Source organism: Elephas maximus, chromosome Y (assembly GCF_024166365.1).
Source record: "Elephas maximus indicus isolate mEleMax1 chromosome Y, mEleMax1 primary haplotype, whole genome shotgun sequence".
Classification (NCBI taxonomy): domain Eukaryota; kingdom Metazoa; phylum Chordata; class Mammalia; order Proboscidea; family Elephantidae; genus Elephas; species Elephas maximus.
This window is the reverse complement of record NC_064847.1, coordinates 10,956,398-11,244,755: the sequence shown is the minus strand read 5'-3', so window position 1 is coordinate 11,244,755 and position 288,358 is coordinate 10,956,398. Positions and strand designations below refer to the sequence as shown.

Here is a 288,358-nt window from a genome sequence, read left to right as displayed (position 1 = left end):
AGAGCCTATTCTCCTGAAATGGGTCCATACAGGCTTATGCACCGGGGAAAGGTATTCAGGTCCAGTAACTCCTCTCTGCTTCTGAACTGTCTCTCCCTCCCCCTGCCATTCAGTCCATTTTCTAAGTTTGTTGCTGATGTTCAGGGCTCCTGGTTTGTCATAAGTATAATCATTTCACTTGTTTTTTGGGGTCTTTGTAGTAAGAGGGATCACCAGAAGTGTCTGACTACTCTACCATCTTGGCCCCACCTCCCCTGAACCACTTTTGAATGATCATCAGCAAGAATTTACAGTCTTGGCAACACTATGGGGCAGTTTTACTCTGTGTTATAGAGTTGCTGTGAGTCGGAATCTACTCGACAGCAGTGGGTAATGGCTAACATTGTTGCACATCTTTCCACGTTCTTGTTGGACATTTGAATATCTTTGGTGAAATGTCTATTCAAGCCCTCTGTCCATTTTTTTTTATTGCATTGTTTGTCCTTTTGTTGTTAAATGGTAGAAGTATTTTATGTAATTTGGATATTAGACACTTATCGGATCCTTGGTTCTCCCAATCTGTAGGTTTTCCTCACTCTTTTGATAAGGTCCTTGATGAACAAAATCATTTCATTTTCATGAAGTCTCATTTATCTATTTTGTCTTTTGGTGCTTTTGCTTTTTTTTTTTTTAATTAACTTTTATTAAGCTTCAAGTGAACATTTACAAATCCAATCAGTCTGTCACATGTAAGTTTACATACATCTTACTCCCTTCTCCCACTTGCTCTCCCCCTATTGAGTCAGCCCTTTCAGTCTCTCGTTTCTTGACAATTTTGCCAGCTTCCCTCTCTCTCTATCTTCCCATCCCCCCTCCAGTCAAGAGTTGCCAACACACTCTCAAGTGTTCACCTGATTTAATTAGCTCACTCTTCATCAGCATCTCTCTCCCCCTCGCTGACCAGTCCCTTTCATGCCTGATGAGTTGCCTTCGGGGATGGTTCCTGTCCTGTGCCAACAGAAGGTCTGGGGAGCATTGCCGCCGGGATTCCTCTAGTCTCAGTCAGACCATTAAGTATGGTCTTTTTATGAGAATTTGGGGTCTGCATCCCACTGATCTCCTGCTCCCTCAGGAGTTCTCTGTTGTGCTCCCGACAGGGCAGTCATCGATTGTGGCCGGGCACCAACTAGTTCTTCTGGTCTCAGGATGATGTAGCTCTCTGGTTCATGTGGCCCCTTCTGTCTCTTGGGTTCTCAGTTGTCGCGTGACCATGGTGTTCTTCATTTTCCTTTGCTCCCGGTGGGTTGAGACCAATTGATGCATCTTAGATGGCCGCTTGTTAGCATTTAAGACCCCAGACGCCACATTTCAAAGTGGGATGCAGAATGTTTTCATAATAGAATTATTTTGCCAATTGACTTAGAAGTTCCCTCAAACCATGTTCCCCAGGCCCCCGCCCCTGCTCCGCTGACCTTTGAAGCTTTCATTTTATCCCGGAAAGCTCTTTGCTTTTAGTCCAGTCCAATTGGGCTGACCTTCCATGTATTGAGTGTTGTCTTTCCCTTCACCCAAAGCAGTTCTTATCTACTGATTGGTCAATAAAAAACCCTCTCCCTCTCTCCCTCCCTCCCCGCCCTTCGTAACCACAAAAGTATGTGTTCTCAGTTTTTACTATTTCTCAAGATCTTATAATAGTGGTCTTATACAATATTTGTCCTTTTGCCTCTGACTAATTTCGCTCAGCATAATGCCTTCCAGATTCCCCCATGTTATGAAATGTTTCAGAGATTCGTCACTGTTCTTTATCGATGCGTAGTATTCCATTGTGTGAATATACCACATTTTATTTACCCATTCATCCATTGACGGACACCTTGGTTGCTTCCAGCTTTTTGCTATTGTGAACAGAGCTGCAATAAACATGGGTGTGCATATATCTGTTTGTGTGAAGGCTCTTGTATCTCTAGGGTATATTCCGAGGAGTGGGATTTCTGGGTTGTATGGTAGTTCTATTTCTAACTGTTTAAGATAACGCCAGATGGATTTCCAAAGTGGTTGTACCATTTTACATTCCCACCAGCAGTGTATGAGAGTTCCAATCTCTCCGCAGCCTCTCCAACATTTATTATTTTGTGTTTTTTGGATTAATGCCAGCCTTGCCAGTGTGAGACGGAATCTCATCATAGTTTTAATTTGCATTTCTCTAATGGCTAATGATCGGGAGCATTTTCTCATGTATCTGTTGGCTGCCTGAATATCTTCTTTAGTGAAATCTGTGTTCATATCCTTTGCCCACTTCTTGATTGGGTTGTTTGTCTTTTTGTGGTTGAGTTTTGACAGAATCATGCAGATTTTAGAGATCAGGCGCTGGTCTGAGATGTCATAGCTGAAAATTCTTTCCCAGTCTGTAGGTGGTCTTTTTACTCTTTTGGTGAAGTCTTTAGATGAGCATAGGTGTTTGATTTTTAGGAGCTCCCACTTATCTGGTTTCTCTTCATCATTTTTGGTAATGTTTTGTATTCTGTTTATGCCCTGTATTAGGGCTCCTAGGGTTGTCCCTATTTTTTCTTCCATGATCTTTATCGTTTTAGTCTTTATGTTTAGGTCTTTGATCCACTTGGAGTTAGTTTTTGTGCATGGTGTGAGGTATGGGTCCTGTTTCATTTTTTTGCAAACGGCTATCCAGTTATGCCAGCAGCTTTTGTTAAAAAGACTATCTTTTCCCCAATTAACTGACACTGGGCCTTTGTCAAATATCAGCTGCTCATACATGGATGGATTTATATCTGGATTCTTAATTCTGTTCCATTGGTCTATGTGCCTGTTGTTGTACCAGTACCAGGCTGTTTTGACTACTGTGGCTGTATAATAGGTTCTGAAATCAGGTAGAGTGAGGCCTCCCACTTTCTTCTTCTTTTTCAGTAATGCTTTGCTTATCCGGGGGTTCTTTCCCTTCCATATGAAATTGGTGATTTATTTCTCTATCCCCTTAAAATATGACATTGGAATTTGAATCGGAAGTGCGTTATACGTATAGATGGCTTTTGGTAGAATAGACATTTTTACTATGTTAAGTCTTCCTATCCATGAGCAGGGTATGTTTTTCCACTTAAGTATGTCCTTTTGAATTTCTTGTAGTAGAGCTTTGTAGTTTTCTTTGTATAGGTCTTTTACATCCTTGGCAAGATTTATTCCTAAGTATTTTATCTTCTTGGGGGCTACTGTGAATGGTATTGATTTGGTTATTTCCTCTTTGGTGTTCTTTTTGTTGATGTAGAGGAATCCAAGTGATTTTTGTATGTTTATTTTATAACCTGAGACTCTGCCAAACTCTTCTATTAGTTTCAGTAGTTTTCTGGAGGATTCCTTAGGGTTTTCTGTGTATACGATCATGTCATCTGCAAATAGTGATAGCTTCACTTCCTCCTTGCCAATCTGGATACCCTTTATTTCTTTGTCTAGCCTAATTGCCCTGGCTAGGACTTCAAGTACGATGTTGAATAACAGCAGTGATAAAGGGCATCCTTGTCTGGTTCCCGTTCTCAAGGGAAATGCTTTCAGGTTCTCTCCATTTAGAGTGATATTGGCTGTTGGCTTTGCATAGATGCCCTTTATTATGTTGAGGAATTTTCCTTCAATTCCTATTTTGGTAAGAGTTTTTATCATAAACGGGTGTTGAACTTTGTCAAATGCCTTTTCTGCATCAATTGATAACATCATGTGGTTTTTAACTTTTGTTTTATTTATGTGATGGATTACACTAATGGTTTTTCTGATATTAAACCAGCCTTGCATACCTGGTATAAATCCCACTTGATCAGGGTGAATTATTTTTTTTGATGTGTTGTTGGATTCTATTGGCTAGAATTTTGTTGAGGATTTTTGCATCTATGTTCATGAGGGATATAGGTCTATAATTTTCTTTTTTTGTAATGTCTTTACCTGGTTTTGGTATCAGGGAGATGGTAGCTTCATAGAATGAGTTGGGTAGTATTCCGTCTTTTTCTATGCTTTGAAATACCTTCAGTAGTAGTGGTGTTAAGTCTTCTCTGAAGGTTTGGTAGAACTCTGCAGTGAAGCCGTCCGGGCCAGAACTTTTTTTTGTTGGAAGTTTTTTGATTACCGTTTCAATCTTTTTTTTTGTTATGGGTCTATTTAGTTGTTCTACTTCTGAGTGTGTTAGTTTAGGTAGGTAGTGTTTTTCCAAGAATTCATCCATTTCTTCTAGGTTTTCAAATTTGTTAGAGTACAATTTTTCATAGTAATCTGAAATGATTCTTTTAATTTCATTTGGTTCTGTTGTGATGTGGTCCTTCTCGTTTCTTATTCGGGTGATTTGTTTCCTTTCCTGTATTTCTTTAGTCAGTCTAGACAAGGATTTATCAATTTTGTTAATTTTTTCAAAGAACCAGCTTTTGGCTTTGTTAATTCTTTCAATTGTTTTTCTGTTCGCTAATTCATTTAGTTCAGCTCTAATTTTTATTATTTGTTTTCTTCTAGTGCCTGATGGGTTCTTTTGTTGCTCACTTTCTATTCGTTCAAGTTGTCGGGACAGTTCTCTGATTTTAGCTCTTTCTTCTTTTTGTATGTGTGCATTTATCGATATAAATTGGCCTCTGAGCACTGCTTTTGCTGTGTCCCAGAGGTTTTGATAGGAAGTATTTTCATTCTCATTGCATTCTATGAATTTCCTTATTCCCTCCTTGATGTCTTCTATAACCCAGTCTTTTTTCAGGAGGGTATTGTTCATTTTCCAAGTATTTGATTTCTTTTCCCTAGTTTTTCTGTTATTGATTTCTAGTTTCATTGCCTTGTGGTCTGAGAAGATGCTTTGTAATATTTCGATGTTTTGGACTCTGCAAAGGTTTGTTTTATGACCTAATATGTGGTCTATTCTAGAGAATGTTCCATGTGCACTAGAAAAAAAAGTATATTTTGCAGCAGGTGGGTGGAGAGTTCTGTATAAGTCGATGAGGTCAAGTTGGTTGATTGTTGTTAAGTAGGTCTTCCGTGTCTCTATTGAGCTTCTTACTGGATGTCCTGTCCTTCTCCGAAAGTGGTGTGTTGAAGTCTGCTACTATAATTGTGGAGGTGTCTATCTCACTTTTCAATTCTGTTAAAATTTGATTTATGTATCTTGCAGCCCTGTCATTGGGTGCATAAATATTTAATAGGGTTATGTCTTCCTGATCAATTGTCCCTTTTATCATTATATAGTGTCCTTCTTTACCCTTTGTGGTGGATTTAAGTCTAAAGTCTATTTTGTCAGAAATTAATATTGCTACTCCTCTTCTTTTTTGCTTATTGTTTGCTTGATATATTTTTTTCCATCCTTTGAGTTTTAGTTTGTTTGTGTCTTTAAGTCTAAGGTGTGTCTCTTGTAGGCAGCATATAGATGGATCGTGTTTCTTTATCGAGTCCGTGACTGTCTCTTTACTGGTGCATTTAGTCCATTTACATTCAGCGTAATTATAGATAAATGAGTTTTTAGTGCTGTCATTTTGATGCCTTTTCTTGTGTGTTGTTGGTCATTTCATTTTTCCACATACTTTTTTGTGCTGAGGCGTTTTTCTTCGTAAATTGTGAGATCCTCATTTTCATAATGTTTGACTTTATGTTAGTTGAGTCGTTACGTTTTTCTTGGCTTTTATCTTGAGTTATGGAGTTGATATTCCTTTTTGTGGTTACCTTATTATTTACCCCTATTTATCTAAGTAAAAACCTAACCTTTATCGTTCTATATCGCCTTTTATCACTCTCCATCTGGCAGTTCAGTGCCTCCTGTATTTAGTCCCTCTTTTTGATTATTGTGATCTTTTACCTATTGACTTCCATGATTCCCTGCTATGTGTATTACTTTATTTATTTTTTAGAATTAATCTTAATTTGTTTGTTTTTGTGCTTTCCCTATTTGAGTTGATATCAGGACGTTCTGTTTTGTGACCTTGTATTGTGCTGGTACCTCATATTATTGGTCATCTGACCAAACAATCTCCTTTAGCATTTCTTGTAGCCTTGGTTTGGTTTTTGCAAGTTCTCTAAACTTGTGTTTATCTGTAAATATCTTAATTTCGCCTTCATATTTCAGAGAGAGTTTTGCTGAATATATGATCCTTGGTTGGCAGTTTTTCTCCTTCAGTGCTCTGTATATGTCGTCCCATTCCCTTCTTGCCTGCATGGTTTCTGCTGAGTAGTCTGAACTTATTCTTATTGATTCTCCCTTGAAGGAAACCTTTCTTTTCTCCCTGGCTGCTTTTAAAATTTTCTGTTTATCTTTGGTTTTGGCAAGTTTGATGATAATATGTCTTGGTGATTTTCTTTTTGGATCAGTCTTAAATGGGGTTCGATGAGCATCTTGGATAGATATCCTTTCGTCTTTCATGATATCAGGGAAGTTTTGCGTCAGGAGTTCTTCAACTATTTTCTCTGTGTTTTCTGTCCCCCCTCCCTTTTCTGGGACTCCAATCACTCACAAGTTATCCTTCTTGATAGAGTCCCACATGATTCTTAGGGTTTCTTCATTTTTTTAAATTCTTTTATCTGATTTTTTTTCAGCTATGTTGGTGTTGATTCCCTCGTCCTCCAGATGTCCCAGTCTACATTCTAATTGCTCGAGTCTGCTCCTCTGACTTCCTATTGCGTTGTCTAATTCTGTAATTTTATTGTTAATCTTTTGGATTTCTACATGCTGTCTGTCTATGGATTCTTGCAGCTTATTAATTTTTCCACTATGTTCTTGAATAATCTTTTTGAGTTCTTCAACAATTTTATCAGTGTGTTCCTTGGCTTTTTCTGCAGTTTGCCTTATTTCATTTGTGATGTCTTGAAGCATTCTGTAAATTAGTTTTTTATATTCTGTATCTGATAATTCCAGGATTGTATCTTCATTTGGGAAAGATTTTGATTCTTTTTTGGGGGGGTTGGAGAAGCTGTCATGGTCTGCTTCTTTATGTTGTTTGATATGGACTGCTGTCTCCGATCCATCACTGGGAAACAGTTTTTCCAGAAAATCTGCTAAAAAAAAATGCAGTCAGATCCCTATCAGAGTTCTCCCTCTGGCTCAGGCTATTCGGATGTTAATGGAGCCGCCTGGGGAGGGTGGGGGAGGGATCAGAGAGCTAGGAGAGTAGCACCTCAGAATATAGCCAGAGTTGCTTGTCTTACTTGGAATGACTATTATATCTGAGATTTCCGGGGGGGCGTTGCCTATATGTACTGGCTGTGTGGAGATTGCCCCCGGGGGGTCTGGCCCGCTGGCGTCACGGTCAGATCCTCCCCTGTCAGCCCCACCCCCAAGGTTAAGTCTCCCCTACTGGGACGGTGCACTCCCGACTCCAAAATCAGTCGCTGCCTCCCGGGGACTCCCCATCCCTCCAGCCGGGTCTCGCGCTGCCCCCACGAACCGTGTGGGCTCCCCTCCCCGGGAGTCAGCTCAGGAGAGCGGAGCAGCTCCCCGCGCCTGCGCCGCAACTGCACATCCCCTCTGGGACGCCGGTCTCCCCGCTCCAAGACCAGCCACTGCCTCCTGGGGACTTCTCCCACCGGCTGTGCCGCCACGCCGCCCGCGCGAACCGGCTGGGACGTCCCGGGGTCAATTCAGGGGGATGGAGCTGGACCCCGCGCTCACTCCCCTCCCGCGCCCACCAAAATCCCGGCGGGACAGCTCCCCGGCTGGGACGCTGCTCTCCCCGCTCCAAGACCAGTCACTGCCTTCCGGGGACTTCTCCCACCGGCTGTGCCGCCGCGCCGCTCGCGTGAACCGGGTGGGCACCGCCTGTGCGAACGGTTGGGCCCCCCCCGGGGTCAATTCAGGGGAGTGTAGCTGCTACCCGCGCTCGCGCCACGCCCGTTCCCCGCCAAAATCCTGGCAGGACGGCTCCCCGGCTGGGACGCTGCTCTCCCTGCTCCAAGACCAGTCACTGCCTCCTGGGGACTTCTCCCACCGGCTGCGCGGCCACAAAGCCCACGCAAACCGGCTGGGCTCCCTCCCGGGATGAGTTCGGGGGCTAGGGCTGGGCCCCTTGACTGTGCCGTCTGCCCTCCTGGGCTCTGCCCCAAATCGGGCTCCAGAGGTCACCTGACTGGTACACTGGCTCCTGGCTGTGAAAACAATCGCTGTCTCCCCGTATTTGTTCGTTTGTTCTCCGTCTCTAAATCTGTGTTTGTTGTTCAGAGTTCATAGATTGTTATGTATGTGATCGATTCACTTGTTTTTCCGAGTCTTTGTTGCAAGAGGGATCTGTGGTAGCATCCACCTAGTCCACCATCTTGGCCCCGCCTCTGGTGCTTTTGCTTTTGATAACACATTGCTTAAAACTAGGTCCTACACCTTTTTTCCTTCATTTACTTCCAAGCATTTTATGGTTTTAATTTTCACATTTAGGTCCTCTGTTCATTTTGAATTTTTTAAATTTTCATGGATGATATGAGTCTTGAATGCTAATTCCTTCTTCTGCAGTGTGAAAGTACTGTAATAAACATTGATGTTCATTGCACTGATATTAGATTTTTCCAGCACCATTTATTGAAGAGACTCTTTTTCCCCATTGAATAGATTTGCACCCTTGTCAAAAATTAGTAGACCAGGGCTGTGTAGATTTTTGGATCTTTCTTTTATGCCTTTTTCTAAAGAGGCAATTTTTCTTTTTATCTCAGGATATTATGCTTGACTTGCACCATGCTGCATCTGCCTTGTGACTCCGTTTCAACCAATTATAGTGTTTTATGGACTTGTGCACTCGTACGCTTTCTCTTGTATTGACAATCTTAACTTAGGGTCATTGTGTTTCCAATAAAAAATTCTTCTTTAGTAGATTAAATTAAGCATGCTATGGTCTCCAATCTTCTAAATCTTTATCTCGACCCTGCCATTTTCTTCAGGATATTTCTCTAGATTTCTCTTTCAAACTTCTTATAACATATGGCTTCTCTCTCCCTGGTTACTTCTTACTCTTGTGTTAAAAGTGTTTTGGGCTGCTTGTGACCTTTAAAGAAAGATTGCGGGACTCAATGTCATAATTGAGGTCAGCCTCCAGGATTAGAACTCAGGTCAGCCTGACTCTAGATCAACTTCTTAACCTACTATATTCTGCTACCTCTCTACCTGCTACTTTACAGTGTTTACTACTCCTATTTTTAAAAACAAAGTACAAAATGTGAACTTGTTCATTGTTCACAAAAAATAATCAGAATATAGATAACAAAAGATTAATGGACAGCCTGAGATCCAATGATACGTGTTGTTTCTTTCACGTCTGTATTTCTGTGTGTACATTGTGTGAGTGCATCAGTGACCCATTTGTCACTTTTAATACTTGCTAAAAAAAACTTAATAGACTTTTCTAGCAATATAAAAATTTTTGACATTTAAATATGGAAAATTATACTCTGCAAAATATTTTGTACCTTTTTTTGACTCAATATGCTAGCTGCTGTTGAGTCAATTCCAACACATGGCAACCCCATATGTGGAGAGTAGAGCTGCTTGTCCTTTTGTTGTCAAAACTGTGACATTTCAGAAGCAGATCACCAGGCCTGTGTTCTGAGGCCCCTGTTGATGGGTTTGAATCTCCAGCCTTTTGCCTACTAGTTGAGTGCCATCCAGGAACTCCTTGGAGCATGATAACTTTTCCGTGTCAAGCTGTTTAAAATACTTATCATGCTTCATTTATAATTTAAAACATTTAAAGTGTGTGATATTCTATTATTTACATAAAACAATTTCCCATTGGCTTTTAAGCTGCTTCTTTCTTTTTGTTCTATCATCATAATTACTGTGCAGACTATTCTTATAGCTAAATCTTTTTTACTCTCATAGCCATCATCATTGGCCTTTCTGCCTCAAGATACATGCACACACATACACACATGCATATACATTTTTAAGTAAGCTTTTTGTAATATAAAGCCAAATTGACACTGGAAAGGTTTTACCAGTTTGTAATCACACAGCAGTGTGTATAAAAGCCCTTATGTTCTTGAACTCTTATCACTGCTTGGTATTATCATTACCACTATTGGGCAGTAGTTTATATTTCACATTTTTTTATTTGAAAGATCTGAACTTTGAAGTTAAAGAACAAGTGACCATGTATACTACCTTCTTCATTTCCTTGATAATTTTCTTGTTATATCTTTTTCCTTCTATTTGCACTAATTTTAATACAAATTAAAATGAATGATTAATTACATCTTCTCCTTTCTTCCATTTCTGAAGCTACATTCAAACCTTAATTGTTGTCTTTATAAAACATAAATTTAACTTGCATTTCATCATTTTGTTAGTTTTTTAAGATTTAACCCTTGGTCATATATTGCTGATTCTCACAATCTTTTACAAATTCTCTAAGCTTGTGTTTATCTGTAAATGTCTTAATCTCACCTTCATATTTGAGAGAGAGTTTTGCTGAATATATAATACTTGGCAGGCAGGTTTTCTCCTTCAGTACTTTATATATGTCATCCCATTGCCTTCTTGCCTGCATGGTTTCTGCCGAGTAGTCCAATCTTATTTTTATTGATTCTCCTTTGTATGTGACTTTTCATTTATCCCTGGCTGCTTTTAAAATTTTCTTTTTATCTTTGGTTTTGGCAAGTTTGATGATAATATGTCTTGGTGGTTTTCTATTGGGATCTATCTTGTATGGTGTTTGATAAGCATCTTGGATAGATAGCTTTTCATCTTTCATGGTGCCAGGGAAGTTTTCTGCCAACAGATCTTCAACGATTCTCTCTATATTTTCTGTTATCCCTCCCTGTTCTGGAAATCCAATCACACACAAGTTATTCTTCTTGATAGAGTCCCACATCATTCTTAGTGTGTCTTCATTTTAAAAATTCTTTTATCTGATTTTTCTTCAACTGTATTTGTGTCAATTGCCTTATCCTCCAACTCCCCAACTTTGCATTCCGATTCCTCGATTCTGCTCCTCCAACTTCCTATTGAGTTGTCTGATTCTGTAATTTTATTGTTAATCTTTTGAATTTCTGAATGCTGTCAATGGATTCTTGCAGCGTATTAAATTTTTCACTATGTTCTTGAATAATCTTTTTGAGTTCTTTAACAGTTTTATCTTTGTGTTCCTTGGCTTTTTCTGTAGATTGCTTTATTTCATTTCTGAGGTCATCCCTGATGTCTTGAAGCATTCTGCATATTAGTTTTTTATATTCTACATCTGGCAATTCCAGGGATGTATCTTCATCTGGGAAAGATTTCAATTCTCTTATTTGAGGGTTTGTAGAAGCAATGATGGTCTGCTTCTTTATGTGATTTGATAGCGGCTGCTGTCTCTGAGCCATCTATAACATATTGTAATGATTTATTTTATATTTGCTCACTGAGTCTTATCTTCTTGTTTTGTTTTGTTTCAATACACCCAGATTGGCTACTAGAGTGTGCTAACTTGATTGTTGGAGGCTTTGAATCACTTATGTCCTGTTACCAACTGGTTTGAGCTGTTACCAAGTATATGAGCCTATGAGTCCATTCACTATTCTTGAATAGAATCAGCTCAGGTGTCCTAGTCCTCAGGGTCACCTAGTGTGTGGTACAGGCTCTCACCTAGTAACTTAGAGGAGTAGTGGTGATGGTTGTATGTGCCAGTTTCTAGTAGCAGCAGGGGGTCACACTCTGAGGAGGGCAGGATGCTGACAGCCTTCTCCCAAGTGCCAGTGAGGTCAGAGTGTCTCTATTCTGTAGAGCACTCTGGTGGGTGGGATCTGCAGCTGTACCTTAGGCACCCAATGCTTGTACCTCTAAAGATTGGTAGGCATCACTATCCTCAGACCCCTTTAGCAGGTGGCTGGTGGTGTGGATGGAGCCTCAGGCCTCAGTTTCCTGGTGTGGATCAGTGAGGGCTCTGTTTAATAGGTAGAGAGGTATCTGACCTCCAAACCTTGCCTTTTCACTGCTCAGCTAAAACAATTACAGTCCGATCTCTATCAGAATTGTCTTTGCATTATAATATCCACCTGGTTCCCTGTAGGGGTGAAAGCCAAAGATTGTGGATCTCTTTTGCCTGGATGGAGCTGGTTCTGTACTCTTATTCCAGTTTAGGGAAGTCAGGGAAGGATTTTTTCTCCGGATTGTAAATTGCTGCTTTTTTCAGGCCAGGAGAATGGGTTAGGAAAAAAAAAAAAAAACCCTAGCAGAGGGCTTCACTCTCTGGCCCAGGGAATTCCAATGTTAATGAAGCTGACTGGGGCAGGGACGGGAGGGATCAGATAGATAGGAGAGAGTAGTGTGGTAAAAGAGACAAAGTTACTTATCTTGTTTGGTGAGGGCTGTTTTACCTGAGATTCCAGGGGAGTGTGTAGCCTGTGTGCACTGGCTGGGTCCCCTCCGAGATTGCTGCAGGGTGTTAGGGCTGCATCCCATGCTTGCTCTGTCTCAGGAAGCTGTGATCAACCCCACTGCGCTTATTCCAAAGCCCAGTACCAAGGTCTCCTGGCTGGGACTCTGCACTCTGGGCTCCAAAACCAGTCACTGCTTCCCTGTGGCTTGTCTTTCCCGTCAGCCATGTCAGTGTGCAGCCTGCATGGCTGGCTGGGTCTCTGCTGAGATTGTTCCAGGGGGTTAGGGCTGAGTTCTGTGCTTGCCCCATCTCAGTAAACCACAATCAGCCCCACCATTCTGGCACCAAGAAACCACAGAGGCTCAAGCTGTAGCACGGCACACCGGCTCCAGAAATGGTTACTGCTTCAGTGTGCAGCTTTTCATTCCCCTGTCACTCAGATCAACTCCTTAGTTCTGTGTCTGATGGTCAGAGTTCGTAGATTGGCATGTATGTAATTGATTCACTTGTTTTTTCAAGTCTTCGTTGCAAGAGAGGTCAGTGGAATCGTCTACCTAGTCAGCCATCTTGGTCCCACCAGCCCTCACAATCCTTTTAATACTGTATTGAATAGCGTTTGTATGTTTTTAACCTATGTTTAACAAATAAATTTAATGCTATATGATTTTAATGAGGAAGACGATGTATGGTACTTTTGGCACTTTTAATGAAGTTGAGGAAAAGTTTTGAATTGAACTGTAGCAGACTAAGATGAATCTACTTAATTGCAAACAAAAGGAAAGAAAGGTATTAAAACAACTGAGAGACTGCTCAAAATTAAAATTGATTTCAAAGGTTGATAAAATCGAAGCTTTGGAGATTGCATTAAAATGGTTGGTAAGACTATTCTTGCTAAGTGGTAAAGGAAAACAATTATCTTACCTAAAATTATGTTAAAACATTTCCCTGTGGGATAAACAAGGACTACTTAAGCCAATACATACTCAAGAATCACAACAGAGTCCATGAATTTTGTTTTTACCAAAGGAAGAATGAGATGGACATTTGCTGCAACAATTACAAAACAGACATTCTTCATTATGAGGAAGTCTAAGTAAAAGGTCTTCCTCCCTCCTCTCTGTGATATTTAAGAGTTCATAAAAATTCTATCACAGTGGGACTAGGAATTTTTTCCCATAAATAAGTAACTGACTTTAATATTAGAAACAAGGGCAGTGCTTAGAAAAAGGTGATTTTCCTAGTGAAATTCTAATGTTGGAGACTGCTATAGCCATTATTTGGATAGAAAACATAAAATATGTTAAGACATGTCTTAAAGTAAGATGCCAAGACTAATAGAATGACTATAATTCTTGAAAATGCAACTAAGTGGTGGAAAATTTACAGGTAAACTTAAGTATATGAGGTAACAGGCAAAACTATAAAAGGGTTAGATAAGCTATTTCTTCATAAATCAGAAGCTACAAATTCTACACTTTATTACACTGAAAATGTAGGATGACCTTGTAGCCTCCCAGTTTGTTTGCCTAGGTGAGTGTCAACACTGCCAGGCTGGCTTGCTACATCAAGTCTTAGGGGCAACACAGAAAATCTGCAATGTAGTTTCCAGGTTCTACTTGATTTCCAGATAGCCAGGAGGCCATTAGAAAAAGGGCACCATGAAAAGTATCATGCCCACAGACGAGCAACAACAAAGAATGCACTGCTCACGCATAACAAAATAAAACAAACAAAAACAGGATGAAACAAACAAATCTACAATTAATTAAAAAAGAAAACTACTATTAATGCCCTGCAGACAGCAGACAATATCAAAACATATATTTAAAAAAAAAAAAAAGGACAGGATGGTTCCAGTAGGTATCCAAAATAAAACACTAGATGACTTTCCAGGAGAAGAAAAGGCACTAGAACAACCTGATAGGGAATTTAAATCTCTAATATTCAGAGCTAAGATTTGAAGCAAAATGCAGACAAAAATGAGGAAAAAATAGACAAAATACAGACAAAAAATGAAGAATTCAGGAAAATAATACAGAAACAAAATGTCAAAATAAATTCACAACTAGAAATCATACAAAAACAACAATTAGAAATCCAAAAAAAAAAAAAAACAACAAGATTTCAGAAATGGACAGTGTCATACAAGTTCTGAGGAAAAGGTTTGAAACAATGTAAGACAGGATCAAGAAAACTGAAGACACACAGTTGGGTATAAATTTGAGGAAAAATCAGAAAAAAGAATGAAAAAAAAAAAAAGAAACCCTGAGAATGATGTGAGACACAATTCAAAGGAAAAATTTGCAAGTGATCAGAGTTCTGGAAAGGGGGAGAAAATGGAAAACATAAGATCATTAAAGAAGCGCTGACAAAAAACTTCCCTAATATCATGAAAAATGAAAAGCTGACCATCTAAGAAGCTCAGGGAACTGCATATGGGATAGGCCCCAGAAGAAAATCACAAGGCATATCATAATCACATTTGCTCAAACCCCAAAAAAGAAATAATCCAAAGAGCAGCTCAAGAAAAATGAAGAGTCATACACAGAGGGGAAACAATAAGACTAAGCTTTGATTTTTCAGCAGAAACCATGAAGGCAAAAAAGCAATGGGCTGACATATGTAAAACCTTGAAAGGAAAAAATTGCAAACCAAGAACAATATATCCTGCAAAACTCTTGTTCAAATTTGATGGGGATATTAGGAAATTTCCAGATAAGCAGTAGTTAAGCCTAGGTAAAAACCAAGCCAAACTTACAAGAACTACTAAAGAGAATCCTTCAGTTAGAGAACAAAGAGCATCAGACCACAGCCTGAATCTAGGATGTAAGATTGCACCAGCCAGATACCAACCTAGGAAATGAAGTCTCAATGACTATTCAAGACCAAAAAATTTTCAAAAGGGAAACAGAGAAGTGAATCAGGAAATGACAACACCATCAGAGACATAAAAGAGGGAATAAACAGGATAGGTATAGAACTTTTCTAAAGGAGAGAAAGGCCAGACAATACCAAGTAATAATAGACTGTTTCAAAACCAGAAAGATAAGAGTAAATTTCAAGATAACCACAAAGAAAGTTAACAAACCTACTCATCAAAATAAAGAAGAAAACATAAGGTCTTGGTAAAAACAAAAGGTGCGAAAAAAAAATACAAACAAAAGGAATTAAGCACAGGAGAGTAAGAGAACAAAGAAAAACTCTGTACCGCAAAAAAAATCAGTACAAACGACAGCAATAAACTCCCACCTATCAATAATTACATTGAAAGTAAATGGGCTAAATGCACTCATAAAGTGACAGAGTGGATTAAAAAAAAAACAACAAAACAAAAAACAGGATCCACAAATATGCTAAGAGAGTCATCTTACAACACAAAGCTATAAAATTTATTAAAAATCAAAGCATAGCAAAAAACCTATCAAGCAAACAGCTGCCAAAAAAGAGCTGGAGTGGCAATACTAACCTCAGACAGATTTTTTTTTTTTTAATTTTTGTTGTGGCTTAATTGAAAGTTTAGAAATCAAATCAGTCTCTCACACAAGAACTTATATACACCTTAATACATACTCCCAATTGTTCTCCCCCTAAAGAGACAGCCCACTCCCTCCATCCACTCTCTCTTTTCATGTCTGTTTCACCAGCTTCTTACCCCCTCCACCCTCTTGTCTTCCCTCCAGGCAGGAGATGCCAACATCGTCTCAAGTGTCCACCTGATCCAAGAAGCTCACTCCTCACCAGCATCCCTCTCCAACCCATTGTCCAGTTCAATCCATGTCTGAAGAGTTGGCTTCTGGAATGGTTCCTGTCCTGGGCCAACAGAAGGTCTGGGGGCCGTGACCACTAGGTCCTTCTAGTCTCAGTCAGACCATTAAGTCTGGTCTTTTTATGAGAATTTGGGGTCTGCATCCCACTGCTCTCCTGCTCCCTCAGGGGTTCTTTGTTGTGTTCCCTGTCAGGGCAGTCATCGGTTGTAACCGGGCACCATCTAGTTCTTCTGGTCTCAGGATGATGTAGTCTGTGGTTTATGTGGCCCTTTCTGTCTTTTGGGCTCATAATTACCTTGTGTCCTTGGTATTCTTCATTCTCCTTTGCTCCAGGTGAGTTGAGACCATGTGATGCATCTTAGATGGCTGCTTGCTAGCGTTTAAGACCCCAGATGCCTCTCTACAGGGTGAGATGCACAATGTTTTCTTAATAGATTTTATTATGCCAATTGACTTAGATGTCCCCTGAAACCATGGCCCCCAAACTCCCACCCATGCTACACTGGCCTTCGAAGCATTCAGTTTATTCAGGAAACTTCTTTGCTTTTGGTTTGGTCCAGTTGTGCTGACCTCCCCTGTATTGAGTGCTATCTTTCCCTTCACCTAAAGTAGTTCTTATCTACTATCTATAATTAGTGAGTGCCCCCTCCCACCCTCCCTCCCTCCCCGCTCTCGTAACCATCAAAGAATATTTTCTTCTCTGTTAAAACTATTTCTTGAGTTCTTATAATAGTGGTCTTGTACAATATTTGTCCTTTTGCAACTGACTAATTTCACTCTGCAAAATGCCTTCCAGGTTCCTCCGTGTTATGAAATGTTTCACAGATTCATCACTGTTCTTGATTGATGCATAGTATTCCATTGTGTGAATACACCATAATTTATTTATCCATTCATCCATTGATGGGCACCTTGGTTGCTTCCATCTTTTTGCTATTGTAAATGGTGCTGCAAAAGGAGGCGGAGCCAAGATGGCGGACTAGGCAGACGCTACCTCGGATCCCTCTTACAACAAAGACACGGAAAAACAAGTGAATCGATCACATACATAACAATCTACGAACCCTGAACAACAAACACAGATTTAGAGACGGAGAACGAACTAATACGGGGAAGCAGCGATTGTTTCCAGAGCCTGGAGCCAGCATACCAGTCAGGTACGGCACAAGCACAGAGACCTGCTCCACCCCCCTGAACTAACCCCGGGAGGGGGACTAGCCGGTTCCACGGGCGGCGTGGGACGCAGCCGTTAGGAGAAGTCCCCGGGAGGCAGTGACTGATCTTGGAGCAGAAAGAGCAGCACCCGAGCCGGGGAACCGTCCCACAGGGATTTGGACTGCACGCAGGTACGCCATAAACACGGAGAGTTGCTCCACCCCCTGAACTAACCCCGGGAAGGTGACCATCCGGGTCGCGCGGGCGGCGTGGGACGCAGCCGGTAGGAGAAGTCCCCGGGAGGCAGCGACTGGTATTGGAGCGGGGAGAACAGCGTTCCAGCCGGGACACTCGGTCGCGGCACAAGCACGGGGAGCTACTCCACCCATCTGAACTAACCCCGGGAGGGGGCCCACCTGGTTCACGGGGACGGCACGGCCACGCGGCTGGAGGGACGAGAAGTCCCCGGGAGGCAGCGACTGATTTTGGAGTCGAGAGTGCACCGTCCCAGTAGGGGAGCCTTGACGCTGGGCGTGGGGCTGGAAGCGGAGGATCTGACCGTGACTCCAGCGGGCCAGACCCCCCGGGGGCAATCTCCACACAGACAGCACACATAGGCGACGCGCCCGCGGGAATCTCAGATATAATAGTCTTTCCAAGCAAGACAAGCAACTCTGGCTATATTCTGAAGTGCTACTCTCCTATCTCTCTGTTCCCTCCCCCACCCTCCCCAGGCGGCTTCATTAACATCTGAATAGCCTGAGCCAGAGGGAGAACTCTGATAGGGATCTGACTGCAGTTTTTTTTTTAGCGGATTTTCTGGAAAAACTAGTTTCCCAGTGATGGCTCGGAGACAACAATCCATATCAAACCACTTAAAGAAGCAGACCGTGACAGCTTCTCCAACTCCCCAAACAAAAGAATCAAAATCTTTCCCAAATGAAGATACAATTTTGGAATTATCAGATACAGAATATAAAAAACTAATTTACAGAATGCTTAATGATATCACAAATGAAATTAGGATATCTGCAGAAAAAGCCAAGGAACACACTGATAAAACTGTTGAAGAACTCAAAAAGATTATTCAAGAACATACTGGAAAAATTAATAAGTTGCAAGAATCCATAGAGAGACAACATGTAGAAATCCAAAAGATTAACAATAAAATAACAGAATTAGACAACACACTAGGAAGTCAGAGGAGCAGACTCGAGCAATTAGAATGCAGACTGGGACATCTGGAGGACCAGGGAATCAACACCAACATAGCTGAAAAAAAATCAGATAAAAGAATTAAAAAAAATGAAGAAACCCTAAGAATTATGTGGGACTCTATCAAGAAGGATAACCTGCGGGTGATTGGAGTCCCAGAACAGGGAGGGGGGACAGAAAACACAGAGAAAATAGTTGAAGAACTTCTGACAGAAAACTTCCCTGACATCATGAAAGACGAAAGGATATCTATCCAAGATGCTCATCGAACCCCATTTAAGATTGATCCAAAAAGAAAAACACCAAGACATATTATCATCAAACTCACCAAAACCAAAGATAAACAGAAAATTTTAAAAGCAGCCAGGGAGAAAAGAAAGGTTTCCTTCAAGGGAGAATCAATAAGAATATGTTCTGACTACTCAGCAGAAACCATGCAGGCAAGAAGGGAATGGGACGACATATACAGAACACTGAAGGAGAAGAACTGCCAACCAAGGATCATATATCCAGCAAAACTCTCTCTGAAATATGAAGGCGAAATTAAGATATTTACAGACAAACACAAGTTTAGAGAATTTGCAAAAACCAAACCAAAGCTACAAGAAATACTAAAGGATATTGTTTGGTCAGGGAACCAATAATATCAGATATCAGCACAACACAAGGTCACAAAACAGAACGTCCTGATATCAACTCAAATAGGGAAATCACAAAAACAAACAAATTAAGATTAATTAAAAAAAAATACACATAACAGGGAATCATGGAAGTCAATAGGTAAAAGATCACAATAATCAAAAAGAGGGACTAAATACAGGAGGCATTGAACTGCCATATGGAGAGTGATACAAGGCGATATAGAACAATACAAGTTAGGTTTTTACTTAGAAAAATAGGGGTATATAATGAGGTAACCACAAAAAGGTATAACAACTCTATAACTCAAGACAAAAACCAAGAAAAACGTAACGACTCAACTAACATAAAGTCAAACACTATGAAAGTGAGGATCTCACAATTTACTAAGAAAAACGCCTCAGCACAAAAAAGTATGTGGAAAAATGAAATTGTCAACAACACACATAAAAAGGCATCAAAATGACAGCACTAAAAACTTATTTATCTATAATTACCCTGAATGTAAATGGACTAAATGCACCAATAAAGAGACAGAGAGTCACAGACTGGATAAAGAAACACGATCCATCTATATGCTGCCTACAAGAGACACACCTTAGACTTAGAGACACAAACAAACTAAAACTCAAAGGATGGAAAAAAGTATATCAAGCAAACAATAAGCAAAAAAGAAGAGGAGTAGCAATATTAATTTCTGACAAAATAGACTTTAGACTTAAATCCACCACAAAGGATAAAGAAGGACACTATATAATGATAAAAGGGACAATTGATCAGGAAGACATAACCATATTAAATATTTACGCACCCAATGACAGGGCTGCAAGATATATAAATCAAATTTTAACAGAACTGAAAAGCGAGATAGATACCTCCACAATTATAGTAGGAGACTTCAACACACCCCTTTCGGAGAAGGACAGGACATCCAGTAAGAAGCTCAACAGAGACACGGAAGATCTAATTACAACAATCAACCAACTTGACCTCATTGACTTATACAGAACTCTCCACCCAACTGCTGCAAAATATACTTTTTTTTCTAGCGCACATGGAACATTCTCTAGAATAGACCACATATTAGGTCATAAAACAAACCTTTGCAGAGTCCAAAACATCGAAATATTACAAAGCATCTTCTCAGACCACAAGGCAATAAAACTAGAGATCAATAACAGAAGAACGAGGGAAAAGAAATCAAATACTTGGAAAATGAACAATACCCTCCTGAAAAAAGACTGGGTTATAGAAGACATCAAGGAGGGAATAAGGAAATTCATAGACAGCAACGAGAATGAAAATACTTCCTATCAAAACCTCTGGGACACAGCAAAAGCAGTGCTCAGAGGTCAATTTATATCAATAAATGCACACATACAAAAAGAAGAAAGAGCCAAAATCAGAGAACTGTCCCTACAACTTGAACAAATAGAAAGTGAGCAACAAAAGAATCCATCAGGCACCAGAAGAAAACAAATAATAAAAATTAGAGCTGAACTAAATGAATTAGAGAACAGAAAAACAATTGAAAGAATTAACAAAGCCAAAAGCTGGTTCTTTGAAAAAATTAACAAAATTGATAAACCATTGGCTAGACTGACTAAAGAAATACAGGAAAGGAAACAAATAACCCGAATAAGAAATGAGAAGGACCACATCACAACAGAACCAAATGAAATTAAAAGAATCATTTCAGATTATTATGAAAAATTGTACTCTAACAAATTTGAAAACCTAGAAGAAATGGATGAATTCCTTGAAAAACACTACCTACCTAAACTAACACATTCAGAAGCAGAACAACTAAATAGACCCATAACAAAAAAAGAGATTGAAACGGTAATCAAAAAACTCCCAACAAAAAAAAGTCCTGGCCCGGACGGCTTCACTGCAGAGTTCTACCAAATTTTCAGAGAAGAGTTAACACCACTACTACTAAAGGTATTCCAAAGCATAGAAAATGACGGAATACTACCCAACTCATTCTATGAAGCCACCATCTCCCTGATACCAAAACCAGGTAAAGACATTACAAAAAAAGAAAATTATAGACCTATATCCCTCATGAACATTGATGCAAAAATCCTCAACAAAATTCTAGCCAATAGAATCCAACAACACATCAAAAAAATAATTCACCCTGATCAAGTGGGATTTATACCAGGTATGCAAGGCTGGTTTAATATCAGAAAAACCATTAATGTAATCCATCACATAAATAAAACAAAAGACAAAAACCACATGATCTTATCAATTGATGCAGAAAAGGCATTTGACAAAGTCCAACACCCATTTATGATAAAAACTCTTACCAAAATAGGAATTGAAGGAAAATTCCTCAACATAATAAAGGGCATCTATGCAAAGCCAACAGCCAATATCACTCTAAATGGAGAGAACCTGAAAGCATTTCCCTTGAGAACGGGAACCAGACAAGGATGCCCTTTATCACCGCTCTTATTCAACATCGTGTTGGAAGTCTTAGCCAGGGCAATCAGGCTAGACAAAGAAATAAAAGGTATCCGGATTGGCAAGGAAGAAGTAAAGTTATCACTATTTGCAGATGACATGATTATATACACAGAAAACCCTAAGGAATCCTCCAGAAAACTACTGAAACTAATAGAAGAGTTTGGCAGAGTCTCAGGTTATAAAATAAACATACAAAAATCACTTGGATTCCTCTACATCAACAAAAAGAACACCGAAGAGGAAATAACCAAATCAATACCATTCACGGTAGCCCCCAAGAAGATAAGATACTTAGGAATAAATCTTACCAAGGATGTAAAAGACCTATACAAAGAAAACTACAAAGCTCTACTACAAGAAATTCAAAAGGACATACTTAAGTGGAAAAACATACCTTGCTCATGGATAGGAAGACTTAACATAGTAAAAATGTCTATACTACCAAAAGCCATCTATACATTTAACGCACTTCCGATCCAAATTCCAATGTCATATTTTAAGGGGATAGAGAAACAAATCACCAATTTCATATGGAAGGGAAAAAAGCCCCGGATAAGCAAAGCACTACTGAAAAAGAAGAAGAAAGTGGGAGGCCTCACCTTACCTGACTTCAGAACCTATTATACAGCCACAGTAGTCAAAACAGCCTGGTATTGGTACAACAACAGACACATAGACCAATGGAACAGAATTGAGAACCCAGACATAGATCCATCCACGTATGAGCAGCTGATATTTGACAAAGGACCAGTGTCAATTAACTGGGGAAAAGACAGCCTTTTTAACAAATGGTGCTGGCATAACTGGATATCCATTTGCAAAAAAATGAAACAGGACCCATACCTCACACCATGCACAAAAACTAACTCCAAGTGGATCAAAGACCTAAACATAAAGACTAAAACGATAAAGATCATGGAAGAAAAAATTGGGACAACCCTAGGAGCCCTAATACAAGGTATAAACAGAATACAAAACATTACCAAAAATGATGAAGAGAAACCCGATAACTGGGAGCTCCTAAAAATCAAACACCTATGCTCATCTAAAGACTTCACCAAAAGAGTAAAAAGACCACCTACAGATTGGGAAAGAATTTTCAGCTATGACATCTCCGACCAGCGCCTGATCTCTAAAATCTACATGATTCTGTCAAAACTCAACCACAAAAAGACAAACAACCCAATCAAGAAGTGGGCAAAGGATATGAACACACATTTCTCTAAAGAAGATATTCAGGCAGCCAACAGATACATGAGAAAATGCTCTCGATCATTAGCCATTAGAGAAATGCAAATTAAAACTACGATGAGATTCCATCTCACACCAGCAAGGCTGGCATTAATCCAAAAAACACAAAATAATAAATGTTGGAGAGGCTGCGGAGAGATTGGAACTCTCATACACTGCTGGTGGGAATGTAAAATGGTACAACCACTTTGGAAATCTATCTGGCGTTATCTTAAACAGTTAGAAATAGAACTACCATACAACCCAGAAATCCCACTCCTCGGAATATACCCTAGAGATACAAGAGCCTTCATACAAACAGATATATGCACACCCATGTTTATTGCAGCTCTGTTTACAATAGCAAAAAGTTGGAAGCAACCAAGGTGTCCATCAACGGATGAATGGGTAAATAAATTGTGGTATATTCACACAATGGAATACTACGCATCGATAAAGAACAGTGACGAATCTCTGAAACATTTCATAACATGGAGGAACCTGGAAGGCATTATGCTGAGTGAAATTAGTCAGAGGCAAAAGGACAAATACTGTATAAGACCACTATTATAAGATCTTGAGAAATAGTAAACCTGAGAAGAACACATACTTTTGTGGTTACGAGCGGGGGAGGGAGGGAGGGTGGGAGAGGGTTTTTTATTGATTAATCAGTAGATAAGAACTGCTTTAGGTGAAGGGAAAGACAACACTCAATACATGGAAGGTCAGCTCAATTGGACTGGACCAAAAGCAAAGAAGTTTCCGGGATAAAATGAATGCTTCAAAGCTCAGCGGAGCAAGCGCGGGGGTCTGGGGAACATGGTTTGCGGGGACTTCTAAGTCAATTGGCAAAATAATTCTATTATGAAATCATTCTGCATCCCACTTTGAAATGTGGCGTCTGGGGTCTTAAATGCTAACAAGCAGCCATCTAAGATGCAGCAATTGGTCTCAACCCACCTGGAGCAAAGGAAAATGAAGAACACCAAGTCCACATGACAACTAAGAGCCCAAGAGACAGAAAGGGCCACATGAACCAGAGACCTACATCATCCTGAGACCAGAAGAACTAGTTGGTGCCCGGCCACAATCGATGACTGCCCTGACAGGGAGCTCAGCAGAGGACCCCTGAGGGAGCAGGAGAGCAGTGGGATGCAGACCCCAAATTCTCATAAGAAGACCAAACTTAATGGTCTGACTGAGACTGGAGGAATCCCGGCGGTCATGCTCTCCAGACCTCCTGTTGACACAGGACAGGAACCATCCCTGAAGACAACTCATCAGACATGAAAGGGACTGGTCAGCGGGTGGGAGAGAGACGCTGATGAAGAGTGAGCTAATTATATCAGGTGTACACTTGAGATTGTGTTGGCAACTCTTGTCTGGAGGGGGGATGGGAGGATAGAGAGAGAGGGAAGCCGGCAAAATTGTCAAGAAAGGAGAGACTGAAAGGGCTGACTCAAGACGGGGAGAGTAAGTGGGAGTAGGGAGTGAGATGTATGTAAACTTATATGTGACAGACTGATTAGATTTGTAAACGTTCACTTGAAGCTTAATAAAAGTTATTATAAAAAAAAAAAAAAATGGTGCTGCAATGAACATGGGTGTACATATATCTGTTCATGTAAAGGCTCCTATTTTTCTAGGATATATTCCAGGGAGTGGGATTGTTGGATCGTATGGTAGTTCTATTTCTAGCTTTTTAAGGAAGCACCAGATTGATTTCCAAAGCTGTTGTATCATTTTACATTCCCACCAGCAGTTTGTATAATTGTTCCAATCTCTCCACAGCCTTTCCAACATTTACCGTTTTGTGTTTTTTGGATTAACACCAGCCTTGTTGGAGTGAGGCGGAATCTCATTGATTTGCATTTCTCTAAGGGCTAATGATCATGAACATTTCCTCATGTATCTGTTATCTACCTGAATGTCTTCTTTAGTAAAGTGTCCGTGCATATCTCTTGCCCATTTTTTAATTGAGTTATTTGTCTTTTTGCAGTTACGTTTTTGCAGTGTCATGTAGATTTTAAATATCAGGCGCTGACCAGAAAGTTAATAGCTAAAAACTTTTTCCCAGTCTATAGGTAGTCTTTTTACTCTTTTGGTGAAGTCTTTGATGAACATAGGTGTTTGATTTTTAGGAACTCCCAGTTATCTCATTTCTTATTTGCAAGATGTGTGTTTTATATACTGTTTATGCCCTGTATTAGGGCTCTTAGCATTGTCCCTATTTTTTCATCCATGATCTTTATCATTTTAGATTTTATATTTAGGTCTTAGACCTGCTTTGAATTCATTTTAGGGCATGGTGTGAGGTATGGGTCTTGTTCCATTTTTTTTTCCAGATGGATATCTAGTTATGCCAGCACCATTTGTTAAAAAGACTGTCTTTTCCCCATTTAATTGACTTTGGGCCTTTGACAAATATCAACTGCTCATATGTGGATGGATTTATGTCTGGATTCTTAATTCTGTTCCATTGGTCTATGTATTTGTTGTTGTACCAGTACCAGGCTGTTTTGACTACAATGGTGGTATAATATGTTTTAAAATCAGGTACAGTGAGGACGCCTACTTTGTTCTTCTTTTTCAGTAATGATTTACTTATCTGGGGCCTTTTTACCTTCCATGTGCAGTTGGTGATTTGCTTCTCCATCTCATTAAAAAATGTCATTGGAATTTGAATTGGACTGGCATTGTATTTATAGTTGCTTTGGTAGAATAGACGTCTTTACAATGTTAAGTCTTCCTATATATGAGCAAAGTATATTTTTCCACTTACGTAAGTCTATTTTGGTTTCTTGCAGTAGTGTCTTGTAGTTTTCTACATATAGGTTTTTTACATCTCTGGTAACATTTATTCCTAAGTATTTTTTCTTGTTGGGGACTACTGTAAATGGTATAGATTTGGTGATTTCCTCTTTGATGTTCTTTTTGTTGGTGTAGAGGAATCCAACTGATGTTTGCATGTTTATCTTGTATCCCGATACTCTGCTGAACTCTTCTATTAGTTTCAATAGTTTTCTTGAGGATTCCTGAGCATTTTCTGTGTATAAGATCATGTCTTCTGCAAACTGAGATACTTCGACTTCTCCTTTACGAATCTGGATGCCCTTTATGTCTTAATCTATCCTAATTGCTTTGGCTAGGACCTCCAGCACAGTGTTGAATAAGAATGGTGATAAAGGGCATTTTTGTCTGGTTCCCAATCTTAAGGAGAATGCTCTCAGGCTCTCTCCATTTAGGGTGATGTTGGCTGTTGGCTTCTTATAAATGCCCTTTATTATGTTGAGGAATTTTCCTTCTATTCCTATTTTGCTGAGAGTTTTTATCATGAATGGGTGTCGAACTCAGTCAAATGCCTTTTCTGCATCGATTGATAAAACCGTGGAGTTCTTGTCTTTTGTTTTATTTATATGACGGTTTACATTAATTATTTTTCAAATGTTGAAGCATCCCCTGCATGCCTGGTATAAATCCTACTTGGTTGTGGTGAATTATTATTGTTTTTTGATATGCTGTTAATTCTATTGGCTAGAATTTTGTTGGCGATTTTTGCTTCTAAGTTCATACAGGATGTAGGCTGTAATTTTCTTTTTTTGTAGTATCTTTACCTGGTTTTGGTATCGGGGATTTGCTGGATTCAAAGAATACTTTGGGAGTATTCCATCCTTTTCTATGTTCTGAAATACCTTTAGTAGTAGTGGTCTTAATTCATCTCTGAATGTTTGGAAGAACTCTGTGGTGAAGCCATCCAGGCAAGGGCTTTTTTTGGAGGGGGAGCTTTTTGATTACCTTTTCAATCTCTTCTTTTGTTATGGGTCTATATAGTTGTTCTACTTGTGTTAGTTTAGGTAGGTAGTGTGTTTCTAGGAATTCAACCATTTTTTCTAGGTTTTTTAATTTGTTAGAATACAATTTTTCATAGTAATCTCATATGATTCTTTTAATTTCTGTTGGGCCTGTTGTAATATCACCCATCTCATTTCTTATTTGGGTTGTTTGCTTCCTCTCCTGTTTTTCTTTTCTCAGTTTGGCCAGTAGTTTATAAATTTTGTTGATTTTTTTCAAAGGACCAGCTTTTGGTCTTGTTAACTTTTTAAATTTTTTTTTTTTGTTTTCTATTTCATTTAGTTCTGCTGTAATTTTTATTATTTCCTTTGTCATAGTGCCAGAGGGTTTGTTGCTGTCTTTTCATTTGTTCAAGTTGTAGGGATAATTCTTTGATTTTGGCCCTTTCTTCTTTTTGGATGTGTGCATTTATTGATATAAACTGACCTCTGAGCACTACTTTCTCTTTGGCCCAAAGGTTCTGATAGGAAGTGTTTTCATTCTCACTGGATTCTATGAATTTCTTTATTCCATCCTTAATGTCTTCTCTAATCTAGTCTTTTTTCAGCAGGGTATTGTTCAGTTTCCAACTGTTTGATTTCTTTTCCGTGCTGTTTCTGTTATTGATTTCTATTTTTCATCAAGTTGTGATCAGAGAAGATGCTTTGTGTATCGATGTTTTGGACTCTGCTAAGGCTTTCTTTGTGACTTTATACGTGGTCTATTCTACAGAATGTTCCATTTGCACTAGGAAAGAAAGTATACTTGGCTGCTGTTGGGTGGATTGTCCTGTATATATCTAGAAGGTCAAGTTGGTTGATCGTAGCGTTTAGATCTTCTGTGTCTTTATTGAGCTTCTTTCTGGATGTTCTGTCCATCACTGAAAGTGGTGTGTTGAAGCCTTCTACTGTAAATGTGGAGCTCTCTATCTCACTTTTCAATGTTGTTAGTTTGTTTTACGCATCTTGCAGCCTTGTCACTGGGTGCATAAATATTTAATATGGTTATATCTTCTTGTTATATTGTCCCTTTAATCATTATATAGTGTCCTTCTTTATCCTTTATGAGGGATTTAACTTTAAAGTCAATTTTGTCAGAAATTAATATTGCTCTTTTTTGATTGTTGTTTGCTTGATATATTTTTTTCCATCCTTTGAGTTTTAGTTTGTTTGTGTCTCTAAATCTAAGATGTGTCTCATGTAGGCAGCATATAGATGGATCGTGTTTTTTTAATCCATTCTTCCACTCTCTGCCTCTTTATTAGTGCACTTAGTCCATTTACATTCAGCAGAATTGTGGATAGGTGTGAGTTTAGCGCTGTTGTTTTGGTGTCTTTTTGTGTGCGCTGTTAATGGTTTCTTTTCCGATGTAATTTTTTGTGCTGGGTAGTTTATTTTTATACATTGTCTTTTCTTCTTCTTCATTGTTGTTAATTTTGTTTCTGCTGAGTCTCTATTTTTTTCTTGTATTTTATTTTGATGAGTAGGATAATTAGTCTCCTTTGTGATTACCTTAATATTTACCCCTACATTTGTAAGTTTAAACCTAGATTTTATTTCTTTGTATCACCTTGTCTTCCTTTCCAAATGAAAGATCTATGACTACATTTCTTAGTCCCTCTTTATTATTTTAATGTTGTCTTCTTTTATGTGATGACATTGCTCTTTCCCTGTTTTGAGAGTTTTTGTATCTTGATTTATTTTTGTGATTTCCTTGTCTGGGTTAACATCTGATTGTTCTGTCCAGTGTTCTAGTCTTGGGTTGATACCTGATATTATTGATTTTCTAAATGAAAACTCCCTTTAGCATATCTTGTAGTTTTGTTTTGGTTTTTCTTTGAATTCCCTAAACTTCTGTTTATGTGGAAATGTCTGAATCTCATCTTCATATTTGAGAGACAGTTTTGCTGTATATATGAGATTGTTGGTTGGCAAATTTTCTTCCTTCAGTGCTTTGCATAGGTCATCCTTTGCCTTCTGGCCTGCGTGGTTTCTGCTGAGTAGTCTGAGCTTATTCTTATTGACTGTCCTTTGTAGGTAAGTTTTTGTTTATCCCTAGCTGCTCTTACAATTCTCTTTATCTTTGGTTTTGGCAAGTTTGATTATAATATATCTTGATGGCTTTCTTTCAAAATCTACCTTATGTGGAGTTCAATGAGCATCTTAGATTAATATCTTCTCATCTTTCACAATATCAGGGAAGGTACCTGCCAACAAATCATCAGCATTTCTCTCTGTATTTTCTGTTATCCCTCATTGTTCCGGTACTCCAATCACTCGTAAGTTATTTCTCTTGATAGAGTCCCACATGATTCTTAAGGTTTCTTCATTTTTTTAAATTCTTTTATGTAATTTTTCTTCAAATATACTGGTGTCAAGTTCTCTATCTTCAAGGTCACCAATTCTGCCTTCCACTTGCTCGATTCTGTTCCTCTGATTTTCTATTGAGTTGTCTGATTCTGTAATTTTATTGTTAATCTTCTGAATTTCTGATTGGTATCTCTCTATGGATTCTTGCAGCTTATTAAATTTTTCATTATGTTCTTGAATAACCTTTTAAATTTCTTCAACTGTTTTATCTGCGTGTTCCTTGGCTTGTTCTTATATTGCCTGATCTCCTTCCTGATGTCTTAAAGATTTCTGTATATTAATCTTTTGAATTCTGCATCTGGTAATTCCAGGAAGGTACCTTCATCCATAAGATCCTTTGGTTCTCTGTTTTTAGAGCTTATTGAAGCCATCATGGTCTATTTCTTTCTGTGATTTGATACTGACTGTAGTCTTGAGCCATCTATAAGTTACTGTATTAAATTATTTTATGTTTGCTTACTGTATTCTGTTTCTCGCTTTGTTTTGTTTTGATATGCCCAGATGGGTTGCTTGAGTGTGCTAGCTTGATCATTTTCACTTTTGGAGCTCTGATGTCCTGTCACCAGATGGCTACAGCTGTTATCAAGTATATTAACTTATGAGCCCATTCACTTTTCTTGTGTGGATTCAACTCAGGTGTCCAGGTACCTGGACATCGAGTGTGTGGTACAGGCTGTGTCCTACAGTCTTAGAAGGACAGGGCTGTTTGACATAAGTACCGATATCAGGTTGCAGCAGGGGGTCATGCTCTCATCAAGGCAGGGGGCTGAGAACCATCTCCTGAGTGTCTCTGAGGAAAGCATGCCTTTGTTTCCTAGAGGGTACAGGTGGGTGGGTTCTGCAGACAGACCATGAGCATCCAATGTTTTTGGTTGTTAAGGACTAGAAGGTACCAGTTATCCTTGGACCCCTGTCACGGGTGGCTGGTGACCTGCGTGGAGCCACCAGTCCTTAGTCCCCTGATATGGGTGGGTGAGGACCCTGTTTAATAGGCAAAGCAGTGTCAAATACCAAACACCCACCTGTCCACCCCACAGCTGAAACAGTTGCAGTCTGTCAGCAAGGGCCTATTCTCCTGAAATAGGCCCACACAGGTCCATGCAGGGGGGAAAGGTATTCAAAGTCCTCGGACAATTTATGCCTGAACAGGAGCTGCCTCTGTCCTCAGCTCCCCCAGTTAGTAGAGCTGGCAAAATATCTTTTCCCCCTGTTGTTAATTTATTCCTTCTCCAAGTCTAGGAGCATGGCCTAGGGCACTCAAATGCGCCTATCTCAGGCCCGGGGAAATTAACAGCCACTGAAGCTGGCTTGGGGTGGGGGGCATGGCAAAATATACCCAAGTACTTAGCTTTTAACAAAAGCGCCTTTCTTCTCTGTGTCTGGAGGTGTGACTGGGCTCCGAGACTGTATGCTTCTCCCTGACGAAACTGCAGCCAAATGCTAATACCAGCCTGCCTCAGCCTCACCTGGAAATGGTGCCTGAGGGATCCCAGCAATTCAGGTCTGGTAACTCTTCTGCGCTCCCTCCCCCTGCCACTGCTCAGTCCATTTTCTGACTTTGCCTTTGATGTTCAGGGCTCCTAGCTCGTCATAAATATAATCAGTTCACTTGATTTTTTGGATCTTTGCTGTAAGAGGGATCACCGGAAGCACCTGGCTTTTTCGCCATCCTTGTCTCCTGCCCTCCTTGATGACTTTCTTTTAAGAGCTACTTTGAGTGTAGTTCAATGAGTGTCTTAGATAGATATCTCTCATCTTTTACGATATCGGGGAAGTTTTCTGTAAGCAAATCTTCAGCAATTCTTTATGTATTTCCTTTTATTCCCACCTGTTCTGGTACTCCAATCACTCTTAGGTTTTTCCTTTTGATAGTGTCCCACATAATTCTTAGAGTTTCTTCATTTTTAAGAATCTTTTTACTTGAGTTTTCCTCAAATAAATTAGTGTCAATATCTTCAGTCTCTAATTCTGACTTCCATGGCCTCAGTTCTGTTCCTATAGCCTTCTATTGAGTAGTCTAAATCTGAAATATTATTGTTAATCTTTTGGAATTCTAGTTGCTGTTTCACTATGGTTCCTAGCAACCTGCTGAATTTGTCATTTTGTTCTTGTACTATTTTCCTTAATTCTTCTATTGCTTTCTCTGTCTGTTCCTTGTCTTGGTTTGAGTTTTGCCTGATCCCTTTCCTGCACTCTTGAAGAGCTCTGTATATTAATATTTTAAATTCTAACTCCACTAATTCCAAGACTTTATCTTCCTCTGGAAGGTTTCCTGGTTCTTTGTTTTGGTTGTTTCTGGGGCCATCTTGACCTCCTTCTTTATATGATTTGATATTTACTGTTGCCCCCTAGCTATCAATAAGTTATTTAATTTTTTATTGTATATTTGCTGACTGTGTTCTTTGTTTTGTTTTGATATGCCCAAGTAGGCTGGTGTGTAAGCTACTTTGGTTATTGGCATCTTTGAAACTCTCATGTCCTGTCAACAGGTTAGAGCAGCTACTAGGTGTGTGAACCCAGGAGTCTGTTCACTTTTTTGTGTAGATTCAGCTCAGGTGTCCCCATTTGCAGTCACCAAGTGTGCATTGCTGTCACATATAGTCCTAGATATGCAGCGCTGCAGGGGATATTTGGAGCAGGCACAGGTATCTGGTTGCAGTAGAGGGCTATGTGCTGAGCAAGGCAGGGGGCTGATGCTGCCCCTGAGTGCCCGGGTGGGAGTCCTGTCCCTGTCCCCTAGAGTGAATAGATAGGTGGATTTTGCAGTCAGACTTTGGGCACACAATGCTGTTGGCTGTAAGGACTGGGTGGCACCACTCCTTATTCTCGGACCCCTGTCATGGATGCCTGGATAATATAGGTGATACCACCACCCAACCGGCCCCTGATGTCGGGGGGTTAGGACCCTGCTTAACGGGCAGATTGGTGTCAAATGTCACGAATCTGAAACTCCCCTTTGGCTGCTACAGTTGAAAATAGGCTTCAGAGACATACCTTGTTGTTCTATTCTAATGAAGGCCTATGCTGTTGAATCGGCCCACACTGCTCTAGACATGGGTGAAGAACATTAGAATTCCATGGTCCCCTTATGCCAGTGTCTAGCAAAAACAACAGTGCCTGCTGTGAGTTCCCATCTTAGGGGTAATGGTGATTTTTTTAAAGCTGTGAGACCATTTTGGACCGGGATAGTCCTAGGTTTCTGGCTTAGAGGGGTTGGCATTAATGAAGGCCTGCAGTGTTGAATCAGCACACACAGGAATAGGCCGGGGTGAAGGGTGTTACAAGTCTGTGGACCCCTTATGCCAGTGCCGAGACAAAGGGGTAGTGCCTGCCCCGAGTTTCTGGCTTAAGGGGAGCGTGGTGATTTTTTGAAACTGCAACATTGTTTGGGCGGGGATACGCTTGAGTTTCTGACTTACAGTGCTTGTTGTTTTTTTTTGTTCCTAATGCCATGAGACTGATTTGGGCATGGACAGCCCAAAGTTGCAGCTTAGAGATTGTGGCAAGCATTGCATACTGCCAAACTGGTATTGGAACAGTGTGGGGAAGGGAGTGGGTGAGGGGAATGTGGCATTTCTCCACTCTAAAAGTCCTGTTGGGGGAGGGGTTATTTTGACCCCACATGGTAGGGTAGATGTTTGCACTTAACTTTGCATATTCAGCACAGCTTCTCCCTGGCTCTGGAGGCTGGGGCAGACTCTCTGCCTCTTGGTCTTTCCCTGTGTGGTGAAATGTGTCCTGAGCACTACTGCTTGCCTAAGCCTGTGTGTGCCAGCCAACCCAGCCCACCGGGTGCCAGCTACCTCATGACTGGAACTTCTTCACTGCTTCTGAACTGTGTCTCCCTTTCTCTGCCACTCGGTCTGACTCCAGAACTTTGTCTTTGACCACCAAGACTCTGAGACTATCATATATAATCGATTCACTTTTTTTTTTAGGTCTTTCCTGCAAGAGGGATAACAAGAAGTGTCTGACTATTCCAACATCTTGGCCCCGCTTTTTCAATATCTTCAATTGTTACGGGTCTTTTGAGATTTTTTGCTTCCTCTTGACTCAGTTTAGATAGGTGGTTTACATAGGAATTTGTCCACTTCATCTAATTTATCAAGTTTGTTGGTATACAGTTGTTCATTGTATTCTTTTATGGATCAGTAGTAATGCCTCCACTTTCGTTTCTTAGTTATATTCACCTTTTTCTGCTTCTTTTTTTTTACCCTGTCGATCTAGTTAAAGTTTTGTTAATTTTATTGATTTTTTTCAAAGAACCAACTTCTGGTTTAGTTGGTTCTTTCTATTCTTTTCTATTTTTTATTTCATTTATTTCTGTTTTGATCTTTGTTATTTCTTTTCTTGTAAGTTTTCAGCTTAGTTTGCTCGTTTTTCTAGTTATAAAATTGTAGAGTTACACTCTTGATTTGAGATCTTTCTTCTTTTTCAATATAGACACTTATTCCTATTAATTTCCCTCTGAGGACTGCCTTCACTGTTCTCCATAAGCTGTAGTATGTTATTTTGTTGTTTTTATCCATCTCCAATTTTTTTTTTTTCTCTCTTGGCCCTTTTCTTGACTCGGTGTTTGTTTAATGATGCACTGTTTAATTTCTACTTTATCTGTTTTGCAGTTTTCCTTCTGCTAGTAATTTCTAGAATTATTTCCTTGTGGTCAGAGAAAATACTTCATGTTATTGCAATCTCTTTAAGCTTATTGAGACTTGTTTGTGATCTATCATATGGTCAGTACTGGAGAGTGACCCATGTGCATTAAAAGGAATGTGGAGTGTTCTGATGATGGCTGGACGTCATGTGTACTTTCTTTAGATAAAATTGGTTTATAGTGTTGTTCAGGTTCTTTATTTACTTACTAATCTTTTCTAGATGCTCTCTCCAGTACTAAAAGTGGTGTACTGAAGTCTCCAACTTTATTGTAGAGTTGTCTACTTCTCTTTTCTGTCAATACTTGTCTCATATTTTGGGGCACTGACTTTAGGTGCATATACACCTATTTCTCACTTATTGAGTTATCTGGTATTTCCAATTTTTGGCAATAGTAAAATGTCTACTATTTTCTATTTTCCACATTAACAATATGGCAGGCATGGAAGCAACAGCAGCGGAGCATCCATTCCCTTGAGGAGTGTCTTCTAGTGGCCTCTGTGTAGCTGGGCTATGATGTCCCACTCCACCAGCTCCTTTCTGAAAGCAGGGCACCATGTCTGGTTGCTGTGTGGGTCCAGCCTCCTCCATTGCCATGGCCTCTAGGCAGATGTGCAGGCAGCACCAAGCCATCACCTGACTGGGTCCCAGCTCCTATGCAGCCTGAAGCCCTGAAGCTCAAAATTGCTGTGTGGTGGGGAAGGAAGAAAGAGGCATCAGAAAGGGTGTCTGGAAGAAAATGTGTGAGTTTAATGATATCCTAAAGTGATCCAAAGTGGACCTGAAGCCTCTGCTAAATGGGATCAGGTCCAAGGCAAGGATCCCAGAAACTCTTGCAGAAAGCCCCGCTTCTGTGCCTCTCCAAACCCAGAAGGCAGAGTAGGCCAACTTAGAGCTTGAGGGGTGGGAGAGGAGCCCTGGAGTTTCCAGGGCTCAGACCCAGCAGAGAGGAAGTTGAAGTGATTAAGTCATGAGTCATCTAACCTCACAGCTCAGCTTTATCCAGCTTTGTCTTATCTAAGACTCCATCTCCACAGAGGAACAATCCAGAACTGGACTTGTCACAGTGATGAGCACATCAGTAAATCTTAGCTGTTATTATTTCTATGACCATATTTTCTAAATAAAAATAATTGGACAAATGGATAGTCTTAATACAAAAAAAAAAAAAAAAACCCTCCATTTTTGTATAATGCTGATTTTCACATAAAAACCTGGTCTTTGGAACCTACCTATGTCCATAAATGAGGAGTGGGTGTATATTATAACTGTTATGTTGTTAGGGAGCTATAGAGTCAGTTCTGACCCATAGTGATGCTTTGTTCAACAGACAAAACAGTAGCCGGTCCTGTACCATCTACACAATCATTGCTGTGTTTGAGCCCATTATGTAGCCACAGTGTCAATCCATTTCATTGAGGATCTCTCTGTCTTTTTTTTTTTTTTTCTCTTATGTTCTTCTCCCATGACTAGTCCTTTCTGATAACATGTTTTGCGTTCCTTGCTTTTAAGCAGCACTCTGGCTGTATTTCCTCCAACACAGACTTTTTCATTCTTCTAGTAGGCCATGGTATATTCAATATTCTTTGTAAACAACATAGTTTGGAGACTTCAATTTTTCTTTCATCTTCCTTATTCATTGTACAGCTTTCATATGCATATGGCAGGTGCATCTTAGTCCTTAAAGTAATATCTTTGCTCTTAAACACTTTAATGAGGTCTTTTGCAGCAGAATTGCCCAATGCAACAAATTGTTTGACTTCCTAACTGCTGACTTTGTGGGTATTGATGGTGAATCCAAGTAAAATGAAATCCTTGGAGGTGAAGCCAACATAGCACTATAGGCAGAAGTACCATGCCATCCCTCTAGAGCAAAGATGTGGAAAACTAAGTAAAACAGAGACAAACATCAATACTGGAACCTAAACATCAAATGAAGAGATAAAGAACTCATCCAAGCACTGAACGGATTAAGAAACTGGCAGAGAACTGAGAGTGAGGAGAGATACATGCAGAGGTCCCCTATCAGCTAAAGCAGCACTATCTTGGACTACTACCAGAGATTGGCAGACAGGCAGTATGGGAAAGCATCTTCATGGAGCTCCCAGCAGGAGACAGAGCACATAGTAATGAGTGATATACACTCTTCCCACCCCTCGCCCTTCACCCCTTTGCTTGTACTCCACCGCTTTCCAGCTAACTGCAGTTGCTTGGCTACCTAGAGGCACAAGAGGTGCACCATGTGGATTTGCCCACAGTAAAGGTAGATGGACAGCGAGTATAGGAAAGCAGCTTCACGGAGCTCCCAGCAGAAGACAGAACATTCAGTGACCAGCAATACATACTTTCCCACCACCCACCCTTCCTTTCCCTACTTGGCCCCCACCTCTTCCTGCTGGCCACAGTCCCTTGGGTGGGAGGAACAAGTTCTGGTTCCATGCCTCTTAGATTTACCCCACCCACACTGGCTGGCTCCCCCAGTGCCATTCCTTTGTTACTTTTTTTCTGCTTCTTTTGGTTTCTTCCCTGCCTCTACCCTCCTCCCCCACCTTTCTCTTGAACACTTGGCTCCATGTGCCATCTTGCTTCTTCTTGATAGGCTGTAAAGTACTGCTCAGCTGGGGAACTGCTTCCCCAGGCTTTGCCATCATGCTGGGGTCTTTTTTGTTTTGTTCTGTTTGTTTTTTTCTTTTTCTTTTCATGGCTTGGGAGCCCCTTCTAGCCAGGCTATACTGTACAGCCTGGGACCTACTTTCCTAGTCCGTGCAGCCACACCAGTGGGATTCCTAGGGGCATTTCTTTCTTTTTTTTACTCTTATTTCCTTTTTTGTCTTTTTTCATTTCTCAGTTTCTTGTCTCTCTACACTTACCTTCTTTTCCTGATTCCTGAATACCTGGCGCTGTATGACATCTTTGCTCTCTTTTAGCCAAGTTGTACGTAGCTTGGGAATCACCTCCCCAGTCTTCACAATCTCACTCGTGGGATCCCTGGGGGCTTTTCCTTTTTTCCTCAAATTTTAAAAATTGAAACAATTTTTTTCTCTTTTTCATTTTTCTTTTTCTCCTTTTCTTGGTTTCTCATCTCTCCACCCCACAGCAAGCTCCCTTAGCGCTCTTTTCTTTCTTTTTTGTTTGTGGCTCATTTCTCTCTCCCCTCTCTCATCTTTCCCATATACATCTTAGCTTCACGCATCACAACCTCCTCCCTCCTTCCTGCCTACCTGCACTGTGCACTGACATAACACACCGAGCAGCACAGTGACAGCTTACTGGAACCTGGCCCACACTAACAACTGGCTTGCCCTGTTGGCCCTAAGACATGGCACAAACAACCTGTCCCAGCCCTTCCCCTTGGGCTGGACCTGCCCTGATGCACCATAGCTGGGTGACTGGCCCTGCCCATTGGACAAGCAGGTGAAAAGCATCATACCCAGAGACAAGCAAACAACAAAGAACGCTCAGCCCTCCTACTCAGACATAAACAAATAAAACAAAAAAGCAGGATGAAACAAACAAATCTACAATCAATAAATGAAGAAAATAACTACTGAATGTCCCAAAGACAACAGACAATATCAAAATGAATAAAAAGAAAGGACAGAATGGTTTCAGTAGGCAACCAAAATAAAACACTACATTATTTTCCAGGAGAAGAAAAGGCACTAGAACTACCTGATAAGGAATCCAAATCTCTAATATTCAGAGCTATCCAAGAGTTGAAGCAAAAAGCAGACAAAAATTAAGAAAAAATAGAAAAATTCATGGAAAATGCAGACCAAAAAATGGAAAAATTCAGGAAAATAACACAGGAACAAATACCAAAAATAAATTCACAACCTGAAATCACACACACAAAAAAATTAGAAATCCAAAAGATAAACAACAAGATTTCAGAAACAGTGTCACAGAAGGGCTGAGAGGCATGTTTGAAACAATAGAAGACAGGATCAGGAAAACTGAAGACACACACTTGGATACAACTTGGAGGAAAAATCAGAAAAAAGAGAATTTTATGGAATACACTGAAAAGCAAAAATTTACAAGTAACGGGAGTTCCAGCACAGGGGAGAAAATGGAAAACACAGACAGGATCATTGAAGAATTGCTGACAGAAAACTTCCGTAATATTATGAAAAATGAAAAGCTGACCACCCAAGAAGCTCAGTGAACCCCACATAGGCTAGATCCCAAAAGAAAATCAACAAGGCATATCATAATCACACTCATTAAAACCAAAGACAAAGAAAAAACCCCGAGGGACTGTGGCCAAGATGGTGGGGGTAGTCAGAGATTTCCAGTGGTGCCTCTTTCAACAAAGACCCCCCCCAAAAGTGAATCATTTATATATATGACAAACTATGAACCCTGAGCATCAAAGGCAAAGTTAAGAAATCAGACCAAGTGACAGGCAGAGAGAGAGATGGTACAGAAGCAGAGAGGAGTTGCCAAGTCTGTGGCAGCACCTCAGCTCTTATTCTCTTGTGGGGAGGCTGGTGGTAGTATTCCAGGATGCCACTGTTTCAGCAAAAATGGCAAGTGAAGTGGCGTACCCTTGACCCCCTGATGTGACTGCCGCGAGGCTGGAGGTGGCGTTTCGGATGTGGCTGCTTCAGTGAAAGAAGGCAAGCAAGGTGTCACAGCCCCAGCCCCTGGTGAGACTGTGGAGCCAGAGCACACAATCTGCACATGCCTCTGGAATGTGATAGAAAACACTGCTGTCGGCACAAGATAGGTGATTTTGTCTAATTTATCCCATGGATCTAATAGCTCCTTCTTTTGAAAAAATTTGCTATCTGATCCCTCCTCCCTCTGCCCTAGTCACCTTCATTAACAGTTGATTTTCCTAGGCCTGAGATAGGTCCTACTGTGCTCCCTGAGCCATTGCCCTGGCCTTGGAGAAGGAACAAATTAACAAAAGGGGGAAAAATACTCTGCCAACTCCCCTAATTTGGAAACTCAGAGCAGAAGTGGCTCCAGTCCAGGCACAAGCAGTCCACATACTTTGTCTTTACCCCTGCATAGATCCAGGTGGTCCTGTTACAGCAGATAGGATCTGGCAATTATATTTTATGCGCAAATCTATCCGAGGTCTGACTGTAGCTGTTCCAGCTGTGCAGTGGAGAGGCAGGTTTTGGACACTTGATGCCTCTCTGCTTTTTAAACAGGGCCTTCACCTACCTATAGCAGAGGCCTGAGGACTGGACACCACCTAGCCACCTGTGACTGGACTCCAGGGATAAGTGGTGCCTACCAGTCCTCACAGTTAAGAGCATAGGATCATAGGTGAGACCCTGTACCACAAACTAGGTAACTGATTACTGGGACACCTAAGCTGAACCTATGCAAGGATATTGAATGGATTCCTAGATTTATATACCTGGTAGCAATTCTAGCCAGCTGGTAACAGGACATTAGTACTTCAAAGGCTCCAATAATCAAGTTAGCTCACTCTGGTAGCCTATTTGGCCATATCAAAACAAAACAAAGCAAGAAACTAGGACATAGTGGGCAAACATAAAGGAAATTAATACAATAACTTATGGATGGCTTGGAGACAATGCTGATAGGAAATCACATATAGAAGGAGACCACAACTGCTGCAGCAAACTCCCAAAACAAAGAATCAAGGACTTTTCTGGATGAAGATGTATTCCTGGAATTACCGGATGTAAAATATGAAAGATTAATATACAGTACTCTTCAAGACATCAGGAAGTAGATCAGCCAAAATGCAGAACAAGCCAAGGAGTGCACAGATAAAGCAGTTGAAGAAATTAAGAAGATTATTCAAAAACATGTTGAAAAATTTAATAGGATGCAAGAATCCATAGAGAGACACCAATCAGAAATTCAGAAGATTAACAATAAAATTTCTGAATTAGACAACTCAGTAGAGTCAGTGGAACAGAATTGAGAAGGTGGAAGTCAGAATTAGCGAGATGAAGATAAAACACTTGGCAACAATATAGTCAAAGAAAAATCAGATAAAAGAATTAAAAAAAAACTGAAGAAACCCTAGTAATCATGTGGGACTCTATCAAGAAAAATAACCTATGAGTGATTGGAGAACCAGAACAGGAAGGGATAACAGAAAATACAGACAGAATTGTTGAAGATTTGTTGGCAGAAAACATCCCTGACATCATGAAAGATGAGAAGATATCTAACCAAGATGCTTATCAAACTCCAAACAAGGTAGATCCCAAAAGAAAGTCACCAAGACTTTAAAATCAAACTTGCCAAAATCAAAGATAAAGAGACAATTTTAAGAGCAGCACGGATAAGCGAAAGGTTCACTACAAAGGAGAATCAATAAGCTCAGGCTACTCAGCAGAAACCATGCAGGCAAGAAGGCAATGGGATGACATATATAAAGCATTGCAGGAAAAAAACTGCCAACAAAGTATTATACATCCGGCATAACTCTCTCTCAAATACGAAGGTGAAATTAGGACACATTTCAGCTAAACAGAAGATTAGGGAATTTGCAAAAACCAAACTAAAACCACAAGCTACTAAAGGGAATTCTTTGGTTAGAAAATCAATAATATCAGATATCAACCCAACACTAGAACTCAGGACAGAGCAATCAGATATCAACCGAGATAGGGTAATCGCAAAAATAAACCAAGGTAGAAAAATGCTCAAAACAGGGAATCAGTGATGTCATTATGCAAAAGACGACAACAGTAAATCAAAAAAGAGGGACTAAATAAAGTAGTCATAGATACTCCATATGGACAGGAAATCAAGGCAATATAGGGAAATACAAGTTAGGTTTAAATTCAGACATATGGGGTAAATATTAAGGTAACCACAAAGTAGGCTAACAATCCTACACATCGAAATAAAATACGAGAAAAACATAAAGACTCAGTAAAATAAAATCAACAACAATGAAAAATAACAAGAGGAGACGTCAACACACCACTTTCAGTGAAGGACAGAATATCCAGAAAGAAGCTCAACAAAGGCACGGAAGAGCTAAATGCCACAATCAACCAACTCAACCTTATAGACATATGCAGAACATTCCACCCAACAGCATCCAAGTATACTTTTTTTTCCAATGCACATGGCACATTCTCTAGAATAGACCACATATTAGGCCGTAAAGCAATACTTAACAGAATCTAAGCCTTCAAAATATTACAAAGCATCTTCTCTGACCACAAAGCTATAAAACTAGAAGTCAATAACAGAAAAATGAGGCAAAAGAAATCAAATAGTTGGAAACTGAACAACACTTTGCTCAAAAACAACTGGATTATAAAACAAACTATGGATGAAATAAATTCATTGAATCCAATGAAAATGAAAACACTTCCTATCAGAATCTTTGGGACACAGCTAAAGCGTTGCTCAGAGGGTGATTTATATTAATAAGTGCAGACATTCAAAGAGAAGAAAAGGCCAAAATCCAAGAATTATCCCTAAAGCTTGAACAAATAGAAAAAGAGCAACAAAAGAAACCCTTAGGCACCAGAAGAAAGTAAGTAATAAAAATTAGAACAGAATTAAATGAAACAGAGAACAGAAGAACAATTCAAAGAAGACCAAAAGTTGGCTATTTGAAAAGACTAACAAAATTGATAAACCAGACTGACAAATCAAAAAACAGGAGACAAAGCCAATAACCTGAATAAGAAATGAGATAAGCGATATCCCAACAGACCCAACTGAAATTAAAAGAATCATAACAGAATACTATGAAAAATTGTACTCTAACAAATTTGAAAACTTAGAGGAAAAGACCAAATGTCTAGAAACACATCACCTACCTAAACTAACACAGAGACAGAATAGCTAAATAAACCCATTACAAAACAAGAGGTTGAAAAAGTAATTAAAAAACTCCCAACAAAAAAAACCCTGGCCCGGATGGCTTTACTGGAGAATTGTACCAAACTTTCAGAGAATGGTTAACACCTCTACGACTGAAGGTATGTCAGAGCATAGGAAAGGATAGAATACTCCCAAACTCATTCTATGAAGCCAGCATAATCCTAATACCAAAACCAGGTAAAGACATGACAAAAAAAGAAAATTACACAACAATATCCCTCATGAACTTAGATGCAAAAATCTTCAACAAAATTCTTGCCAATAGAATTCAACAACATATCAAAAAAGTAGCTCACCACAACCAAGTGGGACTCATACCAGGTATGCAGGGATGGTTCAACATTAGAAAAACAATCAATGTAATCCATCATATAAAAACAAAAGACAAGAATCACATGCTTTTATCAATTGATGCAGAAAAGGCATTTGACAAAGTCCAACACACATTCATGAGAAAAACTCTCAGCAAAATAGGAACAGAAGGAAAATTCCTAAACATTATAAAGAGCATTTATACAAAGCCAACAGCCAACATCATTCTAAGCAGAGACTGAAAGCATTCACCTTGAGAATGGAAACAAGACAAGGATGCCCTTTATCATACTCTTATTCAGCATTGTGTTGGATGTCCTAGCCAGAGCTATTAGGCAAGATAAAGAAATAAAGGGCATCCAGATTGGTAAGGAAGAAGTAAAAGTACCTCTATTTGCAGATGGTATGATCTCATACACAGAAAAACCTAAAGCATCCTCAGGAAAACTACTAAAACTAATAGAAGAGTTTAGCAAAGTATCAGGATACAAGATAAACACATAAATCAGCTGGATTCCATTACACCAACAAAGAGAACGTTGAAGAGGAAATCACCAAATCAATACCGTTTCCAATAGCCCCTAAGAAGATAAAATACTTAGGAATAAATCTAAACAGAGACACAAAGAAAACTGTAAGACACTACCGCAAGAAACCAAAAGAGACCTACATAAGTGAAAAAACATACCTTGCTCGTGGATAGGAAGAATCAAAATTGTAAAAATGTCCATTCTACACAAAGCGATCTACAGATACAATGCAATCCTGACCCAAATATCAGTGACTTTTTTTAAGGAGATGGAGAAACAAATCACCAACTTCATATGGAAGGAAAAGAGGCCCTGGAAACATAAAGCATTACTGAAAAAGAACAAAGTGGGAGGCCTCACACCACGTGATTTTAGAACCTATTATACCACCACAGTAGTCAAAACAGTCTGGTACTGGTACAACAGACACATAGACCAATGGAACAGAATTGAGAATCCATACATAAATCTATCCACATATGAGCAGTTGATATTTGACATATGCCCCAGAACAGTTAAATGGAGAAAAGACAGTCTTTTTAACAAATAGTGCTGGCAGAACTGGATATCCATCTGAAAAAAAATGAAACAGGACCCATACCTCACACCATGCACAAAAACGAACTCCAAATGGATCAAAGACCTAAATATAAAATCTAAAACGATAAAGACCACGGAAGAAAAAATAGGGACAATGCTAGGAGCTCTAATACATGACATAAACAGTATAGAAAACATTACCAACTTTGTACAAACACCAGAAGAGAAATTAGATAACTGGGAGCTCCTGAAAGTCAAACTCCTATGTTCATCTAAAGACTTCACAAGAAGATTAAAAAGATTACCTACAGACTGGGAATAAGTTTTTAGCTATGACATTTCCGATCAGCGTCTGATCTTTAAAATCTACATGATATGGCAAAAACTCAATAAAAAGATAAATAGCCCCATTGAAACATGTGCAAAGAATATGAACAGGTACTTCACCAAAGACGACATTCAGGCGAGTAACAGATACATGAGGAAATGCTCAAGATCATTAACAATTAGAGAAATGCAAATCAAAACTACAACGAGAGTCCATCTCACTCCAACAATGCTGGCATTAATCCAAAAAACACAAAAGAATAAATTTGGAGAGGTTGTAGAGAGACTGGAACACTTATACTATGTTAGATGGGAATGTAAAATAGTACAGCCACTTTGAAAATCAACATGGTGCTTGCTTAAAAAGGTAGAAATAGAACTACCATACAACCCAGCAATTCCACTCCTTGGAATATACCCGAAAGAAATAAGAGCCTTCACAGAAACAGACACATGTGAACCCATGTTCACTGCAGCAGTATTTATACTACCAAAAAGTTGGAAGCAATGAAGGTGCCCATCAAAGGATGAATGTATAAAGAAATTATGGTATATCCACACAGTGGAATACAGGCAATGATTAAGAACAATGATGAATCCGTGAAACACTTTATAAAATGGAGAAATCTGGAAGGCGTTATGCTAAGTGAAATTAGTCAATTGCAAAAGGACAAATATTATATGAGACCACTATAAGAACGCTAGATAAAGTTTCAACACAGAAGAAAATATTCTATGATGATTACAAGGGTAGGGAGGGAGGGAGAGGGATATTCACCAACTAGATAGTAGAAAAAAAATTTTTTAGGTGAAGGGAAGGGCAACACAAACCACAGAGATAATATAGCTGGACTAAACCAAAAGCAAAGAAATTTCCTCAATATAACCAAAAGCATCAAAGGCCAGATTAGCAGGGACGGGGCTGTGGGGACTGTGGTTTCAGGGGACATTTAGGTCAATTGGCATAACAAAATATATTAAGAAAACAGTCTGCATTCCATTTTGGTGAGAGGCATCTGGGGTCTTATATGCCAGCATATTAGATGCATCAATTGGTCTCAGCCTACCTGAAGCAAAGGAGAATGAAAAATACCAAAGACACAAGTTAAATGTGAGCTCAAGAGACAGAAAGGACCACATAAACCAGCCTGACACTGGAAGAACTAGGTGGTCCCAGCTACCACAGATTGCTGCCCTCATAGGGAACATAATAGGGAAACCCTGATGGAGCAGGAGAATAGTGGGATGCAGATCTTAAATTCTTGTTAAAAGACCAGACTTAATGGTCTGACTGAGATCAGATGGACCCTGACTGTCATGGTCCCTGGAGCCTTTGATATTCCAGGATTGGAACCATTCCCCAAACCAACTCTACAGACAGGGGTTGTTCTGGACTATAAGATAGACAATGATGCTGGTGAGGAGCGAAATTTGTGGCTCAAGTACACACATGAAACTATGCAGGTGATTCCTGTCTGTGGTGAGATGTTAAGGAAGTGTGGGACAGGAGCTGGCTGAATGGACATGGGGAATACAGGGTGGAGAGGAGGAATGTGCTGTCTCATTAAGGAGAGCAGCTGGGAGTGCACAGTGGGGTGTGTATAACTTTTTGTATGAGATACTAACTTGATTTGTAAACTTTCACCTAAACCACAATAAATAAATAAAAATAAAAAAAAAGAATCTCAAGAGCAGCTCTAGAAAAAAGAAGGGTCACATGCAGAGGGGAAACAATAATACTGAGCTCTGATTATTTGGCAGAAACCATGCAGTCAAGAAGGCGATGGAATGATATATATAAAACCTTGAAAGAAAAAAATCTGAAACCAAGAACAATACATCCTGCAAAACTCTCGTTCAGATATGATGGTGAAATTAGGACATTTCTAGATAAACAAAAATTAAGGGACTATGTAAAAACAAAACCAAATTTACAGGAATTATTAAACAGAGCCCTTTGTTTTGAGAACAAACACCACCAGACCACAGCCTGAATCTAGGACAAAAGACTGTAGCAGCCAGCTACCTGTTAATTTTGTAGGTTGGAAACTAACTCTCTAGGAGTATGCAGAGTCACAAGTGTCATAACAGTGATCCAGAGGTTAATCCATAAATGACAACAATGTCAGAACAATAAAAGGGAATAAACGATGTAGGTATAGGACTTTCTAATGGAAAGGAAGGCAATGCGATATCAAGTAATATACTGATTCAAAGCTAGGAAGATAAAGGTAATTTTCAAGGTAACCACTAAGAAAGTTAACAAACCTACTCAACAAAATAAAGAAGAAAAACATAAAGTTTCAGTAAAATAAAAATCTAAAGAAACAAAAGATATGAAAAAAAAAATCCACAAACAAAAAGAATTCAGAACAGAATAAAAGGAACAAAGGAAATATCAGCACCACAGAAAAAGCACTACAAAACAACAGCAATAAGCTCACACCTATCAATAATCACACTGAAAGTAAATGGCCTATACACCAATAAAGAGACAGAGAGTGATGGACTGAATGAAAAAGCAAGATTCATCAATATGCTGTCTACAAGAGAAACACTTTAGAAACAAAGTCATAAATTTATTAAAAACGAAAGGATGGAAAAAAACATATCCAAACAGCTATAAAAAAAAGAGCAATACAGGTAGCAATACTAGTCTCAGATAAAATAGACTTTAAAGCAAAATCCATAATAAAAGACAAAGGAGGACACTACATAATGATTAAAGGGATAACCTATCATGAAGACATAACCATAATAAGCATCTATGCACCCAATGACAAGGCTCCAAAATTCATAAAACAGCACTGAAAAAAGAAATCGACAGTTCTGCAACAATAGTAGGAGACTTCAACACACCACTCTCAGTAAAGGACAGAACTTCTAGAAAGAAACTCAACAAAGATACTTGGAGAGCTAAAAGACACAATCAGCCAACTTGACCTCACAGACACATATAGAACACTACCCAACAGCTGCAAAGTACACATTCTTTTCCAACACGGATGGAACGTTCTCCAGAATAGACCACATCTTAGGCCATAGAGCAGCCCTCTAGAATATCCAAAACATTGAGGTAATACAAAATATCTTCTCTGGCCACAATGCCATCAAGGTAGACATTAACAACAGGAAGAGGAAGGAAAAAAATCAGTTATATGGAAACTGAACAACACCCTGTTTCAATAGCACTGGGTAATAGAAAAAATCAGAGATGGAATTAAAAAATTTCTAGAATCAAAAAAGAATGAAAATACATCATACCAAAACCTTTGGAACACAGCAAGGGCAGACCTCGGAGTTCAATTCATAGAAATAGATGCACAGATCAAAAGAGAAGAAAGGGACAAAATCAAAACATTAGCTATGCAACTCGAATGAATAGAAAGAGAGCCAAAAAAAAAAAAAGCAAAACCAGAATAAGTGAAATAAAGATCAGAACAGAAATAAATAAAAATACAGAATAGAAAAACAATAGAAAGAATAAACAAAATGAAAAGTTGGTTCTTTGAAAGGATCAACAAACCACTGGGCAAACTGACAAATGAAATACAGGAAAGGATGCAAATAACCCAAATAAGAAATGAAATGGGGTGCATTAAAACACACCAACTGAAATAAAAAGAATCATAACAGACTATTATGAAAAACTATACTCCAACCCTGATTGCTAAAAGTGAAGAAGACTTGAAGCACTTACTGATGAAGATCAAAGATCAAAGCCTTCAGTATGGACTGTTCCTCAGCATAACAAAAACCAAAATCCTCACAACTGGACCAATAAGCAACATCATGGTAAACAGAAAAAACACTGACATTGCTAAGGATTTCATTTTACTTGTATCCACAATCAACACCTAAGGAAGCAGCAGTCAAGAAATCAAAAGAACATTGCATTGGGCAAATCAGCTGCAAAGACCTCTTTAAAGTGTTGAAAGCAAAGATGTCACTTTGAAGACTAAGGTGCACCTGACTGAAGTCATGGTATTTTCAATTGCATCATATTCATGCAAAAGCTAGACAATGAATAAGGAAGACAAAGAAGAAATGATGCCTTTGAATTGTGGTGTTGGCAAAGAATACTGAATATGCCATGGGCTGCCAAAAAATGAGCAAATCTGTCCTGGAAGAATCACAAGGAGACTGCTCCTTAGAAGCAAGGATGATGAGACTGTGTCTTACATACTCTGAACGTGTTGTCAGGAGGGATCGGTTCCTGGAGAACGAAATCAAGCTTGATAAACAGAGGGTCAGTGGAAAAGAGTAAGGCCTACAGTGAGATGAACTGACACAGTGGCTTCAACACTGGGCTCAAGCATAACAATTGTGAGCATGGCGCAGGACCAGGCAGTGTTTTGTTCTATGGTACACAGGGTCACTATGAGTTAGAACTAAGTCAACAGCATCTAAGAAAACAACAATACTCCCACAAATTTGAACACCTAGAGAAAATGGACAAATTTCTAGAAACACACTTCGTACCCAAACTAACACAAAATGATGTTGAAAATCTGAACAGATGCATAAAAGAGAAGAGATTGAAAGGTTTAAGAAAAAAAAAAAAAATTCCCAACATAGAACAGACCTGGCCCAGATGGCTTCACTGGGGAATTGTACCAAACATTCAGGGAAAAACTTATACCAGTACTGTTAGAACTATTTCAGAACACAGAAAAGGAAGCAATACTTCCACATTCATGCTATGAAGCCAGCATATCCTCGATACCAAAACCACGCAAAGACACTGCAAAAAAGAAAAAAAGAATTACAGATCGATACCTCTAATGAATATAGGTGCAAAAATTCTCAGCAAAATTCTAGCCAATAGAATTCAACATCGTATCAAAAAAATAATACACCACAACCAAGTAGGATTCGTATCAAGTATGTAAGGATGGTTCAACATTAGAAAATCAATCAGTGTAATCCACTACATAAATAAAAGGAAGGAAAAGAATCACAGCATCATCTCATTCGACATAGGAAAGGGATTAAAAAAAAATCCAACACCTATTCCTGATAAAAACTGTCTATAAAATAAGTATAGAAGGGAAACTTCTCAACATAATACAGGACATCTATGCCAAACCAACTGCCAACATCATTCTTAATGGAGAGAGGCTGAAAACACTCCCCTTGAGAACAGGAACGAGACAAGATGCCCTTTATCATCACTCCTATTTAACACTGTGCTGGAAGTTCTAGCTACAGCAATAAGGAAAGAAAAAGAAATAAATGACATCCAAATTGGTAATGCAAAAGTTAAACTGTCCCTATTTGTAGATGATATGATACTATATATAGAAAACCCAAAAGACTCCAGGAGAAAACAACTGGAACTAACAGAAAGATTCAGCACAATAGCAGGATATAAGATAAACATACAAAAATCAGTTGGATTCCTATACACCAATAAACAGAATGATGAAAAGGAAATCAGGAAAACAATACCATTTAAAATAGCCCCTAAAAAAAAAAACAAAAAAATTTAGGAATAAATCTAACCAGAGATGTAAAAGATGTATAGAAAGAAACCTACAAAACTGTACTGCAAGAAACCAAAAGAGATCTACATAAATGGAAAAACATATCATGGTCATGAATCAGTAGACTGAACATTTTGGAAATGACAATTCTACCAAAAGCAATTTACAAATACAATACAATCCTTATCCCAATACAAACAACATTCTTTAAAGAGATGGAAACACTAATTATTAACTTTATATGGAAAGTGAACAAGCCCCAGATAAGTACAGCGCTATTGAAGAAGAAAAATACAGTAGGAGAACTCGAACTATATGAATTCAGAACCTACTATACAAGTACACAGTAGTCAAAACTGCTTGGTACGGGTACAACGGCAGATACATTGACCAGTGGAACAAAATTGAGAACCAGGTGTGAATCCATACACCTATGGTCACCTGATCTTCCACAATGGCCCAAAGTCCATCAGATGGGGAAAAGACAGTCTTTTTAACAAATGGTGATGGCAAAACTTGATGTACATCTACAAAAAACTGAAACAGGACTCGTACCATACACAAAAAGTAATTCAAAAATGAACCAAAGGCCTAAATATAAAACCCGAAACTATAATGTACATAGAAGAAAAAATAGGATCAACGCCAGAGGCCCTAATACATGACATAAACAGGATACAAACAATACACAAGCTCCAGAAAATAAGCTAGATAACTGGGATCTTCAAAAAATTAAACACTTTTGCTCATCAAAAAACTTCACTGAAAGAGTAAAAAGAGAAACTACAGAGTAGGAAAAATTTTTTGGCTGTTACAAATCATACAAAGGTCTAATCTCTAAAATGTACAGGAAAATTCAACATCTCTACAACAAAAAGACAAATAATCCAATTAAAAATGGGAAAAGGAAATGACACTTCACCAAACAAGACATTAAAGTGGCCAACAGACAACTGAGAAAATGCTCCAGATCACTGGCCATTATAGAAATGCAAATCGAAACCATAATGAGATACTATCTCACCCTGGCACTACTGGCATGAATCAAAAAAAAAGCAAGTAAAAAATGTAGGAAAGAATATGGAGAGATTAGAATTCCTATGCACTGCTTGTGGGAATGCAAAATGATACAACCATTTCAGAAAATGATATGATTCTTCCTTAGAAAGCTAGAAATAGAAATACCTTATGATCTAGCAATCTCACTCCTAATATATCCTAGAGAAATAAGAGTCATTACATGAATAGATATTTGCACACCTATGTTCTTTGCAGCATTGTTCACAATAGCAAAAACATGGAAACAACCTAAGTGCCCATCAACAGATGAATGGAGAAATATATTACGGTCCATACATACAAAGGAGTGTTACACAATGGTAAAAAAAAACAGCAACGAATCTGCAAAGCATCTCATAACGTGGATGAATCTGGAGGACATTATGCTGAGTGAATAAGTCAATCACAAAAGAACAAATATTATATGAGGCTACTACTATAAAAACTCATGAAAAGGTTTACACACAGAAAGAAACAATCTTTGCTGGTTACAAGAGAGGGGAGCAGAGGGAAAGGACAAACACTAAATAGACAAGTGAGGGTAACTTTGGTGAAGGGTAAAGACAAGTCACAATGTGGGGGAAGACAGCACAGCTTATACAAGACAGGGCTCCAGGAGTTGATGGAATACCAACTGAGATGGTTCAACAAACAGATGCAGTATTGGAAGTGCACACCCATCTATGCCAAGAAATTTGGAAGTCTAGTTAACTGTCAAATCAACGGAAAGAGATCCATATTTATGCCTACTCCCAAGAACTGTAATAATACAGAATTTATTGAACAATATCATTAATATCATGTGCAAGAAAAATTTTGTTGAACATCATTCAAAAGTGGCTGCAGCCATATATTGACAGGGAACTGCCAGAAATTCAAGCAGGATTCAGAAGAGGATGTGAAACCACAAATATTATTGCTGGTATCAGATGGATCCTGGCAGAAAGCAAGAATACCAGAAAGACATTTATCAGTGTTTTATTCACTATGCAAAGGCATTCAACTGTGTGCATCATAACATTGTGAAGAATGGGAGTTCCAGAACACTTAATTGTGCTCATGAGGAACTTGTACATAGATCAAGAGGCAGTCGTTTGAGCAGAACAAGGGGATACTTTGTGGTTTAATGTCAGGAAAGCTGTACATCAGGGTTTTAGGCTTTCACCATACTTATTCAATCCATATGTTGAGCAAATAACCTGAGGAGCCAGACTATACGAAGAAGAATGGGGCATCAGTATTGGAAGAGGACTCATTAATAACTTTCGATATGCAGATGACACACCATTACTTGCTGAAACTGAAGAGGACTTGAAGCACTTACTGATGAAGATCAAAGACCACAGGCTTCAGTATGAATTACACCTCAGCATAAAGAAAACAAAAGTCCTTATAACTAGACCAGTAAACAACATCACGATAAACAAAGAAGAGATTGAAGTTGTTAAGGATTTCATTTTACTTGGATCCACAATCAACACCCATGGAAGCAGCAGTCAAGAAATCAAACGACACATTGAATTGGGCAAATCTACTACAAAACACCTCTTTAAAGTATTTAAAGCAAAGATGTCACCTTGAAGACTAAGAGATGCCTTATCCAAGCCTGGGTGTTTTCACCTCATATGCATGTGAAAGCTGGACAATGATTAAGGAAGGCTGAAGAAGAATTGATGCCTTTGAATTATGGTGTTGTGGAATAATATTGAGTATACCACGCACTGCCAAAAGAACAAATCTGTCTTGAAAGAAGTACAAGAATGCTCCTTAGAAGCAAGGACTGCAAGACTACGTCTCACATACTTTGGACATGTTATCAGGAGGGATTAGTTCCTGCAGAAGGACATCATGCTTGGTAAAGTACAGGGTCAGTGAAATAGTGGAAGACCCTCAATGAGATGGATTGACAGTGACTGCAACCATCAGCTCAAGTATAACAATAATGATGGTGCAGAATTGGTCAGTGTTTCGTTGTGTTGTACACAGAGTCGCTAGAATTTGAAAGCAGCTTGATGGCACCTAACACCACCACCAACACATAAATGCACACTGGTTTTGGTTCTCTCAAGAACCCAGCCTAAGACATCTATTTTGTCTGATATCAATACTGCCACACCTCCTTTATGTTGGTTACTGTTTGGTTGGATCATTTTTTCCATCCTTTTTGTCTTTGGACTTTAGATCTGCCTCTTGCAGGCAGTGTAAGTGTGGATCATGTTTTTCAATCCATTGTTTCTCTCTCTTCATTTTTCTTGGAGCATTCAATCCATTTACGTTTAAGGTAATTATCAATATAACAGGCTTAGTTTGTCATTTTGTTAATTGTTTTTGTGTATGTTTTAACTTCTTTGTTGTACAGTTCCTGTAATTTTGTCATTATTTGTGTTAGTTGCTTTTTTGTGTGGAACCTTTTGGGTTTTTTTCCTTACCTTCTGTGTTTATTTTTATAGATATTTTCTTAGTGGTTACCATAAAAATTACATTTAACTCCTTACACTTACAACAATTTCACTTGATACCAACATGTGAAAGCTGGACACTGAATAAGGAAGACCAAAGAATTGACGCCTTTGAATCATGTATTGGTGAAGAATATTGAATATACCATGGACTGCCAAAAGAATGAACAAATCTGTCTTGGAAGAAGTACAACCAGAATGCTCCTTAGAGGCAAGGATGGCGAGACTGCATCTTACATACTTTGGACATGTTGTCAGGAGGGATCAGTCCCTGGAGAAGGACATCATGGTTGGCAGAGAACAGGGTCAGCGGAAAAAAGGAAGACCCTCAACGAGGTGGATTGACACAGTGGCTGCAACAATGATCTCAAGCATAACCACGATTGTAAGGATGGCTCAGGACAGGGCAGTGTTTTGTTCTGTTGTGCATAGGGTTGCTACGAGTTGGAACCTACGTGACGGCATGTAACACCACCACCAACAGCAACAACAACTAACATACAACTAGCTACACATAGCATCAACATATACAAACCGATTTCTATTTTGTTCTTCCTTCCCTGTTTATTTTTGTTGTCATCTTTTACATCATTATACATCCTCATCCTGTTAGGATATTAAGTGGGTTATCTAGTGCTGCTATAACAGAAATACCACAAATAAGTAACTTTAACAAACAAATGTTTATTTTCTCTGCCTATGAGGCTAAAAGTCCAAATTCAGGGCACCAGCTCCAAGTGAAGGCTTTCTCTCCCTGTCGACTCTCCAGGTAAATCCTTGTCATCAATGTTCCCTTGGTCTAGGAAATTCTCCATGCAGGAGCCCTGGGTCCAAAAGATGTGCTCTGGTCCATATGCTGCTTTCTCAATAGTGTGAGTGCCCCACATCTCTGGGTTCACTTCTTTCTTTTATATCCCAAAAGAGATTGGCTCAAGACACAATCCAATCTTGTAGATTGAGTCTTGCCTCATTAACATAACTGCTGCTGATCACATCACATCAACATCATAGATAGGATTTTCAACACATAAGAAAACCACAAAAAAAACAAAAAACAAAACCCAGTGCCGTCGAGTTGATTCCAACTCATAGCGACCCTATAGGACAGAGTAGAACTGGCCCATAGAGTTTCCAAGGAGTGCCTGGTGGATTTGAACTGCTGACCTTTGGTTAGCAGCCGTAGCACGTAACCTCTACACCATCAGTTTTTCCAGGAAAATCACATCAGATGACAAAATGGTGGCAATCACGCAATACTGGGAATCATAACCTAGCCAAATTGATACACATTTTTGGAGGACACAATTCAGTCCATGACAGATGTATTTACACTGATTTTTAATGCATTTGTTATGAAACTTACAGAACACAGCAACTAAATTTACCAGCTGAAAATACCATAAAACTGGGCCTCATTTGCCCATGCTATTACCTTTACTTGTGATCTCACATTTATTTATTATTTTTCTCCCTATGTTCAGCTTTGAGTAGTTGTTTACTGTTCTTTCCTTTCTATCTGAAGGATCCCTTTAGTAATTCTTATGAGGCTAGTCTGGTGGTTACATATTCCATGGCATTTCTTCATCAAGGAATGTCTTTTTTTTTTTCTGTTGTTGTTGTTTTGCAATGTATACTACCAAACACATACCCATTCAAAATGTCTACATGTACGTCAGTGACATTGTTTACATAATTCACATTGTGTTACTATTCTATCACTATGCATATTGTTTCATCACCATTAGACTCCCTGCCCCTTAAAATTTTAATCTGCACCTCAGATGAAGTGTTATCAATTTGAACTCATATAGACAGTTCTTTACAGGGGTGTAAACTCAAAGCAAACATTCGCTATTGACCTAAAGTGTTGTTTAACAATGGCTTCACGAATAGTTTTGGTTCAAACTTTAAAGAGCATTCGTGGACCAAAAATTCTGAGGCTCTCCCAGTCTTAACAGATCTAGGAAGTCTGATCTCCAAATGAATTTGAGGTTTTGTACGACAATTTCCCTCTTTTATCAGGGTCCATCTGTGGGCCCTTGATCAGAGCCGTTCAGCAATGGCAGCTGGGCACCATCCATTTTTTCTGGTCTGTTGGCATAGGAGGCAGTAATACATTGAGACAGTTGAGCCTATAGTTAATTTCCTTCTTTGGTTCCCGGTTTTCTTTCTTCATCTGCTGCTCAAGGCGAAGAGATCAATTGTTTTATTTTTGGTGGCCACATGCAAGCTTTTAGGACCCCAAGGCCTACTCACCAAACTGAGAGATAGAACAGACATTCTATAAACAATACTAGGCCAATTGACCGGATAGACCCATTGGGCCATGATCCTAAAGCTTTAAAAAAAGAATACTAATGCCATGAAGTGTTTAGGTGTACCCAAATGGTATCTACAATTGCAGCATTTGTTTCACTATTTTGTAAATTATTTAAAATGCTTGCCATCCTTTATTTCTGGTGTACAGCTTAGTGATAACACCTGCATTTGTCAAATTTTGTAACCCATTAACCTTTGTTGATGTCTATCTTTCCATCACCATAAACATTCACTACTTCCCAGGGAGTGATTTACCTTTTCCCCAACCCCTTTCATTCCTGGTAACCACTAGTAATCACTGGTCTCTATTCATTTACCTATGTTTATCATTTCAAAAAGGAGCCCTGGTGGCACAGCCGTTAAGTGCTTAGCTGCTAACTGAAAGGTCAGCAGTCTGAACCCAATAGCATCCTTGTGGGAGAAAAGATCTGGCGAACTGCTCCCATAAAGACTGAGTCAAAAATCAAAACTGTTGCTGTCAACTCTGACTTACAGTGACCCCTAGGACAGAGTAGAACTGCCCCATAGAGTTTTCAAGGCTATAATATTTATGGAGGCAGACTGCCACATTTTTAACCCATGGGGTGCCTGGTGCACTGATTTTTTGGTTAGCAGCTGAGCTCTTATCCACTGTGACACCCGAGCTCCTTCCCATACAGCCTGGGAAACTCTATAGGGTAGTTCCACTCTGTCCTATAAAGCCACTATGAGTAGGAATTCACTTGATGGTACCCTAAAACAATATCATTTCATTTGAGATCATACAATATTGTCTTTTTGTGTTTGACTTATTTCATTCAGCACAATGCCTTTAAGGCCTGTCCATGTTTTATCATATACCAGGACAACTACTTCTTTTTTAAAGGCTAAGTAGTATTCCACTGTATGTATGCACCAGTTTTTAAACATGCATTCATACATTGATAGGCACCTGTGTTGCTTCCATCTTTTTGCTCTTATGAATAAAGCTGCAATAAACATCAGTGTACACACATCTATTTGTATCATTCCTTTTAGCTTCCTGGGGTATACACCTAGTCGTGGGATTGCTAAGTCATACGGTAGTTCTGTTTGTAATTTTTTGAGAAATTACCACAATGTTTTGCACAACGGCTATACCAGCTAATATTCCCACCAGCAGATCAAGGTTCCAATCTTCCCACATCCTTGCCAACATTTGTTTTAATCACTGCGGTTTTAGCATGTGTAAGGTGTTATCTTTTTAGGAATTCTTTTAGTCGCTTTTGTAAATGTGATTATTTTGATTTCCTTTTCTGACTTCTCCCTGCTGGTGTATAGAAACCCAAATGGTTTTATGTGTTACCTTGTTCCTGGCAACGTCACAGAATTTTTCTATTAGTTCTATATGGTTTCCTGTGGATTCTTTAGGATTTTGTACGTATAGGATCATGATATATGCGAAGACAGAAGACCTTGATCTAGAGCCAGTGCCCTGAATTTGTAATAACAGCCTCCTAAGCTGTGAGAAAATAAATTTCTGTTCATTAAAGCCACCTACTTGTGGCCTATCTGTTACAGCAGCACTGGGAAACTAAGACAGATACTGACATTAAGAATAAACAAAAGAAAACATTAAATGTGTCAGGTTAAGTATTGTTTGTTAAAGATACAGTACATTTATTGTCCAATAATTAAATGTTTCTTCTCTGAATTTCTCCTGGTACATCACTCTGCCTTCCAAGTGTTTTCAGATCAGATTGAATTTTTGTAAAAAATAACATAAACTCATTAATTTTATTTTTCCTTTTGTCTCTCCAGTAAAGGGTCTAAATCTTTGGATGCATCATGCCTACTTCATGTATGTTTGATAAATTATGGAGCCCTCATAGCACAGTGGTTAGGAGCTTGACTGCTAATCAAAAGATCAGCAGTTTGAATCCACCAGCTGCTCCTTGCAAGTACTATAGGGTTGTTGTGGGTCAGAACTGACTTGATGGTAATCAGTTTGGTTTGATTTGATAAATTATACTTGACAGGATCCAACAAATTATGGAGACTTCTCTGTTCATGCTGCTGTAACAGAAATACAAGCACGTGGTTTTCAAGAACATAAATTTATCTCCTCAAAGTTTTAGGTGATTAGAAATCCAAATTTAGGGCACTGGCCACAGGGAAAGGTTCTCTGACATCTCTGGGTAAGATCTCTTTCAGGTTCTGTAGGCACTGCACTTCTTGATTCCTTGGTGATCTCCACTTGGCATATATCTTTCCATCTGTTTGTACTTACTTCTAAGTGCCTAATCTCTTTTTATATCTCAAAAGTGAGTAGGTCTAAGACACATACCGCTATGGCCTCTTTAATAACAAAGAAAACCTCTATTTCCAAAACTTTAATTCCAACACATATTGTTGGGGGACATTATTCAAGCCATAAGGGTAATTTAAGAGCTTACTGTTGGATCCTGTCTATTTTAAAACTTCTCAAGTGCATGGGAAGTTTGTATAAGAATGGAAAGTTAGGTAATGTGCCCTAGGCCTCAAAGACTGTGCAGAAACAGGATTCAAATCCAAGTCTCTCTGACTCCAACTTCCACCCCAAGTCTGTTCAGTTCTGCTACTCTATCACCTTGTTATGTTTATCTGGTTGAAGGAAAGTGCTGGGGATGGGGAGGATACTTAAAATTTTTGGAAAAGGCAAGTTCTACGCTGTGTCTTTGCTTGTGCAAACACATCAAAAACTTCTGTCTTGAACGTCACCACTTATTATGTGCTTAACACAGTTGTGTTAAGCTAGCTATTGAAACTCTCAGGCCTCTTTAGTCATTCAAGTAAAATGGAGTAAGAACAGAAAAGAGAAAAAATAAATAGGCAATAGGCTGAGTTTTTATAGTCTGTAAAACTTTCAATGTGAGGGATTACTTTTGTATGGTCTCTTCTGCTATGGTCTTATAACAGCCACCCAAGTGATGGGGTGAGACTGTGCAAATAAGGTTAATTGTTGCCCACCAAGGGGACTGGTCAGTTTTGCCAGCCTCACAGGCTTAAAATGAGCTTCCAAATGTGGGAAAAAGAGGCTATCACCACCACCAAGGAAGAACCAAGAATGGTACTCATCCTTTGGAACAGGGATTCCTGTGCTAAGAAGCTCCTGCAACCAGGAGACTGACATAGAGAGAGAGATTGAGAAAGAGATTGAGGGACAGAGAGACAGACAGCTGTAACACTGAAGATTGCAAGAAGCAGTGGTAGGAAAAGTGGCAGAAGAGATCAGCAGGAGAGAGTGGGATGGGCTTCCCAGCCCATGGAATGAAAAACCTGAGTGCCTTTGGGGTAAGGCTTACTGCAGGAGTGGTGTGCATCTGGGCACTTACTGGCAGAGCTAAAATAGCTTTTCGACACTTGCTGGGGTAGGACAGAGGTTTAGGCACTGGAGACAGGCATGCCTGTGGCACGGCTGTGAAGTTGTCTTCACAGAAAAACCATATCCTGAGTGTTCCTGAACCTGAATCGTAGCCTGTTTCTTCCCTAATAAACCCCGCAATCATTTAGTATAATTTTTTTAAGTTCTGTGTGACCACTTCAGTGAATTATCAAACCCAGCAGAGAAATAGAGAGTGCTGTGGGAAGACAGTTGGTGTCAGAATTGGTAAAGATGGCGGAGAAAGGAGGCATGTCTGACCTCTGCCTCATAGCAATATGCATTGGGTTGTTGCCATTGGTCCCCCTTATGAGGTTAGAGATCAGACACTGGCCCCGTGCCATTTTCCCAAAAGTGTATTTTTTTTAGTTAATAGTCTCAAAGGACCATTGTTGGCAAAACAGTTGAGATTTTCATAGATTTTTATTATGCACTGTTGGGATTTATTAAATCAACTAGTTCTAAATTGTCTTCTTCATATTTAAATAGATTAAGGTTAAAATGTTATCTTGTCTCCTGGTAGAAGGAAGACAACTTAATACCTAAAAAATTTCAAGACTCCATACTTTCAAAGGTAACTGTTTTCAAATGGCCATTACTAACTAGCATTCTTCTATTCCTTCTAATAACCTAGGAGCCCCTGGGTGGTGGAAATGATTAAAAGGCTGGACTTCCAATGAAACGACTGGAGGTACCAATCCACCTAGAAGAGCCTCTTTGGCAATCTACTTCGATAAAAGTCAGCATCTGGCATACTAAGGGTAGCTGGAAAAACTCCAGAGCAACTACTTCTCCCCTCAATGGCTGCAGGTAGACCCTATGAAAGATGTCTGCTACTGTTGCCATCAAGTCGATTCTGACTCATACCTACTCTATGTACAACAGAATGAAGCACTGCCTGGTCCTCCACCACCCTAAGGATCATTATGCTTGTGATGTTACATGGACCATAACCTTGACTTTCGAAAGGAGCCTTAGTGGCTCAATGGTTAAGAGGCTGGCTGCCAACCAATGTCTGGAAGTTCGAATTCACCAGTTGCTCCTTGGAAACCCTATGGGGCAGTTCTACTCTATTGGTAGTTATGAGTTGGAATTGAGTCCACGGCAACAACTTTGGTTTTTGGTTGTCTTTTGAAAAGGGTGATGGACAGAGAGCTAATTTCCTTCAAATTATGATTAAAAGCCAGATAAATGATTTTTATTTACAACCGGGAGGTCAGATCGAGAAAATCGTCTTATGCCATTGCTTTCTAGGAATTACTGAGTGCTGTTGGAGTAGAAGAGGCTTCAAATTGTAATGAAGAGCTTAGTCATTCCTTCTCTTAGGTCTGTCCAAAAGCAGCTCTTACTGTTCGAGGGGAGCACTGCCTTTAAAAATAATAAAAACTGAAAGAAAATTTGCCGGAAGATTTATTCCAAAGTTATTCTACATGCATATAAGTAGACCATTTTGTTTGCAGAAAAAGCATATGGCTCAAAAATGCTAGCTACAATGAGACTTACAAAGAGAAAAGGTGAGTGAAATAGAGTATGCAACCGAAACTTGCCCTTGCCCTTTTAGTGCAGGTTAACAGAACTTGGTCTCTGTTTCTCTACCAATCCAGTTTGAAATTAAAATTAAGCAAGCAGGACTTCCAACATAAAAGAAAAAATCAGCAACTCTGGATGAGAACCAATGGCAGGATTAACCTGGGTCAGGTAAAATGAAAATTTGGTTTTGTAAGAAAACCTCAAAATCAAATCAAAATATGTACTATCAATCTTTCACACATTACAGAAAAATAAAAAACAAGAAGGCAAACCTCTTGCCCTCAAGTAGATTCCGATCCTTAGCGGTCCTGCCCCATAAGCTTTACAGAGCTATTATCTTCATGGAAACTGCCACATCTTTCTCACAGAGGAGTTGGCTAGTTCGAACTGCTGACCTTTTAGTTAGAAGCCCAGGACTTAACCACTGTGCCACAAAAGCTACTAATTTATAAGTAAGAATTAACATTCTGGAGAAAAAAAAAAGAAAAAATTGTCATTGTTCACTAGATAACACCATGAACTGCTGAGAACCGTGCATAGCAAGAAAATTTGGCACTAGTGTTGTAAACTTGAGTTCGGAGTTAGAGCTGTGGTTACGGACCAATCCGCCGAAGCCGAAGGTGACTCTTCGCTGTCAGAGTACACGGCCTAAGATAAAAGGACGTTTTTCCCCTTCTTTTTCGATTTAGTTGACGGAAGACGGCCGCCCACGCACGGCCTGCCTACATGGCGCCCGAGCCGGAGCGATCAGCCGCACTTCAAACGCGATCCCCCGGGAGGCCATTACTTCCAACACCGGCCTAACTTCCGAGTCTCCTTTTAAGGGTGGAGCTCCGGGGTGACGCGACCCTCAGAGCCGGAAGCCCCGTCTGGACTCCCCGGAGAGCTTCCGGGCAGAGACAGGCGGTCCATAGGGTCCTCTATTGGCTTGTGGTCTTGCTTGTCCTTACTGTACCCTGCTACTTAGGAAATCAACGCGGCTCCTGTGGTGACAAGGACCGGTCCTCCCTTCTGTGCCCAAGTGTATTTAAGTAAAACAGCCTAACAAGGTGTTTCCTTCCGGTTACTGCCCTTCCACTAACAGAGGTGTCCAGCAACCAACAACGGTCCGGTATAAAAGTTCTTCCGGTCCGTCGTACGCGTCAGCGACACCCGCAGCCTGCAAGTTAAGCGCAGCTGACGCCGACGTAAATCAACAAAGGTCACGTGGCTCAAGCTGGTCTTTTCGATTGGCCGTGCCTCAAGGGGGGAGGGGAGGGTTATCAATGCTGCGGCGTGGGGCTCGCTCTTTGACACTATTATAACAACTTTGTGCCTGTGCTGTGTAAGTTTGTGGATCTAACAAATCTTCCCGTGTTTCCCCAGTCCCGCGCAATTCCACTCTTTTTTTGAGTCTCTCTCTTAGCCATCCCTTCCCACCCACGCAATGTGACCCCGTATCCGAACTCCGCAGCTGTAGCAGCCGGTGCCCTCGCCTAAATCGCCTCTGCCAGAAAGTTGGCTTGCCATTTCCCCGCGACATTGCAGGCGTCCTTCTAAGCCACGAACTGGAAGGGAAGTGAGCGGACATTTGAGTTGTAAATTCGTTGCCTTCCATGAAATCGTGCGGAGTGTCGCTTGCTACTGCCGCCACTGCCTTCAGTGATGAGGAAAAGAAAATGGCGGCGGGAAAAACGAGCGGCGAGGACGAAGAGGGATCCCCCAGCTTGACAGCTGAAGAGAGGGAGGCGATCGGAGAACTGGACAGGTATGTGTTGCCGTCACTCGTCTAGTGGGCTCTGGCGGGGCCAGCGCCGTTCTGCATAGAGGGCCCAACACAGTTTAGCTTCTAGAGGTTGCGGGGCAGACTCTTGGGCTTTGCGTTCGGCGCCAGGTCATCCACATCTCGAGAATGGGACGAAATGGGGGATTTCCTGGAGCTTTAACGAGCTGCCTTTCTTCTCCCTTTAGCCGCCTCTTCGGGTTTGTGAGGCTCCATGAAGATGGCGCCAGGACGAAGATCTTACTAGGCAAGGTAAGTCAGCCGCGGGCCCAAGCGGGGACATGGCCTTGTCCAGCGTCCGTCTTGTCTTGAGCCCTGTAGTCCAGCCAGCACTCTTAGTGGTCACCAACGGTGACAGAGGGTCTTACAGAAAACTCTTTTTTGCTTTTGCTCCTCTTTACTCCCTTGCAGAGTCATTATTTATTTTAGCTTCAGGAACACGCAGCGCTTTGGGGCCGGGAGAACAGCTTTTTAGTTAGGCAGAGAATCTCTTTGTTTCTATTTTAGTTTCAAAGGTTCCTGGTTATTTGCAGATATTTCAAAGATTCAGGCTTATTAGCTTCCCACGGTTTCTCCCCTCCCCCCAGTGGCTTCTTCCTGAAGTCTGGTGTTAACCACACGTTTTAAGCTTGTGTCTCTGCTTTTAGAAGGCATAAGCTGCCGGTATTTTACGGCAGTGGAAAGTTTGCTTTGGCTTTTGACCTGTATCCTAATTGGTACGTATTTTATCCGAGGTTAAGTGATTTGTTTACGTTTTTGGTCCAGCTACCACGGAAATATCGCTCCGAATATGATTTTGTGAATTTTTCTTCCGGAATCCTCATTTCCTATGTGCCTGAAAGAGGAGGCCGGCCTCTTGGGGAGGGGGAGATTTCCAGTTTATTTATGTGAAAACTTCTTCGTATTATCGTTTAGGTAATGGCTGCTTTTGTGGGTCAAGATGGCGGCAGTGGGCGGAGAAACGAAGAGAGGACTCTCTGAAGGGAGGGAGCAGTTATAAACAGGGAAGTAAACAGTAGCAAAGAGGCCTTTCTGTCTGCTGTCTCTCACATGGGTGGTACTTAGTAAAAATTATCCATTATTATTTAAAAGTAGAACTCTTGTTGTATTCCCAAGTTAGGAGCAGCATTCGTAATTCTGGTATATGCTTATCAACCTGTAGAATATTTGGTTACCCATCTGGAAGGTATAGAATAAAGATCCATGAATTTGAGTGTCTGTATCAATTTGTATCTCCTGACCGAAATCTGGTTAACACTCCTGTTTTGTCGCTTGGTACCAAGAAACTAGGACTATGCAATAAATAGTACTTACATTAGATATTTTCTAGTTGAGGTCAGGAATGCATCTGACAGTTTTGTTGCTGCAGTCGAGAAGGAAGTATTAGGTAATTAAAGCACGACGTTTCCTCACACCAAAGTTTTTACTTGCCATTATGTTTTAATCTACAGTCTGATACTGGCTAGTTTCTTTTACCTGCTCTCTCATGTTTTTATTTGTTTGATAGTGAATGACCAGAAAACTGAAAAGCAGAAAAAGCACGAAATACGGTTTTTTTTTTAAAGTAAATTCAGTCCATTTAATTGATGAAACAAATGAAGCTTTATTTTGTACGTGCTGTTTAAAATATTACTGTCAAAATAGTGACTGTGATACAACGCAAACAACAATTTACTATGTTTTATGTTAAAACAGTCGAGTATTATCAAAGGTTTCATGCCGATAGATGAAACAAAAGATTGAAGGGAATGCTGTTTTATTTTGGAGTGATTGTTCGAGATTTAGGGCCCTGGTTGAAGCAGTGGTTAAGCGTTTCGCTGCTGTTCACACTGGGCAGTTTGAATCCACTAGCCGCTCCTTTGAAACCCTGTGGGGCAGTTTTACTCTGCTGTACAGTTGCTATGAATGTGAATCAACTGGAAGGCAACTTTTTTTTTTTTAATTGACAATTTAACGTGTGGTTGATGATGTTTTTTGTGTTGACATCATTTGAAAAAGAATGGCCAAATCTATTGTGATTATGGTAATGAAAAAAGAAGAGTAATTTGATGTTTTGTGTGGATAACGTGAAAATGCTGGTTGAAGGCATTAAATTTCCAAATGCTGGCATTCAGAGAAATTTCCAGTGGATGGTGTTTAATATTAGATTTCAGTTAAAATAACTCTGTTAGGTGGTATTGGGTTTAAATTTTATGGTAAAGTTACCGTCTAATTTTAATTTGGTATGATAGACAACATCTTTAATCAAAAGGTTACATTCAGATTTTGGATCTGTTAAATTACATTCCTTGGTTTTTTTTTTTTTAAGTTTATTATGAAAAATTAAAAACATCTTTAAAAGTAGAGAAGATAGAATAGTGAAACCATGTACCCATCATCTGTCTAGCTTGAACAGTTTTCAACAGCTGGCCAGTCTAGTTTCAGCTCCGTCTGCCTTTGTTCCCCTTTTTGCCCCCAAACACAACACAAATCTCAGATAGCCCTTAGCATTCATGGCTACTTCAGATACATAGGCACTTTATAAAAACATAACTGTAAAAACGAAAAAAAACTACAATGCCATTATCATACGTAAAAATATCAACGTCATTTGTTCATGAATCCTTGTGTTTTTGCCTGTAATCGGGTAGTGAATAAAACAGATGTTCAATGCAGTGTATCATGATAGTCTGAATATTTTGCAATTGTGGTAGGATTCTGCAATAGAGGTATAGCACATAGTTTTCTTAAAGAGCTGTATTTACGGTGTGTTTTTGTTATTTCTTGGCATGCTGATATGTATACATAGAACATTGCTGTCCTTGCAGAGTAAAACCAAGATTTAAAGTGATTTTTAAAAAAATAAACAGAAAATTTCTATCCGTAGGACATAATAGAATTTGTATATGCACATAGTAGTTTTCTTGAAATGTATCTAAAGTTCATGATTTATTTTTGGTACTTTCTGTTCTCCATCTCTTTCATTTTTAACATTAGCTGCTTTTTAGTCTTGGATACTTGAGTCTGTTTGGATAGTTTTTGAAATTTAAGGGAAAACCTATTCTTAAGAACTAGTAGCTAAAAAGTTTATTGCAGCAATTATTTTAAAACAGGGTTATGTACATAGCTAGATATCTGCTGTCAGGCTGAGTGTAACGCATACCAGGTCTGTGTATTACAGAACCATATGTTTGGTCCTGTGTCATCCTCATGATGACTGGCAAGTTCAAATCCATTGTTGAGGCTCTAAGTGCCAATCCAAGTTACCCAGGGTTTTCTTCACCCTTACTGGCCATCTCTTTCAGCAGATTGCATTGATTAGGAATACTACTGTGTGTTCATGAGGAATATTTTTCTTTTAAGATTTTTGTCTTTATCGAGGGTTGATATCGAGTGTAATGCTAGCTTAATGAACTGAGAATTGTTTCTTCCTCATCTTTTTTCCAGAGTTTCTTTAGGAGTCATATACTTTTCTCCATAAATGTTTGATAGACTTCATCTGTAAAGCCTTTAGGACATGGGTTTTTGTTTGTGAGAAGGCTTTGATTACTAGTTTGATTTGCTGTATTTCTTTTAGAGTCAGCTTTGGCAAATGATGCCTTTTATAGCAATCTATCAAGTTCATTGGCATAAGTTATTAGTAAACTGCAAAACCAAGTCTGTTGTAGAGTTGATTCCAACTCATAAAGACAGAGTAAAAGTAGGGTTTCCAAGGAGTGGCTGATGACTTAGAACTGCTGACCTTTTGGTTAGCAGCCATAGCTAGCTGTACCTTACTATAGCTTTTAACCACGTAGTATTTTCTTACAGTTTTCTATAGAGCCTACTTGGAAATTTGGCTCTTGTCTCATTTTCCTTTTTCAGTCAGGCTGTAGGTTTATTAACTTTGTTAAACTTCTCAAAGAACCTACTTTTGGTTTTATTATTTTTTATTGTTGTTTTCTGTTTCTTTGATTTCTGTTCTGATCTTTATCGTTTACTTTTTTTCTTAGTTTCGGTCTGATGCTTGATTTTAAGCTTTTTAAAAATAATTGAGGTTTATTTTATGGCTTAACGTAGGGTTTTCTGAAAAGTGTTTTTATTTTATTACCTTTTTAAAAACTAAAGTAAAATCCAACTAACATATGTAACCCTTTTTAAATGTACTGTTTTTTCCCCAATTAACTGACACTAGGCCTTTGTCAAATATCAGCTGCTCATATGTGGATGGGTTCATGTCTGGATTCTCAATTCTCTTCCATTGGTTTATGTATCTGCTGTTGTACCAGTACCAGCCTGTTTTGACTACTGCAGCAGTATAATAGGTTCTAAAATCAGGTAGAGTGAGACCCCCACTGTGTTGTTCTTTTTCAGTAATGCTTTACTTATCTGGGGCCTCTTTCCCTTTCACATGAAGTTGATGATTTGTTTCTGTATCTCATTAAAAATTGTCATTGGAATTTGCATCAAAATTGCATTGTATCTGTAGGTCGCTTTTGGTAGATTTTTTTTACAATGTAGAGTCTTCCTATCTGTGAGCAAGGTGTGTTTTTCCAATTATGTAGGTGTCTCTTGGTTTCTTGCAGTAGTGTCTTGTAACTTTCTATGTATAGGTCTGTTACATCTCTGTAACATTTATTCCTAAGTATTTTATCTTCTTGGGGGCTACTGTAAATGGTATCGGTTTGGTGATTTTCTCCTCGATGTTCTTTTTGTTGGTGTAGAGGAATCCAACTGGTTTTTGTATGTTTGTTTATCTTGTATCCTAATACTCTGCTGAATTCTTCTATTAGTTTAAGTAGTTTTGAGGATTTGTTAGGGTTTTCTGGGAATAAGATCATGCTATCTGCAAATAGGGATCCTTTTACTTCTTTACCAATCTGGATGCCCTTTTTTTTTTTTTTTTATCTAGCCTAATTGTTCTGGCTAGGACCTCCAGCACAATCTTGAATAAGAGTGGTTATAAAGGGCATCCTTATCTGGCTCCCGATCTCAAGGGGAATGCTTTCAGGCTCTCTCCATTTAGGGTGATGTAGGCTGTTGGCTTGGTATAAATGTCCTTTACTATGTTCAGGAATTTTCCTTTTGTTTCTATTTTGCTGAGAGCTTTTATCATGAAAGGGTGTTGAACTTTGTCAAATGCCTTTTCTGCATCAATTGAAAAAATCATATGATTCTTGTCTTTTATTTATGTGATGGATTACATTGATTGTTTTTCCAATGTGGAACTATACCTTCATACCTGGTATGAATAGCACTTGGTCATGGTGAATTTTTTTTGATATGTTGTTGAATTCTATTGGTTAGTAATAGTGTTTTTTTTTTTTTTTTTACTAGATACTAAGTTTGTATTGAGTTGCATTATATTCATTTTCGCATCATACTGTTCTTATGATGGAACCCTGGTGGCACAGTGGTTAAGAGCATGGCTGCTAACCAAAAGGTCCACAGTTGAAATTTACCAGCTGGGAACCTTTTGGGACAGTTTTACTCTCCTCTTGGATTGCTGTGAGTCAGAATCAACCTGATGACAGTAAGTTTTTTTTTTTTTTTGTACTTTTTAATTATCAGAGATCTTTTAGAAGGGTTCTTTCTCCTCATTAATTGTTGCATAGTGTTTCATTTTAATGTGTGGCTTACCTAGATTCAGACTGATAAACTTTGAGGGTGTCATAGTACTTTGAATGGGCTCTTCTGTTACTATAAGTAAAGTAGAATATTTTTTCATACATAGAGGAGTCCTCTGTGTATTCTTTTCTGTGTATAATTTTGTTATATTTTTACTTCCGTTTTTCTGCATTAATTTTGAACTGGCTGCTGCTGCTTTTTTGTATTTTATTGTGTTTTTGGTGAAGGTTTACACAGTAGCATAAGGTTCCTATTCAGCAATTTCTACACAGGTTATTTTGTGACATTGGGTATGTTCTTCACAGTGTGTAAGCATTGTCATTATTTCTGTTCTCTTTATTCCATTTCTGTTAACCCAGTTTCCTGTCTCCTTACCTTCTCCTTACCTCTCATCTTCTTTAAAAGTCGTTGACAATTTGGTCTTACATAGATGGTTTTTTAAAGGAGCACAGTACTCATAAGTGATAGGATTTTGTGAGCCAGTCTTTTATTTAGGTAAATGATAACTGATTTAGGCCGGGTTCTCTGTAGATGTGAAACCACTAGAGTGTATAAATATATATAGAGAGAGATTTATATCAAGGAAGTGGCTCACGCAGTTGTGGAGGCTGGAATGTCCCAAGTCTGTGGATCAGGAGAGAGGCTTCTCCTGATTCACATAGCTGCAGGGGCTGGTGAACACAAGATTGACAGGTCACACAGCAGGGATCTTTCTCACAGGTTGCGAAGACTGACAGATCCTGAGATTGGCAGGCAAGACCACAGGTAGACTGCTAGCTCGAGTCCCAAGAACTGGAGGTCAGATGAACAGGAGCAAATGGCAGGATCCATGTAGGCAGAAGCCAGAATGTTGCCTTATGTTTGGATGCTGGCTATAGGTCCAGGGAAACTCCCTTTCAACTGATTGGCTACTTATAACATCTCATTAGGGAGGGTGACCACATAGCAGAACTCAACAGGGCAGTGATCACAACATTATATGACTGCCAGAACACTGAGAATTATGGCCCAGCTGAGTTGACATACAATTTTAACCATCACAGTGACCTCAGGGGTTTATTTTGGCTCAAGGTTTAAAAGAGTATCACAGGGAATGTCAAGGAGTTCCTCAGTCTCAGGCAGTCCACTAACTTTGGGTTTGAGGTTATGGTCCACATTTTTCTCCCATTAATCAGGATTTATCTATTGTGGACCTAATCAGAAAGATTAGTAGTTGTAGCCAGGCAGCATCTAGATCTTCTGGTCTCATGGTAGGTGTGGCCATGATCTGTGCAGTCTGTTAGTGTTGTAGACTAGTTTCTTCTTTGAGTCTTTGGTTTCTTTTTTTCTCCTTTTTCTGGACAGTTGGAGAGCAATTGTATCTTAGATAGTGGCTAACAAGACCCTAGATGCTACTTAACCAAACTAGGATGTAGGCCATAAATGTTACAAAGTATATAATGCCAGTTGACCAGGTTGTCTCATGAGACTAAGGTCCTAACCCAGAAAACCAATCCTGTGAGGTGTTTGGTTTGGCATAAGAAGTATTTGTAACTGTCCATCTGTGTGTTTTATTATCATGTATCGATATAATGCACGCACACACGTACATACATGCATATACATATGCATACATGTAACCCGTGTACACATGCTCATAATCACATATACATACCTATGCACATATATGTCTGCATACATATATGAAGATGTATACTCGCACATATTTTTTTTTTTGCCTGTTGCAAAATTATGTAGGCCATAGCAGTTACCAAAAGGCCCTATTTTCTGGTGTCCATCTTAGTGACATGGTTTGCCTTATTCAAGCTATGCACATGTCACCTTAGTTTGGCGTTGCCTTTCCTGTCACCAGAAGTAAGTGTCTACTGTTCAGAGATGCTCTTCCATCCCTGGCAACCACTAAATTTGTGTATATTTATTTAAAAATTTTTTTTATTTTTTTGTTCTTGAGAATATAGCATGACAACATACACCTATATAACAGCTTCTACATATACAATTAAGTAACATTGATTACGTTCTTCAAGTTGTGCAACCACTTTCACCCTTCTTTTCTGAGTTCTTATTTATTCTTGACTTTCCTATATTAGGGAAAGAATATGCATTTATTTTAGGCTTTGGTTTACTTGTCGGGAATATGGACAAGTAGTTATGTGTTGGAAGTCCTTGGATGGCACAGTTAAGTGCTTGACTACTAGCTGAAAGGTTGGTAGGTTTAAACCGACCTAAACGCTCCTTAGAAGATAGGCCTGGTGATCTGCCTCTGAAAGAAAACCTTATAGAGCTCTGCACCCATGAGTTCACTATCATTTGGAATCTAAGGATGGCAGCTAATAACCACAGTAACTTTTACGTCTGAGTGCCTGTAAATAGCATCCTAGAGCCCTGGAAAGAACTAGATGTTAGAAGTAGCCCATATGTGATATGTTACCACAAGAGTGATAAAAAGAAACTCTTAAAGAAACGTCATCATTTTAAAAAAGTTTATGTTAGGAAGTGCTTTTTAGTTTTATATCCAATATACCAGAAGTATTTGTTACACTCCTGTTAGTAAATAAAGCATCACAGTGGTGATTCTGGAGGGGAACTAGGGTAGGAGGGACAATAAGGCAGAATAGCTGTGAAAAACTGAAGTCTGTCTGATACTATTCCTCCCTCGTCGATTCTGAGAACCTCCTTTTTTTCTGGAATGAGAAAGGATTAATGTAGTCTTTGAGATATGTGAAATTGTAATCATGGCAAGAAGAATGATTCTGTGAACACGCAGGGAAAAAAAAAACCGTACTGGTTGGAAAAAGGAAGACATTCCCAGAAGGTTGTATGGGACAGTATATCGTGCTAAGTATGTCTCTTATTCCTGCAAAATTGAAAAAAGTAAAACAGTAGAAGATACCAGCAAAAGAAAAAAATAGTTTTTTGAAAAGACCAAAAATTTTAATGAGAGAGGATGTAGAATACCATTTATAAGAATGAAACATTATCAGTATGGGCCCACGGTTTTTTCTCCCTACAGATATTTAATGGGCAAAGGAATATTATGTATAAACTTGTACACATAAATTTGAAAACTTAGGTGAAAGGAACAAATTCTTGGAAAGCTACCAAGTTTTAAAATATACCACATATGAAATAGATAATATTTCCAGTCTGAGTACTGTTCAAGTGACTTCATGGTTAAAACCTAAAAAAAACGGAAAAACCAAAATAACCTCCAGGTCCAGGTGGTTCTATTGGTGAATTCTATTAAACATTTAAAAAAGAATTGACACCAAATCTACATAATCTGTTGTAGAAAATAAACTAAGAAGTGAATATTTCCTCAACTTACTTTCTGAGGCACTATCTTGATAAAGAGCTTCAAACTGATTTGTTCTGTTTCATACCCTGCTGAGACTGCTTTTCTGACAGGTTCCCAGGAAGTTACACGTAAGAATCACTTGGGTATCTTGTTAAAATATAGATTCTGATTCAGTATGTCTGGAGTGGAAATACAGAATCACAGCAGAGAACGTGTTACAAATGCACATTCTCAGTTTTACTCTGTCCTGTAGGGTCGCTACGAATTGGGAATGCATTCGATGCCAGTGGGTTTGGTTTTGATGGCGCATTGGTTAAGAGCTCATCTGTAAACCAAAAAGCTGAAAGTTCATATCCACCAGCTGCTCCTTGGAAACTGTATAGGACAGTTTTAGTCTGTCCTGTAGGGTAACTGTGAATCAGAACGGACTTGATGGCAATGATTTTTTTGTTTGTTTGTTTGTTTTTTATCCTAGGAGTACAAGGATGTTAAATATTTAAAAATGACCGACTATATTAAGAAGCTAACGATAGAAAATCACTTAGATCTTGTCAGCTGATGGAGGAAAGCCATTTGACAGAATTTTAACACCCATTCACATTAAAAACTCGCAGAAAACTAGAAATAGAGGGGTGTTATCTCAGCCTGAAAAAGAACATATTTGAAAAAACCACAGTTAACATCATACTGAATAGTGCAAGACTGTATGTTTTTCTGTGAAGATTGGAAACAGGGCAAGGATGCCTGCTCTCACCACTTCTACTCAATATAGTATTGGATATCCTAGCCCCCACAGAGGCAAGGCAAGGAAACAGAAGCATCTAGACTCCATATTCACTGATGATGGTATGATGTAAACAGAAAATACCTAGGGTTCTAGAAAACCTTCTAGAACTAAAATTTGAGTTCAGGAAGATCAACACATGAAAGCCAGTTTTACTTCTGTGAACTACCAGTGTACATGTGGGAACTGAAATTAACAATACCGTTTATAATCATCTGAACAAAAATGGAAGTTCTAGATTCAGATTTAATTAAACACATCAGAGCATTTATGCTGAAAGGTAAAAAACTGAGAAAGAAATAAAAAGCAGATACATACATGGAGAGACATGCTGCTGTTAAAAAAAATTCAAAACTCAAAGAAATTGAAGCATAAGGTTTATTCCAAGCATTTGTTCTATTTGCTTGCAGGAAGATCCATTCCTGTCTAAAAACAAGTGGCTGAAAGTAGGCTAGTTACAGTTGTTAAAAAATAAACCTTTTATTTAACTGAAAAGAATATTTGATTTTTTTTTTTAAGTAGTTGAATAAACAATTTGCAAATTGGAGGAGTGGTGTTTTCCTACATGAAGGAAATAAACACTCCTAAGGATTGGGTATTTCTCACAAACAAATCTTTTTGGTTAATGAATACAGTTTTCCATGATAACCAAATTCTTAATGGTTACTGAGTTAACATTAAAAGGTAGCCCCTGAAAATTTGGCCCTTTACCAATTTGTAACTATGAGACCTCTTGAAATTAAAATCGAGGAAGCTCATATCTTTTTTGTTAAATCACGAGATAATGGCATTGTTATTGACTGCCCTTTTAAAGTTGGGAAAGATAAATTTAAAATGCTGCAGAACAGTTCTTGTGAAGGACACAAATGAATACTTTGCGTTTGGAGTCAGGCCCTTTTCATGGTTAATTTTGGTTTAATGGGTAAGACAGCTCCCTAAAAATTGAAGTAAAAAAATTTTTTTCACATTGTGTTCAAAAACTGGAAGTCTCAGTATAATAAAGGTATGTTTTCCCTGATTTAACTGGTTTAATGCACAGTGCTTAAACCATGGACAACCTTATAAAATTTGTGTGGAATGGTGGCAGAACTCGAGTACCTATAATGGTTTTTGAAAAAAAGATGGGTATAGTAAACAATACAGAGTTATATTGACAGAATGATAGGCATTTATATTGGTTAAACAAAAGAGAACACAGAAACAGAACTATATAAGTAAAATCAACCAGTTTTTTTATAAAGGTGCAGAATGAAATGAAACAAACAGAAACCCCATCCATTTAATTGAGAAAAGCTAAATCTTTTCAACAAATGGTTCATATCTCCAGGTAAAAATATGAACCTGAGTCTAATCTCACACTTCATGTGAACACAGATCCTGTATTTAAATGTAAAATATAAAACTATGAGATTTATAAGAAAACAGAGGAGAAAGTCTTTGGGACCTATGTATGTGCGAAGAGTTCTTGAATATGACAGTGAAAGCACAATTCATAAATGAAAGTCCTAAGTTAGTTGGAGTTTTTGAAAAATAAAAATTTTTGACATGCAAGGAAAGGATGAAAAGCAAGATACACAGTGGGAGAGACTATTTGCAAATCACATACCTGACAGAGTACTTAATATCTGCAATATATAACAAACTAAAAACTTAGCAACAATAAGCAGTCTAGTTAAAAATTGGGCAAATATAGGACTACGCATTTCTCTAGATGAAACAGATGGCAGATGGGTGTATGAAATGGGGTTCAACATAAGTTGTTGTTAAATGTGTATTAAAATCAAGATGTGCTGTTAACATCTGGTTGCCATGAGTCAAAATCAACTCAGTGGGAACTGGTTTTTTTTTTTTTATTTTAAATTAGAACAGCTCAATGAAAAATAGTGACAACACCAAATACTGGTGAAGATGTGGAGCAATTGAATCTTTCATAGTTTGCCGTTGGGTGTATGTGTGGTACAGACAGCTGTCCAGTCAGCTCTCGACTCGCGACTACCCCGCATGTTATAGAGTGGAACTGGTTCATAGGGTATTTCGGCTGTAATCTTTATAGAAGCATGTTGCTGGGCCTTTTCTTCTGCAGAGACTCAAGGTGGGTTCATAGTGCTAGTAAGTTCACTTACTAGCCAATCACAGACTGCTTATATCACCCAGCCTCCTTAGTATCTTATAAAAAATATGTATATATTTAATTATTTAAAGTACAGTTGCAGTCTTGGGCATTTATCCTGGAGAAATGGAAACTTATTTCTACCCAGAACTCTGTGTGCTGATGTTTATGGTAGCTTTATTTATAGTAGTTAAAAATTAAAAATAGGTTAAATAGCCTTACATAGGTGAATTACTGGACAGATGGTATATTCATACAGTGTACTGTCTATTAGGTGCCTTTAAATCAGCTGTGTCTCATTGTGATCTTGTGAATAACAGAATGAATACTGCCTAATTCTTGAGTTGTTTTTTATTGTTGGTGGTATATGTGAGTCCACTGTTACAGGCATTTTGTCATTCTGTCTCATTCAGATCTTCTCATGTTGTTTCTGATCCTCTACCAAACACATTGCCCTCTTCCGGAGCAACTTTCAGAGATTCTTCTAACATCCATTTTGGCTGTTTCTTTCTTTGCTATCTTTTTAATGACCTCTTCCTTTGTTCACATGTGATGTCCTTGGTATCATGCCACAGCTCATCTAGTCTTAGGTCATTAGTATTCAGTATTTCAAATCTATTCTAATCGTCTCTAAATTCAGATGGTATATACTCAACAAATTATTTTGGCTCTCGTGGACTTGTTCTGTTTTTCCCTAGCTTCAGCTTGAACGTACACAGGAGCAGCAGACGGTCTATGCTGCAGTTAGGCCCTAGCCTTGTTTTGACTTACAATGTTGAGCTTTTCCATCGTTTCTTTCCACAGATATAGTCATCATTTATGTCGGTGAAAAAGGGTATTAGCAATAAGTCATTGGTCTTGCAAAATCTTACCATGCGCTCTCCAGCATCGTTTCTATCATCGAGGCCGTATTTTACAATTACTGCTCATTTTTTTTTAGTTTTTTGCATTCCAGTCCTCAGTAATGATAATGCATCCTGATTGCATGTATGATCAATTTCAGACTGCAGAAGTTTGTAAAAAATCTTCAGTTGCTTCATCTTTGAAATTAGTGGTTTGTGCATAAACTTGAATAATAGTTGTGATAACTGGTCTTCCTTGTAGGCATATGGATATTGCCCTGTCACCGACAGCGTTGTACTTGAGGATATATCTTGAAGTGTTCTCCTGGAGGATGAATGCAGTGCCATTCCTTTTCAAGTCGTCATTCTTGGCATAGTAGACCGTATGATTTTCTGATTAAAAATGGCCAATACCAGTCCATTTCAGCTCATTAATACCTAGGATATTGATTTTTATGTATTCCGTTTCATTTTTGATGATTTCTGATTTTCCTAGATTGATTCTTGGTACATTGCTTGTGAAGAACAACTAGTAATGAACAATATTTTGGGAACTGGCACTCTGGTGGCACAGTGGTTAAGTGCTTGGCTCCTAACCAAAAGGCTGCACTTTGAACCCACCAGGTGCTCTGGGGGAGCAATATGTGACAATATGCTTCCATAAATATTACAGCCTTGGAAATCTTATGGAGCAGTTCTACTCTGTCCTGTAGGGTTGCTGTGAGTTGGAATTGACTCAGTGGCAGTGGGTTTGGTTTGGTTTTTGGTTAATATGGGAGAGCTTGTGGTTTGAAATGAAAATACAGAAGAGAAAGTTGTGAATTTATGGTTAATTAAATACCTAATTTCTTGTTGTTAGGTGCTGTTGAATCATTTCCAGCTCATGGTGACTCCACATATAACCGAATGAAACACTGCCCAGGCTTGCGCCATCCTCACAGTTGTTACGCTGGTGCCTGATATTGTAGCCACTGTATCAATACATTTTGTTGAAGGTCTTCTTTTGCATTGATCTTCTACTTTTCCAAGTTCAATGTCCTCCTTCAGGGACTGGTCCCTCCTAATGACACACCCAAAGTATGTGAGAGTCTTGCTGTGCTTGTTTTTATGGAGCCTTCTGGCTGTTCTTCCAAGACGAATTTTTTCTTCTGGGACTGCATGGTATATTCAGTATTCTTCACCAGTGCCATAATTCAAAGGCGTCAGTTCTTCTTTGGTTTTCTTTAGTTGCTGTCCAGCTTTCACGTGCGTATGAGGTGACTGAAAACGCCATGGCTTGGGTCACCACACCTTACTCCTTGTAATTGACATCTTTGCTTTTTAACACTTTAAAGAAGGCTTTTGCAGCAGATCTGCCCAATGTAGTACTTAGGTTGATTACCTCAGGGCTGCTTCCATGGGCATTGATTGATCCAAGTAAAATGACATCTTTGACAATTTCAGTCATTTTTCCATTTGTCATGATGTGGCTTATTTGTCCAGTAGTGAAGACTTTTGTTTTCCTTATGTTGAGGTGTAATCCATACGGAAGGCTGTAGCCTCTGATCTTACTCGGTAAGTGCTTCAAGTCCTCTTTGCTTTCAGGAAGCAAGACTGTGTCATCTGCATATCGCATTTGTTAGCAAGTCTTCCTCCAATTCTGATGCTGCGTTCTTGTTCATATAGTTCAGGTTCTCTGATTTTTTTGCTTGGCATACATAATTACAGGTAGAATTTATCTAGATCATGTTACCTTGTCTGAAAGTGTTAGAAATGGATAGATAGAAGGATTTTCTTAAGGAAATAAATTTAAAGTGAATAGTTGAATTTGCAACATTGTGGAATGGTAAGAAGTTGGGATTTGAAGTTAGGATTAATTTTGATCATGTTTCTGCCACTGTCAGGCTATAGTGCTATAAAAAATACTCTCAAGTGTAATGACTCAAAAGGATTTTGTTCTTACACACCACTCTAGGGTGGAAGTTACAGGTTTGTCTCTGACATCTTTTATTTATTTTTTATTGTGCTTTAGATGAAGGTTTACAGAGCAAATTAATTTCTCATCAATTAATAAACATTGTTTTGTGACATTGGCTGCAAATCCTGCAGTGTGTCAGTGTTCGTCCCGTCTCGACTCCTCTCTACCCCTGCCTTCTGATCCTTGCCCTTTAGTTGGTATGCCCATTTAGTCCTGTTTTATGGGCCTGCCTCAGCCTTGCCTGAAGTGTGAACCTTGGAGCGACTTCAGTACGGAGTTAAAAATATGTTCGGGGCCGTATACTCCCGTCTCTCAGACCACTAAGTCTGGTCTTTTTTGTGAGTTAGAATTTTGTTCTACATTTTTCTCAGGCTTTGTCTGGGACCCTTTTTTGTGATCCCTGTCAGAGCAGTCGATAATGGTAGCCAGGCACAATCTAGTTGTGCTTGACTCAGTCTAGTGGAGACTGTGGTAGCAAATCTTTGCTTTGTGTCTTTGGTTTTCTTCATTCTCCTTTGCCTCAAACGGGGATGGAGTATCTTAGATGGCCACTCATGCTATGCATGAAAGTAGAATGTAGAATATTTCCTTTATAAACTATGTTATGCCAGCTGATCTAGATGGCCCCTGAGGCCATGGTCTCCAGCCCTCAGCCCTAGTACTTGATCCCTCAGGTAGCTTAGATATGTCTGTGAGACTTGGATGACCTTTTCTTGGTAAAGTTGTGCTGGCTCCCCAGTATTGCTTACTGTCTTGCCCTTAAACACAGTTACTGCTTATCTCTTTAGTGTTTTTTCTTCCCCACCGTTCCTGTCCTTCTTAACCATCAAAGATTGTTTCTTTGTGGGTATAAACCTTTTCATGAGTTTTTATTGTATTGGTGTCATACAGTGATTGTCCTTTTTTGGTTGACTCATTTCATTCAATATAATGCCCTCCAGATTGATCCATGTTGTGAGAGGCTCTACAGTTTAATCATTGTTCTTAATTGTTGAATAGTAGTCCATTGTGTGGATGTACCATAGTTTGTTTATCCATTCATCTGTTGACAGGCACTTAGGTTGTTTCCATCTTTTTTGCTGTTGTGAGTAATGCAACAGTGAATATGAGTGTGCGTATGTCTGTTTATATGATGGGTCTTACTTCTCTAGGATATAGTCATAGGAGTGAGATTGATGGGTTGTATGGTATTTCTATTTCTTGCTTTTTAAGGAAGTGCCATATTGTTTTCCAAAGTGGTTTTTCTATTTTGCATTCCCACCAGCAGTGTATGAGAGTTATAATCTCCCTGCAGCCTTTCCAACATCTGTTATTGTCTGTTTTTTTGATTCGTGCCATTAAAGTCAGGTTGGGATGGTATCTCATTGTAGTTTTGATTTACATTTCTCTAATGGCTAGTGATCGGGAGCATTTGCTCATTTGTTAGCTGCCTGAATGTCTTCTTTGGTGGATTGTCTGTTCGCATCCTTTGGCCATTTAATTGGATTATTTGTCGTTTTGTTGTAGAGGTATTGGATTTTCTTACAGATTTTAGAAATGAGACCTTTGCTGGATTTTTCTTAGTCCCGATTTTTTTCCCAATCTGTTAGATCTGTTTTTATTCTTTTGGGTGAAGTCTGTGATGAGCATGTTACTTCAGTTTTGAGAGTCAGAACCACCTGCTGGAGATAGCCAATTCCTCAGACGGGTGAGGTGAGTAGCAAGAGCTTCAATGTGTATCGATACACAGGAGACAGAGGGAAACGATCCTCCAAAGCCTGACTCCCCAAATTGGAGATAGGGTGAAAGATTTATAGGGCAAAATCACGGGTTTCAGGAACTTGTGAAATGCCGTTCTCTCCTGGGTGGTTCCGTTGATCATGGTCCCAAGGTATCATCTCATCTGTCCAGGGGGTGACTGTTCTCCTGGGATGATTTCTGTGGTCATAAGATTTTCTTAGATCATATAATTTTTTTTACTGTATGAAAAGGACATTAGTCATTAGTAAAAATTCATTAGGGAAAAAGGACCTGAGCAGTAAAGAATAAGTTTAGAAGAGAGAAAAATGGCATAGGTCCTGTTCATATCATGGCCAAGCATCCTGTTCCGAGCATACGTGTTTAATTTTTGTAAGACTCCAGCTATCTAGCTTACCTTCTGGTGTTTTTGTATTGTTAGTTAAGGTTTATATCCTGTTAATGCTGTCTGTCTGTAGGGCCTCTAGTGTTGACCCCATTTTTTTCTTCTGTAGTCATTACAGTTTTTTGTTTTATAATTACCTTTGATCCATTTCAAATTTGTTTTTGGGTGTGGTTTCATTTTTCTGCACGTGGACATCCAGTTTTGAGAGCATCATCAAAAGACTGTCTTTTTCCAATTTGATGGACTTTGGGCCATTGTTGCTGATCACGTGACTGTAGATGGATAGATTTACATCTGGGTTTTATTGGTCAGTGTGTCTGTCATCATAACACTAACATGTTGTTCTGACTAAGATGTATAGTAGGTTCTGAAGTTAGGTAACGCGAATCCTTAAACCTTATTCTTTGTCAGTAGTGATATACTTATCTGGGGTCTCTTCCTTATCCATACAAAGTTAATGATTTTTCTATCTCATTAAAGAATACTCTTGGTGTTTGAATCAAGACTGCATTGTATTGTTAGATTGCTTTGGGTAGAATTGACATCTTCACAATGTTGAGCCTACCTATTCTTGAGTGTGGTATTTTTTTCCATTTTTGTAGGTCGGTTTTCGTTTCTTGCAGTAGTGTTTATTTTTTTTTCTGCAGAAGTCTTCTACATATCTGATTAGATTTATACCTCAGTATTTTATTTTTTAGGGGCTATTATAACTGATGGAGACCTGGTGGCCCAGCAGTTAAGTTTGACTACTATCCAAAAGTTAAGGAGCTGGAATCCACCAGTCACTGCTTGGAAACCCTATGGAGCCATTCAGCTCTGTCCTGTAGAGTCACTTTGAGTTGGAATTGACTTGATGGCACTGGACCTAATTTTTTAAAAATTGTAAATGGTATTGCTTTCCTGATTAGTTTTATTAGTGTAGACGATTCCAACTGGTTTTTCTGTGTTTATGTTGTATCCTGGTGCTCGGTTGAACCTATGGGTTCCAGTAGTTTTTTTTGTTTGTTTGTTTATTAATGATTTTTATTGAGCTTTAAGTGAACTTTCACAGATCAAGTCAGTGTCACATATAAGCTTATATACACCTTACTCCATAGTCCCACTTACTCTCCCCCTAATGAGTCAGCCCTTCCAGTCTCTCCTTTCGTGACAATTTTGCCAGTTTCTAACCCTCTCTACCCTCCTATCTCCCCTCCAGCCAGGAGAAGCCAACATAGTCTCAAGTGTCCACCTGATAACAAGTAGCTCACTCTTCATCAGCATCTCTCTCCAACCGATGGTCCAGTCCCTTCCATGTCTGATGAGTTGTCTTTGGGAACGGTTCCTGTCCTGGGCCAACAGAAGTTTTGGGGACCATGGCCGCCGGGATTCCTCTAGTCTCAGTCAGACCATTAAGTCTGGTCTTTTTATGAGAATTTGGGGTCTGCATCCCACTGATCTCCTACTCCCTCAGGAGTTCTCTGTTGTGCTCCCTGTGACGGCAATCATTGGTTGTGACCGGGCACCATCTAGTTCTTCTGGTCTCAGAATGATATAAGCCTCTGGTTCATGTGGCCCTTTCTGTCTCTTGGGCTCATAGTTGTCGTGTGACCTTGGTGTTCTTCATTCTCCTTTGATCCAGGTGGGTTGAGACCAACTGATGCATCTTAGATGGCCGCTTGTTAGCATTTAAGACCCCAGATGCCACATTTCAAAGTGGGATGCAGAATGTTTTCATAATAGTATTATTTTGCCAATTGACTTAGAAGTCCCCTTAAGCCACAGTCCTCAAACCCCCGCCCTTGCCCCGCTGACCTTTGAAGCATTCAGTTTATCCCGGAAACTTCTTTGCTTTTGGTCTAGTCCAGTTGAGCTGACCTTTCATGTATTGAGTATTGTCCTTGCTTTCACCTAAAGTAGTTCTCATCTACTCACTAGTCAGTAAAAAAACTCTCTCCCACCCTCCCTCCCTCCCTCCCTCCCTCCCTCCTCATAACCACAAAAATACGTGTTCTTCTCAGTTTGTACTGTTTCTCAAGACCTTATCATAGTGGTCTTATAAAATATTTGTCCTTTTGCCTCTGACTAATTTTTCTCAGCATAATGCCTTCCAGGTTTCTCCATGTTATGAAATGTTTCACAGATGCGCCACTGTTCTTTTATCGATGCGTGTAGTATTCCATTGTGTGAATATACCACAGTTTATTTAACCATTCATCCGTTGATGGACACCTTGGTTGCTTCCAGCTTTTTGATATTGTAAACACTGCTGCGAGAAACATGGGTGTGCATATATCTGTTCTTGTTAAGGTTCTTATTTCTCTAGGGTATATTCCGAGGAGTGGGATTTCTGGGTTGTATGGTAGTTCTATTTCTAACTTTTTAAGAAAATGCCAGATAGATTTCCAAAGTGGTTGTACCATTTTATATTCCCACCATCAGTGTGTAAGAGTTCCAGTCTCTCCTCAGCCTCTCCAACATTTATTATTTTGTGTTTTTTGGATTAATGCCAGCCTTGTTGGAGTGAGATGGAATCTCATTGTAGTTTTGATTTGCATATCTCTAATGGCTAGTGATTGAGAGCATTTTCTCATGTATCCGTTAGCTGCCTGAATATCTTCTTTAGTGCAGTGTGTGTTCATATCCGTTGCCCACTTCTTGATTGGGTTGTTTGTCTTTTTGTGGTTGAGTTTTAACAGAATCATATAGATTTTAGAGATCAGGCCCTGGTCGGAGATGATATAATTGAAAATTCTTTCTCAATCTGGTGGTCTTTTGGTGGAGTCTTTAGATGAGAATAGGTGTTTGATTTTTAGGAACTCCCAGTTATCTGGTTTCTCTTCGTCATTTTTGGTAATATTTTGTATTCTGTTTATACATTGTATTAGGGCTCCTAATGTTGTCCCTATTTTTTCTTCCATGATCTTCATCGTTTCAGTTTTTATGTTTAGGTCTTTGATCCACTTGGAGTTAGTTTTTGTGCATGGTGTGAGGTATGGGTCCTGCTTCATTTTTTTGCAAATGGGTATCCAGTTACGCCAGTACCATTTGTTAAAAAGACTATGTTTTCCCCAATTAACTGACACTGGGCCTTTGTCAAATATCAGCTGCTCATATGTGGATGGATTTATGTCTGGGTTCTCAGTTCTGTTCCATTGGTCTGTGTGCCTGTTGTTGTACCAGTACCAGGGTGTTTTGACTACTGTGGCTGTATAATAGGTTCTAAAATCAGGTACAGTGAGGCCTCCTACTTTCTTCTTCTTTTTCAGTAATGCTTTACTTATCCGAGGCTTCTTTCCCTTTTATATGAAGTTGGTGATTTGTTTCTCCATCACATTAAAAAGTGTCATTGGAATTTGGATCAGAAGTGCATTTTATGTATAGATGGCTTTTGGTAGAATAGACATTTTTACTGTGTCAAGTCTTCCTATCCATGAGCAAGGTATGTTTTTCCACTTACGTAGGTCCTTTTTAGTTTCTTGTAGTAGTACTTTGTAGTTTTCTTTGTATAGGTCTTTTACATCTTTGGTAAGATTTATTTCTAAGTATTTTATCTTCTTGGGGGCTACTGTGAATGGTATTGATTTGGTGATTTCCTCTTCGATGTTCTTTTTGTTGATGTAGAGGAATCCAAGTGATTTTTGTATGTTTATCTTATAACCTGAGACTCTGCCAAACTCTTCTATTAGTTTCAGTAGTTTTCTGGAGGATTCCTTAGGGTTTTCTGTGTATAAGATCATGTCATCTGCAAATAGAGATAATTTTACTTCTTCCTTGCCAATCCGGATGCCCTTTATTTCTTTGTCTAGCCTAATTGCTCTGGCTAGGACCTCCAGCCCAATGTTGAATAAGAGCAGTGATAAAGGGCATCCTTGTCTGGTTCCTGTTCTTAAGGGAAATGCTTTCAGGCTCTCTCCATTTAGAGTGATGTTGGCTGTTGGCTTTGTATAGATGCCCTGTATTATGTTGAGGAATTTTCCTTCAATTCCTATTTTGGTGAGAGTTTTTGTCATAAATGGGTGTTGGACTTTGTCAAATGCCTTTTCTGCATCAATTGATAAGATCATGTGGTTTTTGTCTTTTGTTTTATTTATATGGTGGATTACATTAATGGTTTTTCTAATATTAAACCAGCCTTGCATACCTGGTATAAATCCCACTTGGTCATGGTGGATTATTTTTTTGATATGTTGTTGAATTCTATTGGCTATAATTTTGTTGAGGATTTTTGCATCTATGTTCATGAGGGATATAGGTCTGTAATTTTTTTTTTGTATGATGTCTTTATCTGGTTTTGGTATCAGGGATATGGTGGCTTCATATAATGAGTTAGGTAGTATTCCGTCATTTTCTATGCTTTGAAATACCTTTAGTATTAGTGATGTTAACTCTTCTCGGAAAGTTTGCTAGAACTCTGCAGTAAAGCCGTCCGGGCCAAGGCTTTTTTTTGTTGGGAGTTTTTTGATTACCATTTCAATCTCTTTTTTTGCTATGAGTCTATTTAGTTGTTCTACTTCTGATTGTGTTAGTTTAGGTAGGCAGTATTTTTCTAGGAATTCATCCATTTCTTTAAGGTTTGCAAATTTGTTAGAGTATAATTTTTCGTAATAATCTGATATGATTCTTTTAATTTCAGTTGGGTGTGTTGTGATGTGGCCCATCCCGTTTCTTGTTCGGGTTCTTTGTTTCCTTTCCTGTATTTCTTTAGTCAATCTGGCCAATGGTTTATCAATTTTGTTAATTTTTTCAAAGAACCAGCTTTTGACTTTGTTAGTTCTTTCAATTGTTCTTCTGTTCTCTGATTCATTTAGTTGAGCTCTAATTTTTATTACTTGTTTTCTTTTGGTGCCTGATGCTCACTTTCTATTTGTTCAAGTTGTCGGGACAGTTCTCTGATTTTGGCTCTTTCTTCTTTTTGTATGTGTGAATTTATCGATATAAACTTACCTCTGAGCACTGCTTTTGCTGTGTCCCAGAGGTTTTAATAGGAAGTGTTTTCATTCTTGTTGCATTCTATGAATTTCTTTATTCCCTCCTTAATGTCTTCTATAACCCAGTCTTTTTTCAGGAGGGTATTGTTCAGTTTCCAAGTATTTGATTTCTTTTCCCTAATTTTTCTATTATTGATTTCCACTTTTATGGACTTACGGTCTGAGAAGACACTTTGTAATATTCCAATGTTTTAGATTCTGCAAAGGTTTGTTTTATGACCTAATACGTGGTCTGTTCTGGAGAATGTTCCATGTGCGCTAGGAAAAAAAGTATACTTTGCAGCAGTTGGGTGGAGAGTTCTGTATAAGTCAGTGAGGTCAAGTTGGTTGATTGTAGCAATTAGGTCTTCCGTGTCTCTGTTGAGCTTACTGGATGTCCTGTCCTTCTCCGAAAGCGGTGTGTTGAAGTCTCCTACTATAATTGTGGCGGTGTCTATCTTACTTTTCAGTTCTGTTGAAGTTTATTTTATGTATCTTGCAACCCTGTCATTGGGTGCATAAATATTTAATATGGTTGTATCTTCCTGGTCAGTTGTCCCTTTAATCATTATGTAGTGTCCTTCTTTATCCTTTGTGTGGATTTAACTTTGAGGTTTATCTTGTCAGAAATTAATGTTGCTGCTCCTGCTCTTTTTTGCTTATTGTTTGCTTGATATATTTTTTTCCATCCTTTGAGTTGTAGTTTGTTTGTGTCTCTAAGTCTAAGGTGTGTTTCTTGTAGACAGCATATATACGAATCGTGTGTCTTAATCCAGTCTGAGACTCTCTGTCTCTTTATTGGTGCGTTTAGTCCATTAACATTCAGCGTAATTATAGATAAGTATGTGTTTAGTGCTGTCATTTTGATGCCGTTTTATGTGTGTTGTTGACAATTTCATTTTTCTACTTACTTTTTTGTGCTGAAACGTTTTTCTTTGTAAATTGTGTGTTCCTCCTTTTCGTAGTATTTGACTTTATGTTTGCTGAGTCGTTATGTTTTTCTTGGTTTTTATTTTGAGTTATGGAGTTGTTATACCTCTTTGTGGTTACCTTGATATTTACCCCTATTTTTCTAAGTAAAAACCTAACTTGTATTGTCCTATATCACCTTGTATTCCTCTCCATATGGCAGTTCTATGCCACCTGTGTTTAGTCCCTCTTTTTGATTGTTGTGTTCTTTTACATATTGACTTCAATGATTCCCTGTTTTGAGCCTTTTTTTTTTTTAATTAATCTTAATTTGTTTTTGTGATTTCCCTATTTGAGTTGATATCAGGATATTCTGTTCTGTGACCTTGTGTTGTGCTGGTATCTGATATTATTGGTTTTCTGACCAATTTTCTTTAGTATTTCTTGTAGCTTTGGTTTGGTTTTTGCAAATTCTCTAAGCTTGTGTTTATCTGTAAATGTTTTAAATTCGCCTTCATATTTTAGAGAGAGTTTTGCTGGATATATGATTCTTGGCTGGCAGTTTTTCTCCTTCAGTGCTCTATATATGTCATCTGATTGCCTTCTTGACTGCATGGTTTCTGCTGAGTAGTCTGAATTTATTCTTATTGATTCTCCTTTGTGGGAGACCTTTCTTTTATCCCTGGCTGCTTTTTAAATTTTCTCTTTATCTTCGGTTTTGGCAAGTTTGATGATAATATGTCTTTGTGATTTTCTTTTTGGATCAGTCTTAAATGGGGTTCGATGAGCATCTTGGATAGATTTCTGTCAGCAGATGTTCAATATTCTCTCTGTGTTGTCTGTTATCCCTCCCTGTTCTGGGACTCCAATCACACGGAAGTTATTCTTCTTGATAGAGTCCCACATGATTCTTAGGGTTTCTTCATTTTTTTAAATTCTTTTATCGGATTTTTTTCAGTTGTATTGGTGTCAATTCCCTGGTCCTCCAGATCTCCCACTCTGCATTCCAATTGCTCAATTCTGCTTCTCTGACTTTCTATTGCGTTGTCTAATTATGTAATTTTATTGTTAATCTTTTGGATTTCTGAATGCTATCTCTCTATGGATTCTTGCAACTTATTAATTTTTCCACTATGTTTTTGAATAATCTTTTTGAGTTCTTCAATTGCTTTATCAGTGTGTTCCTTGGCTTTTTCTGTAGATTGCCTTATTTCATTTCTGAGGTCATCCCTGATGTCTTGAAGCATTGTATAAATTAGTTTTTTATATTCTGCGTCTGGCAATTCCAGGATTGTATCTTCATTTGGGAAAAATTTTGATTCTTTAGTTTGGGGAGTTGTAGAAGCAATCATGGTCTGCTTCTTTATGTGGTTTGGTATCGACTGCTGTCTCTGAGCCATCACCAGGATATTGTAGTGATTTATTCTATATTTGGTCACTGAGTCGTATCATGTTTTGTTCTCTTTCAGTATATGTAGATGGGCTACTAGATTGTGCTATCTTGATTGTTGTAGCCCTTGAGTCAGTTATGTCCTATTACCAGCTGATTTGGGCTGTTACCAGATACATAAGCCTAAGGGTCCATTCACTATTCTTGAGTAGGATCTGATTTTGGGTCATCAAGTGTGTGGTGCAGACTGTCACCTATCCACCTAGAGAAGTCGTGGTGCTAGTTGTGTGTAACAGATTCTAGTAGCAGGAGGGGTTCACACTCTGGTGGGGGCAGGATGCTGACAGGTTTCCCCCAAGTGCCAGTGAGGTAGGCATGTCTCTATTCCTAAAGCACTTTGGTGGGTGGGCTCTGCAGCTGTACCTTAGGCCCCCAGTGCAAGTACCTCTACAGATTGGTAGGTGTCACTCTCCTTAGACCCTTAAGGCAGGAGGCTAGATGGTCTTGGGGGAGCTTCAGCCCTTAGTTCCCTGTTGTGGGTCATTGAGGGCTCTGTTGAATACGCAGAAATATCAGACCTGGGGAACTTGTCTTTCCAGTAATCTGCTAAAACAGTTACAGTCAGATCCCTATCAGAAATGTCTTTGCATTATAATAGCCACCTTGTTCCCTGTAGGGATGAAAGCCCAAGACTGTGGATCACATATGCTTGGCTGGAGCTGGTTCTGTGTTTTTAGTCCAATTAGGTAAGGATTTTTGGTCCCTGGGTTTTTTGTAGCTGCCTCTCTCAGGCCAGGAGAATGGGTTAGGAAAAGACCAAAAATAAAAAAAATTGAAAACATAAGAAAAAGAAAAGAAAGAAAAACTGCAGTGCAGTTCACTCTCTGGCTCAGGAAATTCCAATGTTCATGAAGCCCCCTGGGAAGGGAAGGGGAGGGTTCAGATAAATAGGAGAGAGTGGCACCCGGGAATATAGCCAAAGTTACTTATCTTGCTTGGGATGACTGTTTTATCTGAGATTCCTGAGGGGCGCATCGACTATGTGTGCTGGCTGGGTAGAGATTGCCCCTGAGGGTCAGGCCCCTGTCCTGTGCTTGTGCTGTCTCAGAAGCCGCAGTTAGTTCTCCTGCTCTTAGTCCAAAGCCCAGCGCCAAGGTTCCCCGGCTGGGACGCCACACTCCAGGCTCCAAAACCAGTCGCTGTGTCCCAGTGACTTCTCCTCCTGTCAGCCGTGTCGCTGCACTGCCTGCATGCACTGGCTGGGTTTCCCTCGAGGTCACTTCTGGGGGCTAGGGCTGTGTCCTGTGATTGCGCTGTCTCAGGATGCCGTGCTCAGCTCCCCTGCGCCCAGTCCAAAGCCCGGCGCCAAGGTTTCCTGACTGGGATGCTGGCTCCAGGCTCCAAAAACAGTCGCTGCTTCCCCGTGGTTTTTCGTTCTCAGTCTCTGTCACTCAGGTTGACTCTTTAGATCTGCGTTTGATTGTCAGGGTTCGTAGATTGTCGTGTATGTGATCGATTCACTTGTTTTTCCGAGTCTTTGTTGCAAGAGGGAGCCGAGGTAGGTTCTACCTAGTCAGCCATCTTGGCCCCTGGTCCCAGTAGTTTTGTTGTGAAATTTTTTGGGTTCTTTATGTATGGTATCATACCATCCACAGATAATGACAGTTTTACTTATTCATTACCAATTTGGGTGCCCTTTATTTCTTTTCCTTGTCTTATGGCTCTAGCTAGGATTTGCAGCCCAGTGTCAAATAGGAATGACAGTAAAGGGCATCCTTGTTGTCTTCATGTTCCCCAGATAATTGTTTTAGCCTTCCTCCATCAAGAATGATGCTGGCTGTTTGTTTCATACAGATGCACTTAAATTATGTTGAAAAATTTCCCTTTTGTATCTGTTGAGAGTTTTTTTGAGGAATGGTTGTTGGTCTGTATCGAATGCTTTTTCTGCATTAATTGAAATGATCATGTGATGCTTTTGTTTTATTTATGTGGTAAACTGCGTTGAATGGTTTTTTAATGTTGAACCATTTGCATACCTCATGTGAATATCAGTTGGTTGGGATTTATTATTTTTTTTGATACGAGGCTGAATTCTATTGGGTAGTATTTTGTTGAGAACTTTTGAATCTGTGTTGATGAGAGATATTGGTCTGTAATTTTACTTTTTTTGCCTGTTTTGTTATCAGGGTTATTTTCATAGAATGAAAGTATCCCTTCCTTTTCTGTGTTCTGAAATAGTTTTGAGTAGTAGTGGTGGGAGCTCTTCTGTGAATGTTTGGTATGATTCTTCAGTGACCCCTTCTGGCCTAGGGCTTTTTTTTTTGGTTGCGGTTTTTTTTTTTTTTTTCTTTTTTTAACTGCCTTTTCAATCTCTTCTCCTGTTAGGAGTCTTCATATTTTTGAGTTCATTTTGTGTTAGTTTAGATAGGTAGTGCTTTTCTATAAATTGGTACATTTCCTCTTGGTTGTCAAATTTTTTTGGAGTTCAGTTTTCATAATAGTCTGTTGTGATCTGTTTCATATCAGTTGAGTCTGTTGTAGTGTCTCCCATTTTGTTACTTGGGTTATTTGTGTCCTCTGATGTTTTTTCTTTTTTGATTTTGGCCACTGGTTTGCCAGTTTTATTGATACTTTCAAAGAGCCAGGTTTTGGTTTTGTATATTCTTTCTATCATTTTTCTGTTATCTATTTCATTTGTTTCTGGTCTGATCTTTATTATTTCCTTTTCTCTTGTGGCTGTGAACTTTTTTTCATGTTCTCTTTGTGTTTGAGTTGTGTAGCTGATGTTTTGATTTTGTCCTTTTCATCTTTTTTGATGTATGTGTGTATCGGTATAAATTGACCTTTGAGCACTGCCTTTGCTGCGTCCAAAGGTTTTGGTATGATATGTTTTTATTCTTGCTTGATTCTACAAAATCTTTTGATTCCATCTTTGATCTATTCTGTTACCCTGTCGTTTTTACGCAGGATGTTTTTCAGTTTCCAGGTATTTGATTTTTTTTTCTTTGCTCTTCTGGTTATTAATTTCTCCTTTCATGGCATTGTGATCAGAGAAGATGCTTTCTATTATCTCAGTGTTTTGGATTTCTTTGAGGGTTGCTTAGTGCCCCAAGATGTGGTCTCTTCTGCAGAACTTGCCGTGTGTGTTAGAAAGTAATGTGTGCTTTGCTTCTGTTGGGTGGAGTGTTCTATGTGTGTCTTTCTGAGGTATGGTTGGAAGACCGTGGCCTCTAGACCTTTGGTATCTTTGTTGAGATTCTTTTTTAGATGTTCTTTGCTTTACCAAGAGTGATATTTTGAAGTCTTCTACTATTATTGTGAAATTGTCAGTTTCTCATTTCAGTGCTGTTAGAGTTTGTTTTACGTATTTTGGAGCCTTGTCACTGAGTGCGTGGTATGTGTTGAAGTTATGCCCTCATGGTGGGTTGTCCATATAATCATTATGTAATGTCCCACCTTGTCATTTATGGTGGATTTACCTTGAAATCTATTTTATCTGAGGTTAGTATTGCTGTTCCTGCTCTGTTTTGGTTGCTGTTTGCTTAATAAATTTTTTTCCATCTTCCGATTTTTAACATATTAATGTCTTTTTTTTCTCAAGTGTGTCTCTTGTAGACAGCATATTGGCGAGTCCTGTTTGTTTTAATTTATTCTGTCACTGTCAATTCATGGATGCATTAAATACCTATTTTATGTTCACTCTAATTGTTAATAGGTGCGCGTTTATTGCTGTCATTTTGTAGTGCCCCTTTTTTTTAAATGCTGACATTTTCTTTTTTCCTCTTCTGTTTTTGTTCACTGAGCTTTTGTTTTTCTTCTTTATTTTGATGACTAGGTTTGTTAGCTTTGTGGTTAGCTTGAAATTAACCCATCTTACTAAGTTTAAAGCAGTCTTTTTTATTACTTACTGTCACCTTGACCTCATCTCCATTCGAAAGTTCTGCACCTACAGAGTTTATTCCCTTTTTTATTGTTGTAATGCTTTGTCATTTACAGATTGACCTGTTTCCCTGTTGTAAATCTTTTAGTCTTTTTTTATTCTTGAGAATTTGTTACCTAGGATGGTATCTAGGTGATGCTGTCTTAGGTGCTGTGTTCAGGCTGTTGTCGAATGTTGGTTCTCTAACCCAAGGACCCCCTTCAATAATTCTTATACGTTTGGTTTGGTTTTTACATATTCCCTTAATTTCTGTGTATCTGGAAATGTCCTCATTTCAAAATCATACTTGATCAAGTGTTTTGCAGGATATATTATTTTTGGTTGGGAATTTTTTTCTTTCAGGGTTTTACATATGGCATCCCATGGCTTTCTTGCCTACATGGTTTCTACTAAGTAATCAGAGTTGCCCTTTGCATATGACTTTTCTTTTTTCTTGAGCTGCTTTCATGTTTCTTTGTGTTTAGCAAGTGTGATTATGCTATGCCTTGGTGATGTTCTCTGGGGTCTCTCCCACGTGGAGTTCATTGAGCGTCTTGGATTGTCAGATTTCATCTTCATGATAATAGCAAACTTTTTTGTCAGTAAATGTTCAATGATCCTGTTTTCCATTTTCTCACTGTTCTGGAACTCCAGTCACATGCAGATTTTTGTTTCTGATTATATCCCAAATTTTCTCAGTTTGTTCATTTTTCTTCATTCTTTTCTCTGATTTTTCCTCAGAGTGGTGCCTGATGATTTGTTTTCAATTTTGCTGATCATGCCTTCCTTCCATTGTTTCACATTTGCTTCTGAAACCTTCTACTGCATTGTGCATTTCTGAGACCTTTTTTATCATTTGGATTTCTGTTTGCTGTTTTTGTATATGATTTCTCGTTGTTTATGTTTACATTTTGTTCCTGTGTTATTTTCCTGAATTCTTCCATTGCTTTGTGTTTTCCATGATTTTGTCTATTTATTCTTTATTTTTGTCTGCATTTCCCTTTGTCTCTTGGAGAGTCCTGAATATTAGAATTTTAAATTTTGGATCAGGTAGTTTCCAGTGCATTTTCTCCTACTGGATTGTCATCTGGTGTTTTATTTTGGTACTGTCCTGTCCTGTTTTTAAAGCCTGTTTTGGTTTTGCCTGTTGTGATTTGTACATTCAGGAATTATTTTCTTTGTTTAGTAATTGTGGATTTGTTTCTTTCATCCTGCTTTTTTGTTTCATTTGCTTATGTATGGGCAGGCGAGTTGGGTGTGATTTGTTGCTTGTCTGTTGGCATAATACTTCTCACCACCTTGTACAGATGGGCAGAGTTAATCACTCAACTATGGTGTAAGAGGGCAGGTCCAGGAGGAGGGGGAGGGCCTGGGATGGGTCTTTCATGGGACATACTGGTGTCAACACTGTGGGATCTGGTGGTTCACACCAGCGGGTCTCGGTGGTTCACGCCTGTCCTGCTGAGGTTGCAGCGTTCGGTGCACGGTGAAGATGGGAGAGAGCGGAAAGGATGTGATATGTCAAGTGGGTGCTGTGTCTCCTCTTGAGAGTTCCATGTAGTTGCCTTCCTTTATTCCTCGTCAGCTGTTTTTTGTGGCTGAGGTCCAAGATGATGAGTCCACGCTACTCTGTACCTCTCCTTGTTCTCTGTTCTCTGTCAGTTTATTCCATCCAGAGCGTGGTTGAGTTCTTCAACCTTTCATTTGATGCTTGAGGCTCCAGGATTGACTTTTGTATCTGTTTTAGTTAGTTCTTTGGATCTTTGCTATAGAGGGACGATGTGGTGCTTCTGTCTATAGTTTCATGTTGGCCTGCCCTTCTGTTCTCCCCATCTTGAAACAGAGTCCTGTTGTCTTTTTCTGTGGCTGTGCCATCTTGAGAGCAGTTTCAAAATCTGCGTGGTGGAGGTTGGATCTTACCATTTATAGTACAGCTCACATAGGAGAAAGAGCATGAAAACAGTGTGCTTTAAGTTAGCACATCTCTTCGGTTCACGTAAGGTTTTTGTATGCAATAATAATATCCCTTGGAAGCTTAAGATAATTAATTTGTTAATGGTCTTTAGAAGCAAGAATGGCAAGACTTTGTTTTGCCTACTTTGGACATATCAGGAAAGGCCAGTAGTAGCTACAGAAGGACATCATGTTTGGTAAAGGGGATGGTCAGTGAACACTAGGGACAGTCCCACTGAATTCGACTGACACAGTAGCTGAAACAGTGGCTTTATGTGTAATGATCATTAAGATGGTACAGGATGAGATATCTTTCTTTATATATAACGTCTGCGTGTTTACCTGAGGCATCTGGAGTGGGAGCTGTCCAGGCCACATGCCACACATCAGACCCTGTGCCCCAGGAGCCCTACGCTCTGTAGACCCATATGTTTGCACAATGTCCAAGTCACATAATGTTCTATGTCACAGAATGTTAAATGTATTATGGACGTTAAGTGAAGTATCAGTACTGGAGGTAGAGCTTCAAGCGTCACAGCAACATGCAAGATATCATAGTATGACAAACTGAGAGGGTTGGAGCTGTTCTTTAAGATCTGTGAAACTAGGTTCCTCTGGGTAGGTTTGAACTACAACATTTTTAGTTATATCCCAGTGCTTAACCGTTTGGTTGGTGTGATCTTCTTATTCTCTAAAAAAAGTATTCATTAAAACCCATTTATAAACTTTTCATTTAAGTTTAACGTACATATGGAAAAGTGAAAACATTCTAAATGAATTTTAACAAAATGAGCAGATAAAGAGCACCTAGATGAAGAAGTATTTGCCAGCACTTTAGACACATTCAGTCCATTTTCAATAAGCAACTGTCCCAAAGATAACTACTATGACTTCAATTCCACTGGAACATATGTGTTTATTTTAGCACATAAGCTTTCTTCATTAGGGTTGTGTTGTTATTGTTAGGTGCTGTTGAGTAGGTTCTGACTCATAGCGACTCTGTGTACAACTGGTTGAAACACTGCCCAGTTTTGCACCATCCTCATGATCATTGTTATGCTTGAGTCCACTGTTGCAGCCACTGTGTCGCTCCATCTTGTTGTAGGTCTTCCTCTTTTTCCTTGACCTTACACTTTAAACCAAGCATAGTGTCCATCCTCCAGGGACTGATCCCTCATGATAAACATGTCCAGAGTATGAGAGATGAAGTCTCTCTCTGCTTGCTTCTAATGAGCATTCTGACTGTACTTCTTCTCATATAGGTTTGTTTGTTCTTCTGGCAGTTGGTGGTATATTCAGTATTCTTTACCAACACTGTAATTCAAAGGTGCCAACTCTTGTTCTTTGTTCCTTATTCATTACCCAGCTTTCACACACATATGAGGCTATTGAATACACCATTGCCTGGTTAGGCACACCTTACTTTTTAAAGTGACATCCCTGCCACTTTAAAGAGGTCTTTTGCAGCACATTTGCCCAGTGCAATGCATCTTTTCATTTCTTGAGTGCTGCTTCCATGGCTGTTGATTGTGGATCCAAGTAAAATGAAATCCTTGACAACTTCACTTTTCTCCCTGTATATCATGATGTTGCCTATCGGTCCACTTGTGAGAATTTGTTTTCTGTACGTTAAGATGAAATCCATACTGAAGGCTGTGGTCTTTGATCTTCATTAGTAAGTGCTTCAAGTTGTCTTCACTTTCAGCAAGCAAGGTTGTGTCATCTGCATAATGCAGGTTGTTAATGAGTCTTCTCCAATCCTGATGCCCTGTTTCGTATAGTCCAGCTTCTCAGATTATTTCCTCAGCATGCAGATTGAATAGGTATGGTGAAAGGATACAACCCTGAGGCACATCTTTCCTGACTTTAAACCACACAGTATCTGCTTGTTCAGTTCGAACTACTACCTTTTGATTTATGTAAAGTTTCCTCATGAGCACAATGAAGTGTTCGGGAATCCCTGTTCTTCATAGTGTTATCCAGGATTTGTTATGACTCACACAGCCAAATTAGAACAATAAGCGCCTGCACATGTCTCATGTTTGTTTGATCTTTGTTAGTTTTGTTGCTGGTTGAGAGTACTTCCATGTATTTTGTGCTTAATCATCATATCTGTTTTCTTGTTTACACAATTCTCCTTTTTAGAAATTTATTATTCAGCTTTTGAAGTGGTTGAATGGCAATGTTTATTTGGATTTCTGTTCTACTTTTAACCCTTCCTTCCCCGTTCTTCTTTGTCTTATCCTTCTTAAATGTGGTTTTCTACTTGCTCTTGCCCAATTAAACAAAATTTTTCTTTTTGTGTTAAAAATATACTACACAGTATTTGCCATTTTAACCTTTTTTAAGTGTACGGTTCAGTGACATTGATTAATTCACAATGTTTTGCAGCCATTTCTACTATTTCCAAAACTTTTTCATGGAAACTCTGTACGCATTGAGCAATGGATTCCCATTCTTCTCTCCTCATATCACCCTGGTAACTACTAACCTACTTTGTTCTCTGTGCATTTGCCTATTCTACGTAGTATTTCATATAAGGTTTGTTATGAGTTGGAATTGACCTGACAGCAGTAGGTTTTGGTTTTGGGGATCATGTAGTATTTGTTCTCTGTGTCTGACTTATTTCACTTGATATAATGTGTCCAGGGTTTATAGTGTCATAATATGTATCAGGACTTCACTTCTCTTTATGGCTGAATGGTATTCCATTGTTTATCATTTTGTTTATCCATTCATGTTGTTGACACTTGAGTACTCTGAATAAAGCCACAGTGACCAGCTGTATGCTAGTATCTGTTTGAATACCTCTCTGCTTTTAATAAACTTTCTATATTTAACATGTAGAGGAGCTGCCAGCTCTTTTACATAAGGCTGCATCATTTTACATTCCTACCTACGGTGTACCGAGGTTCTAGTTTCTTTACGCCTCAACAACGTTTAATAGCCACAGTAATACGGGCTGAAAGGAGCCTGGTGGTATGCAGTGGTTAAAGTATATTGCTGCTAACCAAAAGGTCTCTAGTTCGAACCCACCAGCCTCTACCCTGGAGAAAGATGTGGCAGTCCACTTCCATAAAGATTATGTTCTTGGAAACCCTATGGCACGGTTTCACTCAGTCCTATAAGGTTACTATGAATTGGAATAGACTTGACAGCATTGGGTTTGGTTTAGTGTAGGAGTGAAGCAGTTATGTCATTGTGGTTTTGTTTTGTATTTCCTGATTGCCTGATGATTTTGAACATCTTTTTATGTGGTTTTTTGCCATTTGTATATTTTATTTGGGAAAAAGTCTATTAAAGTCCTTTGTCTTTTTTTTTTTTTTTTTTTTTAAATTAGGTTGCTTGTCTTTTGTTGAGTTGTAAGAATTCTTTTAATGTTCTGGATTCTGGGTACTAAACCCTTACCAGATGCATGGTTACCAGTAGGATTTCTCATATTCTGTAGATTGTCTTTTCCAGTTCTTTTTAATAGCTTTTGATGCAACAGAAGTTTATAATTTTAAGTTTATCTATTTTGTCTTTTTTTTTTTTGCCCTGTGTATCTAAAGTTCATTGCCAAATACGAGGTTATGAAGGTTTACCCCCTACATTTTCTTCTAGGAGTTTTAACTCTTAGCTTCATGATTCCCTTTGAATTAACTTCTGTATGTGGTGTGAGACATGGCTTTATATTCATTCTTTTCACTTGTTCAGATTCAGTTGTCCTTACATCATTTATTGAGCAGAATATTCTTTCCCCATTGAATGGACGTGTCTTGCTAGAAATCAGTAGATTACAGATGAATGGATATATTTTTGGACTCTCAGTTTTATCTCATTGGTCTTTATGTATATCCTTATACCAGTACCACAGTGTGTTTTGGTGACTGTAGTGTCATAGTGTGCTTTGAAGTCAGGAAGTATGAATTCCTCTACTTTGCGCAAGCATTCCTTTTCAAGATTGCCTTGGCCTTTTGGACCCCCTTGCAATTCCATATGAAATCGAGGTTTAGGTTTTCCATTTCTGAAAAACTGTTGGGATTTTGATAGGAATTGTATTGAATCTATACATCATCTTAGGTAGTACCTACATCTTAACAACACTGAGTCTTTTAACACATGAGTGTGGAATGTCTTGTTTGTTTTCAGGCTCCTTTAGTCCTGGCGGCACAGTGGAGAGCTACACTTGCGTATCAGTACGGTCACAGTTTGAATCCACCAGCCCCTCCTTGGAAATCCTACGGGGCAGTTCTCCTTAGTTCTGTAGGTTCTCTGTGTGTCGGAATCGACTCAATGGCAGCGTGGTTTTAGTTTCTTTTAACAATGTTTTATAGGTCTCAGTGTACAAGCCTTTTACTTTCTGGCTTAAATTTATACCTAGGTATTTTATTCTTTTAGGTGCTGTTGTAAACAGGATAGTTCTCTTTATTTTCTTTTCAGGTTATTCATTGCAGGTGTATAGATATTTGGGTATTGCTCTTGCCCCTGTAACTTTGCTGAATTCATTTATTAGTGCTAATAGCTTTCTCATGGAATCTTTGGGATTTTTTGTATCTAGGATCTTATCACCGCAAATAAACATTGTTTTTTATTTCTCCCTTTCTGATTTGATGGGTTTTATTTCTCCATTTTGCCAGTACAGTGTTGAATAACAGTGGTAAAAGAAAGCAGTGTTGTCTTATCCCTGATGTTAGGGGGTCGAGGGGTTGAGTCTTCAGTCACGGACTATGATGTTAACCTGTTGCCCTTGAGTAGACTCTGAATCCTAACAACCCTATAGGACAGAACAGAACTACCCCATAGGGTTTCCAAGGAGTGCCTGATGGATTCAAACTGCCAACGTTTTGGTTAGCTCTACGCCACCAGGGTTTCCAGTATATTAGCTGTGAGTTTTTCTGTAAAAATCCTTTATCATATTGACGAATTTTCCTCCTATTCCTCTTTGCTCAGTGGTTATATTATGAGGAGTGGGCAAATTGGAATTTGTCAAATGTCTTTTCTTTGTCAATTGAGAAGATCATGTGGTTCTTTTTCCCCTCCTGTTATTTTCTGTATTACATTTTTTGTTTTTCTTATGTGAATTTAACTTAGATTCCTAGGATGTGCCACTTAGCTATGGTGCATAATCATTGTAATATGCTCTTGGATTGGGTTTGTAGTTATTTTGTTAAGGATCATTGCCTTTATATTCATAAGGGATTGTGTCTAATTTTCTTTCCTTATAGTGTCCTTGTCTGGCTTTTGGTGTCAGCATAATGGTAGCCTCATAAAAGGAGGTTAGGTAGTGTTCCCTTCCCCTTCTGTTTATATTTTGAAACATTTGAGAATAATTATTAATTTTTCTTGATATCTCCAATGTCCTCACCTGAAGTAATTTGTTTCTAGGAATGTGTCAGTTTCATCTGGATAATCTGATTTGTTGGTATCTTAATTGTTCATATCATTTTTAATTTTAGTTGCATCTGTTTTTTTTTTTTTGTCATATTGGTAAAAAATTGTCAGTTTAATTGATTTTTTTTCATAGAACTAACTTTTGGTGTCATTGACTATTTTTCTGAACTCTAATGAATTTATTATTTCCTTTGTTCTGCTATTTTTGGGTTTAGTTTACTCTTTTTCTAGTTAGGTTGTAAAGCTAGGTTATTGATTTGAGAGTTTCTTTTTTTTTGTTTTCATGAAAGTTCGCTGTTTCCTTGTTGATCATCTGTCTATCCATTATTGAAAGTACCATGTTGATTTAGAGCTATTCCTTCCCTCAATTATTTTTATTACTGTAAAAATAAATGTAACACATTTGCCAATTCAGTATTTCTCAGTTGTGCAATTTAGTGATATTAATTACATTAAACACATTGTGCAACCTTCACGTGTGTTGTAGTTGTTGTTCTTGTGTGATGTCAAGTCCATTTGGACTTCTAGTGACCCTGTAGGACAGAGTAGAACTGCCCTGTAGGGTTTCCTGGACTGAAATTCTTTTTTGTTTTTAGTGATACTGTGTTTTCAGCAAAGGTGTACCCGCAGTTCAGGTTCCCATTCAGCAGTTGATGAAAGCAGTAAGAATTTATTGAGTGGCTTCCCCTGTTTTTGTGAAAACTGCATGCCTGATGGTGTGTTGACACTGAGGTCTTTGCCTCTTAGCTTGTTTTCACAGAAATTTTTCCAGAACAGTGATTGGCGGGGGTTGTGGCTGGCGGGGAGGATAACTTTCCCAGTTTTTTGCAGATTGGCTCTGCTTTGGGGCTGTTCCTGTACATAGGAGGTTTGCACTACGTCTAGTTACTAGCTCACATTGAAACTATTAGGTCTTAGGTGTTTTCTGAAGATGTGTTTTGCTATGGGCATTGTGTGGTTTTCTCAATTCACCCTTATATGTAATGCTTTAGTTTTCCCTAATTTTCCAAAGAAATGCCCTGGCTTCTACTTCTAGTCTGTAGACAATATTGTATACCTTTTTCTTTATGAAATACTGACATCTATTTTATATTGCACACTTACTGTACATCTTAATTTGGGCTGTCACATTTCAAGTGTTCATAAGCCACACGTGGCCAGTGACTCCCATATTGGGCAATGCAGTGTTATTGATTCTATGACTTCTTGCCTAATTCAGTAAAATTCTGCCTGCCTATGGGGCAGATAGATATTATTTGTATTAGAAAGTTTTGTTATATGAACAAAGACCAAAGTAATAGTTCATATTTGTAGTTTATATATAAGGTTATCAAAGAACTCATAGATTATCTTATTTACCAAGTATTATAATTCTTTTTTAAATTTTTAATTGGAAAAGCACTTGTATGCTAGGTATTATAATCTTTTAAAAGAGTTTTTGGGTGGCAGCAGTGTTTACATGCTTGACCACTAGTTTAAAGGTTGGCCATTCAAACCCACCAAGATGCCTTAAAAACTCTATGGAGCACAGCACTACTTTGACATACACAGAGTTGCCGTGAGTTGGAATCTACCTGATAGCAGCTAACAACAATGTAATGTAAGTGTGAAAGCACTTATGATTATCAACTTAGGAAAGTTTCTTTTTCTCAGCAGTGCCCTTGTGAATCCTATGTCTATGATAGAAGTGACATGTTAATTGGTTTGATTCTTGAGTAATCTCCTGTAGTGTAATGCCTCTTCCCAGAAAGGAAATATGATGTAGGGCTTTGCCTTTTTTTAATATTTATGTTTTTGATTTCTAGGCTGTTCGCTGCTACGAATCTTTAATTTTAAAAGCAGAAGGAAAAGTGGAGTCTGATTTCTTCTGTCAATTAGGTCACTTCAACCTCTTATTGGAAGATTATCCAAAAGGTAATGTTTTTTGTTTTTTTAAATTTTTGCTCGATAAATGTCTGTATTGTATATGATTGTGATTATTTTTACTTATCATCACGGGTACTTGTAACCAGCTTTTACTTTTTCCTAATAAACACAGTAAATAAAGAGAAAGAATAGTAGACTAGATGGAAATGTGAAAATTTCATGTAAATATTCAATAAATTTGATCATTGAATAAAACTCTTAACTTGAATTTACAGTGCCACTTGATCTTGTAAAAAATCCATTTTCTTTAAAATTTTATCGAAACAGGTACTCATGAAAGGGTTATTAACCATCCCATAATAGTTGTTTTTCAGCAGAGTCTACTCTTGCTACATTTCTTTTATAGCTTTTATTGCAGTTCACCATGATTGATCAAATCCCCAGGTTTCTTCTCTTCCCCTGGCAGGGAGGCCGAGGCGCTCAGGCGCAGTGACTCCACCACATCTACCTGCTGTATGACCTTCCTGGGGTGGCAGTAGCAGGTGGTCACCATTTTTTTAAGGCTGTGCACAGTATTTTTAGAGCCATGCCCAAAAACGCATTCACTAAAATTACGCAGACTGGGCACGCATCACAAGGCTAAAGATCCTCCCCTTACTGTTCATGCATATGTATGTCACTCGCTATAAAGGAGCAAATCTGCCCTGGTTTAGGGAGCTGGCACGAGATCCTGCCTGTATCCCAGTTTTCAAACTACGAATAAACCTTTCAGTTCTCCAACTCTGCACCTGACCGACCTTAGTTTGCTAGTCTGCTTGACAGGGACCTATGCGTTGTCTAAATATACACAAAAATGTGGACATTTCAGAAAGAGCAAAGTAAGCTCAGCATTTCTCTTCCTTGCTCTTTTTCTTTCTAAAATTTTGCATTTTAGTCAGAAAATTTTTAAAAAGCAATCCATAATCATGTTATTGTAAAGTCAAGTAATAAACATTGATAATAACGTTTGAGTTTGAGTCATAAATAAATGTTTTTTTCATTTATTTAAAATATATGTCTTCTCAGAAATAGGTGCAGATAAATGACATAGTTGTTTAAGATGTCGTTTTCATAGTACCAAGTTACTGAGTCAAAATCATTCATTACTCTCTTAAGTTAAAATTCCCTCTCAATATGCTTCATCTTCCATACCAAACAAAAACCCGGTGCTAAAGAGAAACTGGTTTTATAAGCAAGAAAATTTTAAGCTTTTGATAAAAAGTAAACCTCTTGGTGGGGAATGGATAAATACGTTATACTTACCCTCAGCAAAAGTGTTCAGTGAAAAGAAAAACTGGCTGATTGTTTCATGACTCAAGTGTTGGTGTGTTGCATTAGTGTTACAGTGGTCAAGTTTCTTGTCTGCCACTTTTTTGTTAGGTCACACTGACGCTTTACTAATGAAGCACAATTTTTGTTTGAGATGGTACAGCAGGCTTTGGGAGGTTTTTTTGTTTTGACTCCGATTTTACAATTTTAAAACTTTTTTATATTTAGCGTATTATTTAACCTCCCTGAATGTCTATCGCCTGAACCATACAAGAGGAAATAGTAATACAGGCATTTTATGCATAATAAATGAAACTCTGTTTGTTAAAAATGGGCGTCACTCCAGTGGAGTAACTCTTAAACTACTCACTTACATTTTTGTAATGTTCGATGAAACCAATAAAGAAAAGAAACATACAGATTTTTCTATAATGCATATAAGATTTTTTTTGTGTTTTCATATGTAACCTTGAGACCAAATAATCAGAGATGTGGAATTGCAAATTAAGTTTGCATATGGGCTCTGCTCTCTTTGCTACTTGAGAGTCATTTAATGTTACGCATTTTTAATTCCTTAAAGTGTAAGTCTGAGTATTCAGTTACAGTTTCCACTTTAAAAGAAGAGAAGAGACCCTGTGTAAATAGCATTTTAAATCAGGCTGTGAAGACTAAGAAAACAAGGGGGTTTCTTTTGGAAGTTTTTTGTCCTGTTTTGTCATGTTTTTTGGTTGAGAGTAGGCAGGGCATGTATAAGTCAGTTATTGGGTATATTCCATCAAGGAGAGAGAAAATAACACAGGCGTTTAAGTTCTTGAGAAGATGTGCTCTGAGTCCCATCGACTGCCATGTAGAGAATTAGCAAGTTGATAGGCACAGGTTAGGTTGTCATGGTAGAGAAAAGAAGAAAATGGATTCAGAGGCATGTATTTAAGTTTTATATTTCCTGGTGAGCTGAAAATTTTTCTAGTAATAAGCTTCCTGGTAGTCTGTTGTTAGGTGCTGATGAGTTCTCCCAGGACTCAGGACTACCCCATGCTTTACAGGGTATGACTGTTCCATAGGATTTTTTGTGTATGATCTTTGTGAAAGCAGTTCTTCAGATGTTGACTTAAATTGAGCCTTTCGTTCATTCCAAAATAAGCATGTGTAATGACCATAAAAACCAAACCAAACTTCTTGTTGTTGCATTGATTCTGACTAATCGAGACCCCAAGTGTTAACATGGTGGAATTGTTCTGTAGGGTGTCTTTGGCTGTAATCTTTTTTTTATTATTTTTATTGTTCTTTAAGTGAAAATTTACAAATCAAGTCAGTTTCTCACACAAAAACTCATATACACCTTGCTTGGCTGTGATTTTTATGGAAGCAGACCACCAGGCCTTTCACCACTGAGTGAGTTTAAAGCCCAACTTTTATGTTAGTAATCAAGTGCAAAGTGCTTTTGCTACCCAGGGATCCTTCTGCTGATTATTATAAATTTTCATATAGGTGGTGGTTGTTAGTTGGCTGTTACACTGGCTCTGACTCTTGGTGACTGCAGGAACAACAGAACAAAACATTGCCCAGACCTGTGCTGTCTTTATGATTGTTGCTGTGTTTGAGGCCATCATTGTGGCTGTTACATGAATCCATCTGACTTAGGATTTCCCTCATTTTTGCTGATCATCTATCAACCATGGTATTCTACTTCAGCGATTGGTCTTTCTTGATGACACGTGTGGAGTAAGCAAAATGAAATCGCACTATTCTCACTTCTTAGGAGCATCCTGGTTGTATTTCTTCTAAGACCGATTTTTTCACTCTTGTAACAGTCCATGGTATATACTCAATATTCTTTGTCAATGTGAAATATTCAGTTATTCATTTGTCTTCCTTTTTCTTTCTCCAGCTTCTGTGTGCACATGAGGTGATTGAAAATACTGTGGTTTGGTTCAGGAGCAAGGAGCCCTTCTGGCACAGTGGTTGAACTCTCAGCTGGTATCCTAAAGGCCAGTGTTTTGAACCCACCATAACTCTGCCAGGGGAAAGATGTGACAGTCTACTTCGATAGAGATTACAGCCTTGGAAACTCTAGGGGGCAGTTCTTCTCTGTCTTGTAGGTCACTGGGAGCTGGAATCAACTGGAGAGCAATGGTTTTTTTTTTGTTGTTGTCGTTGTTTTCAGGTGTGTCTTATTCATCAAAGTGAGATCTTTACTTTTTAAAACTTTAGAAGAAGTCTCTTGCAGAAGATTTGTTCAGTGCGATTTATCCATTAAGTTCTTGACTGCAGGTTCCATAGATATTAATTCTTGATCTACACAGAATGAAATCCTGGACAACTTCAGCTGTTTCACCATTTACCATGGTGTTCCTTATTGGTCCAGTTGTGAGGATTTTCGTCTTCTTTATGTTGAGGCGTAATCCGTATTGAATGCTGTGGTCTTTGATCTTTGTCAATAAGTGCTTGAAGTCCTCTTCACTTTCAGAAAGCAAGGTTGTGTCATCTGCATATCAAAGATTATTAGCGAATCTTCCTCCAGTTATGATGCCATGTTTTTCTTCATATAGTCCAGCTTCTTAGATTATTTACTAAGCATACAGGTTGAATCAGTAAGGCTACCGCCTTGCTGCACACTGTTGCCAGTTTTAAGTCATGCAATATACTTTTATTCTGTTTGAACAAGTGCCTCTTGATCTATACAGGTTGCACATTAACACAATTTATTGTTCTGGAATTCCCATTCTTCCTGATGTTACCCATAATTGTTAGGTCCACAAAGTTGGGTGTCTTTGCCTAGTTGATAAAACACAGGTAAAACTTTTCTGCAGCCATCATTTTGTAGTTCAAGTTGTGCTTCATCAGCAATAAGGTCCTGAAAGCTTTATTCCATTTGCATCATTAAGGTCAACTCTGCACAGGGGAGAGGCAGCTCAGCTCTTCCCCATTCCTAACTTGAATGCCTTCCAACCTTGAGAGGCTCATCCTCCAGCACCATATCAGACAATTCTCTGTTGCAATCATAGAGTTTTCACTAGCTGATTTTTCAGTAGTAGATCACCAGATCTTTCTGCCTGTCTGTCTTCATCTGTGAGAGTAAACAAATTTGTATGTAAACAAGCAAAAGGAATATTTTAGAGATTGGTATAGGGAATACTATCTGACTAACCCCAGTGTAGTGCTCAATTAAAAAAAATTAATTTTTAAAAGTGTAGACTCTTTGCTTATTACTTAGGGAAAATAATGCAGTGTTAAAAATAGATACAGGTGGGCCAGCATGGTAGAATAGTTAGATGTTTCTTGTCTTCCTTCTTAAAATAAAGCACAAAAAAGCAAGTAAATTGATTATATGTTATACTCTAGGAGCCCTGATCATCAAAAACAAAGCTGAAGAGTTGAAACGAGTGGCGGGGTAAGGGGAGACAATTCAAAAGCAGTGGAGAGGTGCCAGTTGCGAAGTTGTCAGCACCCTGCTGGCTGAGTCAGGCCAGTGCGTAAGGGCTGAGATGAACAGTAGGTTTCAGGACACATCTTACCATGTTTGTTGAGACTGACTGGCAGCAAGTGCGCACACCTGTGTGGAGCCAGATGGAAGATGCACTGAATCTGTGGAAGATAATTAAGAGCATTTAACCTGTTGCATGGGGACAAAATAACCCCTTCCCCACAGAGATTCCCAGTGGAGAAGCGCTTCCTTCCCGTCATCCACTCCCCTTCTCGCTCTGCTCTGACACCAGTCTGGCGATATTCAACAACTGCCAACCCCCCAAGGCCAGAGCTCAGAACCAGTTGGAAGGTCCTACCCTTCTGTTCAGTCACTGGAGTAAGGGTTCTACAGATTTGCAGTGCCCTTCACCCCTCCCTAGACCTGTTTGGCCCCGTTCAACATTGCATCCTGTCAATAGCATAAAACAGGAGTGTGTACAAAAGAAGCTGCAGATTTGTGACATTTGATAGCACCCTGCCTGTTAAGCAGGGACCTCACTCACTCACATCAGGGGTCTGATGGCTGGCAGCACCACCCACTCCTTCTGGCCACCTGTGACAGGGATCTGAGAATAAGTGGTGCCTCCCTGTCCTTCCAGCCAACAGCACCAGGTGCCCAAGTACCTGTTGGAATACCTCCCCTACTATGCCCCCAAGGGGACAGGGATGTGCCTTCCACCCATACACCAGTGGGCACCCATCAGCTCCCTGCTGTGCTCTGCACATAATCTCCTACTGTAGGCAGATATGTGTGCCTGCTCCATATACCGCCGTGCAGTCCTCTCCATCTAGGACTGCAGGTGAGTTTGTACCAGACACTCAGTGACTGATGACCTGGGCACCTGTACCACACCTGTACAAGAACAGCAAACAGACTCCTGGGCTCACATGCCTCGTAGCTGTATTAAACACCTGGAGACAGGATGTGGGAACTTCAGAGATGCCAATAACCAAAGCAGCTCACATGCCCAGCTTACTTAGGCATTTCAAAACATGAAACAAGAAGGACACAGAAAACGTGCATATAATAAATAAATATAATAATTTATTGATGACTTGAGGGAACAGTCTTTGTAAAATCATGTGAAAAGCAGCAGGTCAAGCTGGCTGCAGCAAGTGACCAAAATGAAGGAGCGTGATACTTCCTGGAGGAGGATAAGGTAATGGAATTACCTGAGATAGAATTCAAGAGCTCTCTCAGAGATCAGGCAAAACACAGACCAAGCCAAGGAACACAGACAGTGCAGTAGTGGAATTCAGAAAAACAATACTTGAACAAAATGACAAGTTTAACAGGTTGCTGGAAACCACAGAGAGAGAGGAACTAGAAATTCAAAAGGTGTTTTAACAATAAAATTTCAGAATTGGGCAACTCAATAGGACCAGAATTGAGGCAATGGAAGCCAGAATTAGATTGAATATCCCTTGACACCAATTTATTTGAGAAAAATAAAAGAATTAAAAAAAAAAAATGAAGAAAACCTAACAGTTATGTAGATACCATCAAGAGGAAAATCCTACCAGTGATTGGAGTACCAGAATGGTGGGGACGGGGGAGGCAGTTAAGGGAAATACAGAGAGAGAAATACAGAATGAAGATTAGCTGACAGAAAACTTCTCTGATTTCGTGAAAGATGAGAAGAGACCTATCCAGGAGGCTCAGTGAATCTTAAACAGGGTAGATCCCAAAAGAAAGTCACCAAGACATACCAGAATAAAAGTTGCCAAATCAATGGCCGAAGATAGGATCTTGAGAGTGGCTAGGGATAAATGAAATGGCACCTGCAAAGGAGAACCAGTAAGACTACTCACAGTTGTGCCTACTTAGCAGAAACCATAAAGGCAAGAATACGGGACACATGAATAAAGCCTTGAAGGAAAGAAGTTGCCAGTCAAGAATTATATATCCAGCAAAACTGTCTCTCAGATACAATGGTGAAATAGGTCATTTCCAGATAAAAAGAAGTTAAGGGGTTTTGTAAAAACCAAGCCAAAATTATAAGAAGTATTTAAGGGGAGTTCTTCAGTTAGAGAACCAGCAATATCAGATAACAATCCAAGACTAGAACAGAGGACAGATCAACCAGTTACCAACCCAGATAGGGAAGTTGCAAAAGCAAGTCAAAGCTAAAAAACTAGAAAAAAAAGGAAACAGAGATGTCAATATGAAACTGATCAGAAGGATAAAACAAAAAGGGGAATAAACAGTGTAGTCATAGAGCTTTCATATGCAGAGGAAGTTAAGGTGATAGCAAGAAATAAGAGATGAGTTTAAACTTAGAAAAATAAAATGAATTTTAAGGGAACCACAAAGGAACCTAACAAACTTACCCATCAAAACAAAAAAGGTAAACACAAAGACTCAGCAAACTCAAAATCATCAATGATGAAAATACACAAAGGAAAATGACTCAGCATAGAAAATTTAGTGGAGGAAAGAAACTATCAACACACACTCTTCCAAATGACAGCAGTAAACTCATACCTATCAGTAATTACATTGGATGTAAATGGATTAAATGCAGCAATAAAGAGAGAGTGGCAGAATGCATTAAAAAAAAAAAAAGATCTGTCTAAATGCTGCCTACAGAAGACGCACCTTAGATTCAAAGACACAGACTAACAGCGAAAGGATGGAAAAAATACATCAAGCAAATGACTACCAAAAATAGGAGGATGGCAGTATTAATTTCTGACAAAATAGACTTTGAAGCTAAATCCACCGTGAAGGAATAAGGAAGGGGATGGTATAATGATTAAAGGCCCGATATACCTGGATGGCATAACCATTATAAGTATGTATGTTCCCAATGGGAGGGCTCCAAGATACATAAAAGAAACTCTAACAGTATTGAAAAGAGAAAAACAGCATTGAAAAGCGAAATAGACAAAGCCACAATAATATTGTGAGACGTCTACATACCACTTTTCAGGGAACTGACAGAATATCCAGAAACTCAATAAAGACATAGCAGCTTTAACTGCCACAATCAATTAGGTTGCCCTCGTAGACATATACAGAACACCCAGCAGCAGCCAAGTATACTTTCTTTTCCAATGCACATGGAAGATTTTCCAGAACAGAGTACATATTGGGCCATCAAGGAAGCCTTCACAGAATCGATAATATCAAAATACTACAGAGCATCTTTTCTGACCATAAAGTCATAAAAGTAGAAATCAGTAACAGAAACAGCGAGGGGAAAAAAATCAAATACATGGAAATTGAAGAACACCTTGCTGAAAAAACAACTTAGTCATAGGAGAAATCAAAGAAGGATAAAGAAATTCATGGAATCAAATGAGAATGAATACACATCGTACCAGAACCTTTGGGACACCACAAAAGCCGGGCCTAGAAGTCAATTTGTAGTAATAAACATACACATCCAAAAAGAAGCAAAATAAAAACACTAACCCTACAGGTCATCCAAACTGAAGCAGCAAAAAGAAGCCCTCGAACACCAGAAAATAGAAAATAATACAGAGTAGAAATAGAGAATAGAGAAGCAATTGAAAGAGTCAGCAAGACCAAAAGTTGATTGTTTGAAAGGAACAACAAAATTGATAAAGCATCAGCCAAACCGATGAAAGAAAAACGGGTGAGGTAGCAAATAACCTGAATAAGAAACAAGATGGACAATATCATAACAGACCCAACTGAAATAAAACAGATTATTACAGAATACTATGAAAAATTATACTGCGACAAATTTGAAAACCTAGAGGAAATGGACAAACCTATCTAAGCTAACATGAACTGAGGTAGAGAAACTAAATACATCGTAACAAAAGAAGAAAGTGAAGAGGTAATAAAAAAAAACTCCCAACAAAGAAAAGACTTGTTGTGAATGGCTTCACTGGAGAATTGTACTAAACCTTCATAGAAGAGTTAATACCAGTACTACTAAAGGTATTTTAGAGCATTGTAAAGGAAGGAATGTACCCGAACTCATTCTTTGAAGATAGCATAACCTTGATAGCAAAGACAGATCGACAAGGCCAAAAAAAAAAAAAAAAAAATTAGACCACTTCTCTCTCATGAACATAGGTGCAAACATCCTTAGCAAAATTGTAGCCAATAAAACCCAACAGCATATAAAAACAAAACAAAAAAACTCATGATGCATCATAAGCAAGTGGGATTCATCCCAGGTATGCAGGAATTGTTCAGTATTAGAAAAAATCAATCAATATGTAATCCATCATGTAAATAAACAAAAGACAAGAACGACACGATCTTACCAATTGATACGGAAAAGGCATTTGACAAAGTCCAATCAACACATATTCCTGAGAAGAAATCTCAGCAAATTAGGAATGGAAGGGAAATTCCTCAACCTACTAAAGGACGTTTCTACAAAGCCAACTGCCGGCATCATTCTAAATGGAGAGAGACTGAAAGTGTTCCGCTTGAGAATGGAACCAGACAAAGATACCCTTTATCATTGTGCTGGAGGTCCCAGCCAGAGTAATAAGGCAAAAAAAGAATTAAAATTCGTCCAAATTGGTAAGGAAAAAGTAGAAGTATCCCTGTTCATATAAGTATGATCTTACACACAGAAGCCTCCACAGAATCTACAAGAAGACTACTGGAACTAATAGAAGATTTCAGCAGAGTATCAGGATGCAAGAAGATTCAGTTGGATTCCTCTGCACCAACAAAGAGAACTTAGAAAATGAAAACTCCAAATCAATACCATTTATAGGAACCCCTAAAAAAATAAAATACTCAGGAAAAAATCTAAGCAGAGACCTGTATGAAGACAACTACAAAACAATACCGTGAGAAACCAAAGGAGACATAAGTGGAAAAACATATCATGCTTTTCAATAGGAGGACTTAACATTGTTGTTCATTTGCCCCCCGGCATAGGTTAGACATTTGCACTTAACTTTTACTCGTCCAGCGTTGATTCCATCTGGCTCTGGCAGCACGTGGAGACTTCTTGCTGACTGGCCTCACTTGATGTGGTGAGACACATATGGAGCTACACTGCTCACCTCAGCCAGCAGCACATGGGTAACATTGCGACTGACACTTCTGTGCTGCTTTTCAGTTGTCTCTCTTTCCCCTTGCTCCTCGTTCCGACTCTTAGGCTTTGTCTTTGATGATCAGGGCTCCTGAATTGTGATATATACATATATCGGTAAACTTGTTTTTTTGGGGCCTTTGTTGTAAGTGAGATGACAGGAAGCACCTGAGCATGCCACCATCATGGTTGTGCTTCTTTAAGTTTTGAAATAACATTTTGTTTTTTTTTTGTGAATAATTATACAGCAGTTTAGGTTCCTGTTCAACAATTTCTGTACACTTGGTTCACTGTCATCGGTTACATTTTTCACAACTTGTGAGCATTCTCATTATGTTCATTCCAGTGGTTCAGTTTACCTTAATCTAGTTTTCTTGCTCTCCAAAGTTCTCATCTTTGTTTTAAAGTAATTGTTGACTTGATTGGCCACATATAGGTGATTTTTTAAAGAGGCACAGTACCCATGAGTGACATTCATTCTTTGAGAACCAGTTTGTTATTTAGGTACAAGGTAACCTAAGGGGTTTGTTGTGCTTTAAATTTCAAAAAGTATCTCAGGGCATTGGTCTCAGGGAGTCGCCCAGTCTCAACCATTCCAGTAGTCAAGGTGTCTTGTTTTGCTTTTTAGGAATTTGAGGTTCTGTTCCACATTTTTCTTAAATTCTATTGGTGGTGGTGGTGTTAGTGCCATCGAGTTGGTTCTGACTCACAGTGACCTTGTGTACCACAGAAAGAAACACTGTCCAGTCCTGTGCCATGCTCACAATTGTTGTTATGCTTGAGCCCATTGTAGAAGCCAGTGTGTTAGTCCCTCCCTATAGTCTTAGAGTCCATCTAATTGTAGCCCTGATTAGAACGGTCAGTGGTTGAAACCGAGAAACGGCTAATTCTTATATAGGTGAAACCGTGTTTTGTTTTCACTGTTTTGTTCTGTAGGCTAGTTTCTACTTTGAATGGTTTCCATCTTTCCTTTTTGCTCCGGATGGGTAGAGACCAGTGGTTGCGTCTTAGATGTTCTCTCATTAGCTTTTAATACCCCAGACACTACTTACCAAACTGGGATTTTTTTTTTTTTTAAATAATTTTTATTGTGCTTTAAGTGAAAGTTTACAAATCAAGTCAGTCTCTCACAAAAACCCATATACACCTTGCTATATACTCCGAATTACCCTCCCCCTAATGAGACCGTCTGCTCTCTCCCTCCACTCTCTCTTTTCGTGTCCTTTTCGCCAGCTTCTAACCCCCTCCACCCTCTTTTCTCCCCTCCAGGCCAACCTAGTCTTAAGTGTCCACCTGATCCAGGAAGCTCACTCCTCACCAGCATCCCTCTCCAACCCATTGTCCAGTCCAATCCATGTCTACAGAGTTGGCTTTGGGAATGGTTCCTGTCCTGGGGCAACAGAAGGTCTGGGGGCCATGACCACTGGGGTCCTTCCAGTGTCAGTCAGACCATTAAGTATGGTCTTATGAAAATACTAAACTGGGATTTAAAACATAACTTTGTCAACTGTATTATGCCAGTCGATCAGATTTTCCGTGATGTTATGGTCCTAATCATTAAACCCAGAAATCCAGTTGTGCGAGGTGTTTATGTCAAAGAGTTATCTGTAACTGGGCCCCCTGTGTGTTTTATTATGTATATGAATATATGTGCCCGGAATCACAGAGATGTATACATATGCATAGAGATATATATACATGCTTGTGTACCTACCTATGTACACAAATGCCTGTGCATACACACACACCTAGTCCTCACTTATTCACTATCTGTTTATCTTACATTTCACATTTAGAACAATGGTACAAAATCTACTGTCTCACTGTTTTGTGCATTAGCAATATACATCTGGCAGTAATGGACACAGAAGTGGGAGGCAAAAGTAATGCTGGCTATGATGGTTAGCAATGTGTGTCAGCTTGGCTGAGCCATGAATCTCAGTGGTTTGGCAGTTATTTAATCATGTAATTTGGCAGTTATGGTATGATGTAGATGGGCAGCACTGTATAATGATATAATTGGCGGTTACATAATGATGTAGTCATCCTTCATTTTTTGATCTTCTAAAAATTAAACTTTTTGGTACTAAAAAGAACTAGTCGACGTTCAGCCATTTCAAGAGGTAGCATATGATGATGAACCGATGGTACTGAAGGAAGAACTCCAAGCTGCCCTGAAGGCATTGGTGAAAAACAAGGCTCCAGGAATTGATGGAATATCAATTGAGATGTTTCAACAAACAGATGCAGCGCTGGAGGTGCTCACTCGTCTATGCCGAGAAATATGGAAGACAGCTTCCTGGCCAACTGACTGGAAGAGATCCATATTTATGCCTATTCCCAAGACAGGTGATCCAACCAAATGTGGAAATTATAGAACAATATCATTCACATCACACACAAGCAAAATTTTGCTGGAGTTCATTCAAAAATGGCTGCAGCAGTACGTTGAGGGGAAACGGCCAGAAATTCAGGCCGGTTTCAGAAGTGGAACGAGGGATGTCATTGCTGGTGTCAGATGGATCCTAGCTGAAAGCAGAGAATACCAGAAGGGTGTTTACCTGTGTTTTATTGACTATGCAAAGGCATTCGACTGTGTGGATCATAACAAACTATGGATAACATTGTGAAGGATGGGAATTCCAGAACACTTAATTGTGCTTATGAGGAACCTTTACATAGATCAAGAGGCAGTTGTTAGGACAGAACAAGGGGATGCTGATTGGTTTAAAGTCAGGAAAGGCATGCGTTAGGGTTGTATTCTTTCACCATACCTATTTAATCTGTATGCTGAGCAGATAATCTGAGAAGCTGGACTATATGAAGAAGAACAGGGCATCAGGATTAGAGGAACACTCATTAAGCACCTGTGTTATGCAGATGACACAACCTTGCTTGCTGAAAGTGAAGAGGACTTGAAGCACTTACTAATGAAGATTCAAAGCCCACAGCCTTCAGTATGGATTACACCTCAACATAAAGAAAACAAAAATCCTCACAACTGGACCAGTGAGCAACATCGTGATAAATGGAGATAAGATTGAAGTTGTCAAGGATTTCATTTTACTAGGATCCACAGTCAACGGCCATGGAAGCAGTAGTCGAGAAATCAAAGACTCATTACATTGGGTTTATCTGCCGCAAAGGACCTCTTCAAAGTGTTGAAAAGCAAAGATGTTTTTGCTGTTGTTTCAAAATTACGTATGCTGTAGCAATTACCAACAGGTCCTTCTTTTCTTGCATATTTTTTAGTGACATTTACCTTCGTCAAGGTGTGTACACTTTATCTGCATTTGGTGTTACCTTTCTCGTCAGCAAAAATAACAAGTGTCACCTATTTAAAGAGCAAACCCCACTCTCCTGTTCCCATCCCTGGTAACTGCTAATGAGCATTAGTTTCTGTATGTTAACTTGTTCATTTCATAAAATTGAGCACATACAGTATTTGTTTTTTTGTGATTGAGTTAATTTGCTCACCATAATGTCCTCCAGGTTCATCCATGTTCCAAGATGTTTCAGGAACTCATTTTTCTTTATCGCTGAGTCGTATTCCATTGTATGTATTACCACATTGTAATTACCCATTTGTTTGTTGATGGGCTAAGTTGTTTCCGTCTCTTAGCTCTTGTGAATAATGCTGAGGTGAACATAGGTGTATGTATGTCTGTTCTTGTCACTTCTATTAGATTCCTAGGATATATATGTAGGAGTGTAATTGTTGGGTCACATGGCCACTCCATTTGCCGTTTTTTGAGGAACCACCTGAGTGTTTTCCACCAGCAATTGATAGGGGTCCAGTTTCTCCCACCCCCGCCAGCACTTGTTATTTCCGTTCTCCCTCCACCATGTTGGCCATTCTACTGGGAGTGAAACAGTGTTTCCTTGTGGTTTTTATTTGCACCTCTTCTATTGCTAATGACATTGAGGATCTTTTTATGTGTCTCTTAGCCAGTTGAATACCCTGTTTGGTGAAACATCTGTTCCCACACTTTTCCTGGTTGGTGGGTGAGTTATTTGCCATTTTGTTGTTAAGTTGGAGAAATTTTCTATGTATTTTAGATATTAACCTTTGTCAGTTACATTTCCTGAGCTTTTTTTTTTTTCCAGTCTGGTGGTTGTCCTTTTACTCTGCCAGTGAATTCTTCTATATGATGTGATAAGCATGAACAACAAAAGATAAGAGACATAAGTCAGACTTTAACAGGGTGAAAAATGTGTACGTCTAGAAAGTAGATTGTCATATATAAATGGTTTACTTGTTTTTTGGGGTCTTTGTTGTAAGAGGGATAACAGGAGGCTTCTAACTGCTCCACCATTTGGGCCCCGACTCCCCTATTCGTTCCTCTTAACTGGTAATTTATTTCCCTCTTTATCTGTATTTCTGGGGGTTTGTTGATTTTATTGATCTTTTCGAAGTACCAGTTCTTTGTTTCTGAATCCTGTTTTCTGTTTCATTATTTTCTGCTATGTCTTTCTTCATTGTGCATTGTTTGGATTTACGTTGCTCTTCTTTTTCTAGACTTTAAAGTTGGAATCACTGTGAGTTGATTGAGGGCAACAGTTTAAAGTTGGAAAGTTTTATCATTGATTGGAGACTTCAAATGTATGCTTTTTGTGCGCAATAAACTTTCCTCTCATGTTGCTTTAATTGATATATTGTATTTCCATTTATTCAATAATTTTTTAAAATTTCCTGTGAGACTTATTTGACTCATGGGTTGTATAGAAGTGGGTTGTTTAGTTTTACTGGCATCGGTTGGGTCAGAATGCAGTGTGTGATTTCAGTTATTATGAAACTTGTTGAGGTTTGTTTTGTTTGGGGTACATTGTTGTGGAAATGTTGACTAGATTCTGTTGGTTGATAGTGTTTTATACTCTCGCTGATATTTTGTATAGTTTTTCTTTTACTCGCGGAAGTCAGACATCATTCAGAAGACTCAAGAAACAAGGCCTACTATATTTAACTTGATTTTTGCTTGTTATGTATTTTCATCCTTTCTGATGTGCTAAGGTTCCTTCTTCTATAATTTTTTCCTGTTCAGAGTTTTAGCGATTATTTTAGGATATGTTTATGACATGTTCTCTTAATTTTCCTTCTTTTGAGAAAATACTCATTTTCCCTTCAAATCTCCTTTAGTCATTAACTTCTGAGTCTGTTTCTTTTTTTTCTCTGCTTTTAGTTTGCGTTTTCTTTTCCTTTGTTTCTTAATGATTTTTCTGTTCCCTGAATTATGCTGTTGAAACCATTCTGTGAGCTGTTTTTCAGTTATTGCACTTTTCAGTTTTAAAGTTATTTTGTTGTTAGTTGCTGTCAAATCATCTCACTCACAGTGACCGTATGTATGACAGAATGAAATATTGCCTAGTCCTGCTTCATGTTCATGGTTGTTAGCATGTTTGCCATTGTTGCAGGTATTGTGTCAGTCCATTTCATTGAGGGTTTCCTTCATTTTCACTGACCCTTTGTTTTTACAGACATGATGTCCTTTTCTAGTAATTGGTCATTCCTGGCAACATATCCAAAGTAATGGAGCTGAAGTCGCACCATCTTTGCTTCAAAGACGTTTCTGATTGTATTTCTGATTTGTTTTTTCTTCTGGAACATTCAGTGTTCTTCACCAACACTGCCAATTTTTCTTGGCTTCCTTTTTCATTGTCCAGCTTTTCCATGCCTATGAGGCAGTTAAAAAGATCATGGTTAGGGTCAGGTGTACCTTAGTAATCAGAGTGACATCTTTGTTTTTTTAAACCTATAGAGGTCTTATGCCACAGATTTTCCAGGGCAATATATCTTCTTCTTCCTTGGCTGCTGCATCTGTGGACACTGATTGGTTCAAGTCAAATGAAATTGTTGACAGCTTCAGTTGCTTTGCCATTTATCATGATATTCTTTATCAGACCAGTTATGAGAATTTTCATTTTCTTTATATTTGGATGTATCTCATATTGAAGGCTGTAGTCTTTGACCTTCATGAAAAAGTGCTTCAGGTCATCTTCATTTTTGACAGATGCATATCACAGGTTGTTAATAAGTTTTTCTCCAGTCCTGATGCCATGTGCTTCAAATAGTAAGACTTCTTGGGGTATTCATTGACAGTACATATTGAATAAGTAAGGTGAGGGGATACTTCATGCTGCCTGCATTTACAGATTTGGAACTATGTAGCAAATCCTTGTTTTGTTCAGATGACTGCCTCTGGGTCTGTTTACCCTCATGAGCTTTATTAAGTATTCTAGAATTTCCATTCTTCTTTCTGCATAGTCAAATGCTTTTGTGTACTCGATAAACACAGTTAAAAATCTTTCTGGTTTTCTCTGCTGTTGGCCAAGGTCCATCTGACAAGAACAATGATGCATTCCTCATCCCACGTCCTGTTTTGTATTTGCTTGAACTTCTAACAGTTCTTTGTCAGTGTATGACTGTAGTCCTTTTTGAATATCTTCAGCAAAATTTTGCTAGCATGTGATATTAATGATGTTTAAAAATTTCTTTGTTCTCTTTATATCCTGTCCTCTTTTTAATCTTCTGTTTCTTTGCTGAGACTTTCTACTTCTACATTCTTTTCAAGCATGTTTTAGTTGCTCTTTGAGGCATTGTTTTCATGGTTCAGAAATACCAGTATCTGTCACGTAGTTCTAATATATCTCTCGGCATCGTAAGCATCACTTGCCTTTTTCATTCAGTTCGAGGCCTTTCTTGTTTTGATATTAAGAGTGATTTTTTATGCACTTCTGGATGTTCATGCGGTGTGTTATGAAGGTTTTTTTTTGTGATATGTCTCTGGCAGATGGAACTTCAGACTCTTTTCTTAGTCCATGTTGACAACACCTGAGTGGTATGGTATTCCTGTTATTTTTGTACTAGGATGAGATTTTTTGCTTTCTCTGTAGTCTCCACTTATAGGACATTGGGTATAGCCTTATGACTGTGGATCAGTGGCAGAAGTCCTGACTCTCCACCAAGGCTCCACTGAGTCCTCCCAAACTGGGAGAGGTAGACACCTTGTTTTTGCCACTCGTTACAGCATGTAGGCTCATTACATAATTTTCACTGGTACTGTGTTGTTGTTAGCTGCTGTCAGGCTGGGCCATTCCCCTCATGAGTTGGAGATTGGATTGTTGTGGCCCATAGTCTCTTTTTTGCTCATATTTCCAGGCCCTTCTTCCTAATCCACCTTAATCAGGAAGCGCTGCTGAAACCTCTTTAGCATCATAGCAGCATGCGAGCCTCCATTGACAGACGTGTGGTAGCTGCACATGGCGTGCATTGGCTAGGAATTGAACCACGTCTCCTGGATGGAAAGTGAGGATTCTGCCACTGACCCACTGTTTTCTGCCGACACCAGAAACCAAAAACCAAATTCATTGCTGTCAAGTCAGTTCTGACTCACAGTGACCCTATACGACAGGGTAGAACTGCCTCAGGGTTTCCAAGGTTGTGATCTTTACAGAAGCAGATTGCCACGTCGTTCTCCCATGGAGCCACTGGTGGGTTTGAACTGCCAGTCTTTCAGTTAGCAGCTGAGCACTCTAACTCTACCACCATGGCATCTGGTGACCCTGTAAAAACCCATGGTTGTTGAGTCACTTCCTACTCATAGTTACCCTATAGGACAAAGTGGAACTGCCCCACAGGCGTTCTAAGCAGCCAGTGGTGGATTTGAACTTTTGCCCTTTTGGCAGCATTTGTAGCTCTTAGGCGTTGTACCATCAGAAGTCCTCTGACTCCGTAAAACTGAAAAACCATTGTCTTTGAGTTGATTCCAACTCACAGCGACCCTGTAGGACAGAGTAGAACTGCCTCATAGAGTTTCCAAGGAGTAGCTGGTGGATTTGAACTCTCAACCTTGTGGTTAGCAGTGGAGCGCTTAACCACTGTGCCAACCAGGCCCTAATTATCAAGCAACTGAGATAAAAGCGTTGTTTTTACTCAGTTTGACCTTCCCTGACACCTCCCTTAGCTGAGAGGGAGGTGTAAGGAGTGAGCTTTGAGGCACCTTGTAATGTGTTAATGAGGATGAAAATCTTTGTTCCCTTTAATCTTTTCTTTCCGTTTGACCTTTTCTCTTGTTGGTGGGTTTGGGGCAGATCTTTTTCTGTGGCGTTTGACTACAGTTTAATGGTTACTGTCTGCAAGTTTTTGGCCTTGCCACGATTACCTTTTTCTTTGTCATTTAGTCAGGTAGAGTTTTTTTTTTTTTTTTTTTTTAAGGGTTTTATGGCCTACGTCCGTTGGTGTTTCTGAGTTGCTAGCTTCTTCACCCTCAAACCTAATATACATGAGGCAAAAGGAAAACTAATGGAACTCACTGCCATGTTATTCCTTGGGTTCCAAAGTCCCAAACAGTGGGTCCCTTTTTCTGTCCACTTTTTAGAGGCTTCCATGTTTGTTTAATGTGTGTGTAAAGTTTTTAGGGAACAATAAGGACAGATACACCTAATTTTATTATCTGCGTAAGTATTTTGCTAGCACTGTTTGGTTTTTCTTGTTGATACTGTTTGCTATCCTGTATCACTTGCTTTCAGCCTAAAGAAATTCCTTTAGTCACTTAAGGTGGTCAGCTTATTGACCATTCTCATAATGTTTGTTTCTCTAGTAGTGCTTTTATTTTGCCTTACTTTGTGAAACGTAGTTTTATTGGGTGTAAGATTCTTTGTTACATTTTCTTATTTTCGTATGTTGAAGATGTAGTCCTACTTCTCTTGTCTCTGTGGTCCCTAGTGGGGAAAAAATGGTTTATTTTATTGTGGTACCATTTTCCCTGATTCTTCGCTTGCTGTGCTCATAATTCTCTTTGTTTTTTTGGACTTTAGTTTGACTTTGTGGTATCTGGGTGTGGATCTCTGTGTTAATTCTACTTAGAATTATTTGATCTGAGATGTTTTCCTTCAGGTTTTCTAAACTTTTTGTCATTATTTATTCAAATAGATGTTTTTTCTGCTGCTTTGTTTCTCCTCTTGTTCTGGTACTGCCATTGTATGTGCTTAATGGCATCCCATGTTTCTCTTGGGGCCTGTTTATTTTTCTTCATTTTTAATTTCTTTGTCAGATTGCATAATCTCTACCATTGTGTCCTTCTGTTTATGAATTTGTTGTTTATTTGTTTTCCTGGCTTAAATATACTGTTGAAGGGAATTACAGATTTCAGGTATTATATATTTTTTATTCCAGAACAAAGTGGTATGTTTTGTGTAATTTTTCTACCAGAGAGACATTGTGTTTATAATTTCTTTTTCTTTTTAAGGGTGTTTCCTTTACTACTTTAGATATATTTATTTACTACTTAAAGCATATTTGTAATTTGAAGATTTTTGTCTGGTAAGTCTGATGTCTGATCTCTCTTAAAGCGCGTTCATGCCTTTTTTTCTTTTTACTTCTTCTTGTCTTTTATGAGTCATACCTTGTATTCTCTCTCCATGTGTCATTTTTTGTTGTTGAAACATGAACATTTTAGAGAGATTTTGTACCAGTTATGACAGTTATGATTCCTCTTCCTCACTCTCTCTGGGCCTTGGTGGTGCTTGTTGCCTAATTAGCTTTCATGCCCTGGAGCAGTCGAGCTGATGAAACGTATTCCAAGTCAGAAAGAGTAAGAAAATTTATTTAGGAGATGTAAGTTACTGGAACTCAGCAGCAGTGCAGACTGTCTCTGTGGGGGTCACAAAAAGGAATTTTACATTAGGGTCTGTATAGAATTTTATAACGGCTAGAAATGTCTTCGGCTAGAAATGTCTTTGGGGCCTGTAGATGGTGTAGCCAGCGGATTTATTCATTTAGAGATAGTGACAAGAGACTCTATCAGACTAAAGAGATACATGTCAGACAACTCCTTACCTGGCTAAAGATACACACATCAGACACTTGGGCTCTGATCTCTGTGTGTGGCTGGACAGAACAAAACAAGTTTTTTTTGCATCAGATCAAAGCGAAGAACAAAGTCATTAGCATTAGTTCAAAACAAAGTCATTAACAAAGGTTTAAGAAGGAGGAGGCAGGCAGAGGAAGGAGAAAAACTGGCAGGTTCATCCTGGCATTAGTTATGTCAGGCTATCACTTAACAATTTTGTAAGGAGAAACATGGTGGAGAGTATTAGGATCACAGTGCTGTTAGCTTGTTTATGTTTAATGGCTGGAACATTTTTATGAAATCTTTATTTCCTGTAGTGTGTAGATTCTGATGTTGCATCTCAAAGGATACACAGCCTTTGTTACATGCACATTCATCTTGAGATGAATGTGGTTATAGCAGGATTGTCTTCACTGTCTCTTTTATTGATCTTTGTTAAGTTTCTAGCTTGATCTGCCTCTACTGGTTATCACACCCAGCTCCTAGTATGCACCAGTTGCTGGCTGATTGTTCTTGTTTTTAGCAGTGGCTTGGTGCATAAATTGCTTCAGAGGCTTATCCAGTTAAATCTAACTCCTTTGCTAGTATAGTATGTGAGGCTTGTTTCTGACAATGGAAGAGTTTTTCTTGGCTATATCTTTCCCTGGTTCTCTCGCATAAGCATCTAATTGGTCGACAGTTTAGCTTGTTGTTACCATGGAGCTACAGCTTCCTATTAATGACTTAATATCAGAACCCCTATTGTATCAAAAATCTCCCTTGTTTTTAATAGCATGCTAGGTTTGAACTTCCCCAAGCTCTTTGCCATATGAATTCATTCTGTTAAGGAGAACTACTGAACTCTGTTCTTCCAGCTTGCTCTTTTCCAGGGTTAAACCTCTGCATCATTGGGCTTGAATAGCAGCCCACTTCTTTTGGGCTGACACCCTGCTTTATGAATGGGGCACTGGATAGGGGCTTGCCTTTCTCTTTCTCTGTGGAACATTCCCCTGTGAGGATGGTTGTCATTGTTAGTTGCCATTTAGCTGGTCCCCAACTGTGGTGACCCCATATGTAACAGGATTGGAACCGTTGGTTTTCACTGGCTCATTTTCAGAAGAGGTTGTCAGGCTTTTCTTTCTAGTTTGTCTTAGTCTGGCAGGTCTGCTGAAATCTATTTGGCATCGTAGCAACATGCAAACCTCCACCGACAGATAAGTGGTAGCTACACTTGATGTGCCTTGGCTGGGAATGGAACCTAGGTTTTCCTCATAAAAGATGAGAATTCTACCGGTGGAACACTGTTCCACTGCTGTCATGAGGGTGATTAGGGCCCAGTATTCTTGGTCCAGGAACCTTGAGAGTGCAGTAGTTAAGTGCTTGGCTGCTAACCAAAAGGTCTACTGTTTGAGCCTACCAGCCGCTCTGTGGAAGAAAGATGTGGCAGTTTGCTTCTTCCCTAAAGACTACAGCCTTGGAAACTCTGTGGGGCAGTTCTCTTACCAAGTTGGGCTCCTGATGGAGGTATAGTTGGTTCAAGCCATTTCCCTAGATTTTATCTTAAAATTTCAATGAATATGTAGGATTTGACCATGATTTTATGTCTGAACTTCTTTAGGTCAGTAATTTGTTACCATGGGTGGTTTGCTTGGGAGGCTGTAAATTTAAATTGTTTAGTCTTAGAAATTTCACTCTTTGCTGAGATGTAGGTACTGTGGGCAATTTGTTTCAATGTTTTTTTTTTTTTTAACATCTGTATTATGAATTTTTAAATGGGACATAATTTGACTAGTAATTTTTTTTTTTCAGCATTATCTGCATATCAGAAGTACTACAATTTACAGTCTGACTACTGGAAGGTTCGTACATATTCCCCTACCAATCTTCTTGTCTTTCTCTGAGGCAGATTGTATTCAAAATAAATTGTACTGTCTTTTAATCAGTGATGAAAACATAAATTTTGGAGGGAGACGTGGAAAGGGGAAAAAAAATTTGTATGTTCAGTTTTTTGTGATGTATTTTGTTCTTGGTTTCCTTCTTATAGTTTAGTGGCAAAAGGTAATCCCAACTGTGGTACTTAAAAGCAAGCAAAACGACAAAACCTATCCCTCTTGTAAGTTTTTATCTGGGAATAAAGGAAGGTATGGATGGTGGCCATGCTAAAGCTGGGGAGTAAGGCCAAAGTTATTCCTTGTTACAGTTTCTCTGTTATTAGTTCCCTGGGGAGAGCTGGAAGACCTTTTAAATCAAGAACTGTGTCTAATGATGTTTTAGGGCAGTTTAAGGAATACATGGTTGTTAGCAGATCAGCATGTAAACTTTTACGTATTGCCCAAGTACCTAAATACATAGCTGCTTAATGATTCGCGTAATCATTCTTTGCCCCCCCCCAAAAAATTTATCTTGTGTTTGATGTAACCCATAATATAATTTTTTGATACTAACTGCTATGAGGATTAGCCATAGATGGGGCTGAGCAGAAATCGTAGTTTAGCCACAAACAACATTGCCTGTGTTTTGATCCTTAATGTAAGTGTTTTTGGTTGTTGTTTGTAAATTACTTGGCTTGGAAAGAAGTATAATAAGAAATGAAGATTAGTGAATCCATAAATGTAGATTTTGATAGCTTCATTGTTGTTGTTAGGTGCTGTCCAGCATTTTCTGACTCATAGCAGAATAGAGCTGCCCCAAAGGATTTCTGAGGAATGGCTGGTGAATTCAAACTGCCAGCCTTTGGGTTAGCAGCTGTAGCCCTTAATGACTGTGCTACCAGGGCACCTTGATAACTTTATTGACATATAATTAGCATGCTCTACACCAGTTACAGTAGAGTTGATTGGAACTCATAGCACCTAGAACTATGTTCTGACATGGTTTTCACTGGCTGAGTTTTTGGAAGTAAATTGCCAGACTTTCCTTATGAGGAACATCTGTAGATTCAAACCACAGCCTTTCGGTTAGCAGCTGGGTGGGTGACCGTCCGCACCACTCAGAGACTATATACTCTACAATATATGATACAGTATACAGTTGTTTTATACTGTTCACCTGTTCATAGTCTACATCTCATTGCTGAGCAACTGTCATCACTTCAGGAAATTTTAGAGCATTTCATCACATTGAAAACAAACCCCATGCCCATCTATCCTTTAATTCCTTACTTGCCTATATACACAGTCTTAAGCAACCATTAATCTAGTTTCTTTTTCTCCAAAAATGAAATAGTTTCAGAATATTTGCCTGTTCTGGACATTTGACATAAATGGAGTCATACGGTATATGGTCTTTTGTGACTTCCTTTTTTCACTTAACATATTTTTTCAAGGTTCATTCATTGTGTCATGTATTTTATTCCTTTTTATGTCTGAATAATACTCATTTGAATGGACCTACTGCATTTTTTTTTTTTTTTAATTTATCAGTTGATGGACACTTCACTTGTTTCCACACTTGTCATTATGAATAATGCTGATATGGACATGTATATGCACAATTTTATGTGCATATATGTTTCCATTTCTCTTGGATTTATACCTAGGAATGGACTTGCTGGGTGAAATGGTAAATTTTTGGCCAATTACTAGACTGTTTTCTGAAGTCACAGCATCATTTCACATTCCCACTTTCAGTGTGTAAGGATCTTATGTGGCCACATCGTTGTCAATACTTGTTATTGTCTGTCTTTTAATTTTTTTTTTGGCATCCTATTGAATGTGAAGTAGTATCTTATTGTTGTTTTGACTTTCAATGCCCTGATGACGGATGATGTTGAGCATCTTCTCATGTACTTGTTGGCCATTGTGTATCATTTTTGGAGATACATCTATTCAGAATAATTGACCATTTTTAAATGGTTAGTTATCTTTCTATTATTGTGTTCTAAGAGTTCTCTTATGTATTCTACATATAAGTACATTATCAGATACAGGCATGTCTTGGAAATATTTGTAGGTTCAGTTTCAGACCACTGCAATAAAGCAAATATTGTATAACATGACTGACATGAAGTTTTTGGTTTCCTGGTGTATATGAAAGTTATGTTTACACTATATTGTAGTCCATTAGGGGAACCCTGGTGGTGTAGTGGTTAAGTGCTACGGCTGCTAACCAAAAGGCCGGCAGTTTGAATGTGCCAGGCGCTCCTCGGAAACTCTATGGGGTAGTTCTACTCTGTCCTATAGGGTTGCTATGAGTCGGAATCAACTCGATGGCAGTGGGTTTGGTTAGTGGGTAGTCCATGAAGAGTATGGCTGGTGCAGTGGTTAAGAGCTACGGCTGCTAACAAAAAGATCAGCAGTTTGAATCCACTAGGCACATCTTGGAAACCTATGGACAGTTCTGCTGTGTCCTGTAGGGCAGCCATGAGTTGTAATTGATGGCATCAGTGGGTTTATGGGTAGTCCATTAAGCATGCCAGTAGCATTATGTCTAAAAAACAATGTACATACCTTAATTAAAAAATAGTTTATTGCTTAAAAAAAATTGCAAACCATCTTCTGAACCTTTAGCGAGTTACAATCTTTTTGTTGGTGACAGGTCTTGCCTTGGGATTGATGGCTGCAGATTGATCATGGTGGTGGTTGCTGAAGGTTGAGGTGGCTGTGGCAGTTTCTTAAATAAGACAATAAAGTCTGCCTCATTGGTTGACACTTCCTTTTGCGAAAGATTTTTCTGTAGCATGTTGTACTGCTTTGATAGCGTTTTACCCACAGTAGAGTTTCTTTCAGAATTAGAGTCAACCTTCTGCTCTATCAGCCAAGTTCCTGTAATAGTCTAAATCCTTTGTTGTCATTTTAAGAATGTTCACAGTGTCTTCACCAGGAGTAGATTCCATCTAAAGAAACCACTTCCTTTGCTCACCCATAAGAAGCAACTTCTCATCTGTTACAGTTTTATTATGAGAATGTGGCAATTTCATGCATATCTGCAGGCTTCACTTCTAATTTCAGTTCTTTTGCTGTTCCTACCACATCTGTATTACTTCCTCCACTGAAGTCTGGAATCCTCAAAGTCATCCATGAAGGTTGGAATCAATTTCTTCCAAACCCCTGTTAATGTTGTTATTTTTACTTCTGTGAATCACAGATGTTCTTAATGGCATCTAGAATGGTGAATCCTTTCCAGAGGTTTTCAATTTCCTTTGCCCAGGTCCATCAGAGGAATCTCCATCTACGGAAGCTGTAATCTTACAAAATATTTCTTAAATAATAAGACATGAAAGTCAAAATTACTCATTGGTCTGTGAGCACAGAATGGATGTTATGTTAGCGAGCATGGTAACAACATTAATCTCCTTGTACATCTTCATCAGAGCTTTTGGGTGACCAGGTACACTGTCAATGAGCAGTAATATTTTGAAAGAAATCCTTTTTTCTGAGCAGGAGTTCTTAATGATGTTTCAACAGATGGATGCAGTGCTGGAAGTGCTCACTTTCATATGCCATGAAATTTGGAAGACAGTTACCTGGCCAACTGACTGAAAGAGATTTGTATTTTGCCATTACAAAGAACGGTGATCCAACAGAATGCGGAAATTACCGAACAATGTCATTATTATCACACACAGTTAAAATTTTGCTGAAGATCGTTCAAAAGTGATTTCAGGAGTACATCAGCAGGGAGCTGCCAGAAATTCAAGCTGGATTCAGAAGAGGATGTGGAGTGAGGGCTTTATCATTGTTGATGTTAGATGGATCTTAGCTGAAAGCAGAGAGCATACCAGAAAGATGTTTACCTGTGTTTTCAATGGCTATGCAAAGCTGTTCAACTGTGTGGAGCATAATAAGTTATTGTGAAGAATGGGAATCCCAGAAAACTTAATTGTGCTCATGAGGAAGCTTTACATAGATCAAGAGGCAGTTGTTCACACAGGACAAGGGGATACTGATTGGTTTAAAATCAGGAAAGGTGTGTGTCAGGGTTGTATCCTTTCGTCATACTTACTCAGTCTGTATGCTGAGCAAATACTCTGAAAAGCTGGGCTGTATGAAGAACGGAACATCAGGATTGGAGGAAGACTCATGAACAGTCTTCGATATGTAGATGGCACAACTTTGGTTGCTGAAAGTGAGGAGGACTTGAAGCTTTTGCTGATGAAGATCAGAGACCACAGCCTTCAGTATGGATTGCACCTTAACATAAAGAAAACAAAAATCCTCACAACTGGGCCAGTAAACACCATGATAAATGTAGAAAAGATTGAAGTTGTCAAAGATTTCATTTTGTTTGGATCCATAGTCAACAGCTGTGGAAGCAGCAGTGAAGAAATCAAAAGACATATTTTATATACGTGTGTGTGTGTGTGTGTATATATATAGAGAGAGAGAGAGAGAGAGAGAACAGATTTGCTGTGAACGACCCCTTTGAATTAGTGTTAAAAAGCAAAAATGTCACTTTGGGGACTAAGGTACACCCAACTCAAGCCAGTGTGTTTTCACTCGCCTCATATGCATGTGAAAGCTGGACAATGAGTAAGGAAGACTGAAGAACAATTGATGCCTTTGAAGTATGATTTTGGCAGAGAATATTGTACATACTGTGAACTGCCAGAAGAGTGATCAAATCTGCCTTGGAAGACATACAGCTGGAATGCTCCTTGGAAGCAAGGATGGCAAGACTTCATCTCATATACTTAGGGCATTTTATCAGGAGGGATCTCAGCCCCTGGAGAAGGACATCATGCTTGGTAAAGCAGATGGTCAGCAAGAAAGAGGAAGACCCTTAACCAGTTGGACTGACAAAATGGCTTCAGTATTGAGCTCAAACATAACAACGATGGTGAGGTTGGCTCAGGTCCAGGTAGTGTTTCTTTTTGTTGTACATAGCGTCACTATGAGTTGGAACTGACTTGGTGGCATCTAACAGCTATGGGCTTAAAATATTCAGTGAACCATGTTGTAAACAGCTATGCAGTTGCCCAGGCTTTTCTGTTCCATTTATAGAGCACAGCAGAATAGATTTAGCATAATTCTTGAGGGCCCTACTATTTTCAGAATGGTGAATGAGCATTGCCTTAAATTTAAAAAAGCTACCGGTTGTATTAGCCACTAACAAGAGAGTCATGCTGTGTTTGTAAGCAAGGCATTGACTTGTGAAAGTTCTAGATAGAGCCTTCTTCTATTATAAGGCTGTTTACATTGAAAATCTTTTTTAGTGGAGCCACCTTCATTATTTATCTTAGCTAGATCTTTTGGGTAACTTGCTGCTGCTGTCTCTACATAAGCACTTGCTGCCTCATCTTATGCTTTTATGTTGTGTAGACGGCTTCTTTCTTTAAACCTCATGAACCAACGTCTGCCACCTTCAAATTTTTCTTCTTTAGCTTCCTCACCTCTCTCAGCCTTCATAGACTTGAATAGAGTGAAGGCCTTACTCTGGATTAGGCTTTGACTTAAGGGAATTCTATGGCTCCTTTGTTCTTCTCTCCGGAGAACTAAAACTTTATCTATGTTAGCAATATGACCGTTTTGCTTTATCATTCACATGTTCCCTGGAGTTTGCTTTCTTATCATTCCTGTGTTCATTGGAATACTACTTTTAATTTCCTTGGAGAGCTTTTCCTTTGCATTCACAACTTGGGTTACTGGCATAAGAGGTCTAGCTTTCAGTTTTTCTCAACTTTTGACCTGGCTTCCTCACTAAATTTAATCATTTTTAGCTTTTGATTTAAGGTGAGAGACGTGAGGCTCTTCTTTTACTTGAATACTTAGAGGCCATTATAGGGTTATTAATTGTCCTAGTTTCAGTGTTGTCTTGTCTCAGGGAATAGGGAGGCCCTAGGAGAGAGAGAGAGATGAGCGAACAGCTGGTTGGTGGAACAGGAGAGCATACACAATTATCAATTAAGTTTGGTCTCTTACATGGGTGCCCTGAAACAATTACAATAGTAACATCAGCGATCGCTTATCATATATCACCATAACAGATTCAATTGTTATGAAAACATTTGAAATATTGTGAGAATTACCAACATGTGACATAGATTACAAAGTGAGTACATACTGTTGAAAAATAGAGCTGACACACTTGCTCCACACAGGGTTGCCACAAACCTTCAGTTGGTAAAAAATGCAGTATCTGTGAAGCACAGTAAATAGAAGTGCAATACAATGAGGTATGGTTGTGTTTGATTTGATTTCCTATGGTATATCAGATATAATATGTAAAAATGTTAGGAAACGTATCTTTTATGTTTATCTTTAACTTTCCTAATAGTGGAGTCCTGGTGGCAAAGTTATGAAGAGCTCAGGCTTCTAACCGAAAGGACAGCTGTTTGTTGAGTCCACTAGGTACTCCTTGGAAACCATCTGGGGCAGTTTTACTCTGTCTCATAGGATATCCACGAGCAGGAATTGACTTGATGGCTCATCATCTGTTGTTTCTTTTGTTGCTTATGTTTTTGTTGTTATATGTAAGAATCCATTGCCAACCCTAAGGGCACAGGTTTTTGATCTGTTTTAAGTTACTTTTTATAAATGGTCCAACTTCATTCTTTTGCATGTTACTGTCAGGTGACTCCAGTACCATTTGTTGAAGAGAATATTATTTCCCCATTGAATGGTCTTGACAACCTTGGCAAAATTGGTTGACCATAAATGTATGGTTTTATTTCCGGACTTCCAGTTTGTATGGTTTTATTTCTGGCTTTTAGTTGTGTTGCGTTGATCTATATGCCTATCTTTGATAACATGTCCAAAATATGTGAGGCATAGCCTCGTCATCTCTGCTTCTAAAGGAGCGTTCTGGTTGTACTTCTTCCAGGACAGATTTTTTCATTCTTTTGGCAGTCCATGGTATATTCAATATTCTTTGCCAGCACCACAATTCAACGACATCAGTACTTCTTCCAGCCTTCACATGCCTCTAAGGCAACTGAAAACACCTTGGGTTAGGCACGCCTTAGTCCTCAAGGTGACTCTTTGCTTTTCAACACTTTAAAGAGGTCTTTTGCAGCAGATTTGCCCAGTGTATGTCATTTGGTTTCTAGACTGCTGCTTCCATGGCTGTTGATTATAAATCCGAGTAAATTGAAATCCTTGACAACTTGTCTTTTCTATGTTTATCATGATGTTGCATATTGGTCCAGTTGTGAGGATTTTTGTTTTCTTCATGTTGAGATGAAATCCATACTGAAGGTTGTGGTCGTTGATCTTCCTCAGTAAATGCTTCAAGTCCTCTTCACTTTCACCAGGCAAGGTTATGTCCTCTGTGTAAGAATGCAAGTTCTTAATAAGTCTTCCTCTAATTCTGATGCTGTGTTTTTCTTCATATTGTCCAGCTTCTCGGATTATTTGCTCAGCATACAGATTGACTAGGTATGGTGGAAGGATACAGCCCTGAGGCAAACCTTTTCTAACGTTAAACCCCTTGTTTGGTTCAAATGACTGCCTCTTGGTCTATATACACGTTCCTCATGAGCACAACTAGGTATTCTGAAATTCCCAATATTCATAGTGTTGTCCATAATTTGCTATGAGCCATACACTGGAATGCCTTTGCATAGTCAAAACACAGGTAAACATCCTTCTCTGGTATTCTCTGCTTTCAGCCAGGATCTGTCTGACTTCAGCTGTGATGTCCCCGATTCCACATCCTCTTCTGCACCATGCTTGAAAATCTGGCAGTTCCTTGTTGATATACTGCTGCAGCCCCTTTTGAATGTTCTTCAGTAAAATTTTACTTGCATGTGATATTTATTTAATGATATTGTAAGATAATTTCTGCATTCTTTTGGATCACCTTTCTTGGGAATAGGCATAAATAATCTTCTTCCACTTGGTTGGCCAAGAAGCTCTCTTCCAAATTTCTTAGCATAGATAAGTGGGCACTTCCTGAGCTGTATCAGTTTGTTGAGGTATCTCAACTGGTGAATACTGGAGCTGTATTTTTCACTAGCGTACTCAGTGCAGCTTAGACCGCTTCCTCCACTTCCATTGGTTCTTGATGATATGCTACCTCTTGAAATGGTTGAATGTCGACCAATTTCTTTTTGGTTCAGTGACTCCGTGTGTTCCTTCCATCTTCCTTTCATGCTTATTGTGTTTAATATTCAGTATTGTTTAATCCTTCAGTATTGCAACTGGAAGCTTGAATTTTCAGTTCTTTAAGCTTGAGGAATGCCAAGTGTGTTCTTCCCTTTTGGTTTTCTATCTCTAGGTGTTTGGAGATTTCCTTATAATACTTTGTCTTTTTGGGCTGCCCTTTGAGATCTTCTGCTCAGCAGTTTCACTTCATCATTCCTCTTTTACTTTAGCTACTCTACCTATGTTCAAGAGCTAGTTTCAGAGTTCTGTCTTTTCTTTCCTGCCTTTTTTAATAACTTCCAGCTTCTCAGCATCTCACAAATCACCACAGTACTATAAACTAACAGATGAGTGGTAGCACAAAGAATTAGTGACATTTAAAAACCTAAAATTGAAATGACTAGGAGGAAGTTTGTTTTTAGTACAAAAATATATTGGAGGGTAACACTCTGCATTTCTTGACTTCTTTCTACAAGATTGAACTTAAAATTGAATCCAGTTCATGAAGCAGAGCTAGAGAAAGAGGACAGAGTGGGGAGAGCATAATCTTAAGTTTTTTTATCACTGAATATTTATTTTACATTTGCTCCAAAGGATTCTGTTGGTGAATATTTTAGAGTGGGTTTGATTAAAAAGTATGTCTCCAGTGTGCTTGGGTTCTTTGTTAACTAATGACTTTATTGTTTTTTTTGAAGTGTATTGTAATAGATAATAGAATTTTTAGAACTTAAAACATCTTGTGTAGTAAATATATTAATAGCATATTTAATACTTTTACTAAAAGTTTTGTGTTTTTTCTTTTTTTTTATCATAGAATGCTGCCTTTTTATATGGCCTTGGGTTGGTCTACTTCTACTACAATGCATTTCAGTGGTAAGTTGACATAAAACTACCAACACCAGGTGTTTTCAGTAAAGGATTTAGTTTCTTTGTGAGTGTGTGAGTGTAATAAGCACATAAAATATTTCAATGGCAGTAAACATTTTGCAGTAGTAGCATGTTTTTCTTCCTGTCTTTTAATCAGATTTGATCCCCATGCCCCATTCCCACTCAAAATATCAGCCAACATCTTCTGATGTCCAGTAACAAGTAATCAAGTGATAAATACTCAGTTTCTTCTAATGGAAGTAATGATACCTCTTTCAGCCTTGATGATTAACTGTGATAGTAATATCAGATTTTGTAAACTAAATTTTAGGAAACATTTTTTAGGCCTGTGCCTGGTGGTGCTAGTAATTAACACAACTTCTGACTGAAAAATTGTAAGTTCAAGTCCACTCAAAGGCTCCTAGCGATTTCCTCCTGAAAAATCAGCCATGAAAATTCTACAGACTACAGTCCTACTCTGATAGAAATGTGGTTGCCCTGAGTCAGAAATGACTAAATGAAAACCATTTTTACTTTTTTCCTTCCTTTGGTTTTTATTTTATTTTTTTCCATTTGAGTACTATGAGAGTTCAGAGGAAGGTGAGCAAATACATAGCCAGACTTTTAAATCATGTCATGCAGTACACCGTGAATATTAGACACAGAGTTTTAAAATGTGTATTAAAAACTATTTAATATAGTTTCCCTATAGGAGAATATTTAACTTTAACTTGGATAGCTTTTCCTACATTTTTTTTCCTTCATTGTCTTCTTTTGGTTCCATTAATTATTGCTTATGTCTGCAAGCACCGCATTGCTTGTTGGGTAAACTGTGGATGATAGATGCTCATCTTTTTTTTCTCATTAATTATACATTGCTTTAGAGAGATCTTAAACTTAAGCCACCTACCTTCTTGTGTAGTGAATCATATTTAAAACCAAGAGCCAATTTAGGTATATTTTAAGGTGTTATAAACTTCTTTAAGATGGAATTCACTGTTCTGAACTTTCGGAACTGGAAGAGGCCTTGGAGATCTATTACTTCAGTGTCTTAATTTTGTTGTTGGGAAAAGTGAGATGTGTTAATTTTACCCAGTGTTCTATAATCATTCATTTAGTGGAAGAGGCAGACCTGGTATTCTTATTCCTGTATGTGATAATTATACTTTGTCTTGTCAGCATACTGAAAGATGGCTATTTTTAAGTCGTTATTTATAGTTGTCCTGAGAATATGGATACAAACAATTTAGCCATCTAGAAAAGACCTGGCCATCTGCTCCTGTGAAGATTGTTTGTTGTTGTTAGGGAGGGCTGTGGAGTTGTTCCTACTTATAAAGTCCTTATGTGTTACTGAAGGAAAAACCTGATCTTACTGTTACCCAATTAGGGTTCATGCCCTGGAGCAGTTGAGCCAATGAAACATACTCCGTCAGAAAGAGTGAGAAAGTTTATTAAGGAGATGTATACATTACCGGGGACCTGGTAGCAACACAGGCTGTCTCTATGGAGTCCCAAAGAGCAGTTTTACATTAGAGCTTATTAGAATCTTACAAGGGTTACGGATGTCTTTGTAGTCCCCTGCCAGGCATTTATTTATTAGGCTAAAGGTATACATATCTGATACCTGGGATCCAACTGTCCTGTGGAGGTTGTATGCCACAGGTAGTCCAGACAGAACAAAATGTTACCTGCATCAGTTTTAAAACAAAGAACAAAGTCATTAACATTTGGTGAAAACAAAGTCGTTAACAGAGGTATGTGAAGGAGGCAGGCAAAGGAAGAGCAACTTACAGATTTATCATGGCCTTAGTTATGTTAAGCTCTCAGTTGCCCATTTAGAAATAAGAAAAACATGCTGGGGAGTATTTGGGGTCACATTACGCTATTCTCAGAATTGCTTGTTGTGAGCCATTGTTGCAGCCATTGTGTCAGCCCACCTTCTTGAGGGTCTTCCTCTTGTACACTGCCCCTCTACTTTACCAAGCATGATGGTCCTTCTCCAGGGACTGGCCCCTCCTGGTAACATGTCCAGAGTACCATACTTGCTGCTGAGAAGCATTCTGGCTGTACTTCCTCTGAGACAGATTTGTGTGTTCTGGCATTCCATGGTGTCTTCATTCTTCTTCTCCAACACCATAATCATAGTCCCACATGACAGAGTGGAACTGCCCCATAGGGTTTAAATCAGGGAATTCATTTACATAGGAGCAAATCCTCAGGCAGTTTCTTCCACGGAGCAGCTGCTATGTTTGAACCACTGACCTTTCAGTTAGTAGCCGAGCACTTAACCATTGTACTACCATGTCTCCTTAAAGGCAGTGATACCTGTTGTTGTTGCATTGGTTCTGACTCATAATGAACCCTACAGGACAGAGTAAAACTGCCACATAGTTTGCAAGGCTGTTGTCTTTACAGAAGCAGACTGCCATCTTTCTCCTGCAGAGCAGCTTGTGGGTTTGAAACTCAAGACATTTTGGTTAGCAGCTGTGTGCTTAACCACTGAACCACCAGGTCTCCTTAAAGGCAGTGATAGTCATGCACAAAATATGCATTTTTTTCCTTTGGTAAGATAAGCTTTAAATATTTGAAAACTATAAACCTGTCTGCATGTGTCACAAAAACTTTATCATATTTTATGGCTATTTCTAATGTTCTGATATGATGTCAGTCAGTATTTGGCAGTCAGTAAATTGCTGACACCACTTTCTGTGCTTACCTCACACACTTGGATTTGATTTATTGCAGTAGAATTACTTACTGAATAGAACGTGGTCTGTGCTATTATCTGGAGTTATCCAAACTGTTGACACTAAGGCACAGTCCTCCTACTGCCAAGTCTGCCCTAGACTTTCGACCCCACCTGCATGGAGTTAGGGTCCAACTACAAAGGTAGAGGAAAGACCCCACAAAAGACCTCTCTTCTGATAATAACTTCAAGTGGGAGATTTCTTAAAACCACCCTAGGTTTGATAACCAGGTAGAAAGGCATATACAACTCACTGAAACTGTTACACTCATTATTATAAAGGATACAGAAAATCAAACAGGGAGATGCATAGGGAAGAGTCTGGGAGGGTAGCAGGTGGGAATTTTGTTTTCCTTAGGGCCCATTACTATCCTGGTAAAAATATGTATGGAGTATTCAATCAGCTCTGAGTCTAGAGTTTTTATTGAGGCTTAACTACATAGGCATGATTTATTGTCCACATGGTTGATCCCAGTTTTTCAGTCTCCTGGTAGCTCCTGTCCGAAAGCTCCAACCCTAAATCATGTGATTGGTTTTTCTGGCATGTGGCTAGTCTCATCATGAGACAAGTTAGTAGAATAAACTATCAAGCATCAAGTGTGGTCTAAGGGAGGGCTGCGATGAATAACAAAGGCGTCTTACACTTAGGAAGTTCGGAGTTTAGCGCCCAGGTTACCTCCCAGGGGCTGAGGACATGTGCCCTACCTCTCAATACCCATAAAACAAACCCATTGCCCCGGAGTGGATTATGACTCATAGCAACCTTACGCAACAGAGTAGAACTGCCCCATAGGGTTTCCAGGGAGTGGCTGGTGGATTCGAACTGTCGACCTTTTTTGTTTAGCAACCGGTTTCTTTCTTAACCACTGTGCCACCAGGTGTCCAGACCTCTCTAGGAAGCCTGAATTTCTTCCCAGGTACCTGTTCACATTCACATTCTCACTCTGTATCTTTCCCCTCCTCAATTCTACACCATTTCTTCCCCTATCAGTCAACACTTATTGAACTTGAGCCTTTTACTATGTTATTTAATTAAAAAGAGAAGAAGAATATAGACCTCAAGGAATAGAGTAGCAGGTAACAATAAATGAGTCCTAGCTCTGGGGATAGTTTTGAATAGGTTTCAGTGACAGATCTTAAATGTAAAATGGGGATTTATTATCAGATGGTTGTATGTACATATGTAATCTAGAGTAGATCAAAGGGATTGTGATAGGAAATTCATCAGTGACTTTATTTCTGTAATTTTGTAGACATTTGTATTTTTTTTCCTTTAACTTGAGGTAAAATTCACATTTTTAAAAAAAGTCCAGTACTTAACTGTTAGTGCTGTGCAGGTACTCAAAATTTTCAAAGACTAATTCATATAATTTATGTGCTGCATCTTTCTTGTGTTGACTGGCTGGTGGTTTCCAACTGCTGGCCTTTAGGTTAGTAGCTGAATGCTTAACCATGTGCCATAAGGGCTCCTTGGCTAATGGGCATCCACATGAAAATAATAAATATTGAACCCATCTCATACTATATATGTTAAGTTCCAAGCCATAACGTGAAAGGCAAAAATATAAAACTTTTAAAAAGCTAACTTACTCAGAACCACCTAGAAACAGTCATTTACCCTTTCATCCTTTTAAAACCTTTACAACCACTCCTTTCTCTGAGATGTTTCAGAAAATTTTAAATTGGTTGTTTATAATGAAAATTTTTGTCGATGTTGAAATATTGTTGAAATAATGGAAACAAAAAGTTCAACTGATCTTTCTTTTCCTTTTCTAGTCTCTTACTATTCATAACATTTTTATAAGACTGGCATTTCCATTAGAATGTGGTAACCAGAATGTTATGTGATACTGTCAAACAAAATACATGTGTTAAAATCATATGATTTCTTACATCTGTTTTATTTCAGGGCAATTAAAGCATTCCAGGAGGTGCTTTACGTTGATCCAGGTTTTTGCAGAGCTAAAGAAATTCATTTACGTCTTGGGCTTATGTTCAAAGTGAATACAGACTATGAATCTAGTTTAAAGGTAGGTGATTGGGCTTTTCCTGGATGTATTTTATTTGTGTGGGTGCGTGTGTTTGTTGTTTATTAAATGTTAGAATGTTAAAGAGCATTGAATTTCTATTGGCACTTAAAAAGTTTTTTGAATATTTAAGATATGAACTAAAAAATAAGGTTGATGTTCAGGGTAAAAGTGTTAGGAGCTAAGACTTGCAAGATAACGTTCATTAATGGTTTTTTTTTTTTTTTAATTGTTAATTTTTCAGCTGAGGTTTATGATCAAGAGAGCATGAAAGTTTTGATTTTATTTAAGCTTTCAAGTCACTTCCCTGTAAGTTACTGACCACCACAGAGATGAGAAAGAGTTGGTTAGTGATACTGCACCTGTTATTCATTGACCTTCCTTATGTACTGATCTTGTTACCCGATTAGGGTCCTGGCCTTGGAGCAGTTGAACCAATGAAACATACTTGAAGTCAGAAAGAGTGAGAAAGCTTATTAAGGAGGTTGCGTACATCACTGGGGACCCAGCAGCAACATGGCTGTCTCTATGGAGTCCCAAAGAGCAGTTTTACTTTAGGGCTTATACAGACTCTTACAAGGGTTGCAAGTGTCTTCGTAGTCCCACAGATGGTCTGGCCTGAGGAGCTATTCATTACAAGTTAGTGACAAAAGACTGTATCAGACCAAACATATAGTATCAGATACCTGGGCTCTGATTTTCCTGTGGGGGTTCTTAAGGCAGAGGTGGTCCGACAGAACATAACAAATTTATTTGCATCAGATTAAAACAAAGAACAAGGCCATTAACATAGGTCAAAACAAAGTCATGAACAAAGGTATGTGAGGGAGGAGGCAAACAGACGAAGGAGAAAAACATATAGGTTCATTATGGCTTTAGTTATGTCAAGTTCTTAGTCGCCCATTTTGGAAAAAAAGAAAATATGCTGGGGAGTATCAGGGTCACAATCTCTTTAGGAATCTCTGTACTTGTACTACCAGGAAACTTCTCGAAATAAAATTATATAAAAGAATGTCCCTGTAAGGCAGTTACGTAGGCAGCTGGTGAGTAGAAAACATCCTTAGGAAAGAACACATTCTTTGTTTAGTACCTTAATTCAAAATCAACTTGACAGCACTATCACAACAACAGTCTTAATTCTAGTGGAATTTGATATTTCTCAAAAAATGTTTTCTTTTTGAGAAAGAGTTTCTTGGTGTGTCTGTACCATCATTTATATTTTCCTGGACTTTTTAAATAGAGATAGGCCTTGCCTGCATGACAAAAACATTGCTTTTTGGAAGAAATTGAGGTTCTGGGAACCCTGGTGGAGCAGTGGGACAACACTAGAAGCCCTAATATGTGGTATAAAGAGTATACAGAACATTACTAACAATGCACAAACACCAGAAGAGAAACAAAATAACTGGAAGCTCCTAAAAATCAAACACCTGTGCTGCTCACCCAAAGACTTCAGCAAAAGAGCAAGAAGATTACCCACAGACTGGGAAATAGTTTTTAGCTATGACATTTCCAGTCAGTGCCTGTTCTCCAAAATCTACATGATACTGCAAAAACTCAACTACAAAAAGACAAATAACGCAACTAAAAAATGGGCAAAGGGTTTGAAGAGGCACTTCACTAAAGAAGACGTTCAGGTAGTTAACAGATGCATGAAGAAATGCTCACGATCATTAGCCATTAGGGAAATGCAGATCAAAACTGCAGTGAGATACCATGTCACCCAACAAGGCTGGCTTTAATCTAAAAAACACAAAAGAATAAATGTTGGAGAGGTTGTGGAAAGACTGGACCACTTCATACACTGCTGGTGGGAATGTAAAGTGGTACAGCCACTTGGGAAAATGATTCGTGAGTTCCTTAAAAACAGAAGTACAGTACAATCCAGCAGTCCTACTCTAGGAACAGATCCTAGCGAAATAAGAGTCATCACACAAACAAGTATATGTACATTGATGTTCATTGCAGTGCTGTTCACAACAGCAAAAAGATGGAAGGAACCTAAGTACCCTTCAAAAGATGAATGGATAAACAAATTGTAGTAAAAACAAACAAACGGATACTATACAATGATAAAGAACAATGATAAATTCGAGAAACATCTCACAACGAGGATGAACCTGGAGGGGATTATGCTGAGTGAAATTACTCAGTTGCAAAAGGACGAATATTTATATAGACCACAATTATAAAAACTCAAGGGAAGGTTTAAATACAGAAGAAAGCATTCTTTGATGGTTATGAGGGTGGAGAGACATGGGGAAGTATTCACTAAATAGATAAGAAGTATCTTAGGTGAAGAGAAGGACAAAGCACAATACAGGGGAAGTCAGCACAGCCGGACTAAACCAAAAGCTAAGAAGTTTGCTGAATACAACCAAACACTTGCAGGGACAGAGTAGCAGGTACGGAGGCTTGGGGACCATGGTTTCAGGGACATCTAGGTCAACTGGTATAACAAAGTATATTAAGAAAGTGTTCTGCATCCCACTTTGGTGAGTGGCATCTAGAGTCTTAAAGCTAGTAAGCGACCATCTGAGATGTATCATTTTGTCCCAACCCGCTTGGAGCAAAGGAGAACGAAGAACACCATAGGCACAAGGAAAATTAGTCCAGGAGACAAAAGGTCCACATAAACTGGAGACTTTATGAGGCGGAGACAAGGAGAACTGAATGGTGCCTGGCTACCACAAATGACCACCCTGATACGAAACACAACAGAGAGTCCCGGGCAGAGCGGGAGAGAAGCGTGGCACAGAACCCAAATTCACGTATAAAGACCAGACTTAATGGTCTGACAGAGACTGGAAGAACCCAGAAACTATGGCACCTGGATCCTCTTTTAAGCCAGAACTGAAGCCATTCCCAAAGATTAGATGGGGTTTTAAAACATAAAGTAATTATCATGAAGAGTGTGCTTTTTAATTCAGGCAGATACAGGAGACCAAATTGGAGGCTCCTGTCTGGAAAATGAGAAGGCAGGAAGGGACAGGAGCTGGTTGACTACACATGAGAAACCCAGGATGGAAAGGGGGAGCGTGGTATCACAGTGTGGGGATTATACTAGTGTCATATAACATTATGTGTGTAAATTTTTGTATGAGAAATTGTGCTGTAAACGTTCACCTAAAGGACATAGAAAGAATCAGTATGTGTAACACTTAAAAAACACAGTTTTAAATATTTATATTCTGGATAATGATCATTTTATAGTTGATTTTTTAATATCTTTGTTTAGTGGTAATGATATTATAAGGTGTGTGTTTTTGTTGATATATTTTAGTGAAAGCTCTGAAAATTGTGTATTGTGGAAATAGCTTATAGAGTAGTTCAGAGAATATAAGTTTGAGCTCTAGTACCTGTTACCTTCCATTAAGTACTTTATGTAATTACATTTAATGTTGATGAACAGTAGACGTCAAATATTAACCAGCATTTTTCGTACTGATTTAAGTTCTTAAACATTAAGGTTACACAGATAAAAAATAGTCTGTATAGCATTTATCATTTGTCTGCCTGCCTGCCTGCCTGTGCCACCATGGCTCTTATAGAATTAACAGTAGATAGTATAGTTAGTGTTTTAATATTTTATGAGAAATTCTCCAAATTTTACATATAAAAACTTACATACATTTTAAAAGGTCAGCTGAATTTTCAGGATCAATTTGAACATGATCTACTTGATGTAGACTATGTAGGGTTATGATTTTAAAATGTTCCGAGTCAGAGTAATGATTGAAGAACTAGTAAAACAGATGCATTTTATCCCTGATGATAATTCTCAATATTTATTTTTTAGATGCTGAAGTTGAGCTCTTATTTTAAGATAGCAGCCTTTTTCTACAGTAAATACTACTGGACTTTTCAGATTTTTAAACAATGACTTAAAAGACCTGTTGCATTTAAATAAATGTGGTCACTTAGTATTTTTGTTTTCTGGAAGTCTAATTTTTTTCATAATAAAAATACACATTGGATAACTCGATAAGGTTGATTCTTCCCTGGATTCCCCATTCTTAACCATTTCATTAAAATAACTTGACATAGTCCGATTACTGTATGTTAGTCTTTCAGAATCCAACATATACATCAGAATTTACTGTAACTGTAAACTCAGTGTGTTAACATTTTCACTTTCCTTTGCAGCATTTTCATTTAGCTTTGGTTGACTGTAATCCTTGCTCTTTGTCTACTGCTGAAAGTAAGTATTACTAAGTATCAATGTTTTGTTGTATTTGTTTGAACAGGAGACTATCCATAGTATATTTTGAATTATGTCCGTAAATAATTTTCAAACCTGTATATTTGTTCCTGTTGGTTATTGAGTACAGGAATGGGAAAGTATGTATGCCTGATTAAGAGACTTTGAGATGTTATAGTTCCCTTTACTTGGATAGCTATGGAAGTGCTGATGTCTCATACAGCACTAATAAATATTGAATGCCTACTTTGTGCCAGGTATCAGTCTTTTCTATTGCCTATCTTTTTGAATGTAAACACTGTTCTTCTCTTTTTATAAAATGTCTCCAGTAATTTACATATTCCATCAGCCTTGACTAGTCTTTGAAATTCTTCCGTGTGACAGTCTGCTCATCTAGAGATATACAGCCTTGGAAACCCTTTGGGGTCAGTAGAAGTTGGAATCAACTCTATGGCAGTGGATTTTTTAAATTTATTTACTTTTTATTGGAAGGAAAGTTATGTTATCTATTGCAATATCCTCCATTGTGGGCAACTTAGTGAAAAGGCATCTTTCCAGATCTTTGCCCAGCTTACTGAATCAGTCAGTATCTTTAACTTGTAATTTGAACAAGCCTTACAGGTAAGTTTTAGCAGTTACTGCATTCAGGAACAAAGAGTGATGAAGAGGTAGAGAGCAGAGAGGAAGGAAGGAAAGAAAACCAGGGAAGGAGGGAGAAGAACTGGAAGACAACAATCTGCCTGTATTTGATTTTCCAGATACACCAGTTTTATAATTTTGCTTTTTAGGTAGTTTGATCCTTTTTTTCCTTCTTTGAATAATAGTTACCTAATTCAGAAGAACTAAAAGAGAAATGTCAGCAATCCGTTTCTTTTCTGTGTTGTTACTAGTGTTATGCTGGTTTATAACTTTTTCAAAAATGTTGTTTGCATGAGATTTAGTATAAAAGAATAACTGGTATGCGTTTAAAAATGTCTTTATCAAATAGTAACTGTACTAATTTCTTAAAGGTAGAACTCAGTGTTTGAATACCATGTACCAAAATATATAAATTTTAAATATTCTGTTTTAATGTTGCCAATTCAAACTTTGACTTGTACTGTTTGCTGTATGTTTTTTATGTTTATTCAAATTATATTTAAATGGATTGAAATTTTATTTGGTAATGACTTAAAATGAATAAATACATTCAATCTTTCATAGGTTTGTACATTCTATTTTATTAAAAAATAAGTTACAGTAGTCAATTTATAATCTTTAGTTTATTTACAGTTTGCTGATGTTTTATATTTTGTATTAATTGGTCCTTTTCCCTGATCCTTACAGTTAAATTTCATATTGCCCACTTGTATGAGACCCAGGTAAGTGCTTTAACTGACTTTCTTAAACAAAAACACAAACTAACAAGCAACAAAATTCAGTGTTTTAAGTGATGTAAAAATATATGAAATGGCTTCATGCTTTAAATGAAATATAGCAGGTATTTATTTGAAAGCTGGGTAATAATCTAGCATACATTTAATATTTTATACTCATTGTATATGTTGGAAAGTTTATTAGTGATAAAGTTTATAAGAGAAATGAAGGGATTTGAGATTTTACATATATTTTATGTGTGTATATATATGTACAAAAATTACTGTATATATTTATGTATACATAGTTTTTGTACCTTAAATTCTGTGAGATTTAATTTGTTTGCCAGAATGTCATTTATGTGATTTGTCTCTAACCTTGAATTACCTGTGCTGAAATACGTATACAGTGTAGTCCTGATTTATGACATACTTGGGTTATGATGAACCATATTTATAATCACCATCCTTTTTTGGGGCAAGAAGGGGAGTACATCTTATTGTTAGTTATATGTACCAAATAAAGTGTTGCAGGGCATACTTTGCTAATATAGTCGTTCTTACACCAATCCCCCAAAACAACTAAAGATGGGATTTATAAAGATTTTGATAGTAAAAGGCAATAATAATGACAATTTAAAAAAAAAAAATGGTTTATTATTTGACTTATGTCCGAATTGACTGATGATGGAGTTGTTGGAATGGAACCCCATCATAAGTTGGAGACTAAATGTACTTAAAAAGGTTTCTGCTGTCCTGATGTGTAATAACTAATTTTCTCTTAAAAATACTCATACATGATTTTATTAGGACATCTTAGAATAGCTTCTTTTGTTTTCTCTAAAATTGAAACACTGTTTGCATATCTGTATTTGATAGACCTTTTAGAATCATGCTTTGATGCTATAATCACTACTTTCAAGGTTGTTATTAAAAGTATCTCAATTTCATTGTAAAATATTTTCTTTGGGTGTACAACAGGGTTTGTTTGGTTGTATGATTAAAAAGTATAACAGCATACAGATTTACATTAGTCTGTAGTGAAAAGTGAGGAAGAAGTCACTATGAGACTAAAAATCAGTAACAGATTATCCCAGTACAATATTAATGATTGTATTTTAATTGTGAGATGTAACATACATTTAATTACAGGTGTTCAGAGGGAAAATATATTCCATATGTGTATATACATATAATTTTTAAAGTAGCCCTGGCATCACAACGGTTAAACTAACAGAAAGTTAGGTGGTTTGAACCCACCAGCCACTCCACAGTAGAAAAGATCTGGCAAGCTGCTTCTGTGGGAGTTAGATGCCATCTAAGCTTAACCTAAAAGACAAAAGATCCTAGTATTACTCGTATTAATACGGGGTGTGCAGTAAGATAATCTGAGTTTAAGTAACTTGTTTCCGAACCTAGCTATATTATATAGGAGCCATCATGAAGAACTTTAAAAACTTGGATTCCCAGACATATTTCCCTTTCTTCTCCCAATCTTCACACAACATACACATGCCTTCCATAATTATTGAATCAGAATTCATAAAACCTTCAAGTTGACATATTCTGTTAATCTGTACTTCTTTGGCTTTAGAAGATTTATTTTGAAAATTAACGATCTTCTTAATGTGACTGTCATGGATAAAAATTATTACCTGCCAATGCTAATCTTTGATATATCTAACTGTGTATGTATCTATCTGCCTGCCTGCCCACCTGCCTATCTAGTAGAGTTTTGTTAGCTCCGCTTTTATCTTCTTAATCCTTTTATGCAGAGAAAACAATTTTAACTACGATTTATATATTACAAGAATTTATGCATTTTAGCACATTGAAATTATCCTCATTTCATTGAAACTTGAAATATGGATTTCAAACATTAGTAGTCACTGGTGTTCTAGAATTCAGTTACTTGCATTTTAAAAAATTGGAATATGTCCATTACTGATTTGTGAAGCAGGTACTTGTTATTATAGGGTGAGGGCATGGAATATAGAGTGACTATATCTATCTCAGGAAAGGAAATCTGGGTACTATGCTTTTATAGGCCTGTCAGTTTGTCGTGCTGTGATGGCTTGAATGTTGCTATGATGTTGGAAGCTATGTCACTGGTATTTTAAATACCAGCAGGGTCACCCATGGTGGCCTGGTTTCAGCTGAGCTTCCAGACTAAGATAGACTAGGATGAAAGACCTGGCAGTCTAGTTCTTAAAAAAAATTAGCTAGTGAAAACCTTCTGCATAGCAGCAAAACATTGTCTGATACAGTGTCGGAAGATGAGCAGTCAAAACAGGTTGGAAAGCAGTCAAAATAACAGTGTCTAGTCAAGGTAGAACCAACCCTTGATGGAACGTGGTTGGAGTCAAGCTTTTTGGACTTGAATTTGCTGGGGGTCATGACTCAAAATGAGAAGAAACAACTGCAAACATCCATTAATTGGAATGTGGAATGTGCGAAGTATGGAATCTAGGAAAATTAGAAATATCGGGAGGGACCAGTCCCTAGAGAAGGACACCATGCTTGGTAAAGTAGATGGTCAGAGAAAAAGAGGAAGACCCTCAGTGAGATGGCTGCAACAGTGCCTGCAATAGTGGGCTGAAGCGTAACAACGATTGTGAGACTAGCGCAGGACCAGCCATTGTTTTGCTCTGTTGTACACAGGGTCACTGTGAGTTGAAACTGACTTGACAGCACCTAACAACAACAATAATACTTTTATATGGTATCTATAAGAAATCTTTATCTCAGTATTTATCTTTTTCTTGTTAATACAAGAAAACTCTTGATTTTAGAAATCCTATTTATAAATGAGGTGTTGAGATAAATAGACTGAAACATAAGAGGTAATTTTGTACTGATAGATTTGCAGGTCTTTCGATTGTCCTCATTTTTCACCTGTATCTGAAAACTCATGTTAAAAAACTGGAGTTTCTCATATCCTTACCGTGCCATTATTCTGTAATCTGATAATTACTTTCTCCTCGTTTGCTAGAATTTAATATAGTTTCAGACATTATACCTTTCCTATTTTTATTATAAGTTGATCCTTTTAACTCTTAATTTGAAATAATGTAGTAGAAGGATTCTCTTGGACACCAACTGAAGTGATAACACTGACAAGGATCAGCACAAAGCTGGTTCCTGGGAGGAGAGGTCATATGATAAACCCCAATTCTCCAGCTTCTTCTTATCTGACACCAGTCATAGACCCCACGGGCCTTTCTCTGTTGAGTTTGATAGTTCTTTGGAATGGTTATAAACAACTGATGGAAACAGCATAACTGCAGTAACAACTTTAGTAGCAGAAGAGGATAAAAACAAACAAAGATAGGTAAAGGGTGAGGTTCAGAAGAGGTCCCAGATGGGCCTCAGTGTCTAAAAGAGGGTCTGCCAACTCTTCCCCAAAACCGTTGTTCCTTTTCACCCATCGGGAAACTTTCACACAGGGAACTCAAGGATCTGGCAGGCTTGCCTGTGGTACCTCCTCTCAGATCTCGGCTGGGATTCAGTCTTAATGCTGTGCTACTGTGCCCCCACCATTTGGGTCTGCTTATTATTTTTGTTTCTTCTGGTACCGTCACAGCTTCCGTTGCTATGTCATGTTTACTTGCTTCAGGAGAATCATAGCGGAGGGCCCCAGAATGCAAGGGATGTGCTTCCTTCCTGGCTCACCTCAACCAGGAGACCCCACCTAAACCTTCATGTTCTAGAGTTTTTATCAGTCACTGGAGGGGCCTCCCCAGTTAATTTTGGCAAAGGTCAGCTACTGGGTAGGAGCACCCTACAGCCAATCCATGTAAAGGTCCATTATGTAGCAGGAACCCCAGCCAGTCAGATGAAGGTCAGACCCATGAGGTCTTGGGAACCAGGTCAGTTTTGGACCAAAAGGCCAAATTGTTTTAATAGGTGATCCCCACCACGCAAATAATTTAAAATTCACAGGAAGTTTTAAAAATAGCACAGAGTTAACCGGTGTACATTTCAACCTATCTTTTTTCCAGTGGTTACATCTTATGTAGAAACTGTACAATGTCAAAGCTAGGAAATTGATACTGGTACAATATGTGTGTATAGTTGAGCATTTCGTATCTGATTATAGATATGCCACTTTATGGCATGTATAGATGGATGATGGGGTGAGGGTGGAGCCACAGTTTTGATCTTTTGGTGATAGATCATTCTTTTTCTGGGACTCTGTTGGTGTTCTTAGGTTTCTGGGTTTTCCAGAACTCAATCTGGGATACCTGAGGCAAAACTAAAACTGATAGTAAAAACAAACAAAAAAACCGTGGAATTCACTTCTGTGTTGTTCTTTGAGTCCAAAGGTCCATAACTGTTAGGTTTCTTTTCTGCACATTTTGGAGTTTTCTTGTGTTTGTTTTTTATGTAAGTGTCCAGGAATAGTTATGAGGAATAGGGACACATCTGTCCGATACGTCTCATCGAGAATAAAAGATCAAATCAGTCTTTTAAATTGTAACCAATCTTATATTCCTAAAAAAGCTGTAACTTGATCAAAACTAACTATCCTTGTTGACATTTTGCTTGATTTACTTTGCTAATATTTTTATAAGTTGTTTGCATATAACTTCATGAAGACATTGGTGTTTTCTTTTTATTTTTTTATGTAATGTTCTCTGGTGATTTTATAGTCAAGCATAGCACTGTTTAGATTTTCGAAGGAATTTTTGTGGACCTCCCTTTTGGTAAAGTTGTATTTTTTTTTTTTAAGGGTTATATATTTTATCTAATCATTATAATTTACTGGCAAATTTGTTCATAGTATTCCATTTTTAATGCTTATGGAGAACTGTGAGGAGCCTTTTCTCAATTCTTACATTGGTAATTTACAACTCACTTTATTAATCTTGCCTGGGGTTTTCAAAGATTTCTATCTCATATATGTGTTCTCTTTTATTAATTTCTCCACTTCATTATCTTACTACTTTTTGGAATTTAATTTTATTTGATGTTACTTTTGCTAACTTTTGAATACATATTTCTAAAATTTATTTCTGTTTTAAAAATTATGTAAAATACATTGTTGCATTCACAAGTCTGGTGTGTCATAATTTCATTATTCATTTCAGAATATTTTCTATTTTCCACTGTGAGATTTTCAACATAAAGTTTGTTTAAACATGTGATACTTAATATCCAGTCATATAGGAATTTTCTGATTATCTTTTTGTTTTTGATTTTTGTACTATTGATTTTCTTGTTTACTATTTCTGCCTTTTTAATCTTTTGCATTTTTGAGACTGCTTTTTAGCTCACTGTGTGGCCAGTCTTGAGGGCCTGATGACACAGTGGTTAAAGAGCTCAGAAACTGACCAAAAGGTTGACTAATTTGAATCCATAGCTGTTCTTGGAAACCCTGTTGGGCATTTCTACCTTTTCCTGTAGAATTGCTATGAGTCAAAACCATCTTGACTGCCATGAGTTTTTATGGAGGGTTTTGGTTAATGACCCATGATATAACTGGAGAGAATATGTATTCTCTTGCTCTTGGGCACACTATACTGTTAGGTTGAGTTAGTTGTATTGGTGTTTTCAGTGTCCCCCTTATTTTTTTTTTTTTCACTTTTTCATTTTTGCCTGTCCATTAAATTAATTACTGAAAGATATTAGAATATTAGAGCCTCCTATTATGATTATGGAGCTCTGGTAACAGAGTGTTAAATGTTAGGTGCTAACCAAAAGGTTAGCAGTTTGAATCCACCAGCTGCCCCTTGGAAGCCCTATGGAACAGCTTTATGCGGCAGTAGGTTTTATTTATTTAAATAATGATTATAGATTTGTCAAGACTTCTTTGCAGTTAAATTTAGAATAGCTCTCTCTTCCTCGTAGAACGACCTATTTGTCATTATGAAGTGTCTTTTTCTTTTTCAGTGCTTATTGTCTTAAAGCTTACCTTATATATGTAAGTCATTTTTTAAAAAGGGTTTTAATGGCCTTCATTAGCCATCATTTTGCTTTCAGTGTTTCTGTATTACAATATTTAAGGTATGTGCTTTATGAACAGCATATTGTTTGTATATTTGCTTTTTTTTTTTTTTAAATCGAGCCATTTCTGAGGAGCCCTGGGGGTGCAAATGATTAAGCTCCATCCTGCTAACCAAAAGATTGGCAGTTCATACCCAGCTCTTTTGTGGGAAAATATCCTGGCAATCTGCTCTGTAAAAATTATAGCCAAGATAACCCTGTAGGGCAGTTCTACTCTGTAACATGAGGTTGCTGTGAGACGAAAACGACTTGCTGGCACCCAACAACAACATCTGTGAGCTCTAATTGGACTACATATAGTTCCTTTATATATTAATGAAATAATTGATATATTTGGTTCAAACCTCTCATATTATTTTTTCTTTTTAGAAATATTCTGTTTATTAATTACCTTGTTCATTTAAACTATTTTTTTTTTTACTTTTAGTGATAACCCTAGAGATTTTAATATGAATTTAAGGCATACTAAAAAAAACTTTTACAAATTAGTATTCTTAACCCTTGCCTGACGATGCAAACAGATAATTTCAGTTCCATTTGTATCGTTTCTCCTTTTGTGCTGATGTTGTATTTTTTATCCTGTGTACATAAACACCACAGGACATAATTTAAACGCTGTTTTAATCCGTATTTATTTTTTCCATTGCTCTGCGTTTCTTCCTACATTTTTGTCTTTCCATCTGCGCTAATTTTAGTTTTGTATGAGGAATTGCCTTTATTATTTGCTGTGTTGGTTTTTCTCTTCCTCAGCATCTATCCTTGGCATGTGCAGAGAGCCTCGATTCTCAGCATTCTACCCTCTACCCAAAATCAGAAAATGTCTTCATGAAAGCAGGTACAGAAGTTAGCTACTTCTTCAAAGTTTTTTCCACCTGGGAATCTTACTCTTTTTTTGTTGATGTTCTCAGTGTCTTTATGCTGTCTTCAAAATGATAATATCTGAAATTTTTTCAGTTGTAGTGCTTGATTTGAGCATAGGTGTTTCCCTGCCAGCTCTATCCTATTCTGAATTGTATGGTATTTTACATTTTTTTGGACAACTATGTTCAGGGGAAGTGGCAATCTTTTTATTACCACACTTAGATATTTGTGTTCCATTGTCTTCATATTTTCATTGTTTTTTGATGAGAAATCTCCTCATGATCTCATTGTTAATCCTTGGAAGGTTATATATACCTCTTTCTGGGTTGTTTTTTTTTTTTTTTCCTGATTGTTTTTTTACGAATTTTCTGTTATCTTTGGTATTATAAAATTTTGCTGTTGATCCTAATTCTTCATGGTTTTCTGTTAGTAGTTTTTAGTATTCTTTTAAATCTGTGCCTTGATATTCTTTAGCATTTTTCAGGGAGATTTTTCTTCAAAAACTGCTTTTACCGACCTGTCCTCATATTTTGGCCCATCAAGTGTATGCTTGGTATATAGCTTTTTACTATGTCTTCTATGATTTTCCGTTGTTTTCCAACTTCTTGCCTCATCTCTTTTCTTCTGTTTATTTTCCAGGTAACACTAACCTCTCTACCTGTATCTTTTCTGCAACTAAGTTACTTTTTGAGTTCAGAATCCCATTTTTTTCCCTAAAATTTCTGATAGATTTTTTTCATAGTTTCCAATTCTTTGCTGCAATTATTCATCATTTATTTTCTTGGACATATTGATCGTAGTTATTTGAAAGTCACCGTTTGATGATTAATTTCTGAATCTTAAGTGTCTGTTTTTACTGTTTCTTTTTTTCTTGATTTTCGTTTATGTCTTGTCAATTTGCATGACTGGAAATTCTTTACTGAATGCCAGACATCATGCTTGAAAACTCAATTGAAATCATTTGAGCACTTGTGCTTCTTCCAGAGAAAATGTACTTTTTTCTTCTCCCTAGCAAATATTTTGGATTGGAGACAAATTGTTATAACCCATGGAGGAGTTAAATTTGGTTTTAAATTGGTCTTCATTTGTCATAAAGGCTGGTATGATTCCAGTTCACCATTTTTTCAAGAGTGTGTCCTTTGGAAATTTTATCCTGCACCCCTGGAATGTTTTTTAAGTGGTTTTTTTCCATGAGGATATCTGAACTCCAAATTTTGTACTTGCCCAGTGTCATAAAGGAGAAATGATTTATATACATACCTAGTAGTTTTTAGGCCATACAGAAACAAAAGTAAAGATAAAAAGACCTAATGTTAAGTACCTCATTTTATTATAGGAAAAGAGACAATAATCAAGTAATGTGATGGGTATAATGCAGAAAATTTTAAAAAGTCCGCCAGATTAAGGTATTTCCTGGAAAATAGTGGAAATGACTCAAATGTCTATCACTATGGAGAAGCTGAATGAAATATGGTTTATTTTGTCCTATTCAATACCATTCACGTGTTGAAAGGAAGGAAGAATATTTATATCTATATACTCTTATGGAAGAATCTCCATGGTATATATATCGTTAAATGTATTCTGCAAGGTAAAACAAAGTGTGTAGTATACTGTCATTTATTTGGGACTTTATTTGCTTTTATATTGAAAACCATTAAAGGGTAAAGCATAGAGCTTAAAAAAGTGATTATTCATAGAAGATGGTAGCATTATTAAGTGGACAAGAATAGAGGCTAGTCCTTATGGCCATCATCATCAAAAACGGTAGATAGAATAATAAAGTTCCTAAAAATAGTAAAATAAAAAAGTGTACTGAATTATGCTTTGATTTGGTGAAATAACTACAAAGAAAGAAATTATTCGAAATAGCTTTACAACACAAGAAGTTGACTGCACCTTCCCGATGAGTTATACTCTAAGGATGAGGAAGAATCACATTGTTTCTAATACTCATTTTGTTAGTAGTAATATTTTCATTGCTACTCTAAAATGCCTGTGCGTGTGTATGGGCGTTGAGTCATGCCAGAGGTATTAGCTTTGATGTGGTAGAGATTTGAAACTTTGAAGGACAGTTAAGTGTATAAAGTTGGGGACACCAGCCCTTTATCTTTTTGGTTAAATTTATTCTATTATATCCTATTACTCTTTACATTTGTAACTGGTTATTGGCTTTGTAGACAAAATTATTGATGTTTTATCTCAAAATAATGATAATTTTTATTAAACATTTTACCGTATCTTGAAGAAAATAATGTGCGCATTCTTTTTAGTTTCCCATCTGCTCCCTTTACATATTTTTGTAGGCACCACTTGGGGGAGGGAATGGTTGGCAAACATACGTAGAAGGCGTGTTATTTGAGTAAAAATGTGGTATAGTAATTGACATGCATTTCCTTATTAAGGAAAATTTTGTTTTTGTGATGCATCTGTACGTGCATGTACATGTGTGTCTGTATATATGTATTATACGTACATATGTACATAGTGTTGGCCTTCCTATTTGTGGGTTGTGCAGCCTTGGATTCAAGCACCCATGGTCTGAAAGTATTGGGAAGAAAAAAGAAAGTTCCAGAAAGCAAAACTTGAATTTGCTGCACATTGAATACTATAGTGAACCCAGACAGAGGAAGTGATGCGTAGGCATCCCCTGGTATACCTCCTGCCTATCAAAGATTCTTGGTCTTTCACCAGCAGTTGTTGTTTAAACATTGTTTGTCTCTTGTCTGTATTTCCTAAGCAATACAGCGCTGTATAAAACTATTTACCTAGCAGTTATGTTGTATTAAGTATTACAAATCATCTAGAGATGATTTCATCTATGCCGGAGGATATGTGTAGGTTATACGCAAATACTGTACCATTTTATTTAAAAGGACTTGAGTATTTGTGAGTTTTGTTACATGTGGCAGCCCTGGAACCAATCCCCCATGGATATTGAGGGAGGACTAATATACATGCATACATACATGCGTGCATATGTGTATACATGCATGTACACAACATATAAAGACATTTGTCAGTTTAGCCATTAATCCAGTGACATTAATTCCATTTGCCATGTTTTGCAGCTATCACTGCTGTTTGTTTCCAGATTTTTCAATACTCTTAACAGAAACGTAGTGCCCTTTAGGCAATATTGCTTTATATCCTCTCACCTGCCCATTTTAACTACTAATAAGCTTTGATCTCTATGCATTTGTCTTTTCTAGAGTCTCATATGAGTGGAGTCAAATAAGCATCCAATTTATTTCACTCAGCTAGTGTTTTGAAGGTTCACTCATGTTGTGGCATGTGTCAGAACTTAATTTCTGTTTATTGTTGATGGAAAAGTGGGTTGTTTCTACCTTTTGGCCATTGTGAATAATGCTGCAGCAAACATTAGTGTGAAAGATCTGCTTGAGTCCCTACTTTCAAGTCTTTTGGGTATAAACCTAGGAGTGGAATTGCTGGTCATATGGTAGTTCTACATTTTAACTTTTTGAGGAACCAGTAGACTGTTTTCCATAGCAGTGTCACTGTTTTACAGTCCCACCAGCACTACCCAAGAGTTTCAGTTTTTCTACATCTTCCCCAACTCTTTATCTTTTTCTCTCTTTATAATTTTCAGGCTCCAGTGGTCGTAAAGTGTATCTTAACTATGGTTTAGATTCGTGTTCTCCTAATTAATGATTGATGAGGTTTAACATCTTTTATTTATTGGTGGTTTGTATATCTTTTTTGGTGATATGTCTGTTGAAGTTCTTTGCACATTTTTGAGTTGTTGGCCTTTTTTATTAAGTTATAGTAGTTAATTACCAGACTTTATTCAAGAAGCGGAAAATTTGAATGGATGGTTTACCTTTCTAATCTCATTCACGGAAATATTAGTGTTTTATAATAAAAAACAAAAGCACATAGATCAGTGATTTGATAGCTTGGTTCTAACTAGCCTATAAGGTATACAGACTAAGAAACTTTTAAAATTCATTTTGTTACTACTTGAATAAACCAAAAAAACCAAACCCACCACCGTCGAGTCGATTCCGACTCATTGCAACTTTATATGGGTTATCTAAAATGACAGGGCGTTAAAACATATAGGTGAATTCTCTGTTTTCTCCCTTTCCCTAGGTACTGTTCCCCTCCCTGTCAGCTACCAGTGTTACTGAAGTTGGAGTATTCTTCCAAAGAAACTTTCTAAATACATACGAAAATTCACCAGTGTGTTTATACACATATTTGTTTTCTTTATTTCCTTCCAATTATAGTGCCTTATGCATGTTCTCTTCTGACTTTCCTTTAGCTTTTTGTTGGCTTAAGTTAATAGTATATCTTGGAAGCTGTTTTATTTCAGTACATCTGGAACTGTGTTGTTGTATTCCCTGGTATAATATGTGTTACAAAATTTAACAAGTTTCCTGCTGCAGATAGTTATAAACAGTTACTATGAATAATCCTGTATTAGGCCATTTTCAACTTGAGTGGAATTACTTTCTCACATCAAACCTTTTACCTTTTAGAATGAAGTTTAGTATCGAATTTATTAGTCAAGTTTCATGTATATAGACAAATTGTAAACCAGATCCACTTTCTGTCTAAATTATTATAAATACTTAACTCAAGGATGATTCAACATAAGGAAATTATAAGAACTTTTTAAAAATTTGGAAGGAAATAATGTAAAGGCAGAAATAGTGATAAAAAATTGGGAAAAAAGTATGTCATAAGAAATCTTTGTTTTCTGAAATAAAATACATAGAACATTAAATCCCTTGATCAAGAAGAAAAGAGAGCATGGAAGTATAAAAAAACAAAACTATAAAAAATAAGCACTTTCAAAGGAGACATAATCATTAATGAACGAAATTTAAAAACTCGTAAGAGTCTGCTTTGCAGATAATATAAATTTAAATCCTTGATGGATTGGACAGTTTCCTACAAAAATATGTATTACCAAAATTGAACTATTAGGGATAGAAAGCTTAAGTGTATCAGTTTCTATAGAATACATTGAGATAGCTATAAAGGAACAAACTTGAAAAACTACCAAGTCTAAATAGTTTCACAGGGTAAGCCTATGAAACTTTCTAAGACCAGATATTCTCATTTCTCTGTAATTTTTGAAAGAATTAGAAGTAAAAAATGTCAGTATTTTGGGGAAGCAGATATAACATTGATTCCTAAGTCTCAAAAAGGCAACACTCTGCTGCCCCTAGAAAAAGAAGAAAATAAAACTACAGATGAATATCCATTGTGTATTTGCTATGTAAAACATTAGTACAGGGAATTTGGCGCTATGTTAAGAAAATAATAAGTGTACTCAATTAAATTTATCTCAGAAATGACTGTTGGTTCAATATTTTGAATTCCACTGATACTGTATACGATGTTAATGTATCAAAGGAAAAAAATTATATCATTATTACCATGGATGCTGAACAAACCTTCAGCAAATTTAAAACCCACACTTTAAAAACAAAAGAACTCGAGAATATAAATTAAGGATGTTTTGCAGATTAGACCATGGCGATTTGTAGGGTTTTATTGGCCAATATTTGCAGGTACAGCACCAGGCTTTTCTTCCTACTCTGTCTCACTCTGGAAACTTTGCTAAAACCTGTTCAGCATAATAACAACATGAAGACTCCATTGACATATGGGTGGTTGTTGCAAATGAGGTGCATTGGCTGGAAATCAAACTGGTCTCCCACATGGAAGACAAGAATTCTACCAGTGAATCACCACTGCCCTCAAAGCAGTTGCCGTTGAGTTGAACTGTGTGCCATAGGATTTTTGGTGGCTGATTTTTTTCACCCAGCCTTTCTACCAGCGTGCCTCTGGGTGGAGTCAAACTTCCAGTCTTTTGGTTAGCAGCTGAGTGTATTAACTGTCTATACCACTCAGGGATTGGAAATCAATTAGAGACACACATTGACATGCAGAACAGTAACCTTTATATACATAAGTAGCCTATTAGAGGACATAACAATAAAGAAAAAAATTTTAATAGAAACAAAAAATACTAACCCACTGCTGTTGAGCCTATTCCAACTCATAGCGACCCTATAGGACAGTATAGAACTGCCCCATAGAGTTTCCAAGGAGCACCTGGCTGATTTGAACTGCCGACCTTTTGGTTAGCAGCCACTACGCCACCAGGGTTTCCAAAAAATATTAAATAATTAGAAATAAACCTAATAAGAACTGTGTAAAACTTATAAAAGGAAATTAAAACAGTATTCTTGAGAGGCAAAAAAAAAAAAAAGGCTTAAAATGAAAGACAGCATTCTGAGGGCATATCAGTTCATTCAGTATTACTTTATAAAATTAGTGCAACTCAAGTAAAGTAACATCAAGGGTTTTTGTTATTAATGGAGATTGGTAAGTTCATAGCAAACCTTATACTGAAAAGAAAATATGCCAGAGAGCCCTCATCCGTAAAGAAAAGGAGGGACAACAGAAAGGACTAGCCTTTTCAGATATTAAATTACATCCGTTACATTATATTATGCAGTTTAAGATTGAACTGTTTGGTACTGGTGTATGAGTAGACAAATACATCAGTGTAATAGACCAGAAAGCCTGGAAATAGACCTAAGATTATATGGAAATCTGTCATACAAAAATGATAGTACTGGGCAAAGATGGACATTCTAACAAGTGATGTGGCATGATACTGGAAAAAACTATGAAGCTGTTTAGAACAATAAGATTATATCTTTATCTTACCTATATATAAAACTAAAGTACAAATGCCTCAGTAATCTGTTTGGAAAAAAGGAAACCATGTTAGATATTGAAAGAAAATGTTGGCGAATTCTTCTTTGGATAAGACTAATACCTAATTATGATTCAGAATCCATAGTTAATAAAAGATTGATAAATTTGGCTATGTAAAGATTAAAAAATATGTATTCTAAACCCTCCCCCCCAAAAACACAGATGCTATTTGGCAAATGGCATCCCAAAACTGGTGGAAGATACTCATATTTTATATGAGAGACAAAGAGTTACTGTCTATGATAAATATGAATACTTAAAAATGGAGGGACAAAAGACCAAAATCTTGAAACAAAAGTGAGTTAAAAGACAAGAGACAAATTAGCATACTTTCAAAGAGGAACCAGGCTAAAAATTGTAGCAGACTTCTTGTCAGAAACCATGCAAGCAATAAGAAAGTGTTGGGGAAAAAAGAAAATAAATTGTCACCCTAAAACTTTATGTTCAGTGTAATTATCCTCTCAGAGAAGAATTTAAAAAATTTTTATTTCTATATGTTATGACTTGAATTGTGTTCCTCCTCCAATCTGTGTTGTAAATTCTAATCCTTATATGTGTAGAAGAGCACTGGTGGCTCAGTGGTTAAGAGTTCAGCCACTAGCCAAAAAGGTTGGCAGCTCAAATCCACCAGGTGCTCCTTGGAAACCCTATGGGGCAGTTCTGCTCTGTCCTGTACGTTCCCTAATGAGTTGGAATCAACTCGATGGCAACAGGTTTAGACTTTGGTTTTTTGGTTATACATGTGGATATGAGCACATCTGGGAATAGGGTTTCACTGTTATGTTTATGACATTAATATCAGTGTTGTAGGGTGTGTTTTAAACCAATTATCTTTGAGATATAAAAGGAGCAGTTTAGGCACTGAAGTAAGCAAGTACAAATGGAGGGGAATATATAAGTCACCTAAAAGTCCCTAAGGAACTAAGGAACAGAAGTGGAAAAGAGACAAGGACCTTCTGCCAGAGCCAACAGAAAAAGTGTCCTGAATTTGGATTTCTAGCCTCCAAAACTGTCAGAAATTTCTGCCTGTTAAAACCAGCCACTGTGGCACTTCTATTACAGCAGCACTATGCTACCTCCTTTAGAAGATTCCCTCAAGTGTGAGAAAAATATCTGAAAATTTTCAGTTTGGTTTACAAATCAATTTCAGAAAAAATGCAGCCAGAATGCTCCTTAGAAGTGAGGAAAGAGAGACTTCCTCAGGCTTACCCAGGACACATTATCAGGAAAGATCATTCGTTAGAAAAGGATATCATGTTTGGTAATGGGAAGGTCAGAAATCTCCTTAGATGGGTAGACACAATACTAAAGACACTGGACTCATACCAATTGCAGATAAATACGTGTGTACACAGGTAGGTATGTATACCTATATATCTGAACTCTGTTTCTACTGAGTGGGCCTAGAAGCTCTGACATTCCAGTAGCAACTCAGCAACTAGATCTTGGTTTCTAATACCATTCTAAAATAGAGCCCAGTTGGAAAAACGACTGTTTTTAGGACTGGAACAGGGAACATACAAAATAAACATAGAGCATCAAGTAGTGCCAGAAAGTAAAGAAGTGTTCAAAAAGTAAAATGATAGGAATGTATCAGTGGAACACACTATACAATTGTAAAGACCCCCAGTGGCCAAACCCAATAGAATTTGAGCACCCGCTTCAAAGGAAAAAAGTCAGATTATAACCCCAAGCAGAAACTAAATATACATGGTTACATACTAATATAAATAAATGGTTAAATAAATGAGATGAACAGAAAAATCTGGACAGAAAAAATTCCAGATTATCTATGTAACATTCTTCTCTCAGATTACAGACCTCACTTAGTGACTTATTTCCAAAGACCACAGTATCTTAAGGGGGCACCTATCTTTACAGTGGAGAAACCTGGCAAACACTGCCTCAGTGGGTTGATCAAGGTTTACTTTAAGGGGAATTAGGTAAAGACTATGTAAAACTTTCTGTATTTGAATTTTTTTTTTTTGCTAAATATAAAGCTATTCTAAATTTAAGTACTTTTTTAGAAAATTAAATCACAAAAATTTGCTTTATATTAAAATAATATGTCATTGTCCGTTTCTCAGCATATTTATTTTTATGAGCCAGTATATTTGAACATCTTTTCCAATTTTTAAATTTAGTTCTGCAATGTGAGTCTTAATATATTTGCAATTTTCAGTTACCTTTTTCTTACCATGTTCATGCATCTCTCATTGTATGACATCTAATCTTCCCTGTTTTTTTCCCCTTGAATAAATAACATTTTTAGTAAAATATGTATTTATTTATATATATTCAGTAAACTTTTTTTAGGATAAATTCTTGATAACGGGCCATCTCAGTCTTTGGATATGCAATTTGACCTGCATAACTTTCTCTTAAGACTTTTTTAATGAAACAGTGTTTTTCATCTCTCATTTCATTTTTAAGAAGTTATGTATTTTAAAATGGGCACGGCTTTGAGCATATGTGAAGGTCGAATGTTTAAAAATTTCTTGATCAGTTTTACTTTCTCCTTTTCCATAAGTGGATTTAAATTACTTCACATTACACTTGTACTGCTTGCTTTGTGTGTGTGTGTGTTTATATAAATTTTTATATAAAATTATTAACCGCCTGTGATTTGGGTGAATATTTGTTTTGACTTTTTCTGTTTTTTTTTTTAGTAGTATTTTAATGGATAAATTATGGGATTTAAAAATAAAATACAGAACACTAAAAACAAAAAGTCTCGTTCTTTTGTCTATACTTAAAATTCCCAGCCCCCTCCCTTAACACATTTATATATTAATACCCTCTAAAAATTCTAAGCATTTATAACTTAATGCAGGTGTTGAATAAAGAACAATGCACTCATATATTTAAAATTTTATAGGTAACGGTAAAACTGTGTCAATTCTGCAGTACATTGTGGTGCAGATAGTTAATTCGATTGGCTTCTAACTGAAAGGTAGGGGATTAGAATCCACCTGGAGTGCCTCAGAAGGTCTGGGGTATCTAATTCTAAAGATCAGCCACTGAAAACCCTGTAATGCACAATTCTCTAACATATGTAGGGTAACCATGAGTCTGGGTTGACTTGACAGCAAGTGGGTTATACCAGCTTTACGTTTTGGCTTTTATTATCTTTTGTTAATTGTTTGCTTTTATTATCTTTTATCAATTTAATTGCAGTTTTAGTTAAAAAATCTTGATTATTTTTCTTCACAATTTCTCCTTTTATTTTTACAGTAGTCTTCACTTGAGAAATTCTCATCAGTTTTATTTATTAATTTAAAAATACATGTAAATTTTATGTGGCGTTTCATGATGAGTTTTTTCTTCCACTTTTATTGTCAGTTTTCATGGATTTTGTGTGTGTGTGTGTGTGTCTTTGGAAAGTTTGTATCCTTCTGTATTTGGGGTGAGTGGTCTATGTGGATACTCTGTGTTTGGAGTTGTGTCTGTGTGTGGGTGGTGAGGAGTGGGGTTGACTGTCTCTCCAGTTCTTTCATTGTCTGACTCGGTCAGTCTTCACCTTTTTTTTTCCTCTATATTTATACAACATTGAGTTAATCATTTTGCTCAGCCTATATAAAACAAGTTATTACGAGTCTTTGAAATGAAACTTTGTCTCCCTTTTTGCTTTGTCTACCATGTTCTCTTATTCTATATCCTTGAATGTCTATTAAAAAAAAATTACTGTATGTGTTTTTAATTTATGGAAGTTGCATTGTCTTATATCTCATTCCATATTAGTTTTTTCCATTCATAATATTTTCGTACTTTGATCTTGTGCCAGCTTTGGTCAGTTGTATTTTCCAAGAAATTGTCCATTTCATCTTAAATTGTTGAATGGCATTTTGTTCACAGTATTCCTTACTGTGATTTTAATAACTTTTAAGATCTGTGTTGATACCCATTATTTCATTTTTAGATACTGGTAACTTGTGTTTTTTCCTTCTCTTAACGGCCTAGCTATAGGTGTTTTAAGTTTTATTGATTGGTTAAAAGAATCAATTTTTGGCTTTGCTGATTTTTCTCTGTTGTTTGTATGCAGGTCTGTTCTTAATTATTCTACTTTGAAGGTGTTTACTTTGCCCTTTATTCTAATTCTTTAGGTTACTTACTTTTTAACATTCTTTTGTGTAATAAAAACATTTAAAGTAATAAAGTTTTTTTTAAAGCAGTGCTTTAATCTACAAAATTTTGGTAAGTTGCATTTTTATTATGTAGTTTGAAATACTTTCTAATTTCCCTGGTGATCTTTTTTCTTTGAGTCTTGGATCTTTCAAAAGTATGTTGTTAATTTTCACTTTTTAGTCATCTTTTTGTTACTTAGTTGTGGTTAGAAAACATAGTGCATGAAATTTCAATGCATATTCATTATTCACTTATTGAGCCATAAGACCTACCTTATGACCTTTCTTCAATTACTAGGCAGTATGGCAGTATTCACTGTCAACCCCAGTTTTGTCAGATGAGAGGAAGGTACAGGCCACCCCATCAGGCCCTTGGGAATTCTGGTATACAGGTTTAGGGGTATGGTTACAGTTTCTTAGGGATCAGTCCTGCTTCTGGCACTCAAATCTGTATCCCTGGTCCTGGGACCACAGCATCTGGAAGAAAACACTTTGAGGTGATGAGATGAAGAATTGTATAGTAGTACCAGTGTCATCCTCTACTCTCTCTTTCTAACATTATTCAGAAAAGCATAGGAACTTGTCTAATGATGATCCTCCCATTACACCTTTCATGTTGAATGTGAGCACACGTGCCTTTATCTCCCCGTTTTACATAACAGATACTTTAATTGCCCATTCCAATTCTCTGTCAAACCATTACTCTGTGGGTGGTATGCAGTATGGTATGTCTATTTAATAGGATGTTTCTTGGCTCATTTCCACACCCTGTAGGCTGTAAAGTGTGTTCCATGTTCTGAAGAAATATAACTCAGTGGCCAAAATCGGTACAGTATCTTTTGTTTCAATTCCTTAATGGTGTTTTTGATTTTTGCATATCAGACAGATACCTGACAGGTATCTGTCATGGGATATGCAGAGCCCAGTCTAGAGTAAGTGTCTATTCCTGTGAGGACCCCTATGTAGTAGCCACCTGGTGCCAGTATCATCATTGGTGCAGTGCAGTCAACTTAAGAGCTATGTGCAGGGCCTTCCCTTCAGGGAATTTGCCACATAATCATCTGTAAACCCTGTCTACCTTGATGGCAGACAGAGCAGTTCTCACTTGCATTTTGTGCCTCAGAGGGTGCAAGGGGGATGGGTCTGAATTTAGCCTTTCTCTGCATTGCTGCGGCACCCCCACATCTCATTTTTTAGTCCCAATTCGTCACCTCATCTGAGTGCACTAACAGACCACCTTGTTGACCCAGTCACCATCTGATCCAGGAAGGGGGTTCTTCTTTTGGGCTTTGGTATGTATGCCCTACTCTAATGCATTCTCTAAATTCCCAAATTGCATTCCATAGGCTCATGCCCTACACAGATTTCCACTTAATACCAGTTTTGAGTTGCCCATTTGCCTGATGATATAGCTAGGGCATTGACCACTGCCCAGTAATCATTGTCAGCTCAGCCTGTTTAGCTCATGTGTTTCTACGTTCTTCATTTAGGATCTTCCACCTGCTGGTCTTAATGCAGCAGGTTTCCACATTGTATGTTTTCCATGTACCCTCAAACTGCTATCATTGAACCAAGCAGCCCTCTGCTGGTCAGCAGAAAGTTGTTCATAGGGCACTATTCATGCAGCAATAGCCTCAGGCAGTTTTGCAATAGGACCTGTAGAAAAAGAGGTTACTACTTGTGGATATAGTGGGTGCTTAAGTACAACCTACTGGGCGGATGCAGGGAATCAAAAAACCAAACCCTGTGCCGTCAAGTCAATTCCTACTCATAAGCTATTAGGGTCGTTGTGAGTCGGAATTGAATCAGGGGCACTGGGTTCGGTTTGGTTTTTTGGTTCCCTGTCTTCCCCCAGTAGCTTTTTCTTAAGTAAACCGTTTTTGGTAACCTGTCTAATTTGTTGCTTACAGCTGTTCGTAGTACAGGTATCCCCTGCTTTTTGCAAGTTCGTGTCACACAATTTCCCTTTTAATGAAGTCCTACGTTAGTAACATGTTTTTGCCAATTAAAAGAAATCCTAACAAGATTTTTGCATTTATAAAAAAAAGGTGAAAAGTGGAAACAGTACTCAGTGTTTGTTTTGCAAAGAGTCTTTAAAGAGGCTGCATGCATCCTGAGCACCAAAAGTGGCGTCACCAGGCTCCTTTCTCAGAAACTGCGCTCAGCATCAAGCCGCCATAGCTTTGAACTGTGCCAATGAAACTACACTGTACATGCATTACTTCTATTTTATATGTTATTGTGTTTTTAGGTGCTGTTGAGTTGATTCCAACTCCTGGTGACCCTGTGTACCGCAGAACGAAACACTGCCCGGTCCTGCACCATCCTTACAGTCATTTTTATGCTTGAGCCTATTGTTTCAGTCACTGTATGAGTCCATCCATTAAGGGTCTTCCTTTTTCCTCTGACCATGTACTTTACCAAGCATGACGTCCTTCTCCAGGGACCGATCCCTGCTGACAACATGTCCAAAGTATGTAAGACACAGTCTTGCCGTCCCTGTTTCTAAGGAGCATTCTGATAGTACTTCTTCCAAGACAAATGTATCTGTTCTTTCGGCGGTCCATGGTGTATTCAATATTCTTCACCAGTGTCACAATTCAGAAGTGTCACTTCTTCGGTCTTCCTTTTTTGTTGCTCAGCATTTGCGAGCATGTGAAATGTGACTGAAAATACCATGGCTTGGTTCTGGCGCACTTTAGCCTTTAAGGTGATATCTTTGCTTTTCAGTGCTTTGAAGAGGTCCTTCGCAGCAGATTTGCCCAATGCAATAAGTCATTTGATTTCTTGACTGCTCCTTCCATGGGTGTTGATTGTGGATCCAAGTAAAATGAAATCCTTGATAACTTCAGTCTCTTCCCTGTTTATCATGATGTTGCTCATTGGTCCAGTTGTGAGGATTTTTGTTTTCTTTATGTTGAGGTGTAATCCATACAGAAGGCTGTGGTCTTTGATCTTCATTAGTAAATGCTTCAGGTCCTCTTCACCTTCAGCAAGCCAGGTTGTGTTATCTGCATAATGCAGGTTGTTAATGAGTCTTCCTCCAATCTTGATGCCCTGTTCTTCTTCATATAGTCCAGTTTCTCATGTTATTTGCTCAGCATACAGATAAAATAGGTATGGTGAAAGAATACAACCCTGACTCACACCTTTCCTGAATTTAAACCACTCAGTTTCCCCTTGTTCTGTCGGAACAGCTGCCTCTTGATCTATTTAAAGGTTCCTCATGAACACAATTAAGTGTTTGGGAATTCCTGTTCTTCAAAATGTTATCCATAGTTTGTTATGATCCACATAGTCCAATGCCTTTGCATAGTCAATAAAACACAGGTAAACATCCTTCTGGTATTCTCTGCTTTCAGCCAGGATCCATCTGACATCAGCAATGATAACACTGGTTCCACGTCCTCTTCTGATTCTGGCTTGAGTTTCTGGCAGCTCCGTATCGATGTACTGCTGCTGGTTTTTCTTGGCATAGGCTCTACTTTATGTAGGCCGTGTATTTATCATATCATTCTTGCGTTTTACTTTGTGTTAATGTTATTTTAGGTTTTGTATGTTATACTTGATATGATTTGGTAGTTATTTCTGGGGGGGGGAGGCGTCTAGGAGGGCCCAGAATTTTTTCTCATATGAAATAATTGTAATTTCTCCTTTGCTTCACACTTTTTGAGCTTTCAAAAGGTTTCATAGGAATGCTCTACTTTTGGATAGCAGGGGAAACATGTATTTCTTAAAAATTTCTGTCAAATTGGTTGTAATGTCCTCACTGCTGTTTATAATTTTGGATATCTGCAGCTCTCTCTCTCTGTTGTCAGTGTAGCCAAAGCTTTGTTGATTTTACTGATCTTGTCTTTTTTAATAAATAATTGATTTCATTGATTGTCTCTATTTTTTTCTGTTCCCAACTTCAAAAATTCTGTTCACGTCTTTAATATTTCTTTTTTTAGGTGGCTGTAGGCATAGTTTGCTCTTTTACACCCTCTGGAGTTGGCTGTTGTGGTCAGTGGCTGAAATAGGCTGAATTCTCTCTTAGCCAGATTGCTTAGAGTCTGCCTTGTGTAAGTGTCCTTCGAGGGTCATCTAGAGCGTTGAACTTAGTATGTACAATTTGGAACTCTCTTTTTTTTGCAACTTTGTCTCCTTACCACACATCTACTTTAGAAGCTTTGAAGTCCGCCCTCTGAAGTGAGTCTTTTCCTCTCTCAGTGGAATTTTCTGTTTCTGTCTGCATTCTTGCCACCAGGGTACCCACTGGAGCCAGCCCTCAGTTGATCAGCCAGAAATAAATGGAAAATTCATCCAGTTCAATTTCCTTCTTCCAAGTTTTGACTTTCCTCCAGTTTCTCCCTGATTTTGGTTTCTCTTTAGTGCCTTCCTGTGGTTTTTATTTTCTCTGCAGTTTAAAATAATCTCTGAAAATCTTTCTTCTCTGGCATTGTCAGAGGTACAGTTCCCACTCAGCGTTTTTTAAGATCTGTGGATTGCTTATTTTTTATACATTACTTGCTTCTATTCAAACCATCCCCCACATAATAAGTATCCATTCCTGTTCTGACAGATAACAGTTTTTCTCATGTTCCTGGTACTACAAACTACTAGCAAAAGTATCTACTTTGGGAGAGTTTCTCCAGTATATTGAAGGCTGTAGTTACTGTATTAAAGATTATTTGCATACGTAATTTATCAAAGTAAATCCCCCAGCAGAACAAGAGTGTTTTGTTTTTTTTTTTCTGCATGCCCATAATACTTGGAATTGTCTAATTATTTATGTTTGCCAATCTGATGAGTGTAAAAGTATTTTGCTTAAACTAGTAATATTTTATTTTAGAGATGTTGGGCATCTATCTCACTAGCCTTTGATGTTTCTCCTTCTTTTTGTTAATACCTTGTATCTCTTGCCTATTTTCTGATTGAGTTTATTTTCTAGTTGGTTGGTTGTTGGTCCGTCATCAACTACCTGTTGACTTGGCCTATGGTAATCTCTATTTGACATGATTCTCAGTGTCAGTCATCTTTCTTTACTGTGGTTTCTTTCCAGTGTCAAGAAAATATTCTGAAACATTCTTTTTAGTTTTATATTAGGTTTTATGCTGTTTTCATATTATATATAGTGAGAAGTAATTTTTCTCAAGAAAGTATCAGTTTTTAGAGCTTCAATGCCCTGCTTTTATTACTTGTTTTGGGGTATATTTTCAAATTTGTTAGAATGATTCCACTGTGTAACTTCCTAAAATGTAAATCTGATCATTTTATGTCTGTACTTAAAATAGCACAGTGTTTAGGCAGGTTCTTGTGAAGTAGGCTTTGTTCAGTTGTTACACTAAAGATGTGCCTTTTCTTCCTCTGGAAAACAATATCCTGTTGTACAAAACATGTCAGTGTATATTTCATTTACCTGTCTGAATACATCTGTACCCTACAATGTATATTTTATTTTTTTGTGTGAATACTTCTGTACCTTGCAATGTGTATTTTACTTACCTGTCTGAATATTTCACTGCCCTGTAATTTGAGTAATGATTCCTGTTACGTATTACGTGCTCAACAAATCAATATCAACTACAGGAGCCGCACTGAAAAGCTTGATGCTTCCGCTTCAAAAATGTAAATTGGTTTTTCACCAAATTCACTTTTGAGGGGAAACTAATTTAGCTGTTTAAGTTTATTTAACAGCTACTGATTATTGCTATGGACTTGGTAAGAAATTTCCCCTGTATTGCAAACTGTATTCATACAGCATCTTAGTTTTTTTTTTTTTTTTTTTACCTATAGTCTCTTTATTTACCTCCTTTGATTATTAAAACAATGTTATAAGCATGAAAACCAGGCATCAGGTTTGTTACTGAAGTGGAATCATAGTTAAGGTGATTTGTCTGTGTTTCACATGCAAGTGTTGTATTTCTACTCAACCTTGTTCAAGAAATACTTAAGATGGTTAGGCAGCTGTGATCTTGTAGTGATAGGAGTATAAGCCACTTCAAACACTTGTTTTGACCACTATGTTTTAAAGATAATATTTATTGTTTTTTTTTTTTTTTTAGGATTTCCTTGTTTTGGGGAATTGCCTTAAACTTTCTGACTTTGTTTTTTTTTAATGTATTTTGAGGACACTTTGTTAGATCAAATGTTAATTTTATTAGCTGTTAGATATTCTGAAGTCTGGCCTACTCTTTAAAGAAATATGTAGTGATGCAGTTGGCAACTTCTAATTTTGTAATATTTGAAACTTAAAAATATCACTGTTGTGTTAATTTTAGTATACTACCTAGTTCTTCAAATTTATATTCTTTTAACTTCTATTTAGTGTTCTTATTTTAAAAGTTAATTAAATCATAGCCATCAATGCCTTGTTAAAATTATATACTACTATTTAATAATTTTATTTTCTGCTAAATCTCTTCTTTTTCATTTGCTCTTTAGAGGAAGTATCATTCTGCCAAGGACGCCTATGAACAACTTTTACAGACAGAAAATCTTCCTATACAAGTAAAGGCAACTATATTACAACAGTTAGGTACATAAACATTTATTTATACGTTGTGTTTATTAGAAGAGGCTTTTCCTTTTGAGGAGTTATTTTTGCTCTTCTGCTTTTATAAATCAGTTTTCATTAGAAACCTGGGTTTTAGGATTAAATGTTCTTATTATTTTGAGATATATTTTAAATGAGATATATTTAAATGAATACATTCATTGCATTATAACTACTTCTGTGTTTCTTACATGTCAGAGGTGCCAAATCTGTGACTTAAGTAATATATGCCTTTACCTTCCCTTACCAGTATGACATAATTAATTGAGTTCATCAAACTATACTCCTTGTCAAGCACAGTTCTGTTCTGCAATCCATTTAAATGTAGTACTTCAATGCGAGAAATCCTTTTGAATTCTCAAATTTATCTCCTGATATTTGTCCATCAGAGCGGATCGAGTTTCCATGTGTTTTATCACTTCATGGAATTAATAAAATTAAGATCACTCATATAGATAATAAATGGCTAGTGAGATTGCTTTCGTAGTCTGTTCATAATATTAATTAATGGAAATATTTCACCTCAAAATTATAGAGCATCTAAAATTACACTTTCTCCAAGCTATGTAGTTCCTCATGTTGAAAATGGGGGAATAACTTAATATTCTGAAGTAATACGGCATTATTACCCAGAAGACAGTGGGGATAGTCTCCAGTAGTTAGTTTTGTTGCTTAGCTATTGTATCTATATTTGGTATTTTTTCTACTAGAATTTTTTCTTTGAAGAGTGGTATTTGGTCTGAGCAAATAATTTGTTTCCTAATTTTAAACCATGTTTATGATACTTTGAATGTTTTCATAATGTGATTATTTCTAATTCCAAAAATACGTAAAAATATTTTGTCATTTTTCTAAATGATATTAATATATATCAAATGGTTTTTAGAGCTAAACATCACATACAACCTATGTGTTTAGATTTTTAAAAAATGTATTTCTTTACAGTTTTTCTTGAGTTACAGTTTCAGAAATTATGGGATATTAAACATTTTGTTTTAAAAGAGCCATGTATGTTATTGAAGGAACATACTTTCTTGAAGTAAAATTACTTCAAAAAAATTAAGCTTTTAGAAATGCTTATTAGGATGCAACATTTTTCTGTTAATTGTGACCTCAGAAAACAATGAAATCCGTGCCTTTAGAATAGATTGCTTGCTCATTTTTTAAATATTTGAATGTATACTATTTTTGGAAACCCTGGTGGCGTAGTGGTTAAGTACTGCAGCTGTCAACTAACAGATCAGCAGCTCAGATCCACCAGGTGCTCCTTGGAAGCTCTGGGGAAGTTCTACTCTGTCCTGTAGGGTCACTATGAGTCGGCATTGACTCGACGGCAGTGGGTGTTTTTAATATTATTTTTAAGATTTTTATATTGAGTTTTTATGAATTCTGATGTTACTAAAGAATGTATCAATAAGGAAAATACATGCACCTTTGATGTTAAAGAATGAATTCATGTAATCTTGGTTTCATCTATGCCTGGGTTTGGGTCATAGTTTGCTAAGACAGCGTATTTCAGAGTGTAAAAGTAAACCTTTCATACTTCTAAAAAAGTAAAATACATCCTCAGATATTTATTTGTGCTTCCCTTGGATTGATACTGATTGATGCTTGTTCACAGAATCTTTTTACCTTCTTATCGTTACCACTTAAGCAACTTCTTTTACAACAGTTAAACCAAAACCAAACCAAACCCAACCCATTGCCGTCAGATTGATTCTGACTCATAGAGCCCTTATTCTCTTCTTCTTCTGGGCCTGTTCTTGTTAGCAGTAACAGGAGAGAAAGGAGAATAGAAAAGATGGATACACATGTATTGTTAACCTGTGTTTCCTTAACTAAGCCAATGGAATCCTCTTAAAATACTGTCTTTTAGAGCAGAGCTGTTATTATAAATACCACAAAATAAAGTACGTATCAGAAGTCCTTATTTGTTGTATATACTCTTGCCTAAAGACAAAGAATAAAGGTACTGTTACGTGTGTTAGAGTTGATTCATAACTGAAATACCAGTTACTATTTAACTTGAATATTTAGCATATGGTACTTTGTGATCAATCTTTTGATGGACTCTATGGCCATGCTTTCAGTTCTAGTTTTAACTGAATGGGTATCCTCTGTTCCACTCTATGGCTATTTGAACCTACTTCTCATTTAACTTTTCATAGAACCTTGGAAGGTGTTACTGTTTTTTTAGGTTTTCAAATGATCTTATGTTTAGCACATAAATACAAGTAAGCAGTACCACTAAAATGTAGTCTTTTGCAAGTTTTTTTTTTTTTTTCCTCCTACTAAATTAAATAAATTACCTTTGTCTATGTAAGGTCCTGTTTGTTACTTGGGAATGAACAATTTATTAGTTTGTTTTGGAGATGTTTTCAGTTCACTTGGAATTCAAAGTGAAAAGTAAATTTATTGTGTTAGTTGCCATCAAATTGGCTCTGACTGAATCAAGGTGATCTTACGTTCGTACATGTTGCGTAGTCCTATGTGATCTTCACAATTGTCTACCTTTCACATACATTTGGGGCCATTGAAAAGACATTGAATCTTACTCAACACAGTGAGGTGACATTTGTAAATTCATCATCTCTGTGTTCTCCGACACATAACTTAGCATTTCTCAAAGTTAAGATTAGAAAAGTTGATCTGTGATATATAGTCTAAAAGTGTTTAGCCACTGCCTAAAGTTATTTAAATTTCTCTCTGTTCTTTAAGAGTTATTGGTAGCTTTAACTAATTTTTTGTGTGAAATAAACTTTCATATAGTCAGTTATGGCAATTTTGAACTTCGGTGAAGTGTTACCCAAGGTAAATAAATACATTTACCAAAAGGATGTTTTAATATGTTTATATTCTTAAAATCATAAGATTAGTTGAATCATGGGTAAATACTTATAAATTTTTTATTGCAGGTTGGATGCATCATAATGTAGATCATCTAGGAGAAAAAGCAGCCAAAGAAAGCTGTGCTATCCAGTATCTTCAAAAGTCATTGGAGGCAGATCCTAATTCTGGCCAGTCTTGGTATTTCCTTGGAAGGTGAGACTTGCCAGTTACTAGTGTTCTGGTTTTGTTATTCCTGCCTAGATATTCACAATCTAAAGGGATTTATAATCTAAAATATTAGTTTGTACTACATAATCTGGCAGTGACATTTATATTTTAAATACAGTTATAACGGAGATTCTTGGGAAAGGGAAATTGATAGCTCTGAATATGGTTGGTTTCTTATAGCCTAATATGCTCTTACTAATACATTTTTATTTTGCTTACTAGATTTTGTTTTCACGTTTAGTTCATTTCTGTTGACTTACTGCTTACCTTTTAAGGGTCTTAAAGGCTGTAAAGCATCTAATCAAAAATTAATCACTGGCATTATTTTTCAATTATGTATTTAAATGCTTTTCTCTGACTTCTATTATAACTAACAAAATAGAGAATTAATTTGTATTCTGTTTGCTGACTATTTGTAACCTATGGAAACTTACTAATTATAATCTTGATTAATGATTTTATACCTTGATTTGGCAATATTTATATTAATCATGGATAGGAAATGACAGTTCTACTTGAAATCTTAGACTGAGAAAATGAATACATTATTGTCTGATTTGTTGGAAGAGAAAATTAACTTGTAGAAAAATTTTTTGCAATCCAAAAATTTTTCTCCATCCTCTTACTTTGAATACTGAATATCTGAATTATACTGAGGGATATATATAAAATATATGTATTTGATAAAAAATGTGCTTGTATCATCTCCAGATTATATATGGGTTCTTGGTCAACTTTGTTTTTAATTAGTTTAGTTCCAAATCGGCTGGAAGCTCTGAGATTCGGATTAGCAAATGCTGGCTTTACCGCCGGTTATCTATGAAATCATTGATGTTCCACTTAAACTCTACAGTGTAGGAGTTTACCTCTGTATTAGGATTTATGCATGAGCACTCCTACAGTGTTCTTGCGCCTCAGTGATTAAGCACTAGACTGTTAACCTGAACGTCGGCAGTTCAGACGCACCAGCCCTCCATCGAAAAGATGCAACAGTCTGCTCCCGTAAAGATTACAACCTAGAAAGCCTATGGAACGGTACTTCTGTGTCTTCTCTGGCTGCTGTGAGTTGGAATGGACTCAGTGGCAACAGATTTGTGTTTTCGTCATTTTGGTATTCTCACGGTAGATCAAATGAATAAGAACATGTTTTTTGCTTTTGATACATGATAAAGATTTATAGTATATTATAATATTGCACTGTGCATATCTCTTTAATGTAAAGCATTATTGTTATTAGTTCATACCTATCAACAGTCATGATAAAATGAAGCGTGCTTAAACTTCCTATTTTAGTTACTCCATATTTTTTCTAGCTTCTGAGGATAGCAGTATTCTGCAGAGCTGTTTTCTCCAATGAGCTGAATTTAAAGCATTGAGAAGTGCTTTTTTTTAGCCCTTTTGGATAAGTTTTTCCAAATATATAGAAAAGTTCTTAGAATTCTCAAGCAGAGGATACTAACCTGTCTTGATTTAAGAATTACTGCCTTAGACAGCTATTATTTTTAATCTGTTGTTTGTTAAATTGTTTCTTTGTTTTTATTTCTTTTACTCTCATTCACTGTGTTCTAATATATTGCTTCTAACCTGTGTTATTGCTGGAAGAAATAAGATTTTTGCAAATTATTTTAAGAGGATAATCAGGCATCAGTAAGAAGCATTGGTATTTTATGACCCTAATATTTTAGAGGTTTTTAATTAGCTGTATCTATATTCAGGGCTATGCTGAAGGTGGAAGTTGCTTTTCTTAATGCTTTATTGTGTTTTAGGTGAAGGTTTGCAGAGCAAATAGTTTGCAGTTCAACACTTTCTACACAGAATATTTGAAGACATTGGCCACATTCCCATCAATGTGTCCTCATTCTCCCCATTTCTGTTCTGGTTTCCCCGTTACCTTTTGTCCACTTTTCCTATCCCTCCCTATCTTCTTGTCTTGGCTTTTGGGCAGATTTTGCCCTTTGGCCTCATGTAATTAACTTTTCTAAGGAGCTTATTCTTTTAGAATGTTACTGTTTATTTTGTTGACCTGTCTATTGTTTGACTTATAGGTTGCTTTTCAGTTGTATGTGTAAAAGTGAAACTGGGATGTGGTAAAAATTGCTTACTCACTTACTGTGTGAATAGTTTCCCAGAATCACAGCACCATATATGGTTAGAGTTGGAAAGGATCAGGAAGCTGTCTAGTTCATTGTCTCATTTTACATATGTGGGAAATGAGTTCATAGGAGAAAGTGTTTTCCCCAAGATCACATAACTTACGATTGTCAGAAAGAGAGTTAGAACTCAGGCGTGACTAGTGCTTGTTTTGTCGTAGAAAAACTAAACAAGTTACGTTTGAAGAAGAATGGCTAGTGATTGGATTGGGACATATGGTCACATTGGCTTCCTATTTTCACTTTGTAGAAGTGGGATGTGAAAATTAGTGATTTTGAGAAGTACTGCCTATTTCTTCCAGCATGTGGCAGATTTGTTTATAAATCTAATATTTGGTCATGTTTTAAAAAACAGGGTTTTTTTTTGTTTTAACAAATAGTCTCTCTGATGTCTGTCCTTTTTTGGCATTGTCCTTCTTGTTTTTGATTATCTCTTTCTCATACGGGTTGCATGTGCTATCTAAACTGCCTTCTCTGTCTCTATTACTAACATTTCTTGTATCTCCCTAAGCACTAGTTAGTCATTTTTTATTTAAGCTTTTGTCTGTTCTTCTTTTATATGTGCCCTGTATTTTTAAAGCCTCTCTTCCACATGAATACATTGCTCATTAAGGTCTTTAATTTTTAAGGTGTCTTAAACTCTGGTAAGTACTACATCTACTCCTTTTTACTGAACATTATCAAAGTCTTCACCTAACATCAAATTCAGTGTTTCTGTAGCCACATTTCTTATGCCTTTGTGTGTGTGTGTGTGTGTTTTAATAGTTGCTTCTGTATTATTTTTTGGCAGTGATATTGCCATTTTTCTAGTTAACGAGGCTTAAAAATGGAACTGTGACTCCTGTCTCTGTATCCTCCTCCTTCCCCTGCTATCTAATACATCACCAAGTCTTTACCATTCATTTGGTTTATTCTTCAATCTTTTTTTTTTCTTACCACATCCATTACTTCTGTCCTAATTCTGACTCAGTGTATGTATTAGCCTCTTTTTTTCTCTGTTCGCAATTTATTTTCATGTCATTCTGTTGTACACATTACTGGTAGATTAATGTTTCTATAAACTGCTTATATCATGCCAGTTGTCTTTTTTAGAAAAGCAAACATTAGGTTGGTCACTGGCTAGTGATTTTTTTTTTTTTTCCTGTTTATAGACTGAGACATTGATGTTTTATATGAATTAATTTTTGCTTATGTGATTCAGTTCATTTAAAATGCCCTCTCTGATTTTCTCTGCCTTATCTGTGGTTCCTAGACATTGGAATATATGAATTAGTAAAATTTCAATAAATGGTGGTAGCAGTCAGTGATTGTATAAGACCTCAAAACATATTGGCTATTTTCAATATAGTATTTTGCTATTAGTTAATAAGTTAAATTACAACAACATTTCCATGGGCAAACAATATATTATTTTGTCGTTTTGTTTAATGGGTTTCTAAAGTCATCGTATTGCAATTACCATCAAAATTACGTATGTATTTTATATTTAAGAAACCAAAACCTGTTGCCGTCAGGTTGATTCTAACTCATAGCAACCTTATAGGGCAGAGTAGAACTGCGCCACAGTTTCCAAGGAATGGTTCATGGATTAGAATTGCTGATCTGTTGGTTAGCAGCTGTAGCTCATAACCACTACGCCACCAGGGTTTCTGATTGGTGGTATAGTGGTGGCTAACCAAAAGGTGGGCAGTTTGAATCCACCAGGTGCTCCTTGGAAACTCTGTGGGATGGTTCTATTCTGTCCTGTAGGGTCGCTATGAGTCACAATCGACTGCATGGCAATGGGTATTTTACACTTAGTTACATTTAAATCCCTTCCTTTTGTGCTTTCTCTTTTTTTTATATCTTGTGTTTCCAAAAACTCTGCCATGTATAATAATATTGCCACATTGAAACTATCAGTTGGGGCCGTGGTAGTGCAGTGGTTAGGAGCTCAGACGCTAACCACAACTGTAATGTATTAAAGTATCTATTAAAATAGGTATTTTATCTGTGTTTCTACTATTTTAAAAAACCCTTTGGCATTAGCTATATGGCATTTTTCATGAATCAAGAAATTATTATTCTCAGTGTTATTAGTTGGAAATAGAAAATTGAAATGTCTTGTGGAAACCATTATCAACGTTTAGTTTTTCTCTTAATTTTTAACTTTGTATTCTTACTATGTAGGAAACTTGAATTCAGACTTTGTAAGTAGACATTTATGTGTTTAACCTTCAATATTATAGTACTGAAAAAAATTGGGCTGTAATAGTTTTGATAGTTCATTAATTTAACGTGCTTTAGCACCTTTAAGATGGCAGCTTATTTAAAGGCTTATTTAAAAACAAAACAAAACAAAAAACCAAACCCATTGTCATCAAGTTGATTCCAACTCATAACAGTGGATTAAAGTCATTATATGCAGTATGTGTAAATGCACTGATGCAAATATATGTTAGCTTGTTCTTTTCATCTTTGATACACAGTCCATCCTTTTGCTGAATAAATTTAATGAAAGTATTAATGGAATTTTCTTGATATATACATACATATATATATTTTTTTTTTCCCTCCCACTCTCTCTCAGGTGCTATTCAAGTATTGGGAAAGTTCAGGATGCCTTTATATCTTACAGGCAATCTATTGATAAATCAGAAGCAAGTGCAGATACATGGTGTTCAATAGGGTAAGGGTTTGTATAAAAATTATAGTATTTTAATTAATACATCAAGGACACATATTGTATGATTCATATAATAACACAGAGCATTCATCTTAAAAAGCTCATTTTATACTTATCTTTTCAGTGTGCTCTATCAGCAACAAAATCAGCCTATGGATGCTTTACAGGCCTATATTTGTGCCGTACAGTTGGATCATGGGCATGCCGCAGCATGGATGGATCTAGGCACTCTCTATGAATCTTGTAACCAGCCTCAGGATGCCATTAAATGCTACTTAAATGCAACCAGAAGCAAAAGTTGTAATAATACATCTGTACTTGCAGCAAGGATTAAGTATTTACAGGTAAAAATTTTAAATAGCATGTTTTAACATGTAAACATTTTTCCATGATGCCCAGAAAGAAGGAGGGTGGCTGGAAGTTTGTCTAGTAGTATTTTGATGTTAATAATTATTTATGTTTCTATATTTTTTATTACTTGATGACATTTTCATTTTAAGTTAGATATGCAGTATTTTAAAATTGTTCTTTTGCATATTTACTTTATTTATTTGCCAAAAGAATGGACTGTATGAATTTAAATAATTTTTTGTTCACTGTCAACACTTTAAGTTGTCATAGCATTTTAGAGAGGAAAAAAAAAAAACAGTTTTTAATTCTTTCTTGCAATTTAGTGAGATGATACCTGTGAGAATAAACCTATATTTTAAACTTGTGGGAATCAGAGAGTCAGAAGTTTTGTTCTGATTCTTACGCTTACCATCTTTCTAAAACCCCAAAATAAACAGCTGTAGCGTTGAGTAAGATTTAGTATACTTGCTCTTACTCAAGTAGGTTTGTGTTAAATTTGCTTTTTACATAATTTTTCCTAGGCTCAGTTGTGTAACCTTCCACAAGGTAGTCTACAGAATAAAACTAAATTACTTCCTAGTATTGAGGAGGCATGGAGCCTACCAATCCCCGCAGAGCTTACCTCCAGGCAGGGTGCCATGAACACAGCACAGCAGGTGAGAAGTTGGGTTATGTTCTGTAGGTGCCCAGCTTTAAGGGTTCTTTTCAATCTGTAGTGGTCAAGCTTATGTTACCAAGTGCAGGGTTGACTTTTATTAATAAAAATCCTTTTGATCTAATTACAAAGGGATTTTAGATCAAAATAAAACTCATTATATGGGAGAAAACTTCGGGTAACAGTTTAAAACCTTTGTATGTTCTCATCATTTCGAAAGCAATTTCTTATATAAAAATTCTGCCGTGGTTTATTTTAAACAAACAAGTTTTTGAAAGAAGGTACACATTCCTCCATTGAAAATTTATTTGATTTTCAATAATTGTAATCAGTGATGCCCACATAGCCTTAGAAGTATTGAGCTTAAGTTTTATAATTTGAAGTAATGAATTAAAAATATATAGAACCACATTTTTGTCCTACTTCTGTGATTCTTAGGCTTGTAAACCTCATCATGCGAATACCGAACCTGAATTAGGCCTCAGTCAAACACCAGTTTCACAGCAATCTTTGCCACTACACATGATTACTTCTAGCCAAGTAGATGGCCTATCCAGTCCTGCCAAGAGGAAAAGAACATCTAGTCCAACAAAGGTATATATATACATTTTAGAGAAATAGAAAATCACAATAAAAAATGAAGCTCTTAACTCTCCTAAAATTGTGCATTTTCTGTGACATGACCTGTGATTTAAACTTGTGCACATCAGGAAGTGAAGTTTTCCAGTTAATCTTCTTTTATATGCAATGTTTCCTATCCCAGAATCATATTAATTATAGAAGATAGGGATAAGTTTATGTTCATCAAAATCATTTTATTCATTTCCCTGCTTTTATAAACAACATAATTGTCGCTATTGCTTTGTGCTGTCATTGAAAGAAGTTGAATGTTGGATATGATGCACAGTGTGGTTAGCTATTTGGTCAACAATTTAGGTTTTGGCCTTTTTGGGGGGTAGTTTAAAGGAAACGTGCATTATAAATGTATAATTTTCTAAATTGTATTTTTTTTTTTTTTTTTTAGTGATTTGAAAGCATAAGTCTGTTTCACACGTAGGAGCCCTGGTGGTGCAGTGGTTAGAGTATTTGACTGCTCACCGAAAGGTTGGCAGTTCAAGCCTACCAGCTGCTCTGCAGGAGAGAGACGTGGCAGTCTGCTTCTGAAAAGATTTACAGCCTTGGAAACACTATGGGGCAGTTCTACTCTGCCCTGTAGGGACACTATGAGTCAGGCTCAACTTGATGGCAGTGGATGGGTATTTTACACATGCAAGTATTAAAAATATATGTGAACATTCCAGTTCATGATCATTTACATCCCATTGGTCATTATTGTTAGTCTTTTGGATTTAACCAAATACTTTTAATTTTTTTAAATTTTCTTTAGAATAGTTCTGATAACTGGAATAGTGGCCATAATGTTCCACATCCTTCAGTACAGCAACAAGGTTATTCATGGTGTTTTACACCACAGAAATTGCAGGTATGAAGTATTCTTTGACTTTTTTTTAAAGCAGAAGGGTAGTAAGCTTTAAGTTGTTTTAGGTATTCCTAAAATTAACTGTCAGTAAACTAAGCTAGTATGTACATAAATAAAAATGAATGAGCATTTACCAGAGTAACACAGATCATAATTCATTTTAATTTACTTTTTTTTTTTTTTTAAAGAAGTAATACACTCATTTGTTTCAAAATGTAGTGAGTATTAAGAGAGTAGTACACAGTATAAAATATCATTCCACTGCCTTTCTGTAGCCAGGTATTTTCTCCTTCTCAAAGACAGTGTTAATGCTTTTCTTGTGTTTCTTGCCAAAGATGCATGTTATGCATATGTAAACAAATATGTCTCTCTTTATTGTATATTCATATTTATCTTTTTATACAAATGCTGTAGTTTGAAAGCTATATATATATTGGTCAAGGCCTTGTTTTTTTTTCTTAAGTGTGTATTTTGGAGACATTTCCACTTCTTTGTAGTACTTCCTTGTTCATGTACAGCTACACAGTATCTCATTAGGTATATGGCGTGCCTGTTATTTAATCAGACCTTTATTTGTGGTCATTTAAGTTGCGTCCAGTATTTCTTTTTATTACAAACAATGCTGCTTTAAGCTGTTTTGTTATAATGTATTTTAATATTATGTACCTTTCTACTTGAAGACTGAAATTTTATTCCATACAATATATTTAATTTAGGTTATACAAAGTGAAATTGTCCAGAAGCATGTTTAATTTTTACCTGTTTTTCTTTAATTTCTGAAAGGACTTCATTTGGGATTGATTGCTATCGGTCAGGACTCAATATCTTTGAACACAGAGGTTGTGAGTTTATAATCTTTTCAGTGAGGAGCTGATTTATAGTGTCTAATTGATTGTGTTTAATTTTGATTGTATTCTTTTTCTTTCTCCCAGCACTTGGAACAGCTACGTGCAAATAGAGATAATTTAAATTCAGCACAGAAGCTGATGCTGCAACAGTTGGAAACTCAGTTTGTCATAATGCAGCAACACCAAGTATGTATGGCCTTTTTATTTTTTAAAAATGTATTACTATATTGAATATTTTTTCTTGACTCTAATATTATTTTAGAATATATTAATGCTGACTTCTCTTTTCTGCTTTTATTTATTAGAATTTATTTTGTGTGTCATATGCTGATAATGGAAAGATTTTTTTTTTAAAGGATAAATAGCCAAAAAATAATGAAGATCAAAGCACTTGATGTATTACTATATATTTTTGTAATATATTATGTGTTTTAAGAGCTTATCTTATTATATAATAGTTAAGAGTATCCTAAACTGAGATGGGAATGTTTTAAGAATTATATGGTTTGAAGGATTCAGCATAATCACAATAGAATGGAAATTTGAAATCCCCCATTTTATGATGGTCAAAAGACCTATAAATTCCTGATTATTATATATAGATTTTAACTACTTTCTTTTGCCATTGTATCATTACTAAGGAGACTTTTGCTTTACCTAGCGATTGTATCTAAAATAAACATAGTTTCTTATTTTTTTAAATATGTTTTTTAATCTAAGGAGATGACATATTGTAATACAGTTAGAATTGGATCAATCACACATTTTCAAAGTCACAGAAGGAGACTTTCTTTTTGTTTTTGAAGATGAAACAAACAGGAGTTGCTCAGGTACAGTCTACTGGAATTTCTAATGGACCAATAGCTGACTCATCACTGCCTACAAATTCTATCTCTGACCAGCTACCACATGCTGCTCTTCATAGAGTACCTAGTGTCGTCTCTCAGCCTGGAACTCGCCCTGCCTGTCTTGGGCAGCCTTTGTCCAGTGGACCTTTTTCTGCAGGCTGTGTTCCTTGTGGCACATCAAAAACCTTAGGGAGTACAGATACTATTTTGATAGATAATGATTATGTAACAAGAGGAGGAAGTAATGGAAATGTGCCTTACCTGCAGCAAAACACGTTTACTCTACCTCATAACCACACAAACCTGACCAGCAGCACAGAGGAGCCTTGGAGAAAACAGCTGTCTAACTCCACTCAGGTAAAGGAATGACTAGCTGCTTCTTGGCAAATCATATAATAGCGTATTACATCTTTCTATGGCTTTGTGTACATTTTGAAAAGAAGAAGGAAAAACAGTTTTATTTTTATTTATTTTTAGAAACTATTTTTTAAACAATAATTGTATATAAGAATTTTAAATGTTATAAGACATTTAAATGTTTTAAATATAACTCAGTTTATTTACATGAGTACATTTACTGTCCATTATAAAATTAACACAAATATTAGATAAAATGGAAATTAAAAGGAAAGGAAGAAAAAAAAACAATCATAGCCTTAGAATTCTTCAAAATTCTTTTGCTAATTTACTAAAGCATCATCAATTCATTTTTAAAAATATCTGCAAATATTGCTTGCCTAAGATCAGAGCTGGAAACCCTGGTAGCATTGTGGTCAAGCGCTGCACTGCTAACCGAAAGGTCGGCAGTTCTCATTTACTAGGCGCTCCTTGAAAACTCTTTGGGGCAGTTGTGCTCCTGTCCTGTAGAGTTGCTGTGAGTCGGAATTGACTTCATAGCAGTGGATTTGGGTTTTTTTTTTCCCCCTGATTCATGATCGGAACTATGCAAAGTGTGAAGTATTCATTTTTGTGGGAAAAGGAGACTAGTAAAACTTCAACACCATGAATTACAATGAAATGTGACAGAAATTGTGATGGGAAGATGCCGAGTTTTAGATTTTATATTTAGGTCTTTGATCTATTTTGAGTTCGGTTTTGTGCATGGTATGAGATACGGGTTTTGTTTGATTTTTTTGCAGATGGATATCCAGTTATGCCAGCACCATGTGTTAAAAAGACTGTCTTTTCCACATTTAAATGACACTGGGTCTCTGTCAAATATCAGCTGCTCCTGTGTGGGTGGATTTATGTCTGGATTCTCAATTTGTTCTATTGGTCTGTGTATCTGTTGTTGTACCAGTACCAGCCTGTTTTGACTACTGTGGCTGTATAATAGGTTCTAAAATATGGTAGAGTGAGGCCTCCCACTTTGTTCTTCTTTTTCAGTAATGCTTTACTTATCCGGGGCCTCTTTCGCTTCCATATGAAGTTAGTGATTTGTTTCTCCGTCTCATTAAAATATGTCGTTGGAATTTGAATCAGAATTGCATTGTTATCTATAGATGGATTTGGGTAGAATAGACATTTTTACAATGTTAAGTCTTCCTATCCATGAGCAAGGTATGTTCTTCCACTTACATAGGTATCTCTTGGTTTCTTGCAGTAGTGTCTTATAGTTTTCTTTGTATAGGCCTTTTATATCTCTGGTAAGATTTATTCCTAGGTATTTTATCTTTTGGGGAGCTACTGTAAATGGCATTAATTTGGTGATTTCCTCTTCGATGTTCTTTTTGTTGGTGTAGAGGAATCCAATGATTTTTTGTATGTTTATCTTGTATCCTGATACTCTGCTGAACTCTTCTATTAGTTTCAGTAGTTGAGGATGCTTTAGTGTTTTCTGTGTAAGATCATGTCATCTGCAAATAGAGATACTTCCTCCTTGCCAATCCGGATGCCCTTTATTTCTTTATCTAGCCTAATTGCCCTGGCTAGGACTTCCAGCACAATGTTGAATAAGAGTGGCGATAAAGGGCATCCTTGTCTGGTTCCCGATCTCAAGGGAAATGCTTTCAGGCTCTCTCCATTTAGGATGATGCTGGCTGTTGGCTTTTTATGAATGCCCTTTATTATGTTGAGGAATTTTCCTTCTATTCCTATTTTACTGAGAGTTTTTATCATGAACGGGTGTTCAATTTTGTTAAACGCCTTTTCTGCATCAATTGATAAAATCATGTGGTTCATGTCTTTTGTTTTATTTATGTGATGGATTACAGAAGTTCTTTTTCTGATGTTGAACCACCCGTGCATACTTAGTACGAATCCCACTTGGTCATGGTGAATTATTTTTTGGATATGTTGTTGAATTCTGTTGGCTAGAGTTTTGTTGAGTATTTTTGCATCTGTGTTCATGAGGGATATAGGTCTATAATTTTCTTTTTTTGTGGAGTCTTTACCTGGTTTTGGTATCAGGGATATGGTGGCTTCATAGAATGAGTTAGGTACTATTCCGTCCTTTTCTATGCTCTGAAATACCTTTAGTAGTAGTGGAGTTACCTCTTCTCTGAAAGTTTGGCAGAACTCTGTGGTGAAGTCGTCAGGGTCAGGGCTGTTTTTGTTGGGAGCTTTTTGATTATCTTTTCAATCTCTTCTTTTTTATGGGTCTATTTGTATTAGTTTAGATAGGTAGTGTGTTTCTAGGAATTCATTTCTTCTAGGTTTTCAAATTTGTTAGCACAATTTTTTGTAGTAATCTGATTTGATTCTTTCTTTTAATTTCATTTGGGGCTGTTGTAGTATCATCCATCTCATTTCCTTTTTTTTTTTTTTTTAATTTTATTGTGCTTTAAGTGAACGTTTAGAAATCAAGCCAGTCTCTCACACAGAAACTTACGTACACCTAGCTACATACTCCCAATTGCTCCTAATGCGGCAGCCCGCTCCCTCCCTCCACTGTCTCATTTCATGCCCATTTTACCAGCTTCTAATGCCCTCTACCCTCTGATCTCTCCTTCAGGGAGGAGATGCCAACATATCTTCAAGTGTCATCTTGATCCAAGAAGCTCACTCCTCACCAGCATCCCTCTCCAACCTATTACCCAGTCCAATCCCTGTGTGAAGAGTTGGCTTTGGGAATGGTTCCTCTCCTGGGTCAACAGAATGTCTGGGGGCCATGAACACCGGGATCCTTCTAGTCTCAGTCAGACCATTAAGTCTGATTTCTTTAACCAGAATTAGGGGTCTGCATCCTGCTGCTCTCCTGCTCCTTCAGGGGTTCTCTGTTATGTTCCCTGTCAGGGCAGTCATCAGTAGTAGCCAGGCACCATCTAGCTCTTCTAGTCTCAGGCTGATGTAGTCTCTGGCTTATGTGGCCCTTTCTGTCTCTTGAACTCGTAATTACCTTGTGTCCTTGGTATTCTTCATTCTCCTTTGGACCATGTGGGTTGAGACCAACTGGTACATCTTAAATGGCCACTTGCAAGAATTTAAGATCCCAGATGGCTCTCTCCAAAGTGGGATGCACAATGTTTTCTTAATAGATCTTATTATGCCAATTGACTTAGATGTCCCCTGAAACCATGGTCCCCAGACCCCTGCACCTGCTACGCTGCCCTTCGAAGCTTTCAGTTTATTATGGAAACTTCTTTTGGTTTAGTCTCATTGTGCTGACTTCGCCTGCGTTGTGTGTTGTCTTTTGTGTCACCTAAAGCAGTCCGTATCTACTGTCTAATTTGTGAATCCCCTTTTCCCACCCTCCCTCCCCCCACCTTAAAACCATCAAAGAATATTTTCTTCGCTGTTTAAACTATTAAGTTCTTATAATAGTGATCTTATAAATATTTGTCCTCATTCAGCATAATGCCTTCCAGATTCCTCCATGTTAGGAAATGTTTCGCAGATTCCTCACTGTCCTTTATCAATGTGTGGTATTCCACTGTGTGAATATACCATAATTTATTTATCTATTCATCCGTTGATGGGCACCTTGGTTGCTTCCATCTTTTTGCTATGGTAAACAGTGCTGTGATGAACATGGCTGTTCATATATCTGTTTGTGTAAATGCTCTTATATCTCTAGGATATACTCCAAGGAGTGGGATTGCTGGATCGTATGGAAGTTCTATTTCTAGCTTTGTAAGGAAGCACCAAATTGATTTCCAAAGTGGTTATACCATTTTACATTCCCACCAGCAGTTTATAAGTATTCCAGTCTCTCCACAGCCTCCCCCAAATTTATCGTTTTGTGCCTTTTGGATTAATGCTAGCCTCGTTAGAGTGAGATGAAATCTCATTGCAGTTTTGATTTGCATTTCTCTAATGGCTAATGACCATGAGCATTTCCTCATATATCTGTTAGCTACCTTAATGTCTTCTTCAGTGAAGTGTTTGTTCGTATCTTTTGCCCATTTTTAAATCGATTTATTTGTCTTTTTGTAGTTGAGTTTTTACTGTATGATGTAGATTTTAAAGGTCAGGTGCTGATCTGAAATGTCATAGCTAAAAACTTTCTCTCTAGTGTGTAGGTAATCTTTTCACTCTTTTGGTGAAGTCTTTGGATGAGTATAGGTGTTTGATTTCTAGGAGCTCCCAGTTATCTACTTTTTCTTCTGCATTGTTAGTAATGTTTGATATACTGTTTATGCCATGAATTAGGGCTCCTAATGTTGTCCCTATTTTGTCGTCCATGATCTTTATCATTTTAGATTTTTTATTTAGGTCTTTGATCAATTTTGAGCTCGTTTTTGTGCATGGAGTAAGGTATTGGTCTTGTTTCATTTTTTTCCAGGTGGATATCCAGTTATGCCAGCACCATTTGTTAAAAAGACTGTCTTTTCCCCATTTAACTGTTCTGGGGCCTTTGTCAAATATCAGCCATTCTTATGTGGATGCATTTATGTCTGGATTCTCAATTCTGTTCCTTTGGTCCATGTATCTGTTGTTCGGCCAGTACCAGGCTGTTTTTCTACTGTGGCAATATAATAAGTTCTAAAATCAGGTAGAGTAAAGCCTCTCACTTTGTTTTTCTTTTTCAGTAGGACTTTACTTATCTGGGCCTCTTTTCCTTCCATGTGAAGTTGGTGATTTGTTTGTCCATCTCATTAAGGAATGTTGCTGCAATTTAGATTGGAAATGTATTAAATATATAGATGGCTTTTGGTAGAACAGACGTTTTTATAATGATAAGTCTTCCTTTCCATGAGCAAGGTATGTTCTCCCACTTACGTAAGTCTCTTTTGGTTTCTTGTAGAAGTGTATTGTCGTTTTCTTTGTATAAGTCTTTTACATCTCTGGTAAGAGTTATTCGTAAGTATTTTATCTTCTTGAGGGCTACTGTAAATGATATTGATTTGGTGATTTCCTATTGGATGTTCTTTTTGTCGGTGTAGAGGAATCCAACTGATTTTTGTATGTTTATCTTGTATCCTGAAACTCTGCTGAACTATTAGTTTCAGTAGTTTTCTGGAGGATTCCTTAGGGTTTTCTGTGTATAAGATTATGTCATCTGCAAATAGATATACTTTTACTTCTTCCTTGCCAATCTGGATGCCCTTTATTTCTTTATTTAGCCTAATTGCTCTGGCTAGGACCTCCAACACCATGTTGAATAAGAGTGGCGATAAAGGGCATCCTTGTCTAGTTCCTGATCTCAATGGGAATGCTTTCAGACTCTCTCCATTTAGGTTGAGGTCAGCTGTTGGTTTTGTATAAATGTCCTTTATTATGTTGAGGAATTTTCCTTCTACTCCTATTTTGCTGAGAGTTTTTATCATGAATGGGCCTTGAACTTTTTCAAATGCCTTTTCTGCGTCAGTTGATAAAATCTTGTGATTCTTTTGTTTTATTTATATGATGGATTACATTAATTGTTTTTCTAATGTTGAACCATCCCTGCATACTTAGTACGAATCCCACTTGGTCATGGTGAATTATTTTTTGGATATGTTGTTGAGTTCTGTTGGCTAGAATTTTGTTGAGTATTTTTGCATCTAAGTTCATGAGGGATATAGGTCTGTAATTTTCTCTTTTTATGGTGTCTGTACCTGGTTTTGGTATCAGGGATATGGTGGCTTCATAGAATGAGTTTGGTAGTATTCCATACTTTTTTGTGCTCTGAAATACCTTTAGTTGTAGTGGTGTTATCTCTTCTCTGAAAGTTTGGTAGAACTCTGCAGGGAAGCCATCCAGGCCAGGGCTATTTTTGTTGAGAGTTTTTTGATTATCTTTTCAAGCTCTTCTTTTGCTGTGGGTCTGTTTAGTTGTTCTACCTCTGTTTGCGTTAGGTAGGTAGTGTGTTTCTAGGAATTCATCTGTTTCTTTTATGTTTTCAAATTTGTTAGGGTGCAATTTTTCATAGTAATCCGATATGATTCTTTTATTTCAGTTGGGTCTGTTGTAATGTGCCCCATCTCATTTCTTATTTAGGTTATTTGCTTCCTCTCCTGTCTTTCTTTTTTCAGTTTGGCTAATGATTTATCAGTTCTTCAAAGAACCAGCTTTTGGCCTTGTTAATTCTTTCAATTGTTTTTCTGTTTTCTATTTCATTACTTCTGCTCTAATTTTAGTATTTGTTTTCTTCTGGTCCCTGAGGGTTTCTTTTGTTGCTCTCCTTCTATTTGTTCAAGTTGTAGGGATAATTCTTTCATTTTGGCCCTTTCCTCTTTTTGGATGTGTGCATTTATTGATATAAATCGACCTCTGAGCAGTGCTTTTGCTGTGTCCCAAAGTTTTAGATAGGAAGTGTTTCCATTCTCATGGGATTCTAATAATTTCTTTATTCCATCCGTAACGTCTTTTTTAATCCAGTCTTTTCTGAGCAGAGTATTGTTCAGTTTCCAAGTGTTCAATTTCTTTTCCTTGGCTTTTCTGTTATTGATTTCCAGTTTTATTGCCTTATGTTCAGAGAAGATGCTTTGTGATACTTCAATGTTTTGGATTCTGCAAAAGCTTGCCGTATAACCTAATATGTGGTCTATTCTGGAGAATGTTCCATGTGCATTAGAAAAGAATATATACTTGGCTGCTGTAAGTGGAGTGTTCTGTGTATGGCTACAAGGTCAAGTTGGTTGGTTGTGTCATTCAGATATTCTGTATCTTTATTGAGCTTTCTGGATGACCTGTCCTTCACCGAAAGTGGTGTGTTGAAGTCTCCTATGGTTATTATGGAGCTGTCTATCTCGCTTCTTCTCAGTTCTGATAGAGTTTATTTTATGTATCTTGTGTTCTGTCATTGGGTGCATAAATATTTAATATGGTTATATCTTCTTGGTATATTGACCCTTTAATCATTACATAGTGTCCTTCCTTATGCTTTATAATGGATTTAACTATATAATGGTCTATTTTGTCAGAAATTAATATTGCCACTTCAGCTTTTTTTTTTATTTTTGTTTGCTTGATGTATTTTTTCCCATTCTTTGAGTTTTAGTTTGTGTCTCTACAGCTAATGTGTGTCTCCTGTAGGCAACATGTAGACAGATCATGTTTTTAAATCCATTCTTCTCCTCTGTGTCTCTTTATTGGTGCATTTAGTCCATTTACATTCAGCGTAATTATGGATAGGTATGAATTTAGTGGTATCATTTAATGTCTTTTCTTGTGTGTTGTTGACAGTTTCTTTTTCACACTTAATTTTATGTGCTGAGTAGATTGTCTTTATATATTGTCCTTTTGTCCTATTTGTTGTTATTTATTTTGTTTGTGTTGAGTCACTGTTTTTTTCTTGTATTTTATTTTGATGAGTAGGATAGTTTCTCTTATTTGTGGTTACCTCATTATTTACCCCTATTTTTCTATATTTAAACCTAACTTTAATTTTTTTGTGTTGCCATATCTTCCTCTCCATATGGAAGACCTATAATTACATTTCTTAGTCCCTGCTTATTATTTTAGTTTTTTGTTCTTTTATATAATAACATCACTGTTACTCTGTTTTGAGCTTTTTGTTTTTGAAATCTTGGTTTGTTTTTTTGATTTCCCTGTCTGGGTTGTCTTCTGATTGCTCTGCCCAACGTTGTAGTCTTGGGCTGATACCTGATATTATTGATTTTCTAACAAAGAACTCCCTTTAGTATTTCTTGTAGTTTTTGTTTGGTTTTTACAAATTCCTTAAACTTCTGTTTATCTGGAAATGTCCTAATTTCACCTTCATATTTAAGAGACAGTTCTGCTGGATATAAGATTCTTGGCTGGCAATTTTTTTCCTTCAACTTTTTAAATAAGTCATCCCCTTGCCTCTTGCCTGCATGGTTTCTGCCTATTAGTCTGAGCTTACTCTTACTGGCTCTCCTTTGTAGGTGACTTTTTGTTTATCCCTAGCTGTTCTTAAAATTCTTTATCTTTGATTTCAGAAAGTTTGATTGTAGTTTGTCTTGTCACTTGCTTTTAACATCTACCTTATGTGGAATTCAGTGAGCATCTTGGATAGATATCTTATCTTTCATGATATCAGGGAAGTTTTCTGCTAACAAATCTTCAACAATTCTCTCTGTATTTTGTTATCTCTCCTTGTTCTGGTACTCCAATCACTCGTAGGTTATTTCCCTTGATAGAGTCCCACTTGGTTTTTAAGTTTTCTTCATTTTTTAACATTCTTTTATCTGATTTTTCTTCAAATATATTAGTGCCAAGTGATTTATCTTCAAGTTTATAAATTCTGGCTTCTACTTGCTCAATTTTGCTCCTCTGACCTTCTGCTGAGTTGTCTAGTTTTGTAATTTTATTGTTAATCTTCTGAATTTCTGATTGCTGTCTGTCTATAAATTTTTCCCCCTTATTAAATTTTTCATTATATTCCTGAATAACCTTTGTAATTTTCTTCAGTTGTTTTATCTATGTGTTCTTGGCTTGGTTTGGTTATTTCCTCAATTCCTTCTTAATGTTTTGATAGGTTGTGTATTTTAGACATACGTATTCTGCATCTGCTAATTCCAGGAATGCACTTTCATCTAGAAGATCCCTGGATTCTTTGTTTTGAGAGCTTGTTGAGGTGATCATGGTCTGTTTCTTGATGTGACTGGATATTGACTGTTGTTTCCCACCCATCTATAAGTTATTGTATTAGTTCATGTTTGCTTACTCCTTTGCAGCTTCTTTCTTTGTTTTGTTTTGATATGCCCAAATTGGTTGCTTGAGTGAGCTAGCTTGATTATATTTGCTTTTGGAGCTCTGACATCTGGTCCCGAAATGATTAGAGCTTTTATCGGGTATATCAGCCTAGGAGTCCATTCTCTTTTCTTGTATGAATTCAGCTCAGATGTCCAGTTAGCTGATCATCAAGTATGTGATACAGGCTCTGTCCTACAGTCTCAGGGGGCAGGGTTGATTGGTGTAGGTACCAGTATCTGGGTGCAGCCGGGGGTTACGCTCTGAACAAGGCAGGGGGTTAAGGACCGACCCCCGAGTATCTCTGAGGAAAGCGTGCCCCTGTTTCCTAAAGCGTGCAGGTGGCTGGGTTCTGCAGACGGACCATGGGCATCCAATGTTTTTGGCTGTAAGGCTTGTGAGGTACCAGTTATCCTTGGACCCCTGACATGGGTGGCTGGGTGACGTGAGTGGACCTACCAGTCCTTAGGCCCCTGATATGGGTAGGTAAGGATCGTTTTAATAGGCAAAGCAACGTTGAAGATCAAACACCCACCTCCACTGCACAGCTGAAACAGTTGGAGCCTGCCAAGAACGGCCTGTTCTCCTGAAATAGGTCCATACAGAGGGAAATGTGTTCAACATCCGCAGACCGTTTATGTCTGGAAAGGTGCGGCTTCTGTCCTGAGATCCCCTGCTTAGTGATGCTGGTAAATTATCTTTTCCCCAAATGCAAATTTTTTCCTTCTCCAATGCTGGGAGGAAGGCTCTAGGCAGGCACTTAACAGTGTTTATCTCAGGTGCAGGGAATTCAGCCACTGAGGCTGGCTTGAGGAGGGGGGAGGGCGTGGTAAAATACACACAAGCACTTAGCTTTTGCCAAGAGTGCCGTTTTCCTCTGGTTCCAGAGGTGTGAGTAGGCTGCATGGCTGGCCGCTTCTCCCTGAGAAAACTGTGGGCAAATGCTGGTACCAGCCCGCCACTGCCGCTCAGGCAGTGGTTCCTGGGGGCTCCCCGTGATTCAGGTCTGGTAACTCCTCTCTGCTTCTGGACCATCTCTTCCTCACCCTGACCCCAGTTCATATTCTAAGCTTTCCATTGATGTTCAGGGCTCCTGGCTTGTCATAAATACAGTCATTTCACTTGTTTTTTTAGGTATTTGTTGTAAAGAGGGCTTGCCAGAAGCGTCTGTCTGTTCCGCCATGTTGACCACACCTCCCTTCTGATTTCTTATTCTCATCATTTGCTTCCGTTCCTGTTTGTCTTTTGTCAGTTTGTCCAATGGTTTGTCCACTTTGTTAGTTTTTCAAAGAATCAGCTTTTGGCCTTGTTGATTGTTTCCATTGTTTATCTGTTCTCTATTTCACTTAATTGTGCTCTGATTTTTCTTATCTGCTGTCTTCTGGTGCCTGAGGCTTTCTTTCATTTCTCTATTTGTTCCAGTTGTAGGGAAAATTCTTTGATTTTGACCTTTACTTTTTTGTATGTGTGGATTTATTGATATAAGTTGACCTGTGAGAACTCCTTTCACTGTGTCCCAAAGGTTTTGATAGGAACTATTTTCATTCTCATTGAATTCTCTGAATTTCTTTGTTCCATCCTTAATGTCTTCTATGATTCAGTCTTTTTGAGCAGGGTATTGTTCAGTTTCCACGTGTTTGATTTCTTTTCACTGCTTTTCCTGTTATTGATTTCCACTTTTATGGCCTTATGGTCAGAGAAGATGCTTTGTAATATTTCAGTGTTTTGGATTCTGCTAAGACGTGCTTTATGACCTAGTATGTGGTCTATCCTAGAGAATGTTCCATGTGCACTAGAAAAGAAAGTATACTTGGTTGCTGTTAAGTGGAGTGTTCTGTGTATGTCTATAAGGTCAAGTTGGTTGATTGTGGCTTTTAGATCTTCCTTGTCTTTATTGAGCTTCTTTCTAGATGTCCTGTCTTTCACCAAAAGTGGTATGTTGAAGCCTCATACTATTATTGTGGAGCCGTCTATCTCACTTTTCAGTTCTGATAGAGTTTGTTTTATGTATCTTGTGTTCCTGTCATTCGGTGCATAAATATTTAATATGGTCGTATCTTCGAGGTATATTGTCCCTTTAATCATTATATAGTGTCTGTCCTTATCTTTTATGATAGATTTAACTTTATGATGGTCTTTTTTGTCAGAAATTAATATTGCCACTCAAGCTCTTTTTTGATTCTTGTTGCTTGACATTTTTTTTTCCATCCTCTGAGTTTTTGTTTGTGTCTCTGTGTCTAAGATGTGCCCATTGTAGGCAGCATACAGACAGACTGTGTTTTTTAATCCATTCTGCCCCCACTGTCTCTTCACTGGTGCATTTAAACCATTTATATTCTTCATAGTTATGGTTAGGTATGAATTTAGTACTGTCATTTTGATGTCTTTTTTTGTGTGTTGTCACTTTCTTTTTTCCCCTTAATTTTTTCTGCTGTGTAGTTTATGTATTGTTTTTTCCTCTTCTTCATTGTTGATTTTTTTCATGCTGAGTCTCTTTTTTTTTCCCTGTATTTTATTTTGATGAGTGCTAGTCTCCTTTGTCATTACCTTAATATTTACTCCTGTTTTTCTAAGTTTAAACCTAACTTTTATTTCTTTGTATCACCTTGTCTTTCTCTCCATATGAAAGATCTGCAACTACATTTCTTAGTCCCTCTTTATTGTTTTAATGTAGTCTTCTTTTACATAGACTTTGCTGTTTCCCTGTTTTGAGTGTTTTTTAATCTGTATTTATTTTTATAATTTCCCTGTCTGGCTTTACCTCTGATTGTAGTTTTGATTTGGTTTTCACAAATTCCCTAAACTTCTGTTCGTCTGGAAATGTCCTAATTTTGCCTTTATATTTGAGAGAGAGTTTTACTGGATATGTGATTCTTGGCTGGCAATTTTTTTTTTTCAATGCTTAATATAAGTCATCCCATTGTCTTCTTGCCTCCATGGTTTATCTGAATAGTCCGAGCTTATTCTTTTTGATTGTTCTTTGTAGGTGGCTTTTCGTTTATCCCTAGCTGCTTTTAAAATTTTCTTTATCTTCTGTTTTGGCAAGTTTGATTATAATATGTCTTGGTGAGTTTGTTTTAATATTTATCTTATGTCGAGTTCATTGAGCATCTGGGATAGATATCTTATGTTTCTTGATATCAGGTAAGTTTTCTGTGAACATATCTTCAACAATTCTCTTTGTATTTTCTGTTATCCCTCCTTTTTCTGGTACTCCAGTCACTCATAGGTAATTTCTCTTGATAGAGTCCCATGTGATTTTTAAGGTTTCTTTATTTTTTTTTTAATTCTTTTATCTGTATTTTCTTCAAATATATCGGTGATAAGTGCTTTACCTTCAAGTTCACCAATTCTGCCTTCCACCTGCTCAATTCTGTTGCTCTTTCTACTGAGTTTTTTAATTCTGTAATTTTAGTGTTATATTCACCTGAATTTCTGATTGCTGTCTCTCTGTGGATTCTTGCACCTTGTTAAATTTTTCATTATGTTCTTGAATAGTCTTTTTAATTTTTCAACTACCTTTTGTGTTTGTTCCTTGGCATGTTTTTCATATTGCCTGATCTCCTTCGTAATCTTGTTTCTGATGTTTTGAAGTTCTGTGTATTTTGAATTCTGCATCCGATAATCCAGGAAGGCATCTTCATCCAAAAGATTCCTTTGTTCCTTGTTTTGAGAGGTTGTCGAGGTCATCATGGTCTGTTTCTTTATGTCACTTGATATTGACTGTTGGCTCCGAGCCATCTGTAAGTTAATGTATTAGTTTATTTTATGTTTGTTTACTGATTCGTAGCTTATTGCTTTGTTTTGTTTTGATATGCCCAAGTGGGTTGCTTTAGTGAGCTGGCCTGGTTTTTTTCACCTTTGAAACTCTGATGTCCTGTCAGTAGATGACTGGAGCTGTTACGAGGTATATCAGTCTAGGATCCCATTCTCTTTTCTTGTATGAATTCAGCTCAGGTATCCAGGTAGCTGATCATCAGTTGTGTGGTACAGGCTCTGTCCTACAGTCTTAAGAGGGGCAGGGGTGACTGGTGTAGGTACCAGTATCTGGTTGTAGCAGGGGTCCTGCTCTGACGAAGAAAGGGGGCTGAGAACCATCTCTTGAGTGTCTGTGAAGAAAGGGTGTCCCTGTTCCCTAGATCGTACAGGTTGGTGGACTCTGCAGATGGACCATGGGCACCCAATGCTTTTGGTTGTAATGACTGGGAGGTACCAGTTATCCCTGGACCCCTGTCATGGGTGGCTTGGTGACCTGAGTGGAGGCATTAGTCCTTATGCTCCTGATGTGGTAGGTGAGTACCCTGTTTAATATGCAAAGCAGTGTTAAATGTCAAACACCTACCTCTCCAGCACATAGCTGAAGCAATTTCAGTCTGCCAGCAAGGACCTATTCTTTTTAAATAGGCCCAGACAGACTCATGCAGGGGCAAAAGTATTCAAAGTCCTTGGGTCATTTATGCCTGGACAGGAGTTGCTTTTGTCCTCAGCTCCCCCAGTTGGTGGAGCTGGCAAATTATCTTTTCCCCAGTTGTGAATTTATTGCTACTACAAGGCTGGGAGGATGCACTGGGCACTCAATAGGGCCTATCTCAACAGCCACTGAAGCTGGCTTGAGGGCTGGGAGCATGTTAATATATACACAAGTACTTAGGTTTTACCTGAGAGTGGCGTTTTTCTTTGGTTCCGGAGGTGTGAGTAGGCTGTGTGGCTGATTGATTCTCCCTGAGTAAACTGTGGCTGAATGCTACCACCAGCTCACTGCAGTCTCTTCTGGGTATGGTGCCTGAGGGATCCCAGTGATTCAGGTCTGGTAACTCCTCTCCACTTCTGACTGACTCTCCCTCCCCTTGCTGCTCAGTCTATTTTCTTACTTTGGCTTTGATGTTCAGGCCTCCTAGGTTCTCATAAATATAATCATTTCAGTTGTTTTTTTTGGTCTTTGTTGTAAGAGAGATCGTAGGAAGCATGTGGTTATTTTGCCATCTTGGCTCCGCCTCTCCCTGTTTAAGGTTTTGAAAAACAATGTAACTTTGATGACTAAGGTGTACCTGATCCAAGCCATCATATTTTCAATTGCTTCATAGGCACCTAAAAACTGGACAGTGAAAAAGAAAACCAAAGAAAAATTGATGCATTCGTATTGTGATGTTGGTGAAGAATGTTGACTATACCATGGCTGCCAGAAGAATGAATAAACCTGTCTTTGAGGATGTACAGCGAGACTACTCCTTAGAAGATAGTATAGTGAAACTTCATATTACTTACTTAGAGCATGTCATTAATGGTACCTCATTACACTTGCCACCATGTATTTGTCATACTATGGTGGTTTGTGTGTTGCTATGATGGTGGAAGCTAGCTAGGTAACCACTATTTTGAATACCAGCAGAGTCACCTATAATAGACAGGTTTTAGAAGAGTTCCAGACTAAAACAGACTAAGTTAAAGGACCTGGCAGTCCACTTCTGAAACAATTGGCGAGTGGACAGCAGCAGAACATTGTCTGATACAGTGCCAGAAGTTGAGCCCCTCAGATAAGAAGGCACTCAAAATACAGCTGAGAAAGAGATGTCTCCTCAGAGTAGAGTCAACCTTAATGATGTGAAGGGAGTAAAGCTTTTGGGGCTTTCGTTTGCTGCTGTGGCACAACTCAGAAGAAGCAGCTGTATACATCCATTAATAATCAGAGTTTGGGATGTACAAAGTATGAATCTAGGAAAAATGGAAGTTATAAAAAAATGGAATGGAACACATGAAGATTAATATCCTAGGTTGAGATGAGCTGATATGGAGTGGTACTGGCCATTGTCTGACAGTCATACAATTTACTATGCTAGGAATGAGAAATTGAAGAGGAATGGTATCACATCCATCATCAAAAATAACATTTCAAGATCTCTCAAGTACAGTGCCATCAGTGATAGGATAATATCCGTATACCTATAAGAAACCTCACTTAATATGCCTATTAACTCAAATTCATGCACCAACCACTAATGCCAAAGATGATGAAATTGATGATTTTTATCAAAATCTGCAGCCTTAAGTTGGTCAAACATGCATTGATAATCACTGGTGATTGCAATGTGAAAATTGGAAACAAAGAAAAAGGATTAGTAGTTTGAAAATATGGCCTTGGTGATAGAAACAATACCGAAGATCACATGGGTAGAATTCTTTAAGACCAGGAACTCTTTGCAAATACTTTTTTTTAAAACCATAAATGGCAACTGTACATGTACACAGGAATCAAATTGACTGCATCTGTGGAAAGAGATGATGGAAAAGCTCAATATCATCAGTCAGAAGAAGGCCAGGAGCCAGCTTTGGAACATACCATCAATTGCTAATATGCAAGCTCAGGTTGAAGCAGAAGAATATTAGATCACGTCCACGAAAGCCAAAATACGACCTTGAGTATATCCTACCTGAATTTAGAGACCATCTCAAGAATAGGTTTAATGCATTGAACACTAATGCCCAAACACCAGACAAGTTTTGGGATTACATCAAGGATTTCATACACGAAGAAAGCAAAGGGTCATTAAAAGACAGGGGGAAAAAAAAAAAGAAAGAAAAGATCAAAATGAATATTAGAAGAGACAGAACTGCTCTTGAATGTGGAGTAAGTAAATGAATGGAAGAAATGAAGTAAAAGAGCCAAACAGAAGATTTCAAAGAGTAAATTGAGAAGACAGAGTATTATAATAAAATGTGTGAAGACCTGGAGCTAGAAAACCAAAAGGAAAGAACGTGTTCAGCATTTTTCAAGCTGAGGCCTCAAGTTGCAGTATTGAAAGATTCTACTGGGAAAATACTGAACAATATGAAGGAAGTATCAGAAGAAGGAGGAAGAAATACACAGAGTTGCTGTACCAAAAAGAACTGGATGACATTTCAGGAAGTAGTATGTGGTACAGAACTGATGGTATTGAAGGAAGAAGTCAGCCTGCACTGGGGGCATTGGTGAAAACAAGGCTCCAAGAATAGACGGATAACCAGTTGAAATGTTTTCAACAAATGGATGCAATGCTGTAAGCACTTACTTATTTGTGCAAAGAAATTTGGAAGACCACTACTTGGCCAGCTGACTGGTAGAGATCCATATTTGTGCCCATTGCAAAGAAAGGTGATCCAGTGGAAAGATCATTAATGTCACATACACAAAAGTAAAATTTTGCTGAAGAGCATTCAAAAATGGTTGCAGCAGTACATAACAGGGCACTGCCAGAAGCTCAAGCCAGATTCAGAGGAAAAAATGAAACTACGGATATCATTGCTGATATCAGGTGGGTCATGGCTGAAAGCAGAGAATACCAGGAAGATGTCTACCTGTGTTTTACTGACTATGCTGAGGTATTTGATTATGTGTATCCCAGCAAATTATGGATAATATTGCAAAGATTGGGAATTCCAGAACATTTTAATTGTGCTCATGCGAAACCTGCATCGGCCATAGACCAAGAGGCGGTAGCTTGAGCGAAGCAAGAAGATGTTGTGTGGTTTAAAGTCAGGAAAGGTGTACATCAGAGCTGTATCTTTCCCCATACTTATTCAGTCTGTATGCTGAGGAAATAATCCAAGAAGCTGGATTATATGAAGAAGATTTTGGTATCAAGATTGGAGGAAGACCCAACAACCTGTGATATACAGATGATACAACTTTGCTTGCTGAAACTGAAGAGGACTTGAAGGACTTACTGATGAGTATGAAAGACTTCAGTCTTCAGTATGAATTACACCTCAACGTAAAGAAAAACTGTCACAACTGGGCCAATAAGCAACATCATGGCAAATGGTGAACATATTGAAGTTGTGAATGATTTCATTTTATTTGGATTTATAGTCAGTGCCCATGGAAGCAGCAGTCAAGAAATCAGATGATACATTGGGCAAATTTACTGTAAAACACCTCTTTAAAATGTTGAGTAGCAAAGGTGTCACTTTGAAGACTGAGGTGTACCTTACCCAAACCCTGGTATTTTCAGTTCCCTCATACGTATGCAAAAGCTTGCCAATAAATGAGGAAGACCAAAGAAGAATTGATGCCCTTGGGTTATTGTGTTGGTAAGGAGTACCGAGTATACCATGGACTGCTAGCACATACAAATCTGTCTTGGAAGAAGTGCAGCCAGAATGTTCCTTAGAATCAAGGATGATGAGACTTTGTTTCACATTTATTGGACATGCCATCAGGTGGGATCAGTCCCTGGAGAAGGACATCATGCTTGGTAATGTAGAGGGACAAGGAAAAAAGAAAGACCATCAGTGAGATGGGCTGACACAGTGCCTGCATCCATGGGCTCAAACATGGCAACAGCTGTATGTTGCAGGACCAGGCAGTGTATTGTTTTGTTTTACTTAAGAGTCGCTAAGAGTGGGAACCATCTCAAGGACACCTGACTACTACAGCAGCAGTCATGCTTGGTAGAGTAGAGAGAGGGCTACCAGAAAAGAGGGTAACACCATTATTAAGGTGGATTAACACAGTGACTATAAGAAAGGACTCAAGCATAACCGCAGTACATGTTCTGCTAGGCAGCATTTGGTTATGTTATACAAAGGATTGCTGTGAGCGGTAACCAGTCTGACAGTACTGAACAACAACGGCAGTGTTCCAAGATTGTCAATTCCATCAGTTTTTACATGTTGTTATCTGTATCTGTTACGGGATTACAGGAGTGCACTGTTTTTTATGCTGCCATTTTACGTTTGCAGCCTCTGTAGTTGACTTTTTGATAATGACTCATTTATATTCCTTCTCTTTTCAAGTATATTTTCTTTTGTCAACTTTCAGGATTACATTTTAACATTGTTAATTAATAAAATCCTAATTTAAATTGAATCCAACTTCAAAGAAAAATTTATTCCTGTGCCCCCTTTCCCTTGTTATGTTGTCGTTGTCAATATTATATTCTTATAAATTGTGCCAAATAACAAATTTTTAATTTTTCTTATGACTTTTTATGTTTTGTTTTAAATCATGTGTGACATAAATCCACAAGTAACAGAACAGTGGCCCTTACTTTGCTCGTGAAACTGACTTTGGGATTTTTTTTTCCCCTTTATATGGCTGTAGTTACTGTTTAAAGTCATTGTATTTCAATCTGAAGGACTCCCCTTAGCGTTTTTTGTAGATCAGGTCTAGATGACAGAAAGGCTGTCAATTCTTGTTTTTCTGGAAATGTCTTAATTTTCCCCTCATTTTTGAAGGGTTGTTTTGCCTGATAAAGAACTCACTTTTAATTTGTAAGCCCATGGCTTCCAGAATTTATGAGGGGAAACACACACTTAATGCAGTAGAATCACTTTTATGTGACAGTTTGGTTTTCTTGCTCTCAGGGTTTTCTCTTACTGTTTTTGAGAGTTTAAGTATTACCTGTTTCAGTGTGAATCTCCGAATTTATCCAAGTTTGAGTTTGTTGAGCTTGCTGTGTACGTGGATCCTTGGATAGGAAGAATTCCACAAATCCTCCTATAATTTAGATGTCATCTGGGACACCCACAATGTGTATATTAATTAGCCTGTTAGTTTTCCACTAATCCCTTGGTTTCTCTTCACTGTTGTTTTCTTTTTCTTTTTGTTCCTGAGTCTCAATTTCAATTTTCTCAACAACTTGTTAGCTGGTTATTACTTCTGCCCAGTCTGAGCTGCTGTTAATTCTTCCAGAGAATTTTTTATTTCAGTTAGTATAATTTTTAGCTCCAGCAATTTTATTTGGGTTGTTTTTGACGGTGTTTCTCTTAACTGGTGTTCTGATTTCGTTCATGTACTTTTTCTTTAGTTATTTGATTTTCCTTTTCTCTTTTTATCATTATAGCAATATACATAAAATATTTTTTACATATACACTTTAGTGACAGTAATTACATTCTTCAAGTGGTACAATCATTCTTGTTAACTTGTTCTAAAGTATCTCACCATTATTAACATACATGCAGTGCCTTCCAAGCATAAACCCCCACTTTCCTTATCCCTCTCACCCTTGAAAACCACTTATTACTTAGGATTTCTATGTAATTTATATTTCATGTAAGTGATATTATGCCATATCTGTCTTTTGGTGTCTGACTTACTTCACTCAGTATGATATCCTCTAAGATTATACGCATTGTAGAGTACATTAGGAATTATCCCTCTTTATTGTTATTAGGTGCTGTTGACGTTTCCAACTCATAGCAACGCTGTGTGCAACAGAGCGAAACACTGCCTGGTACTGCTCCATTCTCACAAACATTGTTACACTTGAGCCTATTGTTGCTGCCACTGTGTCGGTCCATCTCAGTGAGGGTCTTCCTCTTTTTCACTGTCCCTCTACTTTATCAAACATGATGTCCTCCATGGAATGACCCCTCTTGACAAAATGTCCAGAGCATTTAAGACTCTGTCTCGCCATCCTTGTTTCTAAGAAGCATCTTGGTTGTACTACTTTCAAGGCAGATTTGCTTGTTCTTCTGGCAGCCCATCATATATTCAATATTCTTCCAAAACCACAATTCAAAGGCATCAGTTCTTCGGTCTTTCTTATTCATTGTTCAGCTTTTGCATGCATATGAGGTGATTGAAAACAACATGGCTTGGGTCAGGTGCACCTTAGTTTTCAAGGTGACATCTTTGCTTTTCAACAGTTTAAAGAGGCCTTTTCAGCAGATTTGTCCAGTGCAGTGTGCCTTTTGGTTTCTTGACTGCTGCTTCCATGGGTGTTGGTTGTGGATCCAAGTAAAATGAAATCCTTGACAGCTTCAGTCTTTTCTTCATTTTTCATGATGTTGTTTATTGGTCCAGTTGTGAGGATTTTTGTTTTCTTCATGTTTTTGTTTTTGCCCCTCTTTATGGCTGCGGAATATTCTGTTGTATGTATGTACCACATTTTGTTTATCCATTTCTCAGTTGATGGACATTTCAGTCCTCTTTTTAGCTGTTGTAAAAATGCCACAGTGAACATTGGTTCGTGTATGTTTGTTTGTGTCACAGCTTCCAGTTCTTTTGGTCATATGCCACAGAGTGGGGTTGCTGGGTCATGTGGTAGTTCTGTGTTCAACTTTTTAAGGAACCACCAAAGTTTTCCAGAATGGCTGTCCCAGTTTACAGTCCCAGCAGCAATGGATGATGTTTCTGTTTCTCACATATGCCCCAACATGTAGTATTTTTGAGGTTTTGTTTGTTTGTTTTGATCCTTGCTGTTCTTATGGGTGTGAGATGGTACCTCATTGTGGTTTTTATTTGTAGGTCCCAAATGGCTAATTGGAAACACTGGTGGCGTAGTGGTTAAGTACTATGGCTGCTAACCAATAGGTCGGCAGTTCTAATCTACCAAGCACTCCTTGGAAACTCCATGGGGCAGTTCTACTCTGTCCTGTAGAGTCAACTATGAGGTGGAATCGACTCGATGGCAGTGGGTTTGGTTTTTGGAATGGCTAATTAGGAAGCCCTGGTTGTGCAGCAGTCAGGCCCTCAGCTGTTAATCGAGAAGCTGGTGGTCGAAATCACCCAGCTGCTGCACAGGAGAAAAACCTAGCAATCTGCTGTCTTAAAAACTACGGCCTAAAAACCTTTTGAGACAGTTCTACTCTGTCACATGGGATTGCTGTGAGTCAGAGTTAACTCAACAGCACCCAACAACAGTGGCATTGATTGTATTTTCATGTTTGTTGACCATTTGGATTTTCTCCTTGGTGAAATGTCTGTTTAAGTCCTTTGCCCATTTTTTTATTGGGCTGTTTGTCATTTGTTGTTAAGTTGTGGAGGTATTCTATGAATTTTGAATGTTAGAACTTTTTCAAATATATAGTTTCCGAAGATTTTCTCCTACTGTGTAGGCTGTCTTTTCACTTTTTTGATATTTATTTAATTTTTATGAAGTCTCATTTATCTGCTTTGCTTTTTGCCACTCAGGCTTTTTTTGTCTTATCAGATAGTCCATCACAAAAAGCTAGACTCTATAGCTTGGTACCTACGTACATTTCTATGAATTTTATGGTCTTAAGGACTTTGGTCCATTTTGGATTCTTTTTTTATATAAGGGCTGGATGTGAGTATTCAGTTTTCCCAGAACCATTTATTGAAGAGAGTTTTTGTTCTCTAGGAATGGACATAGCACCTTTGTCAAAAATCAGTTGACTGTAGATGTATGACCACAGATGTTTAGAACAATTCTATTCCATTGTTCTATGTTTGTATTATTATACTGGTTGTTAAGTGCTGTGGAATAAATTCTGACACTTAGTGACTTTATGGGACAGATTATAAGTGTCTGGTAGGATTTCCTAGGCTGGAAGCTTATGGAAGCAGATCTCCACATCTTTATTCCTGCAGAATGGCTACTGGGTTTGAGCTGCCCACCTGCAAGTTAGCAGCTGAGCTCTTAACCATTGTGCTGCTTGGACTCCATTATACCATTTATAAACTTTTAATTACTGTAGCTTTAGAGTATATTTTGAAGTCAAGAAGTGTGAGTCTTTCTGCTTCATTCTTAGGATTGCTTTAGCTCTTGGGGGTTCTTTGCCCTTCCATTTCAATTGAAGGTAACCTTTTCCATTTCTTTCAGTAGGCTATTGGAACTTTAGTGGGGATTGTTTTGAATTTATAGATTGCTTTGTGTTATATTGACATCTTAGTTATTAATAAGCCTTCTAAGTCTTAGTTTTTCGAGCATGACTTATCTTGTTTTTTTCTTTAAATGTTCATTTGCTGGTCAACATGTGGCACTTTCTGTTACTTTATTGTGTTCTTTCACATAGTATTAACTTTTCTGTTTCTTTGTCTAGCCTTATTATTTTTTGTACTCAGGAGGTGAAGAAACCTTCTCCCAGTCTTGTGTGTTGACTCTGTGTTGGTGTTCTTATTCAGCAGTTAGGCTGGCATGTAGTATGCTAAAGGATCAGCAAGAGATAAAGTATAGGGTTTTTATAGATATTATCTTTGCAATCATTTTGCCCTGCTCATACATATTCTTTTCTCACTTCCCACCTATATACAGTGCTTCTGAAAGCTTCAGCTTTTTGAAGAAACTTTCTCTCTAGCTTCTGCTTGACCTATTAGACTGCAGTCAGAGTGTTCAGTACCAGGTAGCTGGAGCCAGTGATAGCCTTCTGGTTTTACCTACTGATTCCCCTTCCCTACTTGCACTGAGCTTCAAGCAGGCCAAACTGAGAGGAATGCCCTGTTTCCATCTCTTTGGGCATCCTTTTCTAGAATAGATCAGAACAGGTACACACAATAACCCAGTAGCAAAGTCTCTTCTGCTTACTCCATAGACAGAGATCGTGTCAGTCTGGGAGCACTTTTGTCTGGTAGTGCCTTTTTAAGATGAGTAAGGCATTGAACCAGAGAGATGGAGAAACGCAAACTTTAGAATTTCAAAACTTCCCTACTATTTAAAAGTTTAGTTTTCTTGATTTAGTGTTTGCTGAAGTCCTCTGAATATTGAATCTACCAATTTCTGGTTGTTTTCTTGGTGATTTTGTGGGGAATGGGATGTGCATCTGTTCAGAGTGCCATGTACAAGCTGAAAGTCCAATTTCTGACTCTACATAGTTTTTTTTTTTAAGTTATAATTTGTAATTTCATAATAAGTAATGATTTCCACATACATATTTGCCATTTTTATTTCTGAGATTTTTCTTCGCTTGTTTTTAAGATGTAAAGGTCTTTGTATATTCTAAATACAAATTCTAGTTCAGATAGAATTTGCATTTATCATCTATTATCTGGCCTTTTTTTGCTATCTTACTAGTATGTTCTGAATACAAAAACATTTAATTTTAATGAAATTCTTCCACCAACTTTTTAATTTCATTTTTGCTGTAATGTAGAAGAATTCTTGCCAAACCTAAAATTACAAACATTATCTGCTATATCTTTATAGATATTTTATGGTTATAGCTTATAAGTTTTTGTATTTTGTATAGTTAGATGTTTACTTTTGGTTTACTTGTTTTATTTAATATTCTTAATCCTTACTTTTGTATGTGCATTCTGAGCTTGCATAATATTAGATTTAATCCAAGTTTTCTTTTTTTCTTTTTCTAGGGGCTTCATAAATGTCAGAGTTCATGTTTGGCAGGTCCTAACAGTGAACAACCTCTCTTTTCCCCTGGGCCTTCCCAGTATCTCCAGGCAGTTGGCAGTTACACTCAGAATGGACACCCTACTGTGCCTAGCAATGCAGTAACACAGGCGGCTGCTGTCAGTCATCTTTCCTCTCATATCGCTACCTCAGGTGGACAACAAGGCCTTGCCTTTACCAAAGAGAGCAAGCATCCTGGAAATACATCTTTGTTGCCTGAAACAAACAGGCTTGCTGGAGAGACACCTAATGGCCGTGCCAGTGTCAAGGGACTTTCTAATCATGTCCATCAGGTAACAACAGCAGGTGCTGTTTCCAGTCCTGACCATGGAGATTCTGCATCACCAAATTTACTAATTTCAGACAATCCTCAGCTACCTACCTTGTTGATTAGAAAAGCCAGTGACATTGTGGATACTGGAACCTGTGATAAAGTCAATAACATCCACCCACCTACTCATACAAAGACTGAAAATTCTGTTGCCTCTTCACCATCTTCAGCCATCTCTACGGCAACACCTTCTCCGAAATCCACTGAGCAGGCAACTCACAATGTTACCAGCCTTAACTGTTCTCACAATGAGTTAAACACAATTAATGGAGGAGAGCTGAAGGACTCACAGAGCTCCATAAAAACAGACCTGCCTCTGGTTAGCTACAAACCCAGCTGTCAGATTATACCGTCAATGTCTGTGTCTATATACCCCAGCTCAGCTGAAGTTCTCAAGGCTTGCAGGTTAGTGTGGGAAAGTTTATTACAGAATGAAAATGGTTAACTACTGACCAGATGGGAAACTGACGTATAATTTAGATCTTTTAAGAAATGGGAAATATGTAAAAGGTGACACAGTCAGTCATCTAAAGTAACAGTTTAATAAATTGCTTTGTAATACTTGAATGTTGTCCTTGTAACTTATCAGTGTATCAGTAAGAAAAACATTAAAAAAATTTTTTTATTGTGCTTTAAGTGAAAGTTTACAAATAAGTCAGTTTCTCATACAAAAACTTCTGTAAACCTTGCTTATATACTCCTAGTTGCTTTCACCCTAATGAGACAGCATACTCCTTCTCTCCACTCTCTATTTTCGTGTCCATTCAGCCAACTTCTCACGTCCTCTGCCCTCTCATCTCCCCTCCAGACAGGATCTCCCCACATAGTATCATGTGTCTACTTGATTCAGAAGCTCAGTTCTCACCGGTATCATTTTCTATCTTATAGTCCAGTCTGTTTCCTGTCTGAAGAGTTGGCTTTGGGAATGGCTCCTGTCTTGGGCTTACAGACCTCTGGGGTCCTTCTAGTCTCAGTCAGACCATTAAGTCTGGTCTTTTTATGAGATTTTGAGGTCTGCATCCCACTGCTTTCCTGCTCCCTCAGGGATTCTCTGTTGCATTCCCTGTCAGGACAGTCATTGATTATAACCGGACACTGTCTAGCTCTTCAGGTCCCAGGCTGATGTAGTCTCTTGATTCATGTGGCCCTTTCTGTCTCTCAGGCTCATAATTACCTTGTGTCTTTGGTGTTCCGCATTCCCGTTTGCTCCAGGTGGGTTGAGACCAATTGATGCATCTTAGATGGCTGCTTGCCAGTGATTAAGACCAAGAAAAACATTCTTATAAGCTACTTAATATGAGTCTCTATATACTGTTACTTCTTTGTAGTGGTTACCAGAGTGTCAGCTTTAGTGTGATTTACTTTATCCTGAGGATTGAAACAAAACAATGGATTAAATCACATTTGGTAGAAAATATCGAGGCTTGGGAAATTCTACTGTTTAACGTTTGATCAGCTCTGTTGAATGTGAAAATAGGAATGAATCTCATTGATGATTAAGGTTTGTATTTGCTTTCATTTAGGCAAATACTTTGCTTGTCTCTATAAGAGATTGTAAAGTGGGCAGGAGGAAGGAGGAAAGCCAGGGAAAATGGAGAGATGGGATTAACTGTAATCCACTCTGGTGAGTTAGCCATATTCTGCTAGTCTTAGAACGAGAACCCAGAGATTTATAAGGAAAGGTCTCACCCTGTCCGCTTCACTCAATAAACAAGAGTCAAAGAATCAGAAACATTGTCTTTCTTTGGTATTATGAAGACATATATATATATATATATATTTCTTTTGTGCAGATACTAACCCACTTAAAAAATATTGTTATTGAGATGGAATTCGCAGACCATGTAATTCATCCATTTAAAGTGTACAGTTTAATGGTGCTTACCATATTGCCAGATAAGTGCACCCACAGTCAATTTTAGACCGTTTTCATCACCTTACTACCTTAAGTTGTGTTTTTATTTTATGGCCTTTATTTAATTTCACACATTTTCTCATAAATGTCCTGCAAAAATTACTAAAACTTAGATGAAAGTTGGTTAAAATATCAGAAAAATACTTCTATAATATTTTTAAAAGTAATTTTTATTGTGCTTTAAGTGAAAGTTTACAAATCAAGTCAGTCTCTCACATATAAACTTATATATACCTGACTACATACTCCCATTTACTCCCCACCTAATGAGTCAGCCCACTCCCTCCTTCCAGTCTCCTTTCGTGACCGTTTTGCCAGTTTCTAACCCTCTCTACCCTCTCATCTCCCCTCCAGACGGGAGATGCCAACAGTCTCAAATGTCTACCTGATACAAGTAGCTCACTCCTCATCAGCATCTCTCTCCAACCCATTGTTCAGTCCATTCCATGTCTGATGAGTTGTCTTCGGGAATGGTTCCTGTCCTGGGCCAACAGGTTTGGGGACCATGACCGCCAGGATTCTTCTAGTCTCAGTCAGACCATTAAGTCTGGTCTTTTCACGAGAATTTGGGGTCTGCATCCCACTGTTCTCCTGCTCCCTCAGGGGTTCTCTGTTGTGCTCCCTGTCAGGGCAGTCATCAGTTGTGGCCAGGCACCATCTAGTTCTTCTGGTCTCAGGATGATGTAAGTCTCTAGTTCATGTGGCCCTTTCTGTCTCTTGGGCTCATAATTATCGTGTGACCTTGGTGTTCTTCATTCTCCTTTGCTCAAGGTGGGTTGAGACCAATTGATGCATCTTAGATGGCCGCTTGTAGGCATTTAAGACCCCAGACACCTTACTTCAAAGTGGGATGTAGAATGTTTTCTTAATAGAATTTATTTTCCCAATTGACTTAGATGTCCCCTGAAGCCATAGTCCCCAAACCCCCGCCCTTGCTCCACTGACCTTCAAAGCATTCAGTTTATCCAGGAAACTTCTTTGCTTTTGGTCCAGTCCAGTTAAACGGACCTTCCCTGTATTGAGTGTTGTCCTTCCATTCACCTAAAGTAGTTCTTATCTACTATCTAGTCAGTAAATAACCCTCTCCCTCCCTCCCTCCCTCCCCCCTCTCGTAACCACAAAAGAATGTGTTCTTCTCAGTTTATGCTATTTCTCAAGATCTTATAATTGTGGTCTTATACAATATTTGTCCTTTTGCATCTGACTGATTTCACTCAGCATAATGTCTTCCAGGTTCCTCCATGTTATGAAATGTTTCACAGATTCATCACTGTTCTTTATCGATGCGTAGTATTCCATTACGTGAATATACTGTAATTTATTTATCCATTCATCCGTTGATGGACACCTTGGTTGCTTCCAGCTTTTTGCTATTGTAAACAGTGCTGCAGTAAACATGGGTGTGCATGTATCTGTTCATGTAAAGGCTCTTATTTTTCTAGGGTATATTCCGAGGAGTGGGATTGCTAGGTTGTACGGTAGTTCTATTTCTAACTTTTTAAGAAACGCCAGATAGATTTCCAAAGTGGTTGTACCATTTTACATTCCCACCAGCAGTGTATAAGTGTTCCAATCTCTCCGCAGCCTCTCCAACATTTATAATTTTGTGTTTTTTGGATTAATGCCAGCCTTGTTGGAGTGAGATGGAATCTCATCGTAGTTTTAATTTGCATTTCTCTAATGGCTAATGATCGAGAGCATTTTCTCATGTATCTGTTAGCCACCTGAATATCTTCTTCAGTGAAGTACGTGTTCATATCCTTTGCCCACTTCTTGATTGGGTTGTTTGTCTTTTTGTGGTTGAGTTTTAACAGAATCGTATAGATTTTAGAGATGAGGCGCTGGTCGGAGATGTCATAGCTGAAAATTTTTTCCCAATCTGTAGGTGGTCTGTTTACTCTTTTGGTGAAGTCTTTAGATGAGCATAGGTGTTTGATTTTTAGGAGCTCCACGTTATCTGGTTTCTCTTTGTCATTTTTAGTAATGTTTCGTATTCTGTTTATGCCTTGTATTAGGGCTCCTAATGTTGTCCCTAGTTTTTCTTCCATGATCTTCATTATTTTAGTCTTTACGTTTAGGTCTTTGATCCATCTGGAGTTAGTTTTTGTGCATGGTGTGAGGTATGGGTCCTGTTTCATTCTTTTGCAAATGGATATCCCGTTATGCCAGCACCATTTGTTAAAAAGACTATCTTTTCCCCAATTAACTGACACTGGGCCTTTGTCAAATATCAGCTGCTCATATGTGGATGTATTTATGTCTGGGTTCTCAGTTCTGTTCCATTGGTCTGTGTGGCTCTTGTTGTACTAATACCAGGCTGTTCTGACTATTGCGGCTGTATAATATCTAAAATCAGGTAGAGTGAGGCCTCCGACTTTCTTCTTCTTTTTCAGTAATGCTTTATTTATCTGGGGCTTCTTTCCCTTCCATATGAAGTTGGTGATTTGTTTCTCAATCACATTAAAAAATGACATTGGAATTTGGATCGGAAGTGCCTTGTATATATAGATGGCTTTTGGTAGAATAGACGTTTTTACTATGTTAAGTCTTCCTATCCATGAGCAAGGTACGTTTTTCTACTTACGTAGGCCGTTTTAGTTTCTTGCAGTAGTACTTTGTAGTTTTCTTTGTATAGGTCTTCTACATCTTTGGTAAGTTTTATTCCTAAGTGTTTTATCTTCTTGGGGGCTACTGTGAATGGTATTGATTTGGTGATTTCCTCTTCAATGTTCTTTTTGTTGAGGTAGAGGAATCCAAATGATTTTTTTATGTTTATCTTGTAACTTGAGACTCTGCTGAACTCATCTATTAGTTTCAGTAGTTTTCTGGAGGATTCCTTAGGGTTTTCTGTGTATAAGATCATGTCATCTGCAAATAGAGATAATTTTACTTCTTCCTTGCCAATCCGGATGCCCTTTATTTCTTTGACTAGCCTAATTGCTCTGGCTAGGACCTCTAGCACGATGATGAATAAGAGCAATGATAAAGGGCATCCTTGTCTGGTTCCCATTCTCAAGGGAAGTGCTTTCAGGCTCTCTCCATTTAGAATAATGTTGGCTGTTGGCTTTGCGTAGACGCCCTTTATTATGTTGAGGAGTTTTCCTTCAATTCCTATTTTACTGAGAGTTTTTTTTATCATGAATGGGTGTCAGACTTTATCAAATACCTTTTCTGCATCAATTGATAAGATCATATGGTTTTTGTCTTTTGTTTTATTTATATGGTGGATTACATTAATGGTTTTTCTAATATTGAACCAACCTTGCATACCTGGTACAAATCCTACTTGGTTGTGGTGGATTATTCATTTATTTTTTTTGATGTGTTGCTGAATTCTATTTGCTAGAATTTTGTTGAGGATTTTTGCATCTATGTTCATGAGGGATATAGGTGTGTAATTTCCTTTTTTTGTGGTGTCTTTACCTGGTTTTGGTATCAGGGATATATGGTGGCTTCATAGAATGAGTTAGGTAGTATTCCATCATTTTCTATGCTTTGAAATACCTTTAGTAGTAGTGGTGTTAACTCTTCTCTGAAAGTTTGGTAGAACTCTGCAGTGAAGCCGTCCAGGCCAGGGCTTTTTGAGGGGGCGGGGGCAGTGTTTTGGTTACCTTTTCAATCTCTTTTTTTGTTATAAGACTATTTAGTTGTTTTACGTCTGATGATGTTAGTTTAGGTAGGTAGTGTTTTTCTTTTAGGTTTGCAAATTTGTTAGAGTACAATTTTTTGTTATAATCTAATATGATTCTTTTAATTTCAGTTGGGTCTGTTGTGATATGGCCCATCTCATTTCTTATTCGGGTTATTTGTTTCCTTGCCTGTATTTCTTTAGTCAGTCTGGCAAATGGTTTATCAATTTTGTTAATTTTTTCAAAGAACCAGCTTTTGACTTTGTTAATTCTTTCAATTGTTTTTCTGTTCTCTAATTCATTTAGTTCAGCTCTAATTTTTATTATCTGTTTTCTTCTGGTGCCTGATGGATTCTTTTGTCGCTCACTTTCTATTTGTTCAAGTTGTCGGGACAGTTTTGGCTCTTTCTTCTTTTTGTATGTGTGAATTTATCGATATAAATTGACCTCTGAGCACTGCTTTTGCTGTGTCCCAGAGGTTTGGATAGGAAGTGTTTTCATTCTTGTTGCAATCTGTGAATTTCTTTATTCCCTCCTTAATGTCTTCAATAACCCAGTCTTCTTTCAGCAGGGTATTGTTCAGTTTCCAAGTATTTGATTTCTTTTCCCTGATTTTTCTGTTATTGATTTCTACTTCTGTGGCCTTGTGTTGTGGTCTGAAAAGATGCTTTGTAGTATTTCGATGTTTTGAATTCTGCAAACGTTTGTTTTATGACCTAATAACGTGATCTATTCTAGAGAATGTTCCATGTGCACTAGAAAAAAAAGTGCACTTTGCAGCTGTTGGGTGGAGTCTTCTGTATATGTCTGTGAGGTCAAGTTGATTGATTGTAGCAATTAGGTCCTCCGTGTCTCTGTCGAGCTTCTTACTGGAAGTGCTGTCCTTGCCAGAAAGTGGTGTGTTGAAGTCTCCTACAATAATTGTGGAGATGTCTATCTCACTTTTCAGTTCTATTAAAGTTTGTTTTATGTATCTTGCACTCCTGTCATTGGGTGCATAAATATTTAATATGGTTATATCTTCCTGGTCTATTGTCCCTTTAATCATTATGTAGTGTCCTTCTTTATCCTTTGTGGTGGATTTAACTTTAAAGTCTATTTTGTCAGAAATTAATGTTGCTGCTCCTGCTCTTTTTTGATTGCTTGCTTGATATTTTTTTTTTCCATCCTTTGAGTTTTAGTTTGTTTATGTCTCTAAGTCTAAGGTGTGCCTCTTGTAGGCAGTATATAAACGGATCGTGTTTCTTAATCCAGTCTGAGACTCTCTCTTTATTGGTGCATTTAGTCCATTTACATTCAGTGTAATTATAGCTAAGTATGAGTTTCATGCCGTCCATTTTGATGGTTTTTTGTGTGTGTTGTTGACGCTTTCAGTTTTCCACTTACTTTTTTGTGCTGAGACGTTTTTCTTTGTAAATTGTGTGTTCCTCATTTTCATAGTAGTTGAATTTATGTTTGCTGAGTCGTTAACGATTTTCTTGGTTTTTATTTTATTTTGAATTATGGAATTGTTAGAACTCTTTGTGGTTACCTTAATATTTACCCCTATTTTTCTAAGTTAAAACCTAAATTGTGTCATGCTATATAGCCTTGTTTTCCTCTCCATATGGAAGATCTGTGCCTCCTGTGTTTAGTCCCTCTTTTCGATTATTGTGATCTTTTATATAATGACTTCAATGATTCCATTTTGAGAATTTTTTTCTTTTTAAAATTAATCTTAATTTTTTTGTGTGATTTCCCTATTTCAGTTGGTATCAGGGTGTTCTGTCCTGTGACCTTGTGTTGTGTTGGTATCTGATATTACTGTTTTTTTCACCAAACAATTTCCTTTAGTAATTCTTGTAGCTTTGGTATGGTTTTGCAAATTAGAGATTGTGTTTATCTGTAAATGTTTTAATTTCACCTTCATATTTGAGAGAAAGTTTTGCTGGATATATGATCCTTGGCTGGCAGTTTTTCCCCATCAGTGTTCTATATATGTCATCCCATTGCCTTCTTGACTGCATGGTTTCTGCTGAGTAGTCTGAACTTATTCTTATTGATTCTCCCTTGTGGGAGACTTTTATTTTATCCCTGGCTGCTTTTAAAATTTTCTCTTTATTGTTGGTTTTGGCAAGTTTGATGGTAATATGTTTTCGTGATTTTCTTTTTGGATCAATCTTTTATGTGTTTCGATGAGCATCTTGGATAGATATCCTTTCGTCTTTCATGATGTCAGAGAAGTTTTCTGCCAACAGATATTCAGCTATTCTCTCTGTATTTTCTGTTACCCTCCCTGTTCTGGTACTCCAATCACACAGAAGTTATTCTTCTTGATAGAGTCCCACGTGATTCTTAGGGTTTCTTCATTTTTTTTAATTCTTTTATCTGATTTTTCTTCATCTGTATTGGTATCAATTGCCATATCCTCCAGCTCCCCCACTCTGCATTCCAATTCCTCGATTCTGTTCCTCTGACTTCCTATTGAGTTGTCTAATTCTGTAATTTTACTGTTAATCTTTTGGATTTCTGAATGCTGTCTCTCTATGGATTCTTGCAGCTTATTAATTTTTCCACTATGTTCTTGAATAATCTTTTTGATTTCTTTAACTGCTTTATCAGTGTGTTCCTTGGCTTGTTGTGTAGATTGCCTTATTTCATTTTTGAGCACTTCAGTGGGTGTTCTCTGTAACTGTACCTTAGGCACCCAATGCATGTACTTCCACAGATTGGTAGGTGTCACTATCCTCAGACCCTTGTGGCAGAAGGCCAGGTGGTTTGGGTGGAGCTTCAGCCCTCAGTTCCCCGTTGTGGGTCAGTGAGGGCTCTGTTTAATAGGTAGAGATATCAGACCTGGGAAACTTGTCTTTCCAGTAATCTGCTAAAACAGTTACACTCAGATCTCCATCAGAATCGCCTTTGCATTATAATAGTCACCTTGTTCCCTACAGAGATGAAAGCCCAAGACTGTGGATCTCATATGCTTGGCTGGAGTTGGTTCTGTATTTTTATTCCAATTTAGGGAAGTCAGGGAAGGATTTTTGGTCCCTGGGTTTTTAGTAGTTGCTTCTCTCAGGTGAGGAGAATGGGTTAGGAAAAGACAAAAACAAAAAACCCACAGAGCACTTCACTACCTGGCCTTCTATAGTATTTTAATACATAAAATCTTAAGTTTGAATAATGACATACTAGCTTTTTCGAAAATTTTTCTAGTTTTAGGTTGAAATGAAATAACAGTGAAGTAAATATCATATTAACAAATATAAAAATCATTTCTAATCTGACGACCACGATCATTTATTTAATATTAATATAGCTTTTACATTTCGAAGTTCAGAACAATTCTTGCTTAATTCTTTTCTTCAATCTGAGAGTTCTCTTTTTTTGTTTAGATGTTCAGCTATTTGGAGTATTTTTTAAAAGATACCATGAATCATGCATTAAATATATGTTACTGATGAACTTCTAAGATGAAATTAAATTTTTTTCTTTTTATATAATGTGTGCTTTCCAGTGGCATAGAGTAGGAACATTAGAATAGAATAATGCCAAGAATTTTTTGTGTAAAAAAAAATTGAAACTGGTATCTTTAATAAATCTTTGTGAATTGAAGATTGTAATTTTCCATCTCGTTTTAGAAATATATGTAAGCATTACTTAGTCAAATACATTCTTAGAGATTTATTTTTGGCTTCAAGTGTCTAAAAGGAACTAGTTTCTTCAGAATAATGCAGACCACTGTGATTCCATGGATTATCTCAGTAAATGTTGCTCTGAGTTTACCACTGGAAGATTATTTTTTGAAACAGAGAGGGTGGAGAAAGAGGAAAAAGTGGGAGGGGAAACAGGTTTTGAAAATTTGGGGATAAAATTATTCTGAGACTGAGGGAGTGAGGATGGCAAATGATAATTGTCAGGTGGGGGGTCATTCTGTTCTGTTGATAGTGGCCTGTACTGGAGAGCAGCCTGAGAATTCAAGGAAGTGGAAAGAAGGAACGTAGATACAAGACATTTAATGTTCCTGGTTAAGAAGCTTCATGACTAAAGAATTACAGCTGAGTTTATTTATACAGCACCTTTTCATTTCTCTACCAAATGATGTGGGTAAAATTGAAAGTAAATTTATATAAGCTATTTTTAAACAGGCTATTTGTCTTTTTGGCATCTTTTTAAATTTTTTCGGTGCTTTAAATAAAAGTTTACAAACCAAGTCAGTCTTTCATGTAAAAACTTATATACACCTTGCCGTATTCTCCTAATTGCTCTCCCTCTAATGAGACAGCACACTCCTTCCTTCCACTGTCTATTTTCACACCCATTCAGTCAGCTTCTGACCTCCTCTGCCCTCTTGGCTCCCCTCCTGACATGAGCTGCCGACACAGCCTCATGTGTGTACTTGGCCCAAGAAGCTCAGTCTTCACCTGTATCATTTTCTATCCTACAGTCCAGTCCAATCCTGTCTGAAGAGTTGGCTTCGGGAATGATTCCTGTTTGGGGCTAACAGAAGGTCTGGGGACCATGACCTCTGGAGTCCTTGTAGCCTCAAGTCAGACCATTAAGTCTGGTATTTCTGTAAGAATTTGGGATTAAAATAGGCTATTTTTTAACTACTGTTTTAATAGTGACTGATTTCTCTAATACACAGCTAACTAAAGGTTGAGAATTGGATTTTGTAGCAGGAAGAATGCTTTATCTTTTCACCTGCTTCTTCAATTTTGTATCTCCCCCAGCCTTGGGTTTTTTTGCAGTAAAGTTTAATTATTTGTTTTGAAAATATAGGATACATAAGTGTTTAACAGATAGTCTGTTTTTGTTGTTGATAATCCTGTTTTGTTTTACTGTTTTTCAAATTGTTGAATGACCACTTTATTTTTTACACCTAAAGACTGATGAAATACTATCAGTAACCCTATAAAGATAATCCAATATCTGAGCTGAAGTATATGCTAACTGTATTTCCTTTTTAAATACTAATTAAGTTTTTTTAAAAACATGCAGCTTGTGATAGTTGTTAGGTGCTGTCAGGTAGGTTCTGACTCATAGTGACCCTGTGTACAAAAGGAAGAAACAGTGCACGGTCCTGCCGCACCATCCTCATAATCGTTGTTATGCTTCAGCCCATTGTTGCAGCCACTGAGTAGTAAGCCATACTAAAGACTGTAGTCTTTGATCTTCATTAGTAAGTGCTTCAAGTCGTCTTGCTTTCAGCAAGCAAGGCTGTGTAATCTGCATGTTACAAGTTGTTAATGAGTAGTCTTCCACTTCTTCTGTTGTTGAATTCTTCTTCATGTTTAATTTCAGTTCGGTGGATTCATAACCAGTATGTATCGTATGTGCATCAAAGCTATATTACAGATTATCAGCAGTCATCATCCTCACCTTCTTCATCATTGTCACCTTCATATTTTCCTTTGAATGCATTTGATTATTCACTGGTATAGTATTTTGTGATGACACTGTGTGCAATAACAAAAATACCACAAGTGAATGGTTTTAACAAAGAAATTAATTTTCTCACAGTCTAGTAGTCCAGATTCAGGGTGTCAGCTCCAGGAAAAGGCATTCTGTCTTTGCCATTTCTGGAGGAAGGTCCTTGTCATCAATTTTCCCCCAGATTGGTAGCTTCTCCAGGGTCCAAAGGATGTGCTCTGTTCCCGGCACTGCTTTCTTGGTCCTATAAGGTCCCCAACTCTCTTGTAAGATAAATGTGGTATAGGAGCAGAAAACACCCTTTACATTGGATCAGGGATCTGACCTGAGCCAAGGGTGTTACATCTCACCCTAACCCTCTTTAATGTAAATTTACAATCACAAAATTGAGGACAACCACGGAATACTGGGAATCATGGCCTAACCAGGTTGACACATATTTTTAGAGGATACACTTCAACCCATGACACTGTGTTAGTGGTAATAAGAATGTTTTTGGATCAATGAGTAATGGATTAGTCAGAACCTTCTGATCTGCCAGTGTTGTGGGAATTGGTGCATTTACCCCTGGGGGCTGTGAAGTGTGCATCTGTACTATAAAGCCTGTGAGGGATATTGGAGTGCCTACTTTAGTTGGAAAAATATGGTTTGGGAGTTGGTGTGTCTATTATGGAAATACTTAGATCTACTAGTAACTGAACCAACACTTAGCCACAAAATTTATTTTTTCAGCAGAAGTAAATGCCTTTTTATTGTAAAGATGTAAGTCTGTAATTTGGAGCAGTTAAGCAGTAGCTCTCAGGTGGCAGTCTCTTGCACTTCAGTGACTTGATCAGTGTCAAAGGGGGTTGGTTTTTCTGCCTTGCAATAGCTAATAAAACTATTAGGGGAGGAGTGAGGAAAGATCAGCACTACACTGAATTGTAAGTTGCACATCATGTACATCAAACAGTAACTTTTTTAGCATGACTTGAATAAATAATTGTATCATCGAGAATTTTAGTTACATATAAGAAGAAAAGTTCAGTATCTGATACATATCACTTGGCTTATATTCTGTAATCCACATACCTTAAGGATTTGTGTTGTTGTCTGTGCATCTTTTGGCACATTCTTAGGAGAAGCCATCTTGTCAGACATCTTTAGGGAAAACACCCATATTAATGTATTTCAGTTTTAACCTTGATAAAACTTATTTGCCTAGTGTAGTTTTTCCAGTCCCTGGTGTACCACTGAGCAGGATGTTCTGGTCCTCACTGTGATGGCTCCCAGTGCTTGACTCAGACAGCCCTGTTGTTTGCATTAGGTTTGATAGTATATTTTAAGAGAAAAAAATGTATAATGCCTACCTTGTCAAACACATGCATTTAAGTGCTTTCAGATAAATTCTGATGTCATCTGACTTGTCCGTGATATTATGAACATCCTCCAATTTCTATGATCCTGATTAATTTCTAAACTGATGAGTTTTTTTAAGTGATTTATTTTGTATTTTTTGTTACTGTTCAAAGTATACTTTCAACAAGCTGCTGAGCACCAGTTCAACAGCTTCTGTATGCACAATTCATTATCATTGATTATATTCTTTGAGCTATGCAGCATTCTCAGCCTTCTTTTCTAAATTGTTGTTCTCCATTAACATAAGCACGGGTAAGTTTTCTGTCCAACTGTTTGAGTTGCTATGCGAATTTGACCCCTTGGAGATAGTTCTTTAAAAGCCACAATGCTCAAGGCAGACATTCCTAACTAAGTGAAACTATGTTTAGTTTAATAAGGGACACTTCAGGGTATGTTTTTCTTTAGAGGTTTAAGGTTTAAAGGTTATCTCAGGATAGTAGTTTGGGGTCATCCAGCCTCAGTGGCTTCGGAAAGTGTACATTTCTGGAACATTTTCCCCCCTTTTCATCGGGATTCTTCTGTAGCATCTTTGACTAAAATGTTCAGTAATGGCAGCTGGGCACCATTCTGTTCTTATAGTCTCACATGAAAGGAGGAGTTATTTATGGAGCCACACATTCTATATCCTCCCTCAATTCCAAACTCTCCTTCCTCTCTTGCTCCAGGTGAATACAGACCAATTGTTGTACCTTGGATGGCAGCTACAGGGTCCTGGTGGCAAAGTGGTTAAGCACTCAGCTGCTTATCAGATCGTTGATCATTGAAACCTACCATCTGATTTGTGGGAAAAGATGGGGCAGTCTGCCTCCATAAAGATACAACCTTGGAAACCCTCTGGGACAGTTCTACTTTGTCATATAGGGTTACTATGAGTCAGAATTGAATTAAGGGCAATGGATTTGGGGTTTTGTTCTTGTTGGATGGCTGCTTGCAAGCTTTTATGTATTTCTGTATATTGGCTTATATCTATTAGTTTTAATACGTGACTCATATCTTAAATCTCTTAAAATATGCCATCTCCCGCTTAAAAGCAAACTTTGTGTAATCTGAATTATATTTCGTGTAAAATATAAAGTGACAGATCTATAAATCAAACATTGAATCAAATTTTTGAGATTATAATTGACTCTTGCATTTGCTTAGCGGTCTTATTCGAATCATTGCTTTATGAACTTCAGCCAGATATTTTATACGTCTTAAAAGGAAAATTTCTGTTGTGTTTATGAATTAGGACCAGTTTTATATTAAATTAAATGTTTAAAATAGATCTAACTCTTTAGAGTTAATGTGGGGCATCAGTTTGTGGAGAGACGGTGAAACTTAGGTAACTTAATTGATAGTTAAATATCAATATCTTGTTTTTTACTTAGTTTCTGGTGACAATATACATAACTAAACATACATCTGTTCACAATTTTTGCATGTGTAATTCCATAACGTTGGTTACATACTTCGGCTTGTATCACCATTTTACCTCTAATCATATTGTTTCATCACCATTAGTTTAGATCTCTGCTCCTTAAAATTTTATCTGTGCTTTACATTAACTGCTGTCCGTATGAACTCATGTAGATAATTCTTTATAAAGTGTTATTTTATTAATTGAAATAAACTTTAGTTTTTTTTTAATTGTACTTGTAGATGGTTTACAGAGCAAATTGGTTTCTTATCAAACAGTTAATACACACGTCGTTTTGTGATGTTGGTTGTCTACCCCATGACGTGCCAGCACTCTGCCCTTCTTGACGTCTTGTTCTCCGTTACCAGGCTTTTCTGTCCCCTCCTGCTTTTTTGTTCTTGCCCCTGGGCTGGTGTGCGCATTTAGTCTTGTTTTGTTTTATGGGCCTGCCTGATCTTTGGCTGAAAGTTGAACCTCAGGAGTCACTTCAGTACTGAGTTAAAAGGGTGCCTGGGAGCCATACTTGTGGGGTTTCTCCAGTCCATTCTTGAACTTAATCGCGGTTTTGTAGGATAGTTTTGGCTCAGGGTTTAAACATTATTTCCAGGCAGTCATTTCCGAGGTTTCCCCAGTATCAGTGGATTCATTAAGTCTGGTTTCCATATGAACTTGAAGTTCTGTTCTGCAAGTTATCTCCTTTTGATCAGGATCCACCTGTGAGCTCCTGGATCAAAATGTTCAGTAATGGTAGCCAAGCACCATCCGTTTCTTCTGGTCTCATGGCAGAGGAGGTGGTAGTTCACAGAGGCAATTAAACCTGCCAGCTGTTTCCTCATCTGATTCCCAAGTCTTCTGCTGCTGCTGCTGCTGTTGCAACTGAACAGAGACCAGTTGTGTCTTGGGTGGCTGTCAGCAGCTTTTTAAAACATGAGCAACTACTCACCAAACTAGGAGCTAGAACAGTTTAGACCAGTTGACTGGATAGATCTATGAAACGATGAACCTAAACCTTTGAACCAAGAAAATGAACCCTGTGTAATGTTTAGTTATACCTTAGCAGTAACAACAGCTGTAGCATTTATGTGGTTTTTGGCTCCTGTTGTGAAATTATATAAAACAGTTCATTTGCTTTTTTTTTTTCCTGTGTGTACAGTTAAGTGATAACAACTGCATAAGTCGGGTTGTGTAACTATTACCTTTAGTTGATGCCAGTTTTCTTGTTACCATATACAAACGTTTACTACTTTCCAGAGAGTGATTCTCTATTTTCGTAACTCTGGTAACCAGTTGTAACCATTAGTCTCTATATAATTTCTATCCATGTTATTTCATATAAATGAACTGTACAGTAGTTGTTATTTTGTGATTTACTTATTTTGCTCAGCATAATGTCTTTGAGGTTCATCCATGTTGTAGCATTTATGAGGAATTCATTTTTTTTTAAGGCTGAGTACTATGACATTGTATGTGTGTGCCACATTTTGTTATATATCCATTTATCTGTTAATAGGCACTTAGGCTGTTTCCGCCTTTCCTGTTATTGTGAATAACGTTGCAAGGAGTATCACTGTACATGTGTCTGTTCACGTTGTTGCTTCTAGGTTCTGAGTGTGTACACCTAGAAGTGGAATTGTTGGGTCATGTGGTAACTCTATTTCTAATTTTTATATTTATTTTTGGAGGAATCATCGTACTGTTTTCTACAATGGTTGTTCCGTTTTATATTGCCACCAGCAGTTGGTAAGAGTTCCAGTTTCCTCACATCCTCACCAACATTTGCTGTTTTTTTGCTTTTTTCATCATTTAGTATGGGTGAGATGGTATCTCATTGTAGTTTTGATTTCCATCTCTCTGGTGCAGTGGTTAGGTGCTCGCCTGGTAATCAGAAGGTCAGCAGCTTGAGCCCACTAGCCGCTCCATAGGAGAAAAGACCTGGCAATCTGCTCCTGTAAAGATTACAGTTTAGGAAACCCTGTGGGACAGTTCAGAAACCCTGGTGGCATAGTGATTAAGAGCTATGGCTACTGACCAGAAGGTCAGCAGTTCGAATCCACCAGGCTGTCTGTGGAAACCCTGTGGGGCAGTTCTGCTCTGTCCTGTAGGGTCACTATGAGTTGAAACTGACGGAAAGACAATAGGCTTCTTTTTTTTTTTTTGATTAGGCAGTTCTACTCTGTCACATGGGTCACCATGGAGTAGAATAAACCCAACGGCACACAGCAACAATGATGATGGCTAATGATGGTAGGCATATTTTCATGTATGTGTTGGTTTGGTTAAATATCCTATTCGATGAATTGTTTATGCCCCTTCTCCAGTTTTTGGTTTGGGTTGTCTTTTCGTTGGTGAGCTGTAGAAGTCTTATATATATATTCTAGGTATTAGATATTTATCTAAGCTAAAATTTTTAGTGTCATATTTTCTCGTTCTTTTACTTAAAAAATAGAGAATTGCATTTCTCTCTTTATAACTTTAAAATCTGTCACAAGCACTTTTTTCATAGTTATTAAAAAAAAAAAAACAAGGTGATATGCCCTTGGTGCTATTTAATATGTCTCTAAAGTCTGTAGCTATCACATGTCAAGATTTAGTTATTATTAGACAAACTAAAAAAGGGCCGAGTTACAAAATTTTTCAATATATCAAAATCATGAACAGTAATTTTGCTTCAACTTGTATTATTCTGTAACTTGTTATGAAACAATTTCATCTGTACTACATGCAGTTAGACTGGTGTATTTTCTACTCTCCAGAGTAGTTTTTAGATTATCTGAAATTTTAGTTTTTTTACTGAGGTAAATATATATTTAACAAAGCTTTTGCCACTTCAACATTCTTTATGTGTACGAATCAGTTACCCAAGCTTGGTCATATATGAGTTGCAGTCAACTCAAAGGCATCGGCTTAAATGTTCCACAGTGGTTGTATCACAATGGTTTATTATGTTGTTCAAATATTACCATTTTCCATTTCCAGATTTTCACATTACCCTTAACAGCAGCCCACTGTCCCCTATGCAATGAATCTGTTCTTTGCCCCCTCCCTCCTACCTGCCCAGATAACCACTAATAAACTTTGGTCTTGATACACTTGTCTAGTCTAGATGTTTCACACCAGTGAAATCATGCAATATTTTTCCGTCTGTGGCTGAATTATTTCATTCTGCATAGTGTTGAAATTTTAGTATTTTAAGAGCACTTTTTTTTTTTCTGTTTTAACAAATTGGGTTTTTTTTTTTTTTTTAATTTAATTACTAGAGACAAGTTAGTTGTACCTTGAATGGTTTGAAAGATTTAAGAGTATACTTTGGTGATTTTCTGAGTTTGTTAAAATTTGAAGGATTTAGAAATCTTTTCTTATATTGTTACACTAAAAGAAGAATTCAAGTTTGGGAATACAGGCATACCTTGGCGATAGCGTGGATTGGGTTCCAGCCCACTGCATTAAAGCATATATCACATAAAGTGAGTTACACTAATTTTTTGGTTTCTCAACTCATACAGGAGTTATGTTTACACTGTACTGTAGTTTATTAAGTGTGCAATAGCATGATGTCTAAAAACCATTGTGCATACCTTAATTAAAAATTTTTTATTGCTAAAAAATGCTAACCATTGTCTGAGTCTTCAGCAAGTCATCATCTTTTTGCTGGTGGATGTTGTTGCCCGGATGTTGATGGAGTCAATCTTCTGAAACCCTGCTTTATCAACTGAGTTTGTATAATCGCCTAAATCTTTTGTTGCCATTTCGGTAGTGTTCACAGCATCTATACCAGGAGTAGATTCCATCTCAAGAAACCCTTTTTTTGCTCACCGATAAGAAGCAACTTATTATTTGTTAATTTTATTATGAGAATATAGCAATTTCATGCATATCTGCAGGCTTCACTTCTAATTTCAGTTCTTTTGCTGTTCCTACCACATCTGTATTACTTCCTCCACTGAAGTCTGGAATCCTCAAAGTCATCCATGAAGGTTGGAATCAATTTCTTCCAAACCCCTGTTAATGTTGTTATTTTTACTTCTGTGAATCACAGATGTTCTTAATGGCATCTAGAATGGTGAATCCTTTCCAGAGGTTTTCAATTTCCTTTGCCCAGGTCCATCAGAGGAATCTCCATCTGTGGAAGCTGTAATCTTACAAAATATTTCTTAAATAATAAGACATGAAAGTCAAAATTACTCATTGGTCTGTGAGCACAGAATGGATGTTATGTTAGCGAGCATGATAACAACATTAATCTCCTTGTACATCTTCATCAGAGCTTTTGGGTGACCAGGTACACTGTCAATGAGCAGTAATATTTTGAAAGGAATCTTTTTTCCTAAGTGGTATGTCTCAACAGTGGGCTTAAAATATTCAGTAAACCATGTTGTAAACAGATGTCTTGTCATCCAGGCTTTGTGTTGTTCAATTTAAAAAGCAAAGGCAGAGTCAATTCAGCATAATTCTTAAGGGCAGTAGGATTTTTGGAATGATAAATAAGCGTTGGCTTTAACGTAGTATCACCAGCTATATTAGTCCTTAATAAGAGAGTCAGCTTGTCTTTTGAAGCTTTAAAGCCAAGCATTGACTTCTCCTCACTTGCTATGATGGTCGTAGATGGTATCTTTTTCCAGTATAAGGCTGTTCCATCTACACTGAAAATCTGTTGTTTGGGGTAGTCACCTTCATCAGTTCTTTTAGCTAGACCTTCTAGATAATTTGTTAAAGCTTCTGCATCAGAAATTGGTGCTTCACCATGTACTTCTAAGTTATGGAAGTGGATTGTTTCCTTTAACCCCATGAACCCAGTTCTGGTAGCTTCAGGTTTTTCTTCTGCAGCTTCCTCACCTCTCTCAGACTTCATAGAATTGAATAGAGTGAAGACTTGCTCTAGATTAGGCTTTGACTTAAGGGAATTTTGTGGCTGGTTTGATCTATCTAGAACACTGTAACTTTCTCCATGTCAGTAATAAGCCTGTTATGCTTTCTTATCTTTCATGTGTTCGCTGGAGTAGCACTTTTAATTTCCTTCAAGAACTTTTCCTTTGGTTTCACAACTTGGCTAACTGTTTGTTGCAGGAAGCCTAGTTTTTGACCTATCTTGGCTTTGGACATGCTTTCCTCACTAAAACATTTCTAGCTTATGATGTTAAGTGAGAGACATAGCCTTTTCTTTGAACGCTTACGGGCCATTGCAGGGTGATTGATTGGCCTAATTTCCGTATTGTCACGTCTCAGGCAATAGGGAATCGCAAAGAAAGGCAGAGAGACAAACAGCCAGTCAGCGGAGCACTTAGAACACATACAACATTTATCAATAAAGTCTTACATGGGTGTGGATTGTGACATTCCAAAACAGTTACAATAGTGTCATCAAAGGTCAGTGACGACAGTCACTGTAACACATATAGTAATAATGAAAAAGTTTGAAATATTGCAAGAATTACAAAAATGTGACATAGACAGAAAGTGAGCCCATGCTGTGAAAAATGCACCAATAGACTTAATTGATGCAGGGTTGCGGCAAACTCTCAGTAAAAAATGTGATAAAGCAAAGTGCAGTGAGGTATTCTTGTAGTCTTAGCCCATTTTAAGAATTTATAATTTGGCAAATATGATGCATTGTTTTAGAGGGAAAGAACTAAATCAAATACTATTAAATTACTGTGACTGTTAAGTAACAATTAGTGCAATGTGGGAATGGATAGTAACTATATACAATGCTTTAACTATTTTTATAATTAGCTGTAAAGCTTAGTTTGAAGCTTGTACAGAAAATTATTTCTGAGAAGAGAAAATAAAAGGTCTTTTTAGGTATGAGAGTTATCACAAGGTATTCTGCAAATAATTGCCAAGATATAATGTAGGAAGAGAGACTTAATCTTATTACGATAATATTCCTACCTAGGCCTTTGTTTGTCTTACTTATTGTTTTGACAATTAATGGAGAGAATTTAATGGTGAAATGTTTTGGGGAGGAAACTGAAGTACCGTTTGTTCTTCAGGTGAGAAATAGGTCAGTTTTGAACAGAAGGGGGAATTTGGACTATAATTTATGTGATACATATATTTTGTTTAGCTTTTTCTTAGAAAGTATAAGATGTCAAACTGAATATTTGTTGAGTTTAACAATAGTTTTTAGTTATTTACCTACCGGCTCCAAATTTCTTAGAATGACTGTCAGTTTGCAGGTGTTCTGTACTTTAGTACTTAATTTAGAGCTTTGAAATTGTTTTTACTTCCAATTTTCAAAATGAACAGCTAATCTGTTTGTCCTACTTTTTCTTTTTAAGGAATCTTGGTAAAAATGGCTTGTCAAATAGTACTATATTGTTGGATAAATGTCCACCTCCAAAACCACCATCTTCACCATATCCCCCCTTACCAAAGGACAAGTTGAATCCACCCACACCTAGTATTTATGTAAGTCTAAATTGACTAAGTGGAAATGATCCAGTGTCTGAACTTGTGTGTCTTTGGCAAATATATTACTAATCAATGCCTGTGCACTTTCATGCATATTGAATTGATTGATACAGCTTCAGTATTTTCAGATAAACGTGTTGTATACCAGGGAATGACAGCAGTTTTTAAACAAAGGCTAAATTTTTCCCTTGCCCTGTTTTTATACAGAAAGCTTTATTTTAACAGCCAACCTCATTTATTTTTATGTAGGTGCTATAGTTGCTTTTGTGGTACATAAGCTGAGCTGAGTAACTGCAGCAGAGACCATGTAGTCAGCTGAAAATATTTATGTGGACCTTTACAGAAAAAGTTTGCTGAGCGCTGTGATATTAGAAAAGATTTTGGGAAGAGCATTTTTAAAATGTCTTCTCAAATATTAAATGAGGACATAGGAAAGAGTGTAGCAAGTGGCTTTTTTCTGTGCCCTTTTTTTTTAGTAAACAGGGTTCTAAATCTGCGTTCTGCCACCCACTAATTTTATGTACCTTGAAATTAATTTTTATGCTCCCACAAAAAGGATGTTTTCTGTCTTACTACAAAAAAAGTGGTTGAGAGGATAAATATGTGTATTTTATTAAATAAAATAAGTACAGGTATTTTGAATTTCCAGTTTGAATGTAACTACTATTTGACTAGTCTGAAATTTAGGCATTTGATACAGAACGTTGGTATGAGTTAAATCAACATAACTCCTTTGTCTCTCACAAATAGTTTCTGCTTACCATCCATTGTCTCCCATCTCTAAACAACAAATTAAAAACATTGTGTACTAAAAAATGAATAAAAATAATCTTGCATCTGTATGTAAGTTTGTTTTGGAGTTATTGTCCTTTTTTGTAAGATGTTATTTTCAGCCTCTACTGAATTAACATTTGATAGCTTACTTTGTAAGGGAGGCCCTGGTAAGAGATGAGAATAAATCTTTTAAACTGAAGAACAGATGTAAAATTAAATTTTTTTTTTTTTAGGTCTTATTCAGCTTTTATTTTATGGTATTTAAAACATTTTGATACTGAAGTTTAAACCTTACTTCTGTCACTTCAAGATAATGCTAGTACACTTGGAAAATACTTTTGAACAGCCAAAATATTTAAATATCATTTGATGAATCTTAGTTTGATGTAAGAGATGGGTAACATTGCAAAATGAATCACTTTTAAAATGTATTGTTTAAGAGAGAAATATGGCTACTACCGACTATAATTTCACAGAAAGAGTAGTGATAAAATGTCATAATAATAAACAAACTATCAGTTATTACAATGCATTACAATTTTTACATTTTCAAATTTCATGGCAGATTGATGAAGAACATAAATTTGCAGGGTGATATTTAAGTAGTCATTTTCTATTTAAATAAAAGAAAATTTTCATTTTACAGTTGGAAAATAAACGTGATGCCTTCTTTCCTCCATTACATCAATTTTGTATAAATCCAAACAACCCTGTTACAGTAATACGTGGCCTTGCTGGAGCTCTTAAGTTAGGTAAGCTTTCAAAAAGAGTGGGAGGGCTGGGGGTTAGAGAAAATTTTGTTCATTTCTATGAGCATCTTTTAACTTTTAAGACGGTGCCCAAAATCCAATGTGATTTTTTGCCCCAGTTTTTTTGAGTTTTTATCTAAATGTTCTCCCGGTGCATGTAAGCTTGAGCACTCACGCTCTCGCTTTCTGTATACTACTAATATGGTATATTTATATAAATATATATTTAGCACACTTTTAACTCATGATGCAAATAGATGGTGATATTAATTGTCAGAAATTTTATGGTAGCTTTTTACTTACTTGGCTAATTTGATTCAATAGCATCAGCGATTTAGATTGGGTATTAAAAGGAGTTGTTAATATAAAATGTAGGTGAAAATAGATCTTATTTATAAGTACAACGGTGGAAGCTTGGTGGCACAATGCTTGTTTACAGCTCAGCTGCTAACTGAAAGGTTGACAGATCAAATCCACCAGCAACTCCACAGGAGAAAAGACCTGGCAATCTGCATCTGTAAAGATTACAGTCTAGGAAACCCTGTGGGGCAGGTCTACTCTGTCATGTAGTTTCCCTGTGAGTCAGAATAGACCTCATGGAACCTAACAGCAACAACATAAGTACCACAACTCTCTTTGTAGCTTGCTGATTGGATCCAGGGTTTCAGATGGTACAGAGATAGAATTCCTCCCTTTAATTTGGGAGACTTAGGCTTGATTCCTACCAGTGCACCTCATACAAAATCACTGCATGCTGTCATTGGAGGCAGATGAGTCACTATGATACTGAACAGGTTTCAGCAAAACTTCCAGACTAAGATGAATTAGAAAGACGAGCCAGAATGATGATCTTCTTCCAAAAATTAGCCAGTGAAACCCTATGGATCACAATGGTCTTATCCACAACTGATCATAGGGATGGTGCAGGTCTGGGCGTATGTTTTACCATAGTGAGTCAGGGCAGACTCCATGGCAGCCAGAAACAGCAAATACAAATGCAAATTTGTCATCACATGCTTGGAGCATTCTTGGGGTGAAGGTATAGTTACATAAAGTGTTACTTTAAAAGAAAAAAAAAAGTATTTTTGAAGTACTAATTAGAGCAAATAAAATTTTACTTATTAACAAAACTTATTTGTTTATTAAGACCTTGGACTTTTCTCTACCAAAACTTTGGTAGAAGCCAACAATGAACACGTGGTAGAAGTGAGGACACAGTTGTTGCAGCCATCGGATGAAAACTGGGATCCAACTGGAACAAAGAAAATTTGGCGTTGTGAAAGTAATAGATCGCACACTACAATTGCTAAATATGCCCAGTACCAGGCTTCCTCCTTCCAGGAATCATTGAGGGTAAGTATTTATTTCTTTAGATTATTTTGGAGTTTTAAAAATGCACATTACTTTTATAGCCATCTGTTTAGTTTATATAGTTTTATGTGCTATAAGCTTACAAACGTAAGTATAGACATTTAAACAAACCTGTAGCTTAATGAAAATAAAGTATATATTATACAGAAATAAAATTACTATCTTAAAAAAATGTTTTAGAAAGTAATTCCTAGAGTGCTTCTATTTCTGGAATGTTTTTGTTTAGGAAGATAATTCTCAATATGAGGGTTTTTTCTCTGCAAGGTCACCAAGTCACCAACACTTGCCATTTTCCATCTGTTTTACTGTAAAATGTGTGAGTACGACCTTATTATGGTTTTGATTTGCATTCCGTTGTGACTGGTGTTAATATTGAACATCTTTTGATAAGTTTTTTGTGTCTCTTTGGAGAGATGGCAGTTCAGGTCCTTTACCTGTTTCTAATTGGCCTATCTGCATTCTTGTTATTGAGTTGTAAGAATTCTTTATATATAGGTACAAGCCCCTTTGTCAGATGCTGTCATGGATTGAATCATATCCCCCCCAAAAAATAACTGTCGACTTGGCTAGGTCATGATTTCCCAGTATTGTTTCATTGTCTATCATTTTGCCATCTGAGATGATTTCCCTCTGTGTTGTAAATCCTATCACTATGATGTAGTGAGATGGATTAGCTAAAGTTATTGATGAGGTCTACAAGATTAGATAGTGTCTTAAGCCAGCCTCTTCTGAGATACAAAAGAGAGAAGCAAGCAGAGAGACAGGGGGACCTCATACCACCAAGAAGCAATGCCAGGAGCAGAGCATGTCATTTGGACCTGAGGTTCCTGTGCTGAGATGCTCCCAGAGCAAGGGAAGACCGATGACAAGGACCATCCTCCAGAACTGACAGAAAGAAAGCCTTCCTCTGGAGCTGACGCTTTGAATTTGGACTTGTGGCCTCCTAGGCTGTGAGAAAATAAACTCTTTGATAAAGCCATCTACTTACGGTATTGCTGTTCTAGCAGTGCTAGATGACCAAGACAGGTGCTTTAATTTATAAATGTTTTCTCTCATTCTCTGGGCTTTCTTTTCACTTTCTAGATGATGTCCTTTAGAGCACAAAAAGTTTTAAGTTTTGGCGGTCTAATTAATTTGTGCCAAATCCAAAGAAAAGTGACTTAGTGGAATGTGGAAATTATTGAACACTATCAGTATGACGTACACGTAAAAAATTTTGCTGAAGATAATATAAAAATGGTTGTTGGAGTACATTGACAGGCAACTGCCAGAAATTTAAGCTGAATTCTGAAGAGGATGTGGAATGAGGGATAACATTGCTGATGTCAGATGGATCCTGGACAAAAGTAGAGAATTTCAGAAAGATAATAAACCTGTGTTGTATTGACTATGCAAAGCCATTTGCCTGTGAATCATAACAAATTATGGATAAAATTGTGAAGAATGGGAATTCCAGAACACTTAATTGTACTCATGAGAAATCTGTACATAGACCACGAGGCAGTCCTTTGAACAGGCCAAGGGGATACTGCAGAGTTTAAAATCAGGAAAGGTGTCCATCAGGACTATGTCCTTTCACTATACTTATTCAATCAGTATGCTGAGCAAATAGTATGAGAAGATGGACTATATGAAGAAGAACAGGGCATAAGGATTGAAGGAGGGCTCAGTAACAAACTACAGTATGCACATGAAACAGCTTGCTTCCTGAAAGTGAAGAGGACTTAAGAATGAAGATCAAGCTTCAATATGGTTTACACTTCAAGGTAAAACAAAAATTCTCACAACTGGACCAATAAGTAACATCATGATAAACAGAAAATACGGAAGTTATCAAGGATTTTGTTTTACTTGTATCCATGCAACAGTCAAGAACTCAAAAGACACGTTGCATTGGGCAGATCTGCTGCAAAAGATGCCTTTAAACTATTGAAAAGCAAACATGTCACTTTGAGGACTAAGGTGTGCCTGACCCAAGCTGTGGTATTTGCAGTTGCCTGATATGCATGCAAAGCTGGACAGTGAATAAGGAAGACGAAGAAATCATGCATTTGAATTACGGAGTTGGTGAAGGATATTGAACATACCTTGGACTGTCAGAAGAATGAACAAATCCTTTTTGGAAGAAGCACAGCCAGCATGCTCCTTAGAAGTCTCCCATTCTTTGGACATGTTATCAGGAGGGGCGAGTCCCTAAAGAAGTACATAATGCTTAGTAATATAGAAGGTCAGTGAAAAAGCAGGAGGCCCTCAGTGAGATAGGTTTACAACAGTGGGCTCAAACATAGCAGCGATTGTGAGGATGGTGCAGGACCATGCAGTGTATCATTCAGGTCCCCGTGGGTCACCATGAGTCAGAACCAACTAAGTGGCACCTAACAGAAACAATTACAAGCCTGGGTGGTACAGATGGTTCAGACTTGGTTACTATCCAAAAGGTTGGCAATTCAAATCTACCCAGCCCCTACATGAGAGAAAGACCTGGAGTTCCAAACCCATAAAGATTACAGCTTAGCAGATCTGATGGGGCCTTTCTACTTCGTCACATGCGGTTGTTATGAGTCAAGTTGGTTAGAAGGTTTCTAACAACAACAGCAACCATGGTTTTTGATTCCTTGTACTTTTGGTGTCATATCTATCATGATTTTCTAATTGATGGTCATGAATGTGTTCTGGCAAGCTTTAGCTACTACATTTAAATATTTTTTGTCTCTTAGTTTTTTTAATAAGTTGTGAGTTAGTGCCCAACTTCATTCTTTTGAATTTGGAGATACAGTTGTTTCAGCAACATTTTTAATACAGACTATTCTTTCCCCATTGAATTTCCCATTCTTTGCACCCTGTTGGAAGAATACCACCCATTTTAATTTATCATTTAATTTTTTTGTTACTGTTATGTAGATGTTTTTACTTGTGTCAGATAACGTATAAAAATATTCTTTCTTGTGTCTTTAACTACGTGAGTTTAACAAATAAGAACTAAACAAAGGCATGATGAGAAATAGTCTTAACCTTCCTCCTATCATGTGTAAATGCATATATGTATGTGTTTGTGTGTGTGCGTGTATTCAGCAGAGAAGGTGTGTTTACGGGTGTGTATGCTAAAAGAAATGGAGAAAAAATTCAAGCCTCAAGTTGTAATAGTAAGGATTTCTTGGGGAAAATATTAAATGACACAGGAAGCATCAAAAGAAGATGGAAGGAATACACAGAGTCATTATACCAAAAAGAATTAGTCAGTGTTTAACCATTTCAAGAGGTGGCATATGATCAGGAACCGATGGTACTGAAGGAAGAAGTCCAAGCTGCTTTGAAGGCATTGGTGAAAAACAAGGCTGCAGGAATTGGTGGAGTATCAGTTGAGATGTTTCAACAAACAGATGCAGCACTGGAGGTGCTCACTCGTCTATGCCAAGAAATATGGAAGACAGCTTCCTAGCCAACTGACTGGAAGAGATCCATATTTATGCCTATTCCCAAGAAAGGTGATCCAACCAAATGTGGAAATTATAGAACAATATCATTAATATCACATGCAAGCAAAATTTTGCTGAAGATCATTCAAAAACGGCTGCAGCAGTATATCAACAGGGAACTCCTAGAAATTCAGGCCAGTTTTGGAAGAGTACGTGGGACCAGGGATATCATTGCTGATGTCGGATGGATCCTGGCTGAAAGCAGAGAATACCAGAAGGATGTTTACCTGTGTTTTATTGACTATGCAAAGGATGTTTACCTGTGTTTTATTGACTGTGTGGATCATAACAAACTATGGATAACACTGTGAAGAATGGAAATTTCAGAACACTTAATTGTGCTCATGAGGAACCTTTACATACATCAAGAGGCAGTTGTTCTGACAGAAGAAGGGGATACTGATTGTTTTAAAGTCAGAAAGGTGTGCGCCAGGGTTGTATTTTTTCACCATACTTGTTCAATCTGTATGCTGAGCAAATAATCTGAGAAACTGGACTAGATAAAGAAGAACAGGACATCAGGATTGGAGGAAGACTCATTATCAACCTGCATTATGCAGATGACACAACCTTGCTTGCTGAAAGTGAAGAGGACTTGAAGCACTTACTAATGAAGATCAAAAACCACAGCCTTCAGTATGGATTACGCCTCAACATAGAGAAAACAAAAATCCTCAAAACTGGGCCAATGAGCAACATCTTGATAAACGGAGAAAAGACTGAAGTTGTGAAGGACTTCATGGTACTTGGATCCACAATCAACAGCCATGGAAGCAGCAGTCAAGAAATCAAAAGACACATTGCATTGGGCAAATCTGCTGCAAAGGACCTCTTCAAAGTGTTGAAGAGCAAAGATGTCACCCTGAAGACGAAGGTGCACCTGACCCAAGCCATGGTATTTTCAGTCACATGAAATGCATGTGAAAGCTGGACAATGAATAAAGAAGACCGAAGAAGAGTTGACACCTTTGAATTGTGGTGTTGGCGAAGAATATTGAATATACCATGGACTGCCAAAAGAACGAACAAATCTGTCTCAGAAGAAGTGCGGCCAGAATGCTCCTTAGAGACAAGGATGGCAAGACTGCGTCTTACGTACTTTGGACATGTTGTCAGGAGGCATCAGGCCCTGGAGAAAGACATCATGCTTGGCAGAGTACAGGGTCAGCGGAAAAGAGGAAGACCCTCAATGAGGTGGATTGACACAGTGGCTGCAACAGTGAGCTCCAGTGTGACAACGATTGTAAGGGTGGCTCAGGACCAGGCAGCATTGCGTTCCGTTGTTCAGAGCGTCGCCATGAGTCGGAACCAACTCAACGGCACCTAACAACAAGAACAAAATGCATGTACTTGGAGATACATCTTTTCTGCAAGTTTAGAATTCGTACCATAACTTTCTACCTAGCCTTTATAATTAAAATTGCTGTAAGTTTTTCTTAAATAATTTGTAGAATTGGGGGTAAGGATTATAATCAAAAAGATCCCCTTTACAGAAGAACATTTACAGGGAAAAACAGATTGCTTTAACTGTTCAAGTAAGGTATTTGGTATTATTTTTCAAAGGGTATTCTTTTATATAATTTTATATTTTTTCATAACCTAGTCTTTTATTTTTCAGTTCTCCCTCAAATTACCTTGAGATCATTTTTAAATTAAATCCGTATTTACATGAAATTTAGAATGGGTATACATTTTTCTTAAAAATTACCGTAATTCCTGATTACTATTAATTTTGTGGCTAATGGAGAATGCAGAATAATATGTTATTGAACTTTGTCTTTCTTGGGGCCTTATGTGGAGCTCTGGTGGCACAGTGGTTATTTGATACAGGTGCTATCCTAAAAGTTGGCAGCTCTAGTCCTTGGAAACCCTATGAGGCAGTTCTATTCTGTTCTGTAGGGACACAATGAGTCGGAATTGACTTGACGGCAGTGGGTTTGGGTTTGGTTTTTTATTTAATGTGGTTTTGAAGATATTTGCTTATGAAATATGCCCAGAGAAACTTAGTTTCAAAACATATTAAGTAGCACTCAGGTGTAAACCAAAACAAACCTGTTGCTCTTGACCTGATTCTGACCCGTATCAACCCTACAGGACAGAGTAGAACTGCTCAATAGGGTTTCCAAGGAACAGCTGGTAGATTTGAAATGCCAGCCTTTTGGTTAGCAGCCATATCACTTAACCACTGTGCCACTAGAGCTCTGCCACTAAGGTATATGTGAGCATTTTATTCAGATGTATTATGGGGAGATAGTCTGTTACAGAAATCTAAACAGGAGTGTTTTTTGTTTAATCTGTAGGAAGAAAATGAGAAAAAGACTCACCATAAAGACTATTCAGATAATGAATCCACATCTTCAGATAGGTAAGTAACTTTTCATGTCTACTCAGTATTTCGTTTAAAAGACATGTATTTAATTTTCACTTCTTTTAAGTTCTAGAAGAAAGTGGAAAGTACCTTTTAAAACCATAAAGTTTGGAACCAACATTGACCTCTCAGATGACAAAAAGTAAGTATGCCAATACTGTTTTCATGAACTGAAAAGAACATTGCTGAATTGGTAATTGTTGATTTTCCTGTTATTTATCACCATCATTTATTATTTTTTCATTTTATATAGACATACAAGTTTTAGCTCAAAATCATAGCAGTCCTAAATTATTTTAACTGGGTTTTATAATTAGATTTTTTTTCTTCTTACCAAAAACAAAAACCAATAGCCATTGAGTTAATTTCAACTCCTGGCGACCCCTGATGATTAAGAGTACCAAAATCCTACTGCATGCTAATCTAAAAAATTTAAATACAGAGGATAAATTCTTTTATTTATTAGATTATTAATTTTTATGATTTTTTTAGTTACCATTACTTGTTAGAAAATTTTCTTTGGAAAAAATGTCTGGTCATTGCAAAGGTAAAATGTTTATAAAATTGTTTTTGAGGAAGTGTTTCCCAGCCCCCGCTGCAAATATTTGCAACAAGATTTCAGTCTCATTCTGCTATTTGATTGCAGGTGGAAATTGCAGCTTCACGAGCTCACTAAACTTCCTGCTTTTGTACGTGTGGTATCAGCAGGAAATCTTCTAAGTCATGTTGGTCATACCATAGTGGGCATGAATTCGGTTCAACTGTACATGAAAGTTCCAGGGAGCAGAACACCAGGTGATTTTCATGTTCAGTTTGTTCAACTGAAATAATAGAATTTATTAAATGTGAAACATGCATGGAGAATCAGATTCTCCCCATTTATAATGAATAAAGCCAAAAAGGTTGTTCCTACCATACCATTAGATTCATTATTTTATATGCAAATGTCTGAAGTGAAAGTTTAAGAGTATTCATTTGTTTTCCAATGTGTTTTTTATTTATTTTTATATGGAAAGCTCAAGACAGTCGGAAAAATTAAAGGGGATATTAGGGTACCCAGTGAATGAAGAGAAACTTAGTTCAGTTTAAAATCTTTGTTCTTTATTCCATTGACTGCAAAGTGACAGTAAATTTCAAAAATTTTAAACCACAATTACAGTAAGAAGTATGTCATGAGCTGCAGTTCTTACTGTATATAACAAAAATGTGGGCTATACTTACAATATATGACACACTGGTGTTTTCCAACTTACTCCTTTTGGTTTCATTTTTAAAAAACATAATTCACAACTCCATAATGAGGAGATTGTGGCAAGCTTTTTCTGCAGAGGGTGAAATGATAAAGTAAGCTTTATGTTCAAATTGAGGATATTATGTAGGTACTTATATAACAAAAGAAAAATAATTCTCATGAAATTCTATTGATGAAACTAAAAATAAATAATAACTAACTACATTTGTGTAACACAGGTCTGGTATTCAGAAAATTTATATTTATTTTGGAGGAAGGGCATTTTACATAATTGTCATTGAAAGTTTGTTTTCCGTATCAAAATCAACTATAAACGTACATCTCTTAAGACTGTTCTATAATGAGAGTTTTATGTATTTTGTCCTTGAAAATGTCTTTTCACACAGACACACAGACACACACAGACACACACACAAAAACCGGGTGCTGTCGAATAGATTCTGACTCAGAGGGAACCTGTGAGACAGTGGCATTGTCCCACAGCGCTTCCAAGAAGTGGACTCACACTGCTGACCTTTTGATTATCAGCTGAGCTCTTAACCACTATGCCACCAGGTTCTCCTTTCACACAGATAACTACTGACAATTACTGATAACAATCTATCAGCATATTCTAATTCAGCATATTAATTACTTGTTTATAGTTTATAGAGAAGGCATATGTAGAGTCCTGTTCTATTCTTTACTTGAAACTTGCTTTTCTAGTGTCGTTACATTGCAGATTAATCATTTTTACTGGTACCATCAAATGACTTTTGAAAGGCAGAAATTTTTTCCACACTTGCATTGAATTTTGGGAAAATATGATGGAATTGTAGATTGAGGAAATAAAATGTGATTCACATGTTTGTGGAAAAGAAGATGTACTTTCTTTAACTTTTGACAACATGGGAAGTGTATAAAGTAGCTTGATATTAAGATTCAAAAAATAATACTTATCAAAATAACTGTAATATAAGTTTCTCATATAAGTCCTGGGTTTTGGATTTTTGTTTGTTTTTTAATAATTTTTGTGCTTTAAGTGAAAGTTTACATATTTTGTTTTTTAAGTTTAGGTTCAATTCATTAAGACACATTAAGCTTGGAGCAAAATTTCCAAGGTCAGTCAGTGTTCAGTTAACAGTGGTTGATGGTGGTTCTTCTCATTCAGAAAAATTTCAGTTTCAGCCCTTAGCTCAAAAAATGACAAAATTTCACCATTGATCTGCTGTGTAGTAAGGCAGACCAGTATATTCAGCTTCCGTTTCTAAAAAAAATTAATGGGACTGATGTTCCTTAACTCCATGAGTGACACACAATAGATTACATGTTTCCTATAAAGAATTAGCTGATGAATAATACAGTCAGTAACCATGGGCTTTATTCATTTTTATTAATATATTTTGAAATTATGTAATAGTTTGCAAGCCCACATCTAAGATACAACTACTAGTGTTCACATGTCTACAGCAAAAGAAAAAAAAAACTCAAAGAAGAAACTAGTTTGTAGGACTAATAGTCTGCACAAACCATGTTTTCTTCTAAGATAAGATCAGTGGAACTTATATGGTACCTGGCTACCAGTACTGACCATTCAGATCAGGGTCACAAAGGACAGATCCTGATAGAATGAGAGAATATGGTATAATACGTCAAATTCCTAAGACAAAACAAAAACTAGACTTTCTGAACCAGTTGAGGTTGGAGGATTCCCTGACTGCACTGAGAAACTGTCCCTAGGTGACAGTAACAGGGTATGGCTCACAAAGAGTATCATCTGTGAGTTCCCAATTCCATTAAAAAAATCACCCATGCCAATCCAAATGTTAAACAAGTATTTTAAAATAAAGATAAACGTGTCAGGTGGCAGCAAAACTAGACTAATCGAAAAGGAACAACAGCAATGGAAATATTGAGCATGTTCATAAATAGTGAAGAACGCAATCAGTGTCACTGAATAGTCTGTCCAGAATTTGAATGAGAAACCTAAACTGCTCTCTAAACCTTCTCCAAAAACAGCATAAAATATTATTTGAAAAGGAAAAAGAAATTGAAAAACACTAATTAAATACTACCTTAATTGTTATTTGGAACCCTGGTGGTATAGTTGTTAAGCGTTGAGCAGTTAACCAAAGTTTGAATATATATGAAAGAGATCCATAGGTATGCTTATTCCCAAGAAAGGTGATCCATCCAAATGCAGAAATTCTTGAACACTATCGTTAATATAAGACACAAGTAAAATATGGCTGAAGATCATTCAAAAGCAGCTGCAGTACTATATCAACAGAGAACTACCAGCAGTTCAGACTGGGTTCAGAAGGGGGTGTGGAACCAGGGATATCATTGCTGATGTCAGATGGATCCTGGCTGAAAGCAGAGAATACCAGAAGGATGTTTACCTGTGTTTTATTGACTATGCAAAGGTATTCAACTGTGTGGATCATAACAAACTATGGATAACACTGCGAGAATGGGAATTCCAGAACACTTTAATTGTGCTCATGAGGAACGTTTACATAGATAAAGAGGCAGTTGTTCGGACAGAAGAAGGGGATACTGATTGTTTTAAAGTCAGGAAAGGTGTGCGTCAGGATTGTATTCTTTCACCATACCTATTCAATCTGTATGCTGAGCAAATGATCCAAGGAGCTGGACTATACGAAGACTCATTAACAACCTGCATTATGCAGATGATGCAACCTTGCTTGCTGGAAGTGAACAGGACTTGCAGCACTTACTTAAGAAATTCAAAGAGCACAGCCTTCAGTATGGATTGCACTTCAACGTAGAGTAAACAAAAATCCTCAAAACTGGACCAATGAGCAACATCGTGATAAACGGAGAAAAGATCGAAGTTGTCAAGGATTTCATTTTACTCAGATACACAATCCACAGCCTGGAAGCAGCAGTCAGGAAATCCAAAGACACACTGCATTGGGCAAATCTGCTGCAAAGGACCTCTTCAAAGTGTTGAAGAGCGAAGACGTCACCCTGAAGACGAAGGTGCGCCTGACCCAATCCATGGTATTTTCAGTCACGTCACATGTATGTGAAAGCTGGACAATGAATAAGGAAGACTGAAGAAGAGTTGACGCCTTTGAATTGTGGTGTTGGTGAAGAATATTGAATATACCATGGATGCTAAAAAGAATGAACAAATCTGACTTAGAAGAAGTACAACCAGAATGCTCCTTAGAAGCAAGGATGGCGAGACTGCATCTTACATAATTTGGACATGGTGTCAGGAGGTATCAGTCCCAGGAGAAGGACATCATGCTTGGTAAAGTAGAGGGTCAGTGGAAAAAGAGGAAGACTGTCAACAAGATGGATTCACATAGTGGGTACAACAGTGGGCTGAAGTATAACAAAGATTGTGAAATGACGCAGGACTGGCCAGTGTTTCATTCTGTTGTACATAGACTCGCTATGACTTGAAACCAAGTGGACAGCACCTAACAGCAACAACATATATGTATACAGTCACATAAATGCATACACATACATATGCATATGTATACATACGTATACCTATGTACACATTTATGCCTATACATGTATTTTTTATTTTTTGTGGCAGGTGTTGCGGAACTACATATGCCACAGCAATTACCAGAAGGTCCTTCTTGCGTGCCATTTGATGATGTTTGTCTTCATCAATCTGTGCACATGCTACTCTTAATACCTTTCCTGTCACAAAGAATAGCAAATTTTTATTATATAGAAAGCAAATCCTCTCCTCTTCAGCCCTGATGACCACTAATAAATGTTTGGTTGTTTCTGTTTTTGTGCATTTCGTCTCATCAGAGTGAGAACATGTGGTATTTAAATTTTTGTGATTGACATAATTTGCTCAGTATAATGTCCTTCAGGTTCATCCATGCCCCAAGATGTTTTGGGAACTCATTCTTCAGTCACTTTACATTTGGCATTGATGCTTCAAACAAAACAATTGATCAGGGTTAGTAATTAATATCTGTTGACTAATCAAGAGCCAAATAAAGCCAACCAAAATTATTTGCCCAACTTTTCATATTGCTCCCAGTTCCTTCATCAAGCTGCTTTTCTTGCCAAAAGACTAAATAATCTTAAATCACTTTATTTCGTTAGAAATGTCTTAACTCACTACCACCAAACAAACATAATTAACTCACCTCAGTAAATAGTTTTTTTTTTGCCTAGCCAGCTTACTTTGGCTGCAGCCTTATTTTTTGTTTTTATTTTTGTGAAGAAACATTGCCATTATGAAATACCGTTTTAATTTTTCTTATTTTACTGTTCATTGTTTTCTTACAAGTTGGAAATATTGTGATGAATGCTTAGTGTGGTAATGTCAGCAGCTGAAAGGTTGGCAGGTTGAACCCACTATCCAGTCCTTGGGAGAAAGATGTGGCAACCTCCTCCTGTAGAGATTACAGCCTAGGAAATCCTATGGAGTAGCTCTACTCTTTCACATGGGGTCCCTGAGAATTAGAATCAGCTCGATAGCAACAGGCTTGTTGTTGTTTGTGACAGCAGTACTGGCATTGTATAAAAACCACAATGCTGTGTAGTCATTTCAAGAAAATAATTCACTTCCCACTGAACCTTCAAAGTACTATATTTGAAGGCTACTTTTCTTGTTATGATGTAATGAATATGCTCTGGTAATTAAGAAAAAATTTTTTTTCTTTAATGTTACAGTGTAATAATACATGTGGCAGTATTAATTGCCTAATACACAGTAATAAAGGAGTGAAGAAGTGTTAAGCATTTTGGTTTGAAAACCACAGCTGCTTAAGAACAAACAGAGAAAAAAAAGTCTGATATAAACCCACAAATTATGATCAGCTGATTTTTGGCAATGGTGTTAAGTCCATTAGTAAGAAGAGTCTCTTCGATAAATGGTTTTAGGAGAATTGGATTTCCACATACATAAAAATGAAACTGGATTTATGTCTCACAACACACAAACAAATTAAAAATGAATTAAAGACGTAACTAAGCAAACTAAAACCATAAAATTTTTAGAAGAAAATGCAGGTGCAACATTGTTCGGCCTATTTTTAAGAGTGGATCATTCTCAAACATTAAGTGGGAGGTTATAGATTTGTCTTCAGTCTTACTATGTCTTCTGTTTCAGATTTGATTGTAAAGCCTTCTCATGAGTTGTCCATTTTGAGATTTTGTTTATCTTTTAGATTTCTACTTACTGTCTTTATATGATCTGTAATTATTTTTTTGTTCTGTTCTTGTATTATTCTGAATTATTGTATTGCTTTGTCTGTTTTCCTTGATTTTGCCAATTTTTTTCCCTTGTTTTCGTGTTTTCTATAATCTCTTTCCTAATCTCTTGGAAAGCCCTAGGTATTAATCTTTTGAATTCTACATCAGGTAAATCCACTACTGCCTTTTCTTTTTCTAGAATATTATCTGTTTCCTTTTGTTTTTGCTTTTGTTTTTTTTGGTCCCTTGCGGGAGCATGTCCTGCTTTTTTATGTTTTGATATTGTCTTTGTCTCTGACACATTAAGATATTACTTTCCTTATTCATCGATTGTACATTTGTTTACATTGCTTTTTTGTTTTGATACATCAGGGCGGGTGGGCCAGGTGTGCTTTGCTGCTTGCTTGTGTGTGGGCATGATACCTCTTAGTACTTTTCCTGGGTGGGCAGGGCAGCTGTAGGTACATGACACTGCTTCACTGTATGCCATTTGGTGAACTGGCTGAGGGTGGACAGAGCAGACGCTGACTGCGTCCTGATGTTAGTCCAGCATGTGGGAGCATTTTTAGCCCCTCACCACATTGGCAAGGGTGTTGGACAGGGAATGGTATGAGCTCACTTCCCTTCATTCAGCAGCCAGTCTTGTGGTGGGAGGGAAGGTATGGTGAAGTCCTGGTTTCATTGTGGCCCTGAGCGCCAGGGACACTTGAGCTGCAGCAGTGCAGCAGGGGTTAGCAGGAAAGGTGGTATATGGGGATAGGGTGTGAGGGGCGGAAGAGAAAAATAAAAGCAAGAGAAGGGGGTTAAAAGGGCAGCTGATGAGTGGGTGTGGGCAACCTAGGGGTTGGCTGGAAGGGGGCAGGTAGTGGAGTATGGGGCTAGGTTGAGGTAGAAAAGAAAGATCTAAAAAAAAAAATGACAGTGCAGTGGAGAAGTAGCAGGTGAGGGCGGGGCCAACCCAGGGCAGTAGTGGGCCGGTAGCACTTTATCCACAGCAGCGCAGCAGAGGCTACTGACTTACAGGGGGAGATGACTTACAGGGATAGGAGAGAAGAACAAAGAAGATAAAAAGGTGGGAAGTGGCATGGCAAGAGCTGGCAAGAGGGGACAGGGTAGACCTGGAGACCAGTGGGAAGGGAAGGGAATCTGCTTACAGGGCTAGGTGTAGAGGTGGGGAGAACAGAAAGAAAAAAATGGAACCGGCAGGTAGGGGCAGGGGAGCAGCAGGCCAGAAGGTCTGTAGCCATGGCAGCATGGTGGGGACCAGTAAGAAGTGGGTGGATGTGATGTACTCGGCTAGGTGAAAGGGAGTCTAGGGTAGATAGCATACGAGGTTAAATAGAGGGGAAAAAAGGCATGACTGCTGGGGCCTGGGCAGATGGAGGGCCAGTGGGTGTCTAGTGGTGGCGTCCTGCAGAAATGAGGGAGAGGTGGTATACTGGGATAGGTGAGAGGGAGAAAAAAAGAAGCAAAAGATAAATGATGATGTGGTGGGAGTTGACAGTTAGGGGTGGAGGTGGTGTATATGGCTAAGTGAGAGGGAGAAAAAAAAAGGAAGAAAAATGGCACAGTGAAGTGGACCCAAGGCAGCAGCAGGTTGGTGGCTCTCTAGCTGTGATGGGAGCTCATGGGAATGGGATTGGTAACAGACAAGCTAGGTGGGGGTGGGGAGAGAAAGAGAAATAAAAAGCTGTGTGGTGGGAAGCAGTGATAAGTGTCAAGGGGAGGCGGTTGTGATATGGACCCTGGTGGTGGGATGGGAGAGTTCTTGCTTCTGCTCACAAGAAGGGGGCAGGGTGGAAAAGTGTGTTTCTGTTTCTACCAGGTAGGAGCCCACTGGAGTTGCCTTCTCGTACTCCCTGTGTGGGGTTGTTGCTGGTTGTGCTCCAAGATGACAGTGCTGTGCTGTGTTAATTGGAAAAGGACCTCCATTTTATATCTCGCCTCCTCTGTTTTCCATTGCTTTCTTCTCCCATTTGGTGTTAGATCTAGTCGTTTCTCCCTTCATTTGATGCATAGGGTTCCAGGATTCATGTTCATATCTGTTTTATTTAGTGTGTCAGATCTTTGTTTCAGGGTGATGGCATGGTGTGTCTGCCTAGGGTGCCATGTTGGCTCTCCTTCCTACATATCTAATATAATAAGAAAAACACAAATAGCAGAAGACAAAATAGATAAATGACACCTCATAAAAACTAAAAGCCTTTGTTCATCAAGAGAATACCAAAAAGATGAAAAGAGAAGCTACCCATCTCCATCCTTTCCCTTCCTGCTGGACCTACTCTGCTGCACCATAGCTGAGATGCCCGCCCTGTACACCAGGACAAGGTGGTGAGAACTGTCATGCCCACAGATGAACAAGCAGTGAAGCATGCCTGGCCCAACTGTCCAGACATAACAGCAAAAAAACAGGATGAAACAAATCTATGATCAGTAAATAAAATACCTGAATCCCTTGGAAACAGCAGGACAAGATGGCTCTAGGGAGTAGCTACAATAAAGCACCAGTTGATCTTCCAGTAGAAGAAGAGGCACTGGAACTATCTGTGAGGGAATTCAGAAGTCTCCAGGCCTCTCCAGGAGATAGGAAAGAGATCAAGGAAAACACAGACAAAAGTATGGAAAGTACAGACAAAACCAAACATAGCCAAAGTCAAAGAAAACACAGATAAAGCATCAAAATAGACTATTGTTGTTGTTAGGTGCTGTCAAGTCAGTCCCGACGCATAGCTACTAGGTGCACAACAGAACAAAACACTGCCCGGTCCTGCGCCATCCTTAAAATCAGTGTTATGCTGGAGCTCATTGTTGCCGCCACTGTGTCAGTCCACCTTGTTGACAGTCTTCCTCTTTTCCACTCACCCTGTACTCTGCCAAGCATGATGTACTTCTCTAGGGACTGATCCCTCCTGACAACATGTCCAAAGTATGTAAGACGCAGTCTTGCCATCCTTCTAAGGAGCATTCTGGTTGTACTTCTTCTAAGACAGATTTGTTCATTCTTTTGGCAGTCCGTGGTATACTCAATATTCTTCGCCAACACCACAATTCAGAGGTGTCCATTTTTCTTTGGTCTTCCTTATTCATAGTCCAGCTTTCACATGCATAAGATGTGATTGAAAATACCATGGCTTGGATCAGGCACACCTTAGTCTTCAGGGTGACGTCTTTGCTCTTCAACACTTTGAAGAGGTCCTTTGCAGCAGATTTACCCAATGCAATGCGTCTTTTGATTTCTTGACTGCTGCTTCCATGGCTCTGAATTGTGGATCCGAGTAAAATGAAATCCTTGACAACTTCAATCTTTTCTTACCATGATGTTGCTCATTGGTCCAGTTATGAGGATTTCTGTTTTCTCTATGTTGAGGTGCAGTCCACACTGAAGGTTGTGGTCTTTGATCCTCATTAGTAAGTGCTTCAAGTCCTCTTCACTTTCAGCAAACAAGGTTGTGTCATCTGTATAATGCAGATTGTTAATGAGTCTTCCTCCAATCCTGATGCCTCGTCCTTCTTCATATAGTCCAGCTTCTCAGATTGTTTGTTCAGCATACAGATTGAATAGGTATGGTGAAAGAATACAACCCTGACACACACCTTTCGTGACTTCAAACCAATCAGGATCCCCTTCTTCTGTCCGAACAACTGTCTCTTGATCTATTTACAGTTTCCTCATGAGCACAATTAAGTGTTCTGGAATTCCCATTCTTCACAGTGTTATCCATAATTTGTCATGATCCGCACAGTCGAATGCCTTGGCATTGTCAATAAAACACAGGTAAACATCCTTCTGGTATTCTCTGCTTTCAGCCAGGATCCATCTGACATCAGCAATGATGTCCCTGGTTCCACGTCCTCTTCTGAAACTGGCCTGAATTTCTGGCAGTTCCCTCTCAATGTACTGCTGCAGCCGTTTTTGAATGATCTCCAGCAAAACTCTGCTTGCGTGTGGTATTAATGATATTGTTCTATAATTTCCACAGTCGGTTGGATCACCTTTCTTGGGAATAGGCATAAATATGGATCTCTTCCAGTCAGTTGGCTAGGAAGCTGTCTTCCATATTTCTTGGAGTAGACAAGTGAGCACCTCCAGCGTTGCATCTGTTTGTTGAAACATTTCAATTGATATTCCATCAATTTCTGGAACCTTGTTTTTTGCCAGTGCCTTCAGAGCAGCTTGGACTTCTTCCTTCAGTACCATCGGTTCCTGATCATATGCCGCCTCTTCAAATGGTTGAACATTGACTAATTCTTTTTGGTATAATAATTCTGTGTATTCCCTCCATATTCTTTTGATGCTTCCTGCATCGTTTAATATATTCCCCATGGAATTATTCACTGTTGCAACTCGAGGCTTGAATTTTTCCTTCAGTTCTTTCAGCTTGAGAAATGCCGAGCGTATTCTACCCTTTTGGCTTTCCATCTCTAGCTCTTTGCACACGTCATTATAATACTTTGTCTTTGAAATCTTCTGTTCAGTCCTTTTGCTTCATCAGTTCTTTATTTTGCTTTGGCTGATCGACGTTTGAGAGCAATCTTCAGAGTATCCCAATACCCATCTTGGTCTTTTCTTTCTTTCCTGTCTTTTCAGTGACCTCTTTCTTCATGTGTGATCCCCTTGATGTCATTCCACAGCTCATCTGGTCTTCAGTCAGTAGTGTTCAATGCATCAAATCTGTCCTTCAGATGGTCTCTGAATTCAGGTGGGATATACTCAAGGTCTTATTTTGGCTCTCGTGGACTTGCTCTGATTTTCTTCAGCTGCAGCTTGAACTTGCATATGAGCAACTGATAGTCTGTTCCACAGTTGGCCCTTGGCCTCGTTCTGACTGATGATATTGAGCTTTTCCATGATCTCTCTTCACAGAGGTAGTCAGTTTGATTTCTGTGTGTTCCATCTGGCGAGGTCCATAGGTATAGTCACCATTTATGTTGGTGAAAGAAGGTATTTGCAGTGAAGAAGTCGTTGGTCTTGGAAAATTCTATCATTTGATCTCTGGCATTGTTTCCATCAGCAAGGCCATGTTTTCCAATGACTGATCCTTCTTCTTTGTTTCCAACTTTTGCATGCCAATCGCCAGTAATTTTCAATGCATCTTGATTGCATATTCTATCAATGTCAGACTGCAGCAGTTGATAAAAATATTCTCTTTCTTCATCTTTCACTCTATCGTTTGGTGCGTAAATTTGAAGAACAGTCTATTAACTGGTCTTTCCTGTAGGTGTATGGGTTTTTATCCTATTACTGACAGCATTGTACCTCAGGATGGATTTTGAAATGTTCTTTTTGACAATGAATGCAACACCATTCCTCTTCAAGTTGTCGTTCCCAGCGTAGGAGACTATATGATTGTCCAATTCATAAAAAACAAATTAGAAATCCAAAAGATAAACAAAATCTAAAAAATGGACCATGTAATAGACTATTTTAGGAGAAAATTTAAAACAATCCACTACAGAATAAGTAAAATTGAAGACAAATCCATGAATGCCACTTACGAACTATATAGAACACAATCAAGAGCAAAAATGTCTACCTAACTGGAGTTCCTAAGCAGGGAGAAAATGAAAAACAGAGGGTGATTGAAAGTTTGCCGATTAAAAAATGTTTCCTTATATCATGAAGGATAGAAACTGACCATCGAAGATACTCAACAAACCGCATATGGGATAAACTCTAAAAGAATGATGCCAAGACATAATCATGCTTGCCAAAATGAAAGACTGTCCAGAAAGCTCGAGAAAAATGAAAAATGATGTGCAAATGGTGAACAATAAGAGTGAGCTCTGATTATTTTGGAGACATCTTGCAGCCAGGAAGGCAATGGGAGAATACATATAAAACCTTGAAAGAAAAATATTGCTAGCCAAGAATAACACATCCTTCAAAACTCTCAAATATGATGGGACAGTTAGGACATTTTCATATAAACAGAAAATTAAGAGAGTTTGTAAAAATCAAACCAGCCTTAGAAGAATTATTAAAGGGAGGCCTTCGGTTAGAGAATCAACAACGTCAGACAACAAGCTGAAACTAGAACACAGGTCAATATCATCCAAATAATCACTTTTAGGTAATGAACTCTCAAGGATAAAACAAAAGTAAAAGATTCAAAACACAAAACTAGAGACGTCAACCTGTAATTGACAATGGTAGAACAAAAAAAGGGGGAATACATAGTATGAATGTAGAATATTCAAATGTATGTAAAGTCAGGGCAATATCAAGTGATAAAAGTCTGGTGCAAACTTAGAAAGATGAGGATAAATTTCAAGCTAACCACAAAGACTTAAAAAACCTACACATCAGAATAAGTAAAACATGAAGTCTCAGTAAACACAAAATCTGCATAGAGAAACAAAAAGAAATTTCATGAACAGAAGGAACTCAGGAAAGGAAGAAGAACAAAGAAAATGTCATTACTACTGTAAACTCACACCCATTGATAATCACAGTAAATGTAAACTGCTTAAATGTATGTGCCCCACAGGCAGTGACAAAATGGATTAAAAAAAAAAAATGGCCCATCAATGTACTTTCTACAAGAGACACACCTCAGATACAAAGACATAAATATATTAAAAGTCAAAGGATAAAGAATATATATCATGCAGTCAGCAACCAAAAATGAGGAGGAATGGCAATATTAATCACAGAGAAATTAGAGTTTAAGGCAAAATCCACCGTAAAAGACAAAGAAGAAGGATATTATATAATGATTAAAGGGACAGTCCATCATGATGACATAACCGTAATAAATATATATGCATCCAGTGACTGGTCTCCAAAATACATAAAGCCTAACAGCACTGAAAAGAGAAATTGACAATTCTACAATAATAGTAGGAGTCTTGAACACACCACTCTTGGTAAAGAAGAGAATATGTAAAAAGAAACTGAGCAAAGATACAGAGAATCATAAGGCCACAATCAATCATCTTGACCTCACAGACATACATAAAACCTTCCATCCAACAGCAGCAAAGTACACGTTCTTTTCCAATGCACAATGAATATCTCTAGAGTAGACCACATCGTAGGCCGCAAAGCAGTCCTCAATAAAATGCAAAACACTGAGATGAAACAAAGCATGTTCTCTCATCACAATGCCATAAAAGTAGAAATTTGTAACTGGAAGATCAAGGGAAAAATTGAAATACATGGACACTGGGTAACACCTTATTTAAAAACCAATGCATATTGAAGAAATCAAAGATGGAATAAAAAAAAAAAATTGTAGAATCAAGTGAGAATGACAACACATGATACCAAAACCTTTGGAACACAGATAACACAGTGCTCCCATCATTTTATACCAGTCGGTGCATACATCAAAAAAGAAGAAAGGGACAAAATAAAAACGTTAGCTCCACAACTCCAATAGAGAACAGCAAAAGAAACCTACAGCCACTTGAAGAAAGGAAGCAATAACAATTAGAGGAGAAATAAAAAGGGTGGAAAAACAATAGAATCAACCAAACTAAAAGTTGGTTCTTCAGAAGGATCAACAAAAGCAAGAAACCTTTGGGCAAATTGACAAAAGGAATTGGGAGAGAATGCAAATAAATAAGAAATGAAACAGGGTACATTTCAACAGACCTAACCAAATTAAAAAGGATCATAACACAGTACTATGAAAAACTATACTCCAACAAATTTGAAAACCTGGAGGAAATAGACAATATCTAGAAACACACTACCTATCTATACTAACGCAAACTGAGGTAGGAAATCTGAACAGACCCATACCAAGAGAAAAGATTGAAAAAGTAATACAACTCTCAACAACAACTCTCAACAACAACAAAAAAATCCTGACCCTGATGCCATCACTGGAGAATTCTACCAAACATAAAGGTAAAAGGTTGCAGCAGTGGTACTCAGACTATTTCAGAATGGAGAAAAGGAAGGCAAACTTCTGAATTCATTCTATGAAGCCAGCATAATCCAATACCAAAACTGGCAAAGATACCAAAAAAAAAAAAAAGAAATTACCGACCAATCTCCTTCATGAATATAGATGCAAAAATTCACAACAAAATTCTAGCCAATAAAATTCAGCATCATATAAAAAAATGTTATACCTCAAACAGGTGGGATTCATAGAAGGTATGCAAGGTTGGTACATTAGAAAATTAGTGTAATTCACCACATAAGTAAATAATCTCATGATCATCTCAGTCGATGCAGGTAGATAGTCTAATGCCTATTCTTGATTAAAAATTCTCAGTAAGATAGGAATACAAGGGAAATTCTTCAACATAGTTAGGGCACCTCTACAAAACCTTCAGCCAACATCATTGTCAACAGAGAGAGGCTGAGAACATCCCCTTTGAAAACAGAAATAAGACAAGGATGCCCTTTATCACCACTTCTGTTTAACATTGTGTTGGAAGCCCTAGCTACAGCAGCACAGCAAGAAAAACTAATGGGCATTCAAAATGGTGAGGAAGAAGTAAGACTATCTTATTCGCAGATGATATTATACTGTAGGTAGAGAACCTAAAGATCCCACAAGAAAAGTACTGGAATTAATAGATTCAGCAGGGTGCCAGAGTACACGATACACATTAAAAAAAAAAAAAAAAAAAAAGTTGGACTCCTATATCCCGATAAAAAGGACTGTGAAAAGGAAATTAGTACCATTTTCAGTAGCCCTTAAAGAAGTAAAATATTCAGAAATAAATCTAACCAGGAATGTAAAAGATCCGTACAAAGAAACAAAAACACTACTACAAGAAATCAAAAGAATCCTGTGTACGTGGAAGAAGACACTATGCTCATGGATAGGTAGTCTCAGCATTGTGAAAATGTCCCTTCTCCCTGAAGCAGTCTACAAATGCAGTGCAATCCCAATCTGAATACTAACAACATTCTTTAATAAGGAAAAACTAATCATTATTTGGAAAGGAAAGAGGCCTCAGATAAGTAAAGCATTATTGAAGAAAAGGAACAAAGTAGGAGGCCTTGCATTGATCTCAGAGCCTAATATCCAGCTGCTGCTGCTGTTAAGGCCACAGTCACTGTTAGCTTGAGTGCATTGTTGCAGCCACTGTATCAATAGACCGCATTGAGGGTCTTCCTCTTTTTTGTTGACCCTGTACTTCAGCAAGCATGATGTCCTTCTCCAGGGACTGATTTTTTCTGACAAGAGTATGTAAGATACAGTCTCACTATCCTTGCTTCTGAAGAGTGTTCTGTTTTTACTTCAGACTTGTTTGTTCTCTTGGCAGTCCGTGGTATATTCAATAATCTTCACCAATACCACAATTCAAAGGCATCAGTTTTTCTGTCTTCCTTATTCACTGTACAGCTTTCACATGCAATTGAAAATACCATGGCTTGGTTCAGATGCACCTTAGTCTTCTTTACCTTTGAACACTTGGAAGAGGTCTTTTGCAGCAGATTTGTCTGATGTAGTGCATCTTTTGATTTCTTGAGTGCTGCTTCCATGGCTGTTGATTGTGGATTGAAGTGAAATGAAATCGTTGGTAAGTTAAAATCTTTTCCCCATTTATCATAATTTTGCTTATTGGTCCAGTTGTGAGGATATTTCTTTTATGTTGAGATGAAATCCATACTGAAGGCTGTGGTCCTTGATCTTCATTAGTAAGAAAGTCCTCTTCACTTTCAGCAAGCAAGGTTGTGTTTTCTGCATAATGCAGGCTGTTAATGAGTCTTCCTCCAATCCTGGTGCCCCATTCTTCTTCATATAGTCCAGCTTCTTGGATTATTTGCTCAGCATACAGAGTGAATGGGTATGGTGAAAGATGCAACTTTGACACACCTTTCCTGACCTTAAACCAATCAGTATCCCCTTGTTTCTTCGGAACAACTGCTTCTTGATCTATGTAAAGTTTCCTCATGAGCACAATTAAGTGTTCTGGAATTCCCATTCTTCACAGTGTTACCTATAATCTGTTACCATCCACACAGTTGAATGCCTTTGCATCGTCAGTAAAACACAGGTAAACATCTTTTGGTATTGTCTGGTTTCAGCCAGGATCTACCTGACATCAGCAGTGGTATCCATGGTTCCACGTCCTCTTTTGAAACCAGCCTTAGTTTCTGGCAGTTCCCTGTCGATATACTCCTGCAGCTGCTTTTGAATCATCTCCAGCAAAATTTTACTTGCATATGATATTAATGATACTGTTAAATAATTTCTGCATTCAGTTGGGTCACCTTTCTTGGGAATAGGCATAAATATGGATCACTTCTCATCGGTTGGCTAGGTAGTGGTCCTCCAAATTTCTTGGCATAGATGAGCGAGCACTTCTAGTGGTTTGTTGAAACATCTTAATTGATATTCCATCAGTTCACGGGGCCTTGTTTTTCGCCAGTGCCTTCAGAGCAGCTTGGACTTCTTCCTTCAGAACCATTGATTCCTTCTCAAATGGTACCTCCTGAAATGGTTGAACATTGACCAGTTCTTTTTGGTATAGTGACTGTGTATTCTTTCCATTTTCTTTTGATGGTTCCTGTGTTGTTTAGTAGTTTCCCTGCAGAATTCTTCAATACTGCAACTCAGGGCTTGAATTTTTCCTTCAGTTCTTTCATCTTGAGAAACAGAAAGTGTGTTCTTCCCTTTTCATTTTCCAGCTCCACGTCTTTGCATATGTCATTGTAATACCGTATTTTGTCTTCTCGAGCCACCCTTTGAAATCTTCAGCTCTTCTAGTTTGTCATTTCTTTATTTTGCCTTAGCAAGCCTCGCAGTACAACAAACTGACAGACACTTGGGGGCCTATACAGTTATGTTAGTCAAAACAGCCTGGTGCTGGTACAATGACAGACACGTGGAGCAATGGAACAAGAATTTAGAGCCTAGTTATAAATGCATCTATATGTGGTTACCCGATCTTCAACAGAGGCACAAAGTCCACTAAATGGGAGAAAGACTCTCTTTTTAACAAATAGTGCTAGCAAAACTGATGTCTGTCTGTAAAAAATGAAACAGGACCCATACCTCATACCATACACAAAAACTAACTCAAAATGGATCAAAGACTTAGGTATAAAACCAGTAACTATGAAGATCGAGGAGTTAAATAGAGAGTCAACACTAGGGACCCTAATATGTGGCATAAACAGTATACAAACCATAATTAACAGTACACAAGCACCCAGGAGATGATCTAGATAAATGGAATCTCTTAAAAATTAAATACTTAGCTCATCAAAAGACTTTACCACATCAGTAAAAAAGAGAACCTACAGACTGGAAAAAAAATTTGGGGGGCTGTGACATACTCGATAGGATCTAATCTCTAAAATTTTTAGGACAATCCACCACTTCTGCAACTCAAATAGGGAACAGCAAAAGAAGCCTACAGCCACCAGAAGAAAGGACAGAATAAGCAAAAGCCAAACCCATTGCCATCATCGAGTCGATTCAGACTTTTAGGACCCTCTTGAGACAGAGCAGAACTGCCTCATAGGGTTTGCAAGGAGCATCTGGTGCATTTGAACTGCTCTAGCCATTAGAGAAAATCAAAACTTCAGTGAAATACCATCTCACCCTGATATTACTGGAACAAGTCAAAAGAGCAGGAAATAAATGGTGGAGAGGTTGCGGGGAAGTATGAGCTCTTATACAGTGGTGGTCAGAAGGCTAAATGGTACAACCAGTTGAAAAAAATATGGCACTTTCTTAAGCTAGAAATACCAGAGGATCCAGCAATCCTACTCCTAGGAATATATCCTAGAGAAAGAATTAAGAGCCATTGCACAAATAGATAGATGCACACGCATGTTCATTGCAGCAGTATTCACAATAGCAAAAAGATGGAAACAACCTAAGTGACCATCAACAGATGAATAGGTAAACTACGGTACATACACAATGGAATACTATACAATGGTAAAGAACATCATGGTATCTATGAAAAATCTCACAACGTGGAGGAATCTGGAGGGCATTATGCTGAGTGAAGTAAGTCACAACAGGGCAAATACTGTATGAGGCCGCTGTTATAAAACACATGAAAATGTTTCCACACAGAAAGAAACAATCTTTGATGGTTAGGAGGGAGAGGAGGTCTCAGGAGGACAGACCTTAGCTGGATGGTAGAGGAGTGGTGACTCTTGTGAACAGCAAGAAGTATATACAATCCTGGGGATTGTATATACAATCCTGGGGATTGTATATACAATCCTGGGGATTGTATATACTTAACAGTTTGACCAGGGCAAAATCCTAGAAGTTTCACGGACAAATTGTAAACCCTGAGAGACCAAGCTACTGGTCTGAGGATTGGGAACCATGGTCTGGGGGGACATTTAGCTCAATTAGTATAATAGTCTCTAAAGAAAATGTTCTATATCCATCTGTGGTAAGTTGCAACTGGGGCCTTAAAAGCCTGTGAGTGGCCGTATAAGATACATCTACTGGTCTCATCCTAGCTGGAGCAAAGGAGATTGATGAAAACCAAAGGCCCAAAGGAAAGATTGGTCCAGAGGACTGATGGGCCACATCTGTCACTGCCTCTACCAGACCGAGTCCAGAACAACTAGGTGGTGCCTGGCTACCACCACCCACAGTAGTGGCTCCCAAATAGAAACAGAAATACTCTCATGAAAAAGGACTAGACGTACTGGTCTGACAAAGACTGGATTAACCCTGAGAATAAGATCTCTGGACACTCTTTTAACTCAGTACTGAGGTTACTCCCGAGGTTCATCTTTCATCAAAAGATTAGGCAGATCTATAGGGACAACAATAACAACTCAAATAGGAGCGTGAGAATTATGGCACAACTAAAAATTCAGTGTCACTGATTTGTACGTGTAGAAACTGTTGGATTGTAGTATGTTTGCCATGTTTATTCTCAACGAAAACAATAAAATGAACTAAATTATTAAAAAAAGAAGAAAAAAACCAAGGTAGAGCTTGTTTCTAGATAATTTAGGATTCCCAACTCTATCTGCTCATTGTAATCTCCTGGAATTCTTTTTAAAAACACGTTTGATTAAGTCTAGGGTTTGGAGACCAGGCATCAGTATTTTTTAATAAGGTCCTCCGAGATTGTTATGTACATTCAGAGGTAGAACCCAAAGGTTGAGATGTTTATTCTCAGACCATTATTAGAAGTTAAGTTCTCTGATGCTTATCAGTAATAATTGGGTAAAGTAAAAAGATGTGGATAATTAATGGACTAATTTAGGTAAGTCATAAGATATGGTGCCTGTCGGTCACTAATATCTTGTTCCTAATGGGCAAAAAGTTCACCTTTGTTGTTTTTCTTATACATAATTTAAGGCTTGCTCTAATAAAATTAATTTCATTTGGAAAATTCTTTAATTTGAAATTTTTCAAAAGAAACTTGGAGCCCTGGCAGTGCTGTGGTTAAGAGCTCTGGCTGCTCACCAAAGGGTCTGCAGTCTGAATCCACCCGCTGCTCCTTGGAGGCCCTCTGGGGGCAGTCCTACTTTTTTTTCCTTTAAAATCTAAAGGAAAAAAACCAAACTTAATAGATTGCCTCTTTGTCAATTGTGCCTAAAAGAATTTGGGTGAATTAAATTGCACAAACTAAGACATACCATATTTTTTCCAAGAAATTCCTTCAGACAGTGTTGAAGATCTAAATTTAATTCAGAGAAATGCAGTTTTGAGTTCCTGTTTATGTGCTCTGACTCATGGCGACCTTATGTATAACGAACAAACCATAGCTCAGTCCTGTACCATCTTCATGATCTTTGGTATGTTCGCTTCAACCTGATCAATCCACTTTATTGAGAGTTTCCTTCATTTTTTGCTGACCCTCTGCGTTACCACACATGATGTCCATTTCTAGCGATTGGTTTTTCGTGACATGTCCAAAGTAAATGAACCAAAGACTTGCCATCCTCGCTTCTAAGGAACATTCTGGTTCCTTCTAAGGCTGATTTGTTTGTTCTTTTGGCAGTCCACGGTATATTCAGTATTCTTTGCCAACACCACAATGGAATGCATCAGTTTTTCTGTGTTCCTTTCTCACTGTATTGCTTTTGCATGCATATGAAGCCATTGAAAAGACCATGGCGTAGGTTAGGCACACTTCAGTCAAAACATAATATCTTGCTTTTTGAAACTTTAAAGATGTCTTTTGTAGCAGACTTTTCCAGTGCAATGCAGTGTTTTACTACTTGACTGCTGCTTCCAGTGGACACTGATCGTTGACCCAAGTGTTATGAAATCATTGGTAACTTCATTTTTTTTCATTTATCTTGATGTTTGTTCATCCAGTAGTGAGGTTTTTGTTTTCTTCACATTCAGGGGTAATCCACACTGAACGCTTTGACTTCCATCAATAAGTACTCCAAGTCATCTTCATTTTTGGCAAGTAAGGTGTTGTCACCTGCATATCACAGGCTGTTAATGAGTCTTCCTCCAGCCCTGATGATATGTTCTGCTTCACATTGTTTGGCTTCTCAGATGATTTGTTCCACACATAGATTCAGTAAGTGAGGTGTAAAAGATACAAACCTGCTACACATCCTTTCCAGTTTTAAACTGTGAAGGGTTTCCTTATTCTGTTTGAGCAACCAGCTCTTAATCCATGTACAGGTTCCACATAAGCATAATTAAGTGCTCTAGAATTCCCATTATTTGTAGTTATTTATAGTTTGTTATGATTCACACAGCCAAAAGCCTTCACATAGTTGATAAAACACAGGTAAACATATTTCTAGTATTCTTGGCTTTTGGCCAAGACACATCTGACATCAGAAATGATATCCCTCTTCCCACATCCTCTTCTGAATCCAGCTTGAAGTTCTGGCAGTTCTCTGTCAGTGTATGGCTACAGTCATTTTTAAGTTATCTTCAGCAAAATTTTGCTAGTGTGTGGTATTAATGATGTTCCTAGGTAATTTCTGTGTTCTGCTTGATCGCTCCTAATTGCAATGAGCACAGATATGGCTCTCTCTTAGGCTGGGCAGGTAGCTGTCTTCCAGTTTTCTTGTTATGGGCTTCCAGTGTTGTGCCTGTTGCTCGAAGCATCTCAGTTGGTATTTGGTCAATTCCTGGAGCCTTGTTTTTAGGTATTGCATTCAGTGCCATCGGTTCTTGATCATATGCTACCTCCTGAAATGGCTGGACTTGGACCAAATGTTTTTGGTACAGTGACTGTGTATTTCTTCTGTCTTCTTTTGAATGCTTTCTGTGTCATTCATTTTTTGCCCACAGAATCCTTCAATATTGCAACTAGTGGTTTGAATTTTTTCTTCAGTTCTTTCAGAAATGCTGATTGTGTTTTTCCTTTTTGGTTTTCTGACCCTATGTCTTTGCACATTTTGTAATACTTGGCCTTGTCTTCTTGAACTGTCCTTTGAAATATCCTGTTCAACTTTTACTACATCCTTCTGTTTCCTTTAGCTACTCTGTGCTCCTGCAAGTTTCAGAGTCTCTTCTGGCAACCATTTTGGTCTCCCCCCGACCCACCCATCTTTTTTATGACTGTTTTTTTACTTTCTTCATGTACAGTGTCCTTGATATCTTCCGACAGCTCTACTGGTCTCTGGTCGTTAGTATTCAGTGCTTCAAATCTGTTTTTGAGACGGCATCTAAATTCACACAGAATGTTCTCAAGATCACACTGGCTTTTGTGGGTCTTGCTTTGATTTTCTTCAGCTTCAGTTTCACTGGAAACTGATGCAGTTGATGGTCTGGTCCACAGTTGTCTCCTGGCTTACTCTTGATGATGATATTGAGCTGCTTCATCATCTTTTCCACAGCTGTAGCCCGTTTAAGTCCTGTATAATCAGCCTGGTGATGTCCATGTGTATAGTTGTCAAATTATGTTGTTACAAAAAAGTGTTTCTGATGAATAAACAGTTTCTCTGGCATGTGACTTCTGGTGTCCTTCCAATCACTGAAGCCATATTTTCAACTACTGATCATTCTTCTTTGTTTCAGACTTTCCCAGTTTAGTCACCTTGTCATGGATTGAATTGTGTCCCCCAAAATATATGTGAACTATGTTAGGCCATGATTCCCAGTATTGTGTGGTTGTCCTCCATTTTGTGATTGTAATTTTGCATTAAAGTTTAGGGTAGGATTGTAACACCTTTACTAAGGTCAGATCCCCTATCCAATGTAAACGGTGTTTCCCTGGGGTGTGGTCTGCACCACCTTTTACCTTAAAAGAGATAAAATGAAAGGGAAGCAAGCAGAGAGTAAGGGACCTCATACGACCAAGAAAGCAGTGCTGGGAGCAGAGCATGTCCCTTGGACCCGGAGTTTCTGCACAGAGAAGCTCCTAGTCCAGGGGAAGACTCATGACAAGAACCTTCCTCCAGAACTGACAGGGAAAGCCTCTCCCTGGAGCTGATGCCCTGAATTTGGACTTCTGGCCTACTAGACTGTGAGAGAATAAACTTGTTTGTTAAAGCCATCCACTTACTTTTGTTACAGGAGCAGTAGATAACTTAAGGCATACCTGTTATCATCAGTACATCTTGGTTGCACATTCAGACAGTTTCAGATTGCAGAAGGTCATAAAAGTCTTCAATATTTTTATCTTTGGCGTTCATTTTTGGTGCATAAATCTGAATAGGAATCATACTCACTGGTCTTCATGTAGGTGTATGGATATTACTCACAGAGTTGTACTTCAGGATAGACCTGCAAATGTTCTTTTTAATGAAGATTGAAATGCCATTCGTGTTCACTTTGCCATTCCTGGCATAGTGGGATATATGACAAAATGGCAGGTACCAATCCAATTCAGCTAACATCATTTCGTTTTTGTTGACTTCCAGTTTTTCTGTATTCATACATTGCATGTTCTGATTACTAATGAATGTTTTCAGGTGTTTCTTCTCATTTTGTGTCATGCCACATCAGCAAATGAAGATTGTGAAGGCTTTATTTTCCCCACATCATTACGGTCAACAGCCATATTTTGACTGCCTTACAACCTAAGAGACTGATCTTCCAGCACTGTATCAGTTAGTGCTCTGTTACAGGGTTTTCATCGGCTCATTTTTGGAAGGTCAGGCCTTTCTTCCTAGTCCGTCTTAGTCTGGAAACGGCTGAAACCTGTCCACTAGGGGTGGCCCTGCTGGTTTTTCAAATACCGATGGCATAGCTTCCAGTATCATAGCAACACTCAAGCTACCACAGTAGGGCAAACTGACAGACAAGTAGTGAATTTCATTCATGGAGCTAAATAAATAAATAAATACTGACTGCTATAACAGTTCACAACCTGACATTATGTTTAAGTGTATTCTGGAGAGTTTAGATGTTCTCAGAGCCTATGCTAAGACATTTTTATTTAGTAGATATGTGGTGGGTTCCCAGTATTTCTAATTGTAATTATAAAAGCCGCGTGCCATGGGCAATATAATCTACCTACCAGTGGTGGGAGATAGAGTTGTGTTTACAGTTTGTGCCAACTCTAAATTGGGATATTACAACAGAGATGTACACAGGCAGCTAAAGGAGCAGCTATGTTTTGAAAACCATACCTCTTTACCTCTTTTAATACTGTTAGTGGCAATTGAGGAGTCATGTATACAGGGAGAAGTAGTAATGATTGTAACTAGTATTTCTTGCTTGTCATATAATAGTCACTATCTAAGCATTCATTTTTCTTTTAGTCCTCCCAATAATCCAGTGATTTAAAGATACGTTTTCCCACAGAATTTATAGCGTGATAACAGCTTTTCCTTTTATTTTCCAGGTCACCAAGAAAATAACAACTTCTGTTCTGTTAACATAAATATTGGTCCAGGTGATTGTGAATGGTTTGTTGTCCCTGAAGATTACTGGGGTGTTCTGAATTACTTCTGTGAGAAGTAGGTTTCTGAACTAAATTGCCCTTTACCATAATTATAAGAAAATAGTATTTATAAAAGAGATGCAATGCTGAAATTTCCTGAAGAGTTGTCAGCTTTTAATCATTGTTCAGCAGAAACTTTATTTTAAAGTACTTGATTGCAAACTGTATGTTTTATGCTACCTGAAATACTTTAAAATGCCATGAAGCCATTCTATAGTAGCATACAAAGTACATAATAGGAAATATTGTGGTAGGATGCAAAGTCATTGTTTTTTTGTTAATTGAAAGAAATTTGATTCATAAATCTATGGTCATTTGGCAAGATGACTTAAGGAAAAATTAGGTTTATTGAATTAGCTTTAGAAAGGGCAAGAATTCTAAAATTAAGTTCCAGCTTGCATATGTTAACTTTTTAAATTCAGTTTACATATATAAATGTCCACTAACAAGAAGACCAATCACATGTTATTTTCTGAGCTGTTAAAGAGACTGGTGGAAAACTGCAAGCACGTGTAAATTATATATGGGTACTTTACACATATGATATAATGAAAAATTGGACAAAATGCTCATAATATATTCACATGTAAGATTTTAAAAAATAATTGTGAATTACTATTTCACATACCAATCTGACAATTTTTAGTTTGGTTTAGAGTTTTGGAGAGTCTTCAGTAAATGTATTTTATTTAGTTAAAAGGTGCCCATCATGATTGTAAAAGGATATGACGGCCCATTAGCGTTGCCGTTGAGTGGATTCTGACTCATAGCAGCCTTATAGGACGGAGTAGAATGGCCCCATAGGGTTTCCGAGGAGCCAAGGAACAGCTGGTGGATTTGAACTGCGGACCTTTTGATTAGCAGCCAAGCTCTTTAAGCACTGTGCCACCAGAGCGGCAAAATGATGATAGTTCTAATCAAAAGTTTTCTTATCTACAGCCAAGAAATGGTAATTTTTGTGTCTTGCTGTATAAAAAAAAAAATTATTTTTCCATTTCAGTGTTCCTTATTCATTACTTCAGAATGGGAAGTGGCTGTTTTCTGGGTCTGGCTGTCTTTCCTTTCCAGTAGAGAGATGTCTTCAGTTAAAAATAATTGGAAATAAGTGATATCCAATAAGTTTGAATTTGGAAGTAATAAAAATGTCAAGTTAGAATGAAAGGGTACATTCATTTACCTAAGTTGCAGAAGTCAAACTTGCTCTTTGTATTTCACCCTTAATTTTATTTTGCATAAGATCATTGTTTCTGATACTGATAATTTCTATGGTTTATTTTATGACTCTTAGCAAAATATATCTCAAAATTAGCCCTGATTCAGTTGTTTAAAAAATAAATGAATAAAAGCTTCGTTTATCTGTTTCAAACCCAAACCCATTGTAACTTTATCAAATCCAACTTACAGCGACCCTACGAGGCAGAGTAAAACTGGCCTATGGTGTTTCCAAGGCTGTAATTTTTACAGAAGCAGCCTGCCACATCATTTTCCTGTGGAGCTGCTAGTGGGTTGGAACCAGCAACCTTCTAGTTTGCAGCTGAATGCTTAACCACTGTGTCACTAGGGCTCTTTTCTATTCGCCTTAGCTGTTGATTATTCGGGTTTCTCTTTGTGTTCCCTTTTCTTTTTTAATAGAAATCTTTCTCCAGGTTTATGCTGCCAGTGCATGAGTGAAATAGGACTTTTCCTCCTTGAGCACTCTCTTTCTTTGGGGAGCAGATGCTTTACTGGTGATTCTTTTGAAAGCTGACATCAAAGAGAGCAATTTTTTATTCCTCGATTATTATCAGTTTTATAATCTTGCATTTTTAGGGGAAAATAAGTATGAGCATAAGGTTACATATAGACAATAAGATCAACTTTATCATATTGTTTAAAACAAAATGTAGGAATTTCTTGAGGAAGCATAATCCAGAGTACTAAAGGTTTATTTTATTCTTTGTAGAAAATGTTGTCCGTGTAACCACCTTGTTGTTGTTGTGTGCTGTCTAGCAGATTTCAACTCATAGAGACCCCATGTGACAGAGTAGAACTGCCCCCATAGGGTTTTTTTGGCTGTAATCTTTAAGAAAGCCGATCACCAGATACTTTGGGAACAGATCACCAGGTCTATTCTCCCAAGGAGCTCCTGGGTGAGTTCAGACAGCCAATCTTCTGGTTAGCAGCTGAGCAGTTAATTATTGTTCTACCAGGGCTACTTGTTCTTCTCTTAAAATTCTTTATCTTTCAATGAAGGAGAGGAGGAGGGGGGAAAAAACCTATCATTTAAAGTAAAAGTATAGTGATCTGATCTGCTTTGTGTTTGGTAATGATGTGATGGTGGTGGTTTGTGAGTGTGTGTACATGTGTGAATATTCTTTTGATAAATTTTGTTTCAACTGCCTGGCTTTAGTCAGTGAATTACTGAAAACTTACAGAAACAGTCATTTTCCACCTCTATCTTTCTTAGCGTTGGAAATAGTAGTAGAGGATGATTTCCATCTTTTATTTCCTCTCAGAAACTGAGGGATGGTCCTAGTTGTACATGTGCCATAGTGATTCTGATTATGAATTTGACTTCATGTAATCCCCTCCCTGAATTTGCTTTGTACTAATTCCTAGATAATAAGAATTGAGCCCTGTTGGCTCAGTGGTTAAAGAGTTTGGCTGCCAACTGAGAGGTCAGCACTTTGAACCCACCAGCACTCCATGGGAAAAATAACTGGTAGTCTGCCTCAGTAAAGATTTACAGTGTTGGTAACCCTAGGTTTTTCTTCAGTTGTTGTTAGGTGCCATCGAGTCGCTTCCAACTTACAGCGACCCCAAGTACAACAGAACAAAACACTGCCTGGTCCTGCACCGTCCTCACAATCAATTATTGTTATGCTTAAGCCCGTTGTTGCAGCCACAGTGTCAGTCCATCTCATTGAGGGTGTTCCTCTATTTCACTGACTCTCTACTTTACCTGCAGACTCTGGTGGTGTAGTGGTTAAGAGCTACAGCTGCTAACCAAAAGGTCGGCAACTCAAATGCATCAGGCTGTCCTTTGAAACTCTATGGGGCAGTTCTTACACTGTCCTGTAGAGTCGCTGTGCATCGGAATCGGCTTGATGGCAACGGGTTTGGTTTGGTATTTAGTTATACTTTTCCAAGCGTTAATGTCCTTCTCCAGGAACTGATCCCTCCTGAAAATGTGTCTATAGTATGTCAGACCCTACGTTTGCCATATTTGCTTCTAAGGAGCATTCTGGTTGCACTTCCTCCAAGACAGATTTGTTCATTTTTTATCAGCCCATAGTGTATTTACTGTTCGTCTCCAACACCACAATTCAAAGGAGTCGATTCTTCTTCAGTCTTCTTCATTCATTGTCTGGCTTTCACGTGCATAGGAGGCGACTGAAAACACCATGGGTTTGATCAGGTGCACCTGAGCCTTTAAGGTGACATCTTTGCTTTTCAGCACTTTAAAGAGGTCTTTTGCAGCAGATTTACCCAATGCAGTGCATCTTCTTATGTCTTGACAGCTACTTCCACGGGTCTTGACTGTGAATCCAAGTAGAATGAAATCCTTGACAACTTCAGTCTTTTTCCCATTATGTTGCTTATTGTACCGGTTGTGAGGATTTTTATTTTCTTTTTATTGAGGTGTACTCCATACTAAAGGCTGCAGTCTTTGATCTTCATCAGTTAGTGCTTCAAGGCCTCTTCACTTTCAGCAGGCAAGGTTTTGTCATCTGCGTAATACAGGTTGTTAATGAGTCTTGCAATCTTGATGCCTCCTTCTTCTTCATATAGTTCTACTTCTTGGATTATTTGCTCAGCATGCAGATCGAATAGGTATGGTGAAAGATCCAACCCTGAGGCACACCTTTCCTGACCATAAACCACGTAGTATCCCCATGTTCCGTGCAAATGACTGCCTCACGATATGTGTACAGGTTTCTCATGAGCACAATTAAGTGTTCTCCAATTTCCATTCTTCTCAGTGTTGTCCATAATTTGTTATGATCAACATAGTCAAGTGCATTTGCATAGTCGGTAACGCACAGGTAGACATTTTTCTGGTATTCCCTGCTTTCAGCCAGGATCCATCTGACATCAGCAATGACATCCCTGGTTCTGCATCATCTTCTGCATCTGGCTTAAATTTCTGGCGTTCTCCAATCGATATACTGCTGTAGCCACTTTTGAACGATTTCCAGCAAAATTTTACTTGTGTTTGATATTAATGATGTTGCAGAATAATTTCTGCATTTGGTGGAATTTCTGTCTTGGGAATAGGTATAAACATAGATCCCTTCCAGTTTGGTAGCTGTCTTCCAGATTTCTTGGTATAGGCCAGTGAGTACTTGCAAGGCTGCATCCTTTTGTTGAAACATCTCAGGTGATATTTGGTCAATTCCAGGAGCCTTGTTTTTCACCAGTGCTTTCAGTGCAGCTTGGACTTTTTCCTTCAGTACCATTGGTTCTTGCTGATATGATAGCTCCTGAAATGGCTGAAACTTGATCAGTTCTTTTTGGTATGGTGACTGTGTATCCTTTCCATCTTCCTTTGATGCTTCCTACGTCATGTAATGTTTTCCCCCATAGAATCCTTCGGTATTGCAACTCGAGGCTTGGATTCTTTGTTCCATTTGTTCTCCTTGATAAATGCAGAACATTTTCTTCCCTTTTGGTTTTCCATCTCCAGGTCTTTGCATGTGTCATCCTAATACTTACCTTTGTCATTCTTTGTCATCTCAAGATGCCCTTTGGAATCTTCTGTTCAACTCTTTTACTTCATCATCTTCCTTTCACTTTAGCTACTTGATGTCCAAGAGCAAGTTTCAGAGTCTCTTCTGACATCTGTTTTGGTCTTATCTTTCTTTCCTGTGTTTTTAATCACCTCTTGCTTTCTTCATATGTGATGTCCTTGGTGTCATTCTACAATTTGTCTGGTCTTCAGGCATTAGCGTTCAGTGTGTCAGATCTGTTCTGGAGATGGCCTCTAAATTCATGTGGGATATACTCAAGGGTGTACTTTGGCTCTTTTTGACTTGTTCTAATTTCCTTTAATTTCAACTTGAACTTGCATATGAGCAACTGGTGGTCTGTTTCGCAGTTGGCTCCTGACCTTGTTCTGACTGTTGGTATTGAACCTTTCCATCTTCTCTTCCCACAGGTGTAGTCAGTTTGATTCCTGTGTATTCCATCTGGCAAGGTCCATGTGTATAGTTGCAGTTTATGTCAGTGAAAAAAGGTATTTACGATGAAGGTGTCATCAGTCTTGCAAAATTCAGTTATGTGATCTCCAGTATCGTTTCTATCACCAAGGCCAAATTTTCCAACTACTGATCCTTCTTCTTTGTTTCCAACTTGCGTATTCCAATCTCCAGTAATTATCAGTGCATCCCGATGCATGCACCATCATTTTCAGACTACCGAAGTTGGTAAAAATCTTCAGTTTCTTCATCTTTGGCCTTAACAGTTGGTGTGTAAATTTGAATTAAAGCCATATTAACTCGTCTTCCTTATAAGCATATGGAAATTATCCTATCGCTGACAGCGTTGTACTTAAGGTTAGATCTCAAAATATTCTTTTTGATGATGAATGCAATGCCATTCCTCTTCAAGTTGTTGTTCCTGGTGTAGTAGATGATGTGATTGTCCTATCCAAAATGGCCAATACCAGTCCATTTCAGCTCACTAATGCCTAGGATATTGATGTTTGTGTGTTACCATTTCATTTTTTATGATTTTCAATTTTTGTGGATTAATCCTTTGTACATTCCAGGTTCCGAGTATTAATGGATGTTTGCAGCTGTTTCTTCTCATTTTGAGTTGCGCCACATCAGCAAACACAGGTCCCAAAAGCTTTACTCCATCCATGTCATTAAGGTCGACTCTACTTTGAGGAGGCAGATCTTCCCCAGTCTTGTTTTGAGTGCCTTCCAACCTGAGGGGCTCATCTCCCTGCATTTTCTGTTACTATTCATAAGGTTTTCACTGGTTAATGCTTTCCAGAAGTAGACTGTCAGGTCCTTCTTCCTGGTCTGACTTACCATGGAAGCTCAGCTGAAACTGGTTTGCCTTCAGTAACCATGCTGGTATTTGATACCAATGGCATATGTTCTAGTGTCACAGCAACACAGAAGCAGCCATGATACTGCAAACTGACAGACTAGTGGGGGTGGCAATCCTGTGGTCCAATTCTTTTCTGTCCTATATGTCTACTGTGAGTTGGAATTGATTAGGTGGAATTTGTTTTGTTTTTTTGAGTATATTAAGAGGCTTTTCAGGCAGATAGGATAAATAAAAATATCTTTATAAAAAAAAAAAAAAACATGTTAAAATGAGTATATGTAATAGCAAGTTCAAACTTAGGGTGTTGTTGAAATTTGTGAAAGTAAGTTTGTTATGGTAATGATCTTTGGAGTCACTGAGTGGCACAAATGGTTAAGTGCTTGACTGTTAGTCAAAAGGTTGGTGATTCAGACCCACCAAGCGGTCCCTCGAAAGACAAACCTGACAATCCGCTTCTGGAATGTCAGAGCCTTGAAAATCCCATGGAGCAATCCTACTATGCGCGTACAGGGTCACCATGAGTTGGAATTGACTTCACAGAACTAACAACAACATCTGATCTTTGGATGAGTTAGCTATAACTCACCTGTACTTAATTTTCCTCAGGATTGACCTTTCTTTACCTTTTAAGTCCCTCACTTTTTATAGATGCAGTTTTTACTGCAGTACTGTTACTTTTAAGTGAAATAAAATTTGAGAGCATTTTTTAAGCTTTTGAGATTATCTGTTCATCTTTGAAGAGACTTCTTAAGATCTTTGATCTATAGCATTATTCATTCTTTTTTCAGAAATAATTTGAATTTTCTAATGAGTTCTTGGTGGCCCAATCTTGAAGATCTTTATGAAGCAAATGTTCCTGTATATAGGTTCATTCAGCGACCTGGAGATTTGGTCTGGATTAATGCAGGCACTGTGCATTGGGTTCAGGCTGTTGGCTGGTGCAACAATATTGCGTGGAATGTTGGTCCACTTACAGGTATTTTAAGTCATACACTAATGAACTTTATTTTTAAAGGATTGTCTCCAAATGGTATTTTTGATATTTTTATTAAAAACTTTCAGTGTGTCTCCTAGCACAAAATCTTATTTGTAAGTATGGACAGTAAGTTTAAGTTAACCAGTAGAAATTCAAGAGGATTGATTTTGACAAATAATATATTAATTTCTCTGTAAACATAAAGGATATAATTTTGGTAATTTAGAAGGCGTGTTTTGTTTTATAAAGGAAGCTTTTTATGGAAGAAAGCAAAGGAGAGTAGTTATTCTTCAGAATTAATATTTCCTTTGCTATGTGATACCAGCTGCCCTAGTATGTCAAACCATTCAGTACATTAAGGTAAGGGACCTGGGTTTTGGAACTAGAAAGACCTACAAAGTGGAAGTTGACTCTGCCAGTATTAACTTTGTGACCTTGGGGGTGCTTTTTAAAACCTCTTGGAGACTGTGTTTCTTTACCTGTAAAATGAAGATTTCAAAATCAATAAAGCTTTGAAAAGACGAAATGAGATAAGGTATAAAAAGAGTCTAGTGTAATGCCTAGCCTGTAGTATGTGGTCTGTACAGCATATCTGTTTGGCTTTTGGCCTTTGTGTTTCTTTTTTCATAATGGTTATAAAACGTAACCATGTTGTAGTGTTTTGACGTTCTTATAAATGGTGTTGAAGATGTCGCCTGAGAGGGTGATAATGGTTATTTTCATATTCTTTGGTACTTTGACTTGCTTTGTGTGTGTTTTTTTTTTCCCTCCCCTCTAGCCTGCCAGTATAAATTGGCAGTGGAACGCTATGAATGGAACAAATTGCAGAGTGTGAAGTCAGTAGTACCCATGGTTCATCTTTCCTGGAATATGGCCCGAAATATCAAAGTATCAGATCCAAAGCTTTTTGAAATGATTAAGTAAGTGCTTTCTAAAACTTTTGTAGTCCCTTTATTTGGGGGGTGGAGTATTAACTAACTGTTCAATATGTTTTTTACCCATAGAATTGTATTGACATCAAGTGATAAAATCGCCCTTAAGTCTTGGCAGAATATTATTAGGCAATTGACATGTTAAGAAATATTTTTTTCCTTTGGAAATACTCCATGATTATCTATGGTATGAGGAGACTAAAGGCATGCATGAACCTATACCAGTAGATTCACAGAGCTGTGCTTTCACTTCCTCTCTAACAGGCTGATTTCCCAGAAGAATTTTAGTTTTAATATTGAAAGTCTGCCTTCAGCAACAGAGTAGTAATGATATCACAGTAGTAGTTACGAGTACGGAGAAATTAGCATTTAAAATAGAGGTTTGATTAAAATGGTAAAATTTTCTAGCCTTTCTAATGAAATCCTTTCCTTTGTTAGTGTTTTAAAGCACTTGTTAAAGTTTAATAGATACACGTAATTTAAAAACATGCTACTAAATTCCCATTTACTAATATAGTTTCTGTCCTATTTTATAAATCTAGTTAGTGTATATATTTTCAAATAGTGCTACATAGCAATGTTTCCCCAGATTGCGTTTCACACACTCCACATCCCCAGTGAAGGGAAATTTTGGTTGAAGAAATAGGGGAAATTACAGATTTTAAAATAACCAGCCTGTTTGCCTTTCTTTTTTTGGTAAGTCCCTTCAAAGCCTATATGTGTTCATGTATTTTGTAAATGAGTGAGCAAGATACATAGTGTTTCCCAAATTTATTTGACTGGTACTTTTGGATGTAGTGTTGGCTTAATAAAAATAATTTTGAATCTAAATTCAAAATTTTATTCTAAGAAACATGCTCAAACAGAAATTGTGAGGCCACTCTAATAATGCACTGTTTTATCTAGTAACTCATTCATTTTTGGGTATACATTTGGATTTTAAAGAGCATTTAGAGGAGTCCTCTGGCTAACCAAAAGGTTGGGAGTTCAAGTCCAGAGGTTCCTCGGAAGAAAGACCATCCAAAACCCTATGCAGCAGAATACTAGCTGCCACACACTGTGTCTCCATAAGTCTGTGTCTACTTAGTGGGCCAAGGAGTAGGATGGGGTTGAGAGGACTGTGGCTGGGGTAGGAGGGCTGGGAACACGGGAAGCAAGTAAAGAGCATTTAGTTCAAAACTGCTAATGTAATCAGAGTATCCAAATTTATGATCATTTAGTAAGTTCATTGTGGTTATTATTTCAGCTATAACTCTTTGAAAACTATTCACGTGTATCAGCCACAATGTATTATTTAGCATCAGTGCCCTAGATTTATTGATGACTTGTTCAAAATAAATTACATTTAAGAAGTGTTTAAGAACTTAGAACTCTATGCCAGACAGTATACTAGGCACTTAGGATAGATAACAGCAGGGTATAAGACACAGTCTCTGTTCTCGTGAGATTTGAATTCTAGTGGAGCCAAACAGAAAAATCGCCGAACGTCAATAAGTTACTGTCAAGTAACAGGAGTAAAATAACATGGGATAATATTTGTTTTGGGGTAGTTCTGCGTTTGCAGCTCCTCACACTTAGTACTGCCCCAAAGAAGTGTCACAGCTATAAACAGATGTTTCCATACTGCATAATGTGGATATTTTAAAATCCTGGCTTGGCCTATAACTAGACGAGTAATCTGGGGTTAGGGTAACTAATACATTGTTTGTAAAGCTTTTAGAATAGAGCTTACTAGTCTTAAGTACCAAGCGTTCAGTACTGGACTGTCTAGAACCTACTTGACATGAAAACCCAAAGGGATATTTGAGTCATTCTTTCCCCTTAGAGGAACCTCTCTACTCTTTTCTCCTGTGTGTCTCCACGCTTCATAAAAACTACATTCCTCACAGAAAACATAGCCCACAAAAACTTACCTAACACTCTGGACTCCAATAGATCTGTAACTACATTTTTTTTAAATCTTTCAGTTTGCATGCACTGTCTTTTATCTTTCAGACCTCACTGTCCTTCCTGTCTCCCTTGTAATCTGCATTCAATATTTATAAACCTACAGGATTTATAATTAGCACTCTAATATTCATTAAATGAAAGAAATTATGAATAAAAACATTACTGGCTGGTGAACGTACAGTTTTGGAGCACTGATGAAAGAGATGCTTATTAAGCATCAGACACCTAAAGTTAGGAGCAGAAATCTTAAAATAATGTGAAATACAATCAGATCTCAAAATAATTTCACGTTTTGCAAGGAAGTATTAAAAAAAGGGGGGGGAGCTCCAGGTGAAATTGAGTACAAACAAATACATAAATGCATCTAAGTTAAACAAAAAAAATGTGGAAAGAAGTTATAGTGAAAATGCTATCCCGTAGTTTAAGCAGAAAAATAATGATCATCTGGGTAAAAATTACAATATGTCAAAAACATAAGGAGCCCATTGTCCTAAGAAAAACTTAAATGTAAGAGGAGCATATCAGTTGAATGGTATAAAGTAGAAAATGCAATACTAGTACTGTAAATCTATCCTCAATTACTTGCCAAAGAATTAATGACAAGATGTAAACTCGTGGTTGATAATAAATTCTTTAAATCTGAGAAATACTGTCCCAGTGAAAACATTCAGCACAAACTGGTCAGTGTATTTGAGAGGCCATTATTCAGCTTCCCATACATACTAGTATTTTTAGTCTTAAAACAGCACTGTAAGATATATACCATTATCCCCTTTTTACAGATGAGGGAAACGAGGCACAGAAAAAAAGAAGCTGGGATTTAAATCCAGGCAACCTGGCTTTTAACTCTCTACTTGTAGCCATAACCTCATACTTGACTCTCTGGTTTCTTGAGGCCTTATTCATAAAAATGTGGTGATTCATAAAAGCTAGTATCAGTTTCTGTTGAAAAATTCAGATACAGTTTTCTGTTTTCATATATAAAAAGTAAGGTATTTGGATTAGTTCATATTTGCCTGATCATGTTAATCACCTAGTTCTCTTTTTAAAGTAATTTTCCAGGCTGTATATATATATATATATCCAGTAAATTCTAAGACTTTGGGGAATCTGTTTCATAATGGGCCAGATGATTCTTATCATTGGACAGTTAGGGACATCCTAGGCTAGATGGTCTCTTTTCAAAGTTAAAACTTTTTTTTCTTCAATTTTTACTTTTGCAAATATTTAGGTATTATTTTATCCATATATTATACATTTTACAATTAAAAAATACAAACCAGTTGAATATTTCACCCATGTGGGTCATTTAAATAGTACTTTTAAATGCATGACTGACATACAGGAACTCAATGTTGGTACACATATCCCTGGTATAACAGGTGACAGGAGAGCTTAGTGAGCTCACAAAAACATACCAGGTTCACCTTTAGTTCACAGCTCTATCAGTAAGGCAGACTGGGAAAGGCATCTCTGGTATTGTTTAATTTTGTACACCATCTCTACTACTTCAAGACTGAGATTATTGTCATAAAGATTTAAAAAGTACCACATGGAGTCAGACCAACTTTCTATCGAAAATCAAACCTAATATCTGTCTCCAGATTAACATTTTGAGAGTTTAGGCTGTCCACAGAATGTTGAGAGAAAAATCCAGTGTTGTCCTAATTTCCACTGAATTATTTTATTACAGCTTTATTCCTATTTTTCACCTACCCCCAAAAATCATTAATGACTGTGTTTATCAAATTAAATAAGAATCATTAGACTCAGAATAAAGTCGGCATTTGTTTGCTCCTTAAATAATCCCAATATTTACTGCCTTCAGACATTTGCTTATGTTGAGTCCTCTCTGTAAACTACTGTCTTCTCCCCATTTGTAAAATGACAAGTTTAGCTTATAAAAACTTCCTGGGTTATTACCTCCTACCAGATTACTACCAGAAGTTGACCTCCTCCTTTTAACATCCATGGCACACTGTCTGTTACAGTTGTTATATCTTTTGTGATGTGTATATAAATAGTTTTTGAATCTGTATTGTGCATTCATTGCTATGGAAAATAATCTTCATCATCATTGTTCTCATTATCTTCTTGTTCTGATATTCCAAGCATATTTTCAGGATATACCCTGAGAGAAATCATGCTCTATGATCACATCCTTCCTTAAAAAGATTCATTCTTCCAGTCTTTCTTAATCCCAGTCTGTACAATGGGAATTTGTCTAGCATAGAATCTTTTATGTAACTTCAAATGTAGCAGGTTCTCAATCAGAATCTTTTTTTGTGGTTTACCCAGCCCAGAAACCATTTTATCTCCTGCCTTGTCATGTAGCCTTTTGTTCAAGCACATGAAAAAATGTTTATATCCTGAAATAAGATTTATTTTCAAAAGTAAAATAGTTTCCTTTTTTCTACTTCCTGAAATCATTTTTTCACACTTTTCCTAAAATACAAAAAAAAATCCATCTTCTGTGGTTTTATGTACTTTTCTCATCATAGTGCATTGCAAAAGTGTTACTGTTGTTAATTACCGTCGAGTTGGCACTGTCTCATGAGAAAGAACCTTTCGAGATTTATTTTGAAGTACAATCTGTCAGTGATAGTGTAATATCCATATGCCTTCAAGGAAGACCAGTTAATACCACTATTATTCAAATTTACACACCAACTGCTAATCCCAAAGAAGAGGAAACTGAAGATTTTCCCCAAACTGCAGTCTGAAATTGATCAAACATGGAAACAATATGCATAGGTAATTACTGGTGATTGGAATTTGAAAGTGGAACAAAAGAAGGATCAGTAGTTGGAAAATATGGCCTTGTTGGTTGAAACTACACTGGAAATCTTATGGCCAGATAGCTGTCTTCCAGATTTCTTGGCATAGACGAGTATTTCCAGCACTGCCTCCATTTGTTCAAATATCTCAATTGGCATTCCCTTAATTCCCAAAGCCTTTTTCACCAATGTCTTCAGTGTCATTTGGACTTCCTTCAGTACCATCAGTTTGTGATCATATGTTAACCTCCTGAAATGGTTGAACGTCAGCCAATTCATTTTGGTATAGTGACTCTCTGCATTCTTTCCATCTTCTTTTGATGCTTCCTGAGTCTTTCAGTATTTTCCCCATAGAATCCTTCAGTATTGCAACTCGAGGCTAGTATTCTTTGTTCAGTTCTTTCAGACTGAGAAATGCTAAGCATGTTCTTCCCTTTTGGTTTTCCATCTCCAGGCCTTTGCACATGTCATCATAGCACTTTACATTGTCTTCTCGAGCCACCCTTTGGAATCTTCTGTTCATGTCTTTTACTTCATCATTTTTTCCTTTTGCTTTAGCTCCTCAATGTTCAAGAGCAAGTTTCAGAATCTCTTCTGACGTCCATGTTGGTCTTTTCTTTCTCCTCTGTGTTTTTAATGACCTCTTGCTTTCTTCACTTATGATGTCCTTGATGTCATTCCACAGCTCATCTAGTCTTCGGTTATTAGTGTTCAACATGTCAGATCTATTCTTGAGATGGTCTCTAAATTCAGGCGGGATATACTTAAGGTTATGTTTTGGCCCTCATGGAGTTGTTCTGATTTTCTTCAGTTTCAGCTTGAATTTGCATATGAGTAATTGATGGTCTGATCTGCAATCAGCCCCTAGCCTTGTTCTGACTGATAATATTGAGCTTTTCCATTGTCTCTTCCCACATGAAGTCAGTTTGATTCCTGTGTATTCCATCTGGCGAGATACCTGTGTATAGTCACTGTGTATGTCATTGAAAAAAGTATTTGAAATGAAGAAGTCATTTGTCTTGCAAAATTCAGTTATGCAATCTCCAGCATCATCTCTATCACCAAGGCCGTATTTTCCAGCTACCAGTCCTTTGTTTCCAACTTTCACATTGCAATCACCAGTAATTATCAGTGCATCCTGATTGCATGTTTGTTCAATTTCAGACTGCAGAAGCTGGTAAAAATCTTCGATTTCTTCATCTTTGGCCTCATTGGTTGGTGTGTAAATTGGAATGATAGTCATGTTTACTGGTCTTTTCATGTGGGAATATGGATATTATCCTATCACTGACAGCATTGTACTTCAGGATAGATCTTGAAACGTTCTTTTTGATGATGAATGCAGTGCCATTCCTATTCTAGTTGCCTTTCCTGACATAGTATTGACCAATTCAAAATGACCAATAGTAGTCCAGTTCAGCTCACTAATGCCTAAGATACCAATCTTTATGTGTTCCATTTAATTTTTGACAAATTCCAATTTTCCTAGCTTCATACTTGGTGCATTCCACATTCCATTTATCAATGGATGTTTGCAACTGTTTTCTCTCATTTTGAGTTGTGCCACATCAGCACATGAAGGCCCCAAAAGCTTTAACTCCATCCATGTCATTAGGGTTGACTCTACTTTGAGGAGGCAGCTCTTCCCCAGTTATCATTTGAGTGCCTTCCAACCTGAGGGGCTCATCTTTCAGCACTTCGCACATGTCAGTTTTTCATACTGTGGGGGCATGTGTGTTGCTGTGATGCTGGAAGCTATGCCACCAGTATTCAGATACCAGCATGGTCACCCATGGTGGACAGGTTTCAGCTGAGTTTCCCAACTAAGACTCAGAAAAAGGAACTGGCAGTCTACTTCTGAAAAGAATTAGCCAGTGGAAACCTTATGAATAGCAGTGGAACATTGTCGGATATAGTGCTGGAAGATGAGCCCCCCAGGTGGGAAGGCACCAAAAGATGACTGGGAAGAGCTGCCTCCTAAAGTACAGTTGACCTTACTGACGTGGATGGAGTAAAGCTTACAAACAGTTGAAACTGAAGAAACTTAAAATAAGTCTGTGAGAGCCAGAGTATGACCTTAAGTATATCCCACCTAAATTAGAGACCATATCAAAAATAAATTTGATGCATTGAAGTCCAATGGCCACACACCAGAAGAGTTGTGGGTTAACATCAAGGACATAATACATGAAGAAAGCCAAAGGTCTTCAAAGAGACAGGAAAGAAAAAAAAGACCAAAATGGATGCCAGAAGAGACTCTGAAACTTGCTCTTCAATGTAGCTCAGCAGACAACACAAATGGAAGAAACGGTGAAATAAAAGAGCTAAACAGGTTTCAAAGGATGGCTCCAAAAGATAGAATAAAGTATTATAATGAAATGTGCGAAGATCTGCAATTAGAAAACCAAAATGGAAGAACACGCTTGATATTTCTTACACTGAATGAACTGAAGAGAAAATTCAAGAATTAAGTTATTATAAGACTTATGTGGCATAATTTATATCAAGTACATGATACCATGTCTTTTGCATGGTATTAAGTATCCTACATAGAAACATAGAGCAGTTTACAAAAGTACCAAAGCATTTTTGAAGCTTCAGGTGTTATTTTCCATGTGACAGATTAAATTTTGAATCCTTTCTTTGAAAACATGCAGTGACATACCTGTATCGAGGTGATATCTTATGGGACAGGCGTGGGAGCAGAAGCTAGCTATAGGTGTAGTTTGTTATATTTTCTCTCTTTTTGCCATGGACTGTGTTATTACTGCTGCCTCTGGAGCTTCTTTCAAACACACACACCCAACAAAGCTTTCCACTTTAAAATCCAAATGTAGACTAAAGCAAGACTTTGTTTTTAAACAACGCGAAAGCTCAAGAATTGTTTATCCCAAACTGAAATTGAGTTTTTTTAGGTGATACTTAAGGAATTTATCGTGCAGCATTAGACTTAATATTGTTTTGTGCTTGTTAACAAAATGGGTTTCGTGTATGTTATTAAAGTTATTTTCCTCTAGGTTTATTTGCATGTATTCTGGTGAAAAATGAACAACCACCACTTGAACAGCAAATAGCAAGGAAATATAAATTAAGGGAGATTAAATCTTTTGTTACTTAAACCTATTGTAAAACTACTTAGTTTTTAATAATCAAATGTTCATTGAGTACTTACTCTCTAGCAGTTAACAAAACAGATAAAGCCTTTTTTTGTTCTAATGAAGCTTACAGATAAGGAAGACACCTTTAGATACTGATAATGTGTTACCAGTTGTTTCAAATACTAAGTTATATAATTATAATAACTAATTCTAAGTAAGTAACAGTGTCGTTGTTCAAAGAGTTCTAAGATAGTTTGACCCAGATCCTCAGGGATTGTACTGTTTGCAAACACTCAACTGTTAAATCCATTTCCTGGTTTTTAGGTTAGTTCATTATCAGGAGTTTTAGAGTTACAGTGTGCCTTACAAATCATCTCATCCACCCCTCCTTTTATTTAGGAAACAAAACACCTGAGATACTTAAGATGCACAGAAACTTTAGCTAAGTGACAGCAAATTAGAGAAAAGTTAACACTATTGTGAGAATTCCATATATTGATAGTATCCAAGCTATGAGTATAGGTAGGAAAGGTATAAATTACATGAAGGGTTTCGGTTAGTTTTAATGAAGATTTCCACTATACTACCTTCAAAATAGAGGGCAGGAAAAAAGATGAAGACCCATAAGAAGATGGTTTAATCAGTGGCTGCAACAGTGGGCTCAAACATGGCAACGATTGTGATAATGGTCCAGGACCAGGCAGTGCTTTGTTCTGTTTATCAAGAGTTGCTGACAGTTGGAACTAACTCAGTGGCACCTAACAACAACCTTGAAATTAAAATTAAACACATGATACTCTTTTTTCCTGTGGTGTTATTGTTAAGCTAATTTTGTATCTTGTAGTGACTAAATCCATAAGTAATTTTCTGTTCATGGTCTCAAAATTTCAAAGCCAATTACATAAATAACACTGTTTGTGACTGTCCAGATAGAAACAGTGCCTTCTTGCCTTATTACACTCACGATACTTCTGACCTGGAATTCACATCCTTTATTTGAAAGTTGAGGAAATTGACTCTTAAAGAGGCTATCTCATTTGCTCAAATCACACCCAAAATTAAGATTGTATTTTTAAGTTATAGGTGAGTTACAGATTAAAGTCATTGTATTTTTTTATTCAAATATCAGTTCTCAGGTTTTATTATTGTTATTTTCAGGCCTGATATAGATGAGAAATAAGAAAAAAATGATTGTGTATATGGAGTCTAGAACCAAGGTCCTCAGAGTTATTTTTAGTTGGTATACTTTTGTGCTGAGAATATTCAGTTGCTGTCACAAATAATTTTTCCCTATAATAGGTATTGTCTTCTGAAAATTCTAAAGCAATGTCAGACATTGAGGGAAGCTCTTATTGCTTCAGGAAAAGAGATTATATGGCATGGGCGGACAAAAGATGAACCAGCTCATTATTGTAGCATTTGTGAGGTGAGTAACTGTTCTCGACAGTTCCTTTGGTTTGGATGGCTTCAGATTTTTTGCTTTTGTTTTAAATTTTACTTTTGCCTGTAATTCTACATAATGCATTTTACTAGAATTATTATTATAGCTGTTATATTAAATTCTGATCTCATGGTAAAATATTTTATTAACTATGTTAGCCCAGAAGTATTATCTACAGAGATACTCATCTAATAGGTCTTTAACAGAAGATAATCATTTGAGCCTGAGATTTTAAACCAAATCTATAAATACACTGATGCCATCGAATTAGATTTAGTTCAGTATAGCTTAAGCACTCCACTGTTAAGTTTTCTCTGTTTCGTTTTATAATGTACTTGTCAACTTTCTCTTGGGACCAAGACTTGTAAAAGGTAATAAAAATGTGGCACCTGCAGTAGAGGAGCTTGCATTCTACTTGGAGAAGACAAGTTTATAAATAACTGATTGTGATGCACATGAGCGATGATGAATGTGAAGGCTGCACATACATGGAAACTGTTACGGGCCCGGGAAAACGATTTTTTTTTTTGGTCTATGCATTCACAAAACCGTTAACATTTGACTTCCTCCTTTTGAAATGAGTATGATTTCAGTAGGCCGCAAAAATTGGAGGTTTATAGAACATCATTACGCTGTAGGAGAAGTATGGAAGTGGGGAAATGAGTGGTGTATTGAGGAAAGTAGTCCAATTGGCTAGAAAATAAGAGAGTGTAAATTATTTTATCTGTAACGGTAGGTGATACATAGCTTTGCAGAGCATCTTAAATTCATTTTAAAAAATTGAAGTTTATTCTGAAGTGACAGAAGCCACTGAAAGTTTTTGAGCAAGAAGCTAAGTCAAGATGATATATTTGAGAAGTGATTGATAATTGGAGAGAGTGGATATAGAAAGCAAAGGAATCAGTTGGGAGATTATTGGAATGGTCTTAATTAAGACATGTAAATAAGGGCCTAGAACCCAGCAGTGGGAATGTAAAAGAAAGGAAGAAGTCCAAAAGCATTAGTAAAATTAGGAGGGCAGTTGGGTCATATGGGGAATAAATTGAAAATTTCCAAATTTTTTCACTCAGGACATAAGTATATTGTTACTCCCTATTGATAGTAATGGGAACATGGTGAAGTCAGGTAATTTAAAAGAACTACTAGAATATGACATGAGTTTTTTTGTCAATGAAAAAATAAAGCAGACGCCAGAGGATCACTTGGCTGGGATAGTGAAGGTACATTGTAACCCTTGAAATTTTGTAATCCTGAGATTAACTAAATTTATTGGCTATTTTAATGGTACATAACATGAACAAAATAAATCATTATGAGATCAAATAGAATGTAATTAGCTGTTACACTTTAGAAGTATGACTATGTATCTTTCTAATATCTGAAGACTACCATGTTATTGTTGTTAGGTGCCGTCGAGTCAGTTCTGACTCACAGCAACCCTATGCACAACAGAACGAAACACTGCCGGGTCCTGCGCCATCCTTACAATCATTGTTATGCTTGAGCTCATTGCCGCAGCCACTGTGTCAATCCACCTCGTTGAGGGTCATCCTCTTTTCCGCTGACCCTGTACTCTGCCAAGCATGATGTCCTTCTCCAGGGACTGATCCCCTGAGAACATGTCCAAAGTATGTAAGATGCAGTCTTGCCATCCTTGCCTGTGAGTAACATTCTGGCTGCACTTCTTCCAAGACAGATTTGTTTGTTCTTTTGGCAGTCTGTGGTATATTCATTATTCTTCACCAGCACCACAATTCAGAGGCATCAGTTCTTCTTCAGTCTTCTTATTCATTGTCCAGCTTTCACATGCATAGGATGTGATTGAAAATACCATGGCTTGGGTCACGCGCACCTTAGTCTTCAGGATGACATCTTTGCTCTTCAACACTTTGAAGAGGTCCTTTGCAACAGATTTACGCAGTGCAGTACGTCTTTTGAATTCTTGACTGCTGCTTCCATGGTTGTTGATTGTGGATCCAAGTAAAATGAAATCCTTGATAACTTCAATATTTTCTCCGCTTATGATGTTGCTTATTGGTCCAGTTGTGAGGATTTTGTTTTCTTTATGTTGAGGTGTAATCCATACTGAAGGCTGTAGTCTTTGATCTTCGTCAGTAAGTGCCTCAAGTCCTCCTCACTTTCAGCAAGCACAGTTGTGTCATCTGCATAATGCAGGTTGTTAATGAGTCTTCCTCCAATCTTGATGCCCCGTTCTTCTTCATATAGTCCAACTTCTTGGATTATTTGCTCAGCATACAGATTGAATAGGTATGGTGAAAGAATACAACCCTGACGCACACCTTTCCTGACTTTCAACCAATCAGTATCCCCTTGTTCTGTCCGAACAACTGCCTCTTGATCTATGTACAGGTTCCTCATGAGCACAATTAAGTGTTCTGGAATTCCCATTCTTCTCAATGTCATCCATAGTTTGTTATGATCCACACAGTTGAATGCCTTTGCATAGTCAATAAAACACACAGGTAAACATCCTCCTGGTATTCTCTGCTTTCAGCCAGGATCCATCTGACATCAGCAATGACATCCCTGGTTCCACGTCCTCTTCTGAAACCGGCCTGAATTTCTGACAGTTCCCTGTCGATATACTGCTGCAGCTGTTTTTGAATGATCTTCAGCAGAATTTTGCTTGTGTGTGATATTAATGATATTGTTCTATAATTTCCACATTCGGTTGGATCGCCTTTCTTGGGAATAGGCATAAACTACTCTAGCCCATAGTATTACCCATTATCCTGGTTGAACCTTTAGCACTTTCTTGCCATAGAAGATGCACTTATTGCCTCTTAAGATACATCACTGTTAATGAATACATTTGTCTTTGTACTTGTCTTCCTTAATATATGAGGCTTTGAATAGAACACTTTTTGTTATTCACCTAGTATTCATCTTCTAATCTTGAAAATAATGAGATTATGTTCACTGAACAAGTTATTGTTGATTTTGCTTTTAGTGTTGGTTAACATGAAGCATTATGATATGCTCCAGATGTCCGAAAATGAATAAAATATAACCTCTATCTTTGTGGAGCTCAATCTGGGGGAGAACACAGACATCCAAACACAGTAAACTATGAGTACCGCCATAGAGAAGTAAAAATAAATAAAGATCATTTTCCTCTGATTATGTACTGATGTCTTTATCAAATTTTGAAATAGGTTTTAGCTGGCTGTTACAGTGCTTAAATTGCTTATGTTAATATCTAAATAAATAACATTATCCATGTCTTTGGATATGTTATAAATCTAGTGTGTCAAATATACAGACCTGGTTTGTTTAACAAAATACTTCATTTAACCAAAAGGCTCCATAATTCCGTATAAAGTAGAATTACACCCTTACATTACATTATATTAAAGTGATAAAATGAATTCCACTCTTTATTTAATGTCTTCCTCTTGTATAAAATAGGTGGAAGTTTTTGATCTGCTGTTTGTCACCAGTGAGAGCAATTCTCAAAAGACCTACATAATACATTGCCAAGATTGTGCACGAAAAACAAGTGGAAATCTAGAAAAATTTGTGGTGCTGGAACAGTACAAAATGGACGACCTGATGCAAGTCTATGACCAGTTTACATTAGTAAGTGAATTCAGTATGTGAGCACATAGTTAACTGTCTTTTCCTTGCTCTTGGTAACTAGGAGATGATAATTTTTTTTTTGGTTCATTAGATACTGTATGAAGGAATATATTCATATTCGGCCTCATACTTGCAGGTAGTTTACCTGATGCTGTTGAATCAACTCTGACTCATACTCTGTAGGACAGAGTAGAACTGCCCCGTAGGGATTTCAAGGCTATGATCTTTACAGACACAAAGTGCTGCACCTTTCTCCGGAGGAATGGACTGAGATTCAGACTGCCCACCTTTTGATTAGCAGCTTAACCACTGTGCCACAAGGGCTCCTTTCCAAGTAGTTTATCGTATGAAATCAGTATAGATTATCACTTTTCCTTCTGGGTGAGAATGGACTAAACAATAGTCAGAATAATTAATTTCTAAATCTTTGCTACTTTTAAGTTATTATAAGTCTTTATTTGACTAAAGAAACTTTTGTATGTGAACCAAAACTCATTGCCATGGCGTCTATTTCAACTCATAGCAACCCTATAAAACCTGTTGCTGTCAAGTCGATTCCGATTCATAGCAACCCTATAGGACAGAGTAGAACTGTCCATAGAGTTTCCAAGGAGCACCTGGTGGATTCAAACTGTCGATCTTTTGATTAGCAGCCATAGCTTTTAACCACCATGCTACCTTTCCTATAGAGGTTATTTAATCCTGCTGTAGAGATTATGGAGCCCTGATAGCAGAGTCTGGATCTACTAGCCAGGCTTTAGAAACCCTGTAAGGCAGTTCTTTGTCCTATAGGGTTGCTATGAGTCGAAATCAACTAGACAGCTTCAGGTTTGGTTTGTTTTTTTAATAGGGATAAAAGAAAATAAGTGACTGTTTTGAATGTAGTTACGCTTTTAGAATTATAGAGTCCTCACTGAAAGTATTAACTGTCAAAGTACTTGCTGGAGGTTGACCAAAGAATATGGCATGTAAGACTGATGAAATAAAATTCAGAAACTGGTGAATTGCATGGTTTTTCAGTTTAAAGAGAACTTGCTTGGGACATCATTTAATTCTAGCAATTGATAGCTTTGTCAATGAAAACAGACAGTTCATGAGCTGTTGCTATTGTTACAATGTCTGTTGTCTGACATTTTTGTAATTTTGTTTGAATGATCCTCAAGAGTACTTGAAGAAGGAAAAAAAATACGTGGGCTGTATCGAATACAAAGGAGCCCTGGCTGCACCGTAATTAAGCACTGAACTCACCCAGTGCTCTGCCAAAGAAAGATTTGGCGTTCGGCTCCGGTAAAGATTACAGACTAGAAAACCTTACGAAATAGTTCTACTCTGTCACGTGGGGTGACTGTGAGTCAAAAATGTACTCAAAGGCCCCAAAGAACAACAGCATGTATGTACGTACATAATCTGGCTAAGACATGTAATGTGCCAGTCACTAGTGAAATTTTAAAATTATTTTTCTACATTTTGTTTATTAAAATAATTTTTTTCTATTGTTGATAACACGCACAAGAATATCACCATTTCAAGTTTCTATGTGTACAGTTCAGTGACATTGATTACATTGTAGCACTATTGTCACCCTCCTTTCCTGAGTTTTTCCTCCCGCATTAACAAACTCACTGCGCTGCCTCCTAAGGTTCCTAATTAGTCTTTCGACTTGGTGTCAGTTTCATCTCATATGTATAAATCTTAAAAGAGCATAATGCTCAAGGGTTCTTTACAAATTCAGCTAAGTTATTCTTTGGTTTTAAGAAGGCTTAAGAGAATATTTTTTTGTTTAAGGTTTAAAGATTATCTCAGGGCAGTAGTTTCAGGGTTCATCTAGATGGAGACAGTAAAGGCAGTTGTACTTTATATCATTTAGTGGGTTTTAGAATTTTCTAGCAAGTTGGTGTTTAAAGTATGTTGTTGTAGCCATGAGATAGAGAACTCTGTTAAGGATTTATATACCAAACAATTAACATGCCTTATTTTTATTTTTAGGCTTCTTCATTATCATCCTCCTCATCTTAATATTTTTTCATGAATATTAAATGAGACCTTTTCTGCTCTTCAGAAAAGTTCTGAACCACTGGTCTTTGTAACTGTTTCCTAAAACTGATGATTAAAAGCTCTTTCTATGCAACCTTCCAAGTGTAGAATGTTCAGCCTTCTGGATAGGGGAAAACAGTGCCCCCCGCTCCAAGACTCTCATAAAGCTCATCCAGCCGAACTTCAGAAAAAAAAAAATGCTGTATTTTGTATATATTTGACAAAACTGGCAATGTCATACTGACTACTGACTTGAAGAAAACTTTTTTTATGTTTCTCTGCTCTGGGCTGATAAATTAGTGTTCATCAATATTTTGTCCTTTAAGAGTTTTCCTATGAAAAAATACTACCCTAGCTGGTCATTTCCTTGTATGATAGTCAATAATTTTAAGTCTTTCTTTGACAAACCTTTTTTTTTTTCCATGTGAAAAATTAGGAGACAAGTTTTTTTTTTTTTTACCACTTTGTTTTTCTTTGTTTTGAGGCCACGATGTTTCCATTTTTTGTTCTGAAATAAAACTTTAAACAAATTAATTGACAAGACACAAAAATAATGGATTGCACATAGATTAAAGAATAAACTTCAGATTTGTGTGATTTTTGTTTCTAATCTTGATATAAATTTACACTATTTATAAACAGATATTTATTGCTTGAAATATTTGTGAATGGGATGTTGTTATTTTTTTTCTGGATTTACCTGCTTTAACATATTGAGGAGTTTTGTAATTTTAAACACTACTCCTTACGTTTTCTATGTGTAAATAAAACTGCTTAGAGTTGTACAAAAATTTTTTATTAAAATTGTTTAATGTTTTAAGGGTTTTCCACTGTTTGAGTTTTAAAAAATACGTAAAGGCCCAGTTTTTGTTAACTTTCAAATCTGATTACATATATTTTATATATATTTAGATATGTATATATAATATATATAGAAGCCCAAATACATAATTGTATTAAGATTTAAATTTTCATATCTATGTTAGTTAGGTCTGTGGTGTCAACCATAAAGTATTGCTTACAAAAGTATGCTTATTTTTTGAGTATATGTCTTTCAGTCTGATTTATTGTCAAGTTGCAGTTATTCCAATGATAAACAATCGCTGGTAAATGTATTTTAAAATAATAGAAAAAGAAATAGTGAATGAAGGTAAGATTTCAAAGGATACGTTTATATAGTCTTAATAAATCTTGTTTATCATTTAGAGTTTATTATGAAAAAACAGATTCAGAATAACAGGCTCTATTTTTGAGTGCAAATATATTAAGAGAATTGTTTTTTAAATTTAAACTGATTTTGAAATACCGTGGTTTCCTACTTGTATCACGTAGTTCTGGAGGGGGCAATCAAATTTCATATTACTAGTAAATTTTAACAAGTTCTATTAAAGCTTTTATTTCAAATGAAATTATTATCTCATTTGATCATAACAACACTTTGCTTTTCTACCTCTACTTTCTGAAGAATTTGTCTAATTCTCTCATTTCATTACATTGTTCTTTTGAAGAATTTTACAGGGAGCTTTAGTGAAGATTCATAAAGTGCTGTAAGTGGAGTTATGTAACTGTCTAAAGAGAGGTTATAATCCTTTCTGGTGAAATATCTTGTTGACTACATTGATGAAACATCTTTTTCAAACAATTCTGGAGTGAGTTGACTTCCTGTAAAGAGATGGAAGGCAGAAAGCCTGGAGATATTTTATTAGGTAATATTTATTGAATATTGGATATCTACTAGCATTAACCATCACTTGTGTATAATTTTGGGAGAAAATAATTGCATTTCTATTTCTGTTAAGGAACAGAAGTGCTACTTAGACCTTTTAACAGCTAATCTTTTTAAGTGATTGTTTTATAAATTTCTTATCCAAAGGTTATTGAGAATAAAAGACATGGCATTTTTTTTTTTTTTTTTTTTGGTCAAATGAAAATCTCAACTCAATCATAAGGAAACAAATGATAGTATTCTACATAGAATACTAGAAATTGTAGAATACAGCCAAAATTTTCTTAACTGGTTCTGTATTTGTATTATGAATCAAAATTTTATTGTCTTGACTATTTTTGAGATAATTTATTGCTAAAATTAATATAAACTGAACATCCTGAATTTATCTGGACTTCGAGAATAACTTAGTTGTATTTCCTCTGCTAATGTTATCAAGAATAGGAGAGGATAGGAAATGAAAATCAAACCCATCAAAATCACTTAGAAATATGTGTGTATATTTATATACATACACATACTTTCCCACCCCCAAACATTCTGTATAAATTGTATTCTTTGGGTTTTAGAAGAACTAATCTTTTTTTTCCTTTTTTTGTCATAAAAATATAGATAACCACATTTGCCAGTTCAGCATTTATCATGTATAGACTTAAGTGATACCAATTACATTCATCATGTTGCAAAGCCATCACTTACATCCGTTACCAAATTTTCCATTGCCATAAACAAAAAAATGTCTCCTAAACAATTCTGCCTTCCTTCTTCCCTGATAACTTCTACTAAACTCTGATGTCTATATACTTAACCTTTCTTGGTTCTTCATCTTAGTGAGATCTTATAATATTTGTCCTTTTATGATTGACACTTTTTACTCAGCATACTTTTTTTTTATGTTCCTCAATATTGTGGCATATATCAGGACTTCATTTCTCTGTATGGCTAAGTAATATTCCGTTGTACCTATATTCCACATTGTGTTTATCTGTTCATTTATTGATGCACATTTCAGTCGTTTCTACGTTTTGGCTGTTGTGAAACATGTTGCTGCTTTCAGGTCTCTTGGGAAAATACCTAAGACTGGAATTGCTGCATCATATGCTAGCTGTATGTTTTAACTTTTTGAGAAACTGCCAAACTGTTTTCCACAGCTGCAGTACCAATTTGTATTCCCGCCACCAGTGGATCAATGAGGTTTCCGGTTTCTCCACATTTTTACCAACATGTGTTAATTTTCCATCTTTAGAATCTTACCCATCTGAGTAGGAATAATGTAGCATGTCATTATGGTTTTGATTTGCATCTCCCTAATATCTAATGAGGAAACCCTTGTAGTATAGTGGTTAAGAGCTACGGCTACTAACCAAAATGTCCGCAGGTCGAATCCACCAGCTGCTCCTTGGAAACCCTATGGGGCTGTTCTACCCTGTCCTATAGGGTTGCCAAGAGTTGGATTTGACCTGACGGCAGTAGGTTTTAGTATCTAATAAAAGAGCCATGGTGATGTAGGGGTTACTGCACTCCGCTGCTAACTGAAAGTTGGGCCTTTCGAACCCACCAGCCAGCAGCTCTGATGGGAGAAAGATGTGGCAGTCTGCAAACCCTGATGGTACAATGGTTAAGTGTTAGGCAGCTAACCGAAACATCAGCATTTTGAATCCACCAGCCGCTCCTTGGAAATCCTATGCAGCAGTTCTGCTCTGCCCTATAATGTTGCTGTGATTAAGAATCTCACCTCAGTGGCAAAGGATTTGGTTTTTAATTTACTGAGGTTGACCATCTTTTCATGTATCTGTTGGCCATTTGTATATCCTCTTTGGTACAATTGCATTTCAGATCCTTTGCAATTTTTCAGTGAGTTTTTTTGTTTTTTCATTAAGTTACAGACATTCTTTCTGTATTTTGAATATTAAACCCTTATCAGATATATGGCTTCCCAGAATTTTCCCCCGTTGTTTAAGCTGTCTCTTTGTTAATGAAGTCCTTTGATGTATGGAAGTTTCCATTTTGATGACATCCCACTTACCTGCTTTTGCCTTTTGTTGCTTGTGCTTTGCGTGTCATATCAAAGAATATTTTGTTGACGACTAAGTTCTGAAGCATGTCTCCTGTGTTTTCTTCTAAGACTTGTATGGTTTTAGGTCATACATTTAGACCTTTGATCCTTTTTGGGTTAGTTTTTTTATATGGTATGAAGTATGGGTCTAACTACATTCCTTTACATGGGGAAATCCAGTTGTCCCAGCACCATTTATTAGACTACTCTCCCATTTGATAGACTTAGCTTCCTTGTTAAAGATTAATTGACCATAGCTGTGCACACTTAATTCTATTCCATTGGTTTGTGTCTATCATTATACCAATTCCAGATTAATTTGATAACTCTAGCTTTATAATATGTTTGGAGCCCTGGTGGCACAGTGGTTAAGAGCATGGGTGCCAACCAAAAAGTTGGCAGTTGAAGTCCTGCAGCATCTCCCTGAAAACCCTATCGAGCATTTCTGCTCTGCCCTGTAAGGTGCCTGTAGGTTGGAATCAACTCAGTGGCCGTGGGCTTGGTGGTTTTCGGTTTGAGTTAGAGAAGTGAGAGCACTTCTGCGCTGTTCTTCTTCAATATTACTTTGGCTGTATGGGGCCCTTTGCAGGGAACAGCGGGGAATGCTGTTAAATTTTAATGGTTATTGCATTGAATTTATAGATTGGTTTATGTAATATTGACATCTTGACACTATTAAGTGTTGTGCTTTATAAACATGAAGTATCCTTCCATTTATTTAGGTCTTCTTTAATTTCAGTGATTTCTTACGGTTTCTGTGGACAGGTCTTTTACCTCTCTGGTTAAATTAATTCCTAGGTTTTTTCTTTTTTCAGATGCTATCACAAAAGAAATTACATCCTTAAGTTCCACTTCAGATTGCTTATTGTTGGTGTATAGAAATCTCACTGATTTTTTGTGCACTGACCTTGCCATCCTCACTTTGCTGAATTCGTTTATTACCTCTAGTAGCATTTTTGTGGATTCTTAGGGGTTTTGTGCCTGTATGATTTTGTCATTTTTAAAGAGAGACAGTTTTAGTTAGTCCTGCCAAATTGTATAACTATTACTTCCTTTTCTTGCCTGATTACTCTGGCTAGAAATTACACCGCAATATTGAATAGCAGTGTCTTTGATGTCATTCGACAACTTGTCTGGCCTTCGGTCATTAGTTTTCAACGCATCAAATCTAATCTTGAGATGGTCTCTAAATTCAGGTGGAACACACTCAAGTTCATATTTTGGCTCTCATGGACTTGTTCTGATTTTCTTCAGTTTCAGCTTGAACTTGCATATGAACAATTGATGTTCTGTACCACAGTTGGCTCCTGGCCTTGTTCTGACTGATGATATTGAGCTTTTCCAGCATCTGTTTCCACAGATGTAGTCAATTTGATTTCTTTGTGTTCCATCTGGGGAGGTCCATGTGTATAGTCGCCATTTATGTTGTTGAAAGAAGGTATTTACAATGAAGAAGTCTTTGGTCTTGCGAAATTCTATCATTCGATCTCCAGCATTGTTTCTGTCACCAAGGCCATATTTTCCAATGACTGATCCTTCTTCCTTGTTTCCAACTTTCGCATTCCAATTGTCAATAATTATAGATGCATCCTGATTGCGTGTTTGACCAATTTCAGACTGCAGAAGTTCGTAAAAACCTTCAGTTTTAATTTTCTCCAGCTTTGACTTGAACTTGATTTTGTGACCAATTCATCCATTCTGCATTCAGCCCATGGCCTTGTTCTGACTGATGATACCGAGCTTTCCCATCGTTTCTTTCTACAGATGTAGTTGATCTGATTCCTGTGTAATCCATCTGGTGAAGTCTGCATGTATAGTCACCATTTAAGTTGTTGAAAAAAAGGTATTTGCAATCAAGAAGTTGTTGGTCTTGCAAAATTCTGTCTAGTGATCCCTGGTGTCATTTCTATCACCAAGGCCATTTTTCCAACTACAGATGCTTTCTTTTCAACTTTCACATTCTAATCTCCAGTAATTATCAATGAATCCTTATTGCATATTTGATCAATTTCAGACTGCAAAAGTTGGTAAAATCTTCAACGTTTTCATCTTTGGCCATAATGGTTGGTATGTAAATTCGAATAATAGTTGTGTTAACTGGTCTTCTTTGTAGGAATATAGATGTTATCCTATGATGACAGCACTGTACCTCAGGATTAATCTTGAAAGGTTCTTTTTTGACAATAAGCACACCATTCCTCTTTAATTTACCATTTCCTGCATAGTAGACCAAATGATTGTCCTATTCACAATGGCTAATACCAGTGATTTCACCTCACCAATGCCTAGGATGTCAGTGCAGATGCATTCCATCTCGTTCTTCACAATTTTCACTTTTCCAGATTCATACATTCCAGGTCCCAATTATTAATGGATGTTTTCAGCTGTTTCTTCTTATTTTAAGTCATGCCACATTGGCAGATGAAGGTCCAGAAAGCTTGACTCCATTCACATTATTAAGGTTGACTCTTCTTTGAGGAGGCAGCTGTTTCCCAGGCGTATTTTCAGTGCGTTCCAACCTGAGGGGCTCGTCCTCCGGGACTGTCAGTGTTCCGCAATTCATAAGGTTTTCACTGGCCAATTTTTTCAGAAGTAGATTGCAAAGTCCTTCTTCCTAGTCCGTCTTAGTCTGCTGAAACGTGTCCACCATGGGTAATCCTGCTGGTAATTGAATACTGGTGTCAGTAACTTCCAGCATCAAAGCGACATGCAAGCCACCACAGTACAACAAACTGACACATGCTTGGGGGGCTTGCTCTGAAAGGCGAACGTCAGGAGTGACTTCAGGACTGAGTATGGGGGCCATATTCTTGGGGTTTCTCTAGCCTCTGTCAGGCAAGCAAGCCTGGCATTTTTTGTTTTCTTTGTGAATTTGAATTTTGTTCTGCATTTTTCTCTTCTGTCTGGGACCCTCTGTTGTGATCTCCGTCAGAGCTATCAGTGGTGGTAGCTGGGCACCATCTAGTTGAGCTGGGTTCAGTCTGGGGGAGATTGTAGTACTTATGGTCCATTGGTCCTTTGGGGTAATCTTTTCTCTTGTGTGTTTGGTTTTCTTCCTTGCTGCAGCCAGGAAAGGATCAGTAGATATATTTTAGATGGCCACTAACAGGCTTTTAAGACCCCAGAGGCTACTCACCACAGTGGAATGTGGAACAGTTTATATATTATATTGTGCCAGTTGTGAGCTAGTGGGTATAAACCGAGATACCTCACAGTGGTTTTAATTTTCATTTCCCTTATGACATTGAGCATCTTTTTATGTGCTTGCTGTCCATTTGAATTTCGGGGTCAAATGTCTGTTAAAGTCCTTTGCACAGTGTTTGATTGGGTTGTCTTTTTTGTTAAGTTGTTGGAGTTCTTTTATGATAATCTGGATATTAAGCCCTTACCTGCCATCTGGCTTCCAATAATGCTCTTCCAATTTATAGGTCGTCTTTTCACTTTTTTTTCCTTTTGGAGTGGAAAGGAATTTTAATTTTTCAGTGAGCGCTCCTAAATTGAGGGAGACCATCACCCTTCCACACAGATGAAGATGAGCTGGCCACAGAGCAAAAAACCGGGTTCTTTTGGTTCTTACGCCATGAATTGGAGTATGGATAGTAGAGATGGAAATGGGCAATTAGATCATCAGTTCACTTTCCTTTCCAAGCAGCAATTAAGCTTCTTTTACTCGGCTTGCTTCTTGCTTCTAAGTTTGTTTGGCAACCATTCCCTCCCCTTGAGAGGTATTTTCTTAATCAGCACTATGCCACTTTTTTTTTTTAAGTGTTGCTACAGCACTGGGCACCTTCAAAGTCAGGAACCAGAGCAGTATTCCCAAGACGTCTTCGTAAGCGATGACTCCGTTAAGTCAATCTTAGTTCCTTGAAAGTATCTGGTCATATTTGATTAAACGGGCATAATTTTCAAATGTCACGTTCCAGGCAGGGCCTTGGTTGTATAATCAATGTGTCCAGTTGTGTCCTTCATTTATGCACACACAGCTCCTGTGGTCTTCCTTGGGCATTTATGCATGAAGACAAGGGGAGGATTTGACTTGGTCTCTTTATTTCCTGTCATCTGTCACGCACGGCATACCCAGAATCAACCAGAGACTTGTGAACAATTGGCTCTGGGAGATAGGCTTGGTAGATCCAGATACCTCTCCTGAATCCAAATGTGGCCAATGCCAATATCTCGGTTTTGGAACTCACCTCCCAGGTTGGAGAGAAATACTAAACAGACAAACCAAATATGTTTGAGTTTTTGCAGTTTTAAAAAAGAGAAACAGAGAATTACCTCTTTCCCTCCCCTACCACAAAAATAAAATTTAAAAAAAGTTGCTTTTTTAAAAAATCGGTACAGAACTACCAGGTAGTAGTTGTCTGAACACCAGGGGAATATAAATAGGGAAGGTAAACTCATTCAGCCTTCCTTTTCCCTACACTGTCATTTCTGTCTGGTGTAAAAGCCTGTGGGTTTTACTCCTGTTCCAGTTTATATAATCATGTTCCAAACTACTTATGTGGACTTTTATGATGGCTTTTTTTCACAGGTCACTCTTTCCCTCATCAGCCTTTTATAATTAGATTTATACAAGGGTTATGTTTCATTCATTTTTTTTTTTCCTTCTATTTTATAAGTTCTGGGACTTGGCTGTCAACTGGACCTTGAGCTGGATAATTAGATTGTTCATAAGCTCCAAATATATTGCAATGCCTGTCACACACCTGTGCACTGCTCTGCCCCAACTTGATAAAATGAGTGTTACTAGGACACCATTCTCATACACCCTGCCCCCTCCCTTACCCCAAACCTGGGTGTGTAACATTCAACTGTCTGAACTTGCTCACATGGAAATGGCATGACTAAACCAACTATCTGTTGGTTTTCTTATAGAGGGTGCATTAACAGAACTCAGAAAAGTTTGGGATGGATAAAAGGAGGAAATCTCTCTGAGACCGAAGTCCTTTGGAAGAATTGAAGGTGATAGCCTAGATAATTAGGAAATCGTATGTAGAAACAGAAGTTCATTTAGTTAACAGTCATAGCCAAGATCCTCAACTTTGGAGTAATTTACCTTGTTGTACCAATCATTCTGCCCTTTATCTCCAAACAGTAGAAACCCTTGGAACAAGGACAGATCTTAGGTCTCAGTCCTCAGGTGCCCTCTTGTTCCTGTCACTCCATTTCCACTCCTTTCTCCAATCCCGGTTCTCTTTCTTTTTTAGTAATTTTTATTGTGCTTTAAGTGAAAGTTTACAAATCAACTCAATCTTTCACACGAAAACCCATATACACCTTGCTACACACTCCCAATTACCCCTAATGAGACAGCCTGCTCTCTCCCTCAACTCTCTGTTTTTGTGTCCATTTCATCAGCTCTTAACCCCCTCCACCCTCTGATCTCTCTTCCAGGGAGGAGATGCTAACATAGTCTCAAGTGTCCACCTGATCCAAGAAGCTCACTCCTCACCAGCATCCATCTCCAACCCATTGTCCAGTCCAATCCACATCTGAAGAGTTGGCTTCGGGAATTGTTCCTGTCCTGGGCCAACAGAAGGCGTGGGGGCCATGACCACAGGGGTCCTTCTAGTCTCAGGCCATTAAGTCTGGTCTTATGAGAATTTGGGGTCTGCATACCACTGCTCTCCTGCTCCCTCAGGGGTTCTCTGTTTTGTTCCCTGTCAGGGCAGTCATCGGTTGTAGCCAGGCACCATCTAGTTCTTCTGGTTTCCAGATGATGTAGTCTCTGGTTCATGTGGCTCTTTCTGTCTCCTGGGCTCGTAATTGCCTTCTGTCCTTGGTGTTCTTCATTCTCCTTTGATCCAGGTGGGTTGAGACCAATTGACGCATCTTAGATCACTGCGTGCTAGCGTTTTAAGATCCCACATGCCATTCTTCAAAGTGGGATGCAGAATGTTTTCCTTATAGATTTTATTATGCAGTTGACTTAGATGTCCCCTGAAACCTTGGTCCCCAGACCCCTGCCCCTCCTACACTGGCCTTCGAAGCATTCAGTTTATTCAGGAAACTGCTTTGCTTTTGGTTTAGTCCAGTTGTGCTGACCTCCGCTGTATTGTGTACTGTCTTTCCCTTCATCTAAAGTAGTTCTTATCTACTAATTAGTGAGTGCCCCCTCCCCCATCCCCCTTCTCGTAACCACAAAATAATGTTTTCTTCTCAGTTTAAACTTTTTCTCAAGTTCTTATAATAGTGGTCTTACACAATATTTGTCCTTTTGCAACTAATTTTATTCAGCATAATGCCTTCCAGGTTCCTCCATGTTATGAAATGTTTCACAGATTGTTCACTGTTCTTTATCGATGCATAGTATTCCATTGTATGGATATACCGTAATTTATCCATTCATTCGTTGATGGGCACCTTGGTTGCTTCCATCTTTTCACTGTTGTAAACAGTGCTGCAATAAACATGGGTGTGCATGTATCTGTTCGTGTAAAGGCTCTTATTTCTCTAGGATATATTCCAAGAAGCGGGATTGCTGGATCATATGGTAGTTCTATTTCTAGCTTTTTAAGGAAGCGCCAAATCAATTTCCAGTGCGTGTACCATTTTAACATTCCCACCAGCAGTGTGTAAGTGTTCCAGTCTCTCCACAGCCTCTCCAACATTTATTCTTTTGTGTTTTTTGGATTAATGCCAGCCTTGTTGAAGTGAGATGAAATATCATTGTGATTTTGATCTGCATTTCTCTAGTGACTAATGATTGTGAACATTTCCTCATATATCTGTTAGCTACCTGAATATCTTCTTGAGTGAAGTGTCTATTCATATCTTTTGCCCATTTTTTAATTGGGTTATTTGTCTTTTTGTTCTTGAGTTTTTGCAGTATCATGTAGACTTTAGACATCAGGGACTGAGTCTTCACTTTTTTGATACCAAAACTCATTCGATAACTAAAAACGCTTTATTTTCATGAGATCCTTTTTGTCTTTTGTTGCTTTTGCTTTTGGTGTCATATCTAAGTATCTGTTGTTAAAAATTTGGTCTTAAGCACTACCCCATATTCTTAGATATTTTAGGATTTTGACTTTTATGTTTAAGTCTTTGGCCCATTTAGAGTTCCTTTTTTTTGTATTATGTGAAGTACAGCTACAGGTTCATTCTTTTGTTTGTGAATATCCAGTTTCCACATCACCATTTTATTAGAGACTGTTTTTTTCCCAGTGGTGGACCTAGCACGCTTGTCAAAGTCATGTGGGTTCGTTTTTACACTCTCAGTTCTCTTATATTACTCTATATGTCTGTATCACCAGCATTGTTTTTGATTACTGTATCTTCCTCTGTTTTGAGTTTGTGACATGAGTCCTAATTTGTTGTTTTTCAGGTTTGCTTTGGTTATGCAAGATCTCTTGTAGTTTCATATAAATTTGAGAATTGGCCTTCCCACTTCAGCATTGAAGGTTGTTGGAATTTTCTTTTAATTGTGTTTCTGTTTTCTATTTCATTTAGTTCAGCTCTGATTTTTATTATTTCTTTTCTTCTGGTGCCTGTGCGTTTTTGTTGCTCTCTATTTGTTCAAGTTGTAGAGATAATTCTTTGATTTTGGCCCTTCTTTTTGGATGCATGCATTTATTGATATAAATTGGCCTCTGAGCACCACTTTTGCTGTGTCTCAGAGGTTCTGATAAGAAGTGTTTTCATTCTCATTGGATTCTCTGCATTTCCTTATTCCATCCTTAATGTCTTCTATAATCCAGTCTTTTTTGAGCAGGGTATTGTTCAGTTTCCAAGTGTTTGATTTCTTTTCCCTGCTTTTCCTGTTATTGATTTCCCCTTTTACGGCCTTATGGTCAGAGAAGATGCTTTGTAATATTTCAAAGTTTTGGATTCTACTAAGGCTTGCTTTATGACCTAATATGTGGTCTATCCTAGAGAATGTTCCATGTGCAGTAGAAAAGAAAGATATTTGGTCACTGTTGGATGGAATGTTATGTAGATGTGTCTATGAGATCAAGTTGGTTGATTGTAGTATTTAGATCTTCCGTGTCTTTATTGAGCTTCTTTCTGGGTGTCCTGGCCTTCACCGAAAGTCGTGTGTTGAAGTCTCCTACTATTATTCTGAAGCTGTCCATCTCACTTTTCAATGCTGATAGAGTTTGTTTTATGTATCTTGTGTTCCTGTCATTGGGTGCATAAATATTTAATATGGTTATATCTTCTTGGTGTATTGTCCCTTTAATCATTATATAGTGTCCTTCCTTATTCTTTCTGATGGATTTAACTTTAAAGTCTATTTTTTAATATTGCCACTCCTGCTCTTTTTTGATTGTCATTTGCTTGATATATTTTTTTCAATCCTTTAAGTTTTAGTTTTTGTCTCTAAGGTGTGTCTCTTGTAGGTAGCATATAGATGGATCTTGTTTTTTAATCCATTCTGCCACTGTCTGTCTCTTTATTGGTGCATTTAATCCATTTACTTTCAGGGTAATTATGGATAGGTATGAATTTAGTGCTATCATTTTGATGTCTTTTTGTGTGTGTTGACAGCTTTTTCTCACTTGATTTTTTGTGCTGAGTAGATTTTCTTTGTATATTTTCCTTTCCTCATATTTGTTGTTGATTTTGTTTCTGCTAAGTCTCTTTTTTTCCCTTGTATTTTATTTTGATGAGTAGAATAGTTTGTCTCCTTTGTGGTTACCTTATTATTTATCCCTATTTTTCTAAATTTATAATTAATATTTATTTCTTTGTATCACTGTATCTTCTTCTCCATATGGACAGTGTATGATTACATTTCTTAGTCCCTTTTTATTATTTTAATATTGTCTTCTTTTATATAATGACATTGCTGTTACCCTGTTCTGAGCCCTTTTTTTCTTTTAATAGCTTTGTTTTTTTTGGATTTCCCTATATTGGTTGACTTCTGGTTGCTCTACCCAGTGTTCTAGTCTTGGGTTGATAGCTGATATTATTGATTTTCTAACCAAAGAACTCCCTTTAGTATTTCTTGTAGTTTTAGTTTGGTTTTTATGAATTCCCTCAACTTGTGTTTATCTGGAAATGTCTTAATTTCACCTTCATATTTAAGAGACAGTTTTGCTGGATTCTTGGCAGGCAATTTTTTTCCTTCAGTTTTTTAAATATATCAGCCCATTGCCTTTTTGCCTGCATGGTTTCTGCCGAGTAGTCCGAGTTTATTCTTAATGGCTCTCCTTTGTAGGTGATTTTTCGTTTATCCCTCGCTGCTCTCATAATTCTCTCTTTATCTTTGGTTTTGGCAAGTTTGATTATAATATGTCTTGGTGACTTTAAGATCTACCTTATGTGGAGTTCAGTGAGCATCTTGGATAGATATCTTCTCATCTTTCACAATATCAGGGAAGTTTTCTGCCGACAAATCTTCAACAATTCTCTCTGTATTTTCTGTTACTCCTCCCTGTTCTAGTACTCCAGTCACTCGTAGGTTATTTCTCTTGATTGAGTCCCACATAATTCTTAAGGATTTTTTCTTTTTTAATTATTTTATCTGATTTTCCTTCAAATATATTACTGCTAAGTGATTTGTCGAGTTCAGAAATTCTAGCTTCTTCTTGCTCAGTTCTACTCCTCTGACTTTCTATTGAGTTGTCTAATTCTCTAATTTTATTTTTAATCTTCTGAATTTCTGGTTGCCGCCTGTCTGTGGATGTTTCCAGCTTATTAAACTTTTCATTATATTCATGAATAATCTTTCTAATTTCTTCAGTGGCTCTCTCTGTTCCCTTGGCTTGTTCTGTATATTGCTTGATTTCCTTCCTGATGTCTTGAAGGGTTCTGTATATTAAACTTTTGTATTCTG

The 288,358-nt window shown here is 37.7% G+C and overlaps 1 protein-coding gene and 1 pseudogene across 12 annotated transcripts; one reads left to right on the top strand and one right to left on the bottom strand.

Annotated features, from left to right (window-relative positions):
• Positions 1–60,705: 60,705 nt before the first annotated feature.
• Positions 60,706–275,423, top strand: LOC126069873 (lysine-specific demethylase 6A-like). 12 transcript variants are annotated; one of them, XM_049873514.1, is made up of 31 exons: positions 60,706–61,139; positions 61,343–61,406; positions 98,152–98,260; positions 119,655–119,704; positions 128,682–128,740; positions 133,390–133,510; positions 137,654–137,708; positions 139,035–139,069; positions 163,240–163,333; positions 166,267–166,393; positions 171,128–171,226; positions 171,348–171,567; positions 172,096–172,230; positions 172,668–172,823; positions 173,617–173,712; positions 174,642–174,743; positions 175,364–175,387; positions 175,673–175,762; positions 198,477–199,249; positions 218,873–219,002; positions 220,426–220,531; positions 221,676–221,881; positions 227,676–227,740; positions 227,811–227,885; positions 228,390–228,538; positions 251,847–251,961; positions 258,773–258,960; positions 259,739–259,880; positions 269,017–269,143; positions 272,588–272,758; positions 274,745–275,423. In XM_049873514.1, exons 1-31 carry the CDS (start codon positions 60,988–60,990, stop codon positions 274,772–274,774), a joined length of 4,065 nt encoding a protein of 1,354 aa, XP_049729471.1. In that variant the 5' UTR covers positions 60,706–60,987; the 3' UTR covers positions 274,775–275,423. The 12 variants fall into 12 exon arrangements, 11 of the variants coding, with proteins under 11 accessions (XP_049729471.1, XP_049729472.1, XP_049729468.1 ...); XR_007516091.1 differs by lacking the exon at positions 274,745–275,423 and adding an exon at positions 270,565–270,786 and having other exon boundaries at positions 175,364–175,762; positions 272,588–272,667; XM_049873515.1 differs by lacking the exon at positions 175,364–175,387.
• LOC126069877 (transcription initiation factor TFIID subunit 9-like) lies at positions 210,240–210,925 on the bottom strand (annotated as a pseudogene).
• Positions 275,424–288,358: the final 12,935 nt, after the last annotated feature.

What these genes read in the sequence shown, in the direction of transcription:
- LOC126069873 (XM_049873509.1), top strand. Translation starts at nt 60,988, where the DNA reads ATGAAATCGTGCGGAGTGTCGCTTGCTACTGCCGCCACTGCCTTCAGT. An exon ending in CCCACTTGTATGAGACCCAG is followed by an intron (nt 139,070 to 163,239) that starts GTAAGTGCTTTA and finishes TTTGCTCTTTAG; the next exon opens with AGGAAGTATCATTCTGCCAA. An exon ending in TCCAGGGAGCAGAACACCAG is followed by an intron (nt 228,539 to 251,846) that starts GTGATTTTCATG and finishes TTTATTTTCCAG; the next exon opens with GTCACCAAGAAAATAACAAC.